General features: G+C 43.4%; 6 protein-coding genes across 26 annotated transcripts; 2 read left to right on the forward strand and 4 right to left on the reverse strand.

Annotated features, from left to right (window-relative positions):
- Positions 1–53296: 53296 nt before the first annotated feature.
- ATP7B (ATPase copper transporting beta) lies at positions 53297–126530 on the reverse strand. Of its 6 annotated transcripts, none has more exons than XM_027589521.2 (22): positions 126205–126530; positions 125779–125883; positions 95466–96696; positions 89010–89267; positions 86746–86909; positions 82281–82442; positions 79945–80021; positions 78246–78420; positions 76898–77131; positions 76076–76167; positions 68953–69080; positions 68683–68837; positions 68324–68458; positions 65219–65413; positions 62928–63110; positions 61456–61624; positions 59932–60075; positions 58579–58721; positions 56959–57162; positions 56741–56858; positions 56137–56239; positions 55345–55618 (listed from the first exon to the last, which is right to left on the reverse strand). In XM_027589521.2, exons 3-22 carry the CDS (start codon positions 96649–96651, stop codon positions 55345–55347), a joined length of 4299 nt encoding a protein of 1432 aa, XP_027445322.1. In that variant the 5' UTR covers positions 96652–96696; positions 125779–125883; positions 126205–126530. The 6 variants fall into 6 exon arrangements, with proteins under 6 accessions (XP_027445318.1, XP_027445322.1, XP_027445323.1 ...); XM_027589522.2 differs by having other exon boundaries at positions 125779–125916; XM_027589519.2 differs by lacking the exons at positions 125779–125883; positions 126205–126530 and adding an exon at positions 106376–106906 and having other exon boundaries at positions 95466–95825; positions 95949–96696.
- Positions 126531–126762: 232 nt separating this feature from the next.
- On the forward strand, positions 126763–142873 carry ALG11 (ALG11 alpha-1,2-mannosyltransferase). The gene is made up of 4 exons (XM_027590483.2): positions 126763–126870; positions 133300–133530; positions 136643–137574; positions 139992–142873. The coding sequence occupies exons 1-4, from the start codon at positions 126827–126829 to the stop codon at positions 140261–140263; spliced, it is 1479 nt and encodes a 492-aa protein (XP_027446284.1). The 5' UTR covers positions 126763–126826; the 3' UTR covers positions 140264–142873.
- NEK5 (NIMA related kinase 5) lies at positions 140056–197513 on the reverse strand. Of its 10 annotated transcripts, none has more exons than XM_027590473.2 (24): positions 197419–197479; positions 195721–195858; positions 189563–189659; positions 182701–182798; positions 180948–181031; positions 180788–180858; positions 179428–179514; positions 177320–177374; positions 175504–175704; positions 175343–175424; positions 174648–174781; positions 172029–172213; positions 171060–171126; positions 169707–169823; positions 168652–168738; positions 167025–167117; positions 164662–164742; positions 164365–164433; positions 162540–162666; positions 156763–156891; positions 155580–155717; positions 150956–151061; positions 145867–146156; positions 140056–140192 (listed from the first exon to the last, which is right to left on the reverse strand). In XM_027590473.2, exons 2-23 carry the CDS (start codon positions 195835–195837, stop codon positions 145889–145891), a joined length of 2493 nt encoding a protein of 830 aa, XP_027446274.2. In that variant the 5' UTR covers positions 195838–195858; positions 197419–197479; the 3' UTR covers positions 140056–140192; positions 145867–145888. The 10 variants fall into 10 exon arrangements, with proteins under 10 accessions (XP_027446274.2, XP_027446279.2, XP_027446275.2 ...); XM_027590474.2 differs by lacking the exon at positions 140056–140192 and adding an exon at positions 143044–145279; XM_027590475.2 differs by lacking the exon at positions 140056–140192 and adding an exon at positions 143044–145292.
- A 3361-nt stretch (positions 197514–200874) lies between these two features.
- NEK3 (NIMA related kinase 3) lies at positions 200875–223556 on the reverse strand. Of its 4 annotated transcripts, none has more exons than XM_027591238.2 (16): positions 223436–223556; positions 220519–220661; positions 218685–218778; positions 218500–218597; positions 217232–217294; positions 216171–216238; positions 215991–216077; positions 213874–213928; positions 210915–211115; positions 210448–210520; positions 208171–208220; positions 205131–205230; positions 204459–204602; positions 203845–203979; positions 201867–201993; positions 200875–201450 (listed from the first exon to the last, which is right to left on the reverse strand). In XM_027591238.2, the coding sequence occupies exons 2-16, from the start codon at positions 220633–220635 to the stop codon at positions 201366–201368; spliced, it is 1497 nt and encodes a 498-aa protein (XP_027447039.1). In that variant the 5' UTR covers positions 220636–220661; positions 223436–223556; the 3' UTR covers positions 200875–201365. The 4 variants fall into 4 exon arrangements, with proteins under 4 accessions (XP_027447039.1, XP_027447038.1, XP_027447037.1 ...); XM_027591237.2 differs by having other exon boundaries at positions 208171–208217; positions 217232–217315; XM_027591236.2 differs by having other exon boundaries at positions 217232–217315.
- A 4785-nt stretch (positions 223557–228341) lies between these two features.
- CKAP2 (cytoskeleton associated protein 2) lies at positions 228342–245820 on the reverse strand. 2 transcript variants are annotated; one of them, XM_027591083.2, is made up of 9 exons: positions 245294–245820; positions 243319–243400; positions 236538–236616; positions 235568–236430; positions 234906–235110; positions 233136–233306; positions 231309–231378; positions 229514–229766; positions 228342–228616 (listed from the first exon to the last, which is right to left on the reverse strand). In XM_027591083.2, exons 1-9 carry the CDS (start codon positions 245361–245363, stop codon positions 228361–228363), a joined length of 2049 nt encoding a protein of 682 aa, XP_027446884.1. In that variant the 5' UTR covers positions 245364–245820; the 3' UTR covers positions 228342–228360. The 2 variants fall into 2 exon arrangements, with proteins under 2 accessions (XP_027446884.1, XP_027446885.1); XM_027591084.2 differs by having other exon boundaries at positions 236538–236613; positions 245294–245819.
- Positions 245821–257096: 11276 nt separating this feature from the next.
- VPS36 (vacuolar protein sorting 36 homolog) lies at positions 257097–287961 on the forward strand. Of its 3 annotated transcripts, XM_027589663.2 has the most exons (14): positions 257097–257253; positions 264629–264697; positions 267396–267466; positions 270324–270438; positions 271492–271581; positions 272262–272348; positions 278689–278721; positions 278830–278907; positions 279520–279654; positions 281056–281121; positions 282833–282897; positions 283460–283544; positions 284460–284536; positions 284622–287961. In XM_027589663.2, the coding sequence occupies exons 1-14, from the start codon at positions 257158–257160 to the stop codon at positions 284713–284715; spliced, it is 1161 nt and encodes a 386-aa protein (XP_027445464.1). In that variant the 5' UTR covers positions 257097–257157; the 3' UTR covers positions 284716–287961. The 3 variants fall into 3 exon arrangements, with proteins under 3 accessions (XP_027445464.1, XP_027445465.1, XP_027445466.1); XM_027589664.2 differs by lacking the exon at positions 281056–281121; XM_027589665.2 differs by lacking the exon at positions 278830–278907.
- Positions 287962–288358: the final 397 nt, after the last annotated feature.

Raw genomic sequence — 288358 nt, forward strand, 5'->3', positions numbered from 1 at the left:
CACTTCGGTTACCTTCTTTTATCTGATACTTTTTTTACCGATGACCTTTGACTAGGAGGGTGATGCTTCTGTGGTTGGATAATATTTTGGAGTGTGTAATACTTTATTCTTTGTATGTGATCTTCTTCCTATTTAACCAGAGTCTCCCATTTCCTAGAAAGGATTAAAACGTACATAGGAAGAACCTTTATTCAGTTTTGGCTTTCAAAACAGGTCCTTAAGATTCATTTCAGAAGCTTTATGAGAGATGGGAGAGGAAAAAAAAAAAGAAAAAAGAAAAATTTTCCCAAGGGCGAAACCCAGAAGAAGCAAGGATGAAAAGAGGAGGCAATGGCAATGAAAGATTATTAAAAAAAAGAGGCACGCACCAGTTTCTACTCCTTCCCTAAAGCCCAATCAAGAATGGTAAAGAGATTATTAGAAAGATACAAATCCATGGGAACAAAGAGAGTAAGAGAAAGGGAAGCAGAAAAGCAGATGGATGAGCAGAGCTGACTTAGCAGAAGCAGAGCTGAATTTTAAACTGGCAGTGGGAAAAGCCAAGAACCAACCCAATTTATGCCGTTGAGCCACCTCCCTCCCCAAAAGACTCAGGCATTAGCAGGCCAGATACTCCCTGAAGCATAGGTAAAGAGGGAGCTAATGACAGGAAGACTGGATGAAAATCTTTTTAAGAAGCAAACTCCTTGGGGCACCTGGGTGGCACAGTTGGTTAAGTGTCCGGCTCAGGTCCTGATCTTGGGGTCTTGAGATGGACCCCCCGGCCCCAGGGTTGGGCTCAGTGCAGAGTCTGCTTGAGACTCTTTCTTCCTCTCCCTCTGCCTCTCCTCCCTGTGCATGGACACTCTTGCTCTCTCTTAAAATAAATAAATAAATCTTAAAAAAAAAAGATGCAAATTCCTAGACCTTCTCCCCCCCCACCCACATCAGTGCAGCCAGGAAGCTGCTGTCCTCCATTTTACAGAGGACTGGAAATTTATTCTTTGGAGAGGACAAAACTCAGGGTTCTTGAACTGGAGACATTGAGTGTAGCTAAAGATGATGATTCCTTGCCAAAATTGGCTAGAAAGTCAAAATGTACATTAAAAGTGTTGAGATACTCCATCCCACCCCACCCTAGTGGTAGCCAACATCCAAGATGGTGCCAAGGGAGTCTTCCCCTATGCATGCCCTCAGGTAGTCCCCTCCCACACGGAATAGAACAGATCTGTGTAATCAGTAGGGTGAACAATGACAAAGGATGACTTCTGAGATTATGGCTTCTACCTTGCTCTCTCTTTGGTCACTCAATATGGGGGAGGGCAGCCGCAATGTCATGAGGACACATGGGGAGAAAATGAGGCCTGCTGCCAACAACTAGCATCCCTTGCTGGGTATGTAAGTGAGCCACTTTGGAAGCAGCACCTCCAGACCCAGGTAGAAGACTGTAGACCCACCTCTCACTGAATTTTCATGAGAGACCTGAGCCAGAACCACTCACCTAAACTGTCTTTGAATTTCTAATCCACATAATTCTTTTTTTTTTTTAAAGATTTTATTTATTTATTCGACAGAGAGCGACACAGCGAGAGAGGGAACACAAGCAGGGGGAGTGGGAGAGGGAGAGGCAGGCTTCCCGCCAAGCAGGGAGCCCGATGCGGGGCTCGATCCCAGGACCCTGGGATCATGACCTGAGCCGAAGGCAGACGCTTAACGACTGAGCCACCCAGGTGCCCCTCTAATCCACATAATTCTGTGAGATAGTATTTTTTTAAGTCATGAGGTTTTAGAGTAATCTGCTAATGCAGCGATAGATTAAGCACACACACACACACACATTTTTTTTTCCCCAGAAGAAAAATTATGTTCCCAGAATGCTGGCAGCCAAGCTTGTACCTTCTATGCACAAGACTGGAAGAGTTTTCTCAGGGCAAATTGACCATTCCAGAAGGACAGGCCTAAAAGTGTAGCCCTGGGGCCTCACCTGTGCACACAGAGCTCCCAGTCAACTCTATATTGGCACTTCCTTAAAGATGAACAGATGTCCAAGGATCAGTGGGCACTTTAGGAAAGCCTCTAACATGACCTAAGCTAAAATTAACAGATAACTGTAACTTGGAGGAAATAGAGAATATGCAGGGAAAGATAAATTATCATTAATATCCTTAGACAAATAAGAGAAGATATTAAATCTCTGAAACAAGGATAAATAAAATGGTAGGAATTTTTAGAAAATAAAAAAAAAGAGTTACTGGCAATATGACGTGGCAGGAATAAAAAGTTCAAGAAGTGAGTTGGAAGATAAAACTGAAGAATTCTCTGAGAAAGATGAGCACAAAGACAAGAAAATAGGTCAGGGGAAGTTATAAATACATCCATCCATCCATCCATCCATACATAAATGCCTCATCCAGGACTGCCATCCTCCAAATAATGAGACTCAAAAAGAAAAGGAGAAGAATGTAGAAGAAGAAATTATCCCAGAAATAATTCAAGACTATGTCCCAGAACACAAGTTTGCAGATTGAAGAGGCCATGAGTGCCCAGAACGGTGGATGAAAATAGCTCCGCCCAGGATATGGGATTTCAGAACCCCGAGGGCAAAGACAATATACTGAAAGCCAAGAGGGAGAGAGGAAGAGTGATGGGAGCGGGAGAGTAAAGCACAGAAGAGCAGAAATCAGAATAACTGCAGAGTTCTCCACGGTGGCACAGTGGAGGACCATGGAGCAGTGACATCAACAGCCTGAGAGAAGTGACTTTCATCCCCGAGTTCTATACTCGGCCAAACTGTCCTTCTAGAACTGTGTTCTGGGCGATGGTCCTAGCTGTGCAGTCACCAACCCCAATTCTGTGGCTTTGGGGGGAAATCCTGTGAACACCCTAATATCCTTCAATAAATACCTTGTCTGATAAACTAGCTCAAGTGGGCTTTGTTCTTTTTGACTGACTAAGTACCAGAACAAGACAGAAAGTAACTGTCTTGCTTTAGGCTTTATTCTCAGTGCCTAGAGGATCTTGGGCACTTAGTGCTCAGTACATGTTTAATGATACAGGTGAGTGAATGAATGAATGAATGAGGGGAGAACAGTTCCCCTGAGGTCAGAGACTGGGACCCCTAGCCCCCCTGAGAGGAGTGTGGGAGCCCCATGGGTACTTCCAGTCCTGCCCCTTCTCAAGTTGGAGCCACGTATGCAGGTTGGCACCCAGGCCATGCAACTCCAGATCCAAATGGGGGTGAAGGAGAGACACCCCCTTGATCTATGAAGGATACCACTATGATAATCTCTTTAACTCCAGAGAAGGGCGAATCACATGGATGACTTCCTTAACTCCTGCAGGTGGGGGCAAGCCCCCAACACTCCTTGCTTATTTTTTTGCCCATTGTGAGCCCCTCCAGCCGGAAAGGCTGGTTTTACTCATGCGTCATGACCATACTACCGGCGCATTGCCTCCCTTCTCGCCCACAACGCGGAATGAGCTTTGAAATAATGTACAACAGTGCTTGGCAGCGGTCCGATGGGGGCTCGATTGCTGGGGGGCTGTGTCACTGCACACCACACTGCATTTTTGCAGAACTCAGAGCTGGTTGCTTAGCAACAAAATGAGATGCTGGTTTAACTAGTTCTAGATCCACATTTCCCTAATCAATGTGGAAGAAAGACCCCAGCAAAGCCTTGAGAAAAAGAGAATAATCGCTAATGCTGGTTGAGAGCTCACTCTTCTTCAAGCACTGTTCTCAGTGCTATGCACTGTTTTATACTCAGTGGATCCTCACAGCAACCCAGTGAGGTGGCACTAGTATTAGCTTCCGTTACAAATGAGGAAACTGAGGCACAGGGCGCCCAAGGTGACACCTCCAGTAAGAGATGGAATGGGGATTTGGACCTAGGTCATTTCTGCTCCCCGCTCAGTAACCACTCTCAGATGCCTTTCCTTTAAAGCAGCTAAGATAGAAAGTTCTTCCAAGGGACAGGGTGTATACTTTGGCCCCATAAAACGTTAAACTAGGCTTCATAGACCCCATTGATGGCAAGTCCCTTACCACACATGACATATCACCAAGAAGATATTCTGATGACAATTGCCTTCACTCTCTCTACTCATCTCACTCCAAACTCAGTCGAATGTCAGCCACATTCGAATTTGAACCAGGGGGTCATTTCTTGACCCTGACATCCCCAGGGCTAAACCTGGCTCAGGTGATGGAAATCTGTGGCTGGGCAAGGAACCTGGCTGGGAACAGAAAATTGGAAGGAAAGAATCTCTTTGCGGGAGGTGCTGACATGCGGGGGTGACCTCACCCCTCCCCAAGACCCAAATACAATCTCCTGATAAGCTGCAGCTGGTGCTCGCCTGTGGAAAACCACCCAGGACACATTTTACTAAAGCCCCTGGGCGTGAGATTTGTGTCAGCAGCTGTCTCTTCCTCCTAAGACTCAAAGATTTGTTCAGACCCAGGTTCCAAAACCAAAGCCTTTTACTTCTTCCCTGTCATCTTGGGTCTTCAGCCCCCAGCAACTCAATTCTAGCTACATTTTCACTGTCTGCCTCTCGTCAGTTGAGCTGCTCCCTAACACAGATCTCTTTTTCTAAGCTGGGGCCTCTCTGACTAACCTCTTTTTTATCCTCAGCCCTGTACCCTCCCTCTAGTTCATTCTTTGCAGCTGTCCTGGGAGTGCTCCAGGAAAGAAGGGAGCCGGAGGGGCACCAGGAACCATTTGCCAAAGCATTGGCCTCTTGGCTTCTGGAACATTTCCCACATCCTTCCTAGACTCTAACTTGACCTCTTCCCAAATTATATTCCCTTTTAATAGCCCCAGTTGGATTTCCCCCCAAAGTATGGTCAGCTCCCCACTGTCAGCCCTGGTGGCCCTTCCAGAGGTCCTCAGGCAGGGGATTCAGGGAGTCATGAAGTCATTCCCTTAGCATTTCACCAGGTCGAAACTGAGCTTCATTGTGAGTACCAGAAATCCTGTTAGGTTCTTCCTCATCGTGACATATTGCAGGGGCCAAGGGCAGGCTGCCCCGCAAATGTGCCACTTTGGCATATTGACAATATTAAATAAAAGTTACTTAAGAGCCAGCCTGTGCGGGGCGCTTGGGTGGCTCAGTCGTTAAGCCTCTGCCTTCGGCTCGGGTTGTGATCCCAGGGTCCTGGGATCGAGCCCCGCATCGGGCTCCCTGCTCCGCGGGAAGCCTGCTTCTCCTTCTCCCACTCCCCCTGCTTGTGTTCCCTCTCTCGCTGTGTCTCTCTCTGTCAGATAAATAAATAAAATCTTAATAAAAAGAGCCAGCCTGTGCAAGGAGGACACTCACACCCTCCTCCATCCCCCAGAAAGCAGGAAATGAATCTCCCATGTGAGCTGTCCCCTCCCTGTACCAGGAGGTGAGAGACAGCCTTATCTCCAGAGATGGGAAATCCAGGGCTGTATAAACAACCCTTGTTACTTTCTACGAATTGACTCCGCCAGCCCAAATTCTGCTCAGAACCCCTTACTAACTGAAGCTCCCAAATTAAGTTTTTCTTTGTCCTGTCAATTCCTCACAGATTTATTGTCTCCTTATCTAAAAAGCATAAAAACCGCCTGCCTTTGTCATCTCTGTAGGTCTCAATTTCATTATTGGGCCTCCGCGGGCAGGCAAAAAAAACTGGTTTTTTTTTCCTTCTGTTAATCTGCCTTATGTAAACTTAATTCTTAGTCCAGCTGGAAGACCTTCAGGGTAGAGAAGAGTTTTTTTTCCCCCTTCAGTGTATTCAGACCTACACATGCACCAGAGATTAACCCATGTCTTGGTTAATGCTCAGCCACCTAACTTCTTTTCACATCATTTGCATTTATGTTATCATTTACTGTTAACTTTTATTATTGTGAGGGCTTATAGCCTCATTTCTAAAACCGAACCATTGGCTCCAAAGTGGCTTATAAATGGAATGTGCTGGAATGGAGATGATGTTTTGGGGAGTAATGGGTGATGAGAAAGCAGGTATTGGACGGTCCGGGAAATCAGTTTTGAGAGTCTAAATTTATTATTAGGTTTTGGAGAACATTAAAGGTTTTTATTTGTTTGCTTGCTGTTGTATGTGAAAATTTCTTTTGCTATTTACCACCCCAACTAGCTCATGGAAGATGAGATTCTGTGAAACAGAGCATCATTTGTTGGCAGAAGACTCTGGTGAGTTTGAGACGCAAGCTGGAGGGCAGGGGCGGGGAGGGAGGAACTCCTCTGGATGCTAAAAGGAAAAGTCTTTGCAATTCTCAGCTGGTGGCCAGAATTTCTACCCTGCAGGGGGACTGGAGATTCAGATGGGACAGAGGCCTGAAGCTGAAGCACTTTCTTCCAGCCAAAACTCGACACCCGCCATTGTTCCCAGGAGTGATCTGAGGGACAGAAAATGAGCAGCAGAGATGGAAGAGAGAAAGGAACATGACAAAGTGCAGGTGGGCTCCAGACGAGTGGCCCCTTGGCCCCTCTCTGTTGGCTTCTTCCTGCCTGTCCCCAGTTTATCACTTTCATGCTATGTGGCTCAGGACCTCGGAAGAGTAAATGTGATCATCTACGTAAAATGCCAAATGCATAGTAGTTCCTCAATAAATTTCTACTCCTGGCCTTTACTCCCTGCTCCACCTCATAGAATACGTCCCATGACACTGTAAGGCAAGGCGGAGATTTTGTCTGGCCATCTTTGTATCTTCAGCTCCTTCGGCAGAACGTGGCTCGCAGTAGGTGCTCAATATATGTTTGTGTTTGTGAGAGAATGGACCATAATTAACTAAGCCCTTCTACCAGCACTGAACATTATGTTTGTTTCTAAATTTTCTTCATGATAAAAATCACCACAACAAATATATTTGTTTCTATTTTGGATCATTTCTTTTGTTTAGACTCAAGGAAGTAGAAAATAGTGAGCCAAGGGGTAAATTTCCCTAAATTATTTTCTGATGTGTCTGTATTGATTAACCATTCTACCAGCTCTGTATAAACGTCGCCGGTTTAACTCCTGTGACAGAGAAGCTCATTTTTCCACCTTCATGTCTCTTTTACTACTCACACCAAACACTTCACTTGTGATACTTCCAGTTACCCAATGTGACCAGGTTTCCCAAACACCAAGCAATTCTCTGCAACACCAGCAGGGTGACCCACAGTTTAGTTCACTGTGATACTGTTTACCTGGAGATGGCATCAGATCCCACAGGTTAAGGGCTCCGTCCCACAAACTGCCCCCCACTTCAGATGCCAATTGCAAAGAGTGGGTCCCAGGTTACCCACAGCTTGTGTCTGATTTGGCTGTAAATCAGAGGTTCCCACAACCCCCTCCTCAGGCTCGATAATTTGCTAGAGCAGTTCACAGAACTCAGGGAAGCACTTACTTCCATTTACCAGTTTCTTAAACGATATAATAAAGGATACAGATGAACAGCCAGATGAAGAGACACACAGAGCGAGATCTGGGAGGGACGTGAGCACAGGAGTTTCTGTCCTCGTGGAGTCTGGGTATATCACCCTCCCTGTGTGGATGTGTGCATCAGCCTGGAAGCTCCCCCAAGACCCATGCTATTGGGATTCAGGCTCCCTGACCAAGGTATGCTCCACTCTTAATTCTTTCCAGCCCCACTCCCTCCCTGGAGAAGTTGGGGGCAGGAGGAGTGCCGATAATTCACACTTCCGGTTATGGCTTGGTTCTCCTGGAGATCAGCCACCAACCAGGAGCACACCCAGGGTCAGCTCAACGGAATGAAAGAGGTTCCTAGTACTCTTATCACTTAGGAAATCACAAAGGTCTTAGGAGCTTTGTGCCAGGAGTCGGGGGCAGAGACCCCAATAATTTTTATTTTTTATATCCCACAACTACCCACTCACTAACTTTGAGTATTGCCATTACAAAAAAAAAGGTGTAGATAGGTGAAAACGGGGTCTTATTTTGGATTTTAGATTTGCATTAATTTTACTTGTGAGACTACACACTTTCTAATGATTGTTTACTAATGTTATTTCCTCTTCTGTGTGGATCCTCAGCTTACTTCCTTTTTTTTTTTTTTTTAAACCACAGGGTCTTTAACATTTTTCCTACCAACATGTATGAAGTATTTACACACTAATGATATTATCTACTGTCTTCCTGCTGTAAATTCTTTTCCCATTCTGTTGTTTGTCGTGTTATTTAGGTTCTGCTGTATGATTTTATTTCAGTTATACTGTGGTCACTCTTAATGTTTAAAAAACCTGCAGACAGTTGTTTTTTTTTTTCTGGAAAATTTATACTTAGAAAGTTCTCCTCCATACACAGACTTGATAAATATTCACTTCTATTTTCTTCTGGTTTTTCCCCGCTCATAGTTTATTTTTAAGCGATGTAACTCCTGAATGAGTATAGAATTACATTAATATTTAGTATTGGAGGGAGGTGAGGGCCAGAGATGTTTTGAACTGATAATTAGGAATTCCCTCACAATATATTAAATAACTCTTCCTTTCTGTTTGTTATATATTAAACTTATATGTGATTTGATATTTGTTTCTCTTACTTCTATTTAATGTTTTAGTGTGTTAGTCAGAATTTCCAAAAGGACATTGCATAAAAATTGGGCTTCCTAGTTTTGTTCTGGGTTCTAATAATGGACTGATTCACTCAGAGATTCAGGAACTGTAAGGCCTACAGCAGAACTTCTCTCAGCCGGGCAAGAGAGGCCCTGGCTGTGGGCCCCACAACTCACAAATACCAACAGGCAAAAACCAATGTTTGCTTTATTTCAATCTCAGTAGAAAGATTGTTGAGCTCTGTAGCAGCTTTGGTAAATGGAAATTACAGGAGAGGGAGCTGGGAGCAGAAGTGGGCCTGGGGGCCGGGGAGGGAAGGAGACGGGTAGCACCCAGCCTCGGTTTGAGGGAAGAGAGATGGGGTAAACTCAGGAGTTCTTGTCAAGGGGCATCTCCTGTTTACGTGGGCTGAGAAGCAGAGAAAACCAGTCTGCTGCAGGAAAAAAGAACAAAACACACTTAGGGAGGGAAGAGGAGTAATGGTCAGGGCCAGGGGACTCCTGGGCTCCTTGCAGCATATGGCCCTCTGGCCCCTGACCTTCCACAGCTAGGCTGTTCTGTGAGGTACTCCAGTGTCTTACAAGACTTTCTCTGTTGTACTAGCATTAGTTCAGGTGGGTTTCTATTTCCTAAACCTGAAAAAGTCTCAAGGAACAAGAAGTGCCATCATGCAAGACCAAAGATCTTGGGGTCTCCACCATGGACTAGATGAGCTGTCTACATATTGGCAGAAGCAGTCCATCAAACAAGGGATTGGGAATATGGCTGATGACTCTAAGGGGTTCCCAGGGTCATCTGAACCTGCCAACAGAGAATTTAGCAATCAAAAATTTCTAACATGCAGAGGAAGATTTGGAAGATGGGTTGACATTAAGACGGGTGGTGGCAGTGTAAAGAAAATGTATCCTTCACCTTCACACCCCGCCCCCCAAGCCTATTTCCACCAGGAATTTCAGATCACCTGTTTTGTGCCATGCACTAAGGAGAGTGAGCCTGAAAATTTCTGCTGAATGTGGTAGGAGCTTAGTGAGTTTTACAGAGGGTGCTTTGGAGGGTGGAAAAGCATCAGTCAGCCCAACAACAGAGTCCAGGAAGGGCTTTCTAAAGAATAAAAGAGGAAGGGATAAAACAGGGCATGAAGTCATTATGGACGCCTTAAGCTGACCCCCTAACTGACAGCAACAGTCTCGTGCTCCAAATAGCCTCATGCCAACGGCTGGATTCCGTGCTCCTTCCCCTCTACTTGGCCCGATCCAGTGTGCTGTGGCGGGAGGGGGGGATTGCCGAAGCTGTGGCGTGTCTATCTTCAAGCTTAAATCTAATTTGAGAACATTAGTAATAGAACAACTATGGGTAATAAATAGTAGAGTCTGTAGTCTTCATGAGTATTTATTTCTGGAAGGTAGTGGGCGGTCACAGTAATTTTGAAGCTCCTAGATTGTTGATTTTTAAATTCAATTCCGTCTACCCCAAAGAAGTGAGACATCCAAGCTAAGTCGTGAACAAAGAAGAACTGGATGTTCCCCCCCTGGATGTTATCACCTGGAGGCATGGGACTGAAGTAGTAACATATTTAGACATAAGAATTTGTTGATTTTTTCACAACCGATTGGGATGTCCAAGAGATTAACTAATGATGATACACATGGACATCCTAACTTCCGATGCTTATCATTCAGACAAGCAGATTGTTCAGCCTGAAGAGAAGGATGCCAAAGGTGACCGAATAACAATCAAGTATTCTGGGCTGTGCCCAGGTGACCGGACAAGCCAGCAGGAAAGTAGCGAAGCTGCAGTAACGGGGATTTAGACCATACATGCCTGCGCCCCTGGAAAGAATGCAAAATTCCTTTTCTGGTCCTTCGGGACCGGGAGAGATTTTCATCCACCAGAAACAGCTACAACATTAAAAGCCTGAATGTATCTAGAGGACATGATGCTCCTCCATAGTTTATCACTCTCCTTTTTAATAATGACTTTTGTTTTTACACAAAGAATGGGAAAGGAAGAACAGGCTAGACAGGTGGGAGCAGAAATGGAGGAACTGGGATTCAATCGATCCTGATCTTATCGAGAGGAGGGAGAGAGGCGTTTGGGATAGGCAGCGACAGTTTCCAGGACTGGAGCAGAGTCAGGAGGGGGTAAAGGAGTGGGAAGCTCCAAAGAGCAGGGGTACAAGAGATTAAAGACAAGAAGAAAAGAGGATCTAAAGCATTATCAGGCGTGGTAAAAGTGGGCTATCACTAAATTGTTTTTCATCTGAATTATGTAAAATAAAATAATAAAGAAAAATTTATTGTGCATTATTTTATACTACTGAACTGTGTGTCTTTGGATGTGACATTGTTCTGGGACGGAACTACATGAGCCTCTGATTTCATTGGGTTACATAAGTAGCCAGTCATTTCCTCATCAAAGCCTCATTAAATAACTAATATGTGCTGAACATGGTGCCTGCAGTTCTGTGACTGTGTAATTTTGTCACCTTTGGGTGTGTTCAATAATTAATACACACATTGCCAAATGTATGCTTAGTGACATTTTTGGAATTGGACTGCTGAGTCTTTATGTTGCTGGTGCCTCTAGTCTTTGTTGAAAGAAAAGCTGGATACATTATCTCCAAATGTAAGATGAGTCTATTATTGTTGGTTCTTGAATAGTTTACAGAAGCATTAGCATCCTGGATGATTTTCCTTAAATTGCCTTTAACTCTGGTTTCGTAAGTTGCTAAAGCAAAAATTAACTTCCTAAGAATTAAAAATCAGACAGGTAGAAATACCAAAACATGGTCAGGATAGGTCACAACCCAGTTTCATTTTTGAACTAACTCAGCAGTTATAAAAATGTTGAAGGAACACAAGAGTGGTGGCGGGGGAGGGGGGCGGTTGGAGAACCATGAAGAAACTTCCACAAACACAAGAAAGTAGCTTCAGAAATGGTGAAACATGTGTGATGGTTCCATTTACTTTGTGAATGTGTAAATATTACAGACTTTTCCTCAAACAAGAAGAGAAAAAGCACAGGCAGCTGGGCGGGATGCTTCCATTGTGTCTTCATGTGGCCCACGTGACCTTGAGAGCTGCCCCCTCCACCCATGTGGGCTCTGCTTCCCTTGGTACATCCATTCCTTTGTCCTATCATCTATTCTACTCCTTTTCTTTGTAACGAAAATATTTGTCAATGATGTCAAAGTAAAAATCTGTGTTGTTGTTTTTCTAGGTGACAAGTGTGGCAGAAACATTAGCAGCCTGGAGCAATCAAGGGTTTAATCGCTATCAATTAGTGATACCAAATATTTAATCACTGTTGATTATTGACCAGTGTTTGTGTAGTACCAACAGACAATGACGAAGTCTCAGGCCAGAATTTTGCCACGGTTACCATTTGTCTATAGAAAAACCTACTCTCCCATTCCCCTACAATGTCCACAGTAAATAAGGGAAATGCCCATCACCTGTATTGAGTGATATACAAGATTAAGGATGGATCTCATGTTACCCGCAGATGGGGGATCAGAAGAGGGGAAGTTGGTCATGGGCAGGTCATGAGAGTTCTTGGAGTCACGGTTTGAGAGCAGCTTCTGCCCCTCAGCTCCGTGACTTTATTTACTCCCTCCCAGGCTTAGCTCTCTCTGCTGCGTGCAATACTGCACTCCACAGGGCCGACTTGATAATTGAACACCTGTGAAATGTGGTTTTGATAACCCTAAAGCACTGTACTGGCAAACGGTGGGAGGGAGCCAGGATGGACCGAACTTTTGGACACTGGAACCAGACCAGCCTGCCTGTGATTCCTGGCTCCTCCACCTGCCAGCTGTGTGACCTGAGCAGTGGGTGACCAAGTGCCCCGACACCAGAGCCAAACTTCCCGGGTTCGAATCTTGACTTTGGCCCTTGCTAGCTGTGGAAGCGTGACAAGTTTCCTCATCTACAATAAGAACTAACCACAGAACTTACCTGAAAATGTTATGGTGGAGATTAACTAAGTTGATACATGTAAAACATGAAGCATATCTCCTGGAGCACAGTAAATGCTCGATGATGATGATGACGATGATGACGATGATGATGAAATTTGCCAAGCCTCTGTCTCCTTGAGAATAAAATGGGGAAAATACTACCTAGCTCATAGGGCTGTTATGGGATGAAGTGAAATAATATTTCAGCACCTGGGCACTGGGTGGCTCAGTTGGTTAAGCGACTGTCTTCAGCTCAGGTCAGGATCCTGGAGTCCCAGGATCGCATCCCACATCGGGCTCCCTGCTTGGCAGGGAGTCTGCTTCTCCCTCTGACCCTCCCCCCCCCCATGCTCTCTCTCTCTCTCAAATAAATAAATAAATAAATAAATAAATAAATAAATAAATAAATAAAATAATCTTTAAAAAAAGTAATATTTCAGCACCTAACACGATGTCTGGGGCACAACAGATGCTTGCAGGGGCCAGTGTGATTGGCTCCATGAGTCCTGGTCTATGCTAGTGGGCGTTAATCATGGTAATTCTACCCCCTTGCCACTGACAGGTTTAGGAATGAGCACCTGACCCATTTCTGTCCAATAAGGTTTGAAGTCTGCGAGAGGCTGCTGTGGAATCTTTCATCTGTCTTAAGAGAGAGCCACAGGCAGAGATAATCTGTGATTGTAACACCATTACATATGTGGTTCTCACATAGACCACAATGAACGGACATGTTCAAAATTGGTGAATGGCAATAAATTACAGTCGAATAAGATTTCTTGTAGACCAAAACACTTGTAAAGAAGCTCGGGCATGGAGCTGGCTTTCATCTTCTTACAGAAGGAGGCTTCCCCTGATGGATGCTTCCTTTTGGATGTTAACAGTCAGATGCTGGTCCTATGGAACTAGAAGTCTTAGAAACACATGCTTATTACCCAAACACAGGATCCCAGTTTTCAGTCTCTGTCCTACCTGAAATCAAGCCAAGCAAATAAATGTCCAATGAGAAAGACAAGTTTTTTTTTTTTTTAAGATTTTATTTATTTATTTGAGAGAGAGAGAGAGAGAAAGAGTGAGAGTGAGAGAGAAGGAGCAGGGGCAGGGGCGGAGGAGAGGGAGAAGTAGACTCCTCGCTGAGCAGGGAGCCTGATGCAGGGCTCAATCCCAGGACCCCGAGATCATGACCTGAGCTGAAGGCAAACACTCAACCGACTGAGTTACCCAAGCACCCCGAGAATGACAAGTTTTTCAAACTATGGCAACGGGCATATAAGAAGCTTGTCTTATGCCCCAAACAAGAACCTGGAGAAGATGAGCCTACTTGAGTCACTCAGCTCCTATGGGAAGAGCCTTTTAATCTTCAGAAGGTTTTTCCTGAATGTTCAGCTTCCCCACCTGGTGTCTGGACCTTCAGTGGAAACTATCATTCTTCTTTCTTTGCTGTAAGGCTTTCAGCCTCAAGGTACTGGTTTGGGAGAGTGACATGGGTGCTCAAGAGAGAGAAGCGACGAAGACTGATGCAGATGACAAGTATTCAAATGACTACAGACTCTGGACAAAAAGAAAGAAATACTGTTGGAGAAGCTGGGGTCAAAGAGCCAGTAGGCAGAAGACTTTGGTTTTAGTTTTAAATAACGTTAACTCTCAAGTTATTAAGTAATACTATTTACATTTGTTGAACTGGCTTCATATACGCCAGGCAGTGTTCTAAAGGCTATGCATATATTAACTCACTTAATCCTCTAAATTCTTCAGGGATTTATATTATTCCCAGGTACTTATATTATTCCCATTTTACAGATGAGGAAAAGAAGACACAGAACTGTTAAGTGACTTACTCAAAGTATTTCTAGCAAATGGCAGAACTAAGATTTGAAAACAGTCTATCTGCAGGACTAATGCTCTTAACTTTGCCACCTTTGGCATCATCAATAAATTAAGATCACTTTTTCTATAGATGTAAAGCTTTCTAAATTCTCTATATCATTCTTATTTCAAGTCATAGTGTATGGGGGACAGGGCCACAAAGGCTCCCCATATGGGCCACCAAATGCTGTGTCTCTCCCAACTGGAGGGAGGCCCCGCAATGGGGGATGGGATGGTGTGTGGATAGTGAAAGAATTCACCCAAGGTAGAAAAGAGATCCACTGCAAGGGAGCATTGGGGAGGACAGCAAAGCAAAGGAGAGACTGTCTTCAACGGGCAGTGGTGAGGGGCCGCAGTTATAGGGCAGAATAAGGGAGTATGGGGAATTTTCCCTTTTTTGGTAATCTTAGGAACTGTGCCTGTTTGTAACTGGTCAGTCAGAATCTATGGCTATTTCAAGGTAGGTCGCCTAATGAGCTTGTTTGCATTGCCTGTTTGCACTCAGCTTGTGGTCACTGTGGGCCCTTTTGCTTTGGTCTACATGCCATTGCTCAAGCCCATTGCCTAAAAGTGGCCTCTACATAAAGTTACTACAATAGAATCCATGACAAGCAAAGAGTTTGGGCTGTATCTTGGAGTTTACTGCCATGAGACTCCATGTGTAATATGTGTCCGGTTACTGAAAATTTCAGGCTGGCTAATGATTAAGTGGTGACATCTGAAACCAACAGTTTCCCGTCCTTGCGTGAAATAATCCTGAGACCAAGCAAACATAACGTAGCTACTTGCTCCAGGAAGTATGTGTTTCTGGAAGATAAGCTTATCAACCAACTAAAATAGCTAACTTATCAAGACTATTAGCTGGCCCCTCAAAACTAACTGCAAAATCCTCATTTACCATGCTCATCAATCCAAAGCTGTGATGTCAGGAATCCACCCAATTCCAACCAGGTCTCCACTTGTAAGACCTACCTTAAAGTCACTCAGCCCAGGACCTAAAACTCTACCCTACGGATCTTCCCCATAATTTCCCTTCTCAGACACCACTAAGTCTCTACAAGGTGGTGTACTTCCTCCTTTCAGTGGCTTTGCTTGACTTACAGCTTTGTCTGGTGATCTTTTGGGGAGCTTTACTTGACAGTGGAAATGCTTTCACCAACTGGTGGGTGGTTGGCCATACTCCCTTGAATTACTCAATAACCACCATTAACTACCTAACCTGGGCAACTATCAAGCAACTGCCTGAGCACAGCTTCCATTGTGAGATGTGCTTTGACTGCAAAGTCTGAAGAATGGAGCCCCAAGACTGGCAAAGCAGAATCGGGGTAAACAGTGTGAATCACTAAAGCCTTCTCGGTTTTAGTTCTCTTGAAATGTTTTCTTTTCTTGAACAAGTGATGACAAAATCTTTGTGTTTCAAAATTAATTCCATCATTCTATAAAACCTGCTTTACTAGCTGAAAGCCCAACCAGGTCAGAGAGAACATTCCAGACAATGGATGTTTCTGTTACTGAAAGTCGCTGGCTTTGAGCTTGAGCTTTCCCCTTCACGTTAATCCAGTAATGCATAGCCTTATGTGGCTCATTTTCTAGCCTACTTAAAGTGAATTAGAGGTATCTGTTTCCATAACTAGACCGCAGCAGGAGGGAAAACGTGAGGCTTCTGGGACAGTGAATTCTTGATGACTCTCCATCAATGATTCTCTATCCCCTACTTTCTTCTCCCATTTTGGAAGCTCTCAGGCCCAGGGGCGCACAAAGAGCTGCTGAGTGGAAAGGTGAACTGGCCTGTTAGCTGATTGCTCTCCTCCCCAGCTAGCTCTTAACTCTGAAATGCCCAGCTATCCTAGCTTCCTGGGACAGATCTGAGTTTCTTTTCATTTCATCTTAAAAATATCTTTAAATGTATACACACCTATATAAATTTACATACATGATAAAATGTGATCATATTAGCTGCATTGTATTTTTACTCAATGCAACATTTTTAAAATCTATTTTCTCCTTGACTGCTCCTACCTCTGCAACCTCTCCATTCCCCACCGTGTCCCATCAGTCCCTGTCCCCATCACCTTCCAGGCAGCCCCTGTTAACAACCCTTATAATCATACACCAGCAGAGATGCATATAAGACTTGTGTTATCATGGGGCGCCTGGGTGGCTCAGTCGGTTGGGCGTCTGCCTTGGGCTCAGGTCATGATCTCAGGGTCCTGGGATTGGGCCCCATATTAAGCTCCCTCCTCGATGCGGAGCCTGCTTCTCCCTCTCTCTCTATCCCTCCCCCTGCTTGTGCTCTCTCACTCTCTCCTCTCTGTCAAATAAGTAAATAAAATCTTAAAAAAAGATTTCAATGGCATTAAAAAAAACCAACTTGTGTTATCCTTGTTTATAATCACCTTATGCATGCTTTCCTGCATCTTGCTCTTCTCACACAATAACATTTTATAGAAATCCCTCCAAGTAAATTGGGAGGGCTCCAATTCCTTCTTTTGCGTGGCTACACAGTCTCTGGTGATGGGCATCTCACCCTGATTTTTTAAACATTCTCCCACGGATGGCATTTATGTGTGTCCAGGTGTGGTGATTTGCCACTATGATGATGCTGCAGTAGCATACTTGAACATATGTCCTTTCTTTTCTTTTTTTTAAGGTTTTATTTATTTATTTTGAGAGAGAGAGCATTATCGGGGGCGAGGCAGAGGGAGAGGGAGAGTCTCAAGCAGACTCTGCACTGAGCACAGAGCCCGACAGAGGGCTCAGTCTTACAACCCTGAGATCATGACCTAAGATGAAATCAAGAGTCGGCGGATGCTCAACCAGCTGAGCCACCCAGGCGTCCCAGACGTGGGTCCTTTCTAGCTGCTTTCTAGATGGTTTTCTAGCTATGAGATATTTCTTAAGAATAAATTGCTGAGTAGAAGATGTAGAGGCCACTTTTAGGCAACAGGCTTAATAGATGGGACTATAGAGCAAGGCAAGGGCCCACAGTGACAACTGAGCCGAATGCAAACAGGTTTATTAAGTGACCCACCCTGAAACGGTGGCCCTAACTAACCGATGGGTTACTTACACCCAGGCACAGTTACCAAAAAAAGGGAAAATTCCATAAGCCCCCATACTTGGCCCTATAACTGTGACTTCCCACACCTCCTTGTCTTAGACTGTGTTTCCTCTGCTGTCCTGCCTGCCACTCCCTTGCGGTGCATTCAATAAACTTCTATCTCCTTTGTTCTGCCCTGGGTGAATTCTTTCTCCACCTGGGCCACTGGCCCCCACCCGATTGGGTTGCTTCACATGTGGGGGCCCACATCCAATTGGGAGAGACCCCATAGAAGAGTGTATTTTTTAAAACATAGACATTATCAAATTATTTTGCTAAAAGTCTATAGTATTCACACTTTTCCTCATATCCCCCTGTTATGGACTAAATTATGTCTTCCCCAAGTTCATATGTTGAAGCCTTAACCATAATGTGAATACATTTGGAGACAGGCCTTTAAAGAATAATGAAATTTAAATGAGGTCTTAAGAATGGGGCCCCAGCCCAGTATGACTGGTGACCTTATAGGAAGAGAAGGAAACCCCAGAGAGATGCCCATGTGAGGACACAGGAGAAGGTGACCATCTGCCAGTCATGGAGAGAAGCCTCCGGAGAAACCAACACCTTGATCTTGGACTTCTAGCCTCCAGACTGTGAGATAATTAATTTCTCTTGTTTGAGCCCCCCAGTCTGTGGTATTTTGTTATGATGGCCTTAGCAAGCCAATACACTCCTCTACCACGCTACGTCCTTCAGTAACATTTAGTCCTATGCACTCCTTGTTAAGTTTATTTTTAGTATTTTATAGGTTTTGTCACTATATGATCACCGGGGGGGGGGGGAAGCAAATTTGGAAAATTCATATTTTGCTAGGAAATCATTCTTTTTTTCCAGTTTTTCAAAACAATTTTTTACCATTGAGTTGCCCATGACTTTCTTACAGCTGTTGGAAGATTTCCTGTATTTTTTTTTATTATAGTCCCTTTCTTATTCCTAATCTTATGTACTTTGGCTCTCTTTGATTGTTTTTTAATCTTAATATCACAATGGTTTCACTTTCATTGATTGGGCTTCTCAAATTACTAGTTTTAAAAATCAACCATGTTTTCTATTAGCTTTACTCTGCTGTTTCATAAATTTTGGTCTTAATCATGATCAATTCTCTATGAATAGCTATTTAACATTTCATTTGACATTTTAATAAGTGCAACAAAAAATAAAATAAGAAATGCAAAATGGAAACAATATCAAGCTATTTCCTTTTTTGCTGGTAATGTAATTATATACTTGGAAAACCCAGACTCTAGTTTGAAAAAAAATTTTAATTTAAGATGAGATTTAGAAAAATGGCTGGTTAGAAGCTAAATATGCAAAATTGAATATTTTCTTTGTGTTAGCAGTAAGCAGCTAGAGATCTAAATGAGAAAGCTACTCCATTTCCTCTTTCTAGCTTATTTTAGTTTATCTTGTTCTTTTTATAACTTTTAAAGACCCTGTTGCCTCCTCGCCTCATCCACTTTTTTTTCTAACCCCCTAATCCTGCCCTGGAATCGTCTTCATTATATTTGAACATAACCTGTTTCTTCCTTGACCTCTCATCCTGGCTCATGCACATCGTCTGTCCACCAGCCCTTCATTATCTCTCTCTTCCCCACAGTCAAAGCAAACTAAAATACATCTTGAAAAAGTAAACTCCTCTTCATTTATTTATTTTTTAAAGATTTTATTTCTTTATTTGACACAGAGAGAGAGAGCGCGAGAGCACAAGCAGGGGGAGAGGCAAGCTCCCTGCTGAGCAGGGGGTCTGGGGCTTGATCCCAGGACCCTGGGATCATGACCTGAGCCAAAGATGGATGCTTAACTGACTGAGCCACCCAGGCACCACAGTAAACTCCTCTTTAATTTCAATTTTATTGAGTCAAAAAATAGCTGATGTAGGTGGTATATATTTTTAATTAAATCTACTGTCAAATATAGAGACCTGGCTCCCAAATATTTACTGAGCCCCTATTATGTGCTGCCAACGGTGAGTGGTGCATGGCCTTCCCCTGGTTAAGCTTGTGGATGGTACAGTGGTTTTTCTGTGGTCTCACAGAAGGCCTGGGGGACATGGAGTGGTTGGGAGAGCGGGCGACCCCAGCCTTAGACTTCTACATTAACCTTGGCAGCTCTGCTTTGATTTCTGTAGACCAGGACACTATTCAAATATCATCCCATGTATTTTTCTTTTCCTTAATTCCTTTTTATTATATACCTTTTCTAACATAAATACTGAACCATGAATCTGAGTCTTCGGCTCCAGGGAAGAGAAAACCTAAGAGATTATGGCATGAACAAAAGGCTAAAAATTGTATTTTTTATTCTCACATAGGCTCCTGAAGTTCAAAGCTGAGGCAGGAGTCTTGAAGGCCAAAGTGTTTTTGATTTGGAAGCATCTTGAAAGAAACAAGTATGTTTAGGGGCGCCTGGGTGGCTCAGACGGTTAAGCGTCTGCCTTCAGCTCAGGTCATGATCCCAGGGTCCTGGGATTGAGCCCTGCATCGGGCTCCCTGCTTGGCGGGGAGCCTGCTTCTCCCTCTCCCTCTATTCTTCCCCCTGCTTGTGCTCTCTCGCTCTCTCTATCAAATAAATAAATAAAATCTTAAAAAAAAAAAGAAAGAAAGAAACAAGTATGTTTAGACTCTGAAGGTCAGCAGAATATGCCACTCCAAAATCTGCCTCTATGGCACAAGGGTGCATTCCAGAAACTGTTTGAAGTTTATAAAAATTTGCCAATACCCTCATTGTCCAATTATTATCTTAAATTGTTTTCTGCTACAAAAATAATGGAATTTCCCTATAAAAAAAACTTTTATCAGATCTTTAACCATGGCTAGTTTTTAAAAGCCTTTTTGTCATTTACAGTTATCATTTTACTTTGATGCTTTTGGAAAAGTGCTCCATCTCTAGACAGATTCATGGAAAAGACCCCAATAAGTACCCCAGAATATAGACTGCTGGTACTTTTAAGATCAAACCACTGAACTGGACCACAGACTGGCCTTGGATCTCATTGGAAGGGACCACACGGGGTCCTCCTCATGCCGCAGACCACAAACTTGGTGGTCTCGAACTTTGGCTCCCTATCTCCAGACTCTTGGGACTGCACACCTGTGGGAGATCTAAAATTAAAATTGACGAGGGAGGTTCCTCCCCAGAAGCAGACAGCATGTGGTGGGCAGCCCTCCCAGGATCACCTCCAATATGAAATTTGTATTCCTTTTGTCTTTTCACTATTTGCTTTTCCTCTCTGTTAACGCATGGGGAAACAATGCTCCTTAACTCTGGCAATTATCACTGGATCTACCGGAAAGGCCAGAGTCACACACAACAGAAGTCCCTGGGCTTTCTTGCTAAGGTAGTTTTAGATAATAGAGTTGCTTTCGATTACTTATTCACTGACCAAGGAGTCTGTGCCATAGCGAGCACTGCCTCTGTACCAGGATCAACACCTCTGGTATCCTAGCAAATGTGTGAAGTTAACAAACAAGCCCCTGGCGAGAACAGGCTATACCCTTCAGGGACATTCTTTGATTTATTTGGTACAAGCTGATTTGGCTTGAAGGGGCCCTTGCAAAGGAGCATATTTCAGCCTCATTGTATTCTCCCTGGTGTGCTATGTTCTCTCAAAGGTCTTGACTACGGGTTCAAAGCCATCGGTGGAATAGCAGATGGTCTCATGGCACCTGGAGAAACAAACGAGATGAACAGCAAAAACAGTTCTTCCGTGGACCTGACATGGTAACCCACATGTTTCACAACGAGACAAGAACAACTTAACCCTGATGGTGACTGAGAGTGGCGCTCATACCAAATTTTGGGTCAGTCTCTCAGGTATGAGAGGAAGACCAAAAAGGGGGAATTGTTAAATTGATGAAACAAGGAGGAGGTGGGCTGAGGTCGTTCTGACACTTGAGCAGCCAAGGTCAGCAGAGCAAAACCCAAGCCTGGAAATGCCTCAAGGTCACAAAATCAAAACCCAAGGACAACCAATTGAAATAGCCAGCTGCAGTTTTCCCAAAGAAGGCAATCAACTCCTTCAGCTAAAGTCAATCAAATAATTTCCTTGCTTTGATTCCGCCTGTCCTCTGTAAAAAGTCTTTCCTCAGCTTCTGTCTGTGGCACACTCCTAACCACTTCCGGCTTGGCCCTGTCTGATTCAAACTGATTTTTGTTTGCAGAACGTAAAATTTTCAATATGCCTCAGTTTATCTTTTAACTACATTAAAAACGTCTGTTTGTTTTTCTCTTGTAGATCTGTCTTTTATTACAGGGAGTCTTAGCCACGAGCTCAGAAGGGTAGAGAGAAAATGATTCTTCTTCTCCTACAATTCTTACTAGCCAGAACCTAAAGAACTTTAAATCTAGATTTTACATCATGATGCGAGAGCCACACAGAGAGGAGATTTAAAAACAAACACGCACACAAACCACAAACCCTTCCTGGGTCAGAGGGAAGAGCTGCGAGGGAAGCCAGGAGGAACACCCTTGCTGGGGAGGTGTTCTTCCCCACTGCCCCTACCCGGGCCTTGCCCTCCACCCTGAGAAGGAGAAAGAATCTTACAACAGTGAACGTGAGCAGGTGAAGCCCCCCAGGAGAAGGCCTGCTTCCAGCAAGCTGCCAGAGAAAGGGTAGCAATGATGGAGGAGGAGGTGCAGGGGTCTCCCCAAGTCTGGGAGTGCTCAGCAAGAGCAGCTGTGAGCAGATATGAGTCATGCAAGCCCCCAGAGGTGAAGGCACACAGATTGCCTTCCAAGAATGTCGAGAATGTTGTGCACAAGTCTCTTGGGGTGGAGGTGAGGGCCCAGGGACGGTGGCACTGTAGCCACATCTCTTTCAGGAGGGGCTGTAATGCGGGAAGTAGCCGAGTTGCTGACCGGATGTGAACCCAAGTAATGGACTTGTTGTACAGGTCCTACATGGAATGCGCCTCATCCATAACCCAGTGATAATTCAACCAGCTCAAACCAAAGGAAAAGACCCCCCGCCCCGGGCATTGTGAGGTTCTTTCATTCTCTTTCTCTTCAGTCTTGGACATTTCTATCAAGGAGGGAAAATTACCAAAGGAAAAACCTTGATACCTGTTTAGAGCTCACAGTTAGCACACCACTTTTGAATTGATTATTTCATTTGAATCTTTCCTATAAAGTCTCATCCTTGTATAGGGATGACTTGCCTCAACTCTCAGACGCCTATTTGCCGAAGGGCACAGAGCAAGGAAAATTTAGCAATTTTTATGACAAGCCTAATTTAATGTTCTTTCTGTCCCCACGCAGATTTGCTAAGGAGTTTCTCTTCTTTTACTGATTGCACTGGAGCCAGAGTTTATAAACTCTGCTTGGCAAGGGCCGGGGGATTCTAAGAATGTGCCTCAGGGTCCCGGAGTGGGAGGATGAGACCAGGACTGGGGAGAGGCAGCATGGAGCTTCTGTACCCAATTCCAGAAGACCAGCTTCACTTCCCCTGCTGTGTGTATTATTTTTCTCAGTGACAAGACATCTGTAGAAAGGATTCTGCAGGGGTGAGTTGGGGACAAGGGCCAACTCCCATTATAAGGAAGCAGACGGAGAAAGAGGCAGTTCCGTGCCCCATTCATTTTCGAATTCCCAGCTTCTAGTCCTTAGTAGACACTCAATTACTGCTTTTGGAAAGAATATTTAGAGGTGGAGAGGGTGAACTCGATTGCTCCTGAGGAGTGGGGTAGGGGACAGGCAGCGGATTAGAATTGAAAGTCAAATAAAAGCTTTGTAAGGTCAACAATTTTTGAAAAATATTTGCAAAATTGGGTTAACCAAAACTCGGAAGATCAGGTGGATTAACACTGTGATGCAAAGTCATTTTGAGGGATTTTGCTTTCTCCCAGTGGCGATACACTTTGTTTTTCACTGATAAAGAACTTATTTTCAGGCCCAGAGGTAGAAGGGGTGGAAAAAATGTATGTCAGGGAGGGAATCTGAACGACTGTTTTTTTCCCTACATCATCTGAATCCCGGCAGCAGCGACTAGCTGGGGTGAAACTGAAGGAGAATAGGATTAGGCTGGGACTTTTGGGAGACTGGGATCGTTTTTTCCGGTAAGTCATCTACAGATATATTGGTTTGTGTTCACTGAAGCCTGGAAGCAAGAGCACCCACTTCCAGGACACTGCCACCTCATCCTGACACTTTGACATCAGGGATACCTGCCAGGCCCCCAGGGACCCCAGCCTTGTGTGTCAGGGACATAGATGGCATAGGTGGGCAGGTCACCTGCCTACTTACTTTCAGACCCATCCCCCACTTTCCCTGTACTGTTCAGGTTGCTGGGAGCTGATCCCTATGAATTAAATTCCTGTGCCCACTTGCTCTACGCTAGGTTGGGCTAGTGGGGGGCATGGGCGGAAGAAGAGGAGAACTTTCTATACACTGGCTCATCCTGCCTACCCATACTTTTAGCCTTGTGTTGGACAGTGGCTACATCTCTGGCATTGACCACTTTTGCTCCTTGGACCCAGGTCTGCCACCCAGCCCCTGCCCTCGTTCTCTGATTCTGCCCCCCTCCCCCACCATGGTCTTTTCCCCACAGCTGCAGCCAAAACCATGGGGCTTTTAGGCAGCCTCCGCTCCCCCCCCTCCACCCCCGCGCCCCATGCAGCACCGACTTGATAGTTCTAGCTCCCATGCTTGGGGTCTGAGAGCTCAATCTCCTCCCTTTCTCCCTCCAGCCCTAGGAGTGGTAGTGGCTTCCTGCAATTGTTAATCGCTGAGTTTTCACACCCCCTCCTGGTTTCAGCTCTTATAACTCCCTGGTAACTAGCCTGCAGTATTCAATTCCTTCTACTAAACTCTCTGCCCTGGGATCTGCTTTCTTGGCTGCATCCAGACTGAAGCACAAGGGTTAACCCAGTTCTCGGCTAATTTGTTCACATCTCTTTCTACTCTCTGACAAACAGTATTTAAGTCCATCCTTCCTTCTCCTTAAATTGTAGGCACACACTCATGAAACACCCACCTGTCTTGCAGTAGTGACTTTGAAGTAAGCTTCCTTTCTCCAGAGTGTTCACCCAAGGGAAGGCACCAAGGAAGACCTTCTTGAGTGAAGATTAGCTTAATTTGCTTTCTTTGCATTTCTCAAATATTTGCTCAGGGGATCAGGAAGGTTTAAACTGTAGCTATTGTTTTGGCCATTCAGAAAGAATTTGCCTGTATTCAATGCATCAGAGCTCTGTCTCCCTCAGGAAGAAAGTAGAAGTAAAAAAGGATCCCCAATCAGAAAGTTTTGGCCTTCCTTAGACAGATCAGGAAGAGGTCCAAGTTTCAGCCAGGGGGTTGTTCCCACCCCTCACCCCCACCCCCATTCCAGACTCCCCTCCCTTCTTCTAGCTAAACCAGGGCCTGCTGCCTCATGATCACTTTGATCCTGCAACTAGTCAGAAAACAAGGAATGTGCGCTTTACTGGGGCTCTCCAAAGACAATTTTTATTTCAGAAAAGTTGTGTAAAAACCTCTTCCTCTAGCTTTTTCCATTTGTACCTCTGCTCAGAGACTCCACCCTAACACCCCAAGAATATAAACATTCAAATGATTGCCACCAGCCAAGGACTTGATCACTGGGGAGTGTGATATTTCTGAGGAGGCAGTGGGTTCTATGTTTCAGAAAAATTTTTCTTATTTCATTAATATTATTATACATTGGATATGTGTCCAGAATGAAGGTTAGCCTTGAGAGAGATGCGTTTAAAAAGCATCCCTAAGAAGTTTGCCATTTTGTTGTATAGGAAACATGTTAAATCTTCAATACAGAACTTTATATGACTTTTGTAATAATAATAATAATAATAATAAGTTGCAAAAACAGCAGTACTATAAATAGGGCGAGGAAGGAAGGACTCATTACACAGAACAGAACTTGAAGGATCCGGAGGCAGACCAGCAACATTCGCTTATTTTCAGAGATTAAGTGGATAGACACATACCAACACCCGTATTGAGGAATCCCATGGGGAACAAATTTTTATTAATCACAACTTTAGGGATTAGAAGTGTCAGAAACCATTCCAATCAAACAGAATGTCAGGAGACAGGGGAATCAGCACAGGCAACACCAGTTTTATGCCATCCCAAGATGCCGGAGGGGACCAATAAGTGGAAATTCAGTAGAACTCTGATTGGCTGGTTTTGGGTGACGTCTTCATCCCTCAAGCCAATCGCTGTGTCTGAAGTGAAGGCGACGGTAATTAGCGGCATGCGAGTCACGTGTCTGTATAATTCAAAGCCGTGCCCAGTTCCACTCAGCTGGTGGGGGCGGGCCATATTCTGGTAGCCTCTGGTCCGAAAGCCATGAAAGGACTGAAAAATTGGCGAAAGGGCAAACCCAAATATGTGGTTGGAAATTACAATCACTCTGAGAAAAAGGAAGCAGGGTCAGCCTGGCTGAGATGCCTGTGGTGTTGGCGGTTTGTCAGGTGGGGCAGAGAACACAGAAGCAGCCGTGGGCTCTGATAGCATTGCCCCCTTCAGCTACCACCTTGGGTGGGAAACTGTATCTGGAGGGGGCTTTCTGAATCCTTCCGCAGGTGGAGTGGTTACCCTGCAGATGCGGATTCACACCCTGCGGTGACTGCAGGAAAATGGGAGTCTCAAGACTAAGGATTCGAGTTAGATTCTGTAGGCTTTAGGGGGGAAATGAGTGGGAGGGGGAGGAGTGGCGTGTCTGCCATGGGATCCACTCAGGGACACTGACATGGAGACTTAACGGAACAGAGTTGCAGCTAGAACTGCCCAGGAGTAACAAATCCAGCATTTCTTCATCTCCACCCTCTTTCCCCCGCCCCCATCCCCTTCCAGCTAAAATGCTCGGGGGCAAGGCCACTGTCAGTGCCATCACTGCTCTCTGGGGACAGTTGTTCTCTGAGAAGTCACGGGTGCCCATTCCCTGCTGCCTCACCCAACCTGATGCCCTGAGAGGGGTATGAGGTGTTGTTATCAAGCAGAACCTGATCCTGTCAGAGAGGCCGGTCTTCTCCAATGGGACACGATTGCACCCACCTTCTCACTGTGCCACGTCTCTAGAACCCTGCTGGATCCTTCCAGCTGTGACCTGTTTCCTGTCAAAAGCTCGGCCAGCCGCCCAGGCATGCCTCCCTGACCACCAGGAAAACAGTGGTTCTCAGCTAAGAGTCTGCATCAGAACCATCCCTGGAATTCAACGAACACTCCAGATACACTGAATCTGCATGGCCCGAGTGGAGCCCAGCAGTATTTTTGAAGCCCTGCCCCAGGTGATTTTGATGAGCAGCTTGCCACAAGTTGGCCTCACAGTTCCATGGATGCCGGAGAAGACGTCATATATTTAAGAAGGCACTCGAGTCTAGAATATATAGAGAAATCTTAAAAATCGACAATAAAGGGGCAAAATAACACAACTTAAAAATAAATAATTTGAAATAGATATTTCTCTCTGAAGATGATACGCAAACGGTAAATAAGCATATGAAAAGATACTCAAAACTGTTAGTCATTTGGGAAGTATGCATCAAAACCACAATGAGATACAACTTCACACTCAGACTAAAATAAAAAAGACAATAATAAGTGTTGCCAAGGATATGGAAAAATTGGAAACTTCATACATTGCCGATGGGATTATAAAATGATGTAGTCCATGTGTCAGTTCCTCCAAATGTTAAGAGTTACCATATCAGCCCACTCCTACATGTCTACCCAGCAAAATAAAGCATATGTCCCCACGAAGACTTGTTTGAAAATGCTTATAGCAGCGTTATTTGTAATAGCCAAAAAGTAGGAACCCAAATATCCATCAAGTGATGAATGGACAAACAAAATGCAGCATATCCTTAAAATGGAATAGCATCAGCAATAAAAAGGAATGGAGTACTGCTACACCATTCCATAACATGGATGAAATCATAAAACACGATGCTAAGTCAAAGAAGCCAGACACAAAAGTCCGTGTATCGTATGATCACACTTACAGGAAATATCCAGAATAGGTAAATCCATAATTGACAAAAAGTAGATTCATGGTTGCCACAGGAGAATAGGGTGTGGTTCCTAATAATACCAGGGTTTTGTTTTTTGCGGTTTTTTTGAAGGGGTAGGGCTGAAAATGCTCTAAAATTCAAAAGTGGTGATGGTTGCACAACTCTATAAATCTACCAAGCACCACTGAATTATAAACTTTAAATGGATGAATTTTATGGCACAGGAATTATATCTCAATAAAGTTGTTATAAAGAAAAGGGACAGCTCTCCTTCGAGAAAGGGACAGCTGCTGGGCACCTGGGTGTCTCAGATGGTTAAGCGTCTGCCTTCGGCTCAGGTCATGATCCCAGGGTCCTGGGATCGAGTCCCAGATCGGGCTCCCTGCTCAGCAGGGAGCCTGCTTCTCCCTCTGCCTCTCTCTCTCTCTCTCTCTGTCTCATAAATAAATTAAAAAAAAAAAAAATCTTTAAAAAAAAAGAAAAAGAAAGGGACAGCTGCTGAGAGCCAACACTCACAGAAGCTGGGGGATGAGGGGTGTAAAGGGCACCAACTGCATCCACCGTGGGTATTGATTATAAATGAAGCAGGCTTTTGACAGCTCTGCGTGTGCACACACACGCTCACGAGTATGGAAGTACTCTACACGCCGTTTGTGGGTACCCTCTCCTCAGTTTGGGTCACCAAGAGGCACACAATCAGAATTGCATTCATGAAGAGTGTCAGCAGAAATGGAGCAGTGGGGAGCGGCAAGGTGATCTGGAGGCTCTTTATTTATTACTAACTAGGTCCTGTAAGGTGCTTGCAAATAAATAAAGTGCATACAGAGATGATCAGTACTACCTAACTATAGTGCTTTCCTCTCGTTACTATTCAAGTCTTGCTTCCCGGTGTGACACTTGGTGAATCATTCCCAAGTGTGCTATGGGAGGTTGTGAGGGGAGGCCCAGGGAGGGAGGGGAGAGACTCCACATCGTGGCGGACAATGCCTCACTTGTCGTGTCAGGCTCTGGGTGCTCTCTCCACCGGACAGATCAGGAAGCTCACTAAGTAGAGGGCAAACTGCCTTCTAGCCATCCCACCCCTATGCCAGCACACTCTTCATCCCAATCCCCCGGTATGGAAGCAGGAGGCCCTGGGCATCTCACTGAGTCAAATGCTAAGTTAATACACCCGAAAGTCTCAATTTCTGGGGGACCAGAGGAGGAAGCAATGATCAAGCTCTACTACTGGTAACTGAAAAATGGAAAAGACAAAGCAGTGTGTGTCTGTGTGTCTGTGTGTAGAAAATAGGACCTGGTCACCAGAGGCTCAGATGCCAATAGCTCCTAATAAAATTGTGTTCACACTGGACAAAGTGAACTCCAGCCCAGGACGGAATGTCTGTGCTCTTGGCTGCTGGAAATTTAGGGGTGCTCTGAACAGCGGCTTCCCAGTCGCCACCTCCACCCATCATGGGCTTCAAGACTGCTAGCTGGCTGGCTTGCAAAGGTAACAACAGCAGTGGTGACAATGGGGATGATGGGGACAGTGATGTTGTTGCAGAGCCCATGTACGGTTTTAGCACTGCCTACTTTACAGTTGAGAAATACAGGATGGCAGGAAGTGAATTCAGGTGGCGGCAGGCCCCAGGCAATTGACTGGTGACTGCTTGTGGGCTAGCTTATATGCAATATTTATGACAACTGTGAGGTCAGTGTTGTTGTCAGTGATGGTGAGGATGATGGAGAATAAGAGGGAGATCTGGGAAGATAGCACCTGGCCTTCAATAGCTAATGGACAGTAATGAATAGTGGTAATGGATAATTTTCCCCAGGCTTGATTAGGAATTGCTAATATGAGCATGGAAAAAAGGAGGCTGGAGATCAGAAGAGATAAAACAAGCATGGCCCACTTTCAAGGTATTGTGAAAAGTGCTGATGGATGGGGGATACCCTTGGACTTCATTTGCTAGGTGAAGGGCACCTCATCACCATGAGGTTATGGGAGGGGAGGCCGAGGGAGCCTCTTAACCTCATCACCATGGACACCATGGACTGAATCATTTTTTTTTTTAGGCTTTTCTTTTTTTTTTAAGTTTATTTATTTAAGCAATCTCTATACCTAACGTGGGGCTCGAACTCATGACCCCGAGATCAAGAGCTGCAGGCTCCTCTAACTGAGTCAGCCAGGTTCCCCTGGATAATTCTTTATTGTGGGGCCTTTCTGTGCACAGTAAGATGAGAAGCAGCATCCCAACCTTTATTCCCTTGATGCCAATAGCATCTCCAGCAGCTACAAGAAATGTCTCCAGACGCTGCCAAATGTCACCCGGGGCGGGGGGGGGTCAAAGTCACCGGTGGTTGAGAGCCCTCTGGGGAAAAACAGACACTGCAAAGCAGTGTTGGTCCCAGGCTGACTTTTGTAGGTGGCTTGTACAGGAAGGAAGAGACTGTCCTCTGGAGAAAAGAGCCATCAGCAGGAGCGGGCCCAGGAAGCAGGACTTCAGGAACAACAGCCGGGGAGGTGCATGATTTTGGAGCAGTCCCAGCACCTGTGGCCTGGACCGGCAGCCCACCCTGCCCCTCGTCAGGAAGATTCCCTTACATCTTAGGACCCTCTTTTTGGACAGCATCTTTTTCAGGACGTTGTAAGGGAAACCCGGATGCCTCATTAGCAGCTCTCCAAAATCTTTTTCTGGCAGGTGAGTTACCTCTGTTCATAAAGGAAGCACCTCGAGAGCAGAGGCAAAGGGGCGAGTCCGAACAGCTGAGTCAGCCTCGGAGCAGGAAATGGAATCCTGACGTGTGGCCTCTGCTCTGGACTCCCCTGGGTCTCTCTAGGGATTGTAGAAGCCTCCGAGTTCCAGGAAACGCAGAAAGACTGCACTCTGGTTTCCAAAGAAACGGGATCTAACTCTGAGAGATTCTGCCTTCATTATCCTCCACGAATACCCGTGGGTGTCTGGGGAGAGTGGTCCATGGTGCTATGCTGGGTACTGACTCAGCAATGACTCAGTCTTCTTTACCTCAAGACAGATTGACAGGGGCAGCTTTTCTTGTTGGGGATTCTGAAACAAACAGGTGGGTGTCTAGCTCAGACTCTTAGAAGCAGAACAAATGACTCACTCACTGAATCCCATCACTGTGCTATGGAGGTGACCTGGGGGTCCGGAGTTGAGAGCCTGTTTGGCTGTCCACAGACTTGTTCTTAGGGACTGAGATCTGCTCCCAGCAAATGGCAGGCCCCGCTGGGGTCTTTGGAGCAAGATCTGGGTGGAGCAGGGGAAGGGCTGGGCTGTCTCTAGGGGTGTCTGAGCAGTACCCCCCTGGCCACGGGTAACTCCTCACAGCACTAAGGGGACTGATTCAAAGGCAGAAATCATCTAATGAGAACAGCCGGAGAGAAGAGTTTTAACAGGAGGCAGAAGTCACTCCCTGAAGCACCCCTATGAATGAAGTGGGAGAGCATTTGCAGGGCTCCATTAGCTTCACCCATGAGTCCAGGGCACCTCCTGAGGCCCAAGCCAACGTAGACACCAGGGGAGTCCCTGAGACCACCGGAGCCACACGGTCCTCACTTGAAAAAGCAGGATGCGTCCTCCGTGGGGGGTTGTGAGAACACACAAGAGAACATATGAGAAAATGCTCCGTGGGCCTAACGTGTGAGATGAAATGTGGCTCTTACTGGCCCAGCCCCACATGCTTTACAAATAGCACGTTGACAATAAAGCATCTGAGCTCCTGTGGGGGAAGTCACGGGTGACTTTAACTCCTGATGGGAATATAATACGAGAGAGCCTGACCCTAAGGCCTTCAAACAGTCTGCAAACAGCCCTGGGCTCCCTGCCAGAGCAGGCAGGCTCTTCCCCAGGACGCCAGGCCTTGAGGCCATTTGAGGGACAGCAGCTCAGAGCCTCAACAACCCTCCCGGAAAAGTAGAAAAGGTCCCTGGGGACTCCAGGGCAAATACCCAACTGACCTTGGCGGCTGGGACCAATGTGGGGAGGGAAGTCACATGCTGTCCACACGCCGGTAAAGACAGAGGAGCTGGAACTCCACATCTTTCTGTCCTTCCTGCCAGAAGGCCTTAGCAGCATTCTAGAAGCACACCCGTGGCAGATTGTTTGGCAAGATGGCGACAACGGCTGTCCTACCTGGCACGGTAAGGGTTCCTCTCCTCTCAGCAAGAGCATGAATCTGGAGCAGCTCTGAGATTCTTTGACCAAGTAGAGGTGATGTTGCACACCTTCCAAGCTGAGGCCTGAAGAGGCCTTGGGGCTTCTCCTCCTCCCTTGAATGCCCTGGCCATCATTTCCGGAAGCCCACGCGAGAGCCCTTACTGAGAGACCGTGTGGAGAGAGGCCTGGAGACCTGTGGGAACCATGTCTTTTGTTTTCTGTGTTCTGCTGCGTTGACATCTGGGCTTGCTGACCCTGAGGGACTGCCCCTCCCAGGGCCAGCCAATTCCTAGAGACAGTAAGCAGCTTTCCCATGAACATGCTTTTCATACATAAAACAAACCAATCCAGGGCCCACACTCCAAGTATCTCTTTTATTGAGCTTTCAGGCTCTGGACCCCTATCCACCTGCCTGAAATGTGCCAAACTACGAGGGACAGCCCCTGCGCTCCAGAGCCTGCTGAAATTACTCCAACTTGCCAACCCTAAATCTGCTTGCCCTGCCTCACCTATTCCTTCCCGCGGAACCACAGTGCAGGTTCTTGCCCACATTTTCCCTTCACTTCCTCTGCCTCCTGCCTTGACCCTGGTGCTTCCCCATTGGCCCTGTGTGGCCTGGCATGCTTTCTCCTCCAGGGATTTGTAAGTATAATAAGCTCTCTTTTTGATGGCATCATCTCCTGATCTGGTGGCCTCCGCATGCTTGAGTAACAATAAAACCTATATTTTAGAATAGTACTGCCTGAGGGAGAAGGGCCCAGATGACACATCTCAGCTGCATCCATCCCCAGACGGAAACCCCTACCTGAACACAGCCACCTGAGTGAGCCCAGACAAGACTGGCAGGAGAACCTCCCAGCAAACAGAATCTTGAGGAATGATAAATCATTATTTTAAGTCAGTAAGTTTTGAGGTCATTTGTGAAGTAACAGTAGCTAACCAGAGCACCCACTACCTTATCACTTTGGTGTTCCGGTGTTTTGTGGTCTGAAACTATTGATTGGGATGCTTGACTGAGATTACTCTTCACGGCACATCCTGGTAGGTAGTTTCATAAATAAAATTCAAATTTTCTCATTGACCTGTGCTTTATGGAAGCGCTGTTTACTTATTCCCTCCCCAATGAGACAGACTATGCTTCCCAGACTCACCCCTCCGGGAAAGGGCAGAGTGGCTCACCTCTGTCTACCATGATCCTCAGCGATCCCAGGTGCAACTGAAACACACTAACCCAATCCCCAGAAGAAGCCCCAAGGCACTTAGGGGACTGCTGGCACACAGAGAGAACGTCTCTTACCTGGCCACCTGGGCTCACCTGCGTGGGTGCCATTTCTGAGACAGCACACCTCCCTGAATGTATACAGTGTAGCACCCTGCCCTGAGTTGTCATCTCCCTGTGTGCCTATGTCCTCCCATCACCCAGGGGGCTCACTCCCTCAGGATAAGGACCAAATCGCCTAGCAAAATGTCTGCCATGTACGGAATGTTCTAGAAATATTTTTGTCTAATCAGTTTCTGTAGGCTCCTGACTTATTTTTTGCTAGGCACCAGTTCACAGCTCTGAAGATGAGCCCGCGCTGACCTGACAGTGGACAAGCTATTAAACATAAGTCACATCATGCTGCTTCTCTGGCCAGACCTCCACTGGCTCCTCACTTTGCTCAGACACGGAGCCCCCGAGGCACCCCACTGTCAGTGCCCCTCTCCTCCTCTCTCCTACCACACGCCCGCTCCAGGCCACCTTGCCTCTCCCTGAGCACCGCAAGCCCACTGCTCCCCGGGCTTCTGCACTTTACTATTTCCTCTGCCTGGGACCCGCTTGCTTTGGGGATCCACATGGTTTACTCCCATGACTGTTTGCTCAAATGTCACCTGCCAGTGTGTCCCCCCGTCCCCACTTCAGCCCTACACTGGCTCGTTTCCTTCACCTTCCTCCGTCACCATCCGGCATACCCTAGATGTAACTGTCTGTTGATTGCTACCCTCTCCCCATATTACATAAAGGTCCAGAAGGGCATTGACCCAGTGGTGTTCACTGCTTGTTCTCCTAGCGCCTAGAACAGGGCATGTAACAAGTATTCGGTTAATAGGAAATGACTGAAAAAATGCATGGAATGCAGAGCTCCTGCGGCCTGTTTGCAGGCTTTGCCTCTGCGTTGCAGCCTAGGATCGCTCTGCAAACAGCATTCTCTGTCTCACGTGGAAGCAGCAGCCTCAGGTGTCACCCATGCCCTTCGTGCTGCAAGGCCAGTGCGTCCTAGGCATCCTGGACAGAGCCCCCGGCCACAGTGCATTCACAGAGAGGGGTCTCTCACTAAAGACCCTGGGGAGATTAGAGAAACGGTTTCCGTGGTGCATCATTTGGCCAGACTTTTTTAAATCTCCCTTTAAATGTCTGTGTCTTTCCCCAAAGTTTCTTTCTAGGCAGCCCCCACTGATTTATCCAGGTCCCCTCCAGGGAGCCTCATTTGTCCCCCTCCCACACTGAGGAGGTGCCATCCCACACACCCCAGACCCTGGCCCTGGGCTTCTCCCGGGAGCGGCACTGAGTGTGCTCTCTTGCGTGTCTGCCTTCCCACACTGGCTCAGAGGCAACTGGAGGGCAGGGGCAGTATCCCCCGGGCCCGGTGCCGTGCCAGCACACAGCTAACGTGTTATACATGCTCACTGGGTGGATGACTGAATACGTGAACGGAAGAGGCAGAAGAATTGCTTTGGAATCTATAAAGTACACGGATGGAAATGATTAGGAGAAAGGACTTCAGAGTTCTGAAATTCATTCCCTGAGCCCAGAGTGCTGTCTGGCATCCAGTACTAACAGGTGGCCATTAGACAAAGTTTTCTGAGGAAAGATATTCCACGGCTTCTTCTCTTCCTCTTTCTGGGCACAAAGCCTGTTGATTCAGACACCAAATTAAGAACCAGAGAAGGCAAAGTGCATCCCCAGGGCTCAGTCAACGCTGTTGTTGTCCTGAAGCTAACGTTCCACATGGAGTGTGGTTGAGGTCATCTTCCGCTCCACTCTTGGAACGCTTTCTTCCCCCCCAAAGGCAGGGCCAATCTATTGCAGTATATATATAAAATGAGATACATAAAAATCCTAAACAAATAACCAAGAAGCTAAGTGAGGAGGTTTGCTTTTACCTGTGACATTTTGAAATTTACCAAAGGGTTTGAAAAAAATTGTATTGACACCAAAGAAATAGGAGGGGTGGTCCTACAGGGGCAATTCAGCAGAATGCGTCTCCTGGAATGACTGTAATTATATTGTCTGCCTGCTCGCCATGCCAGGGACAGTGTGTGCTTAGCAAGCTGTTCCCTGGTGAGCAGGACCTGCGTGCGCTCCTCTTTCTCTGGATTTGCAGCTGCATTGCAGGGGCAGTTTAAAAAATAACCCAAATCCAGGCCAGGCTGCCTGGGGATGTGGAAGTCAGACCTTCCGGGCTACAGAGCCTGAGGCAAGACCACCCTTGAGTCTGCAGCCATTATGGCGCATGTCCTTCTGGGGGATGCTAATGAACAGAAGCCTCCAGAGGATAGGGACAGCCCGGGAATGCAGCCTGCCCCCATCTGTTGGCATTTTCTCCTGGAAACTGTATCCACAGGACAAATGTCTGAAGTCTCTGAAAATAATATTGCTTCACGTGTTCTAAAGATGACACATAAGATCACTGTAGTGTTTGTCATCAGGTGGGCTTGTGGTAATTAGGCAGCGTAGCTGGGGCTTTTGGTGCATTTGGGAGGACCAAGACAGGAAGAGAATGCCAGAGGCCGTCAGGCTGCTGCTACACAGCTGCAAACACACCGAGAGAGACAGACAGGCGAAACTGACATCTGTCAGGGAACAATTAGCTGCCATCAAGCCCTTCGCCTCTGCTCAGCACTCTGCGGGGTTTGAGAGGTTTTCAGATGTCCTTCTGTTTTAACACGGTCTCTTCTTAACATACACCACGAATAAGGAAGCCCAGGGTACAAGCTGGAAGGACTACCCACCTGATTGCCAAGGTCAGCTTATCCTAAGGACAACAGTGACCACTTCCACAGGTGCTATGGGCTAGCATGGGCTAGTATTGTGTAACTCATCAGGGAATGCCTCATTTAATCCGCATAAAATTTGATGAGGTGGGTTCCCTTAAGCCCATTTAATGGACCAGGAATGAAGGCATGCAGCATTTAGGGCCAAGCCCAAGGCAGAGAAGACCTGGAGGGAGGAGAGATGCAGGTGGCTCCCATCTGAAAGTAGATGCCTGGCGGAGGTGTTCTCCTTGGGAACACAGGCTGACTCCTGGATTCCCCGCTTAGCCCACCTGCCACCAGGTAAGGAGGGGCAGGAGATGTGAGTTCAAACACTGACCTTGCCACCTTAGGCAAGTTACATGCCCTCCCTGAATGGCAATGTTCTCATCCACAAGACGGGAACATGCCCCCTGGGAGCCAAGTACTCAGGAGCATTAGTGATGGTCAATAGAAACCATTCGACCCATCGTAGGTGCTCCATAAGTGTGTAAGAGGGAAGCTGGGTAATGAAAAGTGTGTTCAAGAAACTTCTCAATACCATACGTGCCTGGAGGGTTGGAGGAAGGGGAAGGGGGGTGTTAATGAGGAAATCAGGTGAGCTAGACCCTGTTGCTAAGGAAGCCGTTATAGTGACCTAATCACACTGCACGAGAAAACCAAATGGTGCATTAGCTTAGAGACCCTGGCTCCTCAGACTGCAGCCCACGGAACAGCAGTCATGCCAGTAGGGCCCCAGCCCACATCTACTGAATCAGAGTCTGACTTTCACAAGAGCTCCAGGTGAACGGATGCGTGTTGGAGTCTGAGACATACAATGAGGCCAGCACTAGGACTCTGGATTTGAATCCTGTTTGGACCACTTAGTGGCTATGACTTCAGCTTGTGGCTTAACTACCCCGTTAGGGAGAGATCCAAGTTTTTGTCATTGTTCTGAGAGAGAGAGAGAGAGAGAGAGAGAGAGTGTGTGCATGAGCAGGGATGGAGGGTGGGCAGAGGGAGAGGGAGAGAATCTTAAGCAGGCTCCACGCCCAGCCCAATGCAGGGCTCGATCTCACAACTCTTGAGATCATGACCTGAGCCAAAATTAAGAGTCGGATGCTTAACCAGCTGAGCCACCCAGGCACCCGTGGGGTAGATCCAAGTTTCGTGTGGCTTAAAATTTATATGGTTGGGCACATTCTCTCTCTCTCTCTCTTTTTAAGTAGGTTCCATGCCCAGCAGGGAGCCCAATAAGGGGCTTGAACTCATGATCCTGACATTAAGACCTGAGTCAAAATCAAGAGTCGGATGCTTAAGCAACAGAGCCACCCAGGCATCCCGGTTGGTCATATTCTCAGGTCTATAAAAATCACAAATACAAAATGAGGTACGAAATGATGATTTAGAATGTAAAAAACTTCACAACAAATTACAGATATTAAAGAGCTGACAAATACCACAAACACCAACAATCTAGAAAAACAACAACACCCTTATGTAATACTTTCATCCTACATTTGAGGGTTCTGATCACCTCTTCCTATGACAACACTTTTATAAAAGATAATTCAGTCTTTCCCCTGGTATGGTTGATGGAAATGTCTTCATCATTGACAGTGGGACTTCATGAAGATGCAACTTCACACATAGTCATATTCACTATATACACTGTTACTATTGGTTTGTGCCCTAAAAACACAGCAACTGTGATTAATTCAATTTATTTCTTGCAATTGCCATCGAAAAATGAAATGACGTATGTCGTGTTTATAATTGTATATGCTGCATTATCAAGCCTATTCCTGACAGGAGAGAACTTCTATCAATGAGAATCAGCTCCTCTGCTAACAATTTTACATGTCTTATCTTTGGGAGAATTCTCCACAGAGTAGCTTCGAGCTTCCAGACCTGTGTCTCCTTCCAGATCCATATGCCTCCGTATAGATCCATACTCACACCACCACGACACTGGGTAAGTCAGGAAGGATTACTAGGAGTAGTCCTTAGAGCCATTTCTACACAGGGAGCTAGCCTGAACCGTACACAGAAGTGGCCACAAATCCCATAAACATAGCTCACTCCACCCAAACTCAGCGTATGATGAACTTGACATCCCTTTACCCAAAAACTTACGGTGGTCATCCAGTGTCACTTCACACAAAGAAACGTGTACTAGAGGGGACATCACAAGAAAGAGAGACCAGGCCTAACCAATTGCAAATAGAGTAACTTACTTGGCAAAACTTACAAAACACATGACCATGAGAACGTGGTGCTGGGTGCCTTCCAGGGCGGGCAGGGGCCCGTGCACCAGCAGGGCCGTGAAGCTGAAGATTCGTGGGCTCACAATGAATGGCCTCTGTAGTCTTGTGTCGGTTCATCCTCTGTGAAACAGTGGAAACTGCAGTATTTTACGTGTGTCCGTGTGAAAACTGAGGAGAAGAGACATAGAAAGGCTTTATTCATACATATCATGGTGCCTGATATATATTTGAGGCTCAGTTCGTGATCTCTATTTTCAATAAGCTCTTCTCTTGTTGAAAACTTACTTCTTATCTGCATTTTAGTGTAGACAAAAACGTCACAGGGAGCTGCCACGCTCTGACTGGGGTTTGGCACTTTGGGCCTTCAGAGCAGGAAGAAGCCCAGCCCTTCATCCCAGCGTGTGTCTCCCAGGCAGGGCCTGGCTCCCTGGAGGACATTTGGCCAGGAGTCCCTCAGGGTCACCTCAAGTCAGTTACCCAAGGAATCTTTAAATTTGGGCATTTAAGTCACCCACCTGAAATTTCTCCATCACCTTGGTGACTTTCTCCTGAAGACCATATCAAACACACTCTGTCCACTCCGATGAAACTCAGCAGGGCTAGATTGACCATTCATGGCTTTCTCCCTTTTCTTCATTCCTCCACCCTCCACGCATTCGTATGCAGCTTTCTCCCTTGATCCTCAGGTCCCAGGAAGCTCACTGACGCGCCCAAGGTGATCTGAGGAGGGATTCGAACTCAGGTCTGCATCCAAACCCAGTGCTTGGTCCACTCCATTGCACTGAGGAGCACAAGCAAGGCCCCCACTTAACACTCACCTGTGGGTAAAGCCCTGCATCCCGCCTACTGGCCACGCAAAGACTTTTCTTACAGAGAAGGATGTGGTTTATGGATCACAGCCCACGCACCTCCCAGTCCCGCATTACACCTGTTTGTTTTGTAGCATACTCTGAAAGGGGCGAATATGTCCATGGAGCTCGGCAGGGCAAGCTTGCCTTCCTTTTCTAAAGGGCTTTCCAGGGATCAGCCGCATCCACAGGCTCGTCTTTCTGAACAAATGCGACCAGCCAGTGTGGATGTGACCCTGCAGGATGGAAGGGTGTAGGGGGAGTCCTGAGAGTCCTGCTTGCCCCACAGAGGATGCGCAGGGGAGGGAGAGGGAGACCTTGGACGGAGATTAGGAACTCCACAGACTCAAGAGCAAAGACAGAAGAGCCCTGTGGTCACAGTACTTCGGTGATTTACTAAGTGTCTGCACAAGTATTTACCACCTCCGAGGCCACTTTCCGGAGCTGTAAAGTGTGTGAGGATTCAATGAGATTCGCGAACGCGCCTGACTTGCAGCAAGTGCTCAATAAATCACAATATTATCACAATCCTGGCTTGACCCCTGGTCCCCGTGCCCACAGGGAATTCCAAACTCGCAGGTCCCAAACGGCAGACTCGGGGTCCTCAAAGCTTATCAATGTTCTTTCTTCCCACCCCTAGATCTTTGAGTAACTTCGCTCCTGGTTACTGAAGAATTAGCCCTACTGTACTTGTTCCTGTTCGCTTCTGCCGTGGGAATTTGCTCCACCCGTTTTACTTCCTTTTTCATATCTGTCCTCTGAGCCCCCAGATACTGATGTCCCTCCATCCTAGATCTCTTTCCTCATCTCTGCCGCACTCTCATGCTGTCCCCTTTTGTCTTCCTTTTGCCATCAGGCTTCTGGAAATGATAAACTGCGTTTCTTTTCTTTTTTTTAAAGATTTTATTTATTTGACAGAGAGAGACACGGTGAGAGAGGGAACACAAGCAGGGGGAGTGGGAGAGGGAGAAGCAGGCTTCCCGCTGAGCAGGGAGCTCAATGCGGGGCTTGATCCCAGAACCCTGGGATCCCTGAGCCGAAGGCAGACGCTTAACGACTGCGCCACGCAGGCGCCCGATAAACTGCGTTTCTTGTAGGGGCGGCCTCCACCACCTCCTACAGCCAATCCTAGCCGCGCCTCTGGGAGCGGCATTCGTCCTGGCGCCCAGACCTTGGGTGACGGCCCTCCCATCCTCTTCTCTTTCCAGAGTCCTTTGCAACATTTAATGCTTCTGATGTTTCCCTCCTTAAAAATCTCTCTCCAGGGGCGCCTGGGTGGCCCAGTCTGTTAAGTGTCTGCCTTCGGCTCAGGTCATGATCCCAGGGTCCTGGGATCGAGTCCCACATCGGGCTCCCTGCTCAGTGGGGAGCCTGCTTCTCCCTCTGCCTCTGCCTCTGCTCCCCCTGCTTGTGCTCTCTGTCAAAAAATAAATAAAATCTTTTTTAAAAAAATCTCTCTCCATGTCTGGGTATTTTAGAAATGCATACTGCATTATGTGGGGGTAGAAAGACACGGTGTCTGGGATTTGCTTTAAACTACTTCAGCAGCTCAAAAAAGGAAAGAAAGGGGGAAGAGAAAGAGCAATTTGGGCAAAATCTTGACAATTACTTATTTCAAGGAGAGGTTAAGGGCAGGTGTATGGAGATTCACTGTACTCACTGTGTTCTCCGTGTTTCTACGTATGGAACAGTAAAAAAACAAAACAAAACAAAAAACTGCTTTCTAGGGCCTCCTCATACATCCCTCCTGGCTATTTTCCTTCTCGGGGCCCTCTTCTGAGTCCTATCTCTGTCTGCTTTATATCCACATCCTTCCTTAAAAATAAGTGTTTGCCGAGGTCTTTGCTCCTTTCTGTGTCATGAATCGATGTGTGCAGCCTGAGCAAACGCATCTGCCCCACAGTTTCACCTGAGCTTTTGGTGAAGATGAACCCCTCCTCTGCAGCTTCGGGCCTGGCCTCTCACCAAACTGCAGACCCACATGTATTTTTTAAAAATTTATTCATATTTTAAATATATATATATATATAAGCAAAATCAATGTACCCATAACCCAGATTTGACTAGTGCTGACATTTTTGCCTCATATTTTTAGAAAAAACATGTTACAGATACAGTTGAAGAGCCTAAATACTTCTCAGATTCTCTCAGACCCTTTTCTCTTCTTTTCTCCTCAGGGGAAACTGCTGTTCTGAACCCAGTTGGTATCTCCTCCACCCCATATGTGTACTTTGACTCCAGAAGCCTGTGTCTACAACAATGTGTGCAACTATTTTCTTTTAAAAATGTACACAAAACGGGGCGCCCTGGGTGGCTCAGTCTGTTGGGTGTCCAACTCTTTTTTTTTTATTTTTTTATTGTTATGTTAATCACCATATATTACATCATTAGTTTTTGGTGCAGTGTTCCATGATTCATTGTTTGTGCATAACACCCAGTGCTCCACGCAGAACGTGCCCTCCTCAATACCCATCACCAGGCTAACCCATCCCCCTACCCCCCTCCCCTCTAGAACCCTCAGTTTGTTTTTCAGAGTCCATCATCTCTCATGGTTCGTCTCCCCCTCTGACATACTCCCCTTTTCTTCCTCTCCTGTTATCTTCTTTTTCTTTTTTCTTAAAATATGTTGCGTTATTTGTTTCAGAAGTACAGAACTGTGATTCAACAGTCTTGCACAATTCACAGCGCTCACCGTAGCACATACCCTCCCCAATGTCTATCACCCAGCCACCCCATCCCTCCCACCCCCAACCAACTCTTGATTGTGGCTCAGGTCATGATCTCAGGGTGGTGGGATCGGGCCCTTCCAGTGCAGGGCTCTGCACTCAGTGGGGCGTCTGCTTCTCTCTCTTCTTCTCCCTCTGCCCCTCCCCACAGTTACTCTCTTTCTCAAACGAATAACTTTAAAAAATACAAATAAAAATGTACACAAAGCAATTTCACTATATTTTTGTGTCTGCAACTTTTTTTCCACTCAACATTGTGATTTGCGAGTTCTCCATATTGATATATGTAGATCTAGCTCATCCAGCTTAAATGCAGCAGAGTACTTCGTTATATGACACATGCCACAAGTCGTCTACCCATTTCCGTGTTGAGGGACCCCCTGGCTGCTCCCCATACGAACAGTGCCGTAATGACCCCCCGCGTACGCATGCACGAGCATGCCGCGGGCCTCATACAGATCACCTCCCAGTGGCCCTCAACACTCGGCTGTGCTTGCTTGCTCTCTGATTCGCCCACTCGACTCCAAGCAGAATACATTCATTTCATCTCTCCACTATTGCCCCATCATACCTAACTCACAGTGGATTAACGTGAAGGGAGGAAGGGGGAGAGGGAAGGAAGTCATAGAACCTCCCGCCACCAAGGTCAGGGTCAAAGGACTAGGCAGCCAATGGCATTATTTTGTGGAAATTCAGGTATGAAGTTGTTAGTGAGGAGTCCAAGAGGCATCATAATAGTGATTTATATGCCTGGGATCCAAGGGCATACTCTCGGCACACTTTTTACATCTCAGGAGAAAAATGAGAGCCACTGCCTGTATTTTGCAGTACTTAGGCTTCTGATAAAAGCCAATTAGGGACTAGTTTGTGTATTTCACTTCAGATGAAGTGAAACTGCATTGTCTTAAGCCAGCCAAGAGTAGACAGAGAAAGGACAAGATTTCATGGTAATCCAGCAAATATGTACTTAACTTCTGTGCCAGGCACAGCTTGGGCGAATTCTGAGGGGGGGTCTGGGCTAAAGCACAGGGCAGGAAAGGGGGTCAGTGTGAGGGTCACTAGAGCTAGAACTCTTGACTGGGATGGTGGCTGGGGAGGTGGCGCTCAGGATGGACTTGGTCTTGGGCTTCCTCAGAGCTCTGCTGGGTGGTGGGGTCATTCACTAACCTCCTGCAGATGCAGGCTTAGCTCCTGAACAGGTCGGGTGTGGAGCACCAGACTCCTGAGAGGTCTGGGCAGCTGGGGCAGGGACAGGACTGGCGTCCTGCCCACTGCTCTCCCAGGGGCCTTGTTGCAATCCCTTTCCACACAGCAGCTGGAGTGATCTTTTAAAAACACAAATGAAATCATGTCACTCCTCTCCTCAAAACCCTCCAATGTCTTCCATCAACCCTGGAATGAAGGCTTCTATCAGCTTCTTGCTCTGGCTGGCATGCCGGTGGGAGTTCTGGTCCCACCCTTCCAACCATGCTCTCTCCTACTCTCTGGCCCTTGCCTCTTCTGGGACGCTCCCAGCTGGGGCCCCCTCAGGCCTTCACATGCACAGGCCTGCATCTTTCCACTGACACCTTTGCAGAGACACCTCTCCTGCTGCCTAGCTAAACTACCCCCTCCCCACCCCTCAGCACCATCACCTCCACCCCACCGTCCTGCTGCAGGGTCTCTGCAGTGCTTTCCACTAGCAGAGGTGAGATTATGTCTATTGTTGTCTTTCTCTCTTGCCTTAGAATTCCAGCTCCTGAAGGGCATGCATCTCGTCTGCTTCGTTCTCCTGCTGCAGACCCAGCACCTACAATTGGGAGAGGTGCCTAGTAAATATTTAGGGAAGGAATGGGTTCCTGGCGGCCTTCAGACTCCCAGCCCCAATTCTTCCTGAGGCTCGACGGTATTCCCACAACACTCCTACAGCCCGATTATAGATTCCTCCTTGGCTCGAACTTGCTTGGTTTGGCTCCCGATGTGGGCAATTCACAGCTCCAGCAAGGCTCGAGGAACCCATCAGAGAGGGAGCCGTCAATCCTGTTCAACACTCAGACATTTGACCTGGGACCAAGAAGTGGCTGCAGACCCCTCAGGCTGTCAAGTGTCTGGGGTAACCGTGAGCCATAAGGCTCATGTCAAGGGATGGGGGGCGGCAAGCCTGGGTTTTTTCCTTCAACACCTGGGGCGTAGTAGGCTTTGAGGTATCCAGCAGTTTCCTCTCAGTCCATAAGCATGGGTCTGCCAGGTAATTGCTTTTGCAATTGCCAATGGCACCAGGCTGGAAATGACATGTCAGTCATTCCAGGCAGGAACCCAGGAACCTTAAATGATCCTCCGCTCCCCCGCCTGGCAGGTTCGCTCCTCAGTCCTCAGGGTCTAAGTTCCAAGCGGTCCCCGGGAGTCCACTGCCCGGCTGCGTGTGGGCAAGGGAATCTTCGAGGCTGGGCACCCTGGACCCTGGGGCTGTCCCTCTCTAAGGCATGCCAGCTGGCCTCTGCCTCGGAAGTGTCACCATCAGCGCACCAGACACCCTGGCGGCCCCTGTCTTCTGCTAGCCCCTGCCACGAGGGAAGTTCTGAGCGGCCCACAGCCTCCTGCAGCAAAATGCAGCATAGTGGGTGATGGGCTGCTCGACTTTTGAGCCATCAGAAGTAAAGGGGCTCAAGCATTTTCTCCCACAAATATATGCCCCCTCCTCTTCCCTCCATCCGACTCAGCCAGGAGGGGTAGTGTGGGGGTGGGGGCAAGGTCCAAAGCATTTTCTCAGGAGCTCAACCTAATGTGAGCTTTCTCGTTGCTCAGGCCTGCATGCCATCATCCCTCCCCCTGGCCAGTGTGGGGGATTGTGGTGTGTGCGTGTGTGTGTGTGTTGGGGAAAGACATGCCGATTCAGCTTGATTGGACAGTCTTCCCACTAATACAGCTGTATATCTGGCTGTGCCTTTCTTTTCTTTTCTTTTCTTTTTTTTAAAGTATGCTCCATGCCTAGTGTGGAGTCCAACGTAGAGCTTGAACTCACAACCCCGAGATCAAGACCCAAGGTGAGATCAAGAGTTGGATCCTCAACCAACTGAGCCACTCAGGCGCCCCTGAGCTGGGCCTTTTTGGAAATATAAGGGCAGGACTCCCGGCTTCATTCTCTGGGCCCTCCCTCCCACCTCTCTGCAGGTAACAATGACCCCTGACTAGGGGAGGTCACGGAGTGGAGACAAATGGGCTGGGAGAGCTGGATAGCACATCAGTCGATCCTTCACAGACCCCTCCGACAGGAGTTATCACTTGGCAGATTCCCCAGTTAGAGCATTGGGAAACCCTCTGCACATGTCCTTTTCTTTTTCAGACAGATCAACACATTAGAGGTTCTGAGAGCTCATCTCCAGGAAAGAGTCCTGTTTATATGCCAGGGTTTTCCAAACTCAGTTGGCTTCTGGAGCTTCTCTGGAGAAGCCTGGGTTAGTCTGGGGCTGTTAGGCTGTTACCGCGGGCACTGGTTGGCTCAGGGGCCTGCAGAACCCATAAGGGGGTGGCTCTGTTTCTGGAACAAATTATCACAAACTCAATGGCTTAGACAGCACAAATGTATTATCTTACAGTTCTGGAGGTCAGAAGCCCAAAATACGTTTTATGGGCAAAGATCAAGCTGTCGGCAGGGGTAGGTCCTTCTGGAGTTTCAAGGGAAGAATCCATTTCCCTGCCTTTTCTGGCTTCTTGAGGCCACCTTCATTCCTTGGTTTGAGGCCCCATCCTCCAGCTTTGAGCACATCACCCCAACCTCTGCTTCTGTCTTCACGTCTCCTTCTCTGACCCTGGTCTTCCTTTCTCCCACTTGTGATGACCCTTGTGATGACCCTGGCCCACCTGTGGGATCCGGGACTCTCCCCATCTCAAGATCCTTACCTCCATCACATCTGCAGAGTCCTGTGTAAGGTGACAGGGTCTGAACATGAGGATGTGCACATCAATGGGGACCACTGTTCTGTCTACCACACCGTGTGGTGGTGGGGGGATGGAGTGGGCTGTCTGAAGCCTTGACCGGATTCAGGTTGTGGCATGTCACCTCATGTGGAGCTGACTGAGCAACTTTCTTGGACACGCCTCTGTGTTGGCAAGGGCAGATGAGCCGCCGGGAATTCCACACTGCAGCCCACCTATGCCGGCGGCAGTAGCTCAGGCTTTAGACTCTGAAATCTGGGCTGTGGCTCAGGCCTGCTTACCTCTTGTAGAGGCTTTGCTCCAAGCCATTCGATAAAGTGCCTCAAGAAATCAGGTACGAATGGCCTGACGAAGAACCGGCTTTGTGCATCTGACACGGCCTCACTGTCTCCAGTCGTGACAACCTGGGGAAGCGATGGAGTTGGGGGCTTGTTAATGTCAGGAGAAACAAAAGCAGAATCAGCTGTGTCAAACCCACACTGAGGTTGTGGAAAGGCATCAGCCGGAATACCTCATCTCGGGGTCCATGCAGGCAGCCCCGACGGTGTTGCCTCTCAAAAGTGGGTAGCAGCCACCACTCAGCTTGTCCTGTAGCTGGGGTTGAGGACTGACGACCAGGACTTGAAAGAATCCTATGACACAAACAACTCCAAAGCTGTTAAAAAGAAAAAAGAAAAGAACAGGAAAAAAAAGAGACAAGAAAGAAAATTGGAGGATGGGAAGAAGGAAGAGAGGGAGGAAGGAAAGGAAGAGAGAAGGGGGAAAGAGAAAAAAAAGGAAAACAGAAGGAAGGGGAGAGGCGGTGGGGGGGAGGGAAAACACCCCTCCCCCCCACACACCCTCAGCCCATCCTCCTGCAGAGCTGAGAAGCCAGGAGGCGCTTCCATTTTCATGGCAGGTGCATCTCCTTCCAAAGGCACACCCTAGCCCGTCTGTATCCATTTGGGCCATATTTCCGGGTGGGTATCCTGCTTCAGGAAGAAGCATCCTTTGAGCTGAGTGAAGGAAGGAACATCAGTCCCACTCCAGGCTTGGGGCGAGGTGGGGCTTCCTATCTAGTTGAGTCCGGACATCACCACTTCCTCAGCCTGTGACCCCAGATAGGCGAGTCTGTTGCCTCCCCTGCCCTTCAGTGCCCTTGCCCGGGGCCACCCGGGGTGACCGTCTGGAGACCGGAGCCACGCAAGATGCTGTTGGACTCTCCGCCCCGCACCTTTAGCTTTTCTTAACAGTTCCTGGGAGGGAAGGCAGGCTGTTGAGGGTCTTCACAAGCCTGTGATAGGGATTGAGACCAGGAGGGGCCAAGGTTGGCACCGGCGAGTCTTCCCAGAATCCCCTCTTTGCACTCCTAGGGCCACTGTTCAGAAAAGAGGGCTGGGGGGGGGTGGCTGGGGAGGAGAAGGAAGAGACCCCCCCCACCTATCCCTGCTTCCTCCAAAGAGTGCAGCCCCACCTAGCACGTTCCCCTGCCCCTTGTCCTGTCCCCAACACCCAGTCCTTGCTCCCTCTGCAGGCACCACCCCCACCACAAGCCCGCTCCTCTCCCCATGAGGAAACCCTTCCTGCACTTGAAGGTCTCTCAGTTCTCACCTCTCTGAGATGCATTCCAAGAAGACCCAAGCTGCCAAGATCCCTCCCCTGTACCCGATGTCAATCCCATTGTGGAGGCAGAGATTCTGTGGGCCCTTTGGTATGTTTGGGGAACGCGGGTTTCTATGCTCATGACTTATCAGAACCTTTGCTGTAACAGGAACTGGCAGGGCAGGGCTGACCAGACCCCTCCTGTGGAGCACCCCAGGCGTCCACCTCAATTCACAGCACAACCCCCTGCCCTTGGCTCAGGCTTCAGCCAGCCCTCCTGTGTGACCCGCTCAGCGCAGCCTCCCGCCTTCTGTCTCCGACGGGATGTGTACCAAATCCTACCCTCTCCTGAGACCCTCCAATACCTAATCCTCTCAATATGCCTCCCTGTCATTGCTGGACATGGCTCCTCTCTAAATAACTCTTGCGCGTAGAAGGAGCATGCCATTGTTTAGCTCTTCCTTCGTGTCTAAATTGCTTTCCCCAGACTCCACAGCCTTGTCCACGTGAGCTAGCAAAGCAGCTGAAGGACGGGGCTCCTGTTGTACGCTCCCCCCAAATGCTCCAGGCCCTCCCTGAGCACTCAGCACAACTCCTGGAACAAGACTTATTAAAACTGACTGGAAATAGGGTCAGCTTTCTGAATATTTCTCAACTTAATTGCTCTCTTATACCATCAACAACAGTTTTGCCTATGAGCTCCTCCAGTAGAATGTGAAAGAAACAAGAATGTGAACAAATGTAAACAAGGGTAGAAATAACTTTTTCTTTCCTTTTACTAATCCAGATGTTTTAATAATAGCAACATACACGTACACAATATACACATATAGAAATATGTATGTGTGTCATATACATACATAGGCCTACATATGGGAAAGACATGCAGATACAGGAGACAGGTAGATAGACCCCAAATGCCCCTTCAGTTCAGTTAGAGACACACAGAGATGTGTACCAGCACCTGCCTCTCTAACTCATACCCTTTCCACATTTTCCCCCTGCCACCTGCCAAGGAGTGGTCTGAGTGGTTTTCTGCACATCCTGGCCCTTAGAGGTCACTTCAGGTCCTTGAACTCTAGTCAACAGATGTTTCCAGGCTGACTTCTAAGCTCGCCCTCTGAGGGCCACCTTCCACACACCCAGACCACACTGTCAGCCAGCACAGCCCTGACCAACCAAGCTGGCCACGTGCCTTCCCCCTGAAGGCCCCTTTGCCCTCTTCAGGCCCCTCCTTCCATATTCTTCCATGAAATCACAACCTACGCTTTAATGGCCAGCCCAAATGCTACCCTCCTCTCCGACACAGGGACCAGATGTGATTTTTCTCTCCTTCCCTGATTCCCACTCTAAGGCACAGAATCTCATTTTGCCCACTGGGGTGTGTGTGTGTGTGTGTGTGTGTGTGTGTGTGTGTGTGTGTGTGTGTGTGCGTGCGCGCGCGCACGCGTGTGCATGTGTGGCTGGGAGGCAAGAGAAGGGGGCAGGCCAAGAGTCACTTGCACCGACTGTCCTTCAGGTGGACAGGGGAGCACTGATCACCGACAGGGAAAGCCATATATACACTAAAACATTACCTAAAAATGGGTGGAGCTTTAAATGGAAACCAAAGCCCCCATCCTGAGGTGTCTAGTATTTGTCACACTTTACCGGACACCCCGCTGGATCCAAACTGAAGTGCACCCAAAGTCAGACACTGGCATTACAAGCCTCTTTTAGATTCCCAGAAGTAACAAGTTTCAACATTTCACTGGATTCTAAGCTCATGTGGCTTTTAGCTTTAATTCTGACCATTTACCAGGAAGGAGAAAACAGAAGTTTATGACACACATATATTCCTCCAGAAAAAGAAGATCCTCTCCCTGCCCCTCTCCCCCCACTGGAGACAATTAAAGGCAAAGGCAGGTTATCCTGTGACTGAAGCCACGTGACATCCCGGCCCGCCCCACTCTGTGACAGAAATACCACACTTCTGCGGGGTCAGATTTAGTTCCCGAGGCTGGGTCGTCAGAAATAGGAGAGCAAGATCGTTCTCTTCAATCAAGGATTCGTATATTCTTTAGGAAACCATACTTAAAGTGACGTAATTCTACCCTGGAGAGAAAGGAAAGGCATCAAAAGAGACTGGTGAAAATGCTCGAAGTCCTAAGTAGGACGCAGATGGGTTGAGCGAGACAAGGTCCTGCCTTCTAGACCAGACTGGTAGGACACGGTAAAAAGAAGCCACTTCCTTTTCAGCAGCTCTTGCTCACTAGCACCCTTTACTTGTTACTTTCCTAATTCCCACTGTGCATCATTCAAACTATCAATACTTATTGACATGCACAATTGCATGTAGGCCACACACGCCAGTGAAGTAGGAGCTCCTCTCTTCTACACTGATTCAGAAGATCAGAAGGCAGAGTGACCACCTCATGGGGTGGAATCGGGTTTTGAACTCGGGTCGGCAGTGGGTGCTCTTACTTGCTCCTCCAGGGCATGGCCTCCCACTGCAATGTTCTTCCTGGAACATGGGGCACGCCACGGTGGAGCATCAGGGTCTAGAACCACCGGGAAACGAGGAGCAGGAATCCAGCCTGGTGTGCAGCCACTGGACGAAGGCTGCTCCTTTTAAAGCAAGCCACACAGTCCAGGAGGTCTGAGAAGCAGACCCATTAAGTGGGTGCTTCCTCAGGCCCAGCGAGGGAACACACAAGGGTGGATTTTGCATCTTGTGTGGAAAGGCTGTGAGCCGTGTGTTTTTCATCTAGAATACATTCACCATCACGCATGACATCGACAGCAGCTAACATTTGTTGTGTGCTCAGCATGTGCTTTCCTCAGATGACCTCACTCTATCCTCACCATTATCCTGGGACCGGGGAAACTATTATCACAGATGAGGAAGCTGAGGCCCCAGGTCACACTTTGTTCTTTCTTAAATTGCGACAAGGCAGGAAGATCTAAAGGAGACAGGACGACACCTGCATTGCCTACTGAGGTTACCCGAGACCATCGGCCACCTTGCACTTGGGTGGCGGTTTCCTATCTCAGGACAGGAAACAGGGCAGTGCTCCTCACCAAATAGAAGAGGAGATAGAGGTCCGCAGCAGGTAAGCCCAGCTCGGGATCCAGCGACCCCCAAGGGGGCCGTAATGGACACTACCAGGGACACACTTCTGCCCAGGGGCTTGGGGTGGAGCCTATAAATCCAAGGCAAACACAGGAGTCTCAGAACTTGGAGCTTCAGGGACACTGAAAATCACTATGAGCCTTTAAAACTTTTTTTTTTTTTAATGTTCAAGCTTAAAAAAAAACATCTTAACTTGGAAACAGATAGCATGAAGCACGGAGAGACACACGTGATGATAGAGAAGTTCACTGGCGAGTCATCCCAACGACATACTCTGCATGGCTAAATGCGGGCTAACCGTGCCCGCATAAACACATAGCTTAGAGGCGCCCCCGTGCCAGAGCTGGACTCCAGCCTCACATTCTGCCCCATCTCCCATTTTCGTTATGATGAGCTTTATTTGAATTTCCAGATGCGTCCAGAAAAAAAAAAAAAAAAAACAATGATCAAGAGATTTGGGATCCTGCTGCCGACTAGGAGGTTGTTTTGGTCAGAGAGACACCTGGTGGCTCTCGAGATAGAACACACTGTCCTGCAAAAGGACACTTCTCTTGCCCCCAGCATGCCATGGGGGGCCAGAGGGGCCAGCGAGGCCTGGCTTCTCCTGCTGAGAGCAGCGGGTGTCACCTTTGCGGGGAGGGAGGTGGGCCTGGCAGGATCAGAGCCAAACGGGCTTGAGCACCTTTCCCAGCCTTGTCTCCTGCACAGTCAGCTGGACTCTCCTGAGCGTGGTCCCCCCATCTGTGGAAATGAGACTGATGCCTATCGTTCTTAAGATCATTGTGAGGACAGGGTGAGCAGGAGAGACAACCCACTGGGGCACCAGCACAGAGCCACTGGCCTCGTCTCCCCGTCTTTGATTATTGTATGTCACCTCCTGACCTCACTGGGACCTGGGTATCTGTGGGTTCACAACAGCTACATCCCCCGGTCACTACAGCACCAGGAGACCAGGGAGCTGGGCCCCTGGGGGCAGACAGACTTTGCTCCCTCAGGGTCTCAGTGTGATCCACCCACAGAGGACACCCTCCACAAAATCATGTTCATGGGGTTTCCTTTTGGGTGCTTTCCCCCCATCTTATATATTTCCCACATTTTTGCTATAAGCAGTTATTAGGTTTACATTAAGTAAGAAGAAATAATGGCCATTTCCTTTTCAGAGGAAAAAAATGTTAAATTTCCTTCAATTCTTGTTTTCATCTTAGCCCATGGATGATTTCACATCTGTTTATTCATCTTTTTGAATAGAATAAAGGAGACTCAGGGATTTCGTGGCATTATTTAACATTCTCATATTCTGTCCTGTAATTTCAACCATTGTCATTGTCTTCACACAAAGGAAAACGGCAGACAAGTAGACATCTCCCTCTGGAATAAACCCGCACAGTGGTGTTTATGTCCCTGCCCATGTTGTGTGTGAAAACTCAGGAAGCAGAGTGGTTTCATTCCCACCAGCTCCACAGTGCACCCCAAGCCAGATCAGCGCTCCCACATACAGGGTCATCTGCAAAGGGAAACTGAGTCAGCATGATTGTTTGCTGAAAGCATTTCTTCGTATTATGCATTCTTTACCTGTTTTCTTTAAACAAAAGATACAATTTAAGAAAAAGTTGTATGCAGAGTAGAACTTTTCTAACTCAAGAAGTATTTATATGCATTAGGGAATTTACCTGCTGAAATACTGACATACCTTTTTTTAAGAGAGAAGATTGCCACAAGCGGGGGGGGGGGGTCGGAGGGAAGGGACGGAGGGAAAGAGAGAGAGAATCTTAAGCAGGCTCTATGCGCAGTGTGGAGCCCGACACAGGGCTTGATCTCACGACCCTGAGATCATGACCTGAGCCGAAATCAAGAGTCGGATGCTTAAATGACTGGGCCACTCAGGCGCCTGTTGATGTGAAATTTTTTAAAGCAAAAAAAAAAAAAAAAAAAATCCTTCTCTAATTCAAATAATCTTTTTCTAATTAACCTATTTGATGAGCTGATTTTGGTTTATGCTGGATTTTCTTAAAATAAAGGCCACTTTATTAATCTTGGTTTCTTAGCAAACTAGAACAATTTGACTATTTTTTGCCGCGTCAATTGGAAGGTGCCGTCTTTACCAAAAAACTAGGTTATCCATTTACTTAAAAGGTGACCCCCATCACAAGGCTTTAACTAAGATCTTAAAGACTGAAAACTTACCAGGAATGGACAGACACTGTGATTTCTTCTGGTGCATCTGGAATGGTTATCAGGGAGATTTGCTCATGTTTTAGAAGGATCTATTTTCTAAAGAAATGGAATCCCTTGCTAACGTGGTATCAACCCTCTCTTCCCACAAGGGGACATGCATACAGCATGAAATTCCCATACGTGGGAAACCAGAAAAACAGTCCAGCATGCCTGGCATGAAGTGCTATGTGGTGTGCTAGAGGGACCGCAGGGCAAGCAAGTGGGACCAAGCCCTGACTGGTTCTCCATGTGGTCATAGAGAGCCACACAGATATCACCTCCATGATTCTGCAGGGAAGGGCTGGCCTCAGGATGGCCAGAGCGGGGGGAAAACCCCAAATCGGATAAAGGATAGGTTACCCTCACATCTACAGAACCTACAATTAGGGCAGGATCCTGAAGTCCTACAGTTTGTGTCTGTGACGTCACAGCGTCTATTTCCCTTTTTTGGAAAGTGATCACATGTCCCAGTTTGCCTGGAGAGTCTCGGTTTAGGCCAGTTGGCCTGGCATAATTATTAATAGCACCCCTTTCACTCTTAAAAGCGTCCTGGTTTGGATGATAAATTACCCTGTCACCTCACCTTTAGCTGGAGCTCACTCAGGACCCCCTTGCCACCCCAAGATGCCCACAGAGCCTTCCCAGCAGAGTCCTTTGGTCCAGACATTTCTACTACTCCCCCTGCCCCACTCCTCTGGAGCTAAGGGACCCAAAATATAGCCCTCCTGATTAAAATGTGTATGTCTGAGATAGCCTTTTGTTGACAATTTCTGTCAAGCAGAGAAGTGCATCAAATGGGGCAGGTGTCTGGCCCAGTGGGACAGGTACCTGGACAGGGGCTGTGCTCCAGAGAGTTCTCCCCACACACCACGCCCCGCATGTGGGACAGGGGCTTGCAGGGTGCTGGGGGGGGGGTGTGCAGATCAGAGGGTCTGGCCACCAGCGCGACCTCCACAGTGAAACCCGACCCTTCTCCGCCCCTGCCCCCCTTGCAGAAGCGGCCTTGCACTGGCCTCAATTATGCTTCTCGCACGCACAGAGCCAGCCAGAGGCAGCCTTTAGATGAATAAAAATAAACTTTATTCTAATACAGCATGGAAAGTTTTTGAAACAGGAACTCTTCTTATCTGACACACAAAAAACTCTTACCCCCTGAACATCTAAAGGTTATATCCTGTACAATTATATAAATATTTTCATGGTCATATACACATGAGGTTTATGGTCCTAAAAGCCTTTGTGAAATCAATACAATTAGATCCTTTAGACAATGATTAACCTAGTTAGAAAACAAGAAACCCTCCTGAGCACAGCCAGGAGTAAAGGAAGGACAGAGCAGGGAGAGGCCCGGGGGAAAGGAAGACTGAAAACGACAGGAACACAGTGGAACCAGCGCAGGATTGTGGTGGGTAAGACCCAGCAACACGAGATTAGAGGCAAAAATGGAAACAAACCATCCGAGGGAACGGGGAGCTGATCCTGAGATCAAGTTTCATTCTAAGTCGCTAACAATGAATCGGCCACCCAGCAGACTTGTTCTTCTAGGAGCAGTGGCTTTTTCCTGTTTATTCCTGCCAACTGATATTCTGGTGACAGCCACCACGGAGAAAAGATTTCCCTGTTCTGGCATGTGCGCGGGCTGTGCGATCCTGGGCGGGATACCCAGCCTCTCTGAGCCTACCGCCCTGCGCGTCCAACATGGACAGCAGTACCCACTGGCTAGTTTGCTGAGAAGATTACAAGTAGCCTAGAAAAAGTGCTTACACTCTCCCTGAAACGTAACTGGTACTCAATAAATAAAACTATTTTGTGTGTGATAAGGGCTCTCTCTACCTTAAAATTTATTTTCTTTCTACTCGTGTACTACCATGTGGTTCTGTCAATCACCGCCGGCTTGAGTGTCTAAAACTGGCCCCATTCCTGCCAGTCTGACGTCCTACAATCACAAAGAGCCACTGAAAGTGTGAAACAGGCTCTCCCTTGGGGAAGCAGTGGTGACTCCTTTCCTAAGGCGCCAGTCCCGTGTGCAGAAGTAGAAGCTCCTGGAGAGTAAGTGTGATTTCCTCTTCTTCGGGTACGGGTTTCCTTGCAGTTGCACACCACCAGGGGCACCATGGACATGAACTCTACTGAACTCCGTGAGCTGACAGTCCCATAGCAGACCATGTCATTGAAGCTCCCGGAGGTGTGCAAGGCGGTTCTGGCAAGTGCACACACCTCCCCACGGGATGCGGTTTCAAGCACCACAGGCCTCCACGCATCCCAACGACCTGGACCCCAGAGGAGGCAGGATTTCCTAGGTCTCAGGCTTTGAGACCCTCACTCCAGCGGGGCAGAAACAGTCCACAAGAGCATGCCATTCCGAGGAGCGAGAAGCCAGGACTCCATGGCCAGGGGGCACACAGGCAGCAGAGAACTCTCGGCCTGAAGAGAAGCAAGGCCGGCTCTCTGGCCGGTGTGTGAGGGAGCAGATGCAGGCCTGAGGGCAACAGCAGGGATCACTAGGGTCCTGCTGTCAGAGATCAGGCAGGGGTGGGCTGGGGTGGGCTGGCGCCAATGTTAAAAACAGAAAAGGAAGAGACAGTGCTGGCAGACATCAATGGGGTGTATTTGAGGTAAACTGTGGTCTCAGATACGCAATGCATGTGGGTATTGTCAAAAAGAACCCAATACAAGGCTTCTCCTGAGTTCTAAGGAAAGGCCCAGCTAAGATTTTGGTCCTGATGAGATTTTCCTCATTTTACAGGTAGTCATTCCAAACACCAAAGCAGAGGTCTGCGAGGAGGGCTGGCTGTCCTCTCCTCTGCTCTTAGAGTCCAGCAAGGTTCCCAACAAGCCCAGGCCAACAGCATGGTCAGGCCGGGAAGCCTGGCCCCTGTGCTGGCGGGATCCAGGCCAGGGGGGTGGGGGGCAGGGCCTACCCAGGAGTCACATCTGGATGTGGCACATGCTAGGAGGGATGACCAGGAATGTCCAGGGAGTGGAAGTCCCCATGGCTGGAGGGGAGCTTCGCCCATCTTGCTGCTGGTGCTGCACTTGTTTGGTCTCAGCCTCGGCCATGGGGAAAGCTGGGCCGGCTACTCACTGAGGAGATGGACCCCTGGCTCTGCACCCGCCTGGAGCTTTCAGATGCACTGCTCCTCATCTCTGTCATTCAGGAGCAGAGACCACTTGTCCCCACCGTCATCAGCTGCAGCACTGTGTCGAGACAGCTTGTCAGACTTCAAGGAGGACAGAGACACCTGACTGATGAAGCTGACCTGGTCCCAGGGCGTGGTCCTTGGGGAGTCCCGTCGCCGGTCATCCATACCGATGTGCACGCTCACCTGTGATGCTGTCAGGGGCTTCATGCGGCCCTGGGCCTGCGCCTCATACCTCTCCAGGTCGGGCTTCTTATAGCTGCCAAGTGAGAATCCAGGAGCATTTGAGCCATTGTGGGTGCAGGTTTGTTTTGAAGGATGGAGAAGAGCTCTCACCAAAGTCTTTCAATAACATAATGGTATGGAAACCCCATGGAGTTTAGGATTTTAAAAGGAGAGGGTATCGAGCTCCTAGGGTTCAGGTAAAGTTCACCTGATTGAGAAACTTCCCATCCAAATGCCCGGCACAGTGTAGGCTGCCATTAACTTTTGTTAAAGGAAAGCATGAATAAACATCTTCACAAAAAAGGACAACTGATAATACACAAGGACCCCACGTGTACGGGGCATTTACACGAACAGTGCAGATGGCTGGGAGGTGCTGAATTACCCCCTCGTGGCGCTGGTCAGGTCATGACATGCCCCCGCCGCGGTGCACTGGGCACCTGCGCCCGGCACCCGGCACCCGCCCATCGCTAGCCCACGGGGTGGCTGGGTCGGGGGAGAAGGCCTAGTGGGCACCGCCTATGGTGCGCGCTCCTGCCTTGAGGGACTCACCACTTGAGCTGCAGCGATGAGAGAACCACAGACACGGAGGAGGCCGCCATGGCCGCCGAGCCCATCCACGGCTGGAGCACGATGCCAATGGGCATGAAGACCCCTGGCCAAGGGAAGGACGACACTCACGCCACAGCTCAGAGGAGACGGTCCTCACCTTGGGCTGCCCCCTGTGAAGTTCCCCATCTTGGGGTGGCTCAGAAACCCCCAATGCCATGTCATGACCATGTGCCCGCATGCCTCTGAAGTAGGCGGTCTCGAAGCCGGGCAGGGGGTTGCTGTCTAGGGGACTGGGGCCTCCCACCCACCCTGGTCTTCCTGGGACAGTCCACAGGGGACATCGTGGGTCTCAGGGGGAGCTGCGAGGGAACATGGAATCCCAGGAACCATCTTTGCAGCTTTCATTTACCTTTAGAGACTTATAAAGTGGAGAACATGATAAAATCAACTCTTTCTAAAATGGTTTTGCCCCGCCAGCCGGCCAGGCAACCAGGCAGCAAAGTGGGCTACTCACTAAGTTGGGCAGAAACGCAGCAGGCAGAGAGAAGGCCTTCTGGCCAGCCGCTGGAGTCAAAGGTAATCTGGCAGGGGAGAGCCACCCTACCTGCAGCAATGGGTATTCCGATCAGGTTATAAATCAACGCCAGCACCAGATTGAGGCGTATTCTCCAGACGGTCCTCTTGGAGAGGTGAATGCTAGCCACCACATCGAGCAAATCGTTCTGTAGGAGGAACACATGGTCAGTCAGGAGCTCTGTCCCCTGGCCCTCAGTGCTCCCACAACTGGGACAACAGGGCACGCAAAGATACAGCCGAGCTCACTCTGATGAGGACAACGTCAGCGGCCTCAATGGCGACGTCCGTGCCTGTCCCGATGGCGATGCCCACATCGGCCTGGGCCAAGGCCGGCGAGTCATTGACCCCGTCTCCCACCATGGCGACTTTCTTCCCTTCATTCTGGAGCTCCTGGACCTTGGCCACCTTGTGAGAAGGTAGCACCTCTGCAAAGACTTTGTTGATGCCAACCTAAAAGGAAAGGAAACAGTCGTCAAAAGATAAATACATGACAACACCTGGTGTTGGCAAAGGGTAGTGAACGGCAGCAGAAACCTGTGCGGCATCCTGCCCCGACTCCCTCCGGCCTCCAAGCCCAGGCAACGATGTCAGTCACCAAACCCTAGATCCCAGGGCATGCCATCCCTGTGCCCCGCTTCCATGGCGGCTTAAGTTCTCCCTGCCCACCTCCCGGCCTCCCAATCCTCCCCCCATCCCCACCGTGGTCTTTCAAAAACAGTGGTCAGCTGGTCATGTTACTCTCCTGCTTAAAGACCCAGTGGAACCCACTTCCCTTGGGATGACATCCACACTCCTCGGTCTGCCTCCCAAGCGCCTCTGGACTTGGTCTCTGCCCGCCTCCAGCCCTCACTGGATTCTGCCCCGTTCAGCTTCCTGCAGCTTTCCAGCCCAGTGCCATGGTGCTCATGCTGCCTGCTCTGTCCTGGAAACAGCTTCCCTTTCTCCAACCTTCTCCCTCTTCTCCAAACGACCACTCCTGACTCAAGCATTTCCACCCCTGGGAAGGTGGCTCCAGCCCCTGCCAGGCTGGGGTCAGTCGGCGGCTCCCACGTGTCCTATGCACTTTTCTGTTGCAGAGGCAAGCACTCAATTCAACCCTGGCACTGGTCACCCTTCCCCCGAGGACAGCGAGCTGCTGGAGCACAGGCGCCCTCTTCACTCCTCTCTGGAGCCTGTCACATGAATGGTGCTTAGTAAGTGCTCACTGAACGGATAAGCAAGTTTTAACCAGGAAAAGAGGCGGTACTCAACAAGTCCATCATTAGCAAGGAAGGCCACGGAGAGGTACTGCTGCTTCCCTTGTAAGAAGCAGTTCACTTGCAAAAGCCTATGGTGTACACACGTTTGGGGAGGGTGTGTAATTTCAGGAACTTGCACGGGAGGCCTCGCCGTGTGCGGGGTTGGGCAGGCAAACAGCACGCACTCGGAAGTGAGGGACTCAGCCGTCTGTCCGCCGCACAGGGCGTGAGAAGAGCTGAGCGGACAAATTGTTGCCTTAAAACAAAGCCTCGGAAGTCGTGTGTTTCAGCTCTCGAGCCATGATCTTTGTTTTTGCCCCATTGGAAAGACAGATACAGAGAATGTTGGAATTGCGCTTTCCAGGGCAGCAGCCTGTCCTGAGTTCAGACATCCAGGCCCCAGGGACGTGAGCTTGGTGACCGCAGCACAGTGGTCTCCCGTGGGACGCTGCACAGCTCGGGACAGAGCAGAGCAGGCAGAGTGAGACGCACCTGGCGAGGGGAGGCCAGGAGCAACGTGGAGCGTTCAGAGGTACTGGCGCTCCCTATGTTTCTTCAAACTGCTCCAGGGAGCTTAAAAGCAATTTCAAAGGGGGACGATCCCCAGCCCCTAGTCCCTGGCACACACCTGGGTGGCGATGGCTCTGGCTGTCTTCCGGTTGTCCCCTGTGATCAGAACCACGTCCACACCCATGCTCTTCAGCGTGTGCACAGCCAGGGCTGCCTCCTGCTTGACTGCGTCCGCGATGGCAATCATGGCGCAGAGCACACCTGCAGGAGACACCCTCGGTAAGTCCACAAGGGCAAGCACCGGACAGCCTGAGGAGCAAAGGAGGCTGTGCTACCGGAAACAGTTTCCATAATGGAACGTCACATGTGAACAACAAAACGCCAAGTTATAGAACATAACCCGGTTTTTATTTTGTTTTTTAAAAATAACCTACATTTACAGATGCATACAAAAGTCTGGAAGGAATATGACACGTTAACGGTGGCTCTCTAAGGGGTAGGACAAGGAGTCATTGCATTTTCTTCTTTATGGCTCTCAGAATCTTCCCAATTTTCTGCAAGGAACAACTATTACTTTGCAGAGAGCCTGGCTCATAATAATAATAATACATGTTAGCTATTAAGATATGAGAAATAGAATGAATACAATAAATGTTACTGAAAAGTGATGAGTGTCCAAACAGAAAATGAGTCCTTCCTTTTTCTCTCCCTACAGAAAGCATTTGTTGGGGGGGGGGGGGCGTCTGTTGGAGCGCATCTTCAGAGAGTGAGGCAGGAAGGCATTTGAGGCCTGAGGTGCGGCAGGGCAGATGCAGGGGAGCGGTGTGACAGAGGGCACAGCCCCTCCAGCATAGCTGGTTCTGATCTGAGGAGCTGAGGGGACTGCAGGTGTGTAAGGGCTTCGGAAAGGAAATGGCGGAGCGAGCAGGGAAAAAAGAGTGGCAGACATATTTAACATATTTAGTTGAAGCATTAAAAATAATAATTTTTGTTGCTTATCTGCATACAGTTTTACTTCTATAAGGAGAAATTACCATTAACAAGGTAAGAGTCCAATCATCTGAGGCGTAAAGGCCCAGACACACACGATCTGGGGGAGCTCTGCAGAGGGGCAGCGATCTCGTTACTTAGGACCCTAGAGGTGAACCTCCTGGACAGCGAGCTACTGCTGTGTGTGCAGTGATGGAGGAGGAGGGTGACGGAACCGCTGGCTTGGACAGAAGCAGACAGTGATGGCGAAGGCAGCTGAGCTGCCTCACTCTCGGGGGAAAGGATGGACAGAGCGAGAGAGGACCTCCGGACCGAGAATGAAGTGAGAAAACTGGCAAGGCATCCTTTTGGAACACAGAATTTAAATTAACAGAGAGGAAGATTTATTAGGGGGGAAAAGAAAGAAGAAAGTCTATTTTTTCCAGATAGCCCCAAGAAACTCCATTGCTAAGAGCAGAAGAAGGCGAGGGTGGGGTGGTACCGTCAATGGCCACCAGGATGGCCGTCTGGCCTTTCATCTCATGATCTTTCATCGCGTCACTGATGTCGCTGGAAATGGTTAGGCCGTTGCGCCTCATCCATTCGCGGTTCCCAATCAGCACAGAGAAGGTCTGGGGGGTCGCATCTGTTTAAAAGAGTTTGTGGTTATTCCCAAACAGTCCAATTTTACTATGAGAAAGGACTAAAAACCATGGAATCCTTTTAACAGCAAAAAGTCCCATTTAACTGTTTTGAAACACAGGAGCTAGCAAGCACTTCTCATAATGCCACCCTTAAAGGACCAGGGAAACAGTAATTAACGTGTGGAACATCAGGCGGGGGGTGGATCAAAATGGGGTGTGAAAAGGTACATGCAGTGTGTGCAAAAATGTTATAAACATTTGGTAGTGTCCTTATTTGCCTTTAAGAGCTATCTGCTGGTTCCTTTTCTGCAGAGATTAGAAGCAGCAAGTGTAGCTGGGTATAGATGACCCAAGGTGCGTCAGCAAATAACAAGTCTACTTCTGTGAAATGTTTAAAAGCTGTACCTCCTAAAAGGCCAGGTGAGCCTTTCTCCTGTCACCTTCTAACTATGTGTGCCACTAACCTAAGGGTCACCACACAGGCCAGTCCTGGCAGCTAAATGGAAGGGTCATGCTGGCATCATGCTGGGTTCTGAATTACTAGAAGGCTGCAGATGGCTTCTAACATTACCCCAGCGCACTTAAGAGAAAACACCAGACACGGGCGTTTTGGGTGGGGAGGGTGTCCACATTCTCACGCTGATGGCTACAGCAAGCTATCCCCAGAATCAGAAAAGCCGTATTCACTCCAAGCAGTACCCCTTGTTGGCTTGGGCAGACCACTTCCATCTGCCTTCCCTGCTGCTGCCAGCTCTGTAAATACGACACATGCCATCGGGGTTCTACAGCACGGGAGGGAGACTGGAGGAGCAAAAGTAGAATTCCCATCTGTCCCCTTTGTAGCTTAGAGAAGCAGCACTGACTTGGGTAAGAAAGAAGAGACTCAACATTATGGGTCACAGAAGCAATACTCTAGGGGCACCTGGGTGGCTCAGTCGTTGGGTGTCTGCCTTCGGCTCAGGTCGTGATCCTAGGGTCCTGGGATCAAGTCCCACATCGGGCTCCCTGCTCCGTGGGAAGCCTAGCTCTCCCTCTCCCACTCCCCCTGCTTGTGTTCCCTCTCTCGTCTCTCTGTCAAATAAACGAATAAAAACCTTAAAAAAAAAAAGAAGCAATACTCTATGAATTGCAGTAACATACACTACTTCTGTCTGCCATTAGCGTCAAGATTCAGAAGTATCAGAGAACCCAACAATGGACAAACGGCAGGCTTTCCTGGGGGAGCCAGGCACGCGGGACCCTAGCCAGGAGCCGCCCTGGCCCACAGCTGGGGACCCACGGCGGTGCGCCGGCCTGGTGCTCTCTGGTTAGGCACACTGCCAGCTGACCCAGCCAGGCCCAAGCTGTGGCAGGCCGGGCAGAGAGACAAGGGCCAGGGATACCTATTGCCTCGGGAACGCCGCCAGTCCTGCTCAGGGGAGCAGCCTGTTTGCTCTGCTGGTGCTCGCTCTGGGCCAGGATGCCCTCCACGTTACTGACTTTGCAGCCGATGCCACAGCCTGGCACTGCCTGGAAGTCCGTGCAGTATCCCAAGGTCTTGGTTCCCAATTCCTGTGAAACCAGGGAGAGAGGGGAGGTGAGCAGGAAGCAGGAGAGGCACCAACCACGAAAGCAGGACTGGGCCAGTGAGAAGATCGACTAGTAACTTGGCAACTGCTTCTCTCATCCAATACAGACATTACAATTATTAAATGGATGCCTCATGACACGGGACAAGGGGCAGACTAGGCAGGAGAAGAGCAGTTCACGGCAAATGCCTCAAATTAAAGGAGGTAGAGGGAGCCAAAAAGAGAAGAGATACTATTTTTACGTTGCAAATAGTTTCATGAGAACGATGGAACAGGCAAGCAGTAACAAGGCTGCTCGGAGGCCTTCAGGAGGTCACTGCCCATTTACAGGCCCTGGGGGCGGGGGCGAGGGCAGAGGCAGGAGACAGATGTGAGGAGCTGCTTCCTGTGGGGTTAACTACACAGCAAAGGAGGGATGACAGAGCACGTTCGTCCTGAAACATTCCCCAGAGAGGGGGAAATGGTGGTCTGAATGACCCTACACAAGACACGGACGGAGGTTTCTGGAAGACTCCCTATCCAGGTAGAGCTGTCAGCTTTGCCCCAAGGCATTAATTTTATTTGCCCAGACCATTTAAAATTTTTCAGGACAATATTCTGGCACATCCTGCTGCTTCTATATTTAGACTGAAAACAGAAAATGCAACAGGACCTTTCGTCTGGAGAGGTCAAAGGATGAATGCTTCCCCATTAACTGCCAAGAACCCACTGGGCATTCGGCTCACCTCTGCTGGCGCCTTTCCGTTTCACTGCCCCCGGTTGAGGGGCTCTCTCCTCGTCTTGCCCCAACCCCCCATTCCGTTCTGTATCCCCTTTGCACTGAGCACTCATTAAGGACTGAACTGATACACCGTCCATCCTCCCCACCAGACCATCAGCTCCCAGAGGGTGGAGTTCACATCCTAGCAGTTTTTGTTGTTCCAAGCACAGATGCTCAGTACGTGCTCTCTAAGTGACTGCTAACACTTAATGGCTTTTGTGATGATCTGGAAATGGGACGGGGGACCCATCACTGACAGCTGCATCTCCACCTCCTCCACAGGGATCTGCTGAGGGGTTCCCAGAGCCCACAAGCCCAGGCCTCCTGCAAGGCAGCTGACCCAGGTTACAGAGGCAGCAGAAGAGGCATGTGAGGAGGAAGGTGCTTGGAGGCTTTCAGCCCAGCCGGTGAGAGTGGAGAAGGCGGCCAGCCAGGGCATGGAGGATGGGGGTAGGGGTGACAGGGGGAGGGCCGATGCGGGGGGGGGCGAGGGGGCAAGGGACAAGCAGTGCCCAGGTCCGCATACCTCTTTACAGTACTTGGTGACTGCCATGCCCAAAGGGTGCTCGCTGCTGGCCTCCGCAGTCCCCACCACAGCAAGAACCTTCCTGAGGGGCATCGTGGCCACATCCACAAGCAGGAGGACCCTCATGACTTTGGGGACCCCGTGGGTAATGGTGCCAGTTTTGTCAAACATCACGGTCTTTATCTGCCAAAACAACCACATCTTGGTGACCACAAATACAGATGGAAAGGACTTTAAGAGCCCACACAATCTTGAGGCCGAACTCCACTCAACCTACCTCCAGCGGGTCAGAACACCCCTTCATAACCCTGTTAACACAATCTCCTACAATCAATCCCGGGGTTCAACCAGTCCCATGACAAAGACACGGTTTCCCTTTCTGTGCAGCCTAAACAGTCTGCACTGTGACTTAACCTTCCTCAGGTTGAGCCAGAAACTGTCACCCCAATTTCACAGGAGATGGCATGGAACCATCTTCTGGAAAGTGACACTACACAGATTTCCCATGTCAGGACCCTGGCCATCTGCCCATCTCCCTGTGCAGTTTCTCTGGCCTGCCTGAGTGCACATGCCTACTGAGAATAAGGAGCTTGAACTCCAGGTTCAAGAGAGGAACGGAGGGGCGCCTGGGTGGCTCAGTCATTAAGCGTCTGCCTTTGGCTCAGGTCATGATCCCAGGTCCGGGGATCAAGCCCCGAATCAGGCTCCCCGCTCAGCGGGAAGCCTGCTTCTCCTTCTCCCTCTGCTGCTGCTCATGCTTTCTCTCAAATAAATAAATAATCTTAAAAAACAAACAAAAGAGAGAGAAAGAGAAAGATAGGGAGCGTTCCCTGGCCATAATAACAAGCAACCACCAGAGCCAGTTTCCCCACCCGGCCCACTTGGTCAATGGCAGCTTGCACCAGTCCCCATGGGTCTGGATTCAGCCAGTCAGTACCTGTGTCCATGGCCAGAGCCCACCCATCTCTGATGCCCATAGTTCCCCAAACCCTAGAGAAGGCAAGCTGCTTGCTGTGGCCAGACTGTCCCCCTCACTTAGCCAACAACTGATGCTGAGCAGCAGTCTCTGCACCCCAACTGGTCCTCCTCCAACAATCCTTGCACCGTGCAGCCACAGCGATCTTCCCAACTGGGAACCCAGTCCCACCCTGCAGGTGCTTCGGACCCCTCCTCGGCTCCCTGCTGTTCCCTGGGTCTTACACATTCCGAACCCTTGATGCAAACTCCAAGGCCCTTCCAGGCCCCGCTCTCCCTGCCCTCCTCCCTCAACAGCTTCATCTCCTGTCAGTTTCTCTCTCCCTCTCAAGTGATTTTCTTTTGGTTCCTTGTCATTCATTCCGTAAATAACTGTTGAGGGCGTCCAGTGTGCCTGGCACTGGGAAAGATGCTGGGGACACAATGGTGAGGAAAAGTTCACAGTCCTTGATCTTACAGGTCGGTGATGTGGCTGTACAGCCTCCTTTCCAATCTCCACTGCCTGGCTAACTCCAGCTCGACTGGGCAGTCCCAGATGAACCTCTCTATTTCCTTCTCTGCCCGTGCACCCCCTCACCCCTGGGCCAACACCCGCAAATGCAGGTCAGGTCCCCGCTACACTGTCCTCGCACAGATGTGTGGTTTACTGACCCCATATCTGCCTCTCCCCCTAAGGTGGGAGCTCCTTGACAGCCGAGGCCCCTGGCCATCGCCGGGGCTTAGCACAGGACCCACACACAGTAAGGGCCCAACAAATACCAAGTAAATAAATGGAGAGATAAATAAATGGAGGGACGGGCATGCTGGGCCCAAGATTCTCCACAAACACTGCTGCTGACTATTCCACTCCCAGAAGTCAGGGTCCCTCTGCTAATCACATGGATGTGCTCCAGTACTTTCCTCTGAGCCCGACTACCTGGGTGTGAGTCCTGGCCCTGCCACGGATTAGCTGCAGGCCTTTGGGAGAGTTCCCTCGCCTCCTCCTGCTGAGCTTCCTCATCTGAGAAATGGGAATAATAAGCACCTACCTCAAAGAGTTGTTAATGAGATTAAATCAATTCATATTTAATCCTGCAACTGTTAGCTGTTGCTGCTATTAACCTTCCCAGTCCCTGCTGGCTTCCTGTTGTACTCAATTAACAGGGCTGTCCTCAAGCCTCTTCCAGGTTTTTCTCTTAATACAGAATTTAAACAGATACTACTTGCCCTCGGCCTCTCTTCAGTTTCAAAAAAAAAAAAAAAAAAATCACATAGTAACAGCTACAGAGTCATTCCAGCCAAGACCTCAAGGGATAGCCAGGGGCGCAAGGGCCAACCTTGTGGGCCATCTCCAGAGGCTTGCCTCCTTTGATGAGGATGCCATTCTGGGCGGCCACCCCGGTGCCCACCATGACCGCCGTGGGCGTGGCCAAGCCCAGGGAGCAGGGGCAGGCGATGCACAGCACCGTGATGGATGTCTGGAATGCAAACCGGATGATCACCTCTGTCTGGGAGATATGCTTGTTGGGGGTCTGAAAAGAGGAAAGAGATAAAGGCAGGCTGAGGGTTAAAGGAGGAATCTCACTGACTTCTAATCACATAAGAACATTTGAGCGTGGGCAGCAGGACCTCAGATGCGTGATGAGCTGGGGTTTGGGAAACACGTGCAGTCCTTCTACACATCTGCTTCAGTGCTGTGTTATCACCTGGCTCACTTTACTGGTCCCCATCCCAGTTCCCCAACTTGACGCTCTAGGCTTTCCTCTGAGAGAGCCATGAGGAGAGGAGAGAGTCATATAAAACTCCCTCCTAGAGGAAGGTGCACAGACTCCAGAATTGGCCCGTGCACGGCCATGCCCCGGCCCTGACACTAACTTAACATCTCTGCGTGTCAGCTCCCTCACATTCAGAATGGAGACAATAATACCAATAATGCCCAACTGTTGTTGGAAGGATTATATGAGCTAATACACATATAAATACATATAAACACATAAATATACATTGTACAATACCTGGCACGGGAGAAGCGTCTAAGAAATTATAACTGTCACATTATCAATATTACATATTAACAATACTACACATTATTACTGTTATCATTATTATGAAAACTTTAAAAAATGATAGGTCTCCAAGGAATCTACCCTAAGGTGATAATCATACCAGTGGCCAAAGATACAGAGATATTTATCACAGCGTTTTTTTTTTTTTTTTTTTTTTTTCAAAAAACTAGAGACACCTGATAGGGAACTGGGGAATTAAATTGTGAAGATGAGGTGCATAATGAAATATTATTCGATTGTTGAATCGATGATGCATACCTATACTTGCTGACATGGAAAGACACCAGCAACATTGTTAAATAAAAAAAACAAGTACAAAACGGCATGTGTTATGACTGAATTAGTGCAAAATTATCTGCCTATATCTCTATATAGCCTTTCAACAATACTGGAAAGTGGTTTACCAAAATGCAAAAAGTCGTTACTCCTAGGAATGGGATTTGGAGCCATCTTTATTTTCTTCTATTTTTTCCACTATTGTTTTCTTTGTAAACCCAAAACAAACAAAATATGGGTCTCCTTTCCAGTTACCTGCCGACACATATGGGTATGACTATTTGCATTCTGACATCTTGATTTACCTTGGTTTATTTTGCAAAATGGCAGGTGTCTCTGAAGCACAATCAGGAGACACTAAATTCACTTTAATCACAGTATGTTTTCTAAATCAAGGATACAGACCACGATCTCTTTAGCTTCCACCTACACTTTATTCCTTGATTTTGAAAGGCAGAATTCTAAAATAAGGTGTATTATTAAAGAGTCATTTCACTTCGATTAGAAACAGTTGGATTTAGATAGAGGGACACTGTATTTAAGACATCATGCAATTTTTAGAAATAAAGATGATGTGATTTAAAAAAAAACAGTAATTCTCATCAAAATAGCACTGGGCATTCTGATGGGATTGGTGGACTTCTTGAGGGTGACATGAACCTCTCCCTACAAATGACTTTCAGACAGCAGGGTGATAATATCTTAAAGGAACATGCAGTACCTCATTTGCCAGCATCCTCCCTGATATTGCAGATAAAAACAAAAGAAGCCAAAGTAAGATGGAAAGGCAGGGAACAGCAGAAAGCCCCATATTCCAACTTGTTTAGGAACTTTTCCCACAGCCACATGCCAATGAGCTGCTCTCCCGCAAAAGCAGAAATCTGAGACAGTCAGGTGCCGTAATAGCCACTGGCGAATTCTAGGAATATAGTCATAGGTTATTTTTCAAAGCACCGAGGTCTCCTTAGATGTCAGAAAGAGTTTAACTTGGACATTTTTCATTTTAGGATAGGAAATTTGAGAGAGAAAATGACATCTTAGTAAATGACATGCACCCCAAGAATTTCAGCTATGCCTTTAATTATGGGTAGACCTTTTTTTAAAAAAAAAATTATTCATTCCATATTTATAATTTCTTATTCTATGGCTCTAAGGTAAAATAGGCATTCACTTTGGCTAAGTAGGAGATACTTTAAACCATAGATAAAACACTGTTCCCCTCATGGGCAGTTATCAAATATGACTCCAACTGGGCCATTCCCTGTTGATGTACATCAAGGTTTCTCAAATTCAGCACTACTGACATTTGGGGCCAGACGATTCTTGGTTGTGGGGGGCTGTCCTTTGCGTGGTAGGATGTCCGGCAGCATCCTCAGTCTCTACCCACTAGATGTCAGTAGCATTCCCTCCCCAGTCATGACAACCAAATGTCTCCAAACATCGCCAAATGTCTCGGGGGACAACAGAATTACTCCCAACTGAGAATTACTGTTATATACAGTTCTTACTTCTCGAGCAGAAAAGGTTATTTTTGTACTTTCCACTTTTTTTGGAAGTTTGAAAAACAGTATTTCCTAAGATAGTATTCATCATCTACCTTTTAACTCAAGAAAGCATATTCTATTGTCTCATGTATGTTTAATAAGTATTTATTATTAAAAAGCTATTAGCATTGCCTGGGAAGCTGCAAGGTTGAAGATGGTATTGCCAGACAGAGAGAGCAAAAAACATATTTTTCTTAAAATCTGTTAAAATGACATCATGCCATCCAAATTGTGAAGTGACCATGATATGGGCCTCATAACTCCAGAAATGGCCAAGGTCACATTATGTAAATGTTTTAGACATGACAACTGAGAACTAACTGGTGTCTGGGAAATTATTCAACTAGAAGGCAAAGGGCATCTCTAAGAAAAACCTGCAGAAATAGAGTGACTGATGGTCCTATCTTGGCTAAGATTCTGCTGCCAATAAGTGAAGCAAGCAAATAAATGTAATGGGTAATTAAAGCCCAATGAATCTAAGATATGAGAGAATAGGATTAATGGCAAAAGATTATTTAAAACACAGCAACCATACTGCCCAGAGCATTCAACTTACAGGAAAGTATTTCTGAACAACACCAAAATCGATAAAACCGATTATAATCCATACCACCAACGTCAATGTTGAAATGATGATGATAAATGGGACAAAATATCCACTAAACCGGTCAGCCAGTTGCTGAATGGGTGCCTATGAAAATAAAACACCAAGACCATGAGAAATTACAATCCACAAAGAAATTATGTCCTCACAGGCATGGGCAAGCACTGGGGTTCTGAGCCCCCTCGATTAGTAAGTTAACGCCTACTAATCACTCTCTACTCAGCAAAATCTGCCTGAGTCTATGAAACTCTTAGAATAACTTCTAAAATGAGAAAGCTGATGTTATGTTATTTTTTAACTTTCTTCATTACCTTTGACATCTGAGCCTCTTCCACCAATTTCACAATCTGAGCCAACGTGGTGTCATTGCCCACATGGGTGGCATTAACGAGCACAGAGCCGTGTGCATTGATAGACCCAGCAATCACTGTGCTTCCGGGTTTCTTTGTGACCGGCATGGCTTCTCCTAGAGGTGGAGAAAAGAGATCAACCGTAACACACTCAGCCCCCATTCAGTATTCATGTGACCCGGTAACTCCTGCGATACCCACCCACAGGGAACAGGAGACAAGCCACCTAACCTGTGATGAGGGACTCGTCGGCCATGGTGTTGCCTTCCAGGACTTTCCCATCCACTGGGAACTTTCCCCCGGGGACAACTTTGATGATATCGCCCCGCTGCACCAGCTCCATGGGTACCTGCTCCTCTCTGCCAACAAAGCCACTCAGGTTACACACACAGCAATTAACTGGAGCTCAAACCTCTTGGTCTGCTGCCCAGCTCAGGTTCTCGACAAAGTGTTCGACTGGTTACATGCTCTTTGCTTTACATCAAGCAGTGGTATTCATTTTCAGATTGAGCCACTATTTATTGTGCAAATACTAAGGGGCAGGCACTTTACTAGGCACGGGGAATATGGCTGGGAACAAGACAGCCAAGTCCCCATCCTCAGGAAGACCCGTTCTGCAGAAGAAACAGGTAACAAGACAGTCCCAGGTATTAAATAAGAGTTAGGATGCAAATAATGTGACTGGAAGCCTTTTTGGCGGGGGGAGGAAGGGTTCACTTGGAAGATGAACTGAGACCTGATGATAAGAGGGGCCAACATACAGGCGAAAGAAAGTTCAAGGAGAGAAACCCAACTAATGCAAAGGCCCCAAGGCAGGCAGGAAGGGTGCCCTGGAGAACCAGGAAGAGAAGCAGGCAGTCCAGATCCTGTGGGGACTTGCGGAGCAGAGTACGGGCTTTGGATGTAAGGTTTTTACTGGGAAGTGACATAATTTGATTCATGTTGTCAAGTCCTCTCTCTGGCTGCTGTATGTGAGCGGACGGCAGGGACAATACTAGAAGCCGGGGGAAGAGGTGGGTTGTTGCAACAGCCAAGCAAAAGACAGAAAGAAGAGAATCAAAGAGGGAGCTCTAAGTTCTGTTACTGCGATGGAGGCAAGTGTACTGAAGCAGCTGAGGGAGGGCGCGAGAAGAGAAGGAAAAGAGACGAAATAAAGACCTTCGTGTTGATCCCCTTTGGGTCTGGGATGCCTATCTGACTTCCAGGGAAAATGTCAAGCAGGGAGTAGAAAACGGGACTTGAACTGAGAGGAGGGGGCAGAGCCAGAGGTGCAAATCCAGGAGCTGTCCCAACACAGATGGCATTTACAGCCAGGAAATGGTGCAAGCGCACCTGGGTGTGCGAGTGGAAAAGAGAAGGAGTTCTAGAACTAAGCCCTGGGGCCGGACAACATCTGGAGGCTGAGCAGGTGGAAGGGCCCGGGTAGGCGGGGCAGGGAGGCCCGCGAGGTGGGGGAGCAGGTGTCCCGGTCCAACCGCCAGATAGGCAGACTTCCTCACACTCTGCACTTGGGCTGGGTACCTCCGTGAAGGTCAGTCACACGTGCATAAGGAACAAAACCAACAGAAAGTTTTCAATGGAGAGACTGGAGGGCAGGGGGAATGCTGGTGAGAGGCGGAAGGAAGATAAAACCCAGCACTAGTTGGGCTGGGGTACATGGAAGAGGTCTGCTGTGGGGGGGGGGGGGGTGCAGTTTCAGAAGCTGCCGGAGGCGGCAGCCCAGTGGGAGGGGCGGACGAGAGCACAGGAAGCCAGCAGACGGCAGCTCGGCAGCTCGGGCCACCTTCTTGGGAAGATGTGCTGGGACAGGGGAAAGAGCAGGGGAGGGAGCGGGTCAGACAGGACCGTGCAAGCCGTAGGTGTGAGGGCTGGATGCTGGGGGGGTCGGCACAAGACAGACAGACACGCGGTGGGGGAGACGAGGGTAGGGCAGGAGCGGGAGACAGCCAGCCGGAGGCCGCCAGGGAACCGCCACAGAGGCCAAATACACATCACTGTATACAGCCGACCCTTGAACGGCCCGGTTTGCACCACGCGGGTACAGGCAGGGTTTTAATAAATACAGTACAGAAATAGAAATACGTTTTCTCTTCCTTCTGATTTTCTTGACATTTTCTTTTCTCTCGCTTACTTTATTCTAAGAACACAGTATATAATAACATACGAAATAGGTACTAACTGATTGTTTTATGTTGTCGGTAAGGCTTCTAGTCAACAGTAGCTTATTAGTAAAGTTTTTGGGAGTCAGAGGTTATATGTGGATTTTCGACTCTGTGCTGAGTCAGAGCCCCTAAGCCTCACCGTTGTTCAACGGTCACCCGTTTATAACAGTGCCTCATGACCAAACGGTGATAAAAGCAGATAAGCAGGCTCTGAGGTTTATGTTAGACACTCCCTTCATTCTACAAGGACTACATTCAAACTACCACAGAGAAAAATGTACAATAAGCTGCCTTATCAACATGAGAGGGTAACACAGACCTTTACTGAGTGTACAATACTGTGCTAGACTTGTACCTGTTTTTTCTCACTGAATCCTCCCAAAAGTATATGAGGTAAGTGATATTCACTCCCAGTAGAGCAAAAAACCTGAAGATTTAGAAAGGCACGAAACTGAATCTACATGCCCATTTCTTTAAACATTGCTATGTATAAATGTATAAAACTTGGGAACCAAAATGTGCAGAGATGGTAAATATTTACATCAAAATTTTCTTTTTTAAAAAATTGTGCAGGAGCATCCTCTGCAAAATGAGGATTCAAGAGTTTGTCCGTATCCAAAGGTCCAGCTCGGTGCCCCATGCTGTCCCCTCCCTGCAAGGCTCTGAGCACACGCAGCTCGGGCCGGTGTACACAAATACAAGCTCAGTGCCACGGGAGACACTGTGTGCACCAGGTGCCAGGGACACGGTGGGGAGCAAAGCAGACATGGCCCTGGCCTTGGGAGCTCGGAGTCCTCGGTAGGGCACTGCTGAATCACAGGTCAGTGGTGCCATCTGGGTCAAATCCTGGTACAAAGCCACAGTGTCTTCTTTTCTACAATGGTGATTTTGTTCCAGGATTAACTGAGAAAATGCGTGTTCAGTACTTAGTACGGTGCCTGGTATGAGGTGAGCGCCCAGGGAATTTCACTTAATGGACGTTTTCCCTAGTGACGGGCCTCTGTGCAGCAGGCACTGTGCTGGACTTGGGTACAAACAGGACAAAGTGGAGCCTTCCTCTCAGGATACTGACACCCCAGAAGCTACAAGCAGACTTGTGAATGTAAGTTCAGTAATGGCCATAATACAAGAAATGGGGTAGGAAAAGGAGGGGCACACTGAAGTCTCGAGTGCTGGGAGTAGATATGAGGAAACCCCTTTGGGGGCTGGGCAGGGTGGCAAACAAGGAGAGAAGGACTCTCCATAATCTGAGAATGTTCTTCGCTGCTTCTTAAAGTCTCCCAGTGATGGAAACGCCCAGGCCCTGCCCCTCTGAGGCCTGTCTACTCGACCTGGAGGAGTTTCCCATTACACCACGTCCTCACTTGGTAAGAGAGGCCTGTCGGGAGAAGGAGCACCTGCTCACTTGAGAAAGGGAATCAGGAGCTAATGGCAGAAACTTCTCCCCCAGAATAACCTAACTACTAAGACTTAGAAGGTTCGCTTCTATGGGGATTCTTCAAGAAATTGGCACCCATGTCCAGCTGGGTGCCCTTCTAAGAAACCTTTAGTAATGTCAATCTCTGCTTAATCTAAAGTTGAATTTCCCCTTTGATCTGAATTGACCATATCATTCTAAGTCCAAACAGCTTAATTTAAGGTGAACAGCACTTGATGGGGGTCAAGGTGGCTCCTTCCAGTGAATTCCCAGCATGTCTTCTTCAGAAGCTTGTGTCCCCCAAAACGCCACAGTGCAGGAATACACGTAATTGAGAGACAGTGTTTTCCCTAGCATTTCTTCTGCTTCAGGAGCTTCTGCCAGTAGTCTGTCTGCCACACCTGTCTCCTCTCTGCTCTCCCTCCTCATCTAACACAAAGTAAAAAGACAAAAACTTAAGAATAGTTCTTAACAGCCACTACCTAGACGAAGTCTGTAACTCTGCTTTCCCCACTACCACAGGAGACTTCAATGCAGGGGCGCCTGGGTGGCTCAGTCGTTAAGCGTCTGCCTTCAGCTCAGGTCATAATCCCAGGGTCCTGGGATCGAGCTCCGCATCGGGCTCCCTGCTCAGCAGAAGCCTGCTTCTCCCTCTCCCACTCCCCCTGCTTGTGTTCCCTCTCTTGCTGTATCTCTCTGTCAAATAAATAAATAAAACCTAAAAAAAAAAAAAAAAAAAAAGGAGACTTCAATGCAGGAAACTGGGGACCAGGTCATGTAGCCCTTGAATGTCACCCCAACCAACATGGGGTGATTTCTTGAACATTTCATGGTCCTTTCATCCATTCAACTAGTAATCTGAGCACCTGCCACGTGGGTGTCCCAGGGCAAGTGGCACAAGAGCCAAGCAGGCCTGCGGACAGGAAAGGCTTCTGGAGGACATGCCCCCCAAGCTGAGCCCTGAAGGACAAGCAGCCAGGCAGAGGGGAAGAAGAAAGGTGTGTGGGGAGACACGAGAACCTCCTCCTGGGAGCTGCCATTGGGGTGTGGCTGGGATAAGATGGAGGCATGGCGGCACAAGGGGCTGAGTCCAAGAAGTGGGCCGGGGCAGACGCCGAGTCTCACGTGCCTACTAAGCACACAGACTTCATCCTAAGGATGGCAGGGAATCGCTGAAGGAGCTCCAGCTACAGAGGAATACAAGCAGATCTGTGCTTCCGAGAGATCTCTGGTTTGAATGTGGGAGGATATTTAAAAAGAGACGAAGCTGGGAGCAGGAGGCCAATGAAGACCCTGTGGCAGTGCTGTAGGGGACAGAGTGGTGGCAACAGGAAGGGGCAGGGGGTGACCAGAAGTAACCATGTGCCAGACTGATCACAGACACTCCCATCACCCAAGACTTGGGACAGACAGGTGTCCCTGGCAGAGGGACAGAGGGAGGGACAGGCCCAAGTCTCGCTGAAAGGAGAGAGCTGAGCTGGGGAACTCTGGTGGCCTTCTGACGGCATCGCAGACCAGTCCACACCTGCAGAGGCCCAACATGGCAAGGCCCCACAGAAGGCGGAGGTTGACTCGGGGGCCCTGGCACCAGCACACCCCAGCAGCCTGGAGCACACTGTCAGGAAGGTGGGATAGGAACCACCACCCTAGTCTGACAGACAAGAACTGTGCCTCACAGGCCATAACTGACCGGCTCCTAGCACACAGCCTGTCTGCCTATGGCAAGGCCTGAAGGAACTCTGGTCTTCTGGCTCCTCGCTTAGAAAATGGTGCCAACCACATAATGAGAGTAGGAGTCTGGCCATAACGTGTCCACAGCCAAATGCTAATCACCGTCTTCGGAAAAGAACTGAGCTGTGACTGGGGTAGCCCCACCGTCCTTGGGCATTTCAAGTAGCTTTTGCCTTCTGACAAAGATGCGTGTCTCCTCACATTTGAATCAACTGAGCAGTCCGTGTGACTGTGGCCGGTGCTTTCAGAAGCACTTCAAAACGAAAGGCAGCAAGTAAATGCAGCTGTCCACGGTTTTTGTTCCCAGTCTGAATATTTCCATATCTCAGAAACCCTCATGTCATTAATTTATAAGGGAAAAAAACAAAGCCAAGGTGTGCAAATGCTACAGAGCCACGCAGTCGCGTGCGTGTGGAGGCCCACATGTGGCCAGCTGCTCTGTCCCACGGGGTCCTCCTGCCCGGAAGACAGGTTAGCAGGTGGCCAAGAGGGAGCTCTGCCACTCACCTGCCCTGGATGCGGGGCAAGTCACTCCACCCCACTAAGCTTCAGGTTCTTCCTAAAGACACGGGGATCACGGGAGCCCGTACCTCACCGTAACACCGGGTAGTTATCAGGTGAAATTAGGTAGTTTATATGAAGTACTGGCTAGTGGGAGTGGTACACAGTAAATTCTCAATCTCAACTACCGCTACCGTAATTCCGCTCAGTACTTAAAAGCTGGCATCCAGACAAAAACCAGTGCTTCCATGCTGTGGTCGGCCGGTGCCTCATTCACAGCACAGGCTGGCCGAGTGCCGCCCTGGAAATCAGGGGTGGGGGCTCGCAGCCTCTGAGGGCCATCTCTGGGGGACACACTCCTGAGCCCACACTGGCAACAGCATGAAGAATGGGCATGTGCAGTGGGGGCGGGGCACAGGACTGCTTTGACAACAGGAGTTTGGACTATATGTCATACTGGATGGTTGGAAGCAGCAAAGACAGACACCCTGAAGATCAAGATGAAATTGACAGAGGGAGGTTCCTGAGCAGAGGCCCAGAAGGAAAGGCCTCTGCCCCCGGGGTGGGGGGAAGGGAGCATGCAGTCGGGAAGGTTAGCTTTGTGGCTCACTGAGGGACTGAAGTGACAGGGAACTGACGGATTTCCCACCTCGATGGCTTATATTTTCAGCAGTCAGAGTGAGATCACAGGCCGAAGGGGAAAGTGGTGGGGCCAGAGAGAGACTTCAGGAATGTGAAGAAGTTTTGAAATAAGCACTGCCTAGAATATGAAAATGAGGCTGACCAGGGAAGTACAGAAGCCTTAATTTGTGCAATGTCCATATTATCAAATGTGCCTTAAGAGTCAGTATGTGGAAGGGTTAAGAGCATGGACTCTGGAACTAAGAGCCTAAGTTATATCCCATTCCACTACCTAACACCTGTGTGACCTCGGGCCAGTTGCTTAGCCCTTTTGATCATCAGTTTCCTCATCTGCAAAATATGGCTAATAGCCGTCCTTTCCTCCTACAGTTTTGTTTTTTTTAATTAGATTTAATACAAAGAGGTTAAAATAGTGTATGGCAGATAGCAAATGCCATATGAGTTCCAGCAATAATGATAATAATCATTATTATTTTTAATATCTGTCAACCTTATGAAGAAGAAAAATACTTCTCACATTTGTATTCTTTGGCAAGCTGAAACCCTACCTCTCAGCCTGTGTAAATCCTCCAGATCTTGCAAGGAAGGTCCAGTGTATAGTCCGTGCTCTTTGAAGCTTTCCCTGACCACCTCGAGCCTTCCCCTTCTCTAGTCTGGGAACACTAGTCACCTAGACCTCTCATTTGTCATTTAGCCTACACACACCCCACCCTGAAATCTTGCACGTGCTGTAGTCTGCAAATACCTTGTTAATTACCCGGATCGAGGACAGATCTGGCCGTATAAGTCTTTGCCTGCCCCCGCAAGGTCTAGTGTAACGTCATGAAGATGCTGGGTGTCTTGAGGTGTATTACACAGATGAATATAAATTGGTCAAAAACTCTGGATGTAGAGAACCCACCTGATGATCAAGTTGTCCTCGCCAAGGGTCACAACAGTGGCTTCTGTGGCTTGGAGAGACAAGAGTTTGGCAAGGGCTTCTGAGGTTTTGCTCTAGGAAATAATCAGAATGGAAAACAAGAGCTATTGTAAACTGACCCGTGCAAAGCCAGACCCACACTCACTAGGCTGGTGTTAAAAGCGGCCGGTGTTACAGAAAGCCCCTGCGGAAAGAGGCGGACCCCTTAACACAGCCACAGTGCATGTGAAAAGGCTCCTCCAGGATAGATGTTACTCACTGCCATCGACACGCAGCCATGTCACCGCCGCACTGAACATACAATGCCACAAAGTGCCATGAATTACATTTCAGCAGAAAATACAAAACCAGCCTGCCCATTAGCTGCTTTTTTTTTTTTTTTTTAAGGTTCAATCTAATTTCTCTTAGAGCTTGAGTCCTACTCTTTTATAGAATAGGTTAAAATGTGGGTATAATGCAGGGTGTTAAAAATGGCATGACCCTCAAATGGAAACATGGATGTGTAGACTAATAAGCCACATAGTCAGTTATGTACAAAGAGGTGGTGTGAGTGCTGCCCTGAAATTTCCATTACGCAATGTGCCTGAACAAAGGTTTCAATAATTAACCAGATTAGCTGGGATTTTGGAAGTAGCAACCAATTTGGAGATTAGTGATCAGAACTCCTAATTATACGTAGGTGTCACATTTCTTTAAGTCTTTCCCTAGACTGTGTGTAATTAGTAATTCTAAATAAGGTGTTCAGATGAATTAAGATTTAAATTACTGAAGAACAGTTCTTTTTTCACCTGAAGCTGCGGTTACCTTTGCCACGTGTTCCAGCCACCGACCCAGGGCAATGAACACAAAGAGCATGGGGGGGGTGTCAAAGAAGGTCACAGGGCTCCTCTCCGCCTTCTCAGCCATGGCCACCACCAGGATGACGAGCGAGTAGGTGTAGGCAATGCTGGTGGCCAGCACGATGAGCACGTCCATGTTGGCTGCCCTGTGCCTCAGAGATCTGTAGGCCTGGACGTAGAAGTACCACCCGCCAAGGAGCTGAGAGAGAGCAGAGGAAGCAACAGCTGCTCAAGGAGGCCTGGAGTCCAAGGAGCCACCAGATGCCCAGAGGCCCCTCGTGCCCGCAAGTGCTTGGACATGACTTTCTCCTCAGCAGGGGACGTGCAGGAAATGTATTTCCTGATTCACAGGCCTATGGATTTCTGGCACAAGAACGTAGGGTCAAGGTCTTGGGGGACCTTTAAAACCCAGAGTACATAACCTGAATGTCCATCAACAGGGCAAGGGGGCCATGGGGATGTAAAGCATGGTTCATTTATATTGTGGACAGTGCTCTGCAGTCCTGAAAAAGAACGTGCTAGATCTATAAACCACTGGCATGAAAGATGCCCGTAATACGTGCTTAAGTGAAAAGCCAGTTATAAATCAATTTATCTAGTATGATCCTATTCCAGTTAAAAAATAAAAAGCCCGTGTGTCTGTATTATGTGAATATGTACACACACCTACATATATAAGCACATGTATATTTTCTCTACATAGAGGAAGATCTGTAAACATACACGTCCAACTAGTAATAATACTGAGGTAACTCTAGAACAGGATTGGGCTGGAGGCGGGGTATGATTCCAGTGAAAGAATATTCTCCCCTTTGCTGCTTCTCCTTCAGCATGGTTTGAATTGTCTACAATAAATATACTTTACATTTGTAATTAAAAAGAAAATACAAGAACAAGCAAATTCAGGCCACAAATATTGCCCTCAGATAGTCTTCAACTAAGCATTCTATCATTAAGGCAGGAGTTTTATTTTATATTCTAAAACAGACGGAGGGCACACTTCCCAGCAGCAGCAACTCAGCTAGCTCAATATCACCCCTAGAGGAGAAGTTTCAGGAGGCCTGTCTCAGGGCTTGCTATTCCAGGGGGAGTTTGAGCATCTACAACCGTGAAAGTGACAGTGAAACCAGGTCCTTTTAAGCATCTCGCACCCCCAGCCCCCACCCCCCCGCCAGTAGTGAGACAGAGAAAAGAGCCCCTGCAGGACATCTGTGATAGCCAGGCTGAAGGGCTGTGTCTGGCACGGGAGGGCGGAGAACCTGCTGGCCACACACAGGCAGGGGGGGCAGAGGTTGGCCCTTTCTGATACGCACCTGGACAAAGGTACACAAGATAAAGAAGATGAGATTTAGAATGGACAGTCCTGGAATGATGTTGTGGTCCAGGACCATAGACTCGTGGGGCTTGTTGCTGGGCACCAACATATAGATCATCAGACCCATGACAGGGATGCCGAACACCAGGCTGCACAGGAAAGACTTCTTCCACCTGCAGAGCAAAGCAGTGACACTGGCCTATTAGGTATCACCTGTCACTGGGATTGTGGGCTGGTCTCCTCCTGGGGACTCAGTTTCAGATTTGCCTTTGTCACGTGTCTGGGACAGACAACCAGTGGTGTGAAACGAAGGGAAGGCTCCCTCCCTGACACCAGCCACCGAGAGAGCACCTACAGGTTTAAACTTTGCAGGGATGTGCCAGAGATATACAGACGCTCCTGCCCGTCTGAGGCTGACCTGTTGCCTCTAATCCATAGGGGGGGCAACTGAGGCCCAGAACTGAGAACCCGAAGAAGTGGAACATCCTGGTCCATATGGCTGCCTACTGCTCTTTGTTCAAAATAAAATCTTATACAGACTCCCAAGTAAAAACAGATAAAAGCAAAATTTTATTAGTCTGACCTTACTTTTACATTTGATTTTTAAACTATTACTTAATATAGGCAGTGAGAACTGCAAAGCCATCTTGGTGAACACCAAAGTTTGACATGGGGGTTGCAGGTGACAGCTGTGGTCTCACGTCAGCATCCACGAAATTCCCGCCATGTGTTGTGGAAACTCTAGCACGCCTCCACTCCGGTCTGCAAACTGCGGGCCGCAGGACTGAAGTCTCAGACTCTCAGCTTGTCGCCCAGGGTCCCGAGAATTAGCCCCTCGCTCGCTTTCCAGGTGCCTCTCCTGTCAGGCCTTCCCTGCTCCAGGCATGCTGATCAGAGCAATCACAGGAGTCCCTGAAGGCCCCCTGCCTCCATGCCCCTAGAAGACCCTCACGTCAACCTCCAGCCCCCACCCCCACAGCCTGGCAAACCTCCACTCATTCTTCGAGGCTCAGATCATGTGTCCCCCGCTGGTTGGCTTCCCAGACCCCTGTGAACCCACTTGATTCACTGCTCAACCACTCATTCCTAGCCCAGCTCTGGGCCTCTCCAATTCATCCCTAGCACCTGGCGTCATGCCCTTCACACAACAGTGCCCTTGTGTTTGTTGAATGAGTAAATGAACATCTGCAACAATGAACGAGCTCAGGCCGCCTTTTTCCCAGGCCATTTTCTTTCCAATGACCATGGTTCCTGCCCTCAGACCCTACTTCTAGAACCCATTCAAATAAAGTCTTAAAATACTCTGCTGTGAAAGAAAAAAATCCACTCTCTTCCTCCCAATGTAAGTCAGCCACCAGCCATAAGCGGCAATATAAATTAAAATCAGTTAAGATGAAATGAAGAATTCAGTTCCTCGGTCATACTAACTGCTCCATAGCCGGTGGCTAGCGTCCTGGATAGTGCGGGTATAGAACATTTCTCTCACCGCAGAAAGTTCTGTCAGACAGCACTGTTTTAGGAGGTTAATATCACGGGGTAGCAAAGGCAACTCTTCAGTGGAAGGTGCTGTGGGGAGCCAGGACAGCAGGGACACCCATGAGCACAGAATGAGGCAGTCAGGCCTGGCGGGAGGGGCGGGGGGGCGGGGGAGGAACACTTGGTCAAGAGCACCAGTGTATCTTTTCTGTTCTACCTACTGCTTTATTTCCACCTTGTGGTCCAAGTGATGCGCGTTGGGGTTTCTCTGGGCCGGGGAAGCATGAAAGCCGATTTCCTTATTATTAAAAAAAAAAAAAGAGAAGTGAAAACAGGGAGGAAAGAACTTGGTTAAAACATGCATTGGTAGAAAGCATTTTACATCTCTGGAAATTAGAAAGTTAATCAAAAATCACCTCAAAAGGCTGTATTGGTTTTTCTGCTCATGACTTCCGTACCCAAATCACACTACAAATCCTGTCAGAGGTCTAGCACCATCTATGCTTACAGACTGTGTCATCCCCAAGGGGCTGGCCTCAGATGGCGACTCCTGGTCCCTCTGTGGGCAAAGGCAGCAGGTTCTGGGAGAAACTTCAACATGCCCTGAGGCTGATCAATGATGAATTCATACACACACAATTTTTGTGTGAGGAGTCCCAACTAGGGAGTGGTCAGGTCAGGTGCTGTCATTCCCGGCCTGAGGAAACTGCAGCTCAGAGCCATCGTGCTACCAGAAGACCAAGGCCCCGTGCTCAGTGAACAGGTGTCTGGGCTCCCAGCCTGGGCCTCTCCCCGGCGAGCCGACCCTGGCTCCTTCGGCACCGGCAAGCCGAGGCTTCCCCTGAAGCCAGACGGGCACCACACTGCAATCTGCTGGCTCTTTTCAGGGAATAACCTCCAGCAATTCTTTCGCCACCTTGCTCCCTGACCCTCTCTGCCTCATCTGATCGGACCCCTTTACGAAATTACACGGGAAAGGCCGCCAGGACACGTCCTGTCGGTCAGGACAATATAAGGGGGGGGCCCCGGGACTCTGATGATGGGATTTCACATGAAAATGAAAAGTTACGGTTGGAGAAAGAGCATCTAAGACTGTGTAAAGACAAACCCCCTTACAAGGAACACCGGCTTAATTAGATCAGGGAAGGAGGCAGCAGAGATGCAGAAACAGGGGCCAGACATCAGCAATATTCCTCAACTGAGGACAGAGATGCTCCCGCACCGAGCTCAGCCAGGAGGGGCATGTGGAGAAAGAAGGTGACGGAGATGTGGTCCGAGCACCCTTGGGACCCTCCCGCCGATGGCGCACCAGTCTGCTCCCCTGGCCTCACCAGTGCCCCCTCACTACTGTTCTGTAAGGCCTGTGCTGTGGCAAAAATCGAAAGGCCGCTGGGCTTAGAACTGTGAGGTGTGGGTCTGAGGGCCGGTCCTGCAAGCTTTAGCTGGATACCAGTGAGCGGAGTCACTTAACCCCCCCGGGGATCTCTCCCCACCTGACAGAGGAGCTGTGCTGTCTGCCTCTGAGATGGGGGGTCATAGCAGCAGCGGCAGGACAAGTAGTAACACACATCAGGGGGCTCCGCCAAGCCACACAACACACAACCTGTCTCTTCAGCACACACACACACAACGAAGAGAAAACGAAAGACAACACCGAGGCTGCTACCAGAGGTTTCTTTCGCCACCTCGCTCCCTGACCCTCTCTGCCTCATCTGATCGGACCCCTTTACGAAATTACACGGGAAAGGCCGCCAGGACACGTCCTGTCTGTCAGGACAATATAAGGAGGGGCCCCGGGACTCTGATGACGGGATTTCACATGAAAATGAAAAGTTACGGTTGGAGAAAGAGCATCTAGCACTTCCTGCTAAACTTGGTTTATCCTGACCATCAGTTCATCTTGTGAGTTAACCTAGTTCAGTCTGGACTGTGGTAACCCATTCAGATCACCACTAACGCTCACCCTCTTATGGTGTGCCATCAACAGACCTTACAAAGGAAATGGACTGTCTGTGGACAACGCGAGGGAGGGAAGAGAGGGAGGCAGTGTGTGAAAACTATTCTAACTGATTTTCCAAACGAGAAACAACTAAACTGTCTCATCGTCAAGCAGGCCCAGCTTGACAATGTGGTAAAATGCAGTGTAACTCCTCTCATTACCAATAATCCTTTGGTCTACAGATACTTGGTACAGACATAAATAATATTTTATAATTACAATTAGGTAATTTAACCCCATGTGCCCAGGTAGCTTACTGATATTGATGTTTCTCAGGGAATTCAGGAATTCACTGGTTTTCACCCTCAGATTATCTAATATTTACTTAATTTCAGTTTATTTTAAAATGATTCACCCCTACTTCCATGGGAAGGCTTTAAGGATAGGTTAGGTGACCTTTTTCTTTTCTTTTTAATTTTTTGGTTAGCTGTATTTTCTCATTTTTCCACAATGATTATACATCACTGTTTTTTAAAAAGTGGGCATATTTTTTTAAATTGAAGTAGAGTCGAGACACGTTACATTAGTTTGTATAATGTTTTTTAATGAATGACTTACCTCAATAATTCGTACAATATCCCGTGCACCGATAACTTCAGGATCGAACTTCACGTGGGCTTTGCTGGTGGCAAGGGCCACAGAGGCATAGGTGATGCCGTTTGTCCTTGTGAGTTTGGACTCTATGTTGTGAACACAGGACGCGCAGGTCATCCCCGTGATCTGCCGCACAGGATGACAAAAATACTACTAACTCGGGATTGAGAGGATCCCATCGAAGGCACACAGGGAGTGGGGTCAACAGGCAGCCACAAGCCCTTCCTCTTTCCACGGTATCGTTCCCAAGGCTCTGGACTCCTACCTCCAGACCCCATGTGCAAGATTTTCCTCCAGGACGCTCCCCCAGGGGCTGAGGGCAGGTAAACAGTTGTTCTTCCCCAACTCAGGGACAAGAGGCATAGCCAGTCACAAAGCAGATGGCGACAGACCAACATTGACTTCTAGCTCTGACAGTGAGGAGCTTTTGTAAGCCACCCTACCCTCTCTGTTTTGCCACTTCTGCCACGCTGTGCATATGGATGTGAGAAAGGGAGTCTGAAATGAGACATGCCATCCTTGTAATATGTGTTAGGCAAGCCAGACAAGTCACTCTTCTGAGCATCAGTGGTCAACGTTTCCCAGAATGCTCATTAAATACAGACATAAAATGTCTACAGATAGTTTCTGAACGTGTGATGATGATGATACAACTATTGAGACTGCTTCGAACATTGCTCAATAAATGTTTTTCACCAAACTGAGGGCTTTCCCCCTAAGGTCAGGAACACAGCAAGGATGCCCACTCTCACCACTGTTGTGCAACATGGTACTAGAAGTCCTAGCCTCAGCAATCAGACAACAAAAAGAAATAAAAGGCATCTGAATCAGCAAAGAAATCAAACTCTCACTCCTTGCAGATGACATGATACTCTATGTGGAAAACCCAGAAGACTCCACCCCAAAATTGCTAGAACTCATACAGGAATTCAGTAAAGTGGCAGGATATAAAATCAATGCACAGAAATCAGCTGCATTTCTACACACTAACAATGACAGAGAAGAAAGAGAAATTAAGGAATCGATCCCATTTACAATTACACCAAAAACTGTAAGAAACCTAGGAATAAACCTAACCAAAGAGGCAAAGGATCTATACTCAGAAAACTACAGAACACTTATGAAAGAAATTGAGGAAGACACAAAGAAATGGAGAAATGTTCCATGCTCATGGATTGGAAAAACAAATATTGTTAAAACATCTATGCTATCCAGAGCAATCTATGCATTCAATGCAATCCCTAACAAAATACCATCAACTTTTTTCACAGAGCTGGAACAAATAATCCTAAAATTTGTATGGAACCAGAAAAGACCCCGAATAGCCAAAGGGATGTTGAAGAAGAAAATCACAATTCCAGGCTTCAAGCTCTATTACAAAGCTGTAATGATCAAGACAGTATGGTACTGGCACAAAAACAGACGCATAGATCAATGGAACAGAAGGGAGAGCCCAGAAATGGACCCTCAACTCTATGGTCAACAAATCTTCGACAAAGCAGGAAAAAATATCCAATGGAAAAAAGACAGTCTCTTCAACAAGTGGTGTTGAGAAAATTGGACAGCCACATTCAGAAGAATGAAACTGGACCATTTCCTTACACCATAAACAGAAATGGACTCCAAATGGATGAAAGACCTAAATGTGAGACAGGAATCCATCAAAACCCTTGAGGAGAACTCAGGCAGCAACCTCTTCAACCTCCGCTGCAGCAATTTCTGCCTAGACACATCGACAAAGGCAAGGGAAGCCAGGGCAAAAATGAACTACTGGGACTTCATCAAGATAGAAAGCTTTTGCACAGCAAAGGAAACAGTCAACAAAACCAAAAGACAACCAACAGAATGGGAGAAGAGATTTGCAAATAACATACCACATAAAAGGCTAGTATCCAAAATCTATAAAGAACTTAATCAAACTCAACACCCAAAGGGCAAATAGTCCAATCAAGAAATGGGCAGAAAACATGAACAGATATCTCTCCAAAGAAGACATCCAAATGGCCAACAGACACATGATAAAATGCTCAACATCGCTCGGCATCAGGGAAATCCATCAAAACCTCAATGAGATACCACCTCACACCAGTCAGAATGGCTAAAATTAACAAGTCAGGAAACGACAGATGTTGGCGAGGATGCGGAGAAAGGGGAACCCTCCTACACTGTTGGTGGGAATGCAAGCTGGTGCAGCCACTCTGGAAAACAGTCTGGAGGTTCCTCAGAAAGCTGAAAATAGAGCTACCCTATGACCCAGCAATTGCACTACTAGGTATTTACCCCAAAGATACAAATGTAGTGACCCAAAGGGGCACCTGCACCCCAATGTTTACAGCAGCAACATCCACAAGAGCTAAATGGAAAGAGCCCAGATGTCCACTGACAGATGAATGGATAAAGAAGATGTGGTGTATATATGATGGATTACTACTCAGCCATCAAAAAAAAAAATTAAATCTTGCCATTTGCAATGATGTGGATGGAACTAGAGGGTATTACGCTGAGTGAAATAAGTCAATCAGAGAAAGACAATTATCACATGATTTCACTCATGTGGAATTTTTTAAGAAACAAAAGAGGATCATAGGGGAAGAGAGGGAAAAATAAAACAAGATGAAATCAGAGAGGGAGACAAACCGTAAGAGACTCTTAGTCATAGGAAACAAACTGAGGGTTGCTGGAGGGGAGGGGATAGGGGTGGGGGGTGGGGTAACTGGGTGATGGACATTAAGGGGGGCTCGTGATGTAATGAGCACTGGGTGTTATATAAGACTGATGAATCACTGAACTCTACCACTGAAACTAATGATACACGATATGTTAATTGAATTTAAATTTAAAAAAAAGAATACATTATATATTACCATAGCTACTGTAATTCAATTCCTTTAGGTTTTAACAAGCATTACATGGCAAGAGTGTTGTAATTTGCAAATATTACCCTGACACTTAAAAATCTGGAACATTTAAAATACTTTAGGCAGCTCTAATAAAATTGGAACCCAGACAATGAATCTGACTCTGATAAAACCTCTCCACAATTCTAGCTCTGCTTTGTTCAAAGTTCTGCAGTGCTTAGTAGGTCATCGATACTCTTTGGATGTTCAATTCTGTGCAAGAATATCTTGTGGAGATTAAAATTCAAATAGAATATATTTTAGGAACTATTCATAACCGGGATCCCACACCTGCATAAAAAGCTCAAAAACCATGTCATACATCTTTTATATATGTTATCTTTTCTCAACACAATTAAACCCATTAACTCAATGAATAAATTGTTTGTCATTTGGACCTACAGACAAATACATATACGTATAACGAAGTAATAATTTAGTTATGCATTTGTCTTACCCATTTCTTTACTATCTTTTTCTCTTATTGGCAAAATAAAGATTAAAACGTGTATTCAAAAAACAATGTTTTCACCTTTCCCAATAACATTCATGATCTAGATTTTCCACAGTGGTCTGAGCCGGCAGAGGCATCCCCATCGGGGCTGGGGTCTGCAGCGGGGGCCGTGCTCCGGCCTCAGGGGTGCCGAGGGCTGGAAGCTGGAGAGCAGAACACTTCGCCTGACCACACACCGGGAGGCCCATCCCGAGCAGAGGGTTTGCTCGACAAAGAATGCCCCTTATCAAGAGCTCAAAGTGCCACTTACGTCCTTAGTACTCAAACATTTTCTTACCGCTAATGGCAGTGACTAAACACGGTAAAGGAGTAAGACCCTTCCTCCCCGGTACAATGGCATTACTCAATTCCTTGTCCTAAGCCTCCCTTTATTTACACAAAAAGAGCTTTATACAGAAGTGCTTGTGAATACAGCGTAGTGGGAATGCTAGACATGCCCAGTACTGCGATGGTGTGCTGTCATGTACAGCTGGTAACATGGGCAGACAGCAAACAACAGCCTCCCCCACCACCCTGGCATCCACCCTTGGTCGCCACCACAGGGTGGCTGCTATGGGACACTGGTCGCCAGTTACCTTCCAGACACCCCTGTGCCTACAGTCGGGCTGTGATAGCACCGGTGGCCCTGGCTACCACGCTGACTCACCTCCTCTGGCCTCGAGACGCCTCTGGGCTTTTTGGAATGTGTTCAGGTTCAACACCCTCAAACCCAAGCGCTAGACAGCTGCCATTTACATTCTTCTTCTTCCCACACTCCCTCTGCTCACCTCCCCCTCCGCCTCGCACTGTGAATGCGCCCAGTGGGGTGCAGCCCTATGACTGTGACAGCCCCAACATTCCCTCACAAAATGAACAGGTCATCGTTGTTGGCTTCGAAGGAAAACAAAACAAACAAAACCCCGATAACACACAGGATATGTGTAAAACGGGAGAAGTTTCCTGGCCCCTGTCGGAGGCCTGCAGCCCTGAGGCCCCAGCTCCTGCCCCCAGCTCCTGCCCAGCCACCGGCCGCACTTACGATCAGCTCGAGGTCGCCATCTGAGTCTGTGTAGTCTTCCATCACGGCTGCCTCAAAGCCCAAGTCCTGGATGAGCTGAGCTATCTCCAGCGGCTGGACGACTTCTGGGTTATACTTAACCTCTGCCTTTCCAGCCATCAGGGCAACCAGCACCGAGAGGATACCTGGAACCATCGGGCCACAGTTAGAAGACGCCACGCAAGGCCTCTGGGACGACAGAGTCAACATAACCTAACAAAGAAAAACACCTGCCCCAGAAGCCTCTAGAAGAGGAGTTCTCAAACCTGACTGCACATGAGGATCACTTGGGGATCACCAGACCTGGCCCTAAACTCAAAGCAGTTAAATCAGAATCCCTCAGGGTGGGTGCCAGGCAACTTTAATGCACCAGCCCAGTGTGAGAACCAGTGTTCTGGAACAATGCTTCTCACATTTTGATGGGCACACGAACCCCCCGAGGACCCTGTTAAACTCCAGATTCTGGTTCAGTTGGTCTGGAGCGGGTCTAGGGTTCTGCAGATGCACCCTGCTCCCAGACAGTGTCTGTGCGGCTGGCTGGGTGCCACTGAGTCAGGCTCCAGAAGATGCCGAGGGTGCCAAGGGCACACACCTCACAGCAAGGGGTACCGTCTGCAGCTTGCAACTACCGTTCCATCAGTGGTGGGCTTTTTTCTTCAGACATTTTTCACACACAGAAAAAAAAATTCTTTCGAAAGTAGTTTTCCTTACTCTTTTTCACTCTGTAAGCCCTTTCAGAAGTGGAAGAGAAATCCCAGACTGCAGACCATATCCAACATATGACAGTTTGGTTTACAACTTTTCGACTTTATGATGGTGCAAAGGTGATACACGTTCAGTAGAAACCGCACTTCAAATTGTGGATTTGGACCTTTTCTGGGGCTAGCGCTATGCTGTACAGCCCTCTCTGGAGATCTGCACAGTGGCTGAGCGCCTCAGCTCCCATCAGCTGTTGGAACAACCGACACACGTTCTGATCCGCTTCAGGTCGGTTCAGCCAAGCTATAACGTTCCCTAGGTTAGGTGGATTAAATGTATTTTCGACTTACAGTATTTTCAGTGTATGATGAATTTATTGGGACATAACGCTATTGTAAGTCCAGTGAGATTTGTACCTTGCTAACACTATTGTGTGAGTTTGAGGGGGAAACACGACTCATTCACATAAAAGAAAGACACGTGCTTTAGAAAGGATGCCATAACGGATAAAAATGGGGGAGTCAAGTCAGGAAAAGAACCACAGGCACTGTGAGATATAGGATATTTTATGAGCAGCCAGCCCATGGATGACAAGCATGCCTCAACTTGCAAACAGTCATTCTAGAGCTCCAGGACACATACAGCATAGGGAACCAGAGGCTGGAAACGTGTCACCTTACCTTAGGGCTGACTGTGAATGCCAAGGAGTCTGAGCAGAGAGATACATGGAAAGAGAGAAAGTGACGCTGCTGGAGTCAGGGTTAAGATATTTTCCAAACAAAAGACTAGGATCGGATTGTTGCTGCACTTTCAGGTTTAAGAGACAGTATTGGAAATGCAGTTTAGAAGACAACACTGTGGCACTTCCACAACACTCTGTGATTTACAGGAGCAAAGGATGGGACGTTCAAAACTGCCACTTCTCCACAAACTGCAGGCTATGTACTCATGCGACAGTGTGAGGCCGATGGCTGGGGCTGGAGGGGAAAACAGAGATGACCACCAGGACAAGCTAACTGAGGAAACTACCCACGGAATGTGCCAGGACCTTTACACTGCACTTCCCATCACTAACTCACTCAGAGATATATTCTATTCTATCTTAAACGAGCTAAACACTTCCAAAAGAACACAATGCCAAGTGCCCAAGAACATCAAACAGACTTCTCTGCTATCATACAATGAACTTGCTGCCAAATGATCAGGGCTGCTGATAAACTGAGTCAGTTGGGACTGTGAAGGGAGAGCACGATGCCCATTCTGCTGCCCGCAGCGTCTGACAGCCCGCACACGCAGCCTCCCCAAGTCTAACGTGGGGGCAGACCTCTTACCTGCTTTTTTTTTTTTTTAAGATTTTATTTATTTATTTGACAGAGAGAGACACAGAGAGAGCAGGAACACAAGCAGGGGGAGTGGGAGAGGGAGAAGCAGGCTTCCCGCGGAGCAGGGAGCCCAATGTGGGGCTCGATCCCAGGACCCTGGCAGGATCATGACCTGAGCCGAAGGCAGACGCTTAAGCACTGAGCCACCCAGGCGCCCCCTCTTACCTGCTTCTTTCTGCAGGTTTCTCTCTATGTTGGACACACAGGATGCACAGGTCATGCCCCTGATCTGTAAAAAGCACTTCTGGGGTGCCGCTGTGGTAGAGGCTTGCAGGGACTGTGACGAGGAGCTGGGGTTGTGGTTTTTAGGGAGCCCCCCAGCATGGGGAGCCCCTTCCTGCGCAGACACAGGTACGCCAGCTGTGGGGTGCGCTGAGGAATTCCCCACACTATGATTTCCAACATGGTTGCTATAACAGTTTTCTAGAATAAAATGTAAGAAATCATTCAGATTAGAAGAATAACTTTTTTTAGAACGGGAGGTTCAAGCCTGACGGAAGCAAGTGAGAGCTCCTGAAGAAGCTCCATGGGGGTTGGTTTCCATCACTGCCCCCCTCCCACCAGAGACAGAGGCACACAATTGCAGACATATGAAAAGATGCCAATACTCAAGAATGGAATGTTCCAGCTGGATGAGTGCTCTAATTAGACGATGACAACAAGAACTCACCAGGCCCTCCACTAAGCACACGGATGACCTCCTTTAAAATAGCTGTACAATATCTTGTACAGATAGAGAAATGGGTTAAAGAAATTTAAAAATGTGCCCCAAAACCCCTCAGGTAGTAAGTAATGAAGCTAGCTTCTAAACCAGGTCTCTTCACCCCCAGGATCTATACCTTTAAGTATCACATTCTCCTTAGCAGAGGTTTGTCCCCCCACCCTCAAGAATCCAATGGACCCTAAACCCCTTTACTGAGTTGTTTGCCTTTCCCTATTGTTTGCTTGCATCCTGGATGTGCTCTGGACACGAGTCCGTGTCAGGTGACCGCACCGCCCGTACCTGTTCCGGGCTGTGTTCTGCACCCGTACCCTCAGCTCATGGTGGCTCTTCTGACAAAACAAGTCCTGAATGGTAATGACTTTACCAACTTACCAACCAACTAAACCAGCTTTAATGGTTAGTATGTTTTGTGCTCCAGTAGCAGATCTGTCTGCCTAAACACTGAAAATATTCATACGGTTTCCTTCTAGAAGCTGTTAACTTTCATAAACTTCCATATCAGGCCTATACCATACTGCAAATTAACTTTGTGTAAGTTAAGAGGTGAGACTTAAGGTTAATTTTCCATTTGGATAGCCAGTTGATCCAGCTCCATAAACTGAAAAGATCATCCTCTCCCCCATTGCGTTCTGGGGATGAGAGTGCAGACATCATTGGGGGCCATTTTTCTGCCCACCACATACATACCTACATCCGTAACTAATCACCCCAGTCAAGATCTAGGACGTTTCCATCACTCCAGAAAGTCACACAATTTTGATGACAGAAAGTACTTTTAAGAGTATATATAAAAGAAAAAAAAAAGAGTATACACAAAAGATAATTATATCATTTAACAATGAACTCTCATTATTTGAAAATCCAAGCTGCAGAAGACAGAAGTTGGCATTAACGTGTACTGAGAATAGGCCATGACTTTCAAGTTTTTCTAAATAAATCTCACATCCTGGGATGTTTTGCTCATTTTCTGAAAGGTGGCTTAAAAACAATTCCACTCATTCTAGGGGTCCAGTTGACTGACCCTTTCAGCACCTTCAGTGAAAACCCTCCATCACTCTGGCCTCACAGGACCTCTCTACCTTCTTGATGCAGGGACCACACCTCACCCACCAGCACAGGTATACTCTCCTGGACTTGGTCATTGTTCAAAATGACTCTGCCCTTTGGATCTCAAATTCACGAAAGCTGTTTTGTGGCCACAACCTCTCAACATTCTATCTCCTACACCCATCCATCTGCACCGTACCTGTCCAACCCCCCTGCACCTGTTCAACCCCTCCCTATTTTCCCACTCCAACACCAGTTTTCTGGATTCACCTGCCTTTCTATCCAAATATTGTGGTCACCAATTTTAACAATATTTGTACTATTACAGAGAATTTTGTACTCCCTTACTAACCTACAACTTACACATTGCCATTCTCCCACATTGGAATTTAACTCACCTAAATTCTGAGCTTCTGGAGATTGTTAAAGAAAGCTGAAATAAACTAACAAAACCCAAACAAGTCCTTTTTCTTCATCCATCTACGCTAAGACTATGAGTGGGCATATAAATCGATTTGGCTTTCTGGAAGTCTACTTGACAATATTATCAAAAACAGTACTTCTAACTGCCTGGCACTTAGTAGAGGCACAATAAATATTTGTAATGGAATGAAATAAAGTTTATATTCTGTGACCCAATAATTAATGCTTTCAGGTATTTCCCATAAGGAAATAACTAAGTATGTGCATAAAATGTAGCCTCAAAGACCGCCATCAGTATTATTTACAATCACATGCACACAAAGTAGATGAGAACAGTCCAATCGGAAACTGAGTTATGGTGTATCCATACAACAGAACACCATGCAGCTGCTGAAGGTGGTGATGCAGACATATGGATCGACCTATAAGCATGTTTATGATGCAGGGTGAAGGAGATTACAAGACCACCATGTATACTGTAATCTACCAAATACAATGTATCTATGCATTTCTAAATATAAATTATATATGCCTTGGGAAAAGTCCAGAAGAGTATATATGAAATGAAATGCACCATGTGGATATTGGGGGGAAGCATACTCTAGACCCGGGAGACAGCAAGTACAAGACCCTGAGGTAAGAACAAGCCTGCTATGAGGATTGGAAAGGGGTTAGAAAGGTAGGGAGTCAGGGAGGGGGTTTCTAGATCACCCTAATGTCTCCCTCTCACAACACAGATGGGAAGGTTTCGGAGTCTCAACAGAGTAACAGGAACACTGTGAATGCTGGGTAGTAAACAGACTGTAAAGTTGAAAGGCAAGAAGCAGGGAGACTATTTCCGAGCCTCTTCCAGGATCCAGGACACATAGGATGGCGGCTTGCAGCAGGGTGCTGGCCTGTCTGACCTTACCGCCCATTACTTATACTCAAGTTCCACCCAAGCCAGACTGCTCCCAAGACAGAGCGGGAGGACTCCCACCCAGGGCCTGTGCTGGGTCTCCTCCATCTTGTCTGGTGCAGTCCTGCCCTTTTCTGCCTGCTAAGACCCTGAAGTCTGACCCAAGCCCAGCTCCAAATTCACCTCTATCATCAAGTCCAGATACTGGATTTTCTCCTCCTCTTCTGAATCTCAAAGTGCTCTACCTACACTTTCCTTGTCACATTTATTCCAACCTGCCTTGGATGATGGGTCTCTGATGTGCTTCCCTGCTAAGAGTGTGAACCACATGTGGGCAGGTCTGGGACGGTCTCTGAGCACTCACGGCAGCCAGTACAGTGCCTGGGACCCAGAAGCCCCGCAACACGTGCTGGGATGAGGGAACAGTGCCCCAAGAGGGACACTGCCCATTGACAAGGGTGAGGGAACATGTTACACATGACAGAGGACTTTTCCTCACGGTATGTTCATAAAGCCGTTCATCTGTTCATTTATTCATTCAAAAAGTACTTACCATGCAAACCAGAGCACACACGCAGAGCTGATTTCTAGACACAAACCAGGTCCAAATGCATTTTCAGCTGTCCAGTAGGCTGGCTGAAATTCAACGCCTGCCACTTGCCCATGTGCTCTCAGACCATTCCCTTTCCTCTCCCTGCTCTATCGTCAAGGGAGCTGATCCTGCAAAACCACTTTCCCCAGGTTCCCTTGCTAACTGGCTTCTGATTAAATTTGGCATGTGGGAGGTAACCAGTGGGAAAGGATAGGACAGAAAGAGGGAAAGCCCGAAGCGTTTCCCTTCTATCTACTGGGAGCCCGGCTCCCGGCCACAGCCTCTAAGTAGCTCCAGGGCTGCCAGCTGGTACCAGGCAACCTCAGCCCCCAGGCTCTCGTGGCGCCCTCTTCGCTCAGACCCTCCTGCTGGGGCACCAGCTTCTGCTTTCAGTCATCTCTTGGTTTCCTTCCCATTCCCTGTGTGGCTGGTGATTCAGCTCTCTCTACCATCTCTGAGCAGTTCCCCAGATTCAACCCTGTCACTGAGCTACCCCATGAGCCCACCTGTCACAGCCTTTGCTTTCTCTTTCACTCCCCTCACAAACACCTACTGTGCACTAGGTGCTGCTGAGTCCAAGGAGAAACAACATGGTTTGAAGTCTGTGTTCAAGGAGCTCCTCTTTCTGATCATTCCAGAATGACCAAATACAAATAATGCCTTTTTAGCATTTAAGTGGCTATGAAGATAGTCATCAGCACACTATGGTTTCTCCTAAATTATAAAGACGGCCAGGTGAAATACAAAATGCCCAGCCAAATTTGAATTTCAGATAAACAACAAATAACTTCTTAGTATAAGTCTGTCTCAAATATTGCGTGGGACACACTTAAACTGAAACAGTATTCACTGCTTATCTGAAATTCAAATCCAACTAGGTGTCCTATATCTTTATTTGCTAAATCTAGTACAATAAATACCTCTCGGGCTAAAAACATAATTCTCATAATTCTGGCCAATAAAAAGCACTGCTCTTTTCTTTCTACACTTACTTAGTCAAATCCAATTATTCTGGATTATGCAGTTCAATGCAAACTTCTTCCTGCCAACAACCCGATTCTACGGTTGGAAGGCTTGAAACCTCACACAAATATAGCAGATGATGACTCTGTATTATATTTCCTACCTTTTAAGTACAGGATTTACTGTTTCATTGTGTTCTCCTCATTGATTTTTGTTTAAAAACTCCTTACTGAAACTTGGTACAAAAGACAAAGTACAGAACAGGGCCAAGTCATTGCACATGACTTACCCACTCCCTTTAAGGATGTGTGTGCAGGGCAGCACCAAGACAGAGCGAACTTTTCAAGGAGACACACTTTATCTTGGTGGCCACCACGAAGTGGACATGGGAAACCCAAGTCCAGCTGGCCCTGAGCGCGGCCACGGGTCTTCGCCCACAAGCCCTTCTTGGAGCCAGGCTGGCTGCAGCGTAGACTGACGGCACTCTACCGGCCTGACCCGGCCGGCAACTCACACAGCCGCACAGGGTCTGTATCCTGGGAGCAAAGCCGTGAAAACACTGCTGCCCACACAGTTGTCCCTCGCATGTCCAGCTCTCCCTCCTCACCTTCAGCCTCTCTGCAAACACTCTACGTACCTATCACCTTCTCTATCCCTCCTTGGCTAAGCTCCTGGAGGGCTGCGCCCAACCCCCCCAACCATGCAGCTGGGCACCCCCTCGCCCGAGCCTCCTCCTCCTAGTTACATGGAGCCTGAGACCCCATAAGCCCCCTCCTTGAAACAGTTTCCTTTACTTCCAGGGTGCCGTCCTCGTCTGTGAAAATCTCCTTCTCTAGACACCCTTCCTTCCACACCAGTGCCGTCACATTCTTCCCTCTGCCCGTCCCGGGTCACACTCACTTTCCCCGGCCTTCTGTCATTTCTCACGGCTCCCACCACCCAAATCTGCATTTCCAGCCCCACTCTCCCAGAATTCAACCCAACACTCTGCTGTCCTCCAGTATCTACGCAGCTCGCGCTGGCCGCAGGCTCTCCCTTTCCTCCACAGCCTGTCCCATCACACCACTCATCTGGACCAAGCTTCCTGGATGCAACCTCCTGGGTGTCGTTCTAATCCATCTCTTGCTCTCCAGCCCATCATCTCTCATCCAGCCTCCCATGCGGTCTCTGTGTCCCAATCCACACTGCACCGACACCGACTGGCCTGCTCAGGTGTGAGCTCACCTGCGCTGCCTCTCGATTAAAACCCACCGCTGACACACGGTGTCACCCTTATGGTACAGTCCAACCTCAGCAGGACGTGCAGCCCATTCGGAGTGGCCCACCTGAAGTCCAGCCTGTCTCACCTCCTCCTGAGTCCTGACACTCAGGACGCTCCTCTCGGCTCCCCCAGCACACCGAGCTGCCTCCAGCGTCCCGGCCTCCGTCCCCTGCCCTTGCTGGCTCCTGCCACACTATGACATAGGCTCTCGGGAGAGCCCACCGCGCACAGGTCCCGGCACATGGCAGAAAGGCGCACTTCTTCCCACAGCCATCAGGAGGGCAAGGGCAACCATCACTGCATCGCCTCCTTAATTCCCACTTTCAACGGAATGGGCTCCAGCTGGTGAGACTAAGGTTCCGTTTTTACTGTTCTGTTCAGCAGAGAAATCTCAGAATATGATGATGGTTCCTTTGGAGAGAGAAGGCCCTGATGTTCTCACAGGACTCTTTTTTAAAAAGAACACAGAATCGGAGTTCTCTTCAGAAAAAAACAAAGAACTTAACATCTTCGTCCCAGCTACATGAGAGGCGAAATCTACACACCAGAAAATTCTCTCTCTTCTACCCTGACACAAGCTGCAGAATTTGGTCACCCCTGCTGACAAGTGAGCAGCGAGTGTGCCCCCCCCCACCCTGCAGGCACTATGTCGTAAGGAGAAAGAAGGAAAGAAGGAGAACCCGGGTTGTGCTTCACATGGCTCAACTACATACCAAAAAGAACTGAAGTCTCAAATCCCATGTCTTCAACAGCAGCTCGGAGTTCTTCTGGGTTAATTACAGAGGGATCATAGAGCACCACTCCGGTCCCGTCAGCCAGAGAGACTGATATTTGCCGCACTCCTTCCCTTTGGGAGATCAGGCCTTCGATGGACTGGACACAGGACGTGCAGGTCATGCCAGCAATGACGAGCACCACAGTATTGCACACGCCCGGCGCCTGGGTTCTCGAGGCGGGGCCGGGGGCCCCACAGTTGGAAGACCTGCTACCGGTCCCACTCCCTGCTGCTCCATCAAGAGGAGAGACCTTGAAGTTCCCAGGTGGAAGAGCTTCAATGGCCCTCTGCAGGGCACCTGCAGTGACACGAGAAGGGTCGTACTGTACTTGGGTGATTCTGTTCTCCAAGGACACTTGAATATTTTGAACCCCGGGGAGTTGGCCTATGTTTTCTTCAATATTCAGGACACAAGACTTACAGTGCATTCCATCCACTCTCAGTTGCAGGGTGGCCACATGGCTCCCGTGGTGCCCCGAGGGCTCAGAGTTATTGAGATTCTGGTTATCAGAAGCCGAAGGTGTCTTTGGGTCCGTCCTCTGTAACCGCCCAATATCAATTGGTCCCAGGCTTACGGGCGCCACTCTGTTCTTGATGACAGCTTCAAAGCCCATGTCGTTGACATGGTCCCTGAGGTCCTGGGGCTGGATAAGATAAGGCTGGTAGGTAATGACTGCTTCCTGGGTGCCGAGGGACACTCGGACCCTCACTACCCCTTGCAGTTTCCCAAGCCTGCCTTCGATGGAGCTGACGCAGGACTGGCAGGTCATGCCCTCCACCTGGAGCTTGACCACGGCCTCCAGGCCAGGCGAGGACCTTGAAGGCCAGGAGGCGGCCTTTCCTTCTGCGATGCTGGCCTCAAAGCCCATGTCCTCAATGTGCCGGCAAATCTGTGGCAGGCTCAGGATGGACGGCACGTACTTGACGGTCGCGCTGCCTTGTTCCAGGGAAACCTTAATGCTCACGACGCCTTTCAAGCTGGAAATCCTGCCCTCGATAGACTTTACACATGACTGGCAAGTCATGCCCGAAATGCTGATGGTGCTGCTGGTCATCTGAGGAGGGCACACGCCATCCAGGCCGCCTTCATAGCCAACATTGTCAAAGGCGAAACTCTGCTTCATTGCTGGCTCCCCGGCACGAGTGGGCAGAGAAAGTTTAGACAGGATCTAAAGGTTAAAGAAAGAGCATATTTTTTTTTTTTTAGCCTTGAAACTAAGTATTTGCTGAAATATCCCAGCTTGTCTGGCACTGAGAAAATGGAAAACAATGCCATGGGTGTCAAACCAGCCCGAGAGTTCAAGATCATAAAATGCAGGGAAAGAAAGCTATAAAAACATGACTGACCAAATGAAATGGTTCTGATGGGTTTCTTTTAGCTCGAACGTTCTGTGACTCTGAACCTAGACATCAACTGTCCACCTTGGCAAAATGTGTTTTCTTACCTAGAAGATGTGCAGGTTTCTCTAGGGAATGAAGAGAGTGTGATACCACTCACGGGCACAAACGAGTGTGGCAGGCCCACCTGGGGCTGATTCCTGAAATCTCCCTGCAGAGCTTGGATCCTGCTGCAACACACATACATAGACTGGGCAGCACCTTAACTGTGTCTCTCCTTCCAGGGGTGTCCATCTCATTCTCTTAGCAGGGGTTAAATTTAACCACCACATGGGCACGTGTTCCAAATGCAGACCTCCCAGGCCCTGTGGGGTCAGACCACAGGCCTGTGATAAAAGGTCTGGAAGTATGCTCCGTGAGCCAGGGGAAATGAGCAAGAGTGGCTGGACCTAGAGGGGCAGGAGGGGGAAGGCTGGAGGAACTTCTCAGTTTTGCCTCCACTGAGTGGCACTGTCCCCTTGGGAGTCTGGGACAGTTAAGAGTTGGTACCTATAAATCACAAGGGTTCCCTGAATTAAATGGACGCATTTTCTTAATGTACCAGAGCACAAGCATAATTTCCTGACTTCTTTCTTCCCATAATGACCTGACTTCAGCCATTCTATTAGCAAAACCAAATATTCCTTTTTTCGCAGGGCCCCAGCCTCCCCACACTCCTGATCAGAGATAGTTTTTATACCAGTACTATTATATGCTTCTCAAATTCAGGAACAGGCCTTTCTGTATGGTACATGATCAAAAAGCATGTCACTCTCTGTGCCTTCACAATCTTACCTATATATCTCCAGATGAATCTCAATTACATGGATTGATCTTCTCCGTATCCCTGTGCATAAAACACCTATCTTTCCAACTTCAGCTTTTGAGCAGCTTAGCAAAATGAAAGTTTAAATAATTTTCAAAGCAGACTATAAATGTTCATTTGTACATCCACAAAGGAAATCCTAAACTAGTCTGGGATTAATAATTATAAAGACTTGTTTTTAAAAAATATTCACTATAGTATTTTCTAAATAGTAGAGAAAAAAGAAAATAAGTAATTTATGGGATAGCAACTCAAGAGTTTATTGCATTAAATAAATATACTGAGATTACCTGTGGTATAAATATGGAAATGCAGTATATGATAAGGATGACATGGCACAACAGTTTTAATGGACAACTGGGAAAAATAGAATTTGGAACCTATTTATCAAGAGCTGTTTCAGGTAGCTCAGAGATGAAGATGTAAAAAGCAAAACAGTAATAATACAAGAAAACACAGGAAAATACCCATTATAATCTCAGGCAGGGGAAAGTCTAAATATGAAAAAAGAAACAGAAAAACAAGAAAATCCAAAAGCTACAGAAGACTGATAAATCTAACCACAATTAGGAGAAAACACTGCTCTAACCAAGGAAAAAGATAAATGAGAAACGGAGGGGGAGAAAAGATTTGCTTCGTATTAAGAGCTAATTTCCTTAAAATACAAAGAGCTCCTTCTAAGAAGAAAAAGGCCAACAATCCAACAGAAAAAAGACAGTCCATCAAAAAGGAAATGCAAATGCCTTTTCAATATATGCAAAAACAATAGCAAGGCAGAAATGTGACATTTCAACAGCATTGCAGTACTGCTGGGACCAGCACAGTAAACTCATGCCCTAGAGGTGGGGATGTAACCTTTCATGAGGGCAACTTGGCAATGCACATGAAAATGACGAAGCCAAGTATTCTTTGACCCAGCAACTCCATCTCCAAGAATTTACTCAATAAATATATTTGTTCATGTATAAAAGCAAGCATGCAGCGAAGATATTAAAGACTGCAAAGAACTGGAAACGTTAAATATCCATCAATAGGGTTGATTAATTCAATTACTACACAGCTATACAAAGGAATAGTAACCAGCTCTTAAAAAAGGAATGAGGTAACTCTGTATATACTGAAATAGGTGGATTATCAAATATATCATTCAGTGAAAAAAAGCAGGTCACAGAATACATAGTGAATACAGTGTTTCAGTTATCTGTTGCTGCAAGACAAACCAAATCTGGTGCCTCAGAATGACAGCTCATATTGTTTCAATGTGGGCAGGGCTCAGCAGGGAAAGCTTGTCTCTGCTCCTCAGCGCATCCTCTGGAGTGGTGTCAATGGGGATGGAGGTTCTACTTCCAAGAAGACGGTCTATCCCTCAACATGGCTGGCAAGTTGAGGCTGGCTATTGTCTGGTTGCCATGGGCAAGGAGCTCAGTTCTCCTCCATGAAGCCTCTCCACATGCCTAGGCTGGGTACCTCACAGTTGCTGGTTTCTGGGTTCTGAGCAGCAGCTGTCACAATAGTGAGCATTCCCAGAGAACAAGGCCCAATGTGCAAGCACTTACCAAGCCTCTACTTGCATCACGCTCACTAATTCACCATTGGCCAAAGCCAGTCACATGGCCAAGCTCAGCCAATATGGGAGGGAATTACAGAAGGGCTTAAATACAAGGAGGCGTAGTTCACTGGGAGGGCCACCAAAGTAAGTCTCTCATAGCTTGCCAGCACTATTTGTGAGAAAAAGAATATTATACACATAGCTGGTTGCATATGCATGGACTATATCTGGGAGAATACGTAAGAAACTGGTACAGAGTTTGAGAAGGATCCAGGGCTGAGGCAAGAAGGGGCTGAAGGAAGAGTTACTTTTCAGTGTATGACCTAATGTATAATGTACATGCATTACCAAATTCTAAAAAATAATTAGTTTAAAAATTAAAACAACATGAATATAAAGATCTAGACCACTGACTGGATTGTAACTGGTATTAAATACTTGTTTAATTGAAAAAGATGAAAGAAAAACTAAGATATTCAAGGATGCTCACTTTAATATAATGTCTTAATAAGCAGAAGTGCCTCCTTAAAACAAGACATAACCCTCAATCACCTTGTCTGCTGGAAAAACAAACCCCTAATGATTTACTATCCAACTTACTCTGCCGGGTCCTAGGTAGGTCTAGCTAAAACTCCCCAAACCCCAAGCCACAATGCTAGCTCTTAATCCCGGAATTATGGATTCTATGCTCCTGCCAAAAAGGTTTGCAGAAGCATTGGATGTTATTTGTTTGGAGGAAACAATATTCAGAGGTCCCTCTTCTAGACAGGCAGGTTTCTAAAGACGAGTAGTTACAAAAGATAAAGCTTTTTTGCAAACAAACACGTTGAGGTTTAAGGGCTCATCAAGCAATCATGGCCAGTGAAGAGGGGGTCCAGGGAACAAACCATGTCCAGGGAAAACCTTAGGGAACCCCAGTGCTGCCTAATTCTCACTAAACTATATACTTCTTGAGGACAGACGTCTGGGACTTCTTTGGCAAGCCCAACAGGTTGGGGAAGAACTTCTGCTAGGCTTTAAATTTTTAACAAACTATTAGTATGGTGGGCATCCAGATTAGAAGGGACTGGCAACACAGGAAGAGGGGGAATTTCCACAGAGGGGAATCCAAACATGAATTTCAATTCTTTGCTACTCTTTAGACACTCAGGCCACATGGAATTTGCTGTGAGTTCAGGGCTTATAAAAGAAAAGATGGGTAAAGGGATATAAAGGGTTGATTCACTAAGGTGGAGCTAAAGGAAAATAAGATCTGCAGATAGGCCAGTCTGGTATAAAGAAGAAATTGGAAATGGGGTGCCATGTTTGGATGAAAGGTTTCAGAGCCAGACCGAAATTGAAAAGCCCAGAAATGACATGCCTTGTAGAAAATGTCTGTGACCACAAATCAAAAAGCAACTCTACCACATGCACAATGCAAGGACACACTAGGCACTTTTGAGATCTCTTCGCTCCACTGGGATCCCCATCTTCCTTAAAGATACCACTGGCCCAACTTACCCTTGAGACTTCTTTCACTTCGAAGGCTGTGTAACACCCTTAACAATTCAAGAGGCAGAAATGTGCTACAAGCATATAACCCTTCCAGTGTCTAACTTCTGCCCCATACAACTCTGGGCACCTGAACTTCAACGGAATTCAAAAAACAGAGACGTCCTGCTGTTTTCATATGTACGCAGATCCAGTAAAAGCAAATAGTTAATGATTCTCAGTGTTATTTTATGAGGATGGCATTTTATAACCCTAATGGTCAAGATAATTCTACAAATAAGTATTATCACCATTTTACTGTTGAAGCAGTCTAATACTTATCAAAGGTCAGAAATCAATTTAAATAACAGCTCGGATTTAAATCCAGCTCAAAAGTCCAGCAGGCTATTTTTTTAAAACCATGTTTAAGTTTACATTTTCCTTTTAACCATGCTAATTACAGGAAGAGACCACAATGCAGAGAAAGCAAAACGCGGCAAACACGGAAAAAGAGCCACACCTTACTTGCCACATAACAAAGAGGCTAACAGCTAAGGGAGTGAGCTCAGTAAGGAGGCTGAGGGAGCAGCCAGGAGCACTGAGCCCGGCTGCTTGCCTGAGTCTGAGCCTAGCCTTCCTTCAAACCTTAGTAGGTCACCTCTAGCTGTCTCTGGGACTTCAGACTGCAGCAGAATATCAGTACTCACTCTGCTTTCTCCAATATTTCTAACTGCAAATACATTCAAGGCAACCACATTTACGAGGCAGGACACAAGAAGAGGTGGCAGTGGTTCTGGAACCTCCTATATCCTCCTGAATACACTGTGAATGAGTCACTGCAAGGCCCTATTCTTTTTTTTTTTTTAAGATTTTATTTATTCATTTGACAGAGAGAGACACACAGCAAGAGAAGGAACACAAGCAGGGGGAGTGGGAGAGGGAGAAGCAGGCTCCCCGTGGAGCAGAGAGCCCGATGCCGGGCTCGATCCCAGGACCCTGGGATCATGACCTATCCCAGGACCCTGGGATCATGACCTGAGCCGAAGGCAGATACTTAATGACTGAGCTACCCAGGTGCCCTAGACAGGCCCTATTCTTATCTAAGAAATCTCTGGATATCAGAGGTTCATAAGAGGGTCAGAAGAGATTGTTTGACTCAAGAAAAGATCCCACATGAAACACTCCAGGCAGATGGGCACCAGTCTCTAAAACCCGAAGAAGGGTCCATGTCTCATTGTTAAACCTGTATGTATACACATTTACATGAGTATTTACTCATGTATTAATACATAAAATTGAGATTACCTATGGGTGAGACTATCTGTATGTTTTCCAGTTATGAAAATTTAAATTAAAAAAACAAACAAGTGTCACTTTTATACCAGAAAACAAATGTGTTTTTTCAGTTTATCTAAGGCAAAGAATATCATGTTAAACCACACAACATCAACAATAATATCAATCATTGTGATAAATACAACAACAGTGATGCCCTGATGGTATAGTTGTGCATGGCATTATACTCTAAAAATATTTTCACATATTTGTTTAAATATCTGTCCATCTTACTTGCTGTGAATTTATTGAGGATGTGTCTGACAGTCTTGCGTATGAATTCCAGCCATGTTTGAGCAAACCCCAGCCTCAGTTTTCTTAGCTGTGGGTAAAATGGGGTAGTAAGAAAGGCCACCCTACAGTTTTGCAGGAAGGCCTGAAAGCTAGCTAAAAGGATTTAAAAAGCTAACATCATAAATGTTTGAAAATGAATGACTAGGAAGACAACATGACTCATCTGGTCCTCAAAAGTGGCCCAAGGAGGAAAGCAGAGAACTTAACTATTTCCACCATTTAACTGATAAGGAAAACTAATCATTAAAACTAGTGTACATATTCCCCCACCCCCACTCCAACCCCTTCAAACAGTTTTTTCATGATGTTTCACCAAGGTCCAGAAAGAGCTTCCAGCCACTCTTATTTAAATTTTATCTACTGAAAAAAACAAACCAACCAAAACTCAGGCATTAACTCAAACACTGATGAGGGCCAACTATGGGCCTTGGCTGTGGGTGCGACATCCGATCTCTGCCCTCCAAGGCCACCCCAGCTCTGGTGTTGACTGTGTACTTTCTGGGAAATTCTGAACAAATGTATTGCCTGTTTCCTTCTCTTGACCACAGCAAGGAAAAGTATGAACTCTTCCTGAGAAACTGGATGCAGTATTATCCATTATTTGCTTGGGATAAAAAGTGAATAAGGTTAAATTAACCAGTCTCAATATATACACACAACGCATGTTGTTTTCTACTTAAGGCAAAATAAAATTTAGAAATTCACAAACTCTTTAAGACCTCTCCAAGAAGCACTTCACAGTTATTACCTCAGAAAACTTGCTTGCAATCTCGTTCCAAACAGCTTTACTATTAACCGTTTCAGAGAATTTTGTGGCTTTTAACTTATGTCTATCGCAACAACTATTCCATCAGACTTTTATCAAACCAACAGCATTTTTTCTGCTTCTTCTTCTCTGATAATCCTGTATGTCAGGCCCCTCCCATCAAAGAAATTCTATACAACAGACCTGTCACTATCAAGCAACTGTCAGTATCTTCAAATATATTACATTTGAACAAAACAGTGTAAGTCAGAATCATAAGGTCACCATTCCCTTATCTCATTTGCCAGAATTATAAGATCATGATGTAAAAGACCTTACATTAAATATGTGCAAGAGTACCACAGGCTGGAAGAAATGTCACACCAACGCTAGTAATTCAGATAATTGTTATGACGGAAGTCAATGAACTTGGGATTATTTTTGCTAATTATTATTATTGATAAATTCCATATGGCAGTCAGATTTGGTGAAATAATGCAGCATGTGTTTTATCACACAAAACTGTATTCTATACTGGCTAACGAATGTAAGTTTTTGCCTAGAATTATAGGTATGATCAGATCAACATAAAACAAATATATTCCTTTGAAAGACTTAGGTATAAACACATGTTTATAGCATATACTACCCTGTAACGCACAATAGGAACTTGATACTAAAAATAATCCTCAGAAAATGAAATGGAGGTGATTGATAAATGTTTTAAAAAAAAATAATAATGTGTGGTCAAGTAATTTTGACAAAAGAGCCAATACTCAATGGAGAAAAAAGATAGTCTCTTCAATAAATGGTGCCGGAGAAATTGGATAGTCACATGGAAAAGAATGAAAATGGACCCGTATCTTGTACTATTCACGAAAATTAACCCTAATGGATTAAAGACTTAAACAGAAGACCGAAAACCATACAACTCTAGAAGAAAACACAGGGGCAAATCCAGCTCCTTGACATGGGTCCTGGCAATTATTTTTTGGATATGACACTTAAAGCACAAGCAACAAAATCAAAAATAAACAAGTGGGACCACATCAAACTACAGTTTCTGCACAGCAAAAGAAACCATCAACAAAATGAAAAGACAACCCATGGAATGGGAAAAAATATTTGCAAACCACAAATCTGATAAAGGGTTAATATCCAAAATACATAAAGAATTCCTACAACTCAATAGCTATATATATATGTGTGTGTGTGTGTGTGTATACACACATATATTTATATTTATACACACACACACAATTAAAAAATGGGAAGAGGAAATGAATAAACACTTCTCCAAAGAAAACATACAGATGGCCAACAGATACATGTGTAGGGGCTCAGCATTGCTAATCACCAGAGATATGCAAATCAAAATCACAACCAGGTATCACCTCAGGCCTGTTAGAATGGCTATCAACAAAAAGACATACCAAGTATGAAATAACTTAACTCTCAAGTAGATCCAAAGTTTGATTTATCACAGATTTTGGGTCAACACATTGTTGGCAATAAACAAGTACTCATTTACAAATGACTTTTAGCTTGGTTCTTATCATCCTAAACCAGCTACTACAAATTTCCCCCATTTGAGAATAATTCATTTAAATTCTTTCTAAAAATAATCCTAAATTTAAAAGTGGGACCACAATTAAACCTGATGACATATAGATGTACATATGTCACATGTGTGTGGGTGTATGTTCACAAAACACTAAGTAAAAAATATAAGGTGTATAATACCATGTACCACCTGCTCCTGTATCTGTAAATAAACAGACAGATGTACATATATATGGCTGGGGCATACGGTTGCTTACATTTTCTTCCTAATACTTTTCTCGATTCCCCTGTGCCCCAAAATAAGCACATGTTGCTTTTACACTCAGAGCTTTAGAAAGAAATAGCTGGAACTCTGCTCAGACAGATTAACTGGCTGACACAGTTCTACCAGACATTCAGAGAGCACCAAACACATCTTGAGTTGGGAATTCTACTGAATATAGTTAATTCTGGCAGAAACAATACCATGCTGTGTTTCTATAGTACTCCACAAAGTGCTTTCACAACCCCAGGAAGTGGGACTTACCATTCCACTTTGCAGTGGGGAATGGGAAGCTGGAGGAGACCGAGACTCACCTGCCACGTCCCCGGCCTGGCACCAGAAGAGCACAGATCTGCGCCAGACCCTCAGGACCACAGCCTCTACCCCGGCCTCTACGGGGACCCTCCTTTCCAAAGGGTTCCCCCAGCCAGGTTCAGGTTGCTCCCCTCAGGACCACAGCCTCTACGGGAACCCTCCTTTCCAAAGGGTTCCCCCAGCCAGGTTCAGGTTGCTCCCCTAGTCACATGAGATTAGTACTAGCCGTTAAAAATCAGAATATTTCACCTTCAAATAGACACAGGCTGGATTTTGTAAAGCAGTTGTCTGAACATTTTAAAGAAATAGCAGGCGTTTCCCCCCTCTCCAAATTTAATATTTTGCTCTCTTAGACACTCAGCTAAACAATATAAAAGCTGACCATACACTGCATAAATATGTTTCATAAATCTCCTTTAACAGATGTAAATCTTTTGCAGAGTACATTTCAAAAACCTCTTTTCACAAAATTTCCTTTAGCTTTGGGACTTTGTAAACAATAAAAACCAGAAGAAACAAAAATAACTCTTAAAGGAGCAAGAGACTCATGAAAACTTTCCTTTGGAACCAACTAGTATTTTTGTCCATCCGCCTTCGTCACTAAAAAAATAACCCACACAAACCAGCAGTCCCACCCGGAAAAGCTACGGAAAGGCACCATTTTTACAAAATGTTACACTGCCCTACTTTTGAACATGACCTGACCTTTGGGTTAACAAAACTTCCATTTGCTTAAGAAGAGCAGCTTCGTTTTGCAGCAAGCTGCTCAGAGTATTTCTTTAGTCGAAATGCAGACATTAACAAAATAAGGTACACATTCAAAGAAAAAAAAAAACAGAAGAAGAAGGGAAAATCCATTTTTGTCTGAGTTGCCTTTAGGAAAACTTTTGCTCCATGGAGGCTTACAAAATATCCTAAAAATAAGCAACCACAGCCGGGAGTTACCATGATGGACTTTAGTCTCTGGAGATCCACCTTGCCTCCAGCTCCCTCCCCGAGACTGGCTTCCCTGACCCCTCGCTGCTCTGCTCCTCGGACCTGGGAGAAGCCTCCATCTGTAAGCCCGGTCCAACTCCCCCACGGCTTTTTAGTCCTTCTGCAACTGCACTAACCTGATTGGAACGGATTCCCCGTGTTCCATTCAAAACCTTCCGGGAAAACTCTCCTTCCTCCTCCGAAGTCACCGGCCTGGTGGAGCCCCTGGCCCCAGCATTCCTCATGAAGGACCTCCGCTTGTGGACGGACACAAGGGTCACCTGTGGGTCACCCAGGGTCGCCAGGAAGGACGGCTCAGGGCTCCCGGATGTCTCACCCCCAGCTTCCTCCATCGCTGTGTCCACGGTCATACCTTTAACCACCATTCGAGCAAGCAGTTCACCCGCACCACACTACGTGGTCATGTGAGAAGGAAATGCTTTAAAAGTGTCCTCCTAACTAGCAGGGGGAGGCACCTTCTGTGCTCTGTCCTGCGGACTCCCCTCTGCTCCGGAGACAGTCCGCTGCGAGGCTGCCACCCAAGTCCAGCAGTCAGCTTTGGAACTCGGGGAGGCTGCACACCGCTGGGTAGATATTTGCTCTTGTTTACTTACATCCTTCCAGCCAACTGGCACACTCTCACTCATCACACCGCATCTGGCACTGGGAGTCTTTGCACATGGTCTCACACGTGCCCTCACCCAGCCCGGCCAGGACACCAGCCAGCGTGTGCAGGAGCCCGGCACGGAATAACCTCCCAAAGCTGAGCACGGTTTCCTCTCGGCCATGTGCACTCCCAGAACCCCAGCTTGACGTAGGGGAGAAATGACACTTCCTCGTATTATCAAACTTCCAGAGCTTTCTTGGAATAACTTCGGCTGCCTCTTCCATAGCTCCAATGCTGGCGGTGTGCAGCACACTAGGGGAGAGAAGTATTTCCTAGGCAACATGACTTGCATTTTCAAGAAGGTGTAAGAAAGTTCCATGTTTCCTGCAGCTTTGTTTGCCCTCGGACCAACTTGGCTTGACTTCAGTAAGGACTGACTGCAAAACCTCACTGGATAACAAAGCTCACCCACTTTTTATACGGAGCAGGGAAGCCACGAACTAACCCACAATTCAGGCTTCTCAGGCCACTGGCAGTTCCACGGGAGGATTAGGAGAATCCAGGCAGCCCCCCGCTCTGTTGGGCAGCACTATCTCCCTTCCCACCCCCACCGGCTCACTGCCGGGAAAGAGGCAACCTCATCCTCCCTGGGAAGGAACAGCTCCACCAGCCACTAATCCTGGCACGGTTGCCCTCTCCAAGTGTGTATGTGTGGAATGTCCACACTGCCGACTGAATCGGGTGGGTAAAACAGACACCATATCCTTTTGCATTCCTCTCCCGGGGTGAATGTGCCCCTGGCAGGGGAGGGTGGGGTCACAGTGGGCTGTACCTGAGGGCATTTAGAACATACCGCCTTCTGCTCAAGGGCACTGAGGATTCTGCTGCCTTAGGAGGCAGTGACCCTTCCCAATGACCCTTCCTCCCCAATCAAAACTGCCACCGCTGCCCCAAGAACTGCTGACCAAGGGAAGGCAGCCTCACCACAGGCCGCCCCCCGGGACTCTCACTCTCCTACCTCTCATTCGCTCTGTGGGGATCTGACCACTTCTGAAACATGCTGAGGGCAGCCAACTCCCATGTGTCTCGCTTGGCTTATCTGCCCTGCGCGCAGTCAAAAGAGAACCTGCTTCCATTTCCAAGAAGTGCCATTCAAATGAGTGACCAAAAAGGAATGGCACATTGGATGCTAAGGGCCTCAGGCCCCAGCTCCATGTATACCGAGTAGGAGCCAGCTTAGAGGAGTCTGGGATATCTGTGATTGCTTTCTTGCCATCACTCAAATCTTGCTTATCTAGGGTCTCCCTGTCTCCTGACAGGATCCATCAGGATCTATGTGTGCCTGCGACCACCTCAGAGTTCCTTTGTGTGCATCATATGTTCTCTGGATATCTGAATCTTATCTTTTTTTTTTTATTAAGCTTTTATTTATTTATTTGACAGAGAGAGAGTGAGAGAACACAAGCAGGGGGAGCAGCAGAGGGAGAGGGAGAAGCAGGCAGCCCGAGGAGCAGGGAGCCCGATGCGGGACTGGATCCCAGGACCCCGGGATCATGACCTGAGCCGAAGGCAGTCGCTTAACCAACTGAGCCACCCAGGCGCCCCTGAAGCTTAGCTTTTTAAGCATAGATTTAAAAAAAAAAAATTTGTCATTTTGGGTAGAAATCCTTCCCCAAAGGTGTCATTTATCTTTCTTCTGTCTTTTAAAATATGAGTTACTAACCAGATTTCAATTTTTCTTTGGTGATAGGGGATCATTATAAATATAAACGTTTCTGTGTTGCAGCTTTGAATGGTTAATAAGGAAAATATGTTGGCATCATACAACCCAAGTGCTTTTAGCACCATGAACTACAGAAAATTTGAATACTTCACTGTAAAATATTTTTACTTCTCCTAAATGGCCACTCAGACCCAGAACACAGCCAGAAAAAGGAGGCTGGGGCCAGGTTATAACAGGCCTGAAGTTTAGACTTTGTCCTGTGGACAGTGGAGAATCACGTTTTTAACGCACAGGACTTACATGATTCATATTTGTGATTTAGAAATGTGGTTTGGGCAGGCATGAGAACGAAGATTCCGGGGCGGGGGTTGGGGGGGCGGGAACCTATAGGGTTACAAGGAGCAGAGAAAATGAATGCAGGGTAGGATTAAACAAATAAGGGGGCCCTCCAGGCTCAGCCATCCAGCGATCCGAGCTCGAGAGGACCTGTGGGGGACACTGCCCTTTCCAGTTTGGCAGAGATGAGGAGGAATGGGGAGAAGCATGTCTGGGGTGGAAATTTGTTCCCACGGAGTCTAAGGGGCCTGCAAAGCAGCCAAAGCATGAACCACTTTCCCAGACTGAGAACCGCGTCCAAACTCTTCTTCCCGGCACCTCCGGGAAGGTGACCCCGGGCTTTGCTCACAGCTGACCCCTGGGCCCCCCTCCTTTGCCCAGCTAATTCGCCCTATCCTTTAAGTCCTGTTCTCAGTGTGGCCCCCGTTCATGCAAGCAAGGCCCTGTCCCTTATCTGAATTCCAGTGCCACCAATGTCAACACCACAGGCCTGGCACGTACTGAGCCTCCATTGTGACTGGGGACCAAGTCTTCTCCCTCCACAGAGGCTGCCTCCAGATCAGCCCACGCTTGTTCCTGAAGCCTAGCACGCTCCCAGCGCCCTGAGACACTGTAAGCCCCTGGCAGACAAGGTGCTTACGTGCTCCCTGACACAGCGATGAACAAACATCATTCCCCGGATGTTATATATATACGCTCACTGAGATGAAGTACAGACAGATCCCAGTGCGCTTTCTACCTAGGATTTCCTGGTGGGTTTTGTCTCCCTCGCCCCAGTGCAAGGGCAAATTTGCCTCTCACATATTCCTTCTAGAGCTACAGGTCTTCAAGGGTCTCCTCACACTAAATTACCTTTGCCTCCCACAGGTGCTAATTATATCAGCTATTCTCCAAAATAAACTCATCTTACCCACCTTCCCAGTCTCTGCGGATCTTTTTTGTATAAAAATAAAAATCCCTTTGGTATCCTAACCAATCCTGTTGCAACCTGAGGGGCCCAGGCCCACAGGCAGATGGGCAGCTCAGTTTCCGTAAGCCCCCGAGACCGACGACCCTATGTGGAAGGGAGACATCTGTTTCCAGTATTTCAGCACTTGACAAAGATGACCAGCTCACCCTGGGTGGGGCTTCTCAGAAAGAACACTGGGCCAGTCCTCCCAAGATAGGCAGAGGAGCCGCGGATCCTGTGACAGCACAGGACAACAGAACCTGACACTAAGCCGCATGCTGGGAAGCAGTGGCGCAGAAGGTTCCCAGACAGAGAACGTGAGCAGCACAAACAGCCCAACCCCCACAACGGAGGTGGAACATTAATAAATGAGTATAATTTAGAGCTTGAGAGCCAACCATTTAAGCGCTATGCACATCAGAAGACATGAGACACTTTCTGCCCGCAGGAGTTCATTAGCAGGTTAAGAGAGAACAGTAGAGGACAGTATTAAAGTATAAAAGAAATCCTTCAAACATTAGGTGCCTGGTGTGCGAGGGGTTACCACAAGCCAGTTACTCTGGAAGACCTGCTGGGGGAAGGCCTGGGGGGCTGCTCCTCACATCCCCAGGAACTGGGGGTTTCTGAGACTGAAATGGCTTGGCACAACTTTTAGATTGGCTTACTAACAGGAGACAAAAAAAAGGAAAAACCTGGCTGGACTGCCTAGAGTGGAAAAAAATTACAATGGTTCTAAATCATAAAGAGACTGGACAGGGCCAAAAAGAGAAGTGCTTGAGACTGTCAGAATAAAAGGAAATGTTTCCATTCCATGGTTAATCATATGCACCTCAACTTCCTTGGCTGCCCTTGTCATCAGACGCCCACCTGTCCCAACTCCAGCCCTGGTTCCCTCTGCATCCCCACAGACTCCATGTCTGTCTGCTCCCAGCTGAATGCGGATGAGACCCAACACAGCCGGGCTGCCTCAAGACCAGGAACCTGGAGAGAGCCCTTGGTGCTGCTGGCAGTCCAGCTGTGCGGCTCCCTCGTCCCCTCCCTCTCTGCTCTCCTGGAGGACGTGCCACACGTCCACCTCTCCCCCCTGCTCCTCTGACCTCCACTCCCTACCCCCAACCCCAGTCTCCACAGATGAGCCTGCCAACATCTCAACCACCCGCCCACCTGCATCAGTCCTTCCCAAGGCAGGGAGAACTGTCCAAGGTTGGGCCCCAAGTACCCACCCCCTCCTGGTTTTCCTCCAACCCTCCCCCTCCCCACCCCCACAGCTCCTTCCCAGAGGCCTTCACAGGAGCCTACTAGTCCCCAAAGTCCTTAGTGCTGGAGTGGCTCACCGCTCAGCCCTTGCTTGGATCCCGTCCCTGTCTGTACTCATTCCTTGGTGAGCTCATTCAGTCCAGCAGCAATACCACTTATACCCAATAACTCCCAATTCCACACTGAAGGATCCAAGGGCCCCACCATCTCTTGCTGGATAGTTAACATGCACCGTGAATGTTAACTTGTCTAAAACTGAGTTCCCAATATACTGCCCCTTCCCTGCTTCTGCCAGTCTCTCCCATCTCCGTCCTTTCACTCGCCCAGGGAAAACTTGCATTAACCCTTGACAAGAACAGCCTCCTCCTTTCAAACCTGCAGGTAGATGTTTAGCAAATCCTGTCAGTTCCATCTTTAAATACAGCCGGCATCCAGTCACTTCTTAGTACCCCCCACTATAGCCCTGATCCCAACCACCAGCACCTCTCACCTGCACTATTCAAAACAACCCCCCTAAGTAACCTCTGGCCTCCGTTCTTGGTCCCTAAAGTCTCTTCTCAACACAAAAACCAGAGAACCCCCTTAAGGGGAAGTCAGATGACTGCAGTTAGCTTTTCAGCCAATCCTCACACTGTTCACCCCTCACTCACTCAGCTAAAACCATTCCGATCCTGCTGTTTCTGCAACAAAGCAAGGCTTGCCCCCGCCTCAGGGACTCCCCCCACCCCACACTCTCTGGGTCTTGAAAACCCTCTCCCAACACCTCTTATCCAGATGGCTCACTTCCTCACCTTCTTTAGGTCTCTGCTCAAATGTCACCTTCTCTGTGGCTTGCCCCTAATTACCCTGTTTATATTTCAAACACTTCCACTCCCTATGGTCCTTTCCTGCTTATTTTTCAGAGTACTCAACTACTATCTGATACAGTAATATATATTTTACTTGTTTACGGGCTGTCTCTCCATTAGGATATACGTTTCACAAGTGCAGGAATCCCTTGTCTGTTTTCTTTATTCACCTACACCTGTATCCCCAGCACTACAGTAGCGCTTATATTTAAGCTTCTCAATAAATATTGGTTGAATGAATGACTGAGAAAACGAAACAAAAACAATTTACATATTTACTTGCTGTAAAATAAAACACGGACTGCTCAACTTTCAAACAAGTATTCAACATTCAGAAGGTGCCCCATGCAAAGCTGGCTCTCTTCTCCCTTACTTACTCCTTTCCCCCTCCAAGCCAACAGTCTAAACTCAATTACTACTGAGAACAGGCACTGACCTTGTTAAAAAAAACATAATTCAACTACGTAAATTTGAAGATTTAATTGGCTTTATTAAACGATCCATGCATGGGGCAGCATCCCGTTGACCAAGCAGAGGGGTGCTCCCAGGAGGTGTACAAAATGGAAGATTTTAAGGGAAAGGGATGGGGCATGAAAGTTGTAAGAAAGAGAAAAGAAAACATTGTTTCAGGCAAGATCACCTTCCCTTAGAGGTTAGAGCAGAGGGTCTTACTATGCAGATTTCCTCATCTTCCTTTAGGGGATGGAGAAGACCCATGTGACAGATTACCTCATTGGTGCTTATCAGAAAACTCCTGACTAACCCATTAAGAGTTGTATTTCTGCAGAAGGTTGAAACTGCAATTAGATTAGGTATGAAACCCTGGTTTATAGTCTTGGGGACTTAACCTAAGTGATGCCATTTTGATCCTGTGGTTTTCTTTTTAACATGCTCCACCTAAATAAGGCAGTTACTTGGGCTCCAGAGTTTCCAAGAGAAGGTAAGTAGCTGGAGTTTTACACAACCAAATCTTCTAATTTAAAAATGCTGAAAACAGACACAAAGTTCTGGCCAAGGAAATATAAGGAAAAGCTGTTTGTCGGGGCTCCTGAGAAGGCTCCATAAAAGAGCAGGTTGGTCCTTACCCTTTCCTCATTTATGCTGTATGTAACATGGATTAGAGGGCTGGAGTCTTGGCAGCCATCTTAAAGCCATGAGGTATCAGGAAGATGGGAGTTGCATCCTAGCTTTCTAGAGCAGAGAGAAAAGAAGTCTGCATCCCTCATGACCTTGGAGATGCCACACCAACCCGGGACGCATGCCTCTAGACTTCACTTACAGCCATATTGCTTTGGATTTTCTATTATCCACAGCCAAACATAATATGATTCTAATACAAGTGTCAAATGCAATAGAAGGGTAGGGACTTCTGGCATGGCGGTATAAGCTGTGCAGATCAGCTCCCCAGTGAAACTGGTGAAAGTTATTTTAAAGAAACCAAACAAACAAACATGGAAAGGCTCAGGAAATGATCCTAAAGACATATAGCAAATGAAGAAACATTTATTCAAGAACACCTCCTAAAATTTGGTGAGAACAGTAAGAGTCTATGCTGTTTGAATCAAGACCACACTCCCTCCCCTCTCTGAACTCAGCAAGGTGGAAACTCCACTTGACTGGTGCAGCCAAGAACACAGGGATCCCTCTCCACCCAGCTACCAGTCAGTGGGCTTTCTTCCCAGGAGGGGCAGGGCATCAGCACTTCTCACCCTGTCCATCTCATCCTGATATGGAGGCTAAGTTGTAGGCTAATGCAGCCAAGAGGTAGAGGTTCCCTTCTCCCATCTAGTCCCCACTGGTGGTACGATGGCTCTACCTTGAGCATGGTGCACCCAGAATATGGGGCCCCAACTGCCCTTGCCCAGACTCATAACGTGGTAGTTCCAAACCAAGAGAGGAAAACTGAGCAGAACTGAGGGTACTGCCTGTCCCTTGGCCCCGCGAATTCCCTTCCCCAAGCACTCAGCTCCTAAAGAGGGAGAATCACTCAGAGAGAAGGGTGACACTGTCCCCATTTCCAGCTCAAGCCTTGGCTCAGAAATTCTGCCTGGGTGAAAGGCAACTGGGAGGAGATTGGTAGATCAATTGGACTGATGGGCTAAATAAACCACAGGCTGGCCAGTTTTCTAGAGTAGCAGGGGTGGTGAGGGGGAGAGAGCCAGGGAGAGAAGCCTGGGGTCAGAACAAATCTCAAAACACTGAGCTCAAGAACATCCCATTAAAGGGCGGTGGTGGTGAGGAACCAGCAGTACCCAGAATAGTCTAAAATGTCCAGTGTCTACCAAAAAATTCTGAGACATTCAAAGAAAAAGTATGATCCATACACCACGGGGAAACAAAGCAGCCAACAAAAACTGCCTGCGATTGCAACTGGATGTAGGATTTAATATACAAAGACAGAAACCATTAAAACCATTTTAAATAAAGAAAGGGATAGTGACAATGTTGCATTAAATAGAGAATATCAATAAGGAGATAGGAAGTATAAAAAAAGAACCAAATGGAAATTCTGGAGTTGAAAAGTATAGTAATTGAAATGAAAATTCACTAGTTGGGTCCAACAGTAGATGAGAACTGAAAGAATTAGCCAGCAAGAAGAGATTAGAGATAATGCAATCTAACAACAGAGAGGAAAAAGGAATGAAGAAAACTGAATAAAACCTCATGAAACAGGGGCACCTGGGTGGCTCAGTCAGTTAAGCATCTGCCTTGGACTCAGGTCATGATCCCAGAATCCTGGGATCTAGCCCCTCACTGGACTCCCTGATCAGCGGGGAGCCTGGTCTCCCTCGCCAGCTCCCCCTGCTTGTGCTCTCTCTCTCTCTGACAAATAAATAAATAAAATCATAAAAAGAAAAGCAAAACAAAACTCAAGAAACTGAGCCCCACAGAGTTAATGAGGTTGCAACTAGCAGAAAGCTTAAAGCTTGTTTCTCAGAGAACTGTTTCCCCCTAATCAGCTATTGTGTCTTTTCAGAACCCACTATCAAATCCACCTGTGGTCTCTGCAGAAGCCTGGACTCAAGGTCAACTGATGTGGTTCCAGCCTATGAACAAGCAAGGCCCTGCCTTCCTTACCCAAGATAAGGAGCCCAAGACCCCCTCCAGTTTATACCAGCTCTTGGAGCATGCCCACACCCCTTCTCCCTGTCCTAAGATAACGTCCTGACATCAGGGGCTGAATTTTGTCTCATTCTGTATTGTCTACCCCTAAAGTGAACAGGGGACATATGTTACATATATGTTTGCTCAATGCACACACTGCATCATTCCTCATGAGTAGTCAGAAGTTTCCCAGCCCTTTTCATCAATATGTATATAATCTCAACCCCTAAAGGTTATAAAAAACTTGTTCTGTCCCCCTTTAGGGAAGTGGGTTTGAAGCTTGCCCTCCCATCTCATTTGTCTGCCTCTCAAATAAACCCTTTCCTTGCTGCAAACCTGTCTTGGTGATTGGCTTTGCTGTGCATCAGGCAGCCGGGCTTGGGTTCAGTTACACTCATAGAAATTTGAGACCCCATTGCCCACACCAACATATGTGTAATGAGAGACCAAGAGAAAGGAACAGGAAAAATACTCGAAGAAATAGTGACTGAAAACTTCCCAAATTTAATGGAAAAAAAAATAGCCTACACATCCAGAAAGTTTGATAAACTTTAGATTCAAAGACACAAGTAGACTAAAAATGAAAGAATGGAAAAAGAGGTATCATGCAAACAGTAACCACAAGAAAGCTGATGTGGCTATGCTGATAAACAAAACAGACTTTAAAACAATATTACCAGAAACAAAAAGGTACATTTTATAATGATAAAAGTTGCCACCAGGAAGATATAAAAATTATAAACATATACACCTAATAATAGCACATAAAATACATGACAAAAATAACTGACAAAAATGAAAAGAAAAAAGACAATTTCCCAGTGACAGCTGGAGACCTCAACACCTACTTTCAATAATGAACAAAACTGTGCAGAGTGTCAACAAGGAAACAGGTGATATTGTGATTTATAATAAGAAATACATTATTTGGGGGGCGCATGGGTGGTTCAGTTGGTTAAGCTCTGCATTCGGCTCAGGTCATGATCCCAGGGTCCTGGGATCAGGTCCCGCATCAGGCTCCCTGTTCAGCGGGAGCCTGCTTCTCCCTCTCCCTGCTGCTCCTCCTTCTTGTGCTCTCTCTGTCAAATAAATAAATAAAATCTTAAAAAAAAAAAGAAATATATATTTCGTCTCCTAAAGCCCTTGGAATTTTCTAAGTGATGTGAGATTAAAGTTCTCTCTCAGACCTTGCCCAGTATAGCACTTCCATCTGGCTTCCCTGAGTTCTGTGGGTCACTCTAGCAAATTAATTGAAGGAGGGGCTTGTTGGAACCTCCATCCTATAGCTGGTCAGTCAGACGCACAGGTGACAACGTGGACTTACAACTGGTGTCTGAAGTGGCGGGTAGGAGGGTAGTCTTGTAGGACTGAGCCCTGAACCTGTGGGATCTGATGCAATCTCCAAGTAGATAACTTAAGGATTAAATTAAATTGTAGGACACCCAGCTGGCCCAAGAATTGCTTGGTGTGGAGAAAAAAAAAAAAAAAAAAAAACCCACACACTGGAACTGTTATCAGAATTGCAAAATAGAAGACAGGAACAACACTATAAACCAACCAGACCTCATCAATATATACACAACCCTCTACCTGGGAACAGCATAATAGAACCATTTTCAAGTGCACATGGAACATTCTCCAGGATATACCATATGCTAGGCCATTAAATAAATCTCAATAAATTTAAAACAATGGAAATAATGCAAAGTCTGGTCTTCAACCACAGTGGAATCAGAAATCAGTACCAGAAAGAAACCTGGGAAAACTCACAAATATGTGGAAATTAAACAGGACACTCCTAAATAACCAATGGGTCAAAGAAGAAACCAAAAGGGAGATTAGGAAATATTTTGAGACAAATGAAATGAAGACACAACATACCAAAATTTATGGGATGCACCTAAAGCAGCGCTTAAAGGGAAACTAATAGTTGTCAATGCCTGTATTAAGAAAGAAGAAGGATCTCAAATCAATAACCCAACATTCTGCCCAAGACACTGGAAAAAGATGACTAAACTAAACCTAAGGAAGCAGAAGGAAATTATATTAATGTTCTAGTACTGCAGTAACAAAATACCACAAATTGAGTATTAGAAATTAACCCTCCCATAGTTCTGGTGGCTAGAAGTCAAAATTTTCCTTTTTGGAGCTCCGAAGGAGAATCTGTCCCATGACACTCTCCTACTTCCTGGTGGTTGCTGGCAATCCTTAGCATTTCTTGTTTAATAGAAGCATCACTCCAACCTGTTTCTATAATCATATGGTTTTCTCTCCTCTATGTCTTCAATGACATTCTTATAAGAATAGCAGAAATTGGATTTAAGGTCCACCAGAATCCTGTATGTCTTCATCTTAATGTAACTAATTACACCTGCGAAGACCCTACTTCCATGTAAGATGACATTCACAGGTACGAGGGCTTGGGACTTTAACCCATCTTTTAGGGGACACAGTTCAACCCATGACACAAGAGAACAAAAAATTAGAGTAGAAATTAATTAAATAGAGAATAGAAAAATACAGAAAACTGTCGAAACCAAAAGCTGATTCTTTGAAAAGAGCAACAAAATTGATAAAACCTTTAGCGAGAACGACCAAGAAAACAGAGAACACTCAAAGTACGAGAATCAGAAATGAAAGAGGGGTTATTACCACTGATCTTAAAGAAGCATTATAATGGATTACTGGAAACAACTGTATGCCAATAAATTAGATATCTTGGATGCAATAGGCCAATTCTAGGGAAAAAAACTACCAAAACTGACTTAAGAAGAAATAGACCATTTGAATCAACCTTCAACAAGATCTTGAATTAGTAATTGGAAAGCTTCCCAAGAAGAAAAGCCCAAGTTCAAACAGCTTCAACACTGAATGTCATCAAAGATTGAGGAAAATACAAAATTTTAATAAAGTCTTCCCCCAACAAACAAACAAACAAAAATAAAAGACAAAGGAACGCTTCTCAACTCATTCTATGCATAAAGCCAGCCTTACCCTGATACTAACACCAGTCAAAGACATCACAAGAAAACTGCAAACCATTATCTCATGTGAATATGGACATGAAAATTCCTCAACAATATTATAGGAAACCCAATCCGGCAACATATACAAAGATTACATGCTGTGACCAAGTGGGATTTGTCCCAAGAATGAAAGTCTGGTTTAACATCCAAAATCAATTAATGGAATGCACCACATGGATAGAATAAAAATCAAAAGATGGTCATCCCAATAGACACAGAGAAAGCATTTGACAAAATCCAAAATCCTTTCATGATAAAAACACTCAAGAAACTAGGAACTGGGAGGGAACTTTTGCAACATGATAAAGGGTATCTATGAAAAACCCACAGCCAACATCATACTTAATGGTTAAAGACTGGAAGCTTTTCCCTAAGATCAGGAACAAGACAAAGATTCCATTTATATGAAATCTTCACAATAGGCAAATCTAAAGAGCTAGAAAGTAGACTAGTAGTTGCTTAGGCATGGGGATCATGGGGAGGCAGCTTCAGTGATAACTGAAGGTGTAAGGTTTCTTTCTGAGGTAATGAAAATATTCTAAAACTGACTGTGGTTGGTAATTGCATGTATCTGTGAATTATATCTCAATAAAGCTTTTTTAAAAAATGTAGCAGAGAGACTATTAAAAGAAGAATTAGGGAGGATATGCCTTTGGCATTCATGGAAACCTAAACAAAAGAGGTTCCAGACAAGTGGTAAAACACTTGGACAGAAGTGGACAGAGTACCAGTGTACACCAGGAGATGGCTCGTTAACTACAAAATCCCACAAACCACCCAATATCCTTCAAGGAAAAAGGATAAATGATGCTATATTCCCACAATGGCATAACGCACAGCAACGAATCTTAGAAACGCAATGTCTAGTGAACTAAATTACTGGGACTACACCAAAATAAAAAGCTTCTGCACAGCAAAAGAAACCATCAAAAAAACAAAAAAGCAACCTACCATACTGAATGGGAGAAGATATTTGCAAATGACATAACTGATAAAGGGCTAATATCCAAAACATATAAAGAAGTTACACAACTCAATACCAAGAAAACAAATAATCCAATTAAAAATGGGCAGAGAACTTGAGCATTTTTTCAAAGACATACAGGTGGCCAACAGACCCATGAAGAGATGCTCAACATCACTAATCTTCCGGGAAATGCAAATCAAAACCACAATAAGATTATCACCTCACACCTGTCAGAATGGCTAAAATCAAATACACAAGAAACAACAAGCGTAGGTGAGGATGTGGAGAAAGGGGAACCCATGTGCATTGTTGATGGGACTGCAAACTGGTGCAGCCACTGTGGAGAACAGTATGGAGGTTCTTCAAAAAAATTAAAAATAGAACTGTCATATGATCCAGTAATTCCAGTACTGGATATTCACCTGAAAAAAACTAAAACACTAATTCGAAAACAGATATGCAGCCCTATGTTTACTGTAGCATCATTTACAAGAGTCAAGATATGGAAGCAAACCAAGGGTCCATCCATACATGAATGGATTAAAGATGCGGTGTGTATTTGTGTATATATAAAAAATGGAATATTAGCCATAAAAAAGATGAAGTCTTGCCATTTACAACAATATGGATTGATCCAGAGGGTATATTGCTAAGTGAAATAAGACAAAGACAAATGATTTCACTCATATGTGGAATTCAAGAAATAAAACAAAGAAAAAAGAGAGACAAACAAAAAAACAGACTCTTGAATATAGAGAACAAATTAATGGTTGTCACAGGGGAGTTGGGTGGGGGATGGGTGAAACAGGTAAAGGGGATTAAGAGTACACTCATCACGGTGAGCACTGAGGAATGTAGAGAATTGTGGAATCACTATACTGTACACCAGAAACTAACACAACACTGTATGTTAATTATACTGGAATTAAAAATGAAACATTTTTATTTAAATTAAATAAACAGATAACTTCCCTAACGTAATGTCTAATGAGAGAAGCTAGTCCCAGAAGACTAAACACATTATGACAGAATTTTTATAAAGCTCAGAAACAAGCAAAAGTCAATAATGTATTGTTCAGGCACTCATATATATGTGATAAAACTTTACCAAAACAAAAACAAAAGCCGGGGTACAATAAACAAAAAACTGAGGATGGTGGTTACGTCTACAGTGACGGATGACACCAGAGAAGGGACAGTTGGGTAGATGGCCATGGCACTGGTAATAGTCTCGTTCTTGGTCAGGTGGTAGGTTCATAGGCATTCTCTATTTTATTATGTTTTATAACTATATATACAGCTGCATACATTTCTTTTATGTTCAATAAACGGATAGAATAATAAAAGAAAAATCTTTCAGCTAATGGGAGAGTGAGAAACATGCAAATGAAGACGATTCTTTCGGAAGAAAGGGAAGGGAGAAATAGTACAAGAGCTAATAATGGGAGACACAAAGTAATGGGAGAGATTTTAAAATAAAGGCAAATGGCATGAATTTATAAACCAAAAGGGAGAAGTCTGCAGAGAGGAAAAGACTGGAGGCGAGAAAAGAGATGACCAGTATGGGCTCCAGAACAGGTAGAGAAGAAGGGGCAGAGGTCAAGGGTACTCACAGAGAAGATGACCTTGAAAAGAAAGCAAGCCCGTCCTGAAACTAGATGAGGAAGTGAACATGGGTTGTAGATCTATATAAAACTTTGGAAGAAGGTGCATCGAGGGGGCCCCTAAGTGGAAGAAAACCAGACACAATGGTGTCAGTTTTCTCGAAGTAAGAACAGAGGTCATTTGTTGAGAATAAGGAAGGCAGAGATGGAGCACAAGGCTCACTGAGTCGCAAGACGCTGACAGAGAACAAGTGAAAAGCATTTGCAGGCAGAGTTGAGATTAGGAACAAGAAACAGCCAGCAGCATCCGCAGCGGGGTTGCCCGAATGTGCTAGCAAGTCCTGTCCCTCCGCTGTAGGAGCTGAGAAAGCAGGCTGGGTGCAGCACTGCCCTGGGGCAGCAGAGGGAAAGGACCCCGGGCTGGCGGTGGAGGGGCACGGAGATGCCTCTGACTAAACCAGTCAATCTGCCAGGATAGCGAGAGGCCACAGATTTACTGATACTCATGACAGCCTCACTAATGGGCAGCTTTTAAAGCTGTTAAAACACACACACCATGGAGTTTAGAAAAAGAAAAAAAAAATACAGAAGAGACTGACTGGACCGCGATATGCCAAAGATGTTAATACTGGTTCTCTGTCAGTTGTAAGAGTAGATTTTTTTATTTCTAAAAATTAATAACCTGATGCAGCAAAAACAAATAATGAAGGAAGTTTATAAAATAAGCTAACAGTCATGCTAAGAGTGGTAAGAGTAAAAGTCAATTTTCCCCTTTTGGGCTTTATTTTCCAAATCTTGCTTATACAATTAAATTACTTTTATAACAGTAACTTTTAAAAGAATTCTAAGTGTTTCTAACACCCTATGCGGAGTACTTCTGAGTTTCTGTAGGGACTGAGGCTTCAACACAAGTGCTGCATTCCAAATCCACAGATTTCACAATTACTGGTGTTTTTAAATCTTATTTACCATGTTGGTTACATCACAATAACAAGTCACTCTGCTTTGCCCTCTACTTTATCTCATCGACCTTTGATCTGCTCAGATTTTTCTCCTTTAACTTAGTTTTTGTTTTTTTTTTAAAGTCACACATTTGAGAATTTCACTTGGTAATGATTCTAATCCTAGAGATAAAAATAACATTGCACACACTGGAACATGAACAGTCATCATGGCCCTGGGCCATCTCCATTCTTGCCATGAAGATAAATGTCAGATAAAAAAAGCACTTAAAATCCAACCCTCTTGCCCCCCTAGCTTTTTACCCAGTTCCTTGTCCTGGCCCCCACCCCACCCCCAGCTTATCCCCAGTTACCTGTGTATCAACTACACTCTGTTGTTGCTGCTAGGACTACCATTGCCTCTGACACTCCGGACACCGAGGAGTCTAAAAAAAACCGCCTTTCTCCCTGACACAACTCCACAGGGAATGGGACTCCCAGTTCTTCTGTAGGGTCTCAGCCACCTTGGGTCTGGCTGGGCTGACCACTGGCAAAGGCCTCTAAGCAAGTCTCCAGCAGCTCCCTTCCCCATTCACCCTTTTCTTTGGAGGAGCACCTCACACTGTTTTCCCAGGTTCCACAAACTCCCCAGTCTGTGGAATAAAGCCCAAAAGACCTGAACAACAGGGCCTCCCAGCATCACCTTTCCAGCCCTGTTCAGCCACTCAGAGCAAATCCGTCTTTCCGTTCCTATCCCCCGGACCTTTGCACATGCTGGTCCCTACCTGGGGCATCCCTCCCTTCACTCTTCCGCGCACCCGGCTGACACACAGTGCTTCTCCTTCAAGACCTCACTCACACAGCACCTCTTCTTAAGGTTCTTTTTGTAGCCTTCCTCCCAGGAAGGGCTGACCCTTCTTGCCTGTGAGTGCTGTGCCGTGTAGTCATCTGGGACTGTCCGCTCCAAGAGCATGGAGGCTGACCTCTATTCATCTTTGTGCCACTCTTGCACCTCTGTTCTGCTTTGGCCCAGCACCAGAGACAGAGGAGCTACTCCATGTTGGCAGAGTGAATGAAGGCTGAATGACCCAGTCATGAACTACCACCTCCTTTCCAGGGTCACTGCTGCCCCAGACAGGCCTCTGAAGAGACAAGACGGGGGGGAAGGTGGCAAGAGAGGGGAGGGAAGCATCTTGCTGTAATTCATTCAAGAACGACTGTGGTACACCTCTTATTATGGGCTATGGGGAATATTTTTTTTTAAAGATTTTATTTATTTATTTGACACAGAGAGAGAGACAGCTAGAGAGGGAACACAAGCAGGGGGAGTGGGAGAGGGAGAAGCAGGCTTCCCATTGAGCAGGGAGCCTGATGGGGGGCTCGATCCCAGGACCCCGGGATCATGACCTGAGCCAAAGGCAGACGCTTAACCGACTGAGCCACCCAGGCAACCCTGGGGAATATATTTTAAGAGATAAAAACCTAGGGGCTCCTAAGTGGCTCAGTCAGTTAAGTGTCCGGCTCTCGGTTACGGCTCAGGTCATGATTTCAGGGTTAGATCAAACCCTAGGTTGGGCTCCTTGCTCAGTATGGAGTCTGCTTTAGATTCTCTCTCCCTCTCCCCCTGCCCCTCCCCCTGCCCCTCCCCCTGCTGTGCAAGCACTCTCTCTCTCTCTCTCAAAATAAATAAATAAAATCTTAAAAAAAAAAAAGATACAAACCTGGTCCCTACTTTCAAGGAGTCGCAAAATTAATAGGTACACTCAGATAAGTTTAAATAATTATATCAGACAGTATGACCAGGTGTCAAAGAAGTTTGAAAGAAAATACTAACCTGAGAAAGTCAAAAGACCTGGCTAGGACTCAATCCCAGATCTGCCTCTTACTACCTGTAGGACCTTGGGCAACTTTCTTCTCTCTGCCTCAGCTTCTGTAAAGATGAACCCTGACCTTGTATTGCACACACCCTCTCCTCTCTGCTCCAGCCACTCTGGCTTTCTCTAACAGATCCTCCAACATTCAGGTCACTCCTGACTGAGGACCTTGACACCTTCTAGTTCCTCAACCTAGAACACTTCCCCCAAATCTGAACCATTCACGTCTCTATTCATACAACCACCTCAGAGAATTCCCTGACCACCTGCATCTCCCCTCCCCTGTCATTTATAATTCCCACAACCTGATTTATTCACAGTGCTTATTAGTACCAGAAATTACACTACTTGTTTACCACTTTTTTTTTTAGGATTTATTTATTTATTTGAGAGAGAGAGAGCAGGAGAAGGGGCAGAGGGAGTGAACAGAGAGAATCTCAAGTGGACTCTGTGTAGAGCACAGAACTGACATGGGGCCCGATCTCATGACCCTGAGATCACGACCTGAGCTGAAACCAGGAGTTGAATGCTTAACCAACTGCGCCACCAACCGCACCACAGAGGTGCCCCTTTGTTTACCCTTTTACATTTCTGCATCTCCCTCTGGGGCATAAATTCCTTGAGGGCAGGGTCTTAGTCTTCGCTGGATCCCCAGTGCCTAGAATGCCTGGCACACAATACTAAAAAAATTTGTTAAATAAATGGTGATAAAAGGAAAATAAGACCTATATCAAAGGGTTTTGTGCACATAGGGGGGTATAAAGTACTTCATAGAGTGCCTAGTAGTGGTTAGCTCAATAATGCCGGCTAATACTATTATCTAAGGAATCCAAAAGAGGGTGAGGTCAAAATTGGGAGAAGCAGTTATCAAAGTTTCAAGGAGAAAGCATCTTGAGCTTGATCTGGAAGGATGAGGATTTTTCTGATGGGTAGAGAGGTGGGGGCACTGCAGGGGTCTGGAAGTGTCTCCCCCTTTCTGAGCCATCCCTCACCCACATGTTCTTCACACCTCCATTAAATGCAGAGTCATCACACTAAGAATCATCGATCAGCCAGACTCTAACAATCCATTAATCCACTTACCTTTCATTGCTATACCACCAGAGCCCAAGACAGATTTCACTACAAAAGGGCACACAATAATGTTACCTTCAGAAACCTGTAGACCAGCAGTTCAGGCCTACATGTCTATCCTAAAAAATACTCAAGTGTCAGCACTACAAATCATGTACAAGGACGTCCACTACAGCAAGGCTTGCAGGGCGGGGGGCGGGGGGGGGGGGCGTTAGAAGCACCCAGAAGGATCACTCACGGGGAAAAGATGAACATACTATGGTATGCACATGGTATACATCCATATTGTACAGAGGTTAAACTTAAGGCAGATGCTTATGTACTAAATTGAAATAATCTCTAAAACACAGTTCTACTGAAAAGAAAAAAAAAAGATTGGAGAATATACACTATGTGATCTCATGTGAAACAAAACAAAAATCTTAAACCCACACACATACAAAATCTAAAGATTTCTCTGGATATATATACACACACACACACATTTTTTTTTAACCACAGTACTTTCAGTTCTTTAACACTATGCCCGAAACAGTAAGTTTTCAATAAATGTTTGCTGAACAAATGAAGACATATGTAAATCAACAGAAAAGAATTAGAAAGTAGATCTGCTTTTCATGCTCAATAATTCTGTACTGTTGGCAATTTTTAAGTCACCGCGTTATTGTGTTACTTGTGTAATTAAAATGAATTCAAAATAGTTCTTTATAAAAAAGAAAAGTTGCAGGGGGCGCCTGGGTGGCTCAGTCAATTATGCGCCACTCGATCTCAGCTCAGGCAGCTCTTGATCTCAAGGTCCTGAGTTCAGTCCTCCTGTTGGGCTCCACAGGGGGTGTGGAGCCTATTTAAAAAAAAAAAAAAAAGTTGCAGGACCTGAATACATCATAAAGAGATCCGCGCACTCTTAATAACTTCTCTAGGTAATTAATTTAATCGTTCTGGGCAATTAAGAGCTCTTGTACAGCAACTAGACGCTCACTTTACATCTCCAGCTTCAGATCCCTTAACACAAAGATGAATGGAAAAGTGCTGGGGTTTCAATCGTTCCTGCAAACCCGTTAATGCCATGCCTCTTCTGAGGGTGCTCTTGCTACGATCCCCGATTCCCCTGGGGCTGGGGCTCTGGCGGCCCTGCGGCCACGCGGGGCCGCAGAGAAAAGGCCGGCAGGTGGGCGTGCAAAGTCCTCTAGGTAGATGTGAGCACACAGCGCCCGGGGAAGGAAACTTACTTTCCGACTGGCCTCTTCTCTGGCTGTAATCTGTCTTTCCTGTTCAAGCAACCTCCTCCGGAGGAGCTAATTTCTTCTGTGATCGGCCCAGAGCCCCCAGGTCACCTGGTTAGTGGACGAGAAGCGGGGCGTTAAAACCTGGGGAGAAGAGGAGCGGGCGGTGGGTGGCATCTTGCGGCTCGGCTGTCTCACCCGGGGATGGGTCTGGGGACCGGCCCCTGCATTCCAGACCAAGGGGTCAGCAGACCTCGCCCTACGAACTGGTTCAAAGTTGCGCGCCACGGCGCCCTGGCCCTTGGGGGAAGGGGGGAGGCGCGGGGATGAGCGCCAGAGCGGAGGGTGGGCCTCGGACCCTCACTCACACCCGGAGGCGGCCCTGCCGGTGCCCCAGGCGGGAGCCGGTCATCCCTCCCAGGTCTCCGCTACCTCGGGCCGGTGCGCTGCGGACTCGGTCTTCGGCCTCCGGCGTGTGCTGAAAAGGACAGGAGAGCGGGCGAGCGGCGCAGAGCCGGACCGGAGATGCAGATGCCAGGGCTCGCCAACCGGGGAAGGTGCGGCGTGGCGGGCGCCGGCTTCGGGTCGGCTCCGCACAGCTCCCTCTCCGCTCCGCGCCTGGCTCCAGAGCACAGCGGATCCCAGACGCTGCAGCAGCCGCAGGGCTGAACTCCGCACTTGGAAAATCGATCTGAGACGCGCAAGGGCCTCCCATTGGTCTTAACCGCAGGCAGGCTCCGCGCTAGGGGCTTCCAGTGGGGGAGGGGGCGTAGGACGGGCGCGCCGACTGTCCATCACAGGCCACGCCCTCCGCAGCCCAACTCCCACTACGGCCCCGCCCACTAGAGGGGCGGGATCCTTGTGCGCCACGCCGAAAACTTGGCTCCCCCTCGGAAGATTCTATTGGCTGGAAGGCCGTGGGAAGCTACTACCAGCAGCCAATTGAAATGCACAATGTGCCCCGTGAGGGCGGAGAGAACACCTCCCGCTTCCTCAGGAGCCAATAGAGAAGAGGAACAGAGAAGCGCTTCCTGAGTTCGGGGGTCGAGGAAAGATGGCGACCACCAAAGGGGGTTGGTACCTGTGCGAGTTATTGAGGTGAGGAGCAGGTGGTATGGGTTTGCAGGCGTTTTGTTTCACGGTGTTATTTGTCCGCCCGGTGCAACTGAAATTTGCGGGGAGGAGGATCTTCTTGATACGGGTCTAGGCAATTTCTTCAAGGACAGTGAGCGCTCTTCCTCTCACTTTGGAGTCTCCACTCAGACTGGAGCTGAGTGGGTTAAAGACTCAGTTTACCGCGTTTTCTTCTCCTGCCCCATTCTGGTGCGGGATCGAGTTTCCCTTCCTGTTTTTTTCTCTCTCTTCTTCGCACTCCAATTCTTCTTTCATAAATTATTCATATTCAGTCCTCGTTTTTCTTTATGACTGAGCCACGAATCATTTTCCAAACTATCGTGTCTCTCCTTTTGGTAAAGAATAAACTGGCTCTTCCTTCTCCTGTCATAGTTTCCCCGCTTTCACTCACCGGAACTGTCACTGTTAACATATGTCACTTAAGTATGTTAACCTTAAAAATAAAACATCTCTCTTAACAGCAAAAATGATTTTGTTTTGTTTTGTTTTCCGGGAATAGCAGAGAATTGCATTTCTGGATACACAAGTTACGGCAAAACCATAGGCAAGTCCGACAAAGGACAGGACCATTGTTGATGGAGGAGGAACTTGGGGGTGGGGTTGAAGGAAAGTCTGGAGAAAAGCTAGAGTGGTGAGGATTTCTCATTGGCCGAGTTGCAGAAGTACTCTTGTAGGAGATGCGATGTACACCGTTCCCTTTTGGGGCCTGTTAGTGATGATTTCTTCCTGTTTAGGATTCTTCTTTTGGGGTCTATAATTGACAGTTCCTTCCCCTTTAGGATTTTTCTGTTGGAGGCTAGAACTGACAGTGCTTCATGAAATTGATATGTAAGTGATAGGGCTTCTTTTGCGTTGCCCCTTCTGACCTCCTGACTCCATTTTAGTGAGGGTTCTTTTAATTTTCACCAATATAAAGTTTATGTTGAATCCTCTGCTTCATGATTATCCATTGATCTTTATTTCTGGTTGATGTAAAAATAGTTACATAAAATTTTATCACATGGTAATACATTGTTTCTTGTAGAAAAGTTAAGAAATAGATGAGCAAAAAAGAAAATTCGCCAGGTATGCTACCATCCAGAGATGATTACTGTTAACATTTTGGTGAAAAAAACCCAGACTTTTTTCCTATATTTGTTATTGTAATACTACTGTATTTTACGTGCCTTGCCCTGTATTTATAAAAAGAAGAAGAAGAAAAAGAAGACCTAGTATATTCCATCTACACAGTTCTTTCAACTGTGTAGATGGTTGAAAGAACTATTTTTGTTCAGGTTGAAAATTTGTAATTAACACATAGCATCCTGAATAGCAGTATATAGATTTCTCTCCAAAATTCAGGTATTGTTTCTTCATTTTTGTCCCCTCTACATCAAATTCTATAATGATTATTTAAAACATTTTGAACAGGAAATTCTGTTTGCAGAGGCTTTATATTCTTCCCTGCCATTTGAAATATCCCTAATTCAGTGCTTTGCACATTATAATGGCTAAATAAGTGTTTGTTGAATGAATGACTCACTGTTGATTACAGTTATCTTTTTAAAGCTTTGTGTTTCTATGGTAAGCATTATTTAATGGCACATATTTTTAGTTATATTTAAACAAATTCTAAAATGGGTATTTTTTTAAGATTTATTTATTTTAGTGATGGGGGAGGGGCAGAGGGAGAGGAGGAGAGAGAATTCTTAAGCAGACTCCCTGCTGAGCTAGGAGCCTGACAAGGGGCTGGATCCAAGGAGCCTGAGATCATAACCTGAGCCTGGCGCGTGACTGACTGAGCCACCCAGACGCCCCTAAAATGGGTAGTTTTAATGTACAAGTACTATAGAATGTTTAATAAATTTATTTATAGAGTCTGTGTCTTTGAAACTAACAGAATAAAGGACTGGCTCAACTTTAGTCATTAATATGATTTTTTTCTGATTCAAGTTAAATCGTTCAATTTGAAAATATATCACATGAATCTTACCACTTAAATCATTAGAAGGAAATGCCATAAAAATCTTTGTACTCTATAGGTCAGCCACATTTTTAAATTAAATAGGCTTTTGGCTTGTCCTGGGAAAGCTATATAATACTGCTTTAATGAATTCATATATCCCAAATGTTAAATAAATCACAAATCTTACCACTAATGTCAAACTCTGTTCATCCTTTTTTTTTTTTTAAGATTTTATTTTTATTTATTTGATGGTGAGAGAGACAGCAAGAGAGGGAACACAAGCAGGGGGGAGTGGGGGAGGGAGAAGCAGGCTTCCTGCTGAGTGGAGAGCCCAATGCGGGGGGGGGGGGGGGGGGGGGGGGGGGTTCGATCCCAGGACCCTGGGATCACGATCTGAGCTGAAGGCAGACGCTTAACGACTGAGCCACTCAGGTGCTCTCTGTTCATCCTTTAAGACAGTGGTTCTCAAAGTATGGGCATAGACCTAGCAGGTCCCCAAGACCCTTTTAGTAGTTCTTCAAGGTCAAAACTATTTTTATAATAATTTAAGATAACATTTGCTTTTTCATTATATTTATGTTTGCACCGATAGTGCAAAAGTAATGGTGGATAAAATTGCTACTTAGCACAAATTGAGGCAGTGATGTCAAAGTGTTCTAATAGTCTTGTGTTTTTTGATACCATGCACTTGCTAAAGCCAGTTTTATTAACAATGTCCTTGTAACAGTAAAAATTAATTTTGTTACATATTAACCCTTGATTTGAATACATATCTTTTTAATATTCTATATAATGTCTCCATACTGAGGTATGATGGTTATCTCAAGGAAAAGCTCTTGTATGATTGCTAAGTTGCAAGCTGAATTAGACACTTTTTTTTTTTAAGATTTTTTACTTATTTATTTGACAGAGAGCGACACAGTGAGAGAGGGAACACAAGCAGGGGGAGTGGGAGAGGGAGAAGTAGGCTCCCCCCTGAACAGGGAGCCCGATGTGGGACTCAATCCCAGGACCCTGGGATCATGGCCTGAGCTGAAGGCAGTTGCGTAACGACTGAGCCACCCAGTCACCCCATAGACACTTTTTTTTATGGGACATGGTTTCTACTTGAAAGAATTACTGACAGATAAACTGTGGATCTTCTGACTTGGTTATTTGAAAATGAAGTGACCTGGGCGCCTGGGTGGCTCAGTCGTGAAGCGTCTGCCTTCGGCTCAGGTCATGATCCCGCGGTCCTGGGATCGAGTCCCACATCGGGCTCCCTGCTCAGCGGGAAGCCTGCTTCTCCCTCTCCCACTCCCTCTGCTTGTGTTCCTGCTCTCACTGTCTCTCTCTGTCAAATAAATAAAATCTTTAAAAAAAAAAGAAAATGAAAATGAAGTGACCTGTCATTTCAAAGAAAACAAGTGACAAAATTTGTTGCTAATAATAAAGTTTGTTTGAACTTTCGCATGAAAATTAGAACTTTGGAAAACTTGTATCTGCCATTCAGAGCTTGACCACTTTCCAGTAATTAAAAGATTTTCCTGATGAGATGGTCAGTGATATTAACAAATGTGATTTGGGGATATTGTACAATGAAATGTGCCCACATTTGGAAAGTCTCCATGAGTCATGAACCAATAATTTCCATATAATCAAGTCATGATGTTACAAAATCATGTATAGGTAAAAGATTCATTCAAATTGTAAGACCAGTAGATTTCAATAAAACAGAGAATGAAAAGGTCATTGATTCAGTTTCATATTCCATGTTGCACCTGGCCATTAAGAAATTGCCACTTGTCTAATTTGGTATAATATCCCAGAAAAATACTGTATCTGAAAGGGCTATTTAAACATACTCCCTCTTCCTACTACATATCTGAGTGAGCCTGGATTGCCTTCATATACTTCAAATAAAACAATGTAGCACCAAGATTGAATGCAGAAGCAGATGTGAAAAGCCACTGTTTTCTGTTAAGCCAGACATTAAAGAATCTTGCAAAAATATAAAACAGTGATAGCCTTCTTACCGAATTTATTTATTTATTTATTTATTTATTTATTTTTTATTTATTTATTTATTTATTTTTGGTTTGGAAAATATAGGGTTTTGTTTTTTTGTTTTAGTAAAACTAAGATATATTAACATGTAATGGATTTGTCATTACTTTTGGGATAATTCATAATGTTTTTAATTCCTCAGTTTCATTTCTAATATGCTAAATATTGGTAGATACAATCAATTTAAATGAGTAGTTCTCAACAAGAGGTGATATTACCCCTGCAGGACATTTAGCAATGTCTGGGGATAATTCTTTTTTTTTTTTTAAGATTTTTATTTATTTATTGAGAGAGAGAATGGTAGAGAGAGAGCATGAGAGGGAGGAAGGTCAGAGGGAGAAGCAGACTCCCTGCTGAGCAGGGAGCCTGACGCAGGACTTGATCCTGGGACTCCAGGATCATGACCTGAGCCAAAGGCAGTCGCTTATCCAACTGAGCCACCCAGGCATCCTGGGGATAATTCTTACGGCCATCATTGGTACGGTACTATGGGCATCCAGTGGGTTGAGGCCAGGAACATCCTATAACGCATAGGATAACCCTCACAACAAAGAAATTATGTGGTCCAAAATGTCAGTAGTGCCGAGGTTGGGAAATTCTGATAGAAACAAAAGCTGTATGGGGTCTTCAGTTATTTTTAAGAGTTTAAAGTTATCCTGAGACCAAATCATTTTAATAAGTCAAATACCTCTTCAGGTAGTAGACTTATTCACAATAGGAAATACCACATGAGAAATTTATTTCCAAACTAAATATGAGTAAGATATTCTCTGAAGAATCCATGTGTTTTCTACTTATGGACAGTGAGAACTTTGTAACTGTACAAAATATCTTCGTATGTCCTGGGTCATTAAGTCCTTCAGAGCCCAATCTGCTATTCACTACTATGTACAAGCTTAGAGCTTCTATATCTTTGTCCCCCACTTGTCACCCCCTCCCCACCAAATACTTTAACTCTGTTTTCCCTGGTCCTGAATTTCAGTATTTAAGTTTTAGTATTTTAGTGTTTTTATGCCTTACAAGCTCTTCCTCCTTACAAAGGGTAGGCAAGATATAAAAACTATGAGGTTAGGGACCAACTATATTGCTCAACCCCTAACAGAAAAACATACTTCGAAAAATTATTTTAACACAATCTAAGAGACATCCGAGGAGGTAATAAAATTTTGTATTCAGTCAACAGATACTTAGTGGATGCCTTCTTTGTGCCAGGTATTATGCTAGGCATTGGCATCCAGTGGTGAACAGGCCTGGGTCCTTCCTTGTGTTTGCAGAGCTTTAGTCAGCCTGTCAGTAAGAGAGCCTTTTAGCAGTCAGTGTCGGAGCGAGTTCACTAATGTGAGTGAAGTAGATTGTTGGTGCATTTTTGGCAACTCATTTAGAGGCACCTGAAGGAAGGCAGTGATTTTAGGGTCATAGAAACAGATCAAATGCAGAACTTGTAATAGAAATGGAGGTATCGGGCAGCTGGGTGGCTCAGTCAGTTAAGCGGCTGCCCTCAGCTCAGGTCATGATCCCAGGGTCCTGGGATCGAGCCCCGCGTCAGGCTCCCTGCTCAGCATTAAGCCTGCTTCTCCCTCTCCCTCTGCCTGCCGTTCCCCTAGCTTGTGCTCTCTCTTTCCATCAAATAAATAAAATAAAATCTTTAAAAAGAAAAGAAAAGAAATGGAGGTATCTAAGTTCCTCTTGCCCCAGAAATTTTCTATTTGAGGTGAAGTGAGAGAATGAAAATGATTTACTATATCATCAAACTTTTACCTAACTAAAAGTTCAGTATTGGGGTGCCTGGGTGGCTCAGTCGTTAAGTATCTGCCTTCGGCTCAGGTCATGATCCCAGGATCCTGGGATTGAGCCCCGCATCGGGCTCCCTGCTCAGTGGGAAGCCTGCTTCTCCCTCTCCCACTCCCCCTGCTTGTGTTCTCCCTCTTACTTTGTCTCTCTCTGTCAAATAAATAAATAAAATCTTTAAAAAAAAAAAGAGTTCATTATTGATCATTCAAAGACATATTGCTTGAGTTCTGTGTCATAATTTTGAGGGTCAGATGCCATTCCTAATCATGTCTTGTTAAGGTTAGTAATTAAATTTGTTTTTAATCCTTTAACACATACACACTGTTAGGAGAAAGGTGGCTGATCATTGATTTTCACTGCCAATTAAGAAAAGTTATATTAAATTGCTAGCATTCTGTGGAGATTGAAATTAAAGAGGATTACCTTTTGACATTGGACATTTTATAGGTGTTAGAATATTAAAAATTGAGTATTTTGTTAGCAGACTTCCAGCTATAAAAATTTTGTCTTCACTATTAATATAGAAAGCGGATATGTAAAAGCAGACTTTAATTTGTAGTTTCTTTTGAATGGGCATTGTGTCGATTTTTACATTTTGCTTTTTGTTTCAGATTTTTTTATTCATTATTCCTCCCTGGGCTGACAGTCTGTGGAACTTTATGTATATGTCTGTTCATTATCCTCTGGGGAATCAGACTGCTGCTACAGAGAAAGAAAGCGTCAGTATCAACTAGCAAAAATGAGAAAAAGCAAATGGTGGTTGCATTTTTTCATCCATACTGCAATGCTGGCGGAGGAGGAGAAAGAGTTTTGTGGTGTGCCTTAAGAGCCCTGCAGAAAAAGTAGGTATGCATCTTTCTTAGCTAATTTACTCTATTATTACCATTTAAAAAAAAAATCATTATCCAGATATTCACCATTATCCAGATATGAATACCTTATTCATAGCCAGGAATTAACTGTTCTTCAATAAGGAAATAATTCTGTTATATGGCAGCCCGCCTTACAAGATCCTATTGAATTTTAGTTGATATGATAAAGAAATAGAAAGGGAAAGTACCTGCCCTTTTTTTAAAAACTTTTTTTTTTAAAGATTTTATTTATTTATTTGAGAGAGAGAGAGAGTGAGAGATAGAAAGCACGAGAGGGAAGAGGGTCAGAGGGAGAAGCAGACTCCCTGCTGAGCAGGAAGCCCGATGCGGGACTCGATCCCGGGACTCCAGGATCATGACCTGAGCTGAAGGCAGTCGCTTAACCAACTGAGCCACCCAGGCGCCCAGTACCTGCCCTTTGATGGCAAAATTTAGTGGGGATAACTGTTACCTTGGAAGAATGTGTGGAGAAGAAGTTGAATAGTAAATATACCAAGTCATGGGGAGCGCTTTAAACCTGAATACTTTTAGTCAGTAGTGGTACACAGGAAATAATCTCTGTAAAAGCATCTATTTGATTCTGATGTTGATATCATTACCAGTTAGAAGTCTTAAGTTACCATGTTAGAAAAAGTATGCTGTTAACGGGTCATTTAAAGTTTTAGGCTTCCTTCTCCCCACCCGCACCCCCATACTCACCCCAAAAATGTTTACGATCCCCTTGTAGAAAGGAACAAACATAGTAAAGTCCAAGTTCCAATGATGGTTGTATCATAGGAGGAAAACTATTATTCCTCCATGGTTATGCTACATCCTGGCACACACCCTTCATCCAGTTCCAGAGCCTTCACGTGGAATTCCCTTTGCTCTACATTGCTATACTCTTGGCTCATCATGGCTTCCAGCCGCCACCCCTGCATTTCCTCTGCCATCTTCCATAACTGCCTAGATTCAGAACATTTTCTTAAGTCTCTGCTTACTATCCATCTCCTTGAGGCCTTCCCTACTCCTACTCTAATCCCTCCGGTTCTTTGCTTCTCATAACTCTGTGCATTAACTTGTCTAACTGGATTATCTAGCTCTTGAGGGCATTGGTAAAGTTTTGTGACAGCTCTACCATGCATGGACCTTAGATTTTAGTTGAGAGAGAGAGACAAGATCATAAGCAAAAAGAAAAATATCAAATGGTGAGAAATGCTATGTGAGAAAATCGAATAGGATAATTTGTGAGTCCACACTTTAGACTGAGTAATTAGGGAAAATCTCCAGGGGGTTAATACTTAGCTTTAGTCTAAATGACAAAGGAGCTGAAATTTACTGAGCATTTACTGGATGCCAGGCATCGTTTGAAGTGCTTTACACGGATTAGCTCACTCAGTCCTCATAACAACCGTATGAGGTTGTTACTGTTACCCTCATTTGACAGACAAGGAAACTGAGTTACCAGAGTCCGCATTATAAACCACAAACCATACTGTCTGCCTCAGGAAAAGACAGTGAAGATGAGAAAAGAGAATTCAAAGCAGAGGAAACAACTCCTGCAAGTCCCCTGAGACTGGAAGGAGCTTGGCTTGTTCACAGAAAGGAATCCAGTTTGGCTGAGAGAGTGGAGGCAGGGCCAGCGTTACACAGGGCTTGAGTGAATAGGGTAAGGAGTTTAGATTTTGTTCTGAGTGCTATGGAAAACCCTATGAGGACTTCAAACAGAGGGATGACACTCTGCTTATCTGTTGCTGCATAACCTCCCCAAAATGTAATAGCTAAAACAAGAATGTATCATTATTTCTAACTGTCTGGGGACTGACAGGCCCTGTTGGGAATCCCTCATGCCAAGCGGCTGCAGCTAGATGGTAACTGGGGCCGAGTCATCTGAAGGCCTCTCTTAACGTGTCTGCTTCCTGGGCTGGGACAATTGCAACAGCTCCAGTGGCTGAGGGTGAGGGGCACGGGTCAGGCGTCTCTGTCACCCCGCAGGCTTTCCACGTGACTGCCTTGGGCTTGCACACAATATGGCAGCCTCAGGATGGCCGGACTCCTTACATGACAGCTGACTTCTCTAGAGCAAAGTAGAAATTGCCATCTCTTAGAGCCTGGGTCTAGAAACTGGTGAAATGTCACCTTTGACATAGTCTAATGGTAAAAGGAGTCACAGAGCCCACTGTTATTCCAGGGGAGGGGACATAGATCCCACCACTCGATAAGTGTCAAAGAATTTGTGGCCATCTTTAAGCAACCAGAGGTGACAATCCTTTTTACATTTTCTAAGGATCATTCTGGCTGCTGGGAGGTGCAGTTAGATGCCCATCCTTTAGGCCTGCACAACACCCTATGGCTATCTTTATCAACACATATCACACAGTTTTGCAGTTTTATGTTTATATATCTGTCTCTCCCACTGGACTCAGCTCCTTGAAGGTAAAGACTAATCTCTGAATCCCCAGAACCTACTAGCTCATACTAGATACGGAATAAATGTTTGATGACTCAAAGAATAACTAAAAACACACACAATCAGAACAAATGCCAAAAGCATAAATAGTCATAAGAGTGTAGTTTTACATATTTCCATTATAATTATATCATATCTAATTTTGATGCAGGCACCAGATCTAGCTTTTAGAATCTTGTTGCATCTCAGATAAAAACACTGAGTAACGTTTTAGCATTTATGATCCTATCTAGAGATACATTTAGTAAATTTTAACTCTTGTTTGTGAATGTTATTAGTATTTTATTACCATTTTATATTGAGAGAGTTGTCAAAATAAAGTTGCTGAATATTTCTTAAAAACGGAAATGTCAATCAGCAATTTTTGTTGATGTCTGTGCTATGTGAAGTTCTTAGAAGAGGAAATAGCAAAGAATGAGCGGTCTTATTTGGAGGACTAACATTTCGCTCGCAGAGCAGCAGAAGACTCCAGAAAGAGGAGCATCAGTAGACCAAGTACAATGAATGGAAAGCATTTTTTTTTTCAATCTAAAAATAACCCTCTTTATGATTGTGAGAAGATAATTATCTACAACTTTTTGCTTGGTTTTCACCTAAACTAATGAAAACCTTAACTATTACATTCTGTTTTAGGTATCCTGAAGCAGTTTATGTCGTTTATACTGGAGATGTTAACGTCAGTGGTCAGCAGATACTAGAAGGTGCTTTCCGAAGATTTAACATCAGACTCACTCACCCAGTGAAGTTTGTTTTCTTAAGGAAACGCTACCTTGTGGAAGATTCACTCTATCCTCACTTCACATTGCTGGGCCAAAGTCTAGGGTCCATTCTTCTTGGCTGGGAAGCTCTAATGCAGTGTGTTCCCGACGTCTACATCGATTCAATGGGATACGCGTTTACACTTCCTCTGTTTAAGTATTTAGGCGGTTGTCGCATCGGAAGCTATGTTCATTATCCCACGATCAGCACAGACATGCTCTCCGTAGTGAAGAATCAAAATGTTGGATTTAACAATGCAGCCTTCATTACCAGGAATCCTTTGCTTAGCAAAGTAAAGCTCATCTATTATTATTTATTTGCTTTTGTTTATGGACTTGTTGGTTCTTGCAGTGATGTAGTGATGGTCAATTCTTCTTGGACACTAAACCACATTCTCTCCCTGTGGAAAGTTGGGAATTGCACTAACATTGTTTATCCACCTTGTGATGTGCAGACATTTCTGGAAATTCCCTTACGTGACAAAAAGACGACCCCAGGCCATTTACTGGTTTCCATTGGCCAGTTCCGGCCTGAAAAGAATCATCCTTTGCAGATCAAAGCCTTTGCTAAATTGCTGAATAAGAAGGTGGCTGAGTCACTGCCTCCATTGAAACTTGTCCTCATTGGAGGTTGTCGAAACCAAGATGATGAGCTGAGGGTAAACCAACTGAGAAGGCTTTCTGAGGATCTAGGAATTCAAGAAGATGTGGAATTTAAAATAAACATCCCATTTGATGAGTTAAAGAATTACTTGTCTGAAGCAACAATTGGTCTGCATACCATGTGGAATGAGCATTTTGGGATTGGTGAGTCTGTCTGTACATTTTAGGTCCTCTCGGTAAAATATTGATACTGTGGAGGTTTTTATCCAGTCTTAGTGCTCTTCTCCCAGTCCACCAAGTAAGCTTTTTTCATTTGAGATCCTGCAGGACATAACTGTATGTAGTCACTAATAATAGCTGGTATTTATTGACAACTGACTGCGTGTGTAGGTCACTGTTGAAATCTTTATCTGATTTAATCCTCTCTGAAACCCTGCTTCATACATATTCTTATTTCCATTTTACAAATAAAGAAACGCAGGCACAGAGAGGTTTTGAACTTGCCCTTGTTCGGCCGCAGTAAGAGGCAGATCCTGGATCCTCACTCAGACAGCCCCTGCTCTTACCTGCCCCAGTTTCCCTGCCCCACCTAACCCCATCTGCAGACTGGGACAGGTTCCCGGCCTAATCTCACTGAAGGACCAAATTGAAATCTCTGGGTGAGGCCCACGTAGATGTGTTTTGGTAAAGGCCCTCAGGAGCTCACTGGCCTCCTCACAGTAATTCTGTTGGTTCTGCTGATTCCCTACTCATTACTGGAATGGCCTCTCTTTCTGCCAAATCCCATTGTAAGTGTCTGACTTTAATCTCCTTAGCCTTTAATTTAGCCTTCCTTGTGTCTGGCACAAATCCGCTCTCTACCCCTGACTTCCTGCTATGCATACATTTTGATGTAAAATCAAGTGCTGGTTTGTGGCTGATCTGGTTCAAGATGTATCTCTCAAGTGGCTACTTTGTGCCACACACTGCCAGGTGTTCAGGGAAAACCGAAGAACATACAAGTGAAGTTTCCTCTCCTAAGGCCACAGTTTATCTTATACTCTTGTCTGTCCCTAGTTGGTAGCGCACGACGAAGCCCAGACGTGCAGCAAGACCTCTGTGATTCAGCGCTTCCGTACAGGGCCTGACTTCTGTGCCTTCTTGCACGGAGACGCACCGAGCATTCACTATGCCAGGTGCGCGGCAGGCGGGAGCTGGTGTGCAGAGACTTCCAGCTCTGTGTGTGCCTCCGACCAGTTCAGCAGTGCTTTACTGGACAGGGTGCTGAGAGCTATGCCAGGGCAAGTGTGGGGTGACATGAAAGCGCCCAAGAGAAACACCTGACACAGATGTGTGCGGTCGGAGAATAGTTGCCCAAGGAAATGACGTGCCATGGAAGCAGGGGCCCGAACAGTAATTGGAAGTTAGCCTTGCAGAAGAGAGGAAGATGTCCAGCAGAGGGAGCGGCGTTGTGACCGGTGTGACAAAGGAGCATTAGCCTGCACGCTCAAGGAACTAAGGGTTCGGTCTGCACGCCTGTGTGAGGGGAGCTGGGGCCAGATCACATGGCCGTGTGAAGCCAGGGGGAGAAAGAGAGACTGAGTCTAAGTGTTGGATTTAAAAGCTTTCTGTTTCCTCAAGTTCACTCCGATTGCCGAGTCAGGGGTGGATTGGTGGGGAGCGGGGAGAGCCGGGCGGGAAAGGCAGGAGGATGTGTTGGGCAACCTAGACGAGGTGCTGGGTCCGAAGGTGGTAGGCAAACACACTCAAGGGAGCTTCTGAAGCACGACTGAACAGGACTTGGTAATGAATGGGATTTGTTAAACGGAGGAGAAAGAGTCAGAGAGGACCTGCTGGGGCTTTGAGTTTGGACACCTGTGTGAATGGTGGATGGCTTTTCCCTAGAGGCGGGACTCCAGGAGGAGAGGCAGCTGATGAGCCAGGTTCCCTGCATGTAGAGTTAGAACGATCCGGGGGACATGGAAGTGTGTGTCCTGTGGGCAGTTGTCTACATGAGTCTGCAGTGCAAATGAGGGACCTGACCTGGAAACACAGACTGGGGAGTTGTCTGGGTCGTTGTCCAGGTCATTACAGAAGCCCCATGGATGAGGGTCGAATTGCCTAGGGAAAGTGTGCCCAGCGAGAGGAGGCCCCTGGTGCAAAATACTGAAAACAAGAGCGGTTCAGAAGTGGGCAGAAGAAGAGTTGCTAACAAAGGAGAAGAGAAGAAGTAGAGGGAGGAGGGAAACCTCCTAATGCTCTCATTTGAACTCCAGAAATTTTGCTTTTGATACCTTTTTACACCTTTTACCTTTCAGTAACCATTAATTATCTGCCGTCTTGCTAGCATTCTGTAGTCTTCTACTTTGTTTTCTAATCCGCAGTATGTCTGTTCTTTACAGACCGTTCTTGCTTGCCTGTTTCAGTTAAGAGTGAAGCAGCATTATTTTGAAGCTTAAAAAGGAAAAAAAAGCTTAGAATTATTTGGTACCGGGGAAGTTTAATGAGCAAATTTATGAACACAACAGACATTTACTTGAATTTCTCATGAGTGTCTTATAATTTGTGGAGGTTTCTGCTCATCCTTGTTCCTATGACTGCTCTCAAAATGTCGTACGTGGTTTCTGTTTGTTTTTTCTTAGGAGTTGTTGAGTGTATGGCAGCTGGCACGGTTATCCTTGCCCACAATTCCGGGGGCCCAAAGCTTGACATTGTCGTGCCTCACCACGGAGGGAGAACTGGATTTCTGGCTGAAAGCGAAGATGGCTATGCTGAGACCATGGCTCATATTCTTTCCATGTCTGAGGAAAAGAGACTCCAAATCCGAAGCAGTGCTCGGGCATCTGTAAGCAGATTCTCTGATCAGGAGTTTGAACTGGCATTCCTGTCCTCTGTGGAGAACTTATTTAAATAATGCCATATCTGTCCAGATTAAAGCTATTTTACATAAAACAGCTACACACCTTCATATGTTAGTATCTTTCTAACCGTTTCTGTATGGTAATAAAGTCAGCCTAAGCAGTGCTCTCTGCAGTATGTACATAGACAGGATATTTATTTCAATGAAAATGAAAAAAAGGCAAAATTACCTAACTGGTTTAAATGAAAAAAATTTTAGATTAGTATTCTGTCCCAAATTCTGAAAAATATGGATCTGACAGAAAAAAAACGAACAGTCTTAATGTGGGTATAATCCTGTTTTTCAGATCCTATTTGTCAAATCACTGTACTTTAGAACCCAGGAAAGAGAACTTCCCTTTAGAAAATAGGAAATGTTGAATGGAAAATGGAAGATTGATAGTTAGTTGATTAGTCTTTTAAAATGCATCTTGGGAACAGAGAAAAATTCTGGTACATTTAAATTCTAAATGCCACTGTGGATGACCTTCTTGAATATATCTGACGACCTTCTTAAAAGAGAAAAGACACTTGAAGCAGGCGTCATCACGTTCTAAGAGCACGTGAAAAGACAGATGGACCATAGCTGCCCCGCGGGTTGGGGCTGCCCCCCCGAGTCAGCAGCTGAGGCCCGGGCGCTGCCTGCAATCTTCCCGTAGCTTGGGGTCTGTGAGAGGGGCTTTTTGTTCAGTGCTACCAGTACACTTGTACTAATACAGAGGGATACCCTCATTATCCCATCACAGTTCCACATCTTGGGGGCCGCAAGTCAGCTTGAAGCTGTTCTGAAGGTCTGAGTGAGAACATCGTGCTAAATTGTTTTTCTCATAGTGACGATGGACTAACTGCCTCCATCCGCCCGGTCTCTGTTGGGAGCATCGTGTGTTGTGAGACTTAGAATACCTGGGCCTGACCCCAGCATCATCATTTACAAACCTCCGACCTCCTAAGACTAAAGCTGCTGCTTAATCTTTTTGGAACTCCCAATTCTTCATCCATAATCTGGAGATGGTAATACCTCTCCTCACTACCTCTTAGTGATTCTGATTTGGAAAGTATGTGAGAGTACCTTGAAAATTAGAGAAGTTTTTTTTTTTTTTTAAAGGTACCTTCATAAAGTAATTTAATTAAAAGTAACAATATATAGTAAATGTCTTTTGTAATCAATCCTCCTTATTAATGCATTAAGACCCAAGCTAGACTCATGGATACTAAGTTGGTAGCTAGAACTACTGTGCTGATTTTAACAGGACTTCTGTGCTGAATCCCTAGCAGGAAAAGTATGTGGATGTGCAGATAGGGCTCTAGAGACCTACAACCCTTGGCATTTTCTGCATACATAATTAGCTCCTACTAGTTCAGTGAATCGACCTCCTGCACAGTCTGATACATCTTTGTGTTAGGGGCATGTGACACTCCTCTCATCCAGTCATGGACCCAGCCAGCTTCATCATCTACTCCCAGCTACACTGTTGACTCGTCTGCAGGCCACCATCTGTCATCAGATCAAAAAGCAGCAAAACAGAGTCCCAGGATGATGTGACACCAACATAGCTTTGGGTGGAGATGATTCAGTTTAGAAAAGGAAGATTGGTGGACATTGGAGCTGGAAGGAAGGAACCCTACAAATCCTCGGGTCCAGTTTTCTCATTTTCAACTTTATAGACAAGAACAACTTAAAGACCTTAAGATTCCTTCAGTCTCACAAAGCTGGGTTGGTTTTTTTTGTTTTTTTTTTTTTAAGATTTTATTTATTTGAGATAGAGAAGCAGGAGCAGGGGAGTAGAGGGAGAGGGAGAAGCAGGCTCCCCGCCAAGCAGGGAGCCTGATGCGGGGCTCGATGCGGGGCCCGATCCCAGGACCCTGGGACCATGACCTGAGCCGAAGGCAGACGCTTAACAACTGAGCCAGCCAGGCGCCCCACAAAGCTGTGTAAGTATAAACACTGCAGGATTATAAGCTGAGCATTCTGACTCCAGCTCAGTTGGTTTTCTTATCTTACAGCTAGTCTTGGGGCAAGATTCGTGCCACTGCCCCTGCAGTCTACCCATCTACCCTCAGAAAACCATAAATTGAAGTGGATTAAGCAGAAGGGAAGGATGTAGTACCAGAAGAAAGGATTCTGAAATTCCAAAAAGCATTTTTTAATCATGTTTCTTCAAAATTATTTTTATTTGCCACACACATCACTGGAAACATACTTTGTATATCTGTTCACCTTCCCTATTGCTAATGTAGCTATGTGTCTTTTTTTTTTGGAATGACTGATAACCATGAAAAGTGACAAAACAATGTGTCAGCTACTGTCTGTCTGGAGAACTTCTGAGTGATTATTCATTCCTATAAAACTTGTTTTTGAGTGGTCCAAATGCAGTATAATTTGAACCCCCAGCAGTGGGGATTCACATTCTTATTTGGGTTGTGCATAATAAAATACATGCTACATGGTCTTTGAATAGTAATCTCTGTGTCTAATATGACTTTGTTTAATAGATACAAAATGTGTTTGTATCTGTGGTATAAAGTGATGTTCATTATTGTGGATACTTTCCCCCATATGGTACATTTGCACCCCCATGCAGTCTCCCAATGCTGAATTATTACCTACTACTAATATTTCTAGATTTCTAAGCTCCACATGCTAGGGAGAAAGGGAGGGAGGGAGGGGGAGGGAGGGAGGGAGGGGGAGGGAGGGAAGGAAAAAGAAAGAAAAAGGGAAGGAAAGAAAAAAGAGGAAGGAAGGAAGAAAGGAAAGAAGGGGAAAAGGAGGGAGGGAGAGAGGGAGGGAGAGAGAGAAAGAAAAAGAAAAAGAAGGAAGGAAGCTCGGAGGGAGGGAAAGAATTCAAAGGTAAAACAAAATTGTCTTGCCTCTGCTACCCAAGAAAAATAGGTTGCCAGGTTTAATAGACATATTTCTTTTAACGAATATTTCAGACCTACAAGACACTGCAGAGCTTCATACACTTTATTTTAATAATTTTCAGGGGTTTTTACAAAGTCATAGACAAAATTATGAGTGGTCAGTGTAATTATGAATGTTTCAGAATACTTGTGTTTAATTATGTAAATGTACCTGGACTCCAGGACTATAATACAATAGAGTGTCTGCTAAATCTTTCAACAGATTTGGGTACAACAAAAAAAAGTTATCCACAACAAGGAGTTATGCAAATTACTAGAATCAATCTATGCCCTTGTAATTTTACCTACCTCTCCCACTGTTCCTCAGCTGATTCTTTCTCCTCTGTCCCCACCCTAATTCTAAGGCCACCCTTGGCTTTAAAGAGGCATCAGTTCTAATACTTGAGTGCTTCATGCTCACTTCTACGACTATACGTGTTACAAGACTTAGAAGGGAAGTTAAGAGTTGATACACCGTTTAAAGAATGATCAGTTTGGTAGCTATGGTAAATAGTTACCAAGATGCATAATTTTTAATAAAATTTATTCTAAAAACACATGCAAGTCTGATCAATAGCTTCAACTTGACATATGCAGCTAAACCTAAACCCAGAATAAAGTAATCAATTGTGCCTCAAGAACATGATTTATGTAATGGTGTACATAAGATGGGTAAGGTAAATTAGGGGGCTGAAGTTGGTTGAAAAACCTTGCAGATATGTGTACTCATCACAATGAATACTTCCTACTTTACAGCAAAGAACTCAATCTTATAATGAATGTTAGCTAGAGACTTTAGCCAAGCATCTGGTCATTGGAGCAGACTCAGTGACCTTAAGCATTGTCCTTAAACATTAATTCTCCACTCCACCACCCACCCCACCCCCCGCATATAACTGAATGGTCTTTGGATCTTTGGGATTTTCAGGAACCATGTTTCATTTTCCATGCATTCAAATACTGCTTAATATTTGTTTAGCACACCAACAGATTTAGTACGTCTGAACCACATAATGTTCTGAAAGTAAACATGTATACATTGACCACTAAAAGACTCCTAAAATTAATGATGCTCTAATCTCTCAGGGTCATGTGTTACGAAGGTTGACATTAACACAGTGGTGAGAAATTTTTAAATATTCTCAGCCTCATGATGTGACCACGCTGAGCACTCTCCCGAAAAGAGTAGATTATAACCCAATACACCAAGTTGAAAGAACGGTACCTCCAACATCACGAGGAAAATACAGGCATAAAAGACAAATCATGTGGGATGCATCCCTGATCGTTTCCCCACATTTAATAAAATTATATCCCAAATGTAAACACTAAGCAGACCTTCAAAATAATCTGACCAACCCTTCCTCATCTTTGTTTTCTTGGCTCAGCAATGGATGGATGTGCAATTTTAGTTGTATTTTTATTACAGAGCATATATCTTAGGCAGAATTCTACCACTTAGAAATGTAACCACTCCATCCTTCACAGCAACAACAAAATAAAATATCTGGTAAACTCTAGGCACAGTTTCAATACTGAGACTGTTTAATTGTGGCACTCTGCCAAGCACCATATGTAAAAAGACCAGCATAAAGTACAAGGAACAGTAGTGTCCCTGCCTTTAAGAAGTTTATAATCTACACATTTGAAGCTATTAGGGATTAATAAAACATAGTAAAATGATTACTTGGTGCATAATTAACATGACATGCCTTGATCCTCTCTGCTCAGTTAACCTACTCCCTTAAGTGTCAACATCTGCTTCAAAAAAGTGTATTCAATAGAGGAAATTTCAAAGTCACGGTTTTCTAAAATGGTAGATTCATTACTCTAAATGAATTAGTTTTCCATCCTTGTCTTAACAAATTATCAAACTTAGTTAAAACAACACACATTTATTATCTTACAGTTCTGTAGGTCAGAAGTCTAAAGCTAAAATCACTATGTCAGCAGGACTGTGTTCCTTCTGCAGGCTTCTGGGGAAGTCCATTGTCTGGCCTTTCCCAGCTTCTAGAAGCTGCCTGCATTCCTTGGCTTGTGGCCCCTTCCTCTGTCTTCAAAGCCAGTAGCACCAGGCTGAGCCCCTCTCACGCTGACATCTTCTGGTTCTCTCTTCTGCCTCTCTCTTCCACTGTTAAACAGCCCTATGATTACATTGGGTCCACCTGTATAATCCTTCCCCTATTTGAAGGTCAGCTGATTAGCAGCCTTAATTTCACCTGCAACCTTAATTCCCCTTCGCCATGTAACAATATATTCACATTGTTGGGTGTATTGCGGGGGGAGGGTGGCAGGAAGAGAGACACATTACTCTGTCTGCCTATCACATATATTGTCCAAAAGATTTCTTGATAGAAATTTTAAAGTAGGGCACCTGGGTGGCTCAGTTAGTTAAGCGACTGCCTTCGGCTCAGGTCATGATCCCGGAGTCCCGGGATCGAGTCCCGCATCGGGCTCCCTGCTCAGCGGGGAGTCTGCTTCTCCCTCTGACCCTCCCCCCTCTCATGTGCTCTCTCTCTCTCATTCTCACTCTCTCAAATAAATAAATCTTTTAAAAAATTTTTAAAGTAAAATATTAATTTCTACACTCAAATTGGTCAGTCTCAAGGTCTAAACAGGTATAAAAATTAATAAATCCCTGGGATTGCTAGAAAACTCTTACAAAATGAATGTTTATGACTTGTGTCCAGATACTACAGTTAATAGATACTGACTTACCACTTATGAAAAAGTACAATAATCACACTTGTATATTTTGATGGGTTGTTGATGTTTCTCGGTTTTCATCAGCAATGCATACTTTGTCATTAGCTCGAGTAGAAATATTCTCTAAACCTTCATTTGATTCTGCATATTTCTGGGTGCCTATCCCCTCTCCTCCGAACTTTTCAGCACCCTTAGTGAAATCAGGAGCCTCTTCTTTTTTTTCTTCCTCTTTGGAAGTAGGAAGTTTTTCCAGGGATTCTACTACTTCGTTTCTCAAATCATCTTCAGATTCTTCAAAATTCCTGGAAATAAGAGGTAAAAATTAACTTTATGATATCAAAACAATGAAAAATAGATAGGAAAGGTAGTTTCCCTTCTCACTTAAGCAATTTAATAGTTGCATTTTCACCCAGGTAATGAATTATTTATTATATCAGCCTGGCTTTCCAGACTGATTTAAAAAAAAAGCCATTGGGGGCGCCTGGGTGGCTCAGTTGGTTAAGCGACTGCCTTTGGCTCAGGTCATGATCCTGAGGTCCCGGGATTGAGTCCCACATCGGGCTCCCTGCTCAGCAGGGAGTCTGCTTCTCCCTCTGACCTTCTTCCCTCTTGTGCTCTCTATCTCTCATTCTCTCTCTCTCAAATAAATAAATAAAATCTTAAAAAAAAAAAAGCCACTGGGATGCCTGGGTGGCTCAGTTGGTTAAGCAACTGCCTTCAGCTCGGGTCATGATCCTGGAGTCCCAGAATCGAGTCCCACATTGGGCTCCCTGCTCAGCAGGGAGTCTGCTTCTCCCTCTGACCCTCTCTCCTCTTGTGTTCTCTCTCTCATTCTCTCTCAGATAAATAAATAAAATCTTTAAAAAAATAAAATAAAAGCCATTATTGGGATAATCAGTATTCTGTTTACTTGGACCTGTGTTCAACAACCTTTATGATATTTATTAATACCCATCTATTCTTAAAAGGAGAGGAAGAGAGAAGAGGAAAAAAAGAATAAAACAGCCGCCAAAAAGTGAGCCCTTATCATACACCAGTGAGTGCCCTGAAGCACTTTACACATAACTATATTTCATCTAATACAACACTCTGAGGTAGACATTCTCACCATCAATTTATAAAGAAGCTGAGGCTCAGAGAGGTTAATAAAACTTGCCCAAGGTCTCACAGATACTGATTAGTAGGACTAGGAATTGAAATTGTATCTAATTTTATCTAAGACCTCAACATGGATATTCTTAGAAGGGAAGAAGGCAGGAGACCAGGAAAACCATCTCAATGATCCCTAATATTTACATGGCAGGTAAAGAGGCTGAGGAAGATCTGGTAAGAGCCAAGAAAGTGTTCATCATGGATGCCAAGGAGGCAGAGAATTTCCAGATAGGGAGCAGCCAAATAAGAGGAAGACAGAAATGACAATTGAACCTGGCAATTTCAAGGTAAAAGATGACCTTTGCAAGAACATTTCAGCATGCTATGTGACAGGAACCATCATACAGGAGATCAAGAAAGCAGTAGGAAGTAAGCTAGCAGTGACAAGGAGCTTAAACTCCTTTGAGGGGAGCCTGGATCTGAAAGGACAATGTTAACTTGAGAAGATGAGGGCAATGATTTTTTGGTGTTTCTCAAGAAGGGACAGATTTCGGCATGTGTATATGCTGAGAGAAAGTAGCTAATAGAGAGACGTTAAAAATATAGGAGAAGGACAGTAATAGGAACACATTCTCTGAGAAAGGCTGGGATGCAGAGTACCTGCACCAGGATGTGCTTTCAGCAGAAAGGGAGACGGTTTTTTGTCTGAGAAGGAAGACAGGGAAAGAGAAGGCAATGAGGACTCATGAGGATAGAGAGAAGTTATGGAACTAGACAAACCCATTCCACTTACAAACCACATAGTATCTCTGTGAAGGAGGCATGGTCACATGACAAGAGTGAGGTGGATGGGGGTAAGCATGCAGGGTGGAGGGTTTGGAAGGAAGCAAACCAGGCATAGGATTGCCAGATACCACAGAGGACCTCACTAAAATTGGAGATCATAAATTTGGGGTGGACCAGCAATTAGAGCTCCCAATTTGTTAAGCTATCATTCTTGAGGTATGTGCTTACATGAGATCATCCCTTTGTCTTCGTTCCTCTGTAGTTTAGAGTATGATGTGTCTAGGTGTGAATTTATTGTCATCGTTCCTACTTGGTTATTGTTTTACTTCCCAGATGCCACAATTTATGGCTTTCAATGATTATAAAAAGTTCACAGCTATAATTGCTTTGAATATTGCTTTTCTCCCATTCTCTTCTTCTGGAACTCCTTGTAGATGTATGTTGGACCTTCATGACTCTTAACTCCTCTTTCACATTTAATATCATTTTTTACTTCAGGTCTACTTGCAGTTATTAATTCCCTCAATAACCGTACCTATTCTGTTTTTAAACTGTCATTTGATTTCTATTAGTAGATTTTTTTCACTTTTTTAAGTTTTATTTGGTTAATTACCAGATCTTCCTGCTCCTTTCTGATAGATCTAGTTTTTTCTTATGTTTCCATTCCTTACTTTGATTAATTAATTTTAAATGTACAATTTAAATTATTATATAAATATTAAATATTCATAGGATAATTGTATTACCTGAAGTTCTTTATGGTCTAATTCAGCTATTTGTTGTGCTTGCTCTCTCTCATAGTGGATTCTATTTTTAGTTGCAAACTCATGTTCAGCAGTGCCTTAGTGAGAAAATGCAGTGTAGCCTGGACTGAGGTTATATCCCTCCAGGATATTTCATATTTATGTCTTCTAGAGATCCCAGAGTATTATGATTTCTTACTATTAATTTTAATGTTGATTTATCAATATACATGTTTCCAGACCATCCGAGTGTTGTAAATTCTAAACCCAAGTAAAGGCAAATCTATGGTTATAAATTTCTCAGGAAAAATTCTTCTCCTAGAGATTGGGCCAAAACAGACAAGCCATATTACTGAGATTTTTTTTCTAGATCACCCTTGCACTGAAGTGTAACTCCTCAGTGGCTCCAGCTAGCAAGAATGGAGGGGAACACACTGAAGAAAACAAAATCTGATAGATATGCAGGAGGTGCACAGAGACAGAAAGGGAAGGAAGAAAATTTAAAAACAAAACATGAAACTTCTAAAACAAAATGATCCTGTAAACTAAAATTCCAAAACACATGAATAAATCTAATGGTAAGAGAAGGATAGGCAAAAAGAAATTTTTTTTTAAGTTGGACCAGAAACTAAGTCTAGATGGAATTACTTTTATGGAGGATTTTGATAACATTCTTAAAGTAAGTATGCTCAAAAAGGTAAATTAAAGAACAGCATCCATTTTAAAATGTCTTCAAATTAGTGGAAATAATTATGCAACACTGAAACAAGAACATATAAAAATATGAACAAACAAATATAAATCTTAGACAGGAGATATATAATCATTTAAATTAAAAACTTAATAGATGATACCCAGATAGGTTTGAAAATAGTATTCAAGAATTCACCTAGAATGGAACAAAGCGATGAATAAAAAATATGAAAGTACAATTAGTTGTTATTGGGGACAGATTGAGAAGCTCCAAAACATATCTATTTGGAGGACCAAAATGGACAGAATAAGAAAAGCAACACTTGGAAAAGTATGGGTAAAAATTTTCCAGAACTAAAGACAGTCATGGGTTCTCAGAAGAAAGTGAGCCAAGCAGGATAAAAAAGAAGTCCAGACCCAGACATACATACAACAGTGAAACATAAGAAAATAAAGATAAAAAGAACATTACGGATGTGCTGGGGAGAAAGTTAGCATATCTCTAGAGGGAAAACAATTAGATAGCAGTTTTCTCATCAACAGTAATAAAGATCAGGAGAAAAATCATTGTCAAAATTGTATACCCAACTAAATTACAATTAAAACAATAAAACAATTTTGGATATGCAAACAATAAGAGACAGGCACTTCCATACTCCGTCAATGGAAGTGTTCATAGGTGTAACCTCTGTGAAGGACAACTTGACAATATCCAGTTACAAACGTACAAACTCTTTGACCTAATACTTGGCTTTCCTGGGAATTTAAACTGCATGTATACTACTATTTGTATATTATGATAGGTATTCAGGCTACAGTGGTAAGTGATAAAAGGAAGCTGCAGGATAGCATGTACGCTATGAAACTGTTTCTATAAAAAAAGAAAAAGAATACACACATACACAAGATCTACATATTGGCTTACAGTTTAATGGAATTCCTCAGGAGAAGTGTGCACAAGAGGTATATTCGACTGGTTGACTCTGGGAAGGGGAATTGTGTGGCTGAGGTAGAGAGATAGCAAGAAAACTATAAAAAGAGTGTAACTTCTGAATTTGAAGCCATGTGAGTATATTACCTATTTAAAAAGTAAATTATAAAATTTTTAAAATTCAAAGGACTCCAAATTTTAGAACTAATAAAAGAGTTCAGTAAGGATACAGGATACATCAATAGTGTTCTATATGCTAGCAGTTGCCAAGTTGAAACACAGTAAAAGAAAAACAACCCCATCAATAATGACAATAGCAAGAACAACCAAGTTAAGTGGTACCTCTATTGTGAATAAAATTACAAAAATGCTGAAGGATATTTTAAAAAACATAAAGAGATGCAGAGCTATACTATGTTCATGGATGTTCAGATTTAGGATCATAAAGATGTCAAATCCTATAAATTAATCAACAAATGTAATGTCATTCTCAAAATCCTAACAAAGTTTTTCATGACCCTTTACAAGAAAATGCAAAGATGTATGTGGTAAGTAAAGGGGAACAACAGCTAAGATAATTTTGAAGAAAAAGATACGGAGACTAGAAGCAGGTATGGGACTAGCCCTACCAGATACCAAAAGATATGGTAAAGACACAGTAATTTAGGACAGCATATCACTCGTGCAGAGATAGGAAACAATGCCATTGGGAAAGAACAGAGAGCCCAGAAACAAACCTTGTGTGAGTAAAACTTGGTCTCCTCAGCTAGGTCTAAGACTATTGTCCATATCTCAGCAACAGCCTTTTAACTCTCTACCAGTGCTCCATTCAGGTATCTGGACAGGACCTACTTACATATCGTCATCGTCAGATCTTGGTTGTTCCTCATCTACTTCAATGCCAGAGGCCATTTCCATAGTCCCCTCATCTTCTTTAGGAAGCCATTGTTCTAATGTTCCCACTGTTAAAGAAATAACAGAGAGATTAAAGCCTCCCAGCCTATACACATGATGAGGGGTATATACCCCAAATCCTGTACTGGACATCAACCATGAAGGTAAAGCCTGTGAATTGTTTCCATTAAAACAGAGAATATGTCTGGTTTTTTCCTACATAACTTCAACCTTGCAGTCAAGTGTGATGTTGAGACAGATTTTCTTAAAATCTCAAAAACTAAAAGAGTTCACAAAAGAATTAATAATGCTGGCTTCTGAAGTTGGCTTTAAAACTATGTCTACATAGTCTATGTCTAGCCTACTTTTGACTCCCACTTTGGGAATTTTGCTACACATGTCTATATTAGTTAGCTTTTTTGGAATAAACCACCACATAGCTTAGTGGTTTAAAACAGTAACCATTTATTGAGGTCACTATTCTGCCGTTAGGCAGTTTGGGCTGGGCTTAGCTGGCTGGCTCTTCCTGTCTCGGTTGGACCCAGTCATGCATGTGCAGTCACTTGCCAGGCCAGCTGGAGGCTAGCTGGCCTACTGTGGCCTCTCTTGGGATGGCTTGTCTCTGTTGTCCACATGGTCTCTCATAGCAGGCCAGCTGGAGCTAGCTGAGAGATAGGTTTCAAAAAAAAAAAAAAAGCAAAAGCTCCTTAAATACTCAGATTTGGCACACCACTGCTTCAATTCCATCCTCCTCACGCACACAAATCACAAAGGCCAGTTGAGATTCAAGGGGAGGGGGAAAAAGCCATTTAATGGTGGAGGAGCTGCGAAGTTATATCACAAAGGGCAGGGATACAGGGAAGAGTGAAGGACTATGCTCATTTTGGTAACCTACCAGAATCTGCCTCGCCCACATGCACTCTGCAACCATCTGGTTCCTAGGGGGCTAAACTGTGTTTCACGTTAGTCTCCAGGAAAAAAATCCCTACCCGCTGCTAACAAGTGGGATTAGAAATAGGAACTTTTCTCCAAAGATGCAATTAAAAACAAAGTGTGGCTATTTTTTGTTTGTTTTTTGGTAAACTGACTATTCATGCACATACCTACAAGTAGAAATTTTACCACGCTGTACTTAAATATTTACCCATTTTTAATCAATATGTGTCATCCCAAATCATAGCCTATATTATTCCCTACAATGCATTATAAAATAAATGAATTGATTGATGAGGTAGTCTGGCTAATTAATAGCAGCCTGAGTATTCCACTTGGTGTGGGAATCATAGTTTTTGTTTCCTTATTTTGGGAAGACAATTTTAGGAGGCTTTTATTTTTTTGTTTAACAGGATAGAAGAAAGAATGAATAGCTAACTATAGAAATGTAAATCAGCTGTTATCTGGATGTGCACCTATGATGTTACCAGGGCAACTATGTGGCCTGAAAACTTACACAAGAAAAATGGAGGTTACCTTCCCACCAAGGATCCCCTTGGAGTGGTTAAACTGTAAACAAAATTACTGACCTGAATTAATTATGCACACGTTAAAAAAAAAATACTTGTCCTTATCTCAAGAGTGTAGCTTTTACTAGTAAAAGTCATTGAAAAGAATTTTACAAAGTCTTGCTATTTTAAACTTAAAGTTAGGATAAATTAAATAGGTAGTTGATAAAGTTTCACTTTTCAATGGAATGCAGGGCTCGAAGCATGAAAGCAATTTATTTTCAAGGAGTTGGAAGTTTGAGCTAAACAGTGATGAAGGACATATGAATAAGGCTTAAATGTATGACCATAGCTAATCCTTGAAAGCCTTTATAAACTGTGTCTATTATACTTGCAATCAAAGTTATTAAAACTCACACACACAGGAAGTCTTCAGAAGACTCTACACAGTCGTAAGAATTATTTTTCCACATTATAATTTCCCTTACCAACTTGATGGCAATACGAATATTGGTAATCACATGCCTCTGCATAAAGTAATCCTAAAAACGTGCTATGGTTTTATGTTCATTCATAAAGACGATGGCCACCTGCTAAGTTCTAGGCACTAGGGAGAGAGAGACGAAACAGGGTGGTAATCAAGACAAAGCTCTCGTAAGCCTACAGTCTAGTGGGGAAGAAAGATAATGAGAATCAGAAATTAAAGTAAAGCTTATTTTTATGATCAGAGAATTACAGTGTCTTGTGGGGTATTAAGCAGCAAAGCCAAACCTAGAGGATGCAAGGGAAACATGCTCAGATCTTTCTTAATCGTTTAAAACAGAGGCTCCCCATCAGTGGGGACACAGGCAAGAGTCTGAGATCCAGGTTTTTCACAGCAATCACTAAAAATTGAAATAAACTCACTACCCTATCTTTTTATGACATGAATTTAAATGATAAATATAGTGACAAAATGTCACTATTTCACGCATTTAACAAATATTGGAGCGTGAATGAATTTGAGCGTGAGACTGAATATGAAATTGTCAGAAGCAGCTAACAGAAAAGGCAGGGAGAGAGTAGACAAACTTGAGGACTTCCTAGAATTTTTTGGATTAAAGAGAAGCATATTAATATAGTTACAGGGTCTTCCACTCATTCGTGCAAAAGAACACTTAAGGATCGACGTCATTCCAGACCCATTTACAAAGCCCCATCGGGTAGCACAGGGAAAAGCAGGGAGAGAAGAGTACCTGCCCTTCACTGCCTCACCACCCACTATGATACACAGTGACAGAAATGGGAGGAGGCTTGTCAGAGGGAAACCTTGCAGGAGCAATTATCCTGGCAAAAGGAGGCAGGCATTCTAAGCCGAGGGAGGACTATCTGCTGGTGGAGAAATGCTAGCAAGCCTGGCTTTGCGATGGGCCACGCCAATCTTCAAGGTGCTCAGAGTCTGCAGAGAGACTGATTTTATCCTGAGGGTAAGAGGGCATCTTTTGCAGGATTTTAAGCTGAAAAGAGATTTGGTCCGTTTTAGGAGGATTATCTAGCGAGGGTGCAAAGGGTAGAGCTAAAGTAAGAAAAGATGACCAGGGACAGGAAGTCAAAAGGCCAACCACAGTTAGAGGCGGAGTTCAGCTGGGGCGGGAGGGGTGCCAGCACCCTGGCAGGTTGTAAAAGAAAACATCCGCACTCTGCTTTGAACGCATCGTTGGAGGCAAATTCCTGTTACCAATCTCACTTGACAGATAAATTGCTCATATATGCCCAATGTAAAGCCATCCATGTAAAAATACGGCAAGCTCATGAATGAATTAATCGGGCATGACAGACCAAATGAAGAATTTTCTATGACTCTCTCCAAGAACCACAGGGACAAATGCAAGAAACATCATAGCCACCAAGTATGTCCCCACCTCAGTGTCTTGATAACCTGGCCTGGGATCCCAGCCCTTGGCTTCCAGGCCAAGCACGGTCCGCCCAAAGCTCCCTCCTTACCGCCTCCAGCCCCATCCTTAGGGACAAGGGCTTTCATCCCAGGACAGAAGGGAAAGGAGTAAAGACAATACACTGCTTTTTGTAATTTGAAGGTACTGGAAAGAGAGTCTCAAGAGCAGTTTCTCCCTTTCTCCCTCTCTCTCCTCTTAACTTTTAAGCAACAGTGTGATAACTGATAGAAGTCATAAGACCAAAGGATTTCAAAGGACTTCGTATGCTCAGGGACTCTGGCCCCCTCTCCTGCTCCAACCGGTTTTCTTAGTGTCTGCCACAGGCCTGTGTATCTGAAAGTCCTCCCCGCCTGATACATTCATTCTTCTGGACATTCTTGGAAGACGCAACTTTCACAAGGATTTCACAACGATTGTGAAGTTTAGGCTTCACAAGCTGGCGGACTCACTCTTGGGCAATCGTCAGGCACTTCTCTGACAATATCCTCAGGGTGGCACATGTTTTCGTGTTGTACCTTTGCTTTGTAAGTACTTCCCAGCCTCCGTTACACCCAGGTTGTATCTCTGCCTCCTTGTCGCTTCAGTCTCACGTTCCTGAAACACGGGTCCCTAAGCGTGCCTGTACAGATGCTCCTTTGCCCCACCTGCCTGCCCACGGCAACCCTCCTTGTAGCAGTGCACACCTGCACCTTCCAAAGACAAACTCCCCCTGGGACGTGAATTCCCTCAAACTTTTGAAAAGGATGGCTGGCTTCCCATAAAGTAAACACAAGCATCATCTTGCTAAAAGTCAGAGACCAAAACAAAACAAAAACAAAAACCCTCCCCAAAACCAAGAAACTCTACGATGATGTATTTGCATTGCCTATGGAAGAGTAATTTGAGTCTGTTGAATAGCTGTCAGAAATATACCGTCAGGTAGAGCTAAGTAGTACCTGCTTACCTCCTACAAAGCCACTTGCCCTACTTATTTTCATCAGTTGTCAACTGATCCCATTAAAGAAAATTACCCCACTCTTCTGGGAAGCTCGAGGCTTTTGTTAGTGGTATCTGGAACAGGCTTGGACAAAGCAAATCAGCTTCCGAAGAGGCTGAGCCCTTTCCAGCTCTCTCTCCAGGCTGAAGGTATTTTTATCCCCTTTCTGTATTTACAAGTCTCCGACAAAATTCCTCAGGGGGCTGGTTATGTTCTTAAAAATAAACTGCGTACCCAATTCGCCTTCGTGGGCAGAAAACGAGCTACTTGTTAGACGTGCTGCAGCCAAAGCGCTCATTAAAGCTCCTGGCACTTCATGCTGCCACCGTCTCCTATTTTCTGGGATGCCTTCGGTCACCATCCCTTGGCCACCTGAGGAGGAGACTGTGTTACTGAAAATAAAAATGCTTCGTCTGACTTCTTATAAAATCACAAAACGTGAGAACCTTGGAGGTAACCTAATCCCACCCCTCGTGTAACCAGCAAGAAAACGGAGATAAGGTTTAGTGACTTATGTCACATGGCTAATGGATATGAGAGTGACTTGCTTTGTAAACACTTCAGTGTGTTAAATTTTCTATTCTGCTTACTTATTTTAAATTGGTCTTATTGTCTCATTGGCTTACAGTAGATTAAATTGTTATGTTTGCAAGCCCTTTCTTGCAAGTTTGGGGACTTCAGTGTTCCATAATGGTATAAATGTAAGTCATTTCACACACTTATAAATGGCGGTGATATACTTACATATTTCAATTTATAAAATGGGTATACATTTTAGCTCTCCCCCAGCCCCATGTTATCAAGAGAAACATAGGAAATAAGTAATAAAAATCCTCACCACCTGTAAAAATAACACCCAGATGTTGCTGTGAACTTCTCTTGTGCAAAGACTATGCCGGAAGCTCAAATGTAAACGGAGAAATTTGGGTTGGAAATATCATCATATTCTTAACACTCTTAACATTTAAAATAGCACATTGGCTTACAGAGCAACTTTGTATGCGTTTTTGCCCTGCTAACTCTAAACCTTGTGGGATAGTTATTATCTTAATCCGGATTTTATTCATGGAAAAAACCAACCCCTCCAAGGAATTCCAAGGAAGTGATTGGGTTAGCATGGAAGGCAAGTCAAGCCAACAGCCCTTCTTTAGAGAATCTCCTTCAACCACAAGGACAGTGGGATTCTAGATCTTTCCTCTTTTATATTCTCATACCTGGAGTGGTCAGTTGTCTAGGATACTTAGCAGGCAAGTTTCTCAGGAGGTGAGGGAGATACCAAAACATTATCTTGGAAAGTTATATAGGGATTGTACTGAAAAGAGAACGATGGCGTCAGGGTGAGCGCCAGCAACACAGCTGCATCCGAGGCCTTGTCTCCCCCAGCTGGCAACGCAGACCGAAATGAGTGTAGACTCACCCTTGGGCACAGTGGTGCAGGTGGAGGTGATGTCCCCTGCTGTCATCATCTCTAGCACAGTCTGAGCAGCTGGCACATCCCACCGTCTCCTGCTCTCTGCAGAGGCACCAGTATCTTGAATGAACAACTCTGGGTATGAGAAAATAACTCATTAATTTACAAGCAGTCAAAGTGCATCTCATTGCACCAAACAGTTCTTAGGAAATCTGGAAGTAGTCCATCCGTGGGTACCCTCAAAAACAGAGAAATTACCACCTCATTCGAATATTGATGGTTATGGACTGAATGCTTGTGTCCAACCTCCCCCCAAATTCCTATGTTGAAACCTACAGCCCAGTGTGCTGATATTGGGAGGTAGTGGGGGTCTTTGGGGGGTGATGAGGTCATGAGAGTGGAGCCCCGGGGAATGGGCTTAGTGCTCTTATAAAAGAGACCCCACAGAGCTCCTCACCCTTTCTGCTAAGTGAGGACATAACAAAAACATGGCAGTGGGCCCTCACCAGACACCAAATCTGTCAGCACTATGATCTTGGACTCTCCAGTTTCCAGAACTGTGAGAAATAAATGTTTGTTGTTTATAAGCCACAGAGTTAATGGCATTTTGTTATAGCGAACCAAACGGACTAAGACTAGATCATAACTTGCAAGACTGAAATTATAAACAGGCTTAAAAATTGGTTTTTATTATTAACATTTGAGTGACTAGGTAATATATCTAAATGTAAACAAATATTAGTGACCAGAATGGACACCTTCCTTGAGGCACCTCTGAGCATCTTACTTCAGTTTCCATAGAAATGCAATCAATTGTTATCTTTTTTTAAAGATTTATTTATTTATTTGAGAGACAGAGTGGGGCGGGGGAGTGTTGGGGTGTGGTAGAGGGAGAGGGAGAGAGAAACCCAAACAGACTGCACGCTGAGCACGGGGCTGGATCTCACCACCCTGAGGTAAGACCTGAGCCAGGAAACTAAAAGTCGGCCACTCAACTGTGCCACTGAGGCACCCCCAGTTCTGTCATCTTAATTTTAAAAAGCTTTTCCTTTATTTATTACATTGTTTCATTATAGGAAATATGAAAATCAGATAAGTAGAGGAAAATAAAAATCGCCCATAATCTCACCATCTAGAGACTATTAAAATTTCAAAAATTTCCCCTTGAATATAGTGTCTTTGTTTTGAAACAAAAATGGGTCTTATACCATGCATAACTTTCATAACTTGCTCTTTTCAAAGAGCAACATTATCATACCCAGTTTATTAGCCACTGTTCTATACAACCATTGTAAAGCAAATACAGTATTGTGTGACACAAATGTATTATAATTTAATTCTTTATGGTGGGACGTTTAGTTTGCTAGCAATTTTTCACTATTACAAATAATACTATAATGAAATCATTGCAGCTAAATGTTTATGGACATTCATGATTATTTACCCTAGATAAACTATTGAAGGTGACAATTCTAGGAGCTAGTATTATTTGCTTCATCAAAGGTTTTCACTGCTAAAGTGGAATCTATTACTAATTTACTCATGATTGTGTTCCATGTGTTTTGAATAGCTAGTTCTTCCCTATCCAAAAAAAAAAAAAACACCCCACAAACTCACCTATATTTTCTTTTATTTCATTTTTTTTAGTTTTTATTTAAATTCCAATTAGTTAACATACAGTGTAATATTAGTTTCAGGTGTGCAATATAGTGATTCAGCAGTTACACACCCAGTGCTCATCACAAGTGCCCTCTTTAATCCCCATCACCTATTTCACCCATCCCCCACCCACCTCCCCTCTGGTGACCATCAGTTTGTTCTCTATAGTTTCTTAGTTCTGTTTCTTGGTTTGCCTCTCTCTCTCTCTCTTTTTTTCTAATTGCTCATTTGTTTTCTTAAGTTCCACATATGAGTGAAATCATATATTTGTCTTTCTCTGACTGATTTATTTCACTTAGCAAATACTCTCTAGCTCCACCCATGTCATTGCAAATGGCAAGATTTCATTCTTTTTGATGGCTGATATTCCATTGTATATATAAACATACCATATCTTTATTCATTCATCAGTCTATGGACACTTGGCTATTGTAGATAAGGCTGTTATAAACACTGGGGTGCATGTCTCTCTTTGAATTAGTATTTTTGTATTCTTTGGGTAAATACCTAGTAGTACGATTGCTGGATCAGAGGGTAGCTCTATTTTCAACTTCTTGAGGACCCTCCATACTGTTTTCCAGAGTGGCTGCACCAGTTTGTATTCCCAGCAACAGTGCAAGAGGGTTTCCCTTTCTCCACATCTTTGCCAACACAAAGATTCTCATGTTGTTGGTTTTAGCCATTCTGACAGGTGTGAGATGATATCTCATTGTAGTTTTGATTTGCATTTCCTGATGATCAGTGATGATGAGCATCTTTTGATGTGTCTGTTGGCCATCTGTCTGCTTTGGAAAAATGTCTATTCATGTCTTCTGCTCATTTTTTTGTTATTTTTTAAATTTTATTTTATTATGTTACGTTAGTCACCATACATCATTAGTTTTTGATGTAGTGATCCACGATTCATTGTTTTCATATAACACCCAGTGCTCCATGCAGTATGTGCCTTGGGACTTCATCTTCTGCTCATTTTTAAATTGGCTTTTTCATTTTTGGGGTGTTGAGTTTTATAAGTTCTTTATACATTTTGGAGACTAACCCTTTATCAAGTAAGTCATTTGCAAATATCTTCTCCCATTCCATAGGTTGCCTTTTGATTTTGATTGTTCTTTTACTTCATTTTCTAATATATAACTTCATTTTTTATGTATAAACTCTTTGGTTTTTTAAAAATTTATTTTGTTGTATCATTAAATAGGGTCTGATTTCACAATTTTCCCAAATTGTTAACCAATTGGCCTAGCAGCATTTGTTTGATGGAGCCCTTCTTTCCCCCTGACTTGTGATGTAACTTTCAGCATACACTGAATTATCATCCATCCTAGGGTTTGTTTCTAAACTATTTCTTCTTTTCACTGCTTTGTCTGTTCTGGTGCTAGTATCATATTATTTTATAATTTGCAGAATAACAGAATATATTTTGATATTTGAAAGTGTATGTGCCCCTTTACTGCTCTTCTTTTCTAAATTTGTCTGCTTAAGAGTCTCTAAGAATCTCCAGTCTGCCAAGATGTCGCCATCTTTTTGTGGCTTTGATGATTTTGATCGAAACTGGCAAAATTCCATATATTTATTTAGAAAGAATATTTCTAATATATAACAATGTTATTTCTCCCCATTTATTCGAGTGATCTTTAAATACTTCAGTAAGTTTTATAGTATTCTTCACATGCTCTGCATAATCCTCATAAAGTTTATTCCTAAATTATAAATGTACACACACACACACACACACACACACACACACACACACACACACACACACACTTGCTGCTGTTACTAGAGATGAGATCCGAAAACCAAATGACAAAAATACTTGTAATACATATTACAGGTAAAGCCTTAACCTAAAGAGTCTTATAAAGGAAAAACTAAATGCCATTTTCAGTGGATAAAGGGATGAAGGATAAGAGCACATAATTCACAAGAGACATATGGATGGTCAAAACCTATGGAAAATTTTTTCAACCTGAACTATAATTATAGGAATGCAGACAAGTTAAAAGACAATTTTCGGTATGAAACTGAACTCGTTTTAATCTAAAAAAAAAAAAGAGCAGCTATGTCTTTTGAGACCTACAACTCGTGATCTCCTTTTCCCAGCAAACTTACACAAAGAATAACTTTGGAATTCATCACTTTCACTGGAACTTTCGCTCAGGCCCCTAAGGGCTCCTTGTGACCAAATCCGTAGGCTGTTACTTAACCCACCTCAGTTGGCCTTTCTCTTCCAGTTGATGCTGCCAACCCTGCACCCTCCTTCTAGAACTTTCCCTCCTCCTTTGGCTCTGCTCTCTCCGGATTTCCCCAAACCTTGTCTAAACATTGCTAAGGTCTGTCCTAAGCTTCGTTTCCTTCTCACACTAGTCCCTCTGCCTAGGTATTTTTGACCATCGCTAAGGTGATTGTGATAATACCTTGTGTATGCTAAGGAAACCCTGATTTGCTCCAGAGCTTCTTTCTCACGCAGCTAGCATCTTCTAAGCATCTCCCGCTGAGGCTCATAAAGACCTGAACGCCAACGTGTCCCAAATCTAGAGCGTTATACTATGTCCTCTCACCTCCCTCTGCGTGCTATGTGTGCCTGTTTGGTTGGTGACAGCTTCATCCATCTGAATTAGGACCCTCCTAAAACTAGGAGGGTCTTTAACCTCCTTCTCGTCCTCAACCCCCACTCAGTGGTTCGCACCGGGTGTCTGTTCCCACCGCACTGCTCTGGCCGGAGCGCCTGTCGTCTCCCACCTGGGCCGCTATCCTCCTGCCCGCAGCCCCGCTGCCCCACACCCTCCTGACGCTGCAGCCAGCATGATCTGTCTCCGCCACAGAGAGGAGTTAATTCCCTTCGACTGAAGGTCATCACGCAGGATAAAGCCCCAGCTCCTGAGCATGCCAAGCTCTGTAGGAGTGGGTACCTTCCTGACTCTAGCCAGCCAGCGCTCTGACGATGATTAGTGTGTGGGCTCAGAAAACATGTTTTGTGCCTCCTCTCTTCGGCTCACGACACCACGGGGATGTTGAGGGCGGACCCCCTTTGCATTCATCTTTGAGATCCCTAGCACCTGGCACAGTCTGTGCACATGGGAGGTTCTCACTAAGATGCCTGCTGAACCAAAGGTTTTTCCAGATGGAAATGAGGTGAGATGTATTATTCCAGGAAGAAGAAACTGAGCCAAGCCAAGGTGTGCAAATGCTCACGCAGGTATAAGAGAGAGGGGGGTGCTCCAGGAGGCTGTCTGGATCCCATCATCAGTGGTAGGAAAGAGGGGTGCTGGGGCAGGAAAGGTGGCTCACAACAAGATCAGGCCCCACAGTGTTAAATAGGATACTATGTGGAATGGACAATGGGGAATCCTGCAGGCATTACCCAAAAATACAACAAGAAATCTCCAGCAGCCACTTAGAGAATGAAGGGGGAGATACTAGAGAAAAGAAGAACACATAGGAGAATAAGGCAGTACGGCGAGAGGCAAAAAAAGGGGGGGGGGCAAGTTAGAAATAGCATTTATTAAGCACCTACCATGTGCCAGATAGTTATATATCAAATTTCACTTTAGTGCCCCCATTAAGCCTGTGTGGCAAGTACTATTATCCCCGTTCCTACAGGAAGCAGAGATTCAGAGCACTGTAGTCACTTGTGAAAGGTCACCCAATCAGAAGGCGGCAGCGCCAGCTGGGATCCAGACTCCTGCGGGCCTCCAAAGTCCCAGCACTCACCACCTCAACCCCACTGCTCTGAGATGACCGGGCCCGAAACCAGTGGCAGAGGGAACGGGGAGGAAAACTCCAGCAGCATCTCAGGGGAGAGCCCGCCAGGCTGCTCACTGGGAAGGAAGAGCTCTGAAATTCAACTGGACAAATGCTGAGTCTGCGAGGCTCGTGGGACAAGTCCGTGGAACCTTCCAGCAGATAACGAGAAAAGTGGCTGGCGGGGGGGTACTGGCTGGGGGCGACTGCCCAAGGAGACAGCACAGGGCAAGAACACGCGGCCGGGTCTCAGGCGGCAGAGCTGGGGCTCTGCCCAGCTCCGGGACAACGGCATTGCCGGCCAGTGAGGACGGGGACTGTGACGGACTGCTGATAAAACACCCCTTCTATCTCCGGCTTTCAAGGGGCACGACACGTACCTGCTTCTGGGCAACAGAGTTCTTCAAATGCTTTGTCTGTATAATCTTCATACTCCTTCACGCACTTATATTCCTTAAGCTTCATGCCATGCTCAAAGGTCAGAGTTTTATTTTGCACACCCATTGCCTAAGGCAATGCCACAGTGTTTCACGGCGAGCCATATTTTGAGGAAAAAATATGTCAAAAAAATTTTTCATGTTTCCAGTAATAACATTTCCCAAGGCATATGGTAAGTATTCAGTATACATATATTAAACAAATAAATTATAGCATTTTAAAATTGGAACTATGTTGGAACAAGATAGAAACAGGAGTGTGTTTCTTCTCCTTGTCAACAGTGACAAGCACTGATCATATGGCAACTTGATTTTATCCAGACTTGCTGCCTTCGATATTATTCTCCTGAGGTTCCATTCTACAGAACTCTCAAGGTTATCTTGTCCACGCCTTGCTTTAGGTGCACAATGTTCCCAATGCGGGTCCCTAAAACTACTCTTACACCCCATAATCAATATTAAAATGATCACTCTGTTTCAAGCACATCAAAGCATTGAATAACAAAGGGTGAACACCATGGCAGATAAAACTTTTTGACTCCATCCCTTTATACTACCAGGCCAACCTCAGCACCTGACTTGACAGGAGCACTGTGGATGTACCACTCCAACCCAGAAACGAGCCCCCTCTGATCCTCCTAGCTCTGGGACACTAAGATGCCTAATGCTTAAAGAGGTGAGAGTTAACAGTCACCACTCTAAGAAGTCTCTATGTGACAAAATGCTAGGAAAAATCTCAAAGGTAAGGAGAGCACAGAGGATTTTTAGGCCCGTGAAACTATTCTATGTGGAACCATAATGATGGATATGGGTCGTTACGTCAAAACCCATAGAATGTACACAACCAAGAGTGAACCCTAATGTGAACTGTGGACTTGGTTGATTATGATGTGTCTATCTGAGTGTATCAGTTGTAACAAATGTTCCACCCCAGTGGGGGGAGGCTGTGCATGTAAGGGGACCAGGAATAGATGGGAAATCTCTGTACCTTCTGCTCATTTTTGCCATGAACTCAAAACTGCTTTAAAACATGAAGTCTATTCAAAACAAAAAATCTGAAAGAAATGATAACATTAAACATTTTTCAGCTAATGAAGAACATGAAAGAAAGAAATTGCGTATCAGATGTGATACAGAACTTATATGTCCACACACATAACTTTTGGTCATTTAAAAGGCAAAGTTAGAGAAGGTGAAATGGAAACACAAATCAGTTGATTTTGATATTTGTTAGCAGGTCTGGTAAAAAGTGGGATTAAAGAAGATGTTGAATACAAGTAATAAAATGAGGTTTGAGTTTACTGTATTTGTGCATTTATCCCTGTGTCAGTGAGAGCCTGAGTGCATAATTGAGATTCACCCAAAGACCTGCACAAAGTTACCAATAACTGATTAAGACCTAAAATAAATGTGCATGGTTTCAGGGTATCTGCTCAATTTTTTAGGTAAGTATATTAGTTGCTGACTATAATTAAGTCTCCTATTTTAATTTGGCAATGACAAAAAAGTTAATATTATGAGGAAAATAACTCCTTCATAAGAGAAAAATAAATTAAATTGGAATAATCCATCTAAGGGAATGATCTCAATGAAAAAAGAATGGGAGGGTAAAAGAGCATTTTGGAAGACGCGCTTGAACCCCCGAGATCCTTCTAGGAAGATTTAAGAAGATCCTCCCTATGACCTATGGAAAAATTTCATTAAATGTGCTATTAAGACACTCATTTTTCTTGTATCTGTTAATGGAAATAAATATTTAATGGCATACCTCTTCCTCTTGGAGGGTGTTTTCATCAGAAATACATTGGTTTAAACTAATTTCAAACTTCACCCCTCTCTAGAAGAAAGGAAGGAAAATAATGTCAGTTTAGCAATCCAATAAAAATGTTAAAATCACGACTCCTATTTCACATTACAGATACTTAAAACCATTCATCAAACATCGCAAAATTAGGCAAGTCCATAAAATAGCAGGGGGGGGAATCCTGTAGGCAACCCAGATTGCAAGGTGGGGACCCCCCAGCGAGCCGTTTAATATGACACTGCAAGACAAAATGTTTATTACCTTGGCTTTACAGTTTTGTTCTAGAATTTTACTTTCCTTTATGTTCTGAACTCTAATTTGTTTCAAGTCTCTTTCAATGTCCTGCAAGTTTAGAGAAAAATTAATATCTAGCATTTAATATCGATCAAACAATTATAGTTTCACAATCCCTGAATTCACAGCATGGTCTGTTTATATTATTTGACTTCTGGATTGAATCCCATGATTAATTTGCGAATAAAAACATGCCTTTGTAAAGGAAAGTTAATAATAATTCACTAAAAACTCACTACAAACTTGGACACAGCACCCATTAACTTGAAATATTAATACACTGAACAGTGGCATTGCAGTGCGGAAAATTCCATAATATGACAGTGCTTGTCACTCTGGTCCAGTACAATCTAATCTAATTCAAGAACGTTTTGAAGACTTTACTTATTTATTTGAAAGAGAGAGAGAGAGAGAGAGAGTGAACTCGAAGCAAAGAGGGGCAGAGGGAAGAGCAGACCCCCCACTGAGCAGGGACCCTAGGATCGTGACCTGAGTCGAAGGCAGATGCTTAACCAACTGAGCCACCCAGGAGTCTCCCCCCACCCCCGCTTTTTTTTAAAGATTTTACTTATGTAAGAATGCAATTTTGGCTACAGGATCCCTCCCTTAAGAGGCTTACGATGGTAATCAGGAAAACAAGAGAAGTGCCCTGCTCATGATAGTAAAAAGGAAGGAGAGGGCTCAAAAAATTGACAGGCAATTTCAAAGAAGAGATGACTGAAAGTAGATGGCAAGAGTGTCGAAGGAGCTGTAAGTTCTGAGCTTTTTCAGGGTCCGGTCCTGGGCCCTCTGGCCCTGTCTTCCTCAGCGGATATAAGCACCACCTTTATGCAGGGACTCTGAAATGTGTATCTCCAGGTTTGCTCTTTCCTCCCCTCTGAGCTACACGCTCACATACTCCGCGGCTTACTTAGCATCATCTTTACTTCGACATTCATTCCACAAATTCATACTGAGCACCCACCATGGGCCACTGTCCTGCACAATGTGTTAATGCAGTGAATGTGCCCAAAGGTCCCTGCTGACACAGAACTTACATTTTACTGGAATAAAATAGGTAATCCATGAGGTAAATTAACAACATAACTTCAGAAAGTACTAAGTGCTGAAAGGAAATAAAGTAGGGTAACAGCACAGAAGATGAGCTGGGGATGAGAGTAATGCAGGAACAGCCTATGTCGGCATTTGGCATAAACCCTGGAATGATGTTGCACCTTGCATATATGAAGGTCTGGGGAAAGCATGTTCTGTGCTGGGGGAGCAGTGAAGGAGGCATGGAAGCCCTCAGATTTTCTCGAACTCAACTGATGTCCGAAGTGGTACTCTTGATTGCCCCCCACCACAGGCTTGCTCCCCACTCTACCCAGGCTGTAGTAAAGTACCACCCCTTTCCAGCCAGAAGCATATGAGTCTCCACGGGGTGTGTGTGTGTGTGTGTGTGTGTTTTAATGCTTTCTTCTCTCCACCATTTTACACGAGGTCTCTATCATCTCTCCCTTAGAATTAATTGCTGCCTCGTCTGTAGGTACTTCACACACAGGATGTGTTGGCTTGACTATTACCTGTTTGCCCTGCAACCCTGGGAAGGGTGTTTTTCTGCCTTGCAATATCATGAACTCTGAAACAGGACTGTGACTTTTGTATCTTACTTTCTTTGTGAAGTTGGCTGTCTGATTGGATTGTGTAGTCTGGTTGTCTCAATTGTAGAAGTGTCCCATTTCTCTATTTTCCTTAAAATACAACCATCTTAGACTCGGGAGCCCCATCTCCCCTACTCAGTCTACTTTAGAGCTCCCCGGCATCACATCATGGAAGGTTCCAGGGTCTTTCACAAGGCAAAAATCTTTCGGTCTTCACCCAACATGGGTTCCCCCTCACCTGCCCTTAACCAAGCCCTCATGGCACCTTGAATATAAAGGTGAAAGACCTCCCAAAAGGGAAAAAAAAAACAAAACTCCTTGAGAGCCATTTGATAATTCATCTCTGCCCAGTTCCCTCCTCCCACCAAAAATGCAAGGTTGAAGTAGAAAGACGTTAACCATCAGATTTCTGACCCATGTGTCTGAGACCCTGACTTGAACACCATCCAGAATGCTGAACTCTCAAACGCGCACAAGAGCAGGGCTCAAACTGGGTTGCACACCGAACCACCCAGCCAAGTGCTGCAAACAGGATGCCTGGGCCCCACTCCAGGCCATTTGGGGTAGAGCCCAGGCATCTGAGTTTTTAAGAACTTTCGCCCACGGCTCTCCTGCACGGTGAGGGCTGAGAACGTCCAGGCTAGAGCCAGCTCGCTGGGAAACCCATTATCATCACATAATAACCATCACCTGCACAGGCGCTTCTTCCTCACGTGCCTCTTGGTGGACAGGCAGGTCGCTTTTCTTCACTACATAGGTTTTATGACTTATTTGTGAGTCCTCCTAAAAGTACAAATTATACACAGTCAATCGGATTGGTTCTGAGTGGGTTCTGAAGTTCACAGTGTGGACCGTGGCCAGTTCTGAGTGGGATTTCTAGTGAGGAAACGCTCTCCTCCCACTGCCAAGGCGCCATCAGTGGAAATGGCTGGAACAGTGCCTTCCTTCCAGCTCCTTTCCCCTGTGGCTGCCCTCGGCATGCCCCACGTGCATCTTCCATGGTCTCTCTAGAAAAGTCTGCTATCCATTCTTCCCGGACTCCGGTTTCCCATCACAGACATGCCTTAAAAAACAAGGCTCTCACCACTAACCAATCCCCTGCTCTAGAGAGAACTGTCTCCCACCTTCCCCGCTCCAGAGCCTCCAGTCCTGTGTGGACCTCTGCGTGGTTCCTGCAGAATGCCTTCCCCCTCAGCTCTGTCTCTGCAAACTCTGCTCCTCTTCTCAGACCAGATTAGACCATGAAAAGGCTCACCTGGCTCATCCTTACTCCTGTGCCCTTACAGAGCTTAACTACATTCAGTCTTAATCATGGCTCATACATGTGTGTCGTATCTTTCCAACTCTCTGAGAGTAGAAGTGCATATGTTAGAAAGAGTAGGGGTTTCAGAATCAGATGTTTAGTCCCGCCGCGTAATCTCAAAGTGACTTTGGATGAATTATTTACCTTTCCTATCATGGGGAATAAGATGAGATAAAGTATGTGAGCACTCTAGTTCGGAGCCCGAGCACGTACAGCTGAATTGTACCCTATGCTCCCTTCACCCATATTAATTCATCTATGTGCCCTCAGGGGTGGGGGAGAGGGAGAAAGAAATCAAGTCCAGCGGTGTGGGTAATTCCACACCATGCCCGTGAGCTGGAGGCCAGCCGCGTCCTCAGCAGGCCTCAGAACCACAGGCCTCTTATAGGAGGAGCATTCCAGGGCGTGAGAGTGGTGCTACGGTTAGACATTCGTGTGTTTTTCATGCAACATGGTCTACAGACCCAGGTCAGCTGTCTCAGCTGGAGCTCTACTGAAAAAGCAGTGATCTGAGAGATGGAAGATGAGTTTCCAACGTGGTGCCTTTAAGGGATTTTCAAGAATCAACTTTTCAAGTTGACTGCACTCAAACGTGGCCTTATCCAGACTTTTCGAACCTTACCCCTGCATATGAGGCTACTCCAGTATAGCTGAACTCAATAAATGCTCATCCATTTCCCTCCCTTAGGGGCATGGACTTACTTTCTGCATCTAATCTAGTTCTGGTATAAAGTAGCTGCTCTGTCAATAAGTATTGACTGATTCACAAGGAAGACAATGAATATTTTTAATAAGAGCCATTCCTAACGGAGAGTCTCAGATGTCCTCACCAGCGTGGGTAGTCTCAAGTAAATAATAATAAAAGCTTCAGTTAAACGTTAGCTTTCCTATTAAAAGTTTGCATGATAACATTTTATCTTTTCTATGAGGAGAGCCTTACTTTTGAAACCTGCTCAATTTAGTTAGATCTAAATCAGTAGAACCATGTTTCCTTTAGGAGCAAAATGTATTCACCTCCAGTTCACTCTCCATCTTCTTTCTAATTTCTTTCATGTCATTGTGGTACTGTTGGCGAATTTCCTCTAACTGCTTCCAATATTCCTGGAAGACAATCCCAATCCAAAAATTTTAAATGCTGGTGAACAACTGAACAGAGTAATCTCTACACAGCCTATGAATTTAAAGAATGTGTGATCAACAGTAAGAATTAGAAAACCCAGTGTTCCTGAAGATGATAATCTGCCTTACGTTTCAGCTGGGCTACTTCCCTCCCTGTGAGTGAGAGGGGGGCTTTGGGCGATCTCACTTTTATATATAACCCAAAATGTGTCAGTGACATACAATTACTTTATATAGCCCACTTTTATGGGTTTAACTTTGTTCCCCCCCTAAAAAAGATATGTTGGAATCCTAACCCCCAGTACCTCAGAATATGACCTTGTTTGGAGATAGTGTCATTGCAAAGGTAGCTAGTTGAGCTAAGATGTGGTCATACTGGAGTAGAATGGGGCCCTAATCCAACACCACGGGTGTAAGAAGCCAGCCACGTGAAGGCAGAGACATGCAGAGAGAAGGCCACGTGATGACAAAGAGCGGAGTCATGCAGCTGCAAGCCAAGGAATGTCAAAGACTGGCAAGAGGGAAATGATTCCCCTCCAGGTTTCAGAGCAAACATGGCCCAGCTGACACCTTCATTTTGGACTTCTGGCCCCCAGAACTGGGAGACAATACATTTCTGGTGTTTTAAACCACCCCAGTCCGTTATACTTTGTTAAGGCAGCCCGGGACACGAATACAAATTTCAGAAATGGTAATGGTGGACAATTACATTATCAATCTGAGGTTGAAAGCCTTATGAGCTTCGCTCTGGTGCATTCTCTGAGGAGGTGAAATCCAAATCTCTGTATCCGCTAAAACTCCCAGCATGGAGCTCCACATGAGTGTGTCCAGGGATTGTGCAAGAGGCCTCTCCCTCAGACATAGTGCCGATGCTATAAGTAATACCCTATGCCGCACAAAAGACACGGATGCAGGGACACTGGTAGATCTGGAATCAGACTGTTTCTAACCTGTTCCTTCATTTCGTTTCTCCTGATCTGCAGCTCCTGGAATCGAGACTCTTCTCTGTTGCTTCTTAGCTTTTGTCTCCAGTTGTGATTTGGCTCAGCAGAAGATGGACGAAGACCCTATCAATTGAATGAAATGATTTATGAAGCATACTTGCATTAACAAATGTCTTCTCATTTGACCTTGGGTCTTTTTCTTTAAACAAGAATTATATCATGAATCAAATTCACTGCTGGGGAGCGGGCAGTAGAATTTTCTTAGTTTCAGTATGACACATTTAAAAAGCAAAGAAAATTAATAAAACCATTTGTGTTGTTTATCATTAGCAATCAATATTTTGCGCTACAATGTGAGACACCTCGATCCATTTTCTGAACAGTTCAACTATAATTGTGAAATTAAAGTTCTATAAAAGTTGAGCCACCCTGGGGCATCAGGTTAAGTAGGAGAATAGAACTAGAGCCTCTGAGCAGCCCAAAATAAGAGTGACCGAAATAGGATGCACATCCAGCCTCCTTCAGCCCCACAACTCTGCCACTATACTTAAAGGTTAATTTTCATTTCAAATAAAATACAATAGTCACCTTTAAAAAAGTGTATCGAATTCTCGGGGCGCCTGGGTGGCTCAGTCGGTTAAGTGGCTGCCTTCGGCTCAGGTCATGATCCCAGGGTCCCAGTATCAAGCCCCACATCGGGCTCCCTGCTCAGTGGGGAGTCTGCTTCTCCCTCTGCCCTTTACCCTACTTGAGCTCTCTCGCTTTCACTCTCTCAAATAAATAAATAAAATCTTTAAAAAAATGTATAGAAGTCTAATAAATTAGAATCGAAGAATTATAGCACTGAAGGGGACCTTGAAGCTCATCTACCCCCAAACTGTCATTTATAAACAGGAAACTGAGGCTCGGGCGCCTGGGTGGCTCAGTTGGTTAAGCGACTGCCTTCGGCTCAGGTCATGATCCTGGAGTCCCGGGATCGAGTACCACATCGGGCTCCCTGCTCGGCAGGGAGTCTGCTTCTCCCTCGGACCCTCTTCCCTCTCGTGCTCTCTATCTCTCATTCTCTCTCTCTCAAATAAATAAATAAATAAATCTTAAAAAAAAAAGGAAACTGAGGCTCAGAGAGGTCATATGACCTGCCTAAGGTCACACAGCAAGTGATAGAGCCAGGGAAGAAACCAGGCTTCCCCCAGACCCTGATTCAGGCACATTTCCATTATTCTTCTTAAGCTATTAAAAACTGTAGAAGGTGAAGGGTAGTCTTCATCCTCTATGTGGAATGCACTTTGACTTAAGGACCCATGAATATTTGTGAGCAGGAAATTTCTGATTGTCCTTAGTAATTGGAATTTTACTTACCAACTGCTTTTCCACTTTTAACTTATATTGTTGAGCTTCAAATTTCCTCTGAAGGTATTCAGCAGGCCTTAGAAAATAAAAATGTCCAGCTTGAGTAGGAATTTTTACTAGTCTTAGGCACAATTTTAAGGAGTAGATTTTATTTATTTTTTAGATTTCTTAATGAGATTCACAGTTTACCTGTGGCTTGAAAGTTCTGAATTCAAGAAGTAGTTCGAAGTTATAGAATGCATACTTGGGAATCAGGAAGAAAGGAAGCAAAGAGAACTGTACCAATTGGTGATACAGGAGAGGATCAAACGGAAAAATATTCTGATGCAGTGATATTTCTTCAGGATAGGATCAGTCCATCCATGGTCTGCATACAATGTGTTGGAGGGAAAAAGAAAAACCCTTTCCAGAATCTTGTCACGCTTTGGGCAGGTATCTGATCAATAGCCTTGACACCCCCGTTGCTTGTCCATTTCCTGCACTATGCTCTGAGCTCCTTGAGAGCAAGATGGTATCCCATTCCTTCACCTCTATTCCTCACACTGGCACACAAATGAAAGATCCCAAGAAAATAAATGCTAAATGAAAGGTATTTCACTTTTCAATATGTCTCAAATGATAATTTGATTATAATTCAATTATTATGGATATTAATAATTTCTTTGGAAAATGACACATATACAACTATTTTCATCCTCCCAGATGGTGGAATTTACTAGAAGGAAGAAAAAAACAGGAAAAATTCAGGAGTATGAATTTCTGCTCATGGTTCAATGGCTCCATGAATAAGAAGATAAGCTACATTAGATTTGAGATGAAACAGGGTCAAGGGAACTGTGAATTAAGTATTCAAGATGGAAAGTTTGGAAGTTCTTCTTGGATTATTTGCTTTAGGAGAATTGGGAGGGCTTCAGAATAAATGCTGTTATATCAAGATATTTTCAGAGGACCAAAGTTTAAGTTAGACTCTAACATTACCATTGATCTGGTGATGGACTGTGGCTTTCTTTCTGATTATAATTCTCCTCAACTCCAGAATCTTTTTGAGGAACACAGTGGTAAGTTGGTTTGTGCACTCTCTTCCTCAACACGTCAAGTTGGGCATAATAATAGTCATAATGTCCATGCATTGCAGCAAGTTTGGGCCTTTCTACCATTTTTATCTGAAGGATCAAAAAGAAGAGGAAAGATTTTGAAGACACACAATTAAAATCCATAATAACTGACAGTTTGATAGTGACCACAGCTAAAACAAAGCACTGTAAGTATATTTTTGTTGTTTTTGCTCTAGACTGGTTTTTCAGAGTAAAATAATCTTAGGATCCCCAAATCCTAGAATTGGAAAATATGTTAGAAGTCTAAGTCCTACCGTAGCACAGTAGTTTATAATTTCACTAAGGTGTGAAGAGGAATCCTGCATACTTCATGGTTGGTCTACCAAAAATGCTTAGCTAGGGAGTGTGCCTACCCAACCCAAGCTCTGAAAGTAAACTCACTATTATTATTTTCTATTTTTATAAACTTCTTTACATCTTGCTGCACTCTATGGGAGAATAAATGTTATTGCACAAGTCACAAATTTGGGGATTCGTAACATTTTTAGTTGCTGATGAATTGACTAAATCCAAAATGGCATCTTGACTTGAAGGCAAGAAGATGTTGAGTCATTCAGTCGTTCTTCCCAAGTAAACACAAGGAAGGTCACGTAACAGCTGTGCCAAGTGTATCATCTATCGCCCCAAGCTACACCCCATCGCCCTTCCCAATCAAAACAGAATGGCAGGAGGAGAACCAGAAACCAATGTTTGTCAGTAGAGGCCACTGAGCTAGGAGACAAGAATCAGACCAACTTAACAGATGAAAACCAGCCAAGACCCTGTTGCTAAATAGCAAACTAGGGCCAATTCAACATTAACCAGGACAACTGCCTACTTAACAGATGATAACAAAAGAGAAAAAGAAGTTCAAACCACAGGAAAGGCCTAGAACTTGTAGCTGGAAATATAAATAACCAAACAAATGGTTTAAACGGAAGTTTCCTCACTGTGAAGAAGAAACACACTATATTCTCTGTCTTTTTAATGCTGTGTGGTTCCTACGTATGTTAGTTGAACCGTATGGAATTGTAGATATTGGATCATTTTTAACTTAAAAAATGGTACCTTCAGGGGCACCTGGGTGGCTCCGTCGGTTAAGCATCTGACTCTTGGTTTCATTTCAGGTCATGATCTCAGGGTTGTGAGATCAAGCCCTGTATCGGGCTCTGCACTCAGCAGGGAGTCTTCCCTCTCCTTCTCCCTTCTCCCCTCCCCCTGCTCATGCTTGCTCTCTAAATAAATAAAAACAATCTTTTTTAAAAATGGTAACTTCACACAGTTTTATTTAAATATTAAAGTAAATGTATAAAATTTGATTTGTTAGTCTAAACATAAATTAGATATTTATTTTAAAGTGTGATGTATGTTTCTTAGTTTGGCAATTTAACCTATATACAACCCCAAACAAAGTACTACTAATTACTTGTTGAAAAATGACTAGAAATAGAGAAAAGTATTGGAAGGAAATTAACAGCTTCTTTAAGATTTTTCGTAAAATCCCAAATGGTAATGAGAACATCAGAGGTGGTTCCTGCGGAGACCCATTCATTCCATTGCATAAAACATCAACTTGTTCTAACTCAATCCATCCTTGAATCTTTTAGGTGTTTTTTTCTCTCCTACCAGTCTGCTACAGGGTATTCTAAATCACAACATACGTTTAATTTTTTTTTAAGTTTATTTATTTATTTATTTATTTATTTATTTTTGTAGTGATCTCTAGACCCAACCTGGGGCTCAAACTCACAACCCCAAGATCAAGACTCCCATGCTTTTCCAACTGAGCCAGCCAGGGCCCCTGACTTTCATGTTTCTTTAATGTAAGTTAAACCACATTCTATCAAATGAAGGGCAATAATTTAACTAATAGTTTCAAAATCTATCTATACACCCCCACATTTTCTAAATTGTCTATATAGCGAGTAAACACTTAGTAAACGTACCTCCAAATGGTCCTTTAATTATACAAGCATAGCTTTCTTTAAAAAATACAATTCTTCAATTAAAAGGCAATAGCCATTTTATCATTTATATACCAGAAGCATTCCACTAGCATGAACTAAGAGGTTCAACACTCTGCTGACGTGGATTCAGATAACTAAGCCTAAAGAATCTCTAGGAAAAAATTATTGACTATATAATAAAAATTTCTCAATTATATATACCATGTTAGAATTAAGGGAATGAAATGCACCATGTTTTCTGCTGCCATACAACTCACTTATTCTATATAGAAAAACCTTATTTCTTTAAAGAAATCAAAAGGTTTTGAGTTGTAAAAGGAAAACTAAAACTAGTACATAGAATACTTATAAGGAAATACAACTAGAAGTTGTCCAATGAAGTACCACTTTAATGCTCATTACAGAATGATTTTGCTCATAAGCACAAAGCTAGCATTTTCCAAAGTAATGGGCTTGTACCCTAGGAACATGTGCAAGTAGGTCTGTGGGACAGGCCACCTGCTAACAAATCAGAGAAAGAGTTCAGTACGACTTACAGATACAGGCTTCCGAGCTCCAGCTGGTGGGATCCATTCATTTCTATACAATATCTCCTTCCTTTTAATTGGCTCTGATGGCCTTGATCTTGGTAGGCACTTTCCCTGGAATCTCACTTTCTGTATCGTAGAATCTTATTTAACCAAAATAAAACAACTTCAGGTTTCTTTAAAATGTCCACATCTTAACATGGATGCTTGTGAGAGTGCGAACATAAGGGACCTCTCACGACACAGGAAGTTCGCTTTATCCCAAGATGTCTGGACCCAGTGAGAGAAGTCCCTGTGGAAAACTAGTCTGTGTTGTCTTTTAATGGAGAAAACCATTTTAACCAGGGTTCCTTCACATATTTCTAGTATATATAACACTACCTGTAAAAAATTAGGGATTAACGCTAACATTTACAGAGAAAGGATGCATAATGGCCCAAGTAACTACATGTAGTGATCATCGCATGGGTTACAGACCACACCACTCAGGCTGCACTGTTGGGTGAAATGTGTGAGCAAGCTCTTTTTTTTTTTTTTTGAGAGAAAGAGAGCAGAAAGGGAGGGGCAGAGGGAGAGGGAGAGAGAGAATCTTAAGTAGACTCCCTGCTGAGTGCAGAGCCCCATGCAGGGCTTGATCTCAGGACACACGTATATGAGACACACGTAAGAAATGTTTTTTGATCACGTGGTCAAATCATTCTTACCTTGCACCCACTTCCCTGCAGGCTGAGAAGCCAACGGTCTTGCTTTATGTGTGAGGCTGTGACTGAAGTCCTCCTGAATGACCTAAGATGGAACACATGTGTCAAGGACCTGCTAACCAAAATCTCTGTCAAAATCCACATGTAATCACCCCAAAGCTCACCTCGGGAGTCAAGTATTTGGCAATAAGGTTCTCTAAAAAGGGCCTTTTCAAAATGGAATTAATAGACGGCCGATCTCGGGGAGATACTTCAAAGAGCTGAGATATCAAGGCCTGCAGGTCACGGGAGAACCTTGGTGATATCGGGGCAAAATGTGCTTGACAAATCCTCAGAACCAGCTGGTGTAAGTTGTTACCCTCAAACTGAAAGGACAAGGAATGATGATACTAAATCAGAGAAAACATTGAATATTAGCTTGTAAAGTAGTATCAAGAAACAAAACAGGTGCTCACCACAAGGGCTGCCACACTTGGGGCTGGGGCCCTCTGCCTGTCACCCTCAGATTTTGGCACCCTAGGACTGGGGGGGGGGCTGGTAATGACCACCCTTCCCTGGTCCAGCTGAGGAACTCTTGTGGAAGCAGCCGTTTTGCTTTTGCTCAAGCTGGACTTTTTAAATTAAAAAAGTGGAATTTGAATCTCAAAACAAAACAAAGCGAAACCAAAAAACAATGTTTTAAAGCCTCAGTAAGAAGTACTATGGTCCACCCTAAATGGTTTTCATCAATTAATATTTCATTAGTAGATATTATAGGCCGTTACACAATGTGATGCCATGTTATATAAAACAAGGTTTTTTTAGTTTTTGTTTTTTCTTATCAAAATAATATTTATTCATTATAAAAAACTAGAAGATAGAGGAAGCTACAAACAGGGCAAATACATATAATTTTGTCAGCCAGGGGTATATTTCCTTCTAGTCTCTTTAAAAATAATGTTTACTGGGGCGCCTGGCTGGCTCAGTGGGTAGAGCATGCAATGCTTGATCTTGGGGTTGTGAGTTCAAGCCCCACATTGGACATAGAGCTTACATTTAAAAAAAAAAGTAAAATAATGTTTACAGAGTTAAGGTCATAATAATATGAAACTTTGCACCTTGCTTTCTAAATTAACACAGCATAAACATTTCCACAAAAATTCTTCATAACCAGAAAATCTTCCACTGTATGAAGCCATGGGTTTACACATAAGCATAAAGCTCAGTGGCACTGTGTGGCAGTGAAGATCAGGTTTGGTTAGGCACTTACTAGCTGTCTGACCTTATAATAATAATTAATAATAATAATAACAGCTGTGTAGAAAAGAGTTCTTAAACTCTTTAAGAGTGCTCTCCTTAGAAAAGCCTGTTTACCATATTGGCCCGTGGCTGGCATCTGGGAACTCACATTTCTGGAGAGTTCCCACCACTCCCTAAATGTTCAGAGTGGCTCTCTTTACCTACATTGGCAAACAATATGGTTTATGCTGAACACCTGCTTTCTTCCTAGGAGTCTGGAAGCTTGGTACCTGCCAGGCATAGGGTGCCCACATGACCAGTCCCACATCAAAACCCTGAGCACTGGGTCTCTAAGGAGTTTCCCTGGTTGATAACATTTCACACGTGCTGTCACTACTTGTTGCTGGAGAAATTAGCATGATTCCTGCATGACTGCATTGGGAGAGGGTCTTAGAAGCTTGTGCCTGGTTTCCTACGGACTTCACCCCATGCACCTTTTCCCTTTGCTGATTATATATTCATGCACAATTTATTTTTAATGAAAATATGCTACATATACTATTCTTTAACTTGGGTATTTTACTTTACAAGTTGCACATCTTTCCATGTCAATACATATGGATCGATCGTTCATCTTAATAGTTTGTCCATGTAATTTTTAACAACCTAATAACTCCAAACATTAACCTTTTTCCTCTCAAAAGTTATTTCACTTTTATAGTTTCAATAATTCAAGATTAATCTGATGATTAACATACTTACAGGATGCTTGAGTGTGCAAAGCTCATACAAGACACAGCCAAGAGACCAAATATCCCTGGGGAAGATAAGAGTTCACATGCCAAGAAATATCCATAATTCTCAATTAAAGCCTTTATCCTTACAGTGCCTTATATTTGTGTATCTTGACAATTTTATAGGTTGACCAGTTTTTTACAAATGCTTTCAGATACATTTTCAATTCTTAGTCCTACTAAGGTAAGAGGTCAAATCGAAACAGTGCATAGTTTGTCAGAATCGTAGCAGAGAAAAGGTATGCAAACTTTGCTACAATCTGAGGGCTCAGTATTTACCTCAGCTTCATGTGCTCAGAGGAAATGTGTGTCTGTATGGAATTCTGAGCAATCTGGAGGAAGCTGGCGGGACTCAAACACAGATTGGTTTTGATTCAAAGGGTAAAATTTGGTTGATTTAGGAAGGTATGTTCTACTCAAGGCTACTGACAGAACCAAAGTTCTATTAAGTGATGACATAGTATCTGGCCCTCAATAAACTTGAATATGGTGCTTGCAATAGATGACTAGAGACTTGCTCTTTAGTACTTAGTATTTATATGTGATTAGTTTAGTAAGGAGTTACCTTACAGAAAAAGCATCATTAAATCTAAAACACCAAAGAAAATACAGTGAGAACTGAAACAGTCAAAACAAGGATTTGGTAAAGCGAGGAAAATGGTTCCACTGTTTAGCAACACTTCCTCTGAGTGTGCCCAGGAGGAGCTGAGGGAGACATCCTGAAGGCTTGAGGAAATGAAGAGTGATTCCAGAATAGGTAGGAAACAACTTCCAACTGCTTTCTAGTGTTTTTCTAAGAGTTTCTAGGAACTCACAGACCACTTCCGAGGACCACACAGAATTTTATCTTCACGGGGTGTTCCCTGGGCCCACATCCTCCCCTGTCCCAGAGCGCCCCCTATAGCCAGCCAGTGTGGTCCCACAGAGAGTGCAACCACCCCGGGCTGGGTGGAACCTTTTCTGAGTCTTCTAGGGCCCTGCCCTGTGTGTGGTGGGGGCTGCGTTGAACCAGGAACCTGTTTCCTGCTCTACAGCAGCTCCCCAGCTGATTATTGCTAAGATCTTACAATTATCGAAAGCACCAAATCAGCACATTTAAATGTTGACTCCAATTTTTTACAAAGCAGTACAAAACAATGCTGCTGACCCAGGGTGCTTCTCTGGACAGTCACACCTTCCACCCAGGCTCCACCAGCTGCATTCCTGCTCAACTGGAGGCCAAATCCCTTCTTGGTATTACAGGCTATTCCAAAAAAAAAAAAAAAAAAAAAAAAAGCCTGTTTTTCTATTATGCAGAGAAGTATCTACTATTCTTTCTAGAAATCTCTCCCATCTGGGCTCCGCCCTCCACTTATCTCTTGCAAAGTCAAACAGCCAAATACCCCTTGAGTATTTTCCAAAACAAAGGGAAAATTAACTCCCTGAAGGAACTCAGTCTTCCTGCTAAACCAACTAGTTCAACCAGCCGCCAGCTTTTGCGAAAAGTGAGTTTTTTTCTGCTTCTCCTTACCTGGAAGTAAAAACTACTTCATGTTCACCTTTTACTCTTGTGCATGTTAGTATTATTCCAGAAGGGTAGGCTCTGGTATCCCATACACAAAACTAGTTGGGTTTTAAAGCTGGAAATACCTTAACAATTGCCTCGCCAACACTCTCTTTGTTACAGCTAGGGAAACTGAGGCCCACAGCGGTCAACCGGCAGGGTTGAGATGGTGGCAGGGCCAAGACTAGGGCTCCTCGCTCCTAATCCAGCACCCTCGCTGCCTTCTCTCTGACCCAGCCACAACACTTTCCTGTGCGAGGCTAAATAGTGTTCGGAAGGTATGAAAATCAAACAGATGCACATCACAGAGACTGCAATTTTCAATGTTAGTCTTTTTATCACTTGTATCTTCAAATGAAATGTTTTTCTTCTAAATACATTCAAAAGCTTCAGGGGACTCTGAAGTGGTTGGAGACAGTGACTGCAATCCCCTTTTCACACGTGAAGAAAATATGAAATTATGAAAGTACAATGAGAAAGAGAGAATCCACCCGCTTTACTGAGACTTTCACACACAGTCATCAGCAACTCACGTTTTATTGTTGTAGGGTTTATTCTGACAGATCTCTGGGGACAGGTAGTATGGCGTTCCAACACAAGTTCTAGCAAGTTCCATGGAACTAGGAAGTTATGTTAGATAATAAAATAATATGGTTTGTTATTGGAGTAAGAAAAGGCTTAAGATATGGACATGCAAGAAAAGAGTATAAAAATGGATAACACGGGCGCCTGGGTGGCTCAGTTGGTTAAGCGACTGCCTTCTTCGGCTCAGGTCATGATCCTGGAGTCCCGGGATCGAGTCCCGCATCGGGCTCCCTGCTCAGCAGGGAGTCTGCTTCTCCCTCTGACCCTCTTCCCTCTCGTGCTCTCTCTCTATCTCATTCTCTCTCTCAAATAAATAAATAAAATCTATAAAAAAATTAAAAAAAAATGGATAACACAAAATTTGATGAATGTACATCTTAAAATAAAGCCAACACATTACATATTAATAACAGAGTAATAAAATAAGTTGATTTTTAAACTTATAATTCACCAGCTCAAAATCTACACGTAAAAAATATTTATGGCTAAAGGCGTCACGAAGAAATACAATTGTTACATTACAAAACTCTTACATGTGGAAAGAGTTCCCCCTTTCCAGTTACCAAAGTAATGCAGTCCCATGACTTAAAATTTGGAAAATATGGGAGTGAATAAAGCAGAAAAAAATTACCCACAATATTACTATCCCGAAACAGCTATTATTAAAATTTGGATATATTTCCTTCTTGTCTTTTTTTCATGCATATTTTTCATATAGGTGTGATCACAGAGTATTTAAAATTCAGAATTCCATTTTTGTCTTAATATAACAAAGTTTGTTCTCACATTATCAAGAAGTCTTCAAAATCATAAATGTGAACGGCTACATAATACTCAGGTGCATGCTTGTGCCAAGCTTTATAAAATTTACCCATGTCCCAATTATTAGGCATTTAAATTATTCCATATATCAAACTATTCCTTTAGAACAAATAGAACATTAAAAAAAATCTCTTGTTGTTTATTACCACCAAATTGTCTTCCAAAACAGTTGCATCAATATATCCCCCAGAGCATGTGTGAATTTGCCTGTTTCACTCAATTCTCACTAGCTTTATGCATATTCAGTCACATCCCATTTGATAAGCTTATATCACACTATACAACATTTCTATTATACCAAGATTTATCTTGGAAATTTTAATCTTAGGCAAAATATCATCTGAATGAATGATTTAATGCATTTATAGAAATAGTTCTCTAAAACTCTCTGGAAACCAAACTTTTAATATCTTAATTCATGATACCTAAAAATACATATTTGGCTGTTATGAATAGAAAGAAAAATGATTTTTTAAAAGTACTTACTTGTTCAGAACTCTTGCTATACCAAAGTCCCCAAGCTTTGCAACCATTCCGTTCTTGCTAAGAAAAATGTTCTATAAATGGAGAAAATGCTATGTTGTTGGAGATATTTCAAGAAAACAAAAGATCAGTTCTGTCTTGATCTTCTCTCTGAGCTGTTTACCTGCGCTTTTATGTCTCTGTGTAAGATCTTCCTGTCATGAATATATTTTAGTCCTAGAGAAATCTGTACAAACCAACTCAGAATCTGTAGAGGGAACATGAAACAAAGCCAGTCAGTAGTCTGGTGGTCATTGAAATGTCTTCATGAAGAGATGCGAAAAGAGAGAAATAACATATTTATGTGTATGTATTTATATGAATGAAACTACTAGATACACCATCTTATCACATGATTCTCTTTTTATAGAAAAAAAATAAGGTGCAAAAAAGAAATCTAAATGTGCTGGTATCAAGGGGAACTCCGCACACAGAGAAAGACAAACCGAAGCAGGGGAGAGAGGGAGGCAGTTCATGATTTTTTTTTTCTTAACACTAGTTTGCTAACTGCATCAGGATAGCAGATAAGCAGCATTTCCTGATAACCCTGGTACCATCGGTGTTTCCTTTTCCGTGGAAGGAGGGTGCAATGGCAGAGAGGGAGAGAGGAAGAAGCAGAGAATCTGTGAGGTTATTAAAATTTTCAATGAAATACCAACATACGTGTATATGATATAAAAACAGATATTATACTTTTAAACTTTTGAAACTTAATTTCATTTCTTAGTCATGATTTTATTTTATCTTGGCTGGCTATGAGCCTCTTTTTAAAAATGTGTTCCATGCCTATAAAGACTTCCTTAAACTATTCCAAAATGTCATTGGTTCTTTGTCTGCCGGATTCCACAGTTAAAGGAAAAGGAAAGCAAAAATAGCCATACTCCAGATGCTAAGATTCAGTTGTAATTTTAGTTCTTTTCCAACAAAGGGAAATGTAATTCAAAATTTTGTGGAGAAAAGTGTTTTTATTAAATGTGGCAAAATAATCCCTAGAGGGGAAGAAAGGAGGGTTTCTACAAATACTGAGTTTAATATATAATGTAAAGGAGCAGAGGAAGGATGGTTGATTAAATTTACAAAGTTTAGAGATACCGATTCTTGAATCATATGTACGTTCAAACTATTCCGTTTTAGCTCCAGGAGGAAATGATAGAGGCGTGAGGTCCTTAAGCAGTAAAATAGGACACAGCAACAAATGGTGGAAAGAAAGATGGCCAGCCATTCCCAGGCACTGCTCCAGGCAGTGGCCTGCCCCACCCGTCACACAGGCACCATTTGGATTCCCTTCCACACACACATTCCTGCTGTCTCCTTCATGAGCACAGCTCCCAAGAGAGTTCCAAAGGAAGCTCAGAGGATGGAAGAAAAATGTGTTTGTGCAAAGAGAGAATAGGAATCGAGGCTACTACTCTTGGTCTTTCTCTCCTCTCTCTTCATAATCAATGAAACCAAATAGCCACTGCCACGAAGCGCCTCCATGCACCCTAGCAAAGTGGGATAGCTATTTTAAAACAGCGTACTAAGTGGTAAAAGGAAGAAGAGTGAAGCTATAAATATGTCACACTTAAAATGGCTGAGGAGCATCCACATTCACATCTTTGTAGCCATGAAGATTGATCTCAAGGGCATCCTACAGGAGATTGTCCAAAAATACAACACTATCGTTTCTCAAAGTTCACTCTCAAAAAGAGATTCAATTTCAGCTCAATTGCAAACATGTTCTGGACTAAATCTGTCAAGAATATTTATCCACTGTTTTATGGTGTGAATTTCTTTGCCAGAAATCATGCTGTATATAAACATGGCCTACTACTTATGGCATTATAAATTTAATTCCCCCTAATATAAATTAAAAGGCAAATTGGAGGTGTTTTTACCTGATCTTCGCTAAATAACACTCCCTGTTGTCTATGGATCCTTCTCATGAGATCTCCTCCGTCACAGTACTCCATCACAATAAACAACCTGTTGTTCTCTATAAGAAAAGGCATCATTACCTTTCATGTTCTCAAAGGTGAAGAATATACAGAAAAATGCAGTATACAACAGTTAAAAAGGTTGGCTACAGAATCATGATGGACTGGATTCTCAGCCCACTTCGCCACTGACCATTCTTAGCTCCGTGACTCAGGGCAAGTTATTTAAACTTCTCTGTGCCTCATTATCTCATCTGTAAGGTGGAGGTAAAAATATAGAAACTCCTCTAAGGACTGTTGCGAAGATTAAATGGGTTAATCCATGTCAGATGCTCAGAACAATGTCTGCATATAATGAGAGTTCTGTAAATGTTAACAATGATTATTAACACATTCCTGCCAGAGATGAGAAATCTGCTGTAAAATAGCAGCCATGAATCTTAACCAAAACCCCAGGAAGAATTAATGGACCTTTGACCTTGGGTGTAAACTTTTATTTATACGGCACTTACTCAGCTATGTTGCTGAGCACAATAGACACTCTTCTAAACTAACCTCGGCCTGACCTACTTTCTAGAGTCATTACCATTACTGCTGCCCACTCAGGGTCACCCTGGTAGTTACCATACTAGACTCTCTAGCATGCTCAGGTACCTCTGCTCCCACGAATTCTCACCAAGTTCACTGTGTTCACCCCCAAATCTGTTTAGGCCAATTTACTTGTTACTGTCATTATTGCATGAACTGATGGAAAAGAGAGAGATGATTATTTCTACAAAACCTATGTTGACTACTGTGGAGAACTCAGTAAAAGGGAGTAGCTTTAAAAAAATAATAATAATAAAAGGGGGGGTCTTTGACCTAAATGTTGGATAAGATAAGTGGAAAATAACTGAGAAAGCTTTAAAAAGACTGTGCACCCAGACTATCTATAAATTCTGACTCCATTCTAAAGAAAAGAAATTGGAAACCAGAAATGAGGGGAGTAGCCTACATAGGAAGGAATATTCAGAATTCTATTCAACACGCTCATCATCAAAGATGAGGCCTTGGTCTTATATCAAAAGTTTGGCAAATGATTGTGCATTTATAGACAAAAAAATATGTGTGTATGATTTCCTGCTTAACCAGCTCTTTCCCGGAACCAGCCAACCACCAAGGGGGCTCCTGCTAGGAAGGGCTCCTACTCAGGTGTTCGTTTCTCTCACTCCTTTGTGGGTTCCCTGCAGACAGAGCCCACACTTTGTTCTTTTGTCTTCACCGCACCTGGCACGGTAGCTGCCACATGGAAGGGGCTTCTTAAAGGGTGGTTAAGTGGTGATTAACATAACATAATAAAATTTAAAAAAAAATTAAAAACTAAAAAAAAAATCTAAGGAGCACACACACAAAAAAGGCACAAAAATCAGGCTTTAAAGCAAGTATTAATCTTCCCCGTGTTTTGCCCAGTAGTTACGGAGCATCCACTAAATTTCAGCATCTCTTGCCAAATAGCTATCATTTGCTCCCTCCCTCTTTCAAGGAGCCTAAACCAGCTACCGAGTGTCTGTGAGCATCCTGATAGCGTCTGCCCTCAGTTGCCTCTAAGTCACAAACTCAGGGATCCTCTGACACAACACTTCAATTCCCACCTCCTTAAAGGGGACAGATCCATTCATTCATCAACAGACCATTATTGAGGACATGCCAAGGAATGAGGTGCTGGGAATATAGAGCAAATATATTGATATTGATATTTGCTCTATATTTGTTCCTTGGAATTAGCACATAATGGTGCATCTTCAGACCAATGGCCCCCTGCACGAGGAGGCGACCGTTTAGTTGGGGAGTCGGTCAGCACACGTAGAAGAGCGACTGTGGTAGTCTGTGCCTTGGAAGGCAATGAGGATGTGAGACAGTGAAGGGCAGACTTGGCGAGTCCAGGAAGGTTTGAAGAAGGTGTTTCCGGACACGCCCTAATTATCTAGGGGGTCAATTATCTTCAGGAATGTATGAGTTTTAGGAGAACTGCTATTTCTCATAGCGCAGTCCTTGAGAGGGTCACTTCGGCGATGAAGGAATGGCAGTGGCAAAACCACAGGACAGGCGAAATCAGGAAAACTAAGGAGAAATGGTTCCATTTTACTTCCCTGCCACCAACCTCCAACTCACTCAGCCTTACACTGGCTTTCCATGAAAGAAGTTAATTGGCTGCTTCAGGATTAATCATGGCTGAGCCATCTAGAAAAAACTATTTGGGTCAGTTATGCAGCATTTGGTTCTAAATATGCACCCCCCCCCCACTAGCCACTGTTAATTCCATATTTAATGGGGTTAAAACTGTCTGGAAAGATCATTTATGTTATCGAATTTTCCATCTGTTTAAGAAAAGTAAAGCACTGTGGTGGGGGGGAGAGGTATAAGAAACAATTCTTGTCCTCATGGCCTCCAATCTCATTGATGGAAACAAAGGCTATACACTAGCGTTATAATACAGTGTATTATGTGCCACATGAGTAAGAGTTTGGAGATTCTCAGAGCAGAGGTGAGAGAGGTCCCTTTCCGTTAAGGGACAGATCTGTGTTTAGTCTGAGAGCATGTATAATATTTGGAAATGCAGAAAGGAGGAAAAGGATGCTCTAGAACGGAAGTGCAAGACACACTGTAGGGCAGCAACTTCTGGAACTGTAAAGCTCACGGGTCATTGACCTTTCCAAACTATTGAGGGGCACTCACGGTAGGAACTAACATTAAGCAACCTTTCTATTGTCAAATTCCAACGTGTAAAAAACAATTACTGTAATCAATTCATTCTCAACTGCACTTCTTAAAAAAACTTCTCACAAACATTGGCATCTTCCAATCGGTTGCTGTGGGCCCAGCAGTCTTGATGTTATTACTGCCTGCATGGTTTTTAGAACCCCTTAACCAATTTAATTTGCTTGCAGTTTCCTTTTTATGTATGCACAAGAGTAATAGAAAGTAAATACGTCTTAAAAAGCTCTTTTAATACATAGAAAATAAAAATTGGGATAAGGAAGAGCACTGGGTTATAGTCAAATTGGCAGTATTGGTCCTTGGAAGTAGCACATAATGGTGCATCTTAAAACCAATGGCCTCTAGATTTGATGAAATATCATCCACTACCACCATCATTCCATAAAATAAAAGCATTTTAGCACCCCAAATCAAGGAGGGACACAGAATCAACATCAAGAACAAAAGTATCTCCTGCTCTTCTCCCTTGCCCATTGCACTCAGCTCACACAGACGTTCCACAGAGGGCTCCGTGCCAGGAGTGAGGTTCTACCCTACTTACAAGCCTCTGACTTTTTCATGGATGCTGGGACATGCAACTCCTGGGCCAGTGGCAAAGGACTTTAGTCCTCTTGGCAAAAGCAGGTGTCAGAGCTTCACGTTAGCACTCGTTCCACGGAGGACATGCGCACCTGCCGTGGGCGACGTAACAGGAGAGGAACACTGAGCCTGAGGAAGCTGCTGCTTTCTAGTGAGCAGTACATAGGCCAGCTCTGCCTTGGGGGAGACGTCTCGTCCTTCGGCGTCGCTCACTACAAACACAGTCAGGAGATACAGCCTGGGTAGACAGCGGTCAGGGCAAAGCCCTCCTGGCATGTTCAGCAGAAATATGCAGAGATGCTCAGGGCCCATAGCAGATTGCCTTTCCCAAGAGCCTCCTGGCCGGTCCTTTAACCCACCAGGCCTGCTTTTGCCTTCATGCCATTGCTGTGGCTGCTCCCCTAGCCGAGAAAGCTCTTCTGGAGAGTTGAGCGTGGCTCTTCAAGTCTTTGCTCAAATGACCGCCCTGTCTTAAATTGTTTCCGCACTCCTGCCTCACCCTATTTTATGTTGCCACAGCATTAATCACCTCCTAACATACTATACAATGTGCTTATTAGTTATGTTTACATTTATTGTCTGTCTCTCCCCACCCTTTCCCCTTAGCCTGCAGACTCCGTAGTCTGTAGCAGGCAGACTTCTAAGAGGCCCCCTGTGCACACACCCCGTGGGCTCCCGCCCCTGGAGTGCAGGTGGAACCTGTAAATATGAGAACGCTGTCACTCCCATGACGATGTCATGCATACAGCAGAGGGGATTTTGCTGATATCACTGAAGTCAGTTGATGGAGTTAATAGAAAAAGAGATTTTAACCGGCGGGGCGGGGGGGGGGGGGGGGGCTTGACCTAATCACAGGAGCCATCCAGATCTAGGTCTAGAGGTCAGAGACAGAGGAAGTGAGAGATTGCAAGTGGGAGAAGACTTACGGAAGGGGCCACATGGCAGGGAAGGGCAGTTGGCTTCCAGAAGCCCATAATCACCCCCAGTGAACAGCCAGCAAGAAAGCAGACACCTCAGTCCTATGATCGTAGTAGATGAATTCTGCCAAAAACATGAGTAAGCACCGCAGAGCACTCTGAGCCTCCGAGGAGAGAGCAGACCCAGCTGTGGGACCCTGAGCAGAGAATGCCCTAAGCCACACCCAGACTTGTGATCTAATGGGGTCAGGAGAAGATAAATGGGTGTTGGTTCAAGCCACTGAATTTGTGGTCGTTTGTTACACTGCAACAGACAACAGTGCAGGGAGGGATTCTGGCCTACTGTGTTCACTGATGAAACCCAGAACACACCTAGCATGTAAGAGGTACTTGATAAATATTTACTGAAAGAATTTAAGTGGAATTAATCTAGCTTTAGGAAAATCTCACTACACTCCCTTGTTGTTCCTACATTGCTTCAAACTTATAAAAAGTTCATGCTTTCTATAGACAAACATTTACTGAACTAGAGCCACGGTTCTACTGTTCAAAGACAAGCTGTTGAGGGTAAACAAAGGCTTTATCTTGATAAGCTCCAAGTTTCAAGTCCCAGAAACCTGCCAGGCAAACCTGGAGGCATCCCCATAGCTCTAGCTTTCCTAAACACAGGGGCAATCTACTCCAAAAACAAAAAATAAAGCTGTTCTAAGAAAGTTTAAGCTTATAATACAAACAGACTTGGTGGAGGTCATTTATATTGTCCAAATGACCTCTAATTTTATAACAGCACCAGTGTCAATGGTCCTCAAATGTCTATTTTGCACGAAGACATATTCTACTCTGTGAAAGTGGTCTAGTCCACGTACTCACTCAGCCAATGTGTATTAAGCACCTACTCTGTGCTGGATGCTGAAGATCAAGTGGTGACAAAAGAATTCATTAGGTTTGCTATCTTAACAGGACTATCTTAAACCAATTCAGACTTGCATATGTAAACAGACACACACACACAAGGGCAGAGGGGCTATGCACGGTCAGTAAAGGGCGCCATGACTGGAACTGTGATCTCGAGAAGGCCTGAGCATGAGCAAGTGTTAGCCAGACAGAGGGAGTCACAGTAATAACCCAAAGAATGAGGAAAAGAAAGATCGTCTTCTGGCTTTGTTAGGAATCAAAGAATAGGAACGGAGGGCACTTTATTCAGTGGCTGCCCCTTAGAAGTTGTTCAAAACAACTCAACTCCCTGCTCACATGTACTGCTCCAGTTCTAGGAAGACCACACAAGAGCCCTGAGAACTCCTTTAAAATACCGAGCAGTTGAAGGGGGCCATACAGAGAACTGCTCTGAATGCAGTCATTTTAGTTTGTAAGAACCTGAGTGCCCTACACAGTGTAAAAGCTCAAAAAATAGTGGCTATGTGTATTTATTTCCTGATTTGTACACCCCTGAGGGCGCTGAAAGACATCTAGGTAACATTCTTGCTCCATTAACTACTTTCCACCTGTGAATTCAAGCACCCTGTCCAGTGCTGGGGGCTGGGATGGGGATGCTCCATGTGGGCAGACACACCCGTGTCACAGCCTGATAGGCACCTGACATACAGTAGACGTGTTTATTGTCTGTCTCTCCCCGCCTAGAATGTAAGCTCCATGAGGATAGGAACTTTTGCCTGTTTTGCTCACTGTTCTATTCCTGGCGCCTAGAATAAGGCCTGGCATATAGTGAGCGCTCAGTAACAGTTTGTTAAGTGAATGAATGGTCTCTCACCAATGCTCCTTTCATGTTTTGTTTTCTATTTTTACCTTGGAGCCAGGTGGTAGATGAAGGCAGAAGAGATGTTGTATTCGGGCATACACAGGAAGGGAACCGCTTCCTTAAGGTTTCTCCCCTCTAGTGTGGCTGTTTGCTTGCCCATGGTGTGTGGCTGTTTGCTGCCTCTCTGTAACAGGATTGCACGGCCCCTCTGTTGCCCCAGCACATGCAAGAACTCTCAAAGGCAGAGTATACCCTCCCTGTCACCATGTTATCAGGGTTGACTGTGTGACTGCTTTGCCGACAGGAACGGGAGCTCAGAAGGAAAGTGAGAAACCGGCCACATCCTAGCAGGGCTCCGAGAGTGATCGTGTGGCAGGCTCTGTGTCTTGTCCCTTGCTCTTGCTCAGGAGAAGAGCATGCTCCTTATCTGGGCTGCTCCAACACCTGGACCCCAGACTTAAGACCCCACCCACTCACAGCCAACGTGTAATGTGAGAAATAGATGTGGATTACTGGAGGCCACAATTTAGGAGTTCTTACTGTAGCAAGATTAATATACCAGCCATTAACTACTGATGCAGCAAGAATTAAGGAGAGGAGGGAAAACTTAATCAAACTTAAGAAAGTTGTCTACAAAAACTTTACTAGAGAAGAAATAAAGACAGTGTCTCAAATTACAATTTAAGTAAATGGGAAAACAAGTCCATTTACAAAAAATGAATTTGTGCACAGTTCTCAGGAATATATCTTTTATAGATGTCTACGTGCCTACACTTTATTATTAAAGCCCTTGAGGAATATTAGAAAGTCAAACCTTGAAACGAACTGAAGAATGTTACAATGTTGGGATGCTTCATCTGGGCCAGAAGAATTACCTCTTTCTTTGAAGCTTCTTTTTCTTGGATGGGCATCTAAATTACATTAAGAGACAGAGTAGTCTGTAAAGATAACTTGTTTTCAAGAACATGCTTTCTGCTCACTATCATCTAAAATTCTCCAGGATTTCACTGGCTTCTAATGACACTTCTGAAACTGATCTTTCAATGGCAGGAGATGACATTCATAGAGTTAGCAGCGTGACCTATATCGAACCAATGGTTTGTCAGTGACAATCGTAAACAAGAAAATAAATATTTCTGGTGCAGGTCTGCTGTAGTAAAGGTTCAGTTGCATTGGTGGCACTGTGTTAATTACTTAGGCATCTGGAGGAAACTTATTTTAATATTTATCTCTCGGCAGCACAGAAATTCTTTATAAAAATGCCATGTTCCTGCAGCAATCACTGCTGAGAATTAACAAATGAAATGAAAAAAAAAAAAGTCATACATCACATCAATCAGAACGGTAAATTCTGTAGTGAGATTACTACATTTTTCATTTTCAAATAAAAATGGTCTCTTGTGACTTCATTTTAGATTTGATGCATTTTCTTATTATTCGATGGATCATCTATTGGTGGTATTTTTCAATCGTTTTGGTGCCATGGCAGTGGCCACACTTCACTCCTACCTCTTCTTCCTTGTTCTTGACACTTCGCTGTTGCTTGACTGGCCATCTGCACCCTGACCCCTGGCCTGGCTGCCCCACCTTTCCGGCCCCTGCAGGTCACCTGTTCCTCTCCACTGCTCCCTCTGTAATGTTCTTCAACACTGGCCCACACACAACGTGTGAGTTCCCAAATTTCTCATCCTCACTGAGAGTTAAGCATTTTTTAAACATTAACGTTCTCAAGCCCGGCTTTACCGCCTCCTACCTACGAATCCTTCCATAAATCATTTAAATCTCAGCTTCTGTCTCTTCCACCCCAATTTAAATTTAAAAACAGCTGCTACATGTGAGTTTCAAAACACAAGTAACTGAATTACTCCTACCAGATTGACAGACTTGGCTACTCAACTTCTTTAATTTTAACTACTGTTTTTCAAAAGAATGTCATACACAAAACCAAAAGGCAAATGTAGGTAGGTGACTGTATTTTTATAGTTAGGTAAAAATACTGGCAATAAATGTGACAAATACTTCTGTATTTATAATATATAAGGAGTTCTGGCAAATTAACAAGAAAAAAAAAGGTAAATCTGCCAATAGAAATATGGCAAAATACACGAATGGGCAACTCCCAAAAAAGAAAAGAAATAAAAATGACTGATAAACAGAAAAAAAAATCCAACCTCACTTAATAATCTATAGAACAAAGACTAAAACAAAATTTGATATAATGTTTCATCTATGACATAGGCAAAGACAAGAAGAATGTTAATACCTAGGGTTATCCAAAGATCAGCAAACCGGCACTCATATACTTCTGCTGTAGGTATATAAATTTTGGGGGGAAGGCAATTTTATGACATGTACTAACAAACTTTAAAAATGCTCCTGTTTTTGGCTTGTTATTTCTTCTAGAAATTTATCCAAAGAAAATAATCAGAAATGTGCCCGAGCATTCTCATATAAAAACCTTCATCACCGTGTTTTATTATTAGTTTTTTAGTTCCTGTCATAATACACACTTGTGATCTTAAAAAATATTTGAAGCCAGACAGAAGTGAACAAGATGATAGCGAAACTTCCCCTTGTCCTCCCCACCCATTCCATGAATTCCTCTTCCTTAGGAGTAATTGCTGTTAATTGCTAAATGTTTTTATTTAATGCACACATAGGTAAACATGTGTATATAGCTTGTTTAATGAAAATGACTTAGGGGGCGCCTGGATGTCTCTCTCAGTTAAGCGTTGGACTCCTGGTTTCGGCTCTGGTCATGATCTTGTGGTTATGGGATTGAGCCCTGCGTCAGGCTCTGCACTCAGCGTAGAGTCCGCTTCAGATTTTCTCTCCCTCTCCCTCCTGCTCTCTCTGTCTCTCTCAAATAAATAAATAAAATCTTTAAAAAAAATGACTTACGGGGCGCCTGGGTAGCTCAGTCGTTAAGCATCTGCCTTAGGCTCAGGTCATGATCCCGCGGTCCTGGGATCGAGCCCCACATCGGGCTCCCTGCTCGGCGGGAAGCCTGCTTCTCCCTCTCCCTCTCCCCCTCCCCCTGCTTGTGCTCCCTCTCTTGCTGTGTCTCTCTCTGTCAAATAAATAAATAAAATCTTGAAAAAATAAAAAAATCACTTATATTCTCCATATTACATGGTATTTAATCATACCTAAAAAATCAAACATAAATGTCTGAAAATACAAAAAGAATTAAATCATGGTGTTTTTAACCTGATGTCATATTATGCAGTCATCAAAAATCAAGGGAGGCAATGTGTCATAGCAGAAGGAGCAGAGGAAGAGTGAGAAGGATCTGTTGGCTACTGGGCATCGTTGAGCAAATCACTTACCATCTTCGAGCCTCAGCTCTTTTACCTGTGAAGCCATGAGATCTATCTTCAGAACTGTTGCAAGGATTAAATAAGTTGATGTATGTAAAGCACATAGGATGGCAGCAGGTTTAATAGGCACCCGGTAAATGGTAAGCATTATCTTTATTATTGGGAACATTTAATATTATTATATGAGAACATTTTTTTAAGTTTATTTACTTATTATTATTATTATTTTTTTTAGTAATCTCTACACCCAATGTGGGGCTTGAACTGATGACCCCAAGATCAAGAGTCACATGCGCTTCCAACTGAGCCAGCCAGGCACCCCAGAGAACATTTTATTATATGAAAACATTGAGTGACTTGAGAAAATATTCATGACACATTGCTAAATACAAAAAGCTACTATAGAAGAGTATACCTACCGTGGCACCAATCATTCCAGTATTTATGCATTAAAAATAGCCTGGAGAAAAATTCACCATAATGTTAAAAGAAAGAGGTTATGAGTGATTTTTATTTTCCTCTAAATGGTCTTATTTTCCCCTTCAGTTCTTTTCAAAAATTCCTATAATGAACACTTTTATTTTATAATCAAGAAAATACACAACATATTTTTGGAGGCAAGAATCAAAAGAATAGGGGCGGCTGGCTGGCTGGCTGCATCGCTAGAGCACTCAACTCTTAATCTCAGGGTTGGGAGTTCAAGCCCCACATTTGGGGGTAGAGCTTACTTAAAAAAAAAAAAAAGAAAAGAATCAAAAGAATATGCTTGATAATAGCAGGATGATGAGAGAGAAAATAGTAGCTTTTTGTTACCTGTAAGAAAATAAGCCATTCAAGTTCTGGTGTTTAGAGTTTACGGCATGGAGAGGCATTGGAGATGTGAGGAAATGTAGATTTTTCTAGATAAGTAATGAAAAACTACGTTAGGGTAGAAAGGAAGAAAGAAGCAATACATATTAACACTGGGACACAAGCGTTGCTAGGCAAATTTAATAACATAAAGAGATACGGGAAAGCAAGATGAACAAGGCCTAACATGACATTCTCCTTAGTGATGGCCTGGAGTCCAGGGTGGTTCATGAGAAAAAGGATGAAAAAAATCAGTGCTGTATTAGAAAAATATGGTTGTCTTTTTATTATCTATACTAAGAATGGGAGAGATGCTATGAAATGAATTAATACATATTCTTATAGAAGATTCACCTCCCAAATAGTTTCTTCTTTCCTTAGAATTAATATGGTGTTATAATTCCTAAGTATGTACCAGCTTAACAACAGAGCTAGAAGGCCTGAAAGTATCTAGCCTTTGAATTATTTATCCAATAAAAATGTACTGAATACCTATTGGTGCAAAGCATTATTAGGTGCTGTGTGGAATACCAAGACGAATAAGGTATGCACTCTGCGTGCATAGAACACACAGTTTAATAAGGGAGAGAAGGCACATACACACACAAAAAAAACCCAGCCAAAGCACATCAAGGTAGAAGGCAATCAGTACCATAGCAGCAGGACGGATAAAAAGCTATCGAGTTTACAGAGAGAGAGAGAGAGTGCTTCGAGTGGGAAGGTCCTGGAAGGTCTCCGGGAGCTCAGCCAGAAGCAAGTGGGATCTTGATGCTTAGAGCTGGGCAGGCAAAGACCTTCTTGAAAGAAAGAGCCGCACGGGCAAGCACAGAGGCTGCTGGGCTGCAAAGGACGCGTATGTGGAGGGGAAGTTAGAAATGGAATTTGGGAAAACAAACCAGAGAGAGTGTGAAAACTAATCTGAAGAGTGAAAGAATATAAAAGTACAGGGCAAAAATGATTCACAATCCTACATTCCACCTACATAAGAACAATCTAGTACATCTTCCCTGTATGTATGTGAATATATATGCATGGGTATCTATATACCCCTAGAGAGAGAATGCATATTTTTACAAAGAGTGCCTCGTTCTACACATACTGTTTTCTCAATTAGCAGAAGCCGTGACATTTCTCATGTCACTACTTCACCTGCAACATGATTTCTAAGAGCCGCTTCATTTTTTATAAATTAAGTAACCAATCCCCTACTGTTGGACATTTAAGTTGCTTTCTGACTGTACATCTCTAGGTATTTCCTTGGAATAAAGGAGAGCGAGCAGAATACTGTCGTGGAAGGAAGCTCTGACAGGCCCCTAGAATAAGATACTCGCAGAAGTATGCCATGGAGCCATGAAGAGGGACCTATACTGGTAAATAAAGCATTCTCCCTGAAGCTAACCATCGACACCTGAGCTTTAATGTAAGTTTGGGCAGTCCCTCTGTTTTCCTCTGCAACTTTAAAAAATTGTGGTAAAATATATAGAACATAAAATATATACCATTTTAACCGTCTTTAAATGTACAGTTCGGGGGCATTAAGTACACTCACACCGTGCAACTTGTCAAGTCCATTTTTGCACACATTTTGGGGTGTTTCTGTTTTTTTTTTTAACTAAAGAGATTTTTTTTCAAGATTTTTATTTTTAAGTAATCTCTACACTCAATGTGGGGCTCAAACTTATAATCCTGAGATCAACAGTCACATGCTCTACCAACTAAGCGACTGAGCCAGCCAGGTGCCCCACTTGCACACGTTTTGTATGGCACGTTTTCTGCTACTCTCATTTATAAATCCTCCAGAGGACAACCAACAAGACTTGCCTTAAAATTAATTCTAGCATGCGATGGAGATGGTTGTCCCAATATATTATCACTAGAGGGGGGGTGACACAAACACTTGACCGAGAAGAATTCAGAAATGATTCCTTTTCAATGAAATATACTTAATCACTCTCCAAAATCGTTGGACTAGCAAAAGGACTTTGTTTTCCTCCATTCATTTGATGCATTCAGTAAATGTTTGGAGCGCCTATCATGTGCCAAGCACTGTCCTTCATGCTGAAGAAGACAGACAATAAGCACATGAAGAAAAAAGTGAGCAGAGTAATTCCAGATCATTATAAATGCTATTCAGAAAAGAAGCCAGGGCAGTGTAATAAGGAGTGATTGAGGGTGGGACAGGGATGATTTGGGGAAGGCCTCTTTGTGGAGGGGACCTGATGAAGGAGAGGCAGTCAGAAGAAGAGCACCAGCCCATGGCAAGATAGAAAAGTTGAGCAATGGAGGAGGGGAAACCTCACAGGCCTTGCAGGCCACCCTGAAGACTGCCACAGGAACCAGTGATATAATCTTATTACTCTTTTCTTCCTTCTTTTTGTCCTTTCCTTTCCTTTTCTTTTTTCTAGTAAAATATTGGTTGCTCTTTGGACAACAGACTTAGGAGTGTGAGCAAACCAAGGTCAACTGAGGCTTTTTTTTTTTTAAGATATTATTTATTTGAGAGAGAGAGTGAGCAAGATAGGGACAGAGCACAGGCCGGGGTGGGGGCGCAGAGGGAGAGGGAGAAGCAGGCTTCCGGCTGAGCTGGGAGCCTGATGCGGGGCTCGATTCCAGGACCCTGGGATCATGACATGAGCCGAAGGCAGACGCTTAATCAATTGAGCCACCCAGGCGCCCCTAGTCAACTGAGGCTCATATCATAAAAACAGACAAGCCAAAAAATGAGTTTCTTTTTCATACTGAATTAAAAGCCAGCTGAATATATTACTGAAAATGAACAGGAATGTGAACTTCTTCACTTTACCTTCGCAAAATCGATCTCTTTTATAACACAGTGCTTGCTATCTGATTTCCCTTTAGCCAAGAATGCTTTCCCGAAGGCACCTTCCCCAATGGCCTTGATCACATCGTAATTGTCCATGGTGTCAATGCGTGGTGGTTCCTGAAATCAGAGCACTGAAATTTTATCACACACTTTTCATAAACGTGAACAAAGTCACACAACTGATCACTACAATGTAAAGGAACTCCTTTTGCTAAAACCTCCTACCAACCTCACCAAGACAGTCAAATAACTTTCCTTGGGGCCACAGGGGACAACCAAAGTGAAACGGTTCTTGGTGGAATCTGAGCTCGGACTCAGCTTTGATACACTGTAGTGTTGTGATCCTGGGGAAGTCACTTAATCCCTCAAAACCTCACTTTCCTAATTTCTAAAATGGAAATAACAATCCCTGGTTTTGCAAGATTGTTCTGAGAATCTAAGATACAACACCCCGGTCTTGGCTCCTCGGTAACGCTGGAAATGTCCTTAATGCGGGTGCAGTTTTACAGTTCAGCCCTTCTCAACAGGGACGTGCTGCCCCCTAGGGGACATTTTGGGAATTTGTGGAGGTTTTTCTGTTCCCCGCAGAGATGGCGAAGCACTATGAAATATACTTAATCACTCTCCAAAATCGTTGGACTAGCAAAAGGACTTTGTTTTCCTCCATTCATTTGATGAATGAATGGGATACTAATGTCCTGCGATGAGAAGGGCCGTCCTGAAGATAAAGGACGATCCCGCAGCCCTACAACCTTAGCAAGTCCTCACACGCATTCATGTGCGTGGAAAAGTCCATTTATAACGATCTGCTGCTAGAACCAAACTCCATTTTACACGTAAATACAGAATATTTTTTGCACAGTTTTACTGAACATCGAATTTTCGAGGAACGCAACTGCGTGTAAATCAAGGCTGGATTGTACTTTGTTGTGTTTGGAATATTACCAAGAATCGTGCACGGGTTTGGAAAATCACGCCCCCGCTGGCTGAGCTGCTCTGGGTCGGTAGCCGAGACTAACAGTGGGCGCGGCCGTCAAGGTCAGGTGCCTCCCTGCCGAGGCGCGGGCACTAGGCAACTTCACTACTTCTTCGACTGTGGTCGTACCAAGCATTTGCAGACTGCAATGCAAACTCTCATAAACCGTTTCCTTGCATTTCCTTTTTATACAATTAGGGCACCATGCCCACTTTTAAAAAACTTGCGCGAGCAGGCAGGTCAGGTTTTCGATCATTTGCGTCAGGGTAGGAAAGGGGACAACTGGGTGGCATGGGGCTGGGAGGCAGCTCCGCTGCCAGAGGAGGCCGGGGACACCCGAGGACGGGGTTTTTGAGGGAGGAGGCTGCGCAACTGGAACTCGAGGACTCCAGCCCGGGAACTGAGGGACGGCGACCCTCCCGCCCCCGCGGCACCAGCGGGGGGAAGCCCCCAGCTCTCGGGACTAGCCTTCTCCCGTAGGGGCGCTCCGGGGGGCGGCCGCCGGCTGGGCTGCAAGCTTGCGCGCTGGCCGGAGCTCGGCGTGCCGCGCGTCGCCACGGAGACCGACGCCGCGCGGGACTTCGGCCAGTTCCCCTGCAGCCTCTGTCTACCGGCCGGGGCTTCCGTCCCTTTCCCCGCGGCTCCCGGAGCCCCGGGGGCAGCTCGGGGTAAGGATCCCGGGCGGCCCGCCCGCAGCATACCTGTTGAGCCTGCTCCGCGAGGCGGGAAGAGTCCCGGGGGGAATCTGGGTTCCCGGGACCGCGGTGCTTCCGGGCGGCAGGGGCGGAGCCGGGCGGGGCGGGGGGGAAGCGGGCGGGGCGCGGGGCGCTAGCTGCGAGAGGACCGGTCTGCACAATCCATCTCGAAGAGTGGTCCAAGGCCAGGGAGTTTGGAGACCCGGCCGCGCCACCTTCGGCTGTCTTAGGTCGGGACTCCTGTACCCATCACTCCACAAGTACACCGTTCTTCGTTCTCGCACACGGCGTACCAGAGGCTTTGCATACCTTTCTTGCAATAACCCAGCAAGATGGTCACCCAGTTTTCCAAACGAGCTAAATTGAGACGGGGAGAATTTTTCGTGCAAGGTCTCAAATACTGTCAGGAGATGGACAGACGCTGTTTGGTCTACACTTGGCGGCCTTACAAAACTGGCCGCCGCCCGGTGGCCTGCAAACAGGCTCCCCTCCCGCCCCTCCCGTTCACCATTCGCGACTGCACATCAAGCTGCTGTCTAAAACGTTCCATTACAGGTCTAAGCAGTTGAAAAGGATGTAATTTTCAGCAATTATAAATACTGACACAAGTAAAACATATCCAAAGGAATCCAAAAACCACAGCAATTTGAAACCAACCACCATTCTCTTTTCAAATAAGCTCTTCTTTTAAGAATCACAAAGTTTACATCATTCCTTTCTCTCCTTGAACTCCTTCCTATCCCCATAGGTAATGTTTTTCTGCTTCAAAGTTTTATTGATCACCCTATCATATAAATGGAAATTAATTTATATTTCCTGATCATAGGCTTTCATTCTCGATTGAATTATTAACATTACTAGTAGGTACAGAATTGGTAAAAAATAAAATTAATCACATTGATAAATAATCATTAAACATAAAAAGCAAAACTGTATTGGAAATTTCATCACTTAAAGATGTCAGTGGGCTTTTTTTCCCTCCCCTTAGTATCCACTAGATGAATGCTCACTTTTTGCTGGAATAGACAAGGTTCAACAATGATTCTTTTTTTTTTTTTTAAAGATTTTATTTATTTACTCATGAGAGAGAGAGAGAGAGAGAGAGAGAGAGAGGCAGAGGGAGAAGCAGGCTCCCAAGGAGCAGGGAGCCCGATGCGGGACTTGATCCCAGGACTCTGGGATCATGACCTGAGCCGAAGGCAGACGCTTAACCATCTGAGCCACCCAGGTGCCCCAACAATGATTCTCTTGCTTTTCTTTTTCTCCTCTTTCTCTTTCTCTTCTTTCAAGCTTTAAGTACTGGGAAACCTCATTCAGTTAAATAAACAGGAATTGGAAGTTTTGTTAAAAGTATCCCTCAGTTCTTGCCTCATTTTAAGTCAAGAATATCACTAAAACTGGCTCCTGATCATCCATTAAATATCCTGAAGTGTTATTAAGAGCAAAACCTGCAAGCCAACTGACGTGTGAAAGGATCTGTCATCCACTCAAGACTCATTCGGTCTCTCAATAACTATATACATAATTCCAAGTACCCTGTGTTTGGGGGAATGCCCCAGCATTCCCTGGGGCAATGCTAAAGTTTGAGATGATTAAGAGGTACAGAATACAGTATTTATGGAAGCTGGGTATCTGGAACTATCCTTAAAGCTATCCCTGCCTACCTTAACTCTTGAAAAGTCTTCAAGAGAGTGGTAAAGAAAGGGGGGGGCGGAGCTAACCTAAGTAACTCTGGGAAATGGTGTTTCAACTGGAATTCTAAAGCTAGAAGCACTAGGAACAGTACATGAACTCTGTACTCCAGTTGAGAAATTTGTTTCTCACGGGAATATGGGTTGATTAATTTGGAAACTGCTTTACATCTGTATTCTGGTGTTGAGCAATTAAGTGAAGAGTGGATGGCTGAAGCCAGGTTTTTCACTGTCAGAAAGAGAAGCCACAGAAAAGCAAGGAGGGGAAGGCTAGAATGAACCCTGTGGTACTAGATCAGAGTCCAAGACATCAGTATGAACTCATCCTCGGCTTAATCACATACAGACGGAGAGGCACAGGAGTGACAATAGCTGTACGTTATGTGCACAGGATAGCAAACATATATGGATCTCCTCGCTCTGTCTGCTAAGAGGGCCTAAAAGCAGTGATGGCCCAGTAGCAACAAGCACACCCAACCCCCAGATCCTGGTTTCTAAGCCAATGAAAGGAACCAAGGCTCCCTGGAGAAATGGCTGACTCTGGAGCTGCGACAGAGAAGGCTGGGGAAGATGCGCCTGGACAATCTTCTTGTAGTACCAGAAAGTAAGGAAAGTCTCAAAACAGAAAAGAATGAGGGCATGTCAAAGGAACACAGAGGCAGCCTGGAAAACTCCCAGTGGCCAAATCTAGATCAATTGAAGGAATAAAACAAATGACTTCGCAATGGATTATAGCCCCCTTCAGGAAGTAGAGCTGAGGATGAGCTGGACCCAGTGACTCGCGTAGAGGCACTAGGAACAGTACATAACTCTGCACTCTAGTTAGGAAATCTGTTTCCCAGGGCCCAAGAATGGAAAATTGGTAACTTTACAGTGGAGAACCTGGCAGACACTGCCTTAACCACGTGACCAAGGTTAACAACAGCAGTAATAAATCATGTTGAAATCGCATACTCTCTGATGAGAGGTGATGGGAAGAGCACCTCACCTCCATGGTATTCTTCCCCAAACCCTTGAGCTCAGTCTCATCACGAGGAAACTACCAGACGAAAAACTGAGGGACATGCTACAAAATGCCTAACTGGTATTCCTCAAAAATGTCAAGGCCCTGAAAAATGACAGATGGAGAGACTGTGAGAGAACAGAGAAGACGAAGGATGACGAGATGTCTAAAGGTAGACAAAGTGGGTGGGGTGAAGGTCTATACCACAGTTTTTGTACCTGAAGATTAAAAAAAATGGTTTAAATCTATAAGATGTATGTATTCCATATTTCAGGAGATCCCTATTAATCATCCTGCTATAGATTCAGCTACTTTCCCTGGTTCTTCGCTGGAGCACCATTCCTCATACCTGCTCAGGCTTCTGCTGTTTGCACACTTACCTCCGTGAGATCTCCAGAGAGGAGCCTCTTTCTTCTGGAGTATAATATGTCGCCTCGCGACCGCATCCCAGGACGGAATGACAGGACCCAGCACATGCATGTCAGGGTGACCCACGCAAGTTGGCATCCCATTAGCCCATGAGTTCCACAGCACTCTCTACTTTCCAATACTTTCCACCTTTGGCCTATTTCTTTCTCCTGCACAAGACTGCCAACTTCTGACAAGATCTGTACTGCCCCACCGCCCCCGCTTCCCACAGCTGATCCTCTGACCTGGGTGCTTCTGTGCATCCTGTGAGGGCCGGTATTTAAGGATGGCGGGTCATTGGCCAAGATCATGATCACTACCCAGAAACAGGCCTTATTGGAAAGCTGCACACCATTATTTTCCAATTAAATTTATTTAGATCCTCAAACCTTTCATAAATGTAAAAAGAGTTATACAGCAATTAAGCACCAATCATAACAGTGCAGAAATAACATGATGGGCTGCTGCCATGGTCTGTGGTCAGCACCCCTATGAGGAAGGATTATCACCCTCATTTTAGAGTCGTGGAAACTTGGGGCTCAAAGAGCTTAAATAATTGCCCACAATCACACAAACTGTAAGCAGTAGCATCCGATTTCTGTTCCAAATGCAAAGCCTGAAGCTCAGAGCCATTCTTCCACGCCTTCTCCTTTCAGTTCAAAAACTCATGAGAGTTACAGATTTTTTAAGCCTTGTGGTACTAATCAGGAACAATTTTAAATATTCACAGTTTCCCCCTCTTCATTCTGTGCCCAAAGAAAACTGTGGATCCCATGAGCTGATATTATCCAAACATTAATTCCTCACTTTAAACATCTACCCGATGTGATGAAGGAGCACTTCCTTGGGCATTACCCATCCAACACTTCTTGCCAGCCAGCTCGCTGCTTCAGTTCTGATACCCAGTCAGGCCTGTCGTCATCCTCCTCAAAGTCCCTGTGAAGACACAATTTTGATATTAAGCCTCCACAGCAGGGGCACAGTAAGTATTTTTTGGTGGCTCAAAGCAGAACACTAACGTCACAATATTTACATTTTTGAAAAATGCACTCCATAAGGCAACTGACCAGAGGTAAAACACTGTTAGCTCTTCCAAAGGAACACTTCTTTCATGTTTCTATAACATTTGCCAATAAAATCCAATATATTAAAAAATAATAAGTCCAAGGTGAACGGTTGAACTCAGGAATTCTATGAAAATACCATAATGCATTACTCGTCCCAGACAAAAGACCAAGATAAGAATATTCATTTGTGATGTCGAGTAATATAACCAGCTCCTGCTAAACCTGAAATTAAGGTATGATTTTCACACACAGTGGCCAGAGCCATGTAGGTATATCCCAACATACGTGTCCTCTGCATCCAGTCTAGGTTCCAGTCTCTCTGGGTCCAAAATGACAGAATCATGACCTCCATCCACACTGTCTGACGCTTCTGTTTCTTCAGACAGGGGGCCCTTCAAGAACCCTTCTGAACCTTCAGAGGAAAATTATGCGAATTTTAACAGTAGTGGCGTAATTAGTGAATGTCGGACTAAAATCCTCCAAAAGCTTGCTGGCTCACTGAGGACAATAGTATATTTCTTTTGTAGTGCCTTCCCCATTACAGAGCATGATTTCTGGCATGAAACAGGCCTGTGAAGCATCAGTATGGGTATTAAACTTAAAAACAGTACTTTCTTCAAAAGAAAAATTTAGAAAATCATAATTAAAACCTTCAAATATAAGAACCTATATTAAAGTTATCTTTGGATCGTCGTCTTCCAGTTGTTTTTCTTTTGAGCTCCCCACCCCCAACTCTCTCCCATGATGGGGAATAAAATTAGGGAATGGAGACCACATGCATGCTTTCAAAAAATTTTCTAGATGGCAACTGCTTTCAGATTTTTGCTCACACAACAATAACCTAACACAAAAATGTGGGCTAAATCTTTATAAAACCCTTTCATAATAGAGCTATGACATAGGTTTTAAACAGTGAACAGGGACCAGAAACAAAATCCAGGACCTACAATTGCTAAAACAAAATTCACAACTGTTAACCTTCCTTAACACCATCCTTCTATGCACCCACCTCTGCTGGGGCACCTAAGACAATTTGCACACAGCTCTATCAGAACACACCTCTAAAAATTCATCTACACCACTCTAAACCTCTCTCCTTGAGTGCTGGTCTCCCACCAAACTCCCCCAGGGAAGGAGCTGTGTTTTCTTCTTCTTTTTTTTTTTTAAATCTTAACCTGGCATGTTTGGCACTCAATAAATACTGACCAAATAAAGACAACTAAATCTGTTAAAATAAATACGGTCAAGGCTTGCCACAGCATTACACGCTCTACTTGGCATAATTTATCTTAGATCTTAACTTAGCAAGATGGCTTAATAATTGAATTATCAAAATTATACACACATGTACACACCCTTAATGCAGTCCTTTGGCCTCGATTCCTAAAGATAGTATTATAAAAGGTAATTTTGTGCAATTTTAGTGAAAATGTCTGTAGAAATGATAATAAAGTCAAATCCTAATTATTCCTCTTTCTTGAGGTCTATTCAATATAGCAGGATTCAAGCATAGAGCAAAAGAAATCTTGAAATTCCTCAAAGTTTACCTTGATGGAGTCTGAACTGTAGAGTGAGTAAGGCAGTGGTGTACTTGCATGGTTAAAAATGGGCTACTCTCCAAAGTAGTCCCACAATTATTAAAACAAGCAAACAAATAAGCAATTAAAAGTAATGAAGCTCCACGGGAAATTTTAATTAGAGCTCAATACTGGCTAAAAAAGATTCAAGGAAACCTAAAATGTACAATGTTATGAATCATTTTATAACTTTAAAATCAGTCTCTGGGAAGGGTAAATAGGGAATTATTTTTAAATGGGTACATGCTTTCAGATTCAGAAGGTGGGAAAAGTTCTGGAGATGGATGCTGGTGATGGCTGCACAACGGAAATATACTTAATGCCCCTGAACTGCACACCTAAAAATGGTTTAAATGGCAAATTTAGTTTATGTATATCTTACCACACTTTTTAAAGAAATCAAAGGGGAGGCGCCTGGGTGGCTCAGTAGGTTAAGCATCTGCCTTCGGCTCAGGTCATGATTCCAGGGTCCTGGGATTGAGCCCCTGGGCTCCCTGCTCCGCGGGAAGTGGGCTTCTCCCTCTCCCTCTGCCCCTCCCCCTGCTCATGAACTCTCTCCCTCTCAAGTAAATAAATAATATCTTTAATAAATAAATAAATAAATAAATAAATAAATAAATAAATAAATTGAAATAAAAATTAAAAAAATCAAAGGTTTCCACAGGTAGGTAATAGACTTGAGTCACCTGGTCTATATATTGTATATGTTTGAAACGCCAAGCTGAGATCTGCATTCTTAAGGATGTTCATCAGAGTTTCTGGAGTCTCCTTCAGCCACTGCTTACGGGTGTTATTTTCACTGTACTTTATTACAGAACCACCTAGTTGTGAAAAGGTGACAGTTAGGGCCACGTAAAAAAGATTTTCAGCATATATCTTCCAGACTGTATTTTCAGCGAAGTTAATTGTATTTTCCTCTCTACTAAAATCTATTTCACTCACCTACATGAGCACTGCTCTGATACATGTCACCAAATATCTTTTACAGAGTGACATTAAAAACAACAAGAACAATCTCTAGCCCATTAAACAATCATGAGAAAATGCTCTGTAGTGGGCACCTGGGTGGCTCAGGTGGTTAAGTCTCTGACCCTTGATTTAAGCTCAGGTCATGATCTCAGGGTTGTGGGATCAACCCCCACATCGGGCTCCACAATGGGACTTGAACCAGCTTCATATTCTCTCTCTCTTCTGCTCCCTCTGCCCCCACCAATACTTGCTCTCCCCCTTAAAAAAAAAAAAAAAAAAAAATCACCTAAAGAAAATGTTAAATAGTAACAGCATTCAACTGACTACTAACCTCTCTCATCCCCGGCTGCTAAACTGGAGGAGAGTATGGCTGCATTTTCCAAAGCCGTGAGAGCTGTGTTGGGGACATTTTTCTCCCACTGTCGCCTGACAGGACTTGGTGAACTGAGTTTCCTCAGATGGACTGATTTATTATCTGATTTTAAAATGTAAAAAAGTATTGCTAAGCATATTATTTATCATCTATATGAACACATATACTTGAACAACTACATAGAAAGAAATCTTTCTTTTCTCTTCCAAACTCAAATCCACTCACAATGTTTTTCAAGTCTAAGCAGTAAAGGGAATGAAAAAAAAAAAAACCTCCAAATGAAAAGGTAAAGCTAATCATGAAAGTGAATTTTTAAAAACACATATATATATTATACAATGTACAAGAATGAAGCCCCAAGAGGTTGTATATTTCTGCACATGGTTTCTATGACAGAGAGTGCAAGAAATACTGTTTTTTTCTAAAGGCTCTTATTAATAAACACTATTCTCTTTTTTTTTACGAGTAATAAAGTATTCCTATACCATTAAATAAATCACTGGATAAACAAACAAAAATCTGCCTGTCCACTTGTTTATGACACCTATGACCTAGTAAGATGAAAATTAATATTCCTTCCATATTCCCCAATTCCTCACTTATACAACAATTAGATTTTGAATAACTTACCTTTATCTTTGTTTACTGTCCCCAGTGCACTTTCAACTGAATTTTTATTAATGTTTTCTAAATTAGTGTGGCTGTACTTTCTAGCTTCTTCTTCCCTTGGCTTTAAAAGGGATTAAAAATACAGATTAAAAATGCTTAAAATACTACAAACAAGGTAAAGTAGGCAAAGTCAGCTACCTTAGTTTTAAATAAAGATTAATGAATTTAAAAAACATTAATAACCATAGAACCCCACACATCACTGTATGTTATATGTCATACATATTTATATGTAGGTTAAAAACCATATACATACATATATATTAAAGTCATATATATTTCTAATCCTGATTTTTTTTTTAAAGAGAGAGTGAGAGCAAGGGGCAGAGGGAGAGGGAGCAAGAGAAGCCCAAGCAGGCTCCATGCTGAGCGCAGACTACAACGCGAGGCTCAACTCACAATCCGGAGATGGTGCCCTGAGCAGAAAACGAGTCTGACGCTTAACCGACTGAGCCACCCAGGTGCCCCTATATTACTAATCACTAATATCGATCAATGCAAATATGAAGAGGATATATAAAATAACAAGAGGTATCTGAGAGGTCTTTATAGAAGCAATGAGTAATGAAAAATTTCAGTATGGTTTGCTGTTTTGGGCTTTTCATGCTGGAATATCAAAATGAGATTTTTTTTTAAAGATTTATTTATTTATTTGACAGAGAGAGACACAGCAAGAGAGGGAACACAGCAGGGGGAGTGGGAAAGGGAGAAGCTGGCTCCCTGCTGAGTAGGGAGCCTGACGTGGGGCTGGATACCAGGACCCTGGGACCATGACCTGAGCTGAAGGCAGATGCTTAATGACTGAGCCACCCAGGCACCCCTCAAAATGAGGTATTTTATAAAGTTGCTATATATGGTCAAAATATTCCCACTTCATCTGAGTGGCTCAGTCGGTTGAACATCTTGATCTCTTGATTTCGGCTCAGGCCATGATCTCAGGGTTGTGAGATCGAGCCCCGTGTAGGCCTCCACAATTGGCAGGGAGTCTGCTTGAGATTCTCCCTCTCCCTCTCCCACACCCTCCCTCTAAAAATAAGTAAATAAAATCTTTAAAATGTTCCCACTTAATTTGGTATTTTTCCAAATTATCTAAGCTCCTGATTTCATGAAATATAGTAACACACTGTCTAGACGCCATTAAATCTGCATATATTTTGAGAAGGAATACATTTCCTATGCCTAGACAGCTTCCAGCATATAGGTTCTCAATGATTTGTGGAATGAATAAATAAACAGTAGGCTGTAACTGGAACTTTGTGCTTATTTCTATACAGTGGTTCTCAGACTTCACTCCCCACCAGGCGAAGGGCCCCCCCATAGACAAAGAAGTCAGAATCGCGATGGGTAGTGGTGATGAGCAGTTTTTAAAAGCCCTGAGGGCATTTTGATGTTGCATCCTGGCCGACGGTCACTGCTGTACGGACTACAGCCTCAAAGAGTGCTCCTGGCTCGGTGCCACTCGGCTCTGCCCTCACACCGTCACGCCTTGCCGGCTTGCCCAAGACCTTCTTCCTACCTCAGCTCTTCCCTTAACTGACCAGTTTCCTGGCTCTCTCTTCGTTCTGCTTACATTTCACCCTCTTTTCATCCGCAAGAACACCTGGATGTGTCCACTGTAGGGAGTATCAAAACGACAGGGGTGGTTGCCTAGGACAGGGGTCAGGATTGTCTGCAAAGAGCCCTGAGGAAACTTTTTAGGAGGCTGGGATTTCTAGATCTTGATTGTGGTGGTGGTTATATGACACTATAAAATTTCCAAAATTCATCAGACTCTACACTAATGGGTTAATTTTACTGCATATAAATTATGCCTCAATAAAGCTGGGGAAAAAATAGATATTCTCACACGAATAAAAAAAAAAAGTACAGGGGCAGGATCTAGTCCATTTGTGGCAACATAATGGTGGGATGCTGTTATTTATTTACCACCAAATCTCCATTCCAAAAAATTTGAGAAGTTTAATTACTAGTACATTCCATAAATAGAATGATTTGTTGTTAGTACATTTTTTCTTTTTGGAATTAAAAGGTGGATGAAGAAAGTAAAACAAATCGTGAGTAGGGCACGATTTACTGGGTTGAGTTTGGCAACACTCAGAAGTAGATCCGCTGTTCTCTTCAGGCCTTTACTGCAGCTTTCATATTAAAGAGCTCACAGCTGCCCAGGGCAAAACAAGACAAGCAGGACCTTGAATGCCAGGCTGAAAAATGTCAACTTGGTTTGTCAGATAATGGGGAGGCACTAAAAGTTCCAAACAGAAAAATGTCAAGAGCAAAATACAGATCTAAATATCCCTTAGCCATTAAAAGGAAAATATTCTGATACAGGCTATACCATGGATGAACCTTAAAATTACTATGCTAAGCAAAATCAAAACAAAATAAAACCCTATGCTAAGCAAAAAGACACAAAAGGACAACTACTGCATGATTCCACTCCTGTGAAATATCTGGAATAGGCACATTTATAGAGACAGAAGGTAGGATGGAGGTTACCAGGAGCTTGGGGTGGCAGTGCACATCAGGGAGGAATGGGGAGTTATTATATAATGGGCAGTTTCTGTAACAGGGTGATGAGAAAGTACTAGAAACAGAGAGCGGGGATGGTTACCCAACACTGTGAATGTGACTAATGCTGCTGAATCGTATGCTTAAAAATGGCTAGGATGGGAAATTCTGTGTTATATATGGTTTACCACAATGACAAACAAACCAAAAGCCAAGCTAAAGCAAGATGTTCATGACTGAAAGCAGAACACCGCTCTCTCACATCTACATTGAAACCACTGGTCATCAGTAATTAAAAACAGAAAAACAAGGCACATGAACCAAATGCTCGGGGATCTCCAGCAGCTCAGCTGACAGCGCGGGCGACAGCCACCAATTACTTCTTGTGCCAAAGGCCGAGAAACTGCTGGCCGGGAGGGACCAGGCCCACGGAACCCAAGAGAGGAGAACCCAAGAGACAGGGGTTTCATAAATGTAATTTCCAAGCTCTTACCATCGTGGTTGCTTCATTTTCCAAAGCTATCTTGCTTCTGCTGGGGTCTGCTTAAAAAGAAAAGAGAAGGTAGGAAGAGAAGGCATGCAGAGGCTCATGTGACTAAGTTCCTCATGTGATGTGCAGAAAGCCCAAAAGACAAAAGTTTTTGAAGTCCAAGAGCCAAAACCTTAGCCTGAATAGTGATATCAAGCTTTACCCACCCGGTAATTTATTTTTTTATTTATTATTTTTTTAAGATTTTATTTATTTATTTGACAGAGAGAGACACAGCGAGAGAGGGAACACAAGCAGGGGGAGCAGGAAAGGGCGAAGCAGGCTTCCCGCTGAGCAGGGAGCCCGATGCGGGGCTCGATCCCAGGACCCTGGGATTGTGAACTGAGCCGAAGGCAGACGCACTTAATGACTGAGCCACCCAGGCGCCCCATCCCACCCAGTAATTTAAACAGAGGCTGTTTCTGCTGTTTTATTCCTGATTTTAACATCTGAAACGTGAGATGCTCCGCATCCCTGGGAGGTCACTGTCACCTCAAGCTCAGGCTAGCTGTGGCGCTTTTCCTGACAGCTATGACAGCCCGTGGAACAGGGATCCCTCCTAAGAAGGGAGCTGCTTGTTCCCTCACGAGGCACTGGTAGCAGCAGTCAGCGAGAACTTGGGTGCCAGATCCCTTTGGGAAGAGTGGCTGATTTGCCCCAGTAGAGCCCGGCCATCCATGTTCCTCATTCATTCAACATTGTAAAAACTTGCTATCGAGCATCTGTGATGACAGGTGCTGAGGATACAACAGAGAGCGAATGAGACGCAGCCCCGGCCCTCAGGGAGCGTTCGCTGTTCTGGTGGAGATGCCACCAGACACACGGTCTGCATGCTGGCCTTTCTCCGCTGGTTTATTCCTCTTTTTTAGGAATGGTAAGACTACACTTAGCCAAACTATTTTGAAACTTTTCTTAGACTGGCTTTTATTGTTGTTGTTGCCTAGCATTTTAAAACTAATTTCCCACTACCCTGGGATGAGGACAAAAGCTACAAAATAGTACCTAACGTAAAGTTAACACTAAAGCAAACTGTGGAAACAAAGGTAATTGGCTACCCCTTAAGGAATGGAGAAAAGCCTGAATTACAAGACCAAGGGGTTTGCATTACTAAAAGGATATACAATCCTACAAAAATAACATTTAAAATTGAACTGTCAGAAAACAGTAGGGTTTTTGAGTGTTTCTTGTGGAGTATGTAACCCTGAGATAGTGGGCACCAAACAATGAGGGTTTACAACATGTCCCTACAGTTGATGATCTATTTCTATCTGTCTTCTCTCTTATTCTGGTCGAATCTACCATCTTCGGTGGATATCATCAGATGGAAGGTCTGAGTCATTGATGACAGATAAAAAGGAACAAAAATAGGGGCGCCTGGCTGGCTCAGTCGGTAGAGCCTATGACAAGTCTTACTCTCAGAGTCGTAAGTTCGAGCCCCATGTTGGGCATAGAGTTTACTTAAAAAGAAAAAAAAAAAAGAAAGAAAGAAAAGAAAGGAACAAAAATAGCTTTGAAAAAATTAAGAGATGACAACTTTCAAAGAGACAATAAATTACATTTGAAATTTATTCAGGATCAACTAAATATATATGGAAATTTTGTGCAGCTATTATGTGGACAGTTTCAACTCTTGAAAAGGCATTTATTGATTGATGGATTTAAAAAAGAGTTTATTTATTTGTCAGACAGAGAGAGCACACGAGCAGGGAGAGCAGCAGAGGGAGAAGCAGACTCCCGCGGAGCAGGGAGCCCGATGTGGGGCTCGATCCCAGGGACCTGGGATCACGACCCGAGCCGAAGGCAGATGCTTAACTGACTGAACCACCGAGGTGTCCCAAGGCTCTGCTTTTTTAAAAATTTTGTTTACCAGATGGTTCTTTGGACACGTGGGGATAATTTCCTACAAGATTAACATTGTATTTTCATGGTTAGATTCCTAGGCCAGGCCACAGAAGCCTTCCCTACCTGACCAAAGGGAACATGGTACTAATAATGAAACAGAGAACAATCTTTACATCATTAAAATCTCCAAACTAGGCTCTTTGGAGCCTAGTAATTTCCCTGGAAAATTAAAAGTATAAAAATCAGTACAGAATTACATCTGAAACAGCAATAAGAAAATTTTAATATCAGGAGATCTCTGAAATTGTCTCTAGTAACTTGAAAATTGTATTTTTCTTTTTTGTTAAACTACATTTTAAATGAAAACTGAACAAAAAGTAAGCCTTCTAAAATTCTTACCTTTTTTCCTTGGTGTACTATGCTTAGAGCTTTTGGTTTCTTCTAATACCTGCTCGCCATATTCTGTGATGATCTGAAAATTTCAAGCAGAGAATTTAAAGATGTGAGGTAAGGTACACTTTTCTTAAGCCACTGCCATAATGTCATTTAATTATCAACATTTCTTCCCCACAATCGTATTTACAGTTGAAAAATAAAAATGCCATTTAGAAAAGACCTATAATTTAGACACACAAATAGACGTTTCTACATGTCTAGAGAAAGATAAGAAAGGTTACACAAACTCTCCCCGTGAGTATTCTCAGGGAACGGCATTATGGAAGGGAGAGGAGGGGCAGGAAGTTTTTATTTTTTGTATACTCTTCTGCATTATTTGAATTTGTACAAGCATGTACTACATGTTGTGTTTAAAAGATAACGAACCATTTGACCCTACTTGAAAACCACTCCCAGTCGATCTAACATACCTCTGGGGGTAAGCACTTGCGGACAAGCCGAGCCAAAGAGCCTCTAGAGAGGAGCGTTGTAGCGGAAGGGCGATGTGAGGGATTCCTTTTAAACATCTGCTTGATCAGATGCTGGAGTTCACAAGAGTACTGAGATGGCAGTGGGCACAGGGACCCCTGACATATTTTGAGAATAAGACTCTTCCAGCTGTTTGCCTGAAACTAAAAAGTAAAACCGAACTGTAAGAGCAGAGACAAGGCAAGAGTGGAAGAAATTATCAGCTCAACGGAACTTTTATGAATTAATTTAATTTTATAAAAGTATCTGCTGCCTGGTCATTTTTCTTCCCAGAGGGAGCCTTAAGGTACTATTCAAAATCTTATGGTGGGTTCAGAAGGAAGGTAAACATAAACAGTGCAAAACTTCCCCATCTGGAGAAAGGGTTAGCATCGATTCCAGCTTTGGATACTTTAAAACTCGCAGTGTATGTGCGCAGATACACATTTTTAACATATTTTAAAAATCAAGGTAATGCATACGTGTAGCTTTTTAAGACGTCAGTGGTACTAACAGGCTTACAGTACGTGTAACACCCCTTTGCTTCACTCCTCCCCAGAAGCCCCTACTCCTGTCCCCTTGTGAGATGCACTCCAGACTATTCCAGCTTTAAACGTCTACTACCAGATCCCTTTTACCCTTCATGTCATCAGAGAAGCTATTAAAATTTGACAAGCAATAGAATGGGAATCAAAATGACATGCCAGAATAACATGTAAAAAAATCTTCACTGTAGAATAAACACTGAAATTAACATTAGGTGTTAGCCTTGGTGATACTTATGTAAGAGCATTTTGGCATTCTGCCTTGGAAATGCACCCTATTGATAAAATATGTAAGTGAAGATATGAGAAAGGGAAAAAAGTCAACATATAACAAGGGAAAAATTCAGGTCGTGAAAAATGAGACTGAATCTGCTTTATCTGTGGCTTTTGAAACATTATACCAGGTTTCTGCATTTCCTAAAGGTTTGAGAACTACTTTTGCCTCAAAGCAGATGAGAGAACAGATTGTGTGCCAAATGTCAGGGCACTTAATTCTTATTCTTGCTAGAAAAAATAAGAACATGTATATGAAGTTCACAAAAAAAAAAAAAGAATCAGGGGAATAAAGAATATAATCATAAGTAAGATACCGGAGTTTTAAAAATAATCTTATTTGTATAAAACAGTGGTTCTCCACTTGGGCTGCACATTAGAATCACCTGTTTTAAAGATTTATTTATTTATTTGAGAGAGAGAGAGAGAGACAGAGCAGGTGTGGGCAGGGAGAGGCAGAGGGAGAGAGAGAATCTCAAGCAGACTCCGAGCTGAGCTGCGAGCCCCATGCCGGGCTCAATCTCAAGACCCTGAGATCATGACCTGAGCTGAAACCAGGAGTCAGATGCTCAACCAACTGAGCCACACAGGTGCCCCTAGAATCATCTGTTCTATAAAACACTACTCTCCAGGACACCCTCATGGGTTTCAATTCAATTAGTGTGGCATGGGCCCAGGCATCGCCATTTTGTAGTCTCCCAAGTTGTTCTAAGGATGCAGCTGGTGTTATAAACCACATACATTCGAGGAAGACAGCACGTGGTTTCAGTGTGAGTGCCTTTCACCTAGTGGTGGTGAAGGCTTTTTCTCCATCATTCACTCTCATATTTCTCAGGCCCATCTGTAAAGATGCTTGCCGGGGGTGGGTGGGGATGGGTGAAACAGGTGGAGGGGATTAAGAGGGAGAGACTTCCAGGTATAAAAATAAGTCGCAGGGATGAAAAGTACAGCACAGGGAATATAGCCAATAATATCGTAATAACTTCGTATGGTGGCAGACGGTAACTATGGTTATCGTGAGCATTTTGTAACGTATGTTAAGTGTTGAATCACTATGTTGTGCACCTGAAACTAACATAATACTCTATGTCAACCATATTTCAATTAAAATTTAAAAAAATGAAAAAATGCTTGGTTAGAGCTAAGTTTCAATCTGTACCCAAAGGACAAAATTTATTTCTATGAAAAGCTAAGACTTAATAGGGACGAGGGCTATGATTGTTCGTTCTGTGTACTAAATAACTGCTAAATAAGCCGACCAAATTATTTAACCTCTTTTTTGTTAAACTAATTCTTAAAATATCTTGAAAAAAATAAATATAAAAAATTTTTTTTTCACAATAGCCAAAAGGAGAAAATAACCCAAATGTCCAACAACAGATGAATGGATAAACAAAACCGGGTATAAACACATAATGGAATATTATTCAATCATAGAAAGGAATGAGATTGTGACACATGCTACAACATGGATAAACCCTGAAAACATTATGCTACATGAAATAAGCCAGACACAAAGGGAAAAGTACTGTGTAAATCCGCTTATATGAAATATCTAGAATACACACATTCTCGGAGACAGAAAATGGATTAGAGGTTACCAGGGGCTGGAGGGGAGGGATGGGGATGGAAACAGGTATGAATTCATCTGTTAGAAGGTGGAGGAGGGTCAGTAATGGATCCTCCAGACCAAGAAGGTACTTTAATACTGAAAAACAAAGCAAGCCACTCCGTACCGTTTCCGGAGAGTTTTATGCAGGGTAATTACCGACAGGGGCAATGGGCAGGGGGCAAGACGGGCAGAGGAATGCAGGGCTATTCTCTGCCCCATACTCCACCCCTTCTCCACAACTATCTGGACCTTAACCCCCAGCTTCTCTGGAGCGAGGGGCATGGTGGTGAGGTCACGAGTTAGTTATCCAAAGTGGTACCACCTGTGCACCAGAGGGAAGAACAAGATGGCAGGCCAAAGATGGAGTCAAGGCTGTCAGCGCTCCTACAGTGTCCGAGGGAAGCACACGGCCAAGTGGAATCTGGCACATTACTAAGGGCTTAGCCAGATATGACAAGAGGCTGCCTTTTCCATTTTACACACCATACTTACTGGATGCTTAAGGGTACAGAGCTCATACAGAATGCATCCCAAGGACCAGATGTCACTGGAAGCATAAAGAAGCAACGTAATGACAAATGGGTTATGAGTGATTATATGAAATATAAAAGAAAAGAAAAACGAAAAATTAACTTTAATAAGAATAAAAATCACCAGTAATTCCTAGCTATTAAAATAAAATACATGATAAGTGTGGTCTAATACTTAGGTACTTACTACAGTAATGTTCACAGTAAAACTCTCCGCTCCCAAGCCCCTACCCTCCAAATCAGGGTGGTTCAGGTATCATTTCAGCAGCATTTGGTACAGGAGGGAGTATTCGTGGACTCAGACTGGGGTAGCTGGAAGAAGGGCTTTAGGAGTCATTCAGTGTACCTTCCACCCCAACTACCTGGGAGCAACCCCAGGCCTTTTTATCACACCTACTGATAAATAGCTCTTTACCTTGGGCACAGCCTGTGCCCCTGTTGGATGGCTCTAGGGAGAGTGGTCTTCCTTCTCATAAGCCAAAATGTGTCTTCTGGGAACCCTCATCACTCCCTGTGTTAGCTCTACATTCCCAAACAAAGAGAATAAGACCACTCATTCTTCCACAAAACAGTTCTTCAAAACTCAGAAAGGAGTCCTATAGCTTGCCCCATACGCCCACCCTTCTTCATACTGAGCATTTCTGTCTCCTCCATCATTCTCACAACCTAGTTGTCATGCCCCAGACTTTTTCTACGTCATATTCTTTGCATTTTAACTAATGGCTTTAATCAATGGTTTCCCCTAACTTTCGATTTTTTTAAATTTCAAACGTACAGAAAAGTACATGTCCACATGCTCTTAGACTCCCCGACTGTTAAATTTGCCACGTTTGCGAGCTGTTGCCCTCTTCCATAGATATCTGAACCTCCTGAAAAAATGACTGCAGACACCAAAGACTTCACCCACAAACAGGTCAGCATGTATCTCCTCAGAGCAAGGATACTCTCCCTCATAAACACAATACCATTGTCACATCCAAGAAATTTAACATTAATTCAATAATATCATCGAATATTTGTCCAAGCTCAAATTTCCCCAATTGGCCCAGTAAGTTCCTTTATAGCTACTCTATCCCCAATGCACTCAATTTTACTCTTTAAAGAAACTATTCAGTATGGATTATCATATTCTTTCCAGGAATCAGCTCGACACAAGGTAACAAGAGCCTGTAGGTGTTTCTATTTCTAGGAATTCATGCCAAGAATGTGTTATAAGATAATGACCTATTTATGTACAACAGGTCTATTAATCACAACACTGTTTATGATACTGAAAATTGGAAATATATCATTAGACCAACAACATTTGTGAAGAGTTTAAATATGTGGTGATATGAATATGATACAATATAAAATTTTTTAAAAAGCAGGATGCCAAGTTATATATAGAACACATAAACTAGGTTTAGGGAGGAAAGTGAATGGATAGCAAAAACACCAAAATGTCATTAACAGCAGTGAAAAAGTAGGTGACTACCATATCCTTTCTTGTATATCTCTGTATTTCCAATACTCCCCCTGCTCACCCACTGCATCAAGGGGCACGTTATTACTTATAGTCAGAAAAATATTATGTTTTAAATCATAGGGTCTTAATAGCATCTTCTTTTAATTAATGAGCGTATCAGTCAAGTACTTATTATCAAGTCCTGCCAATATTAACTCATTTACATAATCCAGTGGTTCCCGAATTTTGCTGCACACTGGAATCATTTGGTGATGCTGGAAAATTACCATTACCTGCTTCCCACCCCCAGACACTCTGACATAACTGGTAGGGCTACAGTCTGCACTGCGGGACTTTTACAGGCGAGAGCAGCAGAGTGTGAGAAGCAGTCATGTCATTCGTACTGTTCCCTAGAAATGACTAGCCTTTCCTTTGGCATTTACATTTAGTTCCTTTCATCTCTGATTAAAACAACTGGAAAACTGTGACTTTCATCTAGAAGCATGGGCATTTAGATTCTACACTGCTTTCAAATATATTATTCAAAAACCAAACATCACTTGTCGGCTACAATGCCTGTCACCAAGCGGTTATGCTTGGGACTTCTTGTACCAAGTGAAAACATTACTTACCTTTTATTGTTGTAAGGCATGTTCTCCCAAATTTCTGGCGGCACATAATAAGGTGTTCCCACATATGTACAAGCAAACGCCATAGGACTAAAACCATAAAAAGGCAAAGCACAATTACAGTGCATTCCTGAATAATGGATATTTTGATTGCTGTCACTACTACAGAATAGATATACATACCTGGACAGAAGACGGGCAGATCCAAAATCTCCCAGTTTTACTTTTCCATTTTGGGTAAGGAAGATGTTCTGCATTAAAAAAGAAGAGCTGAGATTATGTCTTGCATCATTCACCCACAAGGCAGAGATCTCCGGAGAAGCTGTCTTCCAAAGACTGCTGATGATGGAGATTAAGGGTAGAGATGCTGACCGCTGAGTCCCGGAGCGGAACACAAAAGGATAAGATACGTTCTTGACAGCTACACGTTCCCCTGCTTGGGAATTCAGGATCACTGCTTAGAAATCAAACAAGTGAGCTTAAGATTTGATCGTCAGACGGGCACCTGGGTGGCTCAGTCGGTTAAGCGTCTGCCTTCAGCTCAGGTCATGATCCCAGGGTCCTGGAATAGAGTCCCGCATGGGGCTCCCTGCTCAGCAGGGAGTCTGCTGCTTCCTCTACCCTTCCCCCTGCTCATATGTGCTCTTACTCTCTCTCTCTCTCAAATAAATAAATAAAATCTTAAAAAAAAAAAAAAAAGACCGTATCAGGCAGAGCCTGATGGAGCGCCTGGGAACGTGTCAGGAGGACTCCATGGGGCAGGTCCAGGTCTCGATGATTTACCATCTGAGAACGTACGGTCTGGTCTTAGCACTCACTAAGAGAGCTTAAAACCTACTAACATACACTAGTAAAGAGATTTAATGATCTTTCTTTTTTTTTTTAATGTTTTATTTATTTATTCATGAAAGTCAGAGAGAGAGAGAGAGAGAGAGAGAGAAGCAGAGGGAGAAGCAGGCTCACCACAGAGCAGGGAGCCCGATGCGGGACTCGATCCCAGGACCCCGGGATCATGACCTGAGCCGAAGGCAGACGCTTAACCATCTGAGCCACCCAGGCGCCCGAGATTTAATGATCTTTCTCAGGTAGTACCGTACTTGGCTCGTATAAATATTAGGTTGACAAATGCTTCCAGGCTAAATGAAAATGTCCCAAAAGGAAAGAGAAGAACACAGAAAAAAGACTGAGTGGAATAGTTTTTGTTTCTGTTTTCGCTTTTAGGCCGCAAAAGGTATTCCAGTTACCTTGGACTTGATATCTCTGTGTAACACACGTTTCTTGTGAATGTGATTTACTCCAAGGCACATCTGTGTAAACCAATTAAGTATCTGTAAGGAAAAAGCATGCAGTAACTGCAGGAATGCAGTAACTGGTTCGTGTTAACCCCAAATCCCAAAGAATCGTCTCCAGGCATTAGTTGACCTGGATTTTCCATAATGTAAATACAGAACCCCTAAAAATTACATACTTCAACTAAGATTCCATGTTGCCTGGAGGAATTCGGAAAAACTGAATCCCATGTTCCATCATCTTGTGTATGATCTAAATAGCAATTTAGTTCAATAAAACTCCCACTATGGTTCTCTTGAATTCAACCAAATAAAAGTATTTCTTAAATATATATATAAAGGTAGTTCACCACTAAGGAATGAGTATGTTACAACTTGTTGTAATCATTACGTCAGATTTTCATTTGCCTTTTCAGAATGTTAATTTATTAACATTGAAAGATTTCATTATATTGTCAACCATCCTGTGAGTCAGCATTTTCTTCTTATAAATCCCTAGTCAATAGTACTCAGAATTTCTAAGTACCTAGGAAACCTATAATTAAATGACAAACTGATTTTTTTTTTCTTTTTTGCTATGGAGATTCATTCATTTGAAGCCAAGGTTGATCTCCTTCTCTGGCATCCATATTTTTAACAACACAACTTCTAAATAAAAATATTTATACCAAATGCTTTTATAACACGTTATACCCTAAATCAAACTAAGTCCCAGGGTGTTTATTTAAATATTTTCCTTAGTCAAGTCATTCCAGTAATATTTAATACACAGTTTTCCTTTAAAAAGGCAGGAAGTACCAGACTTAAAGGAAAGTGCTAAATTGTAAAAGGAAAAAGTGTGAGAATAGGCATTCCCACGACACAGGAGTTTGGGCTTCATTCTTCTGATGCTCTAGTCATGCAAAATAAATCTATCTGTCTTCTACAATGTCAGTACAACAAAATTTAAAATTTGAAATATATAGGACAAAATAGGAGTAATACAATTCTGAAACTCTTCTAAACACAGAAGTTTTATTCCTTGATATTTTATAAACATATCTATTGAACTTGCTGAAAATACCTCAGGCAGCCACCTCCTGCATACAAAGCAGTAGCACTGATACAGAAGTGAACTGTTTCTAACAAGCGTATCAGGTAAGCACACGTACAGTGCCTTTATTGGAACTTATACACACTTTGCTTCTAAACCCTGAGAGAAACCATGGAAGCCCGTCTCTTACCATATCTTCAGGAAACAACTTTCCTTTCTGATGCTTTATCTTTTGCATTAGGTCCCCTCCATCACAATATTCCATCACAATATACAGGTGTCCCTCAGCTAAAACAAACAGAAGACTCTTGAGGAAAGCCTGGTGGCCATAAATCAAATTCCACAATGCATTTATTTGGGGGAACTCATATTTACCTTCAAATGATTCTCGAAAGGCAACAATATTGGGGTGTTTCATTTTGGCTAACAGAACAGCCTCCTTCCTAGAATTCTGTGTACCAGAGAGAGACTAGAAGAAGATTTTAAATAGCATAAATGGAACCACTTCATTTTAAAATGGATAGCTTTGAGAGCTTTATAGCAATACAGTATACAGTTGACCCTGGAACCACATGGGAGTCGGGGACAGTGATCCCCCGCCACGTGCAGTCGAAAATCCACTTGTGACTTTTGACTCCCCCAAAACGTTAACTACTAATAGTCTTGGAATAACATGCAGAGTCAATTAACACATATGTTGTATGTTACATGTATTATATACTGTATTCTCACAATAAGTAAGCTAGAGAAAAGAAAATGTTACAGGAAAATCACAAGGAGGAGAAAATATATTTACAGGACTGTACTGCATTTACCAAAAAAATCTGCATATAAGTGGCCCCATGCAGCCCACATCTGCGTTGTTCAAGGATCAAGTGTGGTTTGTATACGTCAGTGCCAAAGGCAGTTTTATAGCAACGACTGTGACCCAACTTATGTTTATCAAACTCTAGGAGAAAACATGGCGATTTTTCAATTATGGCTATATTTTGCATGCTAAAGCTGACCCCTTATACCCTTACAAGTATAGAATGTAAACCGGTTTTCACATCAGCCTAATCATAACTGATGTGGAGAGCCAGCATGCCATTAACCATAGTATATCCTTAGAGAAAAACTAAGGCTCTCATGTCTTACTGTCTGCATCACATTTCCAGCCCGCGGGCCCAGATGAAAAAGAGACTGGTTTGTAAGTGTGGTAAGGATGGAAGAAGCTGGTTTCCAAAACTGCTTATCCCCTAACTTACTCTCCGAGCACAAAAACCCAAATGACTTATCTTTCAATTACGAAACTGCCGTTGGAAAAAAAAAAAAAGGAATTAAAAAAAGATATTTAAAAAGGGGGTGCCTCGGTGGCTCAGTAGGTTAAGCCTCCAACTCCTGATTTTGGCTCAGGTCATGATATCAGCGTCTTGAGATGGAGTCCCCTGTTGGCCTCTGTGCTCAGCGGGGAGGCTGCTTGAGATTCTCTCTCTCCCTGTCTCTCTCTGTCTTTCTTGCTTGTGCTCTCTCTCTCTCCAAAATAAGCAAATCTTTAAAAAAATGCAAATTCACAGGCCCATTTGGACCTACTCAACCAGAAACTCAGGGGTGGGGCCCAGCAATCCGTGTTTTAACCTCCAGCTGACTTTGAAGCCCACTCGAGAATCACTAAAAGAGGTCAAGAACACCGTGGGGAAATACTTAGAATTCTGAGAATTTTATTAAAATGTATTTTTAAAAAACTGATCAAGACACTCTTAAGCAGCCTCCATGGCACAGATTCTTTCCTGTGACAACTATGATAAACAAGGATAAGGCAGCACCTTCCTCACCTTCCAGGGAGATAAAACCCAAAACTGATCCACAAAATAGCTTCCCTGATACCAAAGGTTACATGTTAGGTTTTTGCTCTTCATTGTATTTTTTTATGCTTTATTTTCATTAATATGGCACCTGAGCTGCTTCTGGCAAAGCTTCTTAAAATTGGAGAATATTCATTGAGATAAAATAAACATCAATCGCCACCTAGACTACTTTTCTCCCTTTGTGTTAATCACAAAAATTACCTAAAATCCATATAAAATACATCAAGACCTTGTAAAGCTAATGAATAAACCCATTACATCTTTTGCACGAAAGAACAATTCCACGTTAAATCTCAAGAACTCATTTTCCTGGGCAAATTACATGTCCATTTTCAACTTGAGCTAATGGCTTCAGCAGTGACCTTTGGAAGCCTTATTTCCTTCATGGCAAACAGCTGATTACTGCTTTCTTGCTGAATCAAAAGGGCTCGGCCAAAGGAGCCCTCCCCGATCACTCTCAGGACCACGTAGCCATCCATGCTGGGGCGCCACGACCTCTCCCAAACTGTATTCAAAAACAGAAACGTTGACAAGTAAATATATTTTCAAAAGGCAGAATGAATTCAAAGTAGCTCCAAATCACCATGATAGGACAACAGCAGTTTATTCCTTTATGGGCTGAACAGGTAGACCCTGAGCACCCATGCCAAGTTTTATAATCCTGAATACAAAATACATTTACAGACTGTACTGCATTTATCAAAATAGCTGCATATAAGTGGCCCCGTGCAGTTCAAAGCTGCGTTGTTCAAGGGTCAAGGGTGGTTTGTATACATCAATGCTAGAGGCAGTTTTATAGAAGTGCACTCTGACCTCTCATGGTCCCTGCTAGCATGCCTGCCCCAAAGCAGATGGGACCTCAGACCTCAACAAATGTAGGGTGATGAGTCTCTCTCTTTTTTTTTAAGATTTTATTTGTTTATTTGAGAGAGAGAATGAGATAGAGGGAGAGAGCATGAGAGGGGGGAGGGTCAGAGAGAGAAGCGGGCTCCCTGCTGAGCAGGGAGCCCGATACGGGACTCAATCCCGGGACTCCAGGATCATGACCTGAGCCGAAGGCAGTCACTTAACCAACTGAGCCACCCAGGCGCCCCGGGTGATGAGTCTTACAGAAAGAGTTATGCTGGCATATGGCAGAAATATCCAGAGGAGTCAGGAAAATGATATTTAACTGAAGCCTGAAGGGTGAATGGAAGTTGGCTAGGCAATGGGGGGAGAGGGGGAGAGTGATGTAGGCAGAGGGACTGGCCTATTTAGGAGCAAAAGAGATTGTGTTCAGTTCAAGGTGTAAAAAGAGGACTGTCACAGGCTGATGAGGCAGACAGGGCCTTATCTGAAGGCCGTTGTAAGCCAAGCTCAGGTTGCTGGATTTTATCCTTGGGGTAATTAATGTGCTGTCTCTGAAGGATTTTAACCAAGAGAGCATATTAGGAAAAAATCACTCACTCTGGCTGCAGAGCGAGTGGAATGCCCACAGGAGAGAACAGGAGGGCTGGAGTGGGACTCCAACAACAGAAAAGGCGGGAAAATGACAATGGAGTGGAATGGGGTGGTGGCAATGGGGACGAAGAAAACAAGAAGAAAATATGTGGAAAGAATTGGCAAGATTTTTGGTGACAGATTTACGGGGGACAAGCAGGGAGAATGGGACAAGGTAGACCTCCTAGTTTTCCAGTGTAAACTGGGTGAATGATACCATTCCCTGAAAAAAGGGAAAAGCACAATTGTTGTGAGTGTGTGTGTGTGTGTGTGTGTGTTTCATTTTTCTGACAGTGGGAGTGTGGCGGGGGTGGCGAATGGCATGGTGAAGGGAGACATTTGTTCCTTTTAGGACATGTTGAGCTGGAGGTGCCTGGGATTAAGAAGAGATAAGCAGAGTCTTTGAACTTCAGTCTCCCTTTCTGTATTTCCCAGATGAAGCAGCTAGCTGGATTGGTTCATAGGTAAAGGAGACTGAATATAAAGTTCCTAACACTTTGCCTGGTACAGAGGCGGCCCTGGATAAACGGTAGCCATTATTATATTAAAACCTTAGCAACATGATGCATTAAAAAAAAAAAACAATGGAATGAATTAACTTAATTTTCAGAAAGCCTACTTGTAGTGTTTTTTTGTTGTTGTTGTTTTTCTAATCACACAACAAAGAATTATGAGGCACGGAGAGCCCGGCAGGTAAAGCAAAATCACAAACTAAAACATACACTACAGCAACCTGTAAAATGTCGTTTGTATTCATGTGTCATAGAACCACCTTCAACTTTAGAATTAATTTCTCCATATTAACCAAATTAGAGGCATTGTGTTCAAAAACAATTCTTTTCAAGAACAGTCAGGTCTTTCAGTGTATTTAGGGATCTGAAAGAAAAAAGTTAGTTGCCACTATTCTAACTGGCCCTTGGTAATACCTGATTTAACAAGGAGGCCAAGGGCGCCTGGGTGGCTCAGTCGGTTAAGCTTCCGCCCTCAGCTCAGGTCATGACCCCAGGGTCCTGGGACCGAGCACCGCATAGGGCTCCCTGCTCAGTGGGGAGTCTGCTTCTCCCTCTCCCTGTGCCCACCCCCCCGCTCCTGCTCTCTCTCTCTCTCAAATAAATAAAATCTTAAAAAAGAAAAAACAAAAAAAACAAGGAGGCCAAGTTTTCCCATATTTCTATTGTTTATTCTTCAGGGTCTTTATTCTATGTCATGGACAGTAACCGATAAGCAAGAACCACCACTGACTTTCCTTAGCTGAAAACCAGTATTTATTTGGTCCTTTCTGCCCACATCTGTCCGTTACTCAATATGACAGCCGTAAGATCAGTAAAAGACCTGTATATACTGAGTGTGACGAAGTCCCTTTGTATGCTCCTCCCAGTCAAATAGGAGTAAAATGATTTGGAAATGGCCAGAAGTGGGCTCACGGGGGAGAAACCTTGGCGCGCAAGCTGAGAAGGCATGCACGCGGGGACCGCACCAGGCGGGAGGCCAGCGGCGCGCAAATCCTTCCTGCCGGAGGCCCCGCGCCGCCTCCAGGCCGCCACCAGCGCTGAACCCGGCGCCGCAGCAGGCGCCGGGAGGACAGAGGCGGCCGGGGGGGGGGGGGGGGGGGGGGGGGACCTGCGAGCGAGCTGCCCAGGCCCGGGGCGGAGCTGGGGCGGGGATCCGAGAGCGCCAAGAGCGGGTCTCCCACTCGCCCCCACCGCGCGGGGGCGCCGCCCGCTCCCCGAGCCCCAGGCCTCCACCGCCGGCCGCGTTCCTTCCTCCAGAAGCTCCCTGCCAGGCGGCGGGACCACTTACCGGCTTCCCCGGCGACCGGAGCCGACCCTGGCGTTCCCGGACTAGCGCGTTTCCGCCGAGCGGGTCGGCAGGTCGTTTCTCGGGTTGCCGGTGAAGGAAGGTTCTCGGGTTGGGCGGGAGGCGCTATTATCGGAGTAGCCGGGCCTACTAAGGGCGCGTTTTAAAACTGTTGCTCCATAGCGCCCTAGAACAATGGCAATATTTTTGAGGGAAAGTGTCTCCCAGCAACCTGAGTTTTGCCTCCAGTTTAAGCGATAAGTTTCTCGGGCTCAGCACTCCCCTTACTACGTGTGGGATCTTGGGCAAGTGTGGAAAGGCAGAACAGTGAGTGGCCCCCGCAGAGATGTCCACATCCTTCTCCCTGGAAATTGTGGGTGTTAGGTTCCATGGCAAAGGGCAGTTAAGACTGCAGGTGGAATTAAGGTTGCCAACCAGCTAACTCTAAAATATGGAGGTGTGGGGCGCCTGGGTGGCTCATTTGGTTAAGCGACTGCCTTCGGCTCAGGTCATGATCCTGGAGTCCCGGGATCGAGTCCCGCATCGGGCTCCCTGCTCGGCAGAGAGTGCTTCTCCCTCTGACCCTCCCCCCTCTCATGTGCTCTCTCTCTTTCTCATTATCGCTCTCTCAAATGAATAAATAAATAAAATCTTTAAAAAAATAAAATAAAATACGGAGGTGAGATTTTCCAGGTGGGCCCAGTGTGATCACCAGGGCACCTCCAAGCGGAAGAGGGGGCAGAGTGGTGGTCAGAGAGAGATCTGAAAATGGAGGATAAGGCCACCGGCCAAGGAATGCAGGAGGCATTAAGAAGCTGGAAAAGGGGGCGCCTGGGAGGCTCGGTCTGTTAAGCATCTGCCTTTGGCTCAGGTCATGATATCTGGGGTCCTGGGATCAGCTCTGCACCTGAGCCCTGCATCAGGCTCCCTGCTCACCGGGGAGTCTGCTTCTACCTCTCTCTCTCTGCCCCTCCCCACCTGCTCTCTCTCTTGCTCTCTCAAATAAATAAAACCTTAAAAAAAAAAAAAACTGGTAAAGGCCAAGAAACAAATTGCCCTCTTGAACTTCCAGAAGAAACACAATCCTGCTTATATCTTGATTTTAGTCCAGTGAGATCTAATTCAGACTTCTGACTTGCAGAAGAGAGTACATTTGTGTTGTTTTCAGCCACTGAGTTTGTGGTGATTTGTTACAGCAGCAAATCTAGGAAACTCATACAGCAAGGCTTGGCACCTACCTCCTAGGAGTATTGTGAAAGTCAAAATGGATATATTAGAATATATTTCGAAACAACTTCTGGTTGTACTTTTAAGTGCTGAACGCATCCGCCATAAAATGGTAGAGTTAATAGGTGATTATTCTGTAAGTGTAGTGATAAGAGCAGGGTCTCAGAAGTATCATCTTCTTTCTGAATGGTCAACATTTGCAACATCTGCTCTGCTTGGTTTCAGTTAAAGAAACAAAAACAAAACTATACATGCCTATGCCCAGAATGCTGCTACAAGCTTAAGTTTCCATGAAATAACGCTCCTGCTGATTAGCCACAGGCACAGACTCCAACCGCTTTATATTCATGACAGCATTGCAGCAAAAGTCATAAAAACACCCAACTCTTTTTTTTCCCCCACCCAATGTCCATAGTCATGAAAAGGACTTTTTATCTTGTTCCATGAGTGTATTAGTTTGCTAGGGCTACCCTAACGAAGTATCACAAACTGAGTGGCTTTAACAACAGAAACATATCCTCTCATGGTTCTAGAGGCTAGAAGTTCAAAATAAGGGTGTCAGCAGGGTTCTTGCTAAGGACTGAGAGGGAGCTGTTCTGGGCCTCTCTCTTGGGCTTGTAGAATGCCATCTCCTCCCTGTCTCTTCACATCGTCTTCCCCATTATATTGGATTAGGAACCAACCCTAGATCAGTCTGACTTCATCTTAATTAATTGCACCTGCAATGACCTTATTTCCAAATAAGGTCACATTCTGAAGTACTGGGGCTTAGGACTCCAACATCTTTTTTGGGGTGACACAATTCAGCCTATTAAGGATCAGCAAGCACAGACCAGTGAGTATAGAGGAAGAAATAGTGAGAACAGATCTGACCCCTTTTCTCTCCAGCAGTTGCCAAGGTGTGGATCCCAGTCAGGGGAGCTTCTGAACTGGGCAGTGATTGGAAATTAAATATTACCATAGATAACATATACAAGGTACTAGGCACTGTTTTAAGTCAGTCAATACATGTGAAGTGCTGCTTAGAGTAGGACTGGATAAATGTTAGCTATCAACTCATTTTAATCTCCAAAACAACCCCAAAGGTACAATTATCTCTGAGGCACAAGAGGCTATTTGCCTCAGGTCTCACAGCTAGTAAGTGGTAGAACTGGTATTAGAACCCAGGTGGTATGACTCAAGTCTGATTCTTAACCACTATCCTGCTGTGTTAGATGTTGCCTGCAGTGGTAAACAGTGTGAAAAGCTAGACCAAGTTAAAAAGTTCCCATGTAGTCTTAATGTGACATTGATCTAGGTCAATGAAAAGTTCATTAGCTTAGTAAACTAGAAAAAAGACAAGTTGTAGAACCATACATGAAGTATGGTGCCATTTACGACCAACAAAGCAAAACAAAACCTACAAAATCCACACATACACACACGTGTTTATATGTGTATAAGTCTATGTATGTTAAATACACAGAAAAAAAATTGGGGAGGTTACTATAATTATTAGTAACATTTAAAAAGGGTGGTGTGGTTGGAGTAGAAAAATTGTGCTTTCCCTGTATGTGGATTGAACAAGAACATATCTGGATACACAGTGAGGAGCTATAGAAAACATCAGGCAGGAGTCTCCTTGCTTTTGCCTGGGTAGTCACTTCATCATTCGGTTTACTGGTGACCTTTATTCTGCAACCTTCATATGGTCACCCAGTACCTTGTGTTTACTTATTTCAGGTCTAACTACATAGAAAAGACTCAGTTGATTCCCAAATACCTATGGAAAGGACTCTGACAGTCCAGATTGGGTCAGGTGCCCATTCTGGCCAATCAACCAGAGGGACAGCCAGAAATTATGACACAAAAATAACAGAGGGGATCATCTCCACTTTACCCCTCGGAAAGATGAGGTTCAACTAACTTCTCCACAGTCACAAAACTTTTAAAGGAAGGTAGGAGCTGAGATTTTGAATGTAGATCTGCTGGACTTCAAAGCTCATGTACCATATATTACGTGCTTGGAGATATTTAGCTTGGAACAAACCTAGGTCAGACACGTGATAACTGTTCTTAAGCACCTGAAAGGGAGTGAGACCCATGTCTGTAAAAGTTAGCACTAGGATTATTTAAGGAAACAGATTTTTCCCACAGCTGAGGGAGGTGGGGAGGGGGGAACAAAGCACTCTGTGAAACTTTTCCAAACAGAATGGTTTATCTCAAGTTCCCTCTCACTGAGACATTCCAAGCTACTCTATATGGCCAAATGAACCACATGGTATGCTTATTATAAAGCTGAGAGTATAGGCCAACTTGAAGTTCATTTCAAAATGGCACATTTTGCACCATTCATACAAAGTATAAAAAAAAATTAAGGTAAAAATTAAGGTAAACCTTTCGATAAATTTATAAATTTTTCAAAAGGAAATATACCATTAAGCACATATTTAAGTATTAAAAACCCCAAGTTAAATCCAACCATAATGTATTTCAAAAGCAAGGTTCAAATTTCACTGTAACCAGCATTTCATATTTGTTGAAATAAATGTCACTGAAACATCATTATACAGATATATTTATTTATAAATATTAGGAACACAGTTTATAAAAGAATAAAACTCCTCTCTAGAGCATAAGACAACAGAACAAAGATAGGTGCTATTATACAAATGGAATGAGTGAACATAAGACTGTGATTTTCAAGCACACTTATATTACACACAATTTTAAAACTATCGAAGCTTTGAAACTGTAGAATTGGTAGAGGATGTATTTAGGTATTAGTTCAGAGACTTATAAAACAATTTTAGGGGTGATATTTAATATGTGGGGAGAAGAAACTGTTTACTGTATATAACTATCATGTTTCAAGGGACATGACTTAACAGTAAAGTTTTTATTATATTTTATATTAGTTATATTTTATATTAGTTATTCTAGAAATACTACCTAAATTAGAATGACATTATATATTCTTTCTCTAATTCCATTCTAATAGTCTATAACTATATCAAATGAAATGAGGAAAGTTAAAGTTTTAACATTTTAGATAGCCAAGTTACAAAAGGAACTAAAGAAAGAAACTCAGATTTAAAGTTTCAAATACCCACTGCATTTGGCACCTTTTCTTTTTTACTACAAAGTATTTCCTTAGAAATGGGGCATTTAGTTAATTATTGTTTGTGGTGACCTCAGCTACAATAAAAAAGAAGCCAACAGAGACCACAGACTCACTAGCATTGACGGAAAGTGATAGTGAAGAGCCAAAGCACAAGAGACCACAGCAGCCCGGGTAACAAGAATTGGGTGGAAAAGCAAGCTAAATCTTCCATGTCTTCACCTTTCAAAAAAGTCACATTAAATTATTGACTTTCCTACTGATCCAAAATTAAGAAAAGGCAAAAAAAGTCAGTATTCTGTCTGCCGCATTACTTATATTTAATGACTAACAATTTAAGACTATTAAAAGTGAACAAGCCAACATGATGATCAAACCTGTTTATATTTAAGGAACATAGTGAACTACTTGACAAAATTCATCTTTCTTAGGAACTCCCTCTGCTGCACAGAAGGCATTCCTGCTATAACGTGAACATCAGTAGAAGAGCTCACTGCCATGAATACTTAGGTACTTGGCCAACTCCTAAGAGACATACCAAGCTACAACAAGCAAACAAAAGCCCCCAGGAACAACAGAAGCCCCATTCCTTATCATCACTTTATTTGTCCTGTGCTGTTCCAGCCTCTGAGTACATGGGGCATAGTGCTGCATTCGGACGGCATACAAAAGCATCGGTTTCACCTCCTAACTCTGTTAACTGCTCCAGTGATGACACGCATGGATAATGGTCTTTTAACATATCTGGCAATTTAGAAGTCTTCTCTTGAATACGTCGAGAACGTCTAACTGGTGTTAGAAACTTTAGCTCTTTAAATGTAGTATCTGTGTTGTCAAACTGGATCTTCTTTTTTACACTAAAAAGACACAAAATTATTCCCAGAGTTAAAAAATATTAACGTTTTTACTTTGTTCTTTTATGCCATTTATCATCCTCTAACTTGTAAGTTACAACCATGTGATTACCTGTCTTATAGAAAAACAGGTAGTGAAAGCTCCTTGTGGTTAGGAACTTATTCTTTTCTCTATTTGTTGTCACAGTTTGTACACAGTAGATTCTTGAATATCTGTACAATTGGCTAATTGCTCAATTCCAAAACCTACTATTATCAATAACAGACAGACATGAAAGAAAAATGTTGTCAAAGTTTTCTTTTACAAAATGGCAATACTTAGGGTAAGAGCAAAGCAAATACACTAATTTTCTTTTAAGATTTTATTTATTTGAGAGAGATGGAGGTAGCGTCAGAGGTAGTGAGAGAGAGCATGAGTGGGAAGGAGAGGGAGAAGCAGGCTTCCCGCCGAGCAGGGAGCCCGACAAGGGGCTTGATCCGAGTGCCTGGGATAATGACCCAAGCCCAAGGCAGGTGCTTAACCGACTGAGCCACCCAGGCACCTCCAAATACAGTATTTAAAAGGTGAAGTGTCCAGGGGTACCTGGGTGGCTCAGTCGGTTAAGTGTCCAACTCTTAATTTCGGCTCAGGTCACGATACCAGGGTTGTCAGATCAAGCCCTGCGACAGAGCTCCACACTGAGTGTGGAGCCTGCTTAAGATCTCTCTTCCCCCCCAGCCCCCTCTCCCCAACTTGTACGTGCTCTCTCTCTCACCCACACACACACAAAACGTGAAGTGTCTCAATGATACTGATTTGTTTGAAACCTTTCTAACTGGAAGCTAAAGATTTTTAGATACCATATTTATTATGCCTAAACATAAAAACAAATCACAGCACATTACATTTTGAAAGTTTACCTTTGTAGGTATGGTGTAGTAGACACATTATATTTAATTAAGCAACTGCCCCTGGTTTCTGTACTGGGGGTTTTAACATCACTGGTTGGATCTTTTGTTTTGTCATCTTCCTCTTTTTCACCATCTTGAAATACCACATTTCTAGGTTTCTTTTCCATTTCTGGTCTTCCTGACTCTAGATTAACACCTATAATATCTTCACTGTCGACTTCTTGGATGTATTCCTTAGTTGCACAAGCCTCAATATTTTCTCCTATAGAAATACATTTATAGATTAAGCTTTCGGTCAAAGTTAAAGAGCAAAATCAGAAGACATTAAAGTAATTCATAGTTGGTCAGATTTTCAAAATAGAAGAACCAAACTGCCATCTCCTACCTATTACTTTTCCTAAGCCAATACCGCTGACAACTATTAACAAATATTCACTGTCATCTATGGGTTGGGATTATAGATACAGATATAACAATGAAACCAGCCCTGTCCCTCAAGTTCACATTCCACGGAAGAGACGTGCTTGAAAATAATTAAAATGAGAAAAATTCTATATAGTTGAGGTAAGAACAAAGGGTTATGGGAACCCATAAAAATGGGAAAACTACCTTTGCTTGAGGGACAGAGAGAAATCTTCATAAATGACATTTAGGCTTGGGTCTTGAGAAACGAATACTTGACAAGACCAAGGAAGACAATCTTAGTTATGAAGCGTAAAAGGAAATGACCTATTAAGACAAAACTAACAGGCCAGCGTGCTTAGGATATAGGGTGAGGAGCAAGGTGGGAACGTGGGGAGGAGGTGATGATAGGTAGGAAGGGTTGGATTATAATGAACTTTACATGCAAGAAGTTTGGTAAAAAAAAAAAACCAAAAAACCAACCTTCACTGGAGAAACAGATACAATCAGATTTGATCACTACGAAGGATGGTTTAGAATGGCAAGAATGAAAAAGAATGATCTGTGATGATAAGACAAACGAGGCTGCGATTGCCTCTAAGCAAGGTGGCAGAGAGGTAGGCATCAGTGAAAAGGAAGGGCCTGATTTACAAGTTATTTCTAAGTTAGGGCTTAACAAATGAACGCATGTGCACATCTCAATGAGTGTGCAGGTGTACTGAGGGCATCTCTTACAACATTTCTTGCTTAGGCATCTTCAATGACAGAGGAGTTTCTTTTTTCCCTTTTCTTTTTTGGGAGGAAGAGATGATGGTTTGCGGAAGCAATGAGGGAAGACGGTTCAAAATAAAGCATGCTTGGTGGGAAATACTTGAGACATCTTGATAAATCCAGCAAGGTGAAAAGACCTCTAGATTTGACTACTAGGCAATTATTAGAGATTTGTACCAAGAGATGTTTCAGTTATAGGATATATCTGAATCTAGAAAATGTTTACATTTCATATACCTGACAGCTAATGAATCTCTTCCCTCCATCTACTATTCCTAGCAAAGAGAATTCTTGAGTAAGCTTCTCTAGAGCATAGAACAGATGATAGAATTTAAGAGATAAAAATTTAGAGATCATCTAATCAAACTGCCTCATTTTTAACACAGGGAATTAAGGCCTAGAGAGGTAAGCTAACTTTCACAAACACTCAATGATAAATTTGGGTTTTGAACCAGAGATCCTAATTAAAAATTCTTACACTACATAAGGCCACTGAATCTCAGGGGTTATGCCCACAGACGTAAGAGGAGAAAAACATCCTACAAATTTAAAAGTTTAAAAAGATAAAAGAAAAATAATTCAAGAAAATTTAATAAAATCACAATTCACTTGAAGAAAATTAAAAACTTACCATATTTCACTTTTTCTTGACTCTTCATTGTTAGAATATCTGCAATTGCATGTCGCATCTCTTCAATAGGCTTAATTTTTTTTAATGAAGAAAATACAAGTTTTATATTCTCAGACATTAACTAGGTTGTTCAAGTCAAAAATATTTAAAACAGTGACTATACTTCAAACTTTAAAACAAGGCAGTGGTTCTTAGATCATGTTTCTTTTCTCAGAATACTTATTTTGACACTCGAACTTTTGAAAATGACTCTCCGACTTATAGAATAAAAATGAAGAGAAGGGTAGAATTATCAGATTAAAATTTTTCTCCACAATTTTTCTTAAGCCTCTGGTAACTCTTAACTGCTTGTCTGATATAAACAAAATTAATGGACAAGAAGCAAGTTAACATTAATATCTACTAAAGAGCTGATAATATACATTTAAAGTAAATTTAACATAAAGTTTACTCCTTTTCTCCTACATTCAAGTCCATGGTTATGTATTTATGTATTTTTTTCACATGCTATTAAATGCATCTTTGAACAACTCAAGATTGACCAGCCTAACATTTCACTCATTCAAATTCAACAGTTTTACTGACTGTCCATTATATGCCAGAACATGCAAGCACTTACTATGTTCCTTTGTACTACGATTGCTAATGCAACATATTCAAGATATTATATATAAGGGAAGTTCTGGCTCACATTCTTAGTTCTAGAACATATTCCTGAACTACTCACTCATCCTGCTTTCAATTTTCTTGGCTAATTTTAATCCTTGTTTTCCACTTTCTGCTCCTGAGTCACATCTCTCTCTCTTTACACCCTGCCTTCTATGTGAGTCCTTGGCTCTGGTTATGCATCCTAGCTATTCTGCCTGAAGCCACCTTAAGTAATGTCCCTTCTGGTTCATGTAGTAGGAACCTCACACCCTCTTCCAGGTGGGATTCTGTCAAATACAATTACCCTTCAGCAAAATGTTTTATACATAATAGTCTTTGAGAGAATATCTGCTGAATATTTGATTTAGGATTCAAGTGCAAGATCAAATAGCATCTGTTGGCTTTGCAGAGACTAAAGTGAGTAGACCTTTCTTAAAGAAAGGCTAAAGAAAGGAATTTTAAAAAACTCTCTCTGTAAGTAATCTCCAAAATGCATTTTTGAGAAACTTGGTCAAAAGGAAATGCATTTTAGAAACATTTGCCCATAAAAACAAAAAACCCAGCCAAACCGAAAAATCTAGAATACAATTTATTCTATACCCAGAGCCTCTTGCAGCAACAGACTACAAAGAGGGGAGAGGTGTGGTATCAAACCACTATGGCGCTAATATGTCAGCGAAACTAGTTTACTGCCATTTTCCATGTGTGGGCAGGACCAAACATATGGCATAAAAATGTGAGAACATTTAAGAAGTATTCTTCAAGTGAAAGACTTCTCTCACAAAGCCACAGAACCTACTAACATTTTAAAAGTTAGTTTAATTCCACTTGGCTTTATATTCATTACATAAATTTTAATATTAAAAATTCAATTTCCCAGATTTCTTAATTAGGAAACGTGCAAAATGACATGTTGTGCTAAAATATTTCTCACAGCCAGTTTCATTAAATGTACATTACAGTGTATATCCATCTTCTAAGGTCTGATTATCACTAGTTCATAAGCAAGTTTTAGAAGGTTGAGAAACAGCTTTTATAATATGTGATCATTTTGGCCTTTAAATATTCATTACTACTACATATGTAACCACAATTTTATCAAGTTATGTTTGATGTACTCCAAAATAACTCTGAATCCTTTACAGTGTACTAATAAGGATCAGTAAGTTTTAATCTTACCTGAGCCCCTGCCAAAATAGCTTTCTCATAGATTGTGATAATATTTTCAATAGGACTTGTGAGTGGTTCAATACGTGCAAGGCATATCCAATATTTAACAAGTTTTTTGGCATCTGGAATATTTTTAATCAGGTCATTCAGTATGACCAATATTTCTTCTTTTGGGCACCCCTAAAATAGCAAGAAGTAAAGTGAGTGATATCCTTTAGCCTCTAAACTATGAACAGTTAAGTAATTGTACTATAATCAAGATTAATGATAACGAGAGAAAAAGTTGATAGAAAATTATTCATAAAAATATCCAGTGTTCTCTTCCTCACCCCAAACTTATTCTGAATGGCTAGCAAGAAGCCTATTAGTCATGAGTACAAAGCATGAAAACAATATACTAGTTGAGAAAAATAATAGTCAAAAATGACTAACACTGAGGTGCCTGGATGGCTCAGTCGGTTAAGCGCCTGCCTTCGACTTGGGTCATGATCCCAGGGTCCTGGGATTGAGTCCCATGTCAGGTTCTCTGTTCAGCGGAGAGTCTGCTTCTCCTCTCCCTCTCCTTCCCCCCCACCCCCGCTCATGCTCTCTCTCTCACTCAAATAAAATCTTTAAAAAAAAAATAACTAACACTTTACTTGGTCTTGATGATTATCCTTTATATATTGTGAGATTCCATTTAATACTTGATTTAGAATTTTTGCAACTACCAAATGTTTATGAGGGGCAATAGCTTGCAGGTGTTTAAAAACGGTCTTTGTCAGGTCTTGATATTAAGGTTAAAATGAATCTGTAATGGTTGATTTAAGTAACAGCTATATATAGTTAGAGGGTAGGGAAGAGAACTTCCACAGTATCAATGACAAACCCCAGCTGAGCAGAAATAAGAATATAATAGGGAAACTCCAATCCTAATTTTCACTGGTCTTCAAAAAGCTTAAAGACACTCATGAAGACCAGAGTAAGGTTTGAAATCATACTCTATATATTCATTCTTGCTATGGATCTTAGACACCATGGGTGACCAAATCAAAATTAAAAAATAGCCAGGGCACCTGGGTGGCTCAGATGGTTAAGTGTCTGCCTTCGGCTCAGGTCATGATCCCAGGGTCCTGGGATCGAGTCCCGCATCAGGCTCCCTGCTCCTTGGGAGCCTGCTTCTCCCTCTGCTTCTCTCTCTCCCCCTCTGTCTCTCATGAATAAATAAATAAAATATTAAAAAAAAAGAATTAAAAAAAAATAGCCAGGAAATAAAGGAAACATTCTGGAGTTATTATACTCTGTAGGATTTTGGTCCAAATAGTGAAACTCTACAGTAAGTTTAAGACCATGATGATGTTGGTTTCGATTAATGGAATTTTGTTTGCAAATATTTTAGTTAACTTGAATTTAATCTGTGATAATGACTCACTAATTTATGTTGCTAGTCTTTGGTAAAATATGTAATGAGTAGAAAAAATAATATGTAAATATCCTGAAGGAATGTAAAAAATATCCACCCCCAGCCCATTCTACATTAACATCTTAGAGGAATACAATATTTATAAGTTAAAAAAAAAAATCAAGTTAAAAAACCTAATTATCCCTTTGATATATGTATATGTCCTCAATGAAAATGTGGTCCATTAAAGGCTAAAGAGAATCTCACAATTAACATTAAGTCTACATAACACCACTAACACGTTACATGGTCAAAAGAGTGACAAGGTAATTTAGTAAGAGAACTTTTATAAGATAATTTGCAAACTATAAACTATTACACAAATATAAGGACTGTACCTCATTAATCAGGTTTAGGCATTCCGAAAATGTCTTGTTTACTTTTTCAGTAAATAATCTTTGTTCATCTTCTTCTACCATGGTCGTCCAAAAGGACCCAACTGAGTTTTCGTTTTGCCCTTCAGGCTCAGGCTGGGTAACCACTGAGCTAGGAGGCCTTTTCAGCACTTTTCTCTTACCAGCTTTCCACTCACTCAGACGAGCTCTAGAGTTAGAAGCAGGACATAAGCATTACTGTGATACTGATGAGAGAATTCTGTCAAACAGAGAAGTTAAAAATTAACTCAGGTCTTTAAGTAGTTCCACATGTAGGCCACACGTAAGTTCACAAGTTTGAACAAAAAGAAATACTGAACATTATCAATGTTCGTTTCATGCTCAAACACCCCAAGAATGTGTTTTTAAATGGAGAGGTTATAAAATATTTCCCAATTGTATTAAGCTTTGTAACGCAGATTACATTACAACAACCTAATGAAACAGACTCAAGCACAGTAACTTAGGTCACACTGTTCCACCACATAAATTTGCTTCAGCTGGTCTGCTTACGACAGAGGAGATTCCACACCCACACAAATTCTAATATATTCAAGGAGATTATAAGCCAAATTCACAAGTGGTACTCTATTGAAAACTAAGCCAAAAAAATGACATCTACTTACTTTCTCTCTTCTGCTGTTTCTTTGGGCTGAGCCGATCTATCAAGAGTTGCTTTTGCTATAGTGTGTCTGCGAGGGTCAATGCTGTTTGATTTCTGTATCAGTTTGGTGTTAGAAGAGGAAGCAGGCCTGGCTACAATCTCAGAAGTCAGGCTTCTTGGCAGTGTCTTCTTTCTCTCTACATCCTGAGAACTGGTTTTGGCACTAGATGAAACCGTGTTTGATTGCAGTAATTCTTTCTCCCGAGGCCCTTTCCGGATTGTAACATTGGCAGTGGCTTGCCTGATGCCCCGTTTCACAGCGTCCTGAGCACTGTCGCGGTGACTTCTGATAGGAGGCTGCACCAGCTGTCTGTCCTGAGATGCAGTGCTCCCAAATTTAGTGGTGGTCACCACGTTTGGGGCTCTATCACTTTTCACTGTTGCACTTCGAGTGTCCGTGGGTGGAGGCTCTGGGTCTTTAGGGATAGCAGCTGAAGGCTTCTTCGTTGTTGCAGAACTCTCATCTCTGACTGGTAGGGGTTTTCTAAATGAATTAATCTTAGACTGAACAATTTGGCCACGGTAAGACCCAAGCACAAGCTTCTTGGACATGTTAGCATCTTGTTTTGGTTTTTCTATGGATATTTGTTTCTTTTTGTTGTTGTTTTTAAGATGAAACACTTGGCTTAATGTCATGTGTTGACTTTGAGGGTCATCTTTAATTGGTACAGACTGTCCCATTTGATTATTATCCTCAAAATTATGTGTGTCAACTGCTATTGTTGAACTGGTTAATTCATTAGAAGGTCTTAAAGGAATACAATTTTTTCCCATTGTTATATGATTTTTGTTCCCAGGAGGTCTACTGACATTTTCTTTACCAGCCTAAAAGAATGATTTAAGACAAATCAGCATTTCAGAACAAACTTTAAGAGTTTAGGAAGGGAAAAGGGGGGGAGGGACAGTTTAGGAGGGCTATGTGCATATCTTACCATTTTTGTTTTAAATTTCAGAACTTTTGTCTCTTCGTGGACTTGGCCCTCAGAGTTCATCACTTTCTGGTCTCTACTACTTTAAAAAATAAAAAATGAAAAAAAGTTTAACCATGTACTAAGGAAATTTTCTCTTTGGAGGGAGGAATGAGAGAATATTAACAATCATCTGACTTTGTAATTTTAAATTGAGGCAAGAATGGAACTGAGATTTATTTGTCCTTTTTCTTTATTACAGAGTGACTTAATAGTGTAAACAAGATAGCTGAGAAATTTAGAGGTATTTTTTACAGAGTGACTTAATAGTGTAAACAAGATAGCTGAGAAATTTAAAGGTATTTTCTTAAAAGTCTTAACACCCTCCCTACACAAAATATGTAAACACTTGATAATCCCATTCCAAGCCATTCTTCCTAGTCACTCAAACAAGTCCTCAAAACCTTTATTAAGCAACATTTTCTTTGGTTAGTTTTAAGTACTCAGTAACAGACTTACATTGAAAAAAAACTTAAATACAGCCCCTCCTCAAATAAATGGTTTGGGGAAAACTGGACAGCCACATGCAAAAGAATGAAACTGGACTAATTTCTTACACCATACACAAAAATAAACTCAAAATGCATTAAAGACCTAAATATAAGACCTGAAACCATAAAACTCCGAAAAGGAAACAGAGGCAGTAAACTCCTGGACATCAGCCTTAGCCATATTTTGCTGGATGTGTCCCCTCAGGCAAGGGAAACAAAAGTAAAAATAACGAAGACTACATCAAATTAAAAAGCCTTTGCACAGCCAAGGAAACCGTCAACAAATGAAAAGGTGGGGCACCTGGGTGGCTCAGTCGGTTAAGCATCCCACTCTTGATTTTGGCTCAGGCCATGATTTGGGGGTCGTGGGATGAAGCCCCGCCTTGAGCCCTGCGTTGGGTGTGGAGCCTGCATAAGATTCTCTCCCCCTGTCCCCCCACCCCCACACCTCCGCTCACACACTCTCTCTCTCAAGGGGGAAGGGGGGGGTTGGGGAGGGAGGCAATCTACTAAGTGAGAGAAGTTATTTACAAAGGATATATCTGATAAGGGGTTAATTTCCAAAATTTATAAAGAACTCCTACAACTCAACATGAAGAAAACCCAATTAAAAAGTGGGCAGAGGATCTGTACAGACATTTTTCCAAAGACATACATGGTCAACAAACCCATGAAAAGATGCTCAACATCACTAATCATCAGGGAAACGCAAATCAAAACCACAATAAGATATCACCTCACAACAGTCAGAATGGCTATTTTTTTTTTTTTTTAATTTTGAGAGAGAGAGAGAGAGAGCGCGCACATGCATGAGCACGGGGAGAGGATCTCAAGCAGACTCCATGCTGAGCACGGAGACGATGTAGGGCTTGATCTCATCACCCTGAGATCATGACCTGAGCTGAAATCAAGTTGGATGATTAACCGACTGAGCCACCCAGGCACCCCCAGAATGGCTAGTATTTAAGAAACAAAAAATAACAAATGTTGGCAAGGATACAGAGAAAAGGGAGCCCCTGCACACTGAAAATATAAATTGGTACAGCCAGTGGAAAACAGTATTGAGGTTCCTCAAAAAATTAAAAATAGGAATACCAGATGATCCAGTAATTTCACTCCTGGGTATTTACCTGAAGAAAATGAAAACACTAATTCAAAAAGATATATCCACCCCTATGTTTACTGCAGAATTATTTACAACAGCCAAGATATAGAAGTAACCTAAGTGTCCACTGATAAATGAATGAAGATGTGGTTTTATATATATATATATATATATATATATATATACACACACACACACACACACACACACACAATGGAGTATTAGCCATAAAAAAGAATGAAATCTTGCCATTTGTGACAACATGGATGGACCTTGAGGGTATTCTGCCAAGTGAAATAAGACAGTTGGGGAAAGACAAACATATGATTTCACTTCTATGTGAAATCTAAAAAAAAACAAAACTAAACTAAAGAAAAAAACAACAAATAAAAAAAGAGAGACTCAAATACAGAGAATTGCAGGTTGCCTGAGAGGAAGGCAACGGGGGGGGGGTGGATGAAATAGGTGGAGTTAAGAGGCACAAACTTCTAGTTATAAAATAAGTCAGCCATAGGGATGAAAAGTACAGCATAGAGAATATAGTCACTAATGTTAGAGTAACTTGATATGGTGACAGAAAGTGACTATGCTTGCGATGATAAGCATTTAATGTGTACAAATATCAAATCACTATGATGTATACCTAAAACTAATATAATATTATATGTCAACTGTACTTTGATTAAAAAGAATAAAAGAAAAAAATAGCTCTCCCAAAAGAAATCCAAAATTTTCCATACCCACTGACAGCCCGATTTATTACAAATGTGGACTTTAATTTTTAGGTGACAATGCATTTAGAATATATATTCAAAACAAATGCTTTCTCAAGAATTTGACCTACATTCCTTTGAACAAATATAGACTGGTTTGTAGAGGCCATGACATTCTTTTAACAAGTCATTATAACAATGTGCATTCCATTAAGAAAAGAAAAAACATGCTCAATTAGACCTGCCATTGATTCTAAGATCCCCAGTTCAGAGATGTTAGAATGTAAAAAGTGTATATTTTAGCATGAACAAAACTTATCTCCGTGACAATCTGGGTTACATTGCTTTTCACATCTGTTTGCTCAGTCTGTTTGGACAAGGGGCAGAACTCTGACAGCTTCTGTTACACATTTTGGATGATGGCAGAGAAGAGTCAATATATGTCACTGAACAGAGCAATGTCTTCCCAGTTTAAGCTCCTGCATTCACTACCTGATGGCAAATACTCCTTTTGTTATTCACTGGTCTGTAGCCTGGTGTGGGTTGGGAGATGATGCTCAGGGTCCACCTGTCAGGTACTCCCAGTGTGGTACCTTAACTAATCAGACACCCTATTACTTCTGGACTTACAGTATACTGTGATGTTATCTCACTGAGAAAATGAGACGCAGTCTTAACAAGAATTAGCCCTTCTTTCCTCCACTGAAGACTGCCAGCCTATCTGCCTCTGTACCCACATATTCTGCTTTCCCTCCTGTCTACGGATGAACTGACACCATGCTGACCCAAGGTCAAACTCAATATTTGTGTTCTCCTGCTTGCCTACTCAGGATCTTTGTTCCTGTGATGATTTGCTCATTCTTCTCAATCATTAACTTGCCCCTCTACTACATCACTCCCATCAGCATATAAACACTATCTATTATATCTCATCTTAAAAGCCTTAAACTCCACATTCCCTTTCAGTTCCAGCCTCATTTCTCTTTGCTTTATAGCAAAACTCCTCAAAAGCATGTATCTATACACACTGTCCCCATGTTGTCACATTCCATTCTCTCCCCAGCCCACATCTATTGGGAGCGTGTCCTCGGCACTCTACTGCAGACTCCCAATGTCATCTGCTTCCATGTTTCTACAACTCATGGGTCAATTCCGTTTTCACCTTACTGAACCTTTAAGCAGCACTTGACACAGGCGGCCACTCTTCTTTCAATACTTTCTTCACTTTGCTACCAATCACCAGCTCTTCTCCTTTTCCTCCTACCTCAGTGGTCTACTTCTATTAAGTCTGTCTCTCTTCTTCCTAAATTTTTGGGGGCGCCTGGGTGGCTCAGTCACTAAGCATCTGCCTTCGGCTCAGGTCATGATCCCAGGGTCCCGGGATTGAGCCCGCATAGGGCTCCCTGCTCAGTGGGGAGTCTGCTTCTCCCTCTGCCTCTCCCCCCTTCCAGCTTGTGCGCTCGCTCTCTCTCTCAAATAAATAAATAAAATATTTTAAAAAAATAAATTTAAAATTTTTCTTCTGCATTTTTTTGTTTTATACTTCTCAGGGACTCCTTTTCTGTCTGTGCTAACAGAATTCTAGTACTTGGTCTTGATATTGCTGGTCTTTTTAACTGCTAACTAAAAAAATTTCAGGATAAGGAGAATCCACCTTATTCACCTGTCCAGTATGGAGAGATATTGAAATATGTTCTGTCCCATTCTGTCTTGTTATGATAAAATTGCCCTCACCAGAGTTAGCTAAACATAGGATTCCTAAAATACCCACATTAGAGAATGTAAAATAGAATGATTTAATTTTGAAAAGCTGCAAATCTGATTGATCATCTATTTAACAATTTGTTGCTCAGGTAACAAATATTTAAGTTGACATCTGTTTTCTAAAAGGAATAAATATAGTACTTGTAAGATTTCTTGGTAAAGCCAGAATAATCTTCCCATTGTGTTTAAGAGTACTATAAACCGCACAGCCCAGTTGAGTTCCTTATTTAAATAGTAGTTGAGAGTCATGCTCTTACTTGAATTAATATTCTCTTTACTCACTCTCTAGTAATCTTATCCCACCTCAAAGTTTTAAATAAACATCATCTACAAACTGATAATTTCCAAGTTTAAATCTCTGGTCCCAATCTCAATCCAGCCCTTCAGACACGTAACTATTCAGCATTTCCACTTGGATGTCCTGTTGGTACCTCAAACTTAGCATGGCCAGATCAAAGCTCCAGATTCCCCCATTCCTCCCTCAGTCTTCCTCATCTTGATATATGGTATCACTAGCCACTCAATTATTCAAATAAAAAAATCTAGGATTGTATTTCTGTTTTAAATGAAGAAATGCAGGATTTATAAATGAAAATTTAAAGCATTTAAAGTAACCTATTAATGTAAAGTTAAAAAGAATTTTTAAAATTTGGAAATAATGCCAAACTTACATAAAGTTGCAAAATTATAAATAGTTCAAAGAATATTCATATACTGTTTACCCAGATCTGCACAGTGTTAACCTTTTATTCCATTTGCGTTATTATTTTCACTGTTTCTGAACATGTGTCTGTTTGGAGTACATGCAACTTTTTCTACCTGAATCTTTTAAGTTAAGATACATACTTTATTACCTTTAAACCCTTAATGCTTCAGTGTTTATTTCCTAAAAATAGGGACTTTCTCTTACATAACCATAGTGGTTATCAAATCTATAAATTCAACTTAATATAACCTTTCATCTGTTTATATTCTAGTTGAAAACTGACCTAATAATGTCTTTAGTAATATTTCACCCTCCACAGCAGGATATAGTATAAGAGTCAGGTATTGGATCGAGTGGTAGCTCTTAATCTGGAATATTCAGGGTCATCTTAAAGGCCATTCTTTCTTTCACGTCCCATCCATACCTAATCCATCACCAAGTCCTGTCATCTGTACCTCCTAAATATAAGCACCATATGACCACTTTCAACCATGAGGAAGGGTATGAAGAATTTACAAAACCAAAATATAGCAATAACTGTTTGGAGAAACTAAAGAAACCAGGAGAATAGAGTAACTCAAGAACCAGTGCTCTGTGCATAAAGCCACTGAGAAATCGTGAAACAATATCTACCACTTATTGGGCTCTCTCTATATACCAGGCATAGCACAATGCATTCACTATCTTACTTGATCCCCAAGAAACACACGTTACTATCCCATTTTAATATAAGTAAATGGACTCAGAGAAGCCACATAACTCCCCTGAGGTTACACAGTTGTAGTGGCAGACTTACGGACTCCAGTCCTTATCACTCTACAGCCAATGCTCTTAGAAGGCCAGAAAGAGCCTAAAGGATGTTACTAACGGTTATCTCTAGAGGGGGCATTTGATCTGCTTTATATACTTTCATGGGGCTTTGTTTCAGCCACAACCATGTACTATTTTTTAAATTTTAACAAAATAACACCAAGATATTCCTATGGAGGGTTGAGACTAAAACAAATGATCTCTAAACATTTGGGGAGAGCCACCTCCTGAAGAATAACCATTTACGCCCCCCCACCACACACAGTAAAAACCTTACTAAATCAAGACTGACCTTTGTAGCACTGCATAAACCATAAGTCAATATTTTGATATATACACTTTGCTTTAAAATTAATTGTTTCATCTTAGAGTGTGAATTAATTTACACAGGAAGAAATACTGTGCTACCCAAGAAGGTATGGCTACTGAGCACTTGAAATGTGCCTAGTCCAAACTGATGTGTGAAAGTGTGAAATACATACCAAGATTTTGAAAACTCAGTACCTAAAAAGGATGTAAAATATCTCAATAACTTTTAAGAATTACATGTTGAAATTATAACATGGTATATACTCAATTAAATGTTATTACAATTCATCTTTTAAAAAGACTTTTCAGAGGGGCACCTGGGTGGCTCAGTTGGTTAAGCTCAGGTCATTATCTCAGGGTCCTGGGATTGAGCCCCACCACAGGCTCCAAGCTCGGCAGGGAGTTTGCTTGTCCCTCTCCCTCTGCCCATCCCCTGCTCATGCTCTCTCTCAAATAAATATTTTTTAAAAAATATAAATAATTACATCAAAAACTAATGATTGGACATAATAAAAAAATATATATATAAAGACTTCTCAAATGTGGCTACTAGAAAAATTTTTTTTAAGATTTATTTATTTAAGAGAGAGAAAGAGCCAGCTGGGGGAAGGGCACAGGTAGAGGGAGACAAGCAGACTCCCCGTTGAGAGGGGAGCCAGAAGTGGGGATCAATCCCAGGACCCTGAGATCTGACCTGAGCCAAAATCAAGAATGGGATGCTTAACCCACTGAGCCACCCAGACACCCCGAAATTTTAAATTACAGTACAATTGTGGCTCCCATTACATTTTTATTAGACAGCTCTGATATAATTTTACAGATCTGAAACGAGAAAATTTGACCTCACCTGGGTATGTGATTTTCCTGTTTGTATGCAAAAAAAGTTTTTCTTTTTAACATATGTTCCTTGAGTTTTTGTCTTCTTTGTTCTAAACAACAAAAAAGCAACAAGTCAACATTTGTTACAACAATAACAGCAAATAAATATTCACTAAATGAACACCTTACTTTGAAAAATGTTCTACTAGAGATCACATCTTATATACAACAGAAAACTTCCCAGTTCAGTATTGCCTTTGAAAAATAATCCCATTTTTAAGAGATTGTTACCATAAAAGGTCCCCACAACCACTGCACAAGAATTACATTCTCTCCTGTTTGAAAGTGAAAAATCTGGAGAATGTCATTTTCAACATAGGGTTACTGAAAGCCAAGCTTTACAGAAACTAAATGGCAGAGTCGAGACACTAGACTCCAAGTTCTAATTTACCAGAGCTGGGTTGGGAAGGAGTTTCTTTCCTCTGTGTTCCCATGCACAGGACAAAGAACTAACATTATTTCTGAAGACCCAGCCAATCCTGGATTTACATAAAGTCGACTGTGTTAAATTTGAAGCATCAGATGAGGCAACCCCAACTCTCCCAAAAACTTGCTCTCCCAAAAAACAAATAGTCAAGTCAAAAAATGGGCAGAAGACATGAACAGACACTTCTAGGAAGAAGACATACAAATGGCTAACAGACACATGAAAAAATGTTCATCATCATTAGCCATCAGGGAAATTCGAATCAAAACCACACTGAGATACCACCTTACACCAGTTAGAATGGCAAAAATTGACAGGGCAAGAAACAACAAATGTTGGAGAGGTTGTGGAGAAAGGGGAACCCTCTTACACTGTTGGTGGGAATGCAAGTCGGTACAGCCACTTTGGAAAACAGTGTGGAGGTGCCTCAAAAAATTAAAAATAGAGCTACCCTATGAGCCAGCAATTGCACTACTAGGTATTTACCCCAAAGACACAGATGTAGTGAAAAGAAGGGCCATATGCACCCCAATGTTCATAGCAGCAATGTCTGCAATAGCCAAACTGTGGAAAGAGGCGAGATGCCCTTCAACAGGTGAATGGATCAAGAAGATGTGGTCCACATATAAAATGGAATATTACTCAGCCATCAGAAAGGCTGAATCCCCAACTTTTACATCAACATGGATGGGACTGGAGGAGATTATGCTAAGTGAAATAAGTCAAGCAGAGAACGTCAATTATCATATGGTTTCACTTATTTGTGGAACATCAGGAATAGCGCGGAGGACATTAGGAGAAGGAAGGGAAAAATGAGGGGGGGGAAATCGGAGGGAGAGACGAACCATGAGAGACTATGGACTCCGAGAAACAAACTGAGGGTGTTAGAGGGGAGGGGCGTGGGGGGATGGGGTTAGCCCAGTGATGGGTATTAAGGAGGGCATGTACTGCATGGAGCACTGGGTGTTATACGAAAACAATGAATCGTGGGTCACTACATCAAAAACTAATGATGTATTGTATGGTGACTAACATAACATAATAAAATTAAATTTAAAAAAAACCAAACTTGCTCTCCACTCAGAAGGCGGGAGCGCCCTGCGCAAGCGCAGTTGGCACTCCACCCGGGCGCGGCCCCGCCCCCCCCCCCCCCCCCCGGCAGGTCCCCAGTCCCCAACCCGGGGGGCGGGCAGGCGTGCCGCGCACCCTCCCTCGCCAAACGGACTCCTCCACCGCAGGCCCGTCTCCGCCACCAGTGGGTCACGTCCGGCCAGTAACGACCGCACTGAGGCGCTCCGCCCCGCACACTAACACCACGAACCCGGCACCGCTCTGGTTGTCCATTTCGCAAATGCGGAGATTGCGGCTGTGAGAGGCCGAGCGATCTGCCCACGGTTCTCACACAACTGGTCATGGCCGAAGCTGGTCGGGGGACTCGAGGCCCCGGCTGCTGAGTCCGAACCACCCCCTCCCCACGGTCGCCCCGGTGCCCCGCTCCCGCCACCGCGGCCCTCACCTCTGAACGCCGGCTGAGCCCTCTGGCTCGGGGGCAGCTGCAGGTCCTGGGGCACGGCTGGGGTGCTCATGGCTGCTACCCGACGGGGATGCGCCTCGGCTCCCGCAGGCCCGCACCGCGCGAGCCGAGACCCCGGCACACACAACACGCCGCCGGCCGGGCTGTAGAAGGCGCGGCGTGAATTGAATGAGCCAATGGGCGCCGAGGGGCGGAGCCTGGGCTGCGGTTGCGGGGGCGGGTTGTCCGTCTGCCCCTTTCAGTTAGGGCTGCTCAGCTGAGTCCCCAGGCTGGCCAACTTGGTCAGCTGTTTCCGTGTTGAGCTTGCGCCTTGGTGGGGGGGGGGAACCTGCCAAGTGCCTACTGTGTGGCAGATAGGACTAGTCTTTGGACGCTCACAGTGCGTGGAGGAAGGCCGACTAGAAAAGTGTCATTTGGCTGCGCTTGTTAAACCAGAGCGTGTTCGCTGAGGAGGCTGTAAGCACCCACCGACTGCTGTACCGAGAGCAGGTGTAGTTCCCTTTCCCCAAAATGACTTCATGGCCATGTGACAGCTAGGAAGAGGGACTGTAGGACTGCTGACAACACTGACTCCTCCTTTGGCAGTCCATCCTGTTTACGCCCACGCAATGACTTCCCTCCGGATTCGTGTTCCAGGCCCCCTGGAGGTTAATGTTTGCGCTGACCGGAATGCAGGAAGGTTTGTTCTGATCGTCCCCGAGGTGGCACACAGAAGAAGCCACTTTAGGTCACTAGTATTGCTGACGGACCCACAAAAGGTGCCACGTTAGCACTGTTTGAGCCGGGTTTTAAGCATGGAGACAGAGACAGAAAGATACAATTTTTGTATCTCAGGCACAGGTCTGAGAGCCTCCAGAGCTGGCTCTCAACGGTCAGTTCTCCTGTCTTTCTCTGCTAGTTTCCTAAACGCATCGTATGGTAGCATCTTGCTAATGAGGAAGTTAGTTTGGGATGTTCTGTTGTTTTTTTCTTGATGAAATGTCAAGTGTAACGTTGTGTAACTTTGCCTGCACTCGAGGCCAATTCTGGAAGAACTAAGAGCCAAACAGCACCGATCACCATCCCTAAGACAACATTGCTGTTTGCATATTACTGTTAATTTAATATTGTCGATTATCTACTACAGTTTCATCAGACAGGCTGGGTAACCACGGATTCCCATTAAGTGACAGAAAACAGTTTAACAAAATAGAACGTAAAAAAAAAGTGACTCAAGAACCTCCAAACCATTATGTTAGGTGAAAGACAGCCAGAAAAGGTCACACATATGGTATGATTCCATATGAAATATCCATAATAGATAAATCTACAGAGAAATGACACAGATTGGTGGTTGCCAGGGGCTATGGGGGGGGGGAATGGAGAGAGACCACAGAGCTGTTCACTTTAAAAGGATTAATTTTATGTTATGTAAATTTCAGTATTTTTTTAAAATGGGCATCGTTACAAATAGTGATTCAAAGAAAACCATGGAGAGCTCAATAGGCTGAGATGGTGGATAGAAAATCCTGCAAAACTGCTAGGTTTTCTAGCATGGCAATTTCCCCCCCATCTCCGGACTCACCCCCTCCAAGAATGGTATCTTTTTAAAAGACACTTTTTTAAAATATCATCATCCCACAATTGTTGGAGGGAAGGCAGACCATTCTCTAAAAGATCCAAAAGAAGACTTCCTTTCTGAACAGATCTTCGCCAACACAGCTGACCATTTAACTGCAGCCACCTGCAGTATAGCTGGTCCGCTTCTTGTGAAACAGGGAGAGCACCTGTGGGAGAATAGGTTGGGACTATCCAAAGAATAGAAGGAAGACAAAAACAGGGTCAGGACAGAAAGTCTGCGGAGGCAAGAAAGAGGTAATGGTCCAATGTTGGGCCCCGAAGAGGTCTCGTAAGATTGGGATTGAAAGCAACTGTTGGATTCAGAAGCTAGGAGGTTCTGGCAAAAACATTCTGCGGACAAGTACAAAATATTGCTGAGTGAAATTAAAGAAACCCTAAATAAATGGAGAGACAAGAGATGCTTATGGATAAGAAGACCCTGTGTTGTTAAGATGTCCATTCTCTCCAAGTTGAACTATTCAATCCCATCCCAATCAAAATCCCAGGAGGCTTTTCTATAGAAATTGACAGATTCTAAAATTTAAATGAAATGCAAAGGATCTAAAAAGGCAAAACAATTTGAAACAGAACAAAGTTGGAGAACTAACACTACCTGATTTCAAGATGTATTATAAAGCCACAGTAATCAAGACAGTGTAGCTGGCATTGCTGTAAAAAAAAAAAAAAATCAATGGAATATAGTAGAGATGCCAGAAATATACTCGGGCCTCTATGGTCACTTGATTTTCCACAGAGTTTCCAAGACAACTCAGTGGAGGAGAAGGATAATCTTTCCAACTAATGCAAGTACAGAGACAACTGGATGTCCACATAGAAAATGTTAACCATGACCCTTAACTCACCCCTTGTACAAACAAAATAAACCTCAAAATGGAATGTAGACCTAAATGTAAGAACCCAAACTATAGAACCTCTAGAAGAAAACATAGAAGAAAAATCTTAGTGACTTTGTCAGGCAAAAAGCTTTCTTAAAGAGGAGATAGCACGAACTTTAAAACAGTACACTGGATTTCATCAAAATTATAACCTTTTGCTCTTCAAAAGTCATTTAGAAAACTAAAAAGCAAACTACCGAGCAGGAGAACATACTTGCAAAGCATATTTAATAAAGGACTTTCACCAGAACATGTGAGCACTCATACAACTCAATTTTTTCAATGTGCAAAAAAAGAAAAATTGCACTTCACCAAAGAAGATACAGGAAACCAAAAATAAGCACAAGGAAGATACCTAACATCCTTAGTCATCAGGAAAATGCAATTAAAATCACAATGAAATACCACTCATCATGTACTCACTAAAATGGCTAATATTTAAAAGACAATACTAAGCTTTGGCAAGGAACTGGAACTCTCATATACCACTGGTAGTAATACAAAATAATATAGCTATTTAAGAAAACAGTTTGGCAGGTTTTTTTTTTTCAGTTTGGCAGTTTCTTATAAAGTTAAACATGCACGTACTATATGATCCAGCAATTACTCTCTAGGTATTTACCCAAGAGAAATGAAAGCATGTACACAAATGTTTATAGCATCTTGACTCACGTTAGCCCTAAGCAGAAAATAACATAAATCTCCAACTGATGAGTGGATAAACAAATTGTGACATATTTGTACAATGGACCACTACTCGGCAATAAGAAGGAACAAAATACTGAATAATGCCACATGGATAAAATGAAAAAACATAGTTTCTTCCTTTCTGTGCAGGGAAACACCCAGCTTCCCCTTACTGTGTTTCTTTCCAGTGTGTCTTCTTTACTTTTACACAGAGCACTTCACTTCTGACACCTCTGGTCACCAAAGGTGTGGAGGTTTTTTTCTCCACAACAAGCAATTCAATGTGACACCAGCTGAGTGTCCCACAATTGAACTCAATTCTAACACAACCTGGAGAGAATGTCAGCTACTACAGACTAAGGACTCAATCCCTCAATCCCCCAAAACTCCTTCCCTTCAACTTCAGGTGCCTGTGGAAACCTAGATTATCACTTATGCTTCTCACTGAATGCCTCCTTGGGTTTGAACAATTTGCTAGAGCAGCTCACAAAACTCAAGTATTTACATGTGTTTACCAGTTTTTAAAAAGATAACAGGATACAGGATACAGATGAACTGCCAGGTGAAGAGATGCATAGAGCAAGGTCTGTAAGGGTCCAGAGCGTTGGAGCTTCTGTCCTTGTGGAGTTGGGGTGTACTACTCTCCTGGTGTGGATGAGTTCACCAACCCGGGAGCTCTCTAAACCCCCAACTATTGGGATTTCATGGAGGCTTTCTCATGTAAGCATGATCAATTATTAACTCCGTTTCCAGTTTCTCTCCCTTCTCTGGAGAAGTGGGGGACCAGATGAAACCTGAAAATTCCAAGCTTCTTATCAGGAATAAGCCCCCATCCAGAAGCCCACCAAGAGTTGCCTCAATAAAACAAAAGATTCTCCTTGTGTGCTTATCACTTTGGAAATTACAAGGGGTTTAGGTGCTCCTATGCCAGGAACCAGGGGCAGAGACCAATAAATATTTTCTATGATCTCACCATGAGTGAGTCTCAAAAACATGGCATTACATTTCAGAAGCCAGAGACAAAGGACTACCTACCTTATGATTCCATTTACATGAAATTCTAGAAAAGACATAGATTCCACATGAATGAAATCATACGGTATTTGTCTTTCCCTGTCTCACTTATCTCACTTAGCATAATGTCTTCTATGTCCATCAGTGTTGTCACAAAGGGAAAGATCTCATCCTTTTCTTATGGCTGAGTAATACTCCATATATATATGTGGGGTAATAATATATAAATATTATATATATGCCACCTCTTCTTTATTCACTCATCTATTGGTGAATACTTTGGTTGCCTCCAACCTTGGCTGTTATAATTAATGCTGCAATAAACATAGAGGTGCATATATCTTTTTGAATTAGTGTTTTCATTTTCCATGGGCAAATACCCAGTAGTAGAATTACCAGATCATATGGTATTTCAATATTTAGTTTTTTGAGGAACCTCCGTAATGTTTTCCATAACAGCTATACCAATTTACATTCCCACCAACAGTGCACAGAGTTCCTTTGATATCTCATTGTGGTTTTGATTTGAATTTCCCTGGTAATTAGAGATGAGCATCTTTTCATGGGTCTCTTGGCCATTGGTATATCTTCTTTAGAAAAATGTCTATTTAGGTCCTCTGTCCATTTTTTAATGGGATTGTTTGGGTTTTGGGTGTAAAGTTATATAAGTTCTTTATATAACCCTTTATCAGATATATCATTTGCAAATATCTTCTTTCATTCAATAGGTTGCCTTTTTGTGTTGTTTATGGTTTCCTTTGCCATGCAAAAGCATTTTATTTGGTGTAGTCCTAATAATTTATTTTTGCTTTTGTTTTTCCTACCTGAAGAAACATATCTAGAAAAATGTTGCTATGCCCAATATCAAAGATATTACTTCCTATGTTTTCTCCTAGGAGTTTTATTGTTTCAGGTCTCACATCTAGGCCTTTAATCCACTTTGATTTTATTTTTGTGTATGGTGTAAGAAAGTGGTCCAGTTTCATTCTTTTGCATATAGCTGTCCAGTTTTTCCCAACACCATTTATTGAAGAGACTGTCTTCCCCATTGTATATTCTTCCCTCCTTTGTCACAGATTAGTTGACCATTTAATCATGGGTTTATTTCTGGGCTCTCTATTCTGTGCCATTTGTCTATGTGTCTATTTTGTGCCAGTACCATACTGTTTTGATTACAGCTTTGTAGTATATCTTGAAATCTGGGATTGTGATACCTCCAGCTTTGTTTCTCTTTCTCCAGATTGCTTTGACTATTTGAAGTCTTTGTGGTTCCATACAAATTTTAGTATTCTAGTTCTCTGAAAAATGCTATTGGTATTTTGATAGAGATTGCGTTGAATCTGTATACTGCTTTGAGTAGAATGGATATTCCAACAAGATTAATTCTTCCAATCCATGAGCATGGAATGTTTTTCCATTTGTTTGCACCATTCTCAATTTCTCTCATCAATGTTTTATAGTTTTCAGAGTGCAGGTCTTTCACCTCTTTGTTAAGTTTATTCCTAGGTATTTTATTCTGTTTGGTGCAATTCTAAATGAAATTTTTTTTTAATTTCTCTTTCTGCTACTTCATTATTAGTATATAGAAATGCAACTGATTTCTGTGCATTAATTTTGTATCCTGCAACTTTACTGAATTCATTTATTCTAATAGTTTTGGGGTGGAGTCTTTACGGTTTTCATGTATAGTATCATGTCATCTGCAAATTGTTTTATTTTTTTAAAGATTTTATTTATTTATTTGACAGAGAGAGACACAGTGAGAGAGGGAACACAAGCAGGAGGAGTGGGAGAGGGAGAAGCAGGCTTCCTGCTGAGCAGGGAGCCTGATGCAGGGCTCGATCCCAGGACCGTGGGATCACGACCCAAGCCGAAGGCAGACGCTTAACAACTGAGCCACTCAGGTGCCCCTGCAAATTGTTTTTAATCCCCCAAACTACTCAAATAAAACTTTTATCTGAGAATAGTTTGTTCTATTAGTCTCGTTGTATAGCTATCAAGATGAGCAATTTCTCACTTTTCACTTTTCATTATCTCTTCTCTTAGGAAAAGAAAATTAGCGATGTTGAGACTCCTTTCTTTTTGAATGAGGATGGCAGTGTTCCCTGGAGGCAAAAACACATCATGCTTGTTCAGCATCACTATTTATTAGGGAAATGCAAATGAAAACTACAGTGAGCTATCACCTCACACTGGTTAGATTGGCTATTATTATTATACTGACCCATGGGAATCCTGACAGCCCCGTCTTTTGGATTTCAACATCTTCCTGCTTTCAGTTTGATGCTGTGATGGTTAATTTTATATGTCAATTTGGCTGGGCCCCAGGATGCCCAGATATTTGGTCAAATATTATTCAGGGTGTTTCTGTGAGGGTGTTTTTGGGTGAGATTGACATTTAAATTGGTAGACTCTGTGTAAAGCAGATTGCCCTTCATAATGTGGGTGGGCCTCATCCAATCAGTTGAAGGCCTGAACAGAACAAAAGGCTGACTCTCCCCACTCCCTGCAAGAAAAACTCTGCAACAGGTGACTTTCAGACTCAAACTGGAACATCGACTCCTCTTAGTTCTTCAGATCAATGGCACTGATCGCCTTTGGATTTGAACTATAACCTTAGCTCTCCTGGATCTCCAGCCTGCTTGCCAATCCTGCAGATTTTGGACCTGCCAGCATCCATAACAGCACAAGCTAATTCTTTATTCCATCTTTTTCTCTGGAGAACTCTGACTAATACAGATGCCCTGTTCTCATTCTTGGATGAATTATCGGGCAGGTTATCCCTACTCCATTCTCATTTCTTGACATGTCTGCAACACATGGCATTTCTACTTGCCCCAGCCTGGAAAGAAAACCCTCATACACGTGTCTATCTTAGCAGCTGTCATATGTCAGTCTTCCTATTTGTTTACTGCAAACTGTGTGCCCCTCAAGGGCAGAAAGCATACTTTGTTTTCATGTCCACACTGCCCAACATTCTGATCATTGCAAAGTCCAGGAAAAACTGCACAATTCCAAATCAGACCAGGACAATTAGCTTACATGATGTACTTTTAATAGAAACGATTTTTAAAAATTATAAATAATCTAAGGCTTAAAAATCAGGAAATGACAGTAAATGATCACATGTAATGATGGTATATTACCATGAATAAAATGTCAAATATGTTTAGTGCTTTGGGATATTTTCATGAAATAAAACAAAAAATACAAAACAAACAAACAAACAAACAAACCCAGAAAGGAAGGGTCAGAAGTAGACCAGAATACATACAGGATTTTAGAACACGATAAAGGTTGCAATTTAATTCAGTGGAGAAATGACGGTTTCTGTTCATTAGAAAGAATCTTACCTTTCTTATAGAACCTGTGCAGATCAGTGACTCTATGATTAGGGGAAATGCAGAGCCCTGGAAACAGAGGGAGATGACCCTCCACCCTTCTGCCACATGGCAGGCATGCAGCTTTGGGACCTGAGAGACTGGGACCAAGGTGAGGTAGGTGGCCTCACGTGCAAGGCCTGACCATACTCTCCTTGCCCTAATCCTGGCCTGTTGATCTTGCCTTTATTTAAAATTAAGAATAAAATTTATTTTATTTATCATGGATTTTCTAAATTAATTTTGATTTTTTTTAAAGATTTTATTTATTTATTTGACAAAGAGAGACACAGCGAGAGAGGGAACGCAAGCGGGGGCAGTGGGAGAGGGAGAAGCAGGCTCCCCGCTGAGCAGGGAGCCCAATGTGGGGCTCGATCCCAGGACCCTGGGATCATGACCTGAGCCGAAGGCAGACACTTAACGACTGAGCCACCCAGGCGCCCCTAATTTTGATTTTTTTAAAAACATACTGCTTTACTACAGCAAAATAAAAAGTTTTCGGCAGCAAAGTAAACCGTCAACAACACAAAAAGGCAACCTACTGATTGGGAGAAGATATTTGCAAATGATACATCCAATAAAGGGTTAATATCCAAAATATATGAAGAAAATATACAACTCAACCCCTCAAAAACAATCCAGTTCAAATGGGCAGAGGACCTAAAATAGACATCTTTCCAAAGAAGACATATGGATGGCCAACAGACACATGAAAAGATGCTCAACATTACTAACCATCAGGGAAATGCAAATTAAAACCACAATGAGATATCACTTTACACCTTTCAGAATGGCTAAATTCAAAAAGACTAGAAATAACAGGTGTTCATGAGGATGTGGAGAAAAAGGAACCCTTGTGCCCTTTGGTGGGAATGCAAACTCATGCAGCCACTATGGAAAACAGTATGGAGGTTCCTCAAAAAATTAAAAATAGAGCTACCCTATGACCCAGTAATTCCACTACTGGGTATTTACCCAAAGAAAGTGAAAACACTCATTCAAAAAGATATATGCACCTTTACGTTTATTGCAATATTAATTACAATAGCCAAGGTATGGAGGCAACCCAAGTGTCCATTGATAGACAAATGGATAAAGAAGAGGTGGTATATATATATATATATATATATATATATATATATATATATACACACACATATACACAAGGAGTATTACTCAGCCATAGAAAGGATGAGATCTTGCCATTTGTGACAACATGGATGGACATAGAAGGTATTATGCTAAGTGAGATACAGAGAAAGACAAGTACCATATGATTTCACTTATATGTGGAATCTAAAAAACAAAACAAATGAATAAACAAAAAGCAGAAAGAGACACATAAATACAGAGAACAGGCTGATGGTTGCCAGAGGGGTAAGGGATGGGGGGAGATGGGCAAAATGGGTGAAGGAGAATGGGAGATACAGGCTTCTAGTTATGGAATGAATAAGGCATGGGGAATATAAGGTACAGAATGGGGAATATAGTCAATTAAGAAAAAGGAACAAAAAACCCCCCCAAAGATATTGCTTTAACATATCATTCATATGGATCACTGAATTTTTTGATACCCCCTTAAGTTTTGCACCTGAGAAGAGTGCCTCCGTCCCCTTGCCTGAGTGCCAATCCTGCCTAGCTTGGGAGGAACCAGCAGCTTCTGGAGCATTGGAGAGGAGTTGAGCAGTGCCTGACACAGTGGTATTCAATAAATGTTTTTTGAATAATTGTTGAATGAGTGAGTAGGCTGAGAACCAAGAGACCTGTCTTGAAGTGACTCAGAAGAGATGTTCTCAACTTACTGACCTACTTGCCTATGGTCCCCTGGGAAAAACCACCCGTCAGTCCTTGTCATGTGAGATCTTAATAGGCTGCCTTGCATAGGCACTCCGAGATCTCACATATAAAGTGATTATAAGACACTTAAGGAAACATCGGCGTAGAGAAGGAACAAGATGGATTAGAACAGGACGCCACTGCGGAGTGTGAACTCAGGGATGTCATAGAAGAAAATTTTATTAACAAATAATAGAGGAACACCTTTCTGAAGAAGACAGAAACTTAAGTCTTCAGATTGAAAAGCATCATCTCACAGGCAGGAAAATGAGGAGGGATACAGACCCAGAATCTTTGACCTGGTGGAATTTCTGAACCTCAAGGATAATGAGAAAATCTTCCAGGTTCCAGGCAGACAGAACAGATCACTTACAAAGGCTGAAGTAGTCCAGCGCTGGGCTTACCCTTCCGCTGCGTCTTTTGATCCATGGCTTGGCAAAATCACATACCTAATTAAATCCTTATCTTTCCTACTCTCCCACGCGGTTTTGCCCCTGAATGGGGCTGGAGTATTGCTTCTCTGGCTTTACTTTAATTGCCTGTTAGGGAACTTCATGTGCGTGGGCCGGGCAATCCTAGTATCCTTCCCGAGTGCGTTCATACCTCCTCACACCTCTCTCCCCTCTTCCAGTCTTGCTCCTCCTCTGAGAAACCAAACCAGTCCAGAGAATTGTTGCAGATTCCCAACACAAAAATCTGTCTGCCTCACTACCCAGCTCTCCTCTGATGATAGCAACATCTCTGACCCTCTCTTGTGCATTCTCTCTTATCTTCTCAAGGATATCACTCAAGCAGGTCTCCCCTCTCTCTCTCATGGCTATCAGCACTCAAAAATACTATTATTTTTTTCCACCTGGAAAACAAATGAACAAACAATCCAAACTCCCTCTCAACCTCGCTTCCCCTTCCGGTTACCAACCCATTTCTTTGCTCTCCTTTGCAGCAAAGCCCTCAAAGGAGTTGTCTATGTTCCCTACCTACAATTCTTCTCTTCTCTTTCTTTTTTAAATTTTTTTAAAACCGCTCCATTAAGACTTGTTCTTCTGCCCCCTCCCCGCCCCCCATCGCACTCACTCTTGTCAAGGACGCCAGTAACTCTACTGAGCAATCCTCAGTCCCATGGACTTGACCCGTCAGCAGAATTGTACACAGGCTCTTTCCTTCTCCCGGTTACACCGTCTTTACTTGGCTTCCAGGACACCACCCTCTCCTGGTTGTCCTATCTCCCTAGCAGCTCCTTTGCTCTCTCCTTTTCTGCGCCTCTTCTTCTCCTGACCTGTGTTAATTTGGTCTACATTAATAATCCTATCCTTTTAGGTGGAGGCTGTCCAACTCCACATGGTGTTAGCCATTACTCCAGGCAAGATTTTCTTTTGACTGGGGCACCTCTGTCGCTGGAGCACGTGACTCTTAATCTCAGGGTCGTGAGTTCAAGCCCCACCTTGGGCATGGAGCCTATTTAAAGAAACGTTTTTCTTTTGATTAAAAGGTACTGAGAAATAGCCTCATCAGTAAACAAATAAAAAAAAAGAATAAAATCACTGTCAAGCAGCAAATATAACAAAACTGATAATGTCTAATGTAGACAGAACTACTTGGTCTGGGGAAAAAGACCAATTTTCAGGTGCATCCTTGTTAAATAAGTTCCCAGTGTGTAGCAAGCTGTCTAAAATGTGTGCACTCTTTAAAGCAGTAATTCTATTTTGGGAAGACTCTCTAAGAAAATAATCCTAAAGCCCCAAAAATATACCAGTTGTAAAAGTACAAATATAGGTGCTCCATTTACAATGTAAAGATGTAAATAAAACGAAAGGGGCAGCTATAGAAGCCCAGCAGTTTCGATCGGCAACTATGGGCTGATTTGTGGGGACCAACACACAGGTCAATTATGGAATATTCATATATTAAAATACATTCTGGAGTAAATGCATGAGATTCGTGTTGACATAGAAAATGTTTAAATGAAAGTGATCTTGATGGGGAAGAAAGAGGGGCACAAAATAGTACTTTCATACTGATTGTGGCTGTCTAAAAAACAGTTCAGGCCATAAATATTTGAAAAGTTACAGTATAATTATCTACAACCTTTTATGAACGTGGCAACACGCTGGGCACTGACAAGGAAACGGCACAGATATGGAGGAGTAATGCACAATAAGGAAGTCCAGGCTGTGGTCTGGCCTTCCTCAAAGTCCCAGGAAAGCCCCGGGTCTGCGCGCGAGCTGGACCAAGGATGGGGTGTACGTTTCCGCCGGGCCACAGGCGGACCGACAGCCAGGGGGCGCCCCACGCACGACCCCAAGGTCCCGGGCGCCCTCCCCGCCCAGCCTCCGCCCCGCCCGCCGCCAGGGGGCGCCGCAGGCTGCCCAGCGCTCGGCTCGCCGCCCCCGAGCGCCGGCGCGGGCGAGCGGCGGAGGCCGGCCTGGCGGCGGCCATGGACCGCTTCGTGTGGACCAGCGGCCTCCTGGAGATCAACGAGACCCTGGTGATCCAGCAGCGCGGGGTGCGCATCTACGACGGCGAGGAGAAGGTAGGAGCGGCCTCCGGGACGACGCGCGGGCTGGCTGGCCTGCGGGGCCTCCCCGCCCGGGCGCCCGGTCCCCACCCCGCGGCGCTCGGGCGGCCGGGCTCAGGGAGCGGCGGGGACGGCCGACATGCAGCCGGGTGCCTGCGCCTCCGGCCCCGGATCGGGGGTGGTGACGGCGGGGCGCGGCGGGCGGGTGCCGCGTTTGCCGGGCCCCCTGACCCGGGGTGCCTCCATGACCGGGGTGCGGCCGGAGCGCGTGGGGTCTGTCCCACCGAGCGGGCCGGAGTGCCCTGCAGGGGTTTCTGAGAAGCGTGTCCGGGTCTCACCGGGACGCCTTTCTCAAGGCTCTTCCCCCCCACCCTCCCCGCTTTTTTTTGGAAAGGAGTCTAGAGCGTTTGTTTGGTAAAGTGATGGGGTAGGCCAGGCCTTGTCATCCTTAGGAGATGCGCTTGGGTATGGAGAGAAGTGTTCCCAGCGTGAGCGTTCGGTGCAGACTTCGTCCAACTGTTACCGCGGGGAGAGCCGGTTCCGCCTTGGCTGGGGCTGCGCCCCGCGGGAAGATCCGTACTCCAGAGACGAATGCTGGGGGGGGAAGGAAAGGCTGCTTTATTCAGGAAGCGGGCGGCCTGGGAAGACGGTGGACTAACGTCCCAAGGACCATCCTCCCCGTCCAGGCGAAGCCGGAAGGGCTTAAAGGGGAAGGCGGGGGGGGGGGGGGGGGGGGGGGGCGGGGGGGCGGGGGGGAAGGGGTGGGGCTCGGTGCTTGAGAAGCAGGTGCCCTGGCGGTTAGTCCGAGGTGGACATGACCATGAACAGACTTGCTGGCATCAGCCGCAGCTGTTTTCCAATGCAGTCAGGCCTTATCTTCTGGGAAAGTCTGGTCCACCCCTCAAGGCCAGCGGTCTGCAAAAGTCTGGTCCACCCCTCAAGGCCAGCGGTCTGCAAGTCTCACGGGAAGTAGGTTAGCTCTGCTGCACACCAAGGGACTTCGGTCAGCCAGCGAGGCGTGCATAAGCTTGAGGCAAGTTAGCCCTTGAGACCGGTTGGAGGGCTGTTGCAAAACTACTAACTTCTTCTGGATGAAATGTATAAGCTGGAATTAGAAAAATGTTAAAAACCTGTTTATTCACCAGCATTTTTATTTTCCAGAAGTTTCACTTGCTGTCTCTTTTTTTTTGTGGTTTTATTAATGTAACTTCCTTCTGTGCTTTTGCGTTTGTTCCTTGACCCATAGCTTTTCCTGGTCGGTGCCTGCAGAAGCTTGAGACTTCCTTCCTCCTAGGTCATGGAGGGCAGGGGTTACACAGCTATCTAGGGAGCACAGTCGACATGGCATAGAACCCAGGTGTTCTGCCTCCCTGAGGGTATTTTCCGTGTACTGTGTTGCCTCCATTATCAAGTCAGTGTCTTTTCCTTAAAATAACTTGCTTGGATTTACTTGATTTCCTGCCTTAGCACTTTTATTAACTTGATCTCAAATTGAGTTTGCATCTTTTGGTTGGAGTGACAAGCTAAATGTTTTTTGCGCCAAGGTTACAACCTCTGGAACTATTTTAAATGGGGAGCATAGTCAAATTCCCCTCCCTCAGCCCGTTTGATTATGCCTCTCTCTCAGAACTGAATGCTCACAATCATAGATTGGTGTTCAGAGACTCCACTAAAGACAGTCCCTGCAGGAAGTCACACTTTTGCAGGGCACCACACTCTGTTGTTCTGTGTAACTCCAATATACAAATTAGGAACATCTTGGCTGGCACATAATATAACTACGATTTATTTAAGACAATAAAAAGACAAAACCATGAGTACCTGTATATGAAAAACCATTGCTAGACCAGTGTATTCTAGTGTTTCCTTTTAAGTTTTTTGCTTCTTTTAGCGGACAAGTAGATAGAGTTATCAGAGGACCAATAACAAGGTTTTGGGAAAAATTTAGTTAAGACCCTTTAATCTACTGAGGAATTCTTAACTGTTCTAAAAGCTGAGGGTAGTGAGGAGGGATGTAGGTGTCCTGAAATTGAAGCAGAGTTTTAAGACAAGCCTGCTCACTGCTGCAGTCCCTGAGCTGCATCTATCTAATGAGTCACTGGCTAGTTGTGTGGCTCAGCTGTGTGGCTGAGGGCTAGACTGATTCCTGGGGGAAAGTCCCACGTCCTGGCTTCCTCCATCTGCTGGAAGGCTTCCAGACCTCACATAGTCTGAAGACTCTAGGAAGCTCCATATCAGCCTCCAGATCTGGTCAAGTTCCCTTTCACTATCTTTCAGTGGCTTCCTTGGTCTAGGGCACTCCAGTCCAAGTCTACTTAGCCTCCATAGCTTTGATCCTAACACATTCCTGAGGCAAGCGTGCACATGGCTGTCTACTAGATCAGGTGGTCGCTCCTGGAGGGCAGAAAGTGTGCCTTACTCATCCTTGTATCTTTTGGCTCATCGTGGGTGTGAAATACATGAAAAAAAAAAAAAAAGACCTGGATAATTAGAGCACCTACTATGTGCCGGGAGCTTTACACACAATCTCATTTAATCCTCTCCGTGGGCATATGAGGTGAGTATTTTATGGATGAGAAAATAACTCTTAGAAAGTGACTTGCGCGCAGAGAGTTAGTTAGCGGGAGAGTCAGGAGTTAAATCTCTATTGATCAGACTCCCAAAGCCTGCATTTTGTTCGCTGGGCTGCGGTGCTTCACGAATATAGCAGTCACCGGTGTCAGACTCTTTATGTAATGTTTAATATAGTGGATACGCCCAAAGATGAGGACACAGAGGCTCTTAGTTGGTAGTTGAGGAAACTGTGACCGTCTGAGGTCACATACTTAGTATTTGGTGGAGCCACAGTAGACTGCTTTTCCCACCGCCCAAGCACCCAAGCGTCTCTTGTGAATAAATGTGTCCCTGCTTGTTTCTACAGGCATAGTTCTCATGGGCCCATTATGACTGGATAGTATGTTGTTTTCCTAAGCAGCGTAGACACGTCATTTGTTTAAATTCACAGAAGCTTCTATAGCCTCAGCTAATTCAAAAATATAATGAAAGCAGGTTAGTAGTGTATAAAGTGGCAAGTTGGCAGCATTTACTGGGAGACTTGGAAAACGTTTATTTTCTTTCAGCTAGGTGTTTCGCTTTTAGGAATTTACCCCTGGGAAATAATCAGTGACGCATAAAAATATAATGAATGAGGATGCTTATCTCAGCATTGTTATATGTATTCTATATTATCACATATAGCAAAAATCGGAAGCAATAGGTTTTTGTTAATTAAATAGGACAAGTCTTAATCACATGAGGAATTGCTGATGACAGGCCACCAGTTGAAAAAAGCAAGTTATAAAACTATAAATATAATGGCTTCATTTTATTTTATTTAAAGATTATTCACACATGCACACACACATATATACACATACACATATGTATACGTGTGTGTATACACACATACACTCTGCCTGGTATGATTACGTAATTTCATTTTCTTTTTTAGACTTAAATTTTTTTTCCAGATTTTCAGCAGTGTATTACTTTTATAACAGAAAAATGTTAAATACTAAAAAAAAAAAAAACAGGGTAAGAGCTTATCCAGCGAATGCTTAAGTTCCATCAACCTTTAAGTAGTTAAAATTATTCTGGCTCTGAGTGGCAGGAGCAAACCAGCCTAAACTTGTCTATCAGGTTTAGCTCATAATCCCTTGGAATCCCTGAAGGGAAGTATTACACAACTTCTTCTCTTAGAGCGGCTGCGTTTTACATTTGCACATTGTAATTGACATAGCAACGGAATACACTCTGCCTTCAGCTTTTAAATTCACATCCTTAATGCTTGAATTTCAGTAAGAGAAAGTACATTTTCTTAATCAGAACTGTTAGGCTGTAATGTAGCATCGTGTACTCTCAAGTTGATAAAATACTTGTTTTTGGAAAAGGGAAATCTTACTCATTCACAAAAAAGAGGTTTTTAAAATCTCTTAAACTGAATTATTTGGTTTTGCCCAAACATTTGAAGCCAGACTGAATTAAGTGCCAGGAGTATGTATGTTTTACTTCTGATTCAGTAGAAAACATGGAACTCATCAAGTCTTTTCTCTGAGGGGTTGAAGTACTTTTGTGGAATGATCTCTCACAGAGCGTATTTAAACTAGATGACTCAGTAGGTCTCTTACCATTAAAGCTTTTAACCATATTGATAATGACTAACATATTAGTAATAAAGTTATACCTTACTCTTAGAAAATAATTTTTCAAAATTCATGTTAAAAAGGGGTTGGTTATTTATTATACAAGGAGTTTTTTGACAGAAAAAGTGTTTGTGTATGTTTGATTTAACAAATAATATGCACATTTCAGACTACACGAAGTTAAATATGGTTGTAACAAATTTTTTATTTTTTTCATTAGACAAATTATAAAGTTGTTAAATATAGGTAAGCCAAAAGAAGAAACTTGAAATAATCAGTAATCCTACTACCCATAAACAGTTAGTTTTGGCACGTTCTCTGTTTGTGGCTGTGTGTGTGTGTGTGTGTGTAATCATGCTATGTGTACTACTTTGAAACCTACTTTTTTCTTTGTTAATATCATGAGTATCTTGTAATAAATGTCGATTTGCATATATAATTCAGTTTATGATTATTTTTACTTAATGATATATAACAGTGTCCTAATCGGTTATTCACTTGACAGACATTTTTAACCACATTATTTTAAATTCAGAAGGATTATTTGTAATAAACTGGACCCTATGAAAATGCTTTCCTTTGAGTTTTTTTTTATTAAACAATTTTTTTTATTTGAATATAGTTGACACACAATGTTACATTAGTTCAGGGTGTACAACATACATAGTGATTTGACAGGTTTATACATTATGCCGTGTTTACCACAAGTGTAGCCACCATCTGTCCCAGTGCGATATCATTGGTTACATTCCTTTTATTCCCATGACATTCATTCCATAACCGGAAGCTTGTATCTCCCACTCCCCTTCACTCATTTTGCCCACACCCTCCTTCCCCCTCTGAGTTTGTCTTGTAAGGTGGCCTTAAAATGGGACCAGCCTTATACACTCTAGCCACACTTATTTTAGAAATAACTAATTACTCCTCAAAAGGATACAAGCAAGTCCTACCTTATGACAAATTCTACTTCCTAGTGGTTAGAGTTAATAGAGGCTTCCAGTATATTTCTTAATTTTAACAGAAATGAAGGGATTTGGTATATTATCTCCTGGATTCCGACTCTAAAATTTGCTTATTTATATACTTTTCAGTGCATAATAGCAAAGGATGAGGATTAAGGATTCGGTCCTAAAGATATAGCTGGCATATCTTTTTGTGTGTGTGTGATTGTATTATAGTTTTTAAAAATATTTTTTACATTTATATTTTGAGTAGGTGACCCAATCCCATGACAAAAATCCAAAAATCACAAAAAGTATAAAGTTAAAAGTCTCCTTTCACCTTTGTCTCTTTGTCACTCAGTCCCCCTCAGAGGCCACCAGTGTATCATTCTAAAGAGCTGTGCGTATGTATCATGGATAGGTATTTGTATAAAGTAAATTGTGTTTCCTTTTTTAAAATGTAAATTTGTAATATGCTATGCATACAAAGTTCTGAATCTTGCTTTTTTTTTTCCACTTAATCTATGTGGAGAATTTACCATATTTCATCAATTCTAAATGCCCATTCCCCCCCCCACACACACACATTTTAACAACTGGAATCAGGATGCATTTCATAATCAATAGCATCTTAGATTTTTTCAAATGTAATATGTAGATGAAGAGTCTCCTCATTCTTTTTAACGACTGAGTAGCAGTTCGTTGTGTGAGTGTACATTTCTCGATGGACATTTAACTTGTTTAATATATTTTGCTTTTTGCAAACAGCAATGAATAACTTAATAGTATATCATAATGCACATGTACAAATTCATCTGTAGGATAAATTCCTAAAAGTGAAATCACTGGATCAAAGGATATGTGTGTTTGTATTTTTGATAGATATTAATACATTGCCCTCCATGGTGGTTGTCCCTCCAGCAGTGTGTGCAAATGCTTATTTCCCCCATACTTCACTGGCACAGTGTTATCAAGCTTTTCAGGACCTCTACCCATCTCCTGGATGAAGGGGTGTCCTCATGTTCTCTTAATTTACCTTTTTCTTGTTATCTGTGAGGTTGGGCACCTATTAATGTGTTTAAGAATCATTTGTAGTTCCTTTCATGTGAACTTTCTGTTAATAGTCTTTGCCCATTTCTCTAATCGATTACAAGCTATTTTTTTAAAATTGATTGGTAAGAGTACTTTATATTTTAAGGAAATTAACCCTTTGTCTCTGATGTGAGTTACAGTTATTTTTCCCAGTCTGCCATCTTTGTTCTTGGTGGTTTTTGCCATGAGGGATTTGTGTGCCTGTGTGTGGAGTTCAGTTTATAAATCTTTGCCTCTAATGCTAATGGGCTTAGTGTTTTCCTTGAAAGACCTTCTCTACTCTTAGATTATTTAAAAAATTCTCTCGTGATTTCTTTCTATACTTTTATACTTTTCTGACTCTAATATTTGATCTAGACTTTATTTTGGTGTGGTGTATTAGGTATAAATCCAACATTATTACTATTATTATTATTATTCTGTACTGGGCAACCCAGTTGTCCTAGTGCCATTGATTGAATCTCTAGCCACACTTATTTTTGTATGTGTTTGTGTCTATTTTCTTATTATTTAAAAATTATTTTAAAAAATTATATGAGTGCTATACACAAATTCAATCTTATGGTAAAAAATTCAATCAATAGTGAAGTGGATAGTTTTAAAAGGGTGCCCATGCTTTCCTTCTTCCCATTTCCTCACATTTTTTCTGAGATAATCATTGTTAACAGATCAGGGAGTATTCCATTTATATCTTTTCCTACTAATGTGTGTATGTGTATATGTATACACGTGCATATATCTCACAATGTAGTTTAGGGGATATGCAGATTATCTCTTTCTTCTATCTGATTACCTTCTATGTGATATGCTGTAAGTTGCTTTCTGTCCCCCCTAACTCTGTCACAGAATTCTGTGAAAGTCCATGCAGCTCTACCTCATTCTTTTTAACCTCAGTATGGATTCCACGGTATGAATGTATCATACTAGACTTAACTACTACCCTGTTGTTACACATCTAGGTTGTTTGCGATTTTTTCCCAATTTTATTTATATATATATACACACACACACATATATATAGCTTATGAAGTGTGTAGTATTGCTTCTCTTTAATTTATGGTAAGCCTAATTCTCTAATGTTTATATGATTAATTTACTATTGTATAATTTGTGAGGAGGAAAATTTGACCACATTGAGTGATACATTAATGTTTTGTGACGATCTTATCTTTGTAGATAAAATTTGATGCTGGGACCCTCCTTCTTAGTACACATCGACTAATTTGGAGAGATCAGAAAAATCATGTAAGATAAAGGGTTTTTTAAAAATCTGTTCTGGGTTTTATTTTTTTATTTTATTTTTTAAAATTTTATTTTATTATGTTATGTTAGTCACCATACAATACATCATTAGTTTTTGATGTAGTGATCCATGCTTCATTGTTTCCATATAACACCCAGTGCTCCATGCAGTACGTGCCCTCCTTAATACCCATCACCAGGCTAACCCATCCCCCCACCCCCCTCCCCTCTAACACCCTCAGTATGTTTCTCGGAGTCCATAGTCTCTCATGATTCATCTCCCACTCCGATTTCCCCCCCTTCATTTTTCCCTTCCTTCTCCTGATGTCCTCCATGGTATTCCTTATGTTCCACAAATAAGTGAAACCATATGATAATTGACTTTCTCTGCTTGACTTATTTCACTTAGCACAATCTCCTCCAGTCCCATCCATGGTGATGTAAAAGTTGGGTGTTCATCCTTTCTGATGGCTGAGTAATATTCCATTGTATATATGGACCACATCTTCTCTATTCATCTGTTGAAGGGCATCTCAGCTCTTTCTACACTTTGGCTGTTGCGGACATTGCTGCTATGAACATTGGGGTGTATATGGCCTTTCTTTTCACTACATCTGTGTCTTTGGGATAAATACCCAGAAGTGCAATTGCTGGGTCATAGGGTAGCTCTATTTTTACTTTTTGTGGCACCTCCACACTGTTTTCCAGTGACACTACAGATAAAGGGCTGGTATCCAAGATCTATAAAGAACTTCTCAACTCAACACCCCCAAAACAAATAAGAAAAAATGGGCAGAAGACATGAATAGACACTTCTCCAAAGAAGACATACAAATGGCTAACAGACACATGAAAAATGTTCTAGGTTTTAAATTACTGAAGTCTTTTTTCTTTCTTTCTTTCTTTCTTTCTTTCTTTCTTTCTTTCTTTCTTTCTTTCTTTCTTTCTCTTTCCTTCTTTCTTTTTTTTTCTTTCTTTCTTTTCTTTCTTTCTTTCTTTCTCTTTCTTTCTTTTTCTTTTTCTTTCTTTCTTTCTTTCTTTCTTTCTTTCTTTCTTTCTTTCTTTTCTTTCTTTCTTTCTTTTTTCTTTCTTTCTTTCTTTCCTTCCTCCCTCCCTCCCTCCTTTCCTTTCCTTTCCTTTCCTTTCCTTTCCTTTCCTTTCCGTCAAAACTAAAAAATGCAATAAATTTCCATTTTCACAGTTTTAAAAGAGTGTGTCCCATATGATCTCTCTGAATGGAGTGCAGATAGAGGAGTTAGGGGTTGTCCCTCATTCAGCTCCAGAGAAGTCTGTAGTTGCTGAATAGAGAAAGAATCATGGTCACTTCTGTTTTTAAACACCAGTCAGAACCTACCACATACCTGAATGTTCTGTATGTAATGGGAATATTTCTCCCAATTGTTGTCAGGGGTCCTCAGAACAACCTGTTCCTGAGACTCTGGGAAGATGGGTCTGCCAGGAAGTACATGCTTTTACCTAGATATTGAGAAGAATGGCTTCTAAGTCACTCAGCAAGAGGAGAAACCTCCCTGTTTTTTTATTTCTAGGAAGAGAGAACAAGTTATGTGTATAAAGCTATTTTAATTCCAAAGAGCTTTAACGTGAAATGTATGTGTGTATAAATTTCAGTGTTGCCAGTAAAATAACCACTCTCTGTTATTTTCATAATTGCTGCCCCCTCCACCATGAAATTTTAATTTAATTAATTAATTATTTTTTTAAGATTTTATTTATTTATTTGAAAGAGAGAATGAGATAGAGCATGAGAGGGGGGAGGGTCAGAGGGAGAAGCAGACTCTCCGCCGAGCAGGGAGCCCGATGCTGGACTCGATCCCGGGACTCCAGGATCATGACCTGAGCTGAAGGCAGTCGCCTAACCAACTGAGCCACCCAGGCGCCCGAAATTTTAATTTTACAGGCAAACTATATACTGTACTGAGGCCCTTTGAAAGGCCACTAACTATTGTAAAATCTGACTCTTTTTGGCCCCCAAGAATCAGTCTTTGCTCCCTTATTGGTGATATTGCCCTTATTGGTAATGCATACCTTACAGCTGTTAATGGTGTCTAATTCTTTTAAAAGAAGTATGTATTTAGGAAAAAGTCTTTTTTGGAAGGATAGGTGTCCTTAAAACATATGTTTATAAATTAATCTTAGCATCATTTTTTGATTATCATATAAAGAGGCTAATTTAGAAACCCTTAGACTTATTAAATGCCAGTCATTTATAATAACTTAAAGTTAAATGTGCTAATAAAGGGAACCTACATCAGTATTTACTGTTAAAAATGGTGAGTGAAGTGTAGAAAACTAAAAAGAAAAAAAAGATCACCTGTATAGCACACTCCTTAAAGTTGTTTTGATTTACCTGTTCTGGTTTGGTTTTTTTTCCATATAAGGATGTGTTACATATAAAAAGTGTTCATATAAATACTGCTTTTAAAAAGATGTACCTACTGTAAAAACAAAAGTAGTTACAGCAGCTTTTAAACCTCTTACATTCTTCCATGTGGCAAAATGCCACCACAGTACTGTTTTCATCCCATTTTTCCTTTAGTTTATTTAAGGAATAAAATCATTTTACAATTTTTTATATTGTTTTTATTATTAAGTAAAGGTGCATGACACTCTTAAATACTATAAAACAAGGATTTCTGACAAGGAATCTGATGAATCATGTTTTGTATTGATTTCCTTCTAGGAGTGCTGCATGGCCATTCCTCTTTCCCATATTGTGTTCATTGAAGAACAGGCAGCTGGAATTGGGAAAAGGTGAGGTGTCTCTAGTGCAGTCTTTTTTCACAAAAATGTTCCAGTCAAGCTGTTACTATCAACTTAGTAGATTTATTATTGTGCCATGACTGCATATGTGGGAATGAATCTAATGATTGTGTTTTGGGGCTTTATAAAGAATAGTCGTTGGTCAGGAGCCCCCTAAGAAGATGTTTCCTACGTTAAACTCATGGATAAATGGAAGTCATTCCTAAAGCACAAATCAAGTCCTAAGGTTTGCTATAATATCCTTGGATCAAAATAAATAAGTGTTGGCCAGCTTGTCATTGCATGTGTTTCCACAAACATTCGCTTTGACATGTCTTTGTATCTAGTACTTAAAATCAGGAGTGACTTACCTGAGAAAAATGACTGATGTTACTCCTATTTCTAGTTGATCATTAAGTTTCTTCACTTTGACCTTTTCGGATATCAGTGTTAAATATTTCACATTTATTCATGTATCTAATATATTTCATAATATTTATTGTCCAAATTGGGACATTTATAAAAGTAATAGGGGGTGCTATTTATTTTATTTCATTATTTTTTAAAGATTTACTTATTTATTTGAGATAGAGACAGTGACCATGCGTGCGCAGTGAGCACATTGTGGGGAGGGGCAGAGGGACTCTCTCAAGCAGACTCCCCACTGAGCACGGAGCCCAGTGAGGAGCCTGGATGCGGAGCTTGATTCCACGACCCATGAGATCATGACCTGAGCTGAAACCAAGAGTTTTATGTTTAACTGATTGAGCCGCCCAGGCGCCCTGGGGGTGCTGTTTATAATTGGACCACGGAAGCATAAAATGGGACAGTTTTAGGCAAACCAGGACTTGTGATCACCCTGGTTTAAAGCCACACGTTAAAATGTTTCTTTTTAATCAGGTACATAAAATTCTGGCTTTTAAGTGAATGTAATTGATGAGGGCAACTTATGAACAAGTATTGCTGATAAGAATTTTTTTTTCCTTGTGGGCCCATTTTGAGCTTTAGTATAGCTACTTCAGTAGAGGTGAAACAAATATTGAACTTCACTGGAAATGCAATGCATGCCTTAATTATGAAGTTGTAGCTAGGATGCAAGATTGTTTATTTGACATAAAAGAAACTGACGTTTTAAAAAGATTAATAAAAGCACAGACTTTTAGAGTAGGCTATTTCTCTAATTTCTATTTTTCCCCTTGTCACTTTTTTCCACCTTACTAAGTTTTTTTTTTTTTTTAATGAAGGTACAATTACATATAACATTGTATGAGTTCCAGGTGCACAACATAATGATTCGATATTTGTGTATATTGCTTTTCTTAAGTTCTACAAAGTAAAACTTGAAGGTGTTGCAGATCATTTGAATTTTCCTCTGCTGTGTTCCAAGGAAATTTAAACTGTATAACAAAAATTGTTTAAAATATTTACCTTCCCATTAGTGTCTTATTTTTAAACATCTCCAGTGAGGAAGAATTTAATAATACGTCAGGTTAACGTTTCTCAAATATTCTCTTTAGTTCTCAGCTCCCTTGCCCCAAGCAATTACCATATTTCATTGATTCAAAATTGTATATATAGTTTCACCTTTTAACATGTCTCATCCCAAGATGCATCTTTGATTGGGTGGTTTTTAAACTTGAAATATGGTAATTGAATGACCTGCGAAATGAATATATTTGAAAACTGGCCTAGATCTTTTTAGCTGACTTTGAGATTTTTAAACTTCATTTTGTCCTGTAATCTTTAATTCTTCATTGAGTTTCCTTTGACAAAATCTGATAGTGGGGCTCAGATTTTTCAGTTTTAAAGATTGTGTAATGCTCTGCTCAGTCACCTTAACCTAATTGCCGTATTTTGTTGCTCTACCTGACTGCTCATTTCAGACAGTCCTGTTACTGTGATTGCATAGTTTATTTGCTCACCTGACTTAAGTTCACCACAAAGGAATAGGTTTGGAAGAGTCCTTACAAGTCTGGCCCTAGTTTACTAACCAAACCGTTTACTACACTGAGGAAGCCCCACACATGGTGTTTCAATTTAGTAGCGATATTTAGGCAATCAGATGGACCTAAACAAGATAGAATAATGAATAGGTGAATCTATAATGTGGTCATGAAGAAAAAGCCCTAAGCTGCGTATCCAAAGTATTTTGACTGAGTTTTTTGGTTTTGCTCATTTATGGAAGGAGATTGTTTATTGAGCAGACTGGGGGGAAAGGCGTATAAAGCTGAACCAATACAATGGTATTTTTAGTAGCACAGAAGATAATGATAGTCATAAAGATTATGGTAGTTTGTGCTCCTAGCACAGCGGCATTTTGAGATTTGTTTTTGCTGTTGGATTATCTTCTAGAGCATGCTGTTGATTGAGTGGCATTTTCCAAAAATGATACCGTAGAATGTTAGTTTTGGATGGAGATGGAATAAAATGTCAGCTGGCCAGTTTTATACAGATAAGTTTTCACATTTTGTTTTCAAATGAGTAGGGTAGGATGCTTTGGCAGAAATTATAGACCCCCTGGTAACCTCTGGGGATGACTCTACATGGAAAACCCTAATCATAAACCAAAATAGTGAACTGTCCCAGATTTCGCAAACTTATTTTGAACTTACTTGTTTGAAACCACATTTTTAATTAATCCATAGAGCTAGTAACTTGAACTTCTTGGTTCAGAGCTTATAAGCTGTAAGTAGAGGTATTTTTGAAAGGTTCATTAATGCTGAATTAATACAAAGTTTAAAAGGATTCCTTTCAGGATGTCCTTTGTTTCTACATGAATTTTAAAAGTGAACTAAAATATATTAAAAATTATGAAAATAGAATTAGGCATTCTTAAAAGGTAATTAAATTCATTACATTTATTCTTTAGTGCCAAAATAGTGGTTCATCTTCACCCAGCTCCACCCAACAAAGAACCTGGTCCGTTCCAGAGTACTAAGAACTCCTACATCAAACTCTCCTTCAAAGAACATGGCCAGATTGAGGTAGGTTTTTATATGCGTAAAAGTGGACTAGAAACGTGTGCTTGTGTGTGTTTTTTGTTGTTGTTTGTTAATATGATGTAAATCAATATTGTTCAACATACCAGGTTTCACCATATTTTTACAATAAAATTTTTATATCTTAAGCCTTATCAGTAGAAAATACGAAGTTTAGGTTTTGGTGGGAACGGGAAACAGGAGGGTGTGGTCCCAAGGAAAAAGCAGAAGCTGTAAAAATGCTAAGTCATGCCATTAGGCTACTAGTAAAGTTTTCAGTAGCTTGGTTAAAGAGGCAGAGTATAATGCAGTGAAATGTTAAACCATCTCAGTATCTGGTAGCTCACACCAGCCTTAAGTCAGGAAGTCTTTCTTGACTCCACACAAATCTCATCACTCAAGTACTTACTCCATAGTATGATAGTTTACATGTTCCAAGTAGTAAGTCACTGTGTAAGTATTCTTCAGACATTTACAAGTGTGTGTTTATCTCATTGATACCCTAAATTATTTATGTGTTTTTTCTATGGCACTTCACTCAGCACTCCTCACATGGTAGGCACTAAGAAAAGATAAGCGACTAACTGAAATCATTCTCACTGTAGTTAAACAATATAGTTGATTTTTTTGTGAGTGTAGGGATGTTTTGGCCCTAATTTCTGGCTTCACATTTTAACTAGACAAATTATTCTCTGCTTCCTTCATGGATAATGGTTGTATATTTTTCTTGGCACTATATCTGTTTCGCTATAGATTGAAAACAATCCACATATGTGAGATTGTTTAAAGTAGGTCTATTTATTCATTGTCACTCATCTCTTTGTTGAGAATAGCTCACTTTATATAGAAGGTCAGTTTCTTTCTTTTTTTTCTTTTCCTTTGTGCTTTATGAAGCTGATCCAAGAAAAGAACTTCCTTTCATTTCTTTTGATGTTTCTGAGAGTTCTAGGCTTGTTGCAAATGACTGAACAGGCCTTTCAACTAGAGAAATGTTAATGATTTGTATGAGGATACTATAACCTGACTGACTCATTTAAAGTGTATGTATATGTACAACAGTTTTACAGGCGTTTATCCGAGGAAATGACACAGAGAAGATGGGAGAATATGCCGGTTTCCCAGTCATTACAAACAAATAGAGGACCCCAGGTATTGTTGAAACTGTTTCTGAATCCAGTATTTTTTGCTAGAACTTGCTAGAACAAAATAATGATATTCTGATTAAACATTTATTTTCACAGAACCTAATTTAGTGCTCTGCAGACAGTAGACACTTAGCAAAAATAAATAACTACTTAACAGAGTGATTCTTGGGGTGGTAGAAGTTCCATTCCATTCACTACATTCTGTTCTTCATAATCAGTGTGGCATCTGAGAGAACAGACAATGCCTCTGGGTGATGTTTTTCAGGCCAGTCTAAAATAACCACCAACCGTGCACAGATACTCAAATGTGTGAAAAATGCAGTTTGTATAATAACAGTCAAATACCAAAATTTTAACTATAATTTCTTGCATATTTGAGACCCTATTAAATATCTGATACGTATATAGCTTGCCAAAGAACAAACATGAATTTGATTTATATCTAAAATACAGAGTAAAATATGCCACTTATTGTATGTTTAGTTTTTTTAATAATGATTTGAAGATCGTTATGTATGACAAGAAACTGACAAATGTTTTGAAAGGAAACTAGATGTAATCATATGCTGGTTTTCTTTGGTTCTTTGTGGGTCCCTTCCCACCATTGAAAACATGTTGTGGTGGGTTGCAAAATAGTGTGTCCTTCCTATTTTGTATGTTTTATTTTCTACTTTTGTTTTTCAGCCAGGAAGAATAAGGGCTGTAGGAATTGTAGGCATTGAAAGGAAATTGGAAGAAAAAAGGAAAGAAACGGACAAAAACATTTCTGAGGTAACTCATACATAAAGTTCCGGTCAGCTGTCTTTCTTGGCCATTTGTGTTTATTCTTTTGGATGTAGCTGTGACTAATTCCATTCTGTGTTTTGGAATATACTTAGTTTGCCCGAAGCCACAGTCTCTTATTCCAGGCCTTCTTCAGGTTGGCATAATTTAGCCAAAACATGTTTTAAAAACGTTTTCCAAAAAGAAATGAAAATGAAACTCAAATTTGTTTTCTGTGATGTTCACAACATTGTGGGTTGCTGTATGTAAATTTTAAAGCCTAGATGGAATTAATTGGAGAATACTAATGAATTCCAGGTCCTCTGTATAATTATTTGGAGGTTTGGTTAACTTAGTTGAGGGAAAAATGCTATTCTGAGGCTGTTAACCTGGCCAGACACCACACAGTTTTATGCCACTGATGCTCAGGGACCAGACATGGACACAGTAAGAAAGGTGCAGACCAGCCCATCCTTTCCACCAGGAGAACAACCCTGAGCATGTGCTTCGCAGTGTGTCTGCAACTTCATCATATCTGAGGAAATGCAAGTGAAAGGGAAAGAAGTCTAGTTAAGAAAAGCAGTTAGATTCTGCAGTCAGCTACTACATTGGAACATGTCATTAGTCTTCCTGTGTTTATATAAAAATGGTCTTGGATTTTTTATGAAATGACTATGAAGTAATTCTTTAGTTTTTAATACTAGTTTGTAAGTAAAATTCCATTGACTAGTGCTGTTCATAGAATTTCAAAGATGTATATCAATCGAATAAAGTCTAAACTGCAAATAGTTATGGGATACCTGTATTAATCCAGATTTTCCAGAGAAACAATCAGTAGGAGACCTATAGATACCAATACACAAATGTAGTTATCAATATATCCCTCTCTCTATATATACACACACAATGCCATTTAATATAAGGAATTGACTCATGTGATTGTGGGGACTGAAAAGTCCCACTATCTGCCACCTGCAAGCTGGTGACCCAGGAAAGCTGGTGATAGAAATCCTAAACTAAGTCCAAAGGCCTGAGAACCAGGAGCGCTGATGGTTTAGGTCCAGTCCAAGGGCAGGGTAAGACTGCTGTCTTGGCTTAACCAGTCAGGCAGAGAAAGCGTGAGTTCTCCCTTCCTCCAGCCTTTTGTTCTGGCCCTCCGAGGATTGGATGATGCCCACCTGCAGTGAGGAGGGCAGTTCTGCTTCTGGCTACCAATTCAAATGCTAACCTCACATGGAAATACCCTCACAGACCCATCAATCATGTTTGATCAAGAACCTGGGCACCTCATGATCTAGCCATGTCCACGTATAAAATTAATCACCGTATTACCAAGTATGGGCCCACTAGATTGAAAATATAGATCATTGAGAAACCAAGGTCATTTGACCTATTAAGTGCCCATGGTCTAGGTTTTGCTGATCTCATATTTATGGTAAAGTTTTATACGTTCCTCAGCTCTAAGTATTTCCTGCAAAATGGCAGTTGGATCTAGAGGCCTGATCAGACTCGTGTTTGATCTCTTTGCTGAGACTAGCGGTGATGCTGTATTTTTTCCTAAGGAGGCACATCCTGTCTTTGTTGATGATGGCAGCAGCTGTTCATGTTCATTGCATAGATCTGCTGGTTCACTGGTGGTTACAAATGGTGATATTCTAGGATTTATTTTTTATTAGTTGGAATACCTTTTGAAGAGATGCTTCCCTTCATCTACTATTTGACTACTCAGTGATACAGGTCATACAGCGAAGGCAGAATAAGTGCCTTTTTCTTTATCATCAGGATAATTAATTGGTTCCCTATCATCCTTCAGTGGCAACTCATTTGAGGTTTTTTACATATGAGTATGAATTCACAATCTTAACCTATTTGATGGGTTTCAATCAGTTGCAATTATTATCGTTTAAAGCTCACATTGTCCCATCTTTGGCCCGTGGGAGCCTCTTCAAGTTGGCTCCTAAGTGCTTTTGATGTGACCTGGTGGATTTTGATAGCTTCCTTGCTATTTACTATGACAAAAGTTCCAGGACCAGCTTGTACATTTCCTGCCCCAGATCTGGAATCAGCCATTACCTGAGAAGTCCCTGTTTTTCCTAGATGCCCAAAGGCTTTTTCCCCTCCTCTTTTTTATAAAGCCCAGTAATTTTACTAGAATGTGTTGGTTGATGTGTTAGTCATTCTGGGTTGTTATTCTCAGGTACGCAATATGCTCTTAGTATTTGGTTCTAAAAATTGCTTTTAATTTCAGGGAATTTTTTCAATTTTATGTTTTAATAATTGCTTTATTTTTTTCTCTCTGAAACCATTAGCTGTGTGTTGAAGCTCTACTGCCTAGCTTTACGCTTGGCGACTTTCCTTTTTTTTTTTTTTTTTTTTTTTAGATTTTATTTATTTGTCAGAGAGAGAGAGCGCGCACAAGCAGGGGGAGCGGCAGGCAGAGGGAGAGGGAGAAGCAGGCTCCCTGTTGAGCAAGGAGCCCGACTCAGGACTCGATCCCAGGACCCTGGGATCATGACCTGAGCCGAAGGCTGACACTTTACTGACTGAGCCACCCAGGCGTCCCCTGCTTTGCGACTTTCAAACCCTTTTTATCTCTTTAATTTCTTTTTTATTAGGAAATCTTCCTCTTTCTAGCCTGTTTCTCTTAAGGCACTATCTGTTGTGTTTATTCATTCTTGTGTTCTAATATAGTCTTTATTTCAGAAATGATTTTTTCAAAAATTCTTTCCTGAATCATGTCACTTCATTTCTGATTTATTTTGTCCATTCATGGCTTGTGTCATTTTATTAACATCTTTTAGCTCTTGTTGAAAGAAAAGGTTAAATTTTGATCTGATCTGTGAACATGTCTTTCCAGCTTGCTTTTGTTATCTGTAACGTTACTTTACTCCTTATTTTCTTTTTTCTCATAATAACTTTGTGTGGCATTTGACCTTGATACTTTGCCGTTGCTATTTTTCATATGGAATTAGTTTTCCTGAACTTTGAGAGGAAGGCCTAGTGTAGGGTAGCTTGTCTTACTCCACAGAACTCACTCTTCCGCTGTGTTCATGCAGCGTTAAAAAAGGTGGTGGCTTGCTTTCTGATTTCCTGGCCCTATATTCCCTTCCCCTGTTTTTATCTGGACCTTTTTTTGCCCTTCCTCTATTCTTATTCTTCTCTTGCTCAGTTTTTGAGTCCTCTGTTTACGGTTTCTCCCTGGTGAGGGATCCCCTGCTGGAAGCAAAACCTGGAGGGCCAGCCCTTCCTGAGGACCCCTCATACCCACCCATTAGTGAGGTGGGCAAAACCCTCCCAGTTTTAGTTCCTGTCCTCGTATTGGCTAGACTCTCTTTCCAGTGACTACCTATGGGCTCCTTTGGGGTTCTCTTGTCGAATCCATCACTTGCCCTGTTGCTTCCCTTTTCTTTCTCCTGCCTAGATGCTGAACAGCATGCAGATCTTGTGGCTCTTGGTGGTTTGTCCTTACCTGCTTGTAGCTTGAGGTTTTTTTATAGCTGTCTTGTCACTTAGTTCTATAGTATATGCTGCCTGTGGATTTTTGGTTTTGAGATCTAGTTGCCCTCTTTTTATGTTGGGATTTGTAGAGATTCAGAAACTTTGCTGCCATCGCCACCATCTTCCCAGAATCTTTAAATTCACAAAGTTCCAGCATTTTGGCATTACAGGGGTTCTTACTCTCCAGAGAAGTAATCATCTAGTGACTGGATTTGGAAGCAGGGTTATGAGAACTCAGGTCTCCTGATGTGCTGACAAGTGTGGTCCTCCTACGTCGTGGCCACTCTCTGTGCCATTTGGAAGGTACTATCACTGTCCTCTTTCGGCGACATTTGTTGTCATCTTTTTGTGTGACACCTTTAGAGATGGCATGGAGCAGTGAACTAATTTTGAATTACTAGTATTTTTTCTGAGTGGTGCCATACTAATTTGGTGTTCAAAATCATGTTTTTCTTAATTTATGAAATGCTGTTCAGTTTCAATCTAATTTTCATGGAGTTGCATAGCTCCGAGGGTTTAACACAGTCATCGTGCTGTCTCACACAGGTCAGTGATTTATTCAGTAGGTGGTCCTTGCTCTCTACTCTGTGGAAGTCCTGCATCAGGTAGATGTTTTAGATACGACAGTGCACCAGACAGGCAGGCAGACAGGCATTCCCTACAGTGGGAGAAATGCCGTGTTAGAGAAAACAGTGGCTGCAGCAGGAACACATTACGTGGCCTCTAACTTCTTTGGGGGTCAGGGAGGCCTTGTTAGCACTTGTAATGGAAGTCAAGGCCTGGAAGTTTAGCAGGCACTGGCAGATGACTAGTAGGGTTAAGAGGACCCAGGTAGAGGGAACAGAGTATGTAGAGAATCAAGAAAACTGAAACGGGGTGCCTGGGTGGCTCAGTTTAGTGTCTGACTCTTGATTTTGGCTCAGGTCATGATCTCAGGGTCTGGGATTGAGCCCTGCATCAGGCTCAGGTTGAGCATGGAGTCTGCTTAGGATTCTCTCTCTCCCTCTCCCTCCGCCCGCCCCCCCCCACGTGTACATGCACACACTCTCTTAAAAAAACAACATACACAAACAGAAAATTCAGGAATATATTAATAGTTACTGAAGCTAATAACCAAAATAATGACTGAAAGCAAGAAATAATGCTATAAATCAACTCACAAGCATACTTTTAAAGCAGTTGCCTTTTTTTTTTTTAAATTAGAGTGGAAATTTGACTGTGGATATGGTAGAGGGGTAGATGGTTCTGTAAAGTGGCAGGTAAAATAATAGAATGGGCAAAGGCATCTCTTGCATTTGTACATATGTTGTACATATGTTGCTTTAATTTTATTATAGGTAGTTTCTCTATTTTTTAGATAATTGGCTAATTCCAAATTTTAGAATAATAACGTAGATAGAAGTGAGGAAGCTTTTGTGTTTTATGATTACTTAAAATATAGGTATTTCTTCTAAGACACTAGAATATTTGTATTTATTTTTTACGGACCGTAAGCTATAGGGCTAATTTATGTATTCTGTATTCAGTGTGGACTCACTATTACTTTTAGCATATTTTTTATATGAAAATGTAACACAGTAAATAAAGGGATTTACCATAAAATTTTAAAAAGTGTTGTCTTACTAGTTTTCTTTACACAGGCAAGAGAAATCTATCAATATTTTGTATATCTGAAGTAAGAATCTAAGTGTGTAAAGTGTTTGTGTGTTTTATTTTTGAAAACTAGGTTGGTGTGTGATTTGCCTTCCATTTAAACGTTAGAATTGACTTAGTTTCAGAGCTGGTGCCCAGAGTTTCCCACAAAAGGTTTCCTGCATCTGCTGACTGTTGCTGATAAGAGTCCAGTGTTTAAGCCTTTTGTTTATCTGAGGAAATTCCTGTTAGGTGTGTGCACATTCCCCTTTGTTTTCAGTATTAGCCTTAGTAAGTCTGGCCATAAGAATCTTACACAACACTCTATTCTTTCAGCAAAATCCTTTTGCACATGGGGGATACTTTTCTGCGTGTAAGTAAGATGGGCATGAGCTAATCAGAATCTGTTGACCACTACTCTGTATGAACCAAAAGATTTTTCATTTAATGATAAGCTGCTTAATTGGTTTAAAAAATAACATCCGTGCACATCATTTGGAAGATGTTCTTCACTGGAAGTACTGTTTTGGCAGTATGAAATAAATTTATTGTAAATTTGTCTGATTAAGTTTGAAGAAGACTTTGAAGTGGATATTTGATGAGTTTTATTTAAGTATGTTTTGGTGGTATTTGAATGTTTTTCTTTCTGATATCCACTGTATCCAAAGCTACAAGTATAATCTGTTCAGTATTTAGAGGCTGAGGTTTTCAGTTTCAGTTAAATCACACCTGCTATTACAGCCAAAACTGTTGTGCCCAAGGAAGTATTCCGGCAGCTGTGCATTGCCATTTTCCACCAGGAAAGCTTTACACAGCCTTTGATTCTTGACCTCCCGTCAGGAAATGGTTTTGGGAAAAACCAGTGACAAATTTTCTTGCTAGTGTGAAAGAACAGTAAATAATATTTTCTGAACAATTTACTACTTATGTCACCTTTTGTTTAATCAGACAGACATCAATGATAACTGTTTTCTCTTTGAAAATGTAAAAAGTCATTTTTCACCGTTTGTTTTGGAAAATTTATGGTTTCTTAGCTAAACTGAATTCTTAGAACTAAGATAGGTTTATTACTTATGTAAATATTTACATAGATTGATATTTGTAAGAAATTTTCAAAAATTTTTGTATAAGGGAAGAAAATAGAGAAACTAAGCTTCTTTGCTTTAAGACATTTTAATTCTTTAGATAGATTCCACCAAAAACTCATCTCTCATTTCAGGCCTTTGAAGACCTCAGCAAGCTAATGATCAAGGTATGTGTAATTTACACCTATTGAATTCCTCCCAGTTATGATATGAGTTTTGTTAGCAGACACTTTGGGGACATGATTTCTTTCAGTCTTTTACTGTTCTCTTGACAGGCTAAGGAAATGGTGGAGTTATCAAAATCAATTGCTAATAAGATTAAAGACAAGCAAGGTGACATCACAGAAGATGAGGTAAATAGGTTGCCTTTTTAAGGCATTAGAAACGAGATTAGACAAATAATGCAGTGATGTTTTGGTGGGTTAGGAGTTTCTTTCTTAATGTAGTGATTTCTGTTAGGGCTTGTGGATAGATGAGAGTATTAAAGAAAAAGTCAACCAGTAGGATTAGAAGATACTTGAATACCTTCTTTGGGAGTGTGGAAAAGAGAGATACTGAAATGTGTAAGGAGTGGTTGTTTTATACATACCCATATGTTTGATACTTGTTTCATTAAATTTGTCTACACTCTGGTCACAGCCGTGTTCCTTTCTAAGTTTTTGGCTTTATCATTTGGTTGGCCTTAAATACAGCGCAGTTGCTACCTAAACCTCTTCTCACACCGAACTTGTGAGGTCAGTGGAGTATGAAATATCAAGATAAGGAAGAATTAATTAGCTTTATGCAGGGAACTACTAGAAATCCACTTTCTTAGAGTTTATGCTATAGAAACAAGGTAGAAGAAATGGGTGGATATAGAAATAATTGAGTAGAATTGAATTTATGATAGAAAGATTTCAAATGTTGGGGTGGAGAGACTAATGCTGTTTATTTGTCCTTTTGTGCATTTTCTTCTCTGATTATAGACCATCAGGTTTAAGTCCTATTTGCTGAGCATGGGCATCGCTAACCCAGTTACCAGGGAAACCTGTGGCTCTGGCACACAGTACCACATGCAGCTGGCCAGACAGCTGGCTGGAATACTGCAGGCGCCGCTAGAGGTAAAAGCAAAACCTAAGTGGTCTCTCGGTTTTGTTAAATAATTGCCAAGTCTTCAGAAATCTTAATGCGAGTTTAACTCCTTTCACAGTGTGGCTACTATTCAACCAACATGTTATTTTTTTCTTTCAGGAATATTAAATCATTTTGGTGTACTTATTAGTGGATTTGTTGTCAAAATCTAGATTGTTTTCAATTTCCATTTCAGATATCTGTAACTCCTTAAATCTATTTGATAGGAAGTTTTTCTTATCTCTTGTTTTCAAAAGGAAATACATGATCTCTAGATGTTTATATATATTCCTATATATCGAATCTTAATATAAGTGTACTGTTAATCATTTCATAATACAGATTTATCTTTTGACATTACTCAGGCAATCAAAACTTCATTTATTAAAAAAACTTCTATTAAGAAGTATTTCCATCATGACAAAATAGAATAGTATAATGAATCCCTCCGTGCCTATCATCCAGGCTCGTGTGTAAGCAGCCTTCACTCAAAATTACTTTAAGGCAATCCCAGACATCACATTACTTTGTAAATTTTTCAGTATGTAATTACAATGATAAAGATGCCTTTAAATGTAATTATAATCCCATTTCACACAGGAAAAGTTAAAAATAGTTTTTTAGTATTATCAAATATATTGTTAGTAGTCACATTTTCTCTTACAGTTGGTTTGTTCAAATCAGGATACCTTGCAATTGGTTGATTTGTCTCAAAGTTTTTTGTGTTTTTTTTTAATTCCATGTTTCCCCTTCTCCTGTCTCTTTTTTCCTCTCCCATACAACTTATTTATTGAAGAAACTAGTGGTTTATTATAGAGTGTCTCAGAGTCTGAATTTTATTGATTTGTGTTTTAACATACTTCCCTGCTCCATGTATTCCATGGAAGTTATATATATTCCAGACTGGAAGTTATATCTAGAAGTTCTTCTTTCCTTTTCTCTGATGCACGTTTCATAGAGGGTGCTGTGCATTTCCATCAGGAGGTACATAATGTCTGTCTTTTTGGTGATGTAGCAGCAGCTACTAACAGTCAGTATCTAGATCTGTTATTCATTTGGGGTTACAATGGTGATATTCCTATTTAATTCCATGATTTATTCATTTATTAGTTGTAATAACTTAAAACATTTAAATACACTTTTTGAAACATGGTGTAGAGGCCCTCATCTCATTTAAGTAAATGTTAAAACAGTAATGATGTTAAAGTCCAAATACTGAATTTGAAATGCTTCATGTATCTGACTAGGTTTTCCTCTGTATAAATTTAGTTTTTAAAGACTTCTTAGGAAGTTTTATGATTCCTGATTTCACTCTGCTTATGATCTCTGTTAAGAAATGCCAACTGGTGCTCATTATAACATAATACTTTTTAAATTCCATATTTTAACAGGAACGAGGGGGAATAATGTCACTCACGGAGGTGTACTGTTTAGTAAACCGAGCTCGAGGAATGGAAGTAAGAATAGAACATTTAGATATTCTTTTAACTAAATATAGACTTTCTTAATATAATACACATTCCCCAAAGTGAGTACAATTTGAGGAAGGGTTGAGAATATCAAAACTATTTGAGAAGCAGTGTGGTGTAGTAAAAGAATACTGCCTTGGGATCTAGGAGGTAGACTCTGTCCCTGTTTTGCCAGTGATGTGCTGAGTGATGTTGAGGAACTTAACCTCACTGACGCTCGGTTTTCCTACCTTTAAAACAAGGATTCGGATTGACCGATACCTTCTGGCTTTAATATTCTGTGTCTGTACTGTGATTAATGAGCTTGGGTATGATCCTTTTCTCTGTGATTGTCAACTGTTTTGGATTCCCTGGGCTGGATACAGATGGTCTGTAGAGAAACGGGGGGAAAGCTGCCCTCCTCCTCTGGTTCTGAGTCAGCAGTGGCTGTTTTTCGACCCTCATTGTCCCTTCACACCCACGTGTCCTTGGCACCCCGAGTTCTGTCCGTGCACTCAAGCCCTTCAGTCAGACACAGTTCTGTGGCGTCAGTCGTCCCCTCTGTGCGAACAGTGGATACGCATGTCTGTTCAGCGCCCCCCGCAGAGCCGGGAGTTGAGGCTCCGCTCTGTTTTTATTTGAACTGTCGTCGTGGCTGCCGTCAAGGGAGTCCTTACCGTCTGCGCTCTGCACACATTACCCCATTTCTCCTCGCGGTACCTCAGCGACGTAGCTGCTTTCCCTCTCCCCACCCAGGGCATGGTGTGAGGATGAGGAAGCTGAGGCTCACAAAGGTTCAGTTATCTAACCAAGGCTGCGCCCGGAAACAGTGGTCTGACAGGCGTTTGGGCCCAGGCTGGGCTGGTTCTGGAGCCATTCTGTGTGACTCAAAGTTGTACTCGTCAGCCGCCACACGGGCTGGTTCTTTAAGGTCGCGTGGTCTGGAAGGGTGGCCACTAGCTAGCTACATGTGACAACTGTGACCTTGCAATACAGTTAATCCAAACTGAGGTTTGCTAGAAGTGTAAATTACACACCAGATTTGGAAGACTTCATAAAGGGGCGCCTGGTTGGCTCAGTAGGTTAAGCGACTGCCTTTGGCTCAGGTCATGATCCTGGAGTCCCGGGATCGAGTCCTGTCAGCGGGGAGTCTCCTTCTTCCCTCTGGCCCTCCCCCCTCTCATGCTCTCTCTCTCATTCTCTCTGTCTCTCTCTCTCTCAAGTAAATGGATAAAATCTTTTAAAAAAAAAAAAAGAAGACTTCGTACAGAATATGAAAATTAAATATCTCGTTAATAATTTTTATATTGATTTTATGTTGATGTTTTAGATCTCTTGGGTTAAATAAAATACATGTATTAAAATTAATTTCACCTGTTCCTTTTTATTTTATTAATATGACTACTGGAAATTTAAAATTACATATATGGCTTGCATTGTCTTCTGTTGGATAGCACTGCTTTGTTTCTTTGTTATTTTTTTGCCTTATAGTGATGAAGCCACCTAAAATCCCTGATAAATGATAATTTTTACATTTTTATTTAAAACAATTTTTTGAAATAGACTCCATGCCCAACATGGAGCTTGAACTCATGACCCTGAGATCAAGTCACAGATAAATGATAATTGTTAAATTTCCTCTTCTGTTCTAGTGATCATCATAATTATATAGCATCACTCTATTAATTTGCAGTGTAAACTGGATTTTTTTTCCTATTAGTTGCTCTCACCAGAAGATTTAGTGAATGCGTGCAAGATGCTGGAAGCGCTAAAATTACCTATCAGGTAAAAGAACCTCTGTGGGAAGCTTGCCAACTAGAGCCACTGTTCCATACAGAGTAGACAGGAAGGGCCTGCCGGGCCTGCTGTCTGCGTGGTGAGCCAACCTATTGCCCCTCTTGGAATTAAACGAACAGAATTCACTTGTCATCTGGCTTCCCGCCTTATCAGGGCTGGTAGTGCAAGTCTTGTTGATTTGGGGGCAGTGACAGAAGAATGTCGGCTCTTCCTAGGAGGTCAGAATAAGCAGCCCCTCTGCTAGACATCTTGTTAGTTTCTGGAGAGTTCAAAAGTACAGATCTTCAGCTGTGAATTATATTTTCCTCTCCTCAGGTTAAAAAAAAAAGTGCCAGACATATTTTCTTGAGCATGTGGTATATTATAGTTCATACTTTGATTAAATATTTATTCACCAGCTTTTTAGTTTTGCTGTAGTTGCTTATGGTTGTTATGTGTTAAATATTGCCCTGATATCCAGACATAAAAGAAAGCACAGGATCTTTGCACCTCCTTAGTGGTTGAAGATCCTAGATATTCACAGCTTTGTTCTCCCATCTGTCATTTTTAGGCTCCGAGTTTTTGACAGTGGCGTCATGGTAATTGAGCTTCAGAGCCACAAGGAAGAGGAAATGGTGGCCTCAGCCTTGGAGACAGTATGTGAACCCCGTTTCCTCCTCATCAGTCTGCCCACCAAAACCTGAATGCTTAGCAACTTGAGAAACAGGATTTCCTTTTGAATTTAACTTTACTAAAAAGTAATGTTTGTAGACCCCATTAAAAACACCTATTATTAACAGTGAATAAATACTAATCAAAATTACACTTTTCAAACTTTTGAAACTTATCAAGGAGAATTGGAATTCGTGAGGTGCTGTCTTTTTGTTTGAAGCTCAGTCCTGCGGACAGGTTTTTCACTTTGTTAATTGGAATGTTACCTGTGATGGAACTTTTTCTTTGAGTAACACCTACGTAAGCAGTATTATGAAACATCACAAGTTGTTTTACCAAATAATTGCTTCAAAAAATATGAAAAGCAACTGTAGTTTAGATGGGTTTTACTGGACAAACTACTGCTATTACTCATTAGGAGACTGGAAATATTACTGCCTTCATAGCCTCTGTGGTGAACCTGTTTAATTTCAGTAGCTCATATTTATTACACTTATTTTAAACTAGATGAAAACCTCAAGACTATCGGTATTTCTACCATATATTTTAAGCTAAACCTAATATAAGGTTCCTTTACTGGAGCATGAAGTATGCACTCAGAATTGGTTATATGTTCCTTTTCAGAATCTCAAAGAGTGCTTCTTAGGGTTCAGTATAGTGCCTTTGTTACATTCTAGAGGGCTTCATGGTATTTTAGGCTCTACTACGTTTTTCTCGATCCTTCAGCATTTGTAGAATTAAACATTAGTGAAGAAGATTTAGTTCTATAGTAAATATTCTTTGGATTTTAGTAAGAAATTCAGTAAATTACTTCCTGAGTACGCTGGTAGACGCCCTCCCTAGGTTAGTACCTAGGTGGCCTGAATTATCACATTTTTTCCCTGCTGTGTTTCTGTTAGGTTTCAGAAAAGGGATCCCTGACATCAGAAGAGTTTGCTAAGCTGGTAGGAATGTCTGTCCTCCTGGCTAAGGAAAGGTAAGTGAGGTCCTTGCTCTTCATTACAACTGTATTTGTGCTTCCGAATGGACAAATGATTGTGGTGTTTCCCCTTGATTCCTAGGTTGCTTCTGGCAGAGAAGATGGGTCATCTTTGCCGAGATGATTCAGTGGAAGGCTTGCGGTTTTACCCAAATTTATTTATGACACAGAGCTAAGGGTTTTGTATTTCAAATACTTCTTGTTCGTGTACTTGTATCATGTAGACATTGTAGGACATTGAGCTCAGAGTAAACCCTGATAAACTGAGAATTTCTGGAACTTTATACTATAATATAAAACCCTTTTAATTGCTCCCTAAATATTATGGTCCAGGAAGTTTACTTGGGATAAATAGAGGAAAATACAGAAAATTGAATGTCACTATGAATTTGAAATCATGCTACCCTCAGAGTTTAACTTGAAATATGGTGGATTTTAACTTGATACTCAAACCTGACCTTTTTTTTTTTTAAAGACGGGAGTATAGTTAATGGGGAGGAAAGAAGTTGCATGTTTGGACAGGTTAGATCATTTTTCTGGTGTGACTAAAACTCATTGAATTATAAACAAAGTTTTTCTCTGCATCTAATATGCCCGTTTTTGGGGGCAGGGTGGTAGTTCATGAAACCAGTCATACCTACAATGTAACTTAAGAACTGACAGCATTGGGACAGAACATCAGACTGCAGAACACCATATGAGGCTCCTTTCCTAAGGGCTTTTCTTTAGAAGCAGTCATAAGCATGTCTTCAACAGATACCTTAAAAAAGGAGAAAACTGTATTTAACTTATGTATATATAATCTGACTCGTTCTTTTTTTCAAGTGATGATTTCACGGCTGGCATTTAAAGAATGCAACTATCTCATTTTGTTTAAAAAATGCTGTGGATTTTGAAACTGAGTTAACGAGCTGTGTAGACACGCCCAGAGATATGATTACAAATTTGCAAAGTAGACGGCTGAGGAATTCCCTAGGATTGTGTGGGTGGGTGGAGGGGCCGGGAGAACCTTTAAGTAACTTAACAGAAACCTTGGTGCTCTTTGACCTCGAAAGCCAGGGACAGGAACAAAGAAGGTAGACAAGTAATCGGTCTCCTTTTCCTTCCCTTAAGGAGTTTCAACAAGGAACTTTAAAAAATCTTTCATCTTCCAGCAATATTTTTTTTTCTTTACCCCATACATTAGAAGTTGTGTAGAGAAACTATCTCACTGAAAAGTATTCCCGAGATGACAAAAACTGGCTAATATTGAATGTAGGTTGCTTGAGCTCTAAAGTGGACTGCCGGACTTCGTAAGTTACTTGCTGCCCAGCGTGCCGTGTGTCGGTATTACCTCAAACTCAGGGACCCCCCCCAGGGACAGAAGGAGACTCCCCTTCTAAGACTGTGTTGAAAATGGAAAGCAGTGATGGTTTTCCGCCAAGCCTCCAGAAGGGATAGTGTCTGTATTGAGCTAACTGTTGTGACCAGCAGGAGGGGATGCCCTGGCTCACGCGCTGGGATCCCAAAGACGTTGGTTGTCACTGGGTGTGGTGGAGGCCACCGCCGGAGGCCACGACAGATGCCCTGTGGGGCAGTTGCATAGTCCCTGCATCCTCCAGCATCATGGGAACGTCTTGGCTGAGGCCTCCTGCCTGTCTTCGTTTTCCAAACCTGTCCCTGATTCCACAGTGTGATGACACAGCCCCTCCTTTCCTCATTGCTCAGCCGCAGGTTTGTTTCGGGGGAATTCAGTGTCTGGCTGCCTGTGTCTCGTGGGCCATTGTGCAAACTTGTTTGTATAGCACTCCTGTTTCTGGGTTGTGCTCACACTGCTCTGGCAAACATGTACACGCATGTTCGTATGCACACGCACACACACACATACGGTATTCTCATCCGGCTAAGGCTTTTAAAAAATTACAAAGGTAAATAATAATCTGTTTCAGCAGTTGGAATGAGTTGCAACTAAGATTGAGCTACTGGATCTAGCTCTTACGATTTGGATTCATTACAGCCAACTCCCACAGTTCAACATATTTATTTACATTAGTGTGACAACACATTAAAAAAAAATGGAGCAATCTAAATTGTATAAAGTGAACTAAAGAGGAAGAAAAGTGACATATGAATATATTTTGCAAATGTTACATTAATTTAAAAAAAAGTATGATTTTACTGTTTTACTTTTAAAGTGGGCATTCTTCACTGTTTCCAGACCTCTGTATATTTTTTATCCCCCCCTTTTTTTTGCCAAATAAGGTGTTACAGAGGTTATGTTTAAATACAACCAATCAGGCCCTAAATGCAAAAAAAAAATTCATCTTGGTGCTCATCACTGGTATAATTATTTTTGCTTTATTAACTTTGCTCTTAGGAGCAAAAATTTGTTTGTAGCTTTACGGTAATGGAATTTTTCTAGTCATTGTCAAAAATTTTTTTACATTGTACAAGTAAAGATTGTTTTCAGGGTTAAATGATTGGAATTAATGTATATAGAGTAAAATTACTGGAAAACTTTTAAATGATTTTCTTAACTTAGTGTTCTTTTTAAAATACTCTTTGGAAAATATATGAAAGTGATAAAACTTTAATGAGAATAAGCCAGTATGTTAAGAATTGTTTCCTTATTTATGACCTGAAGATCTTACTGTTTTAGTTTTTTTAAAAGAAAACAATGGGAAATGGCTCATGAACTGTTTGGGTTTTTTGTTTGTTTGTTTTAATTCTTGATGTGAATTCCATTGTTGACTGACCTTGTGTATTCATATGAATGTACTATCTCTTGTTCCCTTTAACCAGACTAGCCTGAGCAGACATGGATTTGTCATGTCTTCATTCTCATGCTCTGCCCAGCAATCTCAGCGTTTTCATTTTGGTATGGTAGAGTCACAACTCATAAGCTGGTTAGATTTTTACACGTGCCTCGGAATTAAATCAAGCACGCTCAAAATGATCCCTGAAAATTTCTGAAATTGCCAATGAAGTTCTCTGTGTAGTCTTAAAATTAGAATCCCTGTAGAGTGATACACGGATATGAATATATTATGAATATAGTAAGTTTACTATATACAATATACAGTAAAAACTACATAGCGTCAGTAGACTTTTATAACACCAATAATTAAACTATCTAAATGCGTGTCCTTTTTTTTGTTGTTTTTGTTTTTTGGCGACTAGGTATGCTTGAATTTATGTAAATTTCTTGCTCATCCCACCCCTTATGATAGATCTCGTGTAAACTCCACAAGGGGAGAAATTTTTATCTGGTTTGTTTGTGGATATATCCTCAGAGCCTAGAACAGGGCCTGGCACACAGTAAGCATTCAATAAATATTAACTGAATGAATGAACTCTGATGTATATACCTATTTATAACCTGGCTCCATTTATCCTACTTTTTCTCCCATTCAATTCAATAAAAAAAATTTTTTTTAAATACATATTGACTGCGTGAGGAACTATGTGGGCCACTGGTGGTGGTGATGGGCAAAATGAATAAGATACATCTCCTGCCTTTAAGAGGGTGGCCTAGTTGGGCAAATAGACATGTGAACAGTGTTCCCTGAAGATGGAATGAGGTGCTTGTCACGGAAGCGGCACAGGTACTGTGCTGGGCAAGGCAGGAGGGAGGATCCTTTGGTTCCGGTGAAGGGATCTGGAAAGGCCGTGTGGGAGAAGAAGAGCCTCATACACGAGGCTCACAAGGACCAACAAATTGTCAGCAGGTGGAAGGCACTGGGTTAGGGGAGTAACATGAGGCATGCCCCTTCCTATCCCTGGGGCATATTTCCTTGGACTGTGCAGACTTGCCTTTCTTTACTTTTCCGCATTCACTTA

Source organism: Zalophus californianus, chromosome 3, assembly GCF_009762305.2.
Source record: "Zalophus californianus isolate mZalCal1 chromosome 3, mZalCal1.pri.v2, whole genome shotgun sequence".
NCBI classification, from domain to species: domain Eukaryota; kingdom Metazoa; phylum Chordata; class Mammalia; order Carnivora; family Otariidae; genus Zalophus; species Zalophus californianus.

What these genes read in the sequence shown, in the direction of transcription:
- ATP7B (XM_027589517.2), bottom strand. Translation starts at nt 106,624, where the DNA reads ATGGTGGTTAAAGGTATGACCGTGGACACAGCGATGGAGGAAGCTGGG. An exon ending in CTCTGGAGATGGCCCACAAG is followed by an intron (nt 63,111 to 65,218) that starts GTTGGCCCTTGC and finishes TTGTTTTGGCAG; the next exon opens with ATAAAGACCGTGATGTTTGA. An exon ending in CATCCTGGTGGCCATTGACG is followed by an intron (nt 58,722 to 59,931) that starts GTACCACCCCAC and finishes TGTCTCCTGCAG; the next exon opens with GTGTGCTCTGCGCCATGATT.
- ALG11 (XM_027590483.2), top strand. Translation starts at nt 126,827, where the DNA reads ATGGCGACCACCAAAGGGGGTTGGTACCTGTGCGAGTTATTGAG. An exon ending in TACCTGTGCGAGTTATTGAG is followed by an intron (nt 126,871 to 133,299) that starts GTGAGGAGCAGG and finishes TTTTTGTTTCAG; the next exon opens with ATTTTTTTATTCATTATTCC. An exon ending in GAATGAGCATTTTGGGATTG is followed by an intron (nt 137,575 to 139,991) that starts GTGAGTCTGTCT and finishes GTTTTTTCTTAG; the next exon opens with GAGTTGTTGAGTGTATGGCA.
- NEK5 (XM_027590473.2), bottom strand. Translation starts at nt 195,837, where the DNA reads ATGGACAATTACGATGTGATCAAGGCCATTGGGGAAGGTGCCTTCGGG. An exon ending in AAGAGATCGATTTTGCGAAG is followed by an intron (nt 189,660 to 195,720) that starts GTAAAGTGAAGA and finishes AATGTAATTTAG; the next exon opens with ATGCCCATCCAAGAAAAAGA. An exon ending in GAGCTCGGAAGCCTGTATCT is followed by an intron (nt 172,214 to 174,647) that starts GTAAGTCGTACT and finishes TTGATCCTTCAG; the next exon opens with ATAAAAATGGTAGAAAGGCC.
- NEK3 (XM_027591236.2), bottom strand. Translation starts at nt 220,635, where the DNA reads ATGGATGGCTACGTGGTCCTGAGAGTGATCGGGGAGGGCTCCTTTGGC. An exon ending in GACAGTAAACAAAGATAAAG is followed by an intron (nt 204,603 to 205,130) that starts GTAAGTTATTCA and finishes TTTTAAAATCAG; the next exon opens with ATAATAAATCAGTCCATCTG. An exon ending in ATATACAATATATAGACCAG is followed by an intron (nt 201,994 to 203,844) that starts GTGACTCAAGTC and finishes TTTCCTCTGAAG; the next exon opens with GTTCAGAAGGGTTCTTGAAG.
- CKAP2 (XM_027591083.2), bottom strand. Translation starts at nt 245,363, where the DNA reads ATGAGCACCCCAGCCGTGCCCCAGGACCTGCAGCTGCCCCCGAGCCAG. An exon ending in GCCTAAACCTGATTAATGAG is followed by an intron (nt 233,307 to 234,905) that starts GTACAGTCCTTA and finishes TTGCTATTTTAG; the next exon opens with GGGTGCCCAAAAGAAGAAAT. An exon ending in ACTACACCATACCTACAAAG is followed by an intron (nt 228,617 to 229,513) that starts GTAAACTTTCAA and finishes GTGTCTTTTTAG; the next exon opens with TGTAAAAAAGAAGATCCAGT.
- VPS36 (XM_027589663.2), top strand. Translation starts at nt 257,158, where the DNA reads ATGGACCGCTTCGTGTGGACCAGCGGCCTCCTGGAGATCAACGAGACC. An exon ending in AAGAACATGGCCAGATTGAG is followed by an intron (nt 270,439 to 271,491) that starts GTAGGTTTTTAT and finishes TATGTACAACAG; the next exon opens with TTTTACAGGCGTTTATCCGA. An exon ending in TGGCCTCAGCCTTGGAGACA is followed by an intron (nt 283,545 to 284,459) that starts GTATGTGAACCC and finishes TGTTTCTGTTAG; the next exon opens with GTTTCAGAAAAGGGATCCCT.